Source organism: Melozone crissalis, unplaced genomic scaffold (assembly GCF_028551555.1).
Source record: "Melozone crissalis strain CALT ecotype California unplaced genomic scaffold, PUWL_Pcris_2 ptg000004l_1, whole genome shotgun sequence".
Lineage (NCBI taxonomy): Eukaryota > Metazoa > Chordata > Aves > Passeriformes > Passerellidae > Melozone > Melozone crissalis.
Genome location: NW_026535782.1, coordinates 33,287,745 through 33,531,537, shown reverse-complemented (window position 1 = coordinate 33,531,537; position 243,793 = coordinate 33,287,745). Strand labels below are relative to the sequence as shown.

Genomic DNA, 243,793 nt, shown 5'->3' with positions numbered 1-243,793 from the left:
AGGGTCTTGTTTAATAATTTAGGCAAATTAGTTTTTTAGAATTTGCTTAATTGCTGCATTCAACAGCTAAACCACAACAAGCACCTGGTCCCCAAAGCAGGAGCTTCTTGTGCAGTCTCATTTCCTCCTGGGGAAAAAAAAAAAAAAAAAAAAAAAAGGAGAAAAAGGAGGAGAAGAAGAAGGGGGGGGGGGGGGGGGTGAGGTAAAAAATAAGAGAATAAATGAAAGGTGAAAAAAAAAAGGGAGGAAAAAAAAAGGAGGAAAGCCAGAAAGCCCCCACCTGTGCGTATGTATGCACGGATTAGACACCTTTCTTTCAGTGGGCGGCCGGCAGTTTAGGGTTAAGGGCCGGCGCAGGTGAGGGAAGCCAATGAGCGCCCGCCCGGGGCTGTGCCTGACATCATCCCGCCCGGAGCGCCCAGCCCAGCCCGGCCGGCCGGGGCAGCGCCCGCCGCTCCCAGCCCAGCCCAGCCCAGCCCAGCCCCAGCCCGCCGTGATGGATGTTTACGGCTCCTCCGCCAGTGCCAATTGTCTCGCTGCTGTGTGAGGCCCAGGGATCGCTCCGGCTGCCTGCTCGCACCCGGCGCCGCTGGAGCCAGCCGAAGCGATTGTTTTCCCTGTGTCTGGTAAGAGCCTGGCGTGCTTTGCCTTCTCTTTCAGAATAAAGGTGATGCGCCTAACCTGGGAGGGGAATTCCTCCCCTTATATGCCTATAATATGTAAAAAGCAGATTTTTTTTTACTGGCAAAAAGGAGGTCCTTTAGAAAGAGAATGGTTTTAAAGGAAAAAGAAGTCTGTGTCAGGCAAACTGTACTTTGCAATATGGAAATAAATAGCCTGCATGTTTGTGCTGCTCTTCAGGTGAACTAAAGAGTTACTAGGCTGACAAGAACATCGTGCAGATCTGTTATTTAATACTTGTATTTTTCCTTTCTTTTCCTTCACCACCTGTGTTTTTCCTTTGAAAGCTAGTTTTTGTTGATGAACAGAGAATCAGGGAGATTTTAGAATCAGGGAATTTAATTTTGTAACAGGTGTAAAAATGCTCTGGAATACTTTTGCAGATATCAATCAAAACCTGTGAAGAGTATTGCCAAGATTTTAAAGTTTCCAGTTCTGGAATTAGCTATAGTTACTTTGTTCTGCTAATTTCTGTAATCTAAAGGGATAAGAAATTGAGTCAAAGATAAAAGTGTTCAATATACAACATGCTGGTATCAAAACACCCAATAGAGTTTTTTGCTTATATGTTGTTCCTGTTCATGCTCTGTAGCTCATCTTAAAAGCAGCTCATTCTGCAGCTACATAAGAGTGTATATACAAGTGTTTATATCTTTTGTACTGTTGGCAGGTTCATGGCTTGCACAGAGAGAGGAGGGAGAGGGGAAGGATTCTGCCTGTCTAACTTCCTAGTTTTGCAACTGAATAAGTACATTTTAAAGCTTCTGAACCAATGTGGATTTAAGAGATTAGAAGTGACACTGACACTGACAAATCAGATTCAATAAAGAATTTAATTGACTGGAGGAGTTCAGGGGCTACTGTATGAAGAATCCAATAACCAGTTTAACTAGTCAAATAGTGTACCTAATAGGAAATAATAAATAGCAGGTTCCAGTTAATTTAAAAGCTTGATGACAGTTACTTTATAGTGATTAGAATTCACTAGGTCACTTAAGAACTCTATTTCAGTAATCCATGATTATACAATCCATGATTCTACAATACAAAGTTTAAAATAATGACATATGTAGTGAGTATTACAAGTGCTTGCAAAATTGAGATGTATTGTCATTCAATTTAGCTATGACTATCTCTGCTGTAGTCACTGTCAGAAGAATAATAGCTATTTTCATCTCAAACACCACTTAAGACAGTAGGGCTTCTCAGCTGTATTACACTTCTGTGCTCTTTACTAGTTCAGTCCTGTCTGTGCTGTTCCTGGTACTTACCATTGTTAATTCAGCTCTGGATAATAATGTGACAAACAATCCCAGGCTTTTATTAAATGACATGTCTATAATATGGATGGTGTTAGAAGAACATATTTTTGTTAAGGTGAAGCCTTTATTGTTCTTTCTTGTCTTTTTACTTGCAAATTTTCCTAGGTGAGATGACCCTGGCCTATAAGGGAGAGGAGTATTTAGCATTTTATTACTCTGCCCTTATAACTTAGATGATTATCAAACTTGAATTTATCTTATGCTAATCTTGCAGCTATGCTTTTAATGCTTTTTAATTTAAAGAAAAAGTGTTTTCATCTGTCCCTCAGCTACATACCTACCCATTGCACAGGTCCACGTCATTTAGCAATGCATCATTACCAGGCTTAATATCAGATCTCCCAATATTTCTGTTCCTACTCAGTTTAGTATGAAATATAAACAAATTATCAGTTATTCCTGCTAAAATAAAGTGTGATACATATAACATAGATGCAAGGCTGTTTTGTTACACGCTCACAACGTTCTGAACCAAAGCATTCAAAGACTGTTTTTAATAAGTATGTTCTTTTATGTATCAATGCACATTGTTTTATTAGATAGTAATCATGGAACTAAGCAAGCCAAGGAAACTTAATGATATGATAATCCAAACAGATAGCAATCAGCTTCTTTTAGGAAATGAGACTTTCTTCTTTAGCTTAACCTTTCAAAAGGAAGAGAAATAATTTCTGCTACACCATTTTATGGAAAAAATAGAACTTTTTTTCTTCTTTTTAATCAGAATCTAAATTTATTAGAAAAAAAATGGTAGATTTTTTTTTTCCCTTAAAAATAATAAAGATAACTGTGGTAATGCTAGCCCAAGGACTGCCTAGCAGATTGACCATGACTCTTTGGAAAAGAGTCCCTCTAGTCTTCTACTTGGTTTTACTCCCTAAAGTCCATATTATGTCAATGGCCTGCTGTATTAAAAGAAGAATTAGCATGAGGTTGCTTGATTGTTTGCATAGGCCATTTTGTTTGTCTGATTCTCTGTGAATGAGTCAACTCGAACATTTTGACAATGACATCAGGTAATAGCCCTTACAATGGAGATTTGAGTCATTCCTCCTACACAAGATACTCTCTTCTCTTGTCAGGTAATTTTGAGAAAAATTGACAAAAGGAGTTTTTGGGGTTTTTTGCAAACATTCAATGCATTTAGTACTTCTTAGAGATAATAAAGGCGCCAGATAAGCAGAAATATGATAATAACATCAATTTCTCAAAAAGTATCCACACCTCTAGTAGTAAAAATACAAATTGAAAAGAATCCTTCTCCCTCTATAACTGGGAAAGCAATATTATCCCTAGAAAAATACAAATTAAAGTAGTATTGAAATAGCACATTCTTTTTCTATCCATTTTCAATAAGTACAGGAGACAGAGGTGTTCTTTCATACTCCAAGCTTCGGAGTATGAATTTTGGTCTAAGATAGAGTACAAGGACACTCCTCTAGGATCTTCCAAATTATAAAAATTGTCTTAAAACCTTGTGCTGCAGCCATCCTCCTTGTTCATCAGTGAGGTCCTTTACGTGTAAGTGTGCCAGTTGAGACCTGAAAGTCTATTTTGTTCACTTAGATTTTTATCCTTATATTCCACTACCCAAGATAAAAAAAGAAAAAAAAAATCCTTTTCATCTAGGTAGTGATGAGGAGATTTTTTTTCTTTTAGGTTTTTCTCTTACTAAATTCAAAGGCAACAGAGATTACACAGAGTATTTCTGAAGAGGAAAAAGTGAGATGCAGATTTGCATCTCTTCTTCCAAGTCATTGTTTTCCTTTGGAAAGAAATCCAGATGGACAGATGTGGAGAGCACACCTTGGCTATCCTCCAATAGGACACCTGTCTGGATGATGAAAGGAGCAGTAATGTACATCACACGTTTGTCACACACTACAGACACAACTTTTTCCTTTTCATTTTTGTTTTGAGTCTTAAATTAAGACTAGTGAATGCTCTGATACCTAATAAAGATTGTGCTAAAATATGATTACGATCAAGGACTTGCAACTCAGATTTTAAAGTAGTTGTGCAACTTTAGTCTTGATCTTTTGCTTACATATAGTATGGTGCTTTTTGTTTCCATAATTTTTGTATTTCCACACAAGTGTGACATTGTGAATGCATTGAGTCAATCCTACATGGTTTAGTGATAACAGTGTTGGCCAATTTTATCCAGGAAGTTTCTTTTTCTAATCCGTGGAGAGAAAGAGGCATCTCCAAAAACAAATCTATCTCATCTTTAAGATATTTATTTCAGATATATGAGCTGAATTACTCTCTGGAGGGGACAATTCACTCCATATAGACAACTTACTCAAATACTTTCAATTATTTGTTGAACTTTCTGATTTTTAAATATTGACTAATTAAGGTCTCCTAGATTTGAGTAGCATTCAATTCCACAAATAACATAAATAATAAATGAACAAATAACTATACTTGTTATTTGCGGCACGTAGGAGTCACAGTTACTCATTTCTGCAATAGATGGACTCTGGACTTCATCTCTGCAGTGGCAGAGTGTTGACCAGAGCACTTGGTGTAAGACTTTGAGGTTCTACAGGTATTTGCTGGTGGTCTTGTCCACTGGTATTTGCAAGAAATGTAAAGGTTTGGGAAATGCACATCTATGGCTAGCAACAGGGGGAGCATGTTCCACTTCTTACATTCATTCAAGCATTGTCTCCCATGCTTAGAATTTATAACTCCTCTCCCTGATCATTTGCTTACTTTCTGTCAAAATAATTGGAGACTCTAGCTATTTCTCACATGCACTGCACATTTTTGAAGTATTACAACTTGATAATTTTTTTTTTCCCCTCTTCCTAAAAGTAAGAGCACACAAGTTTTTTCTGCTGAAAGTCTTCGGTTTCCTGTACTAACATTAGGACTCCTCAGACATTCACAGTATTGAGCATAGACAAAAAAATGTCACTTGTCTAGTCTAATTTTTGACAGCAACATCAGGTGTCTAGAATCTAATAATTTCAGAACAAATGGTCACAAGTTTATCCTTTCAGTTGTCAGTCCATCCTTTTTGGTTCAGTTTCTAAGCAGGAATTCTTAAGAATCTTCTGAACAGTGTAACAATTTACTCTGCTCTGATGCAAAAAACACCAACACAATGTATTTAATAATCCCTCGTTGGGCCCATGATTTTGGTTGAAATACTTTGTTGCAATTTAAAAATACAGGCATGCAAAATATTAAGATTTCAAACAAACTTGTGTCATGGCTTTTAAATCCAGACATGTATCTGGGAATTACTGGATACAGCTTTGAATCTTTTCTTAACTACCACAATCAATCTTTTAATAAACCTTGTATTTTAGGATCTTGAATTTCTTAGAATGTTAACTAATTGAGAAGTAAAGGATTATAATGCAAAAACAGAAGGTGAAGAGTACTTTCAAGAAAGAAAACAATGTAAAATATCTTCTCTCTTCCTATTCCCTATAAATTTAACAATTTAACAAAATAATGTGTTCAAAATTTCAAAGATTCAGAAGAGTGTTACCTGAATAAAACATAATCTATTACAATCTATCCTCATAGAATAATATTACATTATCAGTTTCAAATGAGAAGTGCAGCTTTCATAGTTGCCAAGCTGTACTTAACCACATCTGATGGTCCCCATTAATTTTTAACAATCGTCCTGTCACCAGTCCAGTGAGCTGTAGAAAATACTGTGGAGATGTCACATTCCTTGATGATTGCAGTTAGTGCTGCTGCTTCTCTGAATCAGCATGAAATGTAGACACTTTTATGACTGAATCTGCAATTTGGGATTTGATCATGCTATTTATAGTATTGCTAATGGTCTGTAGCAATGACAAGGGGTGTGTGGAAGTCATTCTCTCAGTTACTCTTGTTTTCTGTTATAAGGCAGAACAGACATCTCCATCTTATCTTTCAGTAACTAGACAGAAAATAATAGCACAAAGAGGTCATGATTTTCAGTGGTGGAAGATTTTAATAGGCTTGGGGTTTTTTGTGGTTTTTTTTTTTTTTTCAATATCTGTGGATGCTTTTTGATCTAGGAAAAAGTAGCATTTTATTTTGAGCTAGTTTCTAGAAGGTCAGTTTCAATCACATGGTAAAGTGAAAGGAGGTTTAGCAACATCTCAAGAAAGTAAAGTTTAACTTAACAAAACCATCTGTACATGAGATTAAAACTTGCCATGAATTACTGTATTAGCAAAATGCAGTTTTCAGTTTTTATCTAAATGCTTTAGAAACGCTGCATCACTTCTGAAGAGAATGGTTTACTTCCAAGTCCTCATTTTGTTTACAAATCCAGTTCCTATAATGTGTAGGGTCTAGTTTGTTTTAATTTTGAACCTTAAGAAAAACCCATTATGTACTATTAAAAATATCTAAGAAGATTCCTTCTCAAAGTAATAACATTAGACTATTTAGGAGATTGCCTAAATTTTATTCATCTCTGAAAGCATATCTCAATATTAGCATAGCTCCAAAAGTATCAAGAACTCTATTTAATGCCACAGTTCTCATGGTTGCTGTAACCAATGTGTAAAGAACAGTAGGAATTAAAGCATTTTGCTTCATTATTTCATCTTTTAATTCTCATAGAACCATGGGGAGGAAAAAAAAACAACAGCAACAGCTAAGTACATTAATGATCCCTGGAAAGAGTGCTTGATTTCCTATGGGTTTGTGTCCCTTAATTAATTAACTACTTAAGTGATTTGTACTAAGATTTCTTTTTATCTCTCCTTATGCTTGTAAAAAATAAGCCATTCTTCTCCCTGCAGGACAAGCAAGTACTGACTCATGCCAACTTGACAGAATCAAACACCGTCTCTAGCATGCCAGGAGAGCTGTTTTCTCACTGTCTTTTGGTTTTCCTCAACACAGAGCATGGGGACTAAGAGATGGCTTAATCTGAACTGCTTTAATTTGCACTACAGAATTGCCCCCCAGATGTTTACTTTTGGTGTCTGCTACTACATTCAAAGTTCTTCTGTGGGGAAGAGTAGGCCTATTTTCTCAAGAAAACACTAGGTTTTTTTAAATGTATGGACATTAACACTGTGTTACTAAAGGTCTGACCACTTTTATCAGTTGAGGATGTCACAGGAAAATAGACCTGCTCTCTTCCACAGGGGTGCTAGGAAGCAACTGGAAATTTGTAGGTTTTAGAACAGCCATGTAGGATGAACCATAGAAGCATCACATTTCATGGACATTGTGTTATGGGGACACAGCCCATAAAGCATGTCCAGATGCATGCTAAACATTTCATCTGTGCTGTAGTATATCTTTTGAATTTTTACAGTTAGTCTTTCCTATGTACTAATTTAGCTTGTGGGAGTATGATTTAGTAAGACATTGAAGTAGGGTATGTATCAAATCCTCTTCTACAGATTCTCAGAAGAACTAGTAATTCATTGAAATCATTCCAGAGCAATAAAACTTCTGAAGGCTGTGATTCTTTAAAAAGGTGAATTTCTATGTTTGGTTTAGCCAAAAAATTCTAAAACTTAAGTCTGTCATTCCCAGCTGGGTAATTATTTCTCCCTAATATCTGATAGAGACTTCTAAGTTGCTTCTGTTAGAAGTAGAGAACGGAATAAACAGACCAAAATCCTCATAAGACTTGTTAACTTCCTTCCTGTGACAGACACAGAAAGGAGGGCTCTGTTTCTTGCACACCTGCAGTGAAATTTTTTCTGAGCCTTCCAGTGTTTCACACTGGCATTGCAGTAGATTCTCAGAGCTCCAGAAGAGCTACACTAAAAGAAATAGCTACAGTGACTTTGCTAAGAGTTTCAGAAATTCAAGAGTCACCAAGAATTGTGACAGACAACTGTGTCATCCTTTATATGAACAACCATACTTAATCATACTGATAAGAGGAGCCAATTGACTAGGTTCCACATGCTCCATTTCTCCAGAGGGATTCAGAGACTAAAACTCCATGCATTTGTACTGGAATCAATCCTCTTCTTGGCACAACCTTACTTATTTTCAGTTATTTGGTTGCACTAGAAAGTGCATTACTTTTAATGTCTTGGATTCTTTTTTTTTAATTAGGCATTCCTGAATGAATAAATCTTTCTTTTTTCTTTGTCATATATAATGTGCTCTATAGTACATCCCAGGGACAGTATGCATTTGAAGTTAAAGCTTTTTAAGCAGTTGTGTTCTTTTGCTCAAACATGATGACAGGAATCTTGAAATTAAATCACATGTTAAACACCTGAGTTCCAGGCAAACTTCAGTCTGGAGGAGCTGAAATCTCTGCAGTTGCATTTATGGGATCATATCACAAGCACTCACCAGCAGACACAAACCTCTTCTCACCCAGCCAGCTGCATCTGGGATACTGTGCAACCACAGCAGTACATGAATTTAGGTATGCTGGTTATGTAGGAAGTCAAGTAGCTTTACAGCTGTAGTACTGTGATTAATGACAAATTCTGGATTATTTTTGAGTTTTATCCAGAGGCTGCTTAGTACAAAAAACACAGAAAATTCAGAGTTGGCTGCAGAACTAGGGCAATTATGTTCCAAAGAACATACTGCATTACAGATGCATTGCCTGGTGCACAGCATAGGTTTGTGTGCACATCATGGCCATGTCCTCTGTCCACTTTGGGATGAGAGACCTCTGCATCCCTCTACCTCTGCATCCCTCTACCTCTGCATCCTTCATTCCCCACTGGAGGAAAGACTGTGTTCACTGTGTACTACCATAGTTACTTGGACCTGGGTAACTGGGAGCTAGGACAGCCATGCAAAACACAGACTGCCCCATGGGTAGTGTTTGTAGACAGCCTTCCGTAATAATCACTCAAAGACACTTAGCTGATATAGACAGGGCATCTAAGATAGGTAAGCATTATTGCTCACTAACCACCTATGTTTTATGTGGTCTGATACCTAAATTTTCTGACTAAAACAGACTGCCTGACTTTGACCTTAGGTACTATAAGAAATGTTACTCAGAGAACATACTACTCTTCCTCATTTTTCAATGTTTTGATATCACTTTTAAAGTCTTTGCTTAAATCACAAAAAGATACTTTTAGTAGTTTATTTGGTGTATGTTCTCCTATGTTGGTCTGTTTTCCTTGCCTATAGGCCTACTTCAATACTCTTTAAATCTTAAAATAAATTAGTAAAATTATTCTATGAAGGACAAAATAAACTAAGACAGTTTGAAGATATCTGATTTGGTGTCTTTCCCTGAGTAAAGTGTGGTTACACTAGTCAGACTGGGACAGGGAAGAGCCTTTGGCACACATTAGGAATGACCATTAGTTCTCACACATTTCCTTAAGCTACTATTGTCAGAGAAAAACCTCTAAGTTCTAGCTAAGTGTAAAGATGTCCTAAAATATATTGGTCTCTTCAGAGAGAAATTGGCTGAGGATATACTAATGGGAATGCTTTCTAAAGTGGTCATATTTCTCTGTAGTCAGGTTTTTAGGTACAAACAAATTGGTACTGGGTTATGAGGGGAAAAAAAATTCTTTTTGCTTCACCTGATTTCACCTTTTTTGAAGTTATAGACTACAAAAAGCAACATCCTCTTTCTGCAATATGAAACCACTTTTTCCCTCTGACTAATGCTTCTCTGACCAAAGCCAATGTATGTGTTTCCTTAATATCTATATCTTTGTGCTGCTGTGGGCAAAATTTGTCAGTATAGAAACTCCGATTCTTGAGAATTACAGAGTTCAAACTGACTTTTTAAATTCCCTGTTGATTTCTGTATAGGTTTTGTATTGACTAAAAGTTTATTTCCAGCCTAGAAAACCAATTGCATCCTGCATAAAAAGAAGTATGGCAGGTAGGTCAAGGGATGTTATTTTGGTTTTTTTCTCCCTCTACTTTGCTCTTATGAGAATCCTGCCTGGAGTGCTGCATCCAGCTCTGGGGTGCCCAGAACATGGAAAGATATGGACCTGTTTGAATGGGTACAGAAGATGACTGAAGGGCTAGACCACTTCTTGTATGAAGAGAGGCTGGGAGTGCTGGGGTTATTGAACCTCGAGAAAATAAGACTTTGGGGAGAACTCATTGCAGCCTTTCAGTACATAAGGAGATCTTATGAGAAGGATAGCAAGAATTTTCAGCAAACTCTGTAGTGATGAAACATGGGGCAACATTTGTAAATGGAGAGAGAATAGATTTAGACAGAACATAAGGAAGTTCTTTACTTTAACTGTGGTAAAACACTGGAAGAGATTGATCAAAGCACAATCCAACCTGATTCTGAATGCTTTTAGGACTGGAGCATCCAGAATTTCTCTGGAACTTCTCTGGGCAATCTGCTCTATTGAATGATGTCTCTTCCTGTGACAGGAGGTTTGGACTAAGTGATCTTCAAAGGGTCCTTTCAACCCAAACCATTGCTTGTTTTTGTAAGTCTACTGAATATTTCTACCTTCCTCAATGAAAGTCCATTGGATTAAGGGCATAAACTGAAATGAACAGCTTTAAATTCACATATTTCAGTGAGTCACCAGCAACACATGTGTAAGTGTTTTTTGGGTTTTTCAGGATTTTTAAAAATAATTGTCTATTCCACTCGTTTCACAGTATTAACAAAATGCTGCAAGTATTTCTCCAAGATATTAAATAGATTGCAAAATCATGATTAGAATGTTTACCCACTGGCATAGCCACAGCAGGAAGTGCTATGAGGGGATTCTCAGGCACCGGTAAGGCCATGCCTGAAATACTGAGTCCAGTTCTGAGCTATCAGATATGAGAGACATGAACATACTGGACAGAGTCTGATGGGGGGGCCACAAGGGTGATTAATGTAATGGAACATCTCTCCTGTGAGGAAAGACTGAAGAGCTGAGACTGTTCAGCTTGGGAAAGAGAAGGCTTGGGGTGATCTCATCAGTATATATAAGTACCAGAAGGAAAGGTATAAAGAGAATAGAGAAAAGGTCTTTTATTCAGTGGTGTCCAGTGACAGGACCACAGGCAACAAGCACAAATCAAAATATGGGAGGTTCCCTCTGAACATCAGGAGACCCTTTTTACTGCGGAAGTGACTGGTACTTCCCAGAGCATTTGTGAACCTCCCTTCTTGGAGATATTCAAATGCCATTTGGACATGATCCTGAGAAATCAGTTTCAAATAGCTCTGCATAAACAGGGTGGTTGAACATCCAGGTATCTCTTCCAACCTGAATTCTTATGTGGTTTTGTGGTCCTTAATCTTTTGAGGACCCATCAGTACCAGTGTTACTTTTTGCTCAGGCTAAACAAACTAGAAATATAATAAAAATTATTGAGCATGAAAAATTGAAATGGGACCAGACAACCCAGTGTGGTGGGTTACCTTAGCCATTCTGTCATTCTGTAATACTTTAGACTGGTAGAATTTCAGGCCAGTGTCTATCAAAGGTACACTGCTTCAAGCTCTATGGTTTGCCTCCTGCAGCTGTATAAAGCACATTGATTTTGTGGGCTTAGAGATTAGGAATTAATATTGGCTAGATGGATCAGTGTCAACATGCAGTAGGTGATCCCCTTTCCCTGACCATTTAGAACAGGGGAATGACAAACACACCTGGTGTTTCTTTCATGGCTTGGCTTTCCCTGTGTCTAGGTTTCATCAGGGATGCATCCATATGCAGCCTGGAAGTGCTACTCATTACTTAAAATCAATATAATTTTAGATTCACTGATACAGAACTGTCACTCAGAGCCAAGAAACTTGACAGACATTTGCTTCATTTAGTACTTGTGCTCTCAGCAGCACTGTGTGAGCCAAACTTTTGTCTTGTACACTGACTGACTACAAATATACAAATTCTTCTTAAATTCACGGTTCGCCTACCTTTTTCTCATTTTGTTTACATTTGCTAAAACTTTGTGGTTTTCTTTGTGATTACAAAAATACGTTAATATGCAGAAAACAATAAAAAAGAAAAGGACTGACTGGTAAATATCATTTAGTTTCTTTAAAGCAAATTGATTTAAGCATTAATGAGACTATAACATCATATAGACTATTGTATGTTTTATAGAGATGTTATGGCCATGAAAACTTGTGTAGTGGTTTTGGTAAAGATTAGTGAGGTAATTCAGGCAGTCTTGAAAGAGTGTCGTTGATGTTGCTTTCCAGTTCAGTGCCAGATTGCAGATGTGAAAGCATTCTGGTGGCTCAGTAATGACCAACTTTTGTAATATGGATATGTATTTCTGAAGCACTGCACTGTCGACTTTTGCAGCAGCAAGATTTGATAGAATTTATGAGGTATAAAATATTCCAATCTCATCACATGTATCATTGCAATATAGCTTCAGGTTTACAAAAATAATTTGGTCACCTGAAAATATTGCCTATGTAATGCCTACTTTTGTGCAAATGTGAATTTCCAACTGTGTAAAGTAGAAGTGTAGGTAAATTCAATTTAACATGCCCAGAGGCACAGACTTGCATACTCCTTTCTGAAATCAATCAGTTATTCATTCATGAATCTCACTTCCCTCAGTCATATCTACATACTTTTAATTTCAACCTTACATTGTCTTAACTTTGAAAATTCAGTATTCAGCTACAAACAATGAAAAACATTTAATAGATGTCTAAGGTACTCCAAATAATCTATTTGTAATTCATCTCCTTCCTCAAAGAGAACAAGTATTACTTGGCTTCTTTTTATGACAAATGCGCACTCTCTTCCCCACCGCCTCATAATTTTGAACTTTTTACCTAGCATGATAGAGAAAGCCAAAGTTTAGATAAGAACATTTCAAGTTCTGTTAAAAGAAATTACAGAATGCAGAGGTTCTGAAAGGCAGAAGAATCTCATTGTATGTTGACTGGCAGAAGCCAGATGCACAATTGGCACATGCAAATTGGCTGGTGGGGTTCCTAAAGCTTCCATCTGCCTCATGGCTAGCAGTGATGTCACAAGTGTCCACTTCATGTGGAGATGGCTTAGGAAAAAAAAAGATGCACATCTATGAAAAAGTTTTTCATCTGTTCTGAAAACAAATTTTTCCTGCTAAGTATTCCTACTAATCTGTGGTTATTCTAAGCTTATTTCTTTTCATTTGCACTTCTTGACCAATATCTTCCCTTCTCTTTACTCCTTCTCCATTAACTTTGCCCTTTACCATTTTATTTCCTACTTAGTCTTACTTGTCTCTATTCCTTCTGTTCTGTCTCATGATCAGGTCTTCAAATTATTCCAATGTTTGTCATCTTGCAGCGTGTGGACTACAGGTGCTTCACAGATAGTGGAAAATTGTATATGAGGTGCTGAGTTGTTTTCTTTAGTCAGACACATTTACACACAGATTTACATAAAGAAGCAAAGCAAAGACTGTCATACATGTGGTTGTCAGTGTGCTTTGTATGTAATTTCCTGGGTTTTTTATCCTTGTAGAATTTTCATTGAGGATTCTGTCTGACCTGCAATTACAGATACCATTTTTAATCTCATGTGTTAGCAGTTTCCCAGTGCACTAGATAAACAGTTTGCACTCATCCTGTTACAAGTTACAGTGTTCTGGATGAATTTCTAATATCCCCTCTATGTTCCATCTATCAAAGAATATGTAAAATAAGACAGAATCACATGTGGATCCTCTTCCTGTGTTTTACACTACTAGGGCTCAGGTTTTAATATTTTGATTGAAAATTTTAAATGATATCTGCTCCATCTGATTATTTATTATTATTTTTTATTATTTAATGCTTCGTTACATTATGGTTTTGCAGGCTAAGAGAAATTTGACATGTCTCCGCTGGACTCATTATATTATGCTATAAACTAAGCAAAAGCCATGTGCTTTTCTTGGTGCTGGGTAATAATTTCTATCACAAGGTTTCCATTACAACAGGCAAGATACAGCCATCCCAACGTGGTGATTTGGTTTTGGGGTTCAGCTGGTTCTCATCCTGCTTTCCTGCAATGTTGCAAGAAGACTGAACTCGCATCTTCCTGCAGTGCAATTTACTAGTGTTGAAAGTAAAAACCAGTAGATTAGAGTAATAGCTTCAAGATTATGTGGTTTTCAGATTATATACTCTTTAATTTTATTCTCAATTAATTTGTTTTGTTGTTGTGGTTTAAATCCTTTGGAAATTAAACACCACAGAGCCTCTCACTCAAACCCCCTTTCTCTCTGCTCCCCGCCCCAGTGAAATGGGGAGGAGAATCAAAGTAAAACTTCTATGTTAAGATAACCAAACTTTAATTACTGAAAGTAAAATACAGTAATAGTTGTGGATGATAATATAGTCTTTCAGGGAGGAGAGATGGAGTGAGGAGTTGCATGCTGCACATTTGAGTCAGTTCCAACTTCAGTACTGCTGCACTTCAGTTTTATGACGGCTCATTCTTCGTTAGTGAGAGTGTGATTGTCAAATGAAAGTCAGGCTCAGACCCCCAGAACCCTTGAGGTTAAGATCAATGCGATGAGGTGATGGACCTAGAGCCATCACAGAAGCAGTAATATACAGTGTGGAGTAGTTATTAACTATAGCTATTAATTACAGTTTAATTCATTGCCTATTTTCACCCAAAATCAAAACCCATTGAGGCACACCTTGGACTTCCTCATTTCCTGTATTTACCACAAAGTGCACCCAAGTCCTCGAGTAAAAGTAATCCTATGGATGGGTTTACCTTTGCCTGAGGCAGGAATAATCCCTTTTACCAAACCTTTTTACCCAGCATAACTTTAACATGCCCTACGGGAGCTTTATCTGTTTCTATGGTATGTAGTATTTTGATTAGGCAGGGTCAGCCTGACTGGCAGATCCTCTGGTGTTTACTACCTAGGTGGCCTCTGCTTAAAATGTATTCTGGAGTTTGAAGGTGCCACCACCCATTGCTCTTGGTGTAGTCTCCAACAGCTTGACAGACATGAGGCTGCTGGTGCTCCATATGCTACATCTCAGTTTAGTAAAAAAATTTCTCTGTAAAATTAAAGTTTATTCATCTGCACTGCACTAGACTAATCCTTGGATCTCATCCAGCTGAGCCATTGCAAAGTGGATTACAGATTTTTACTTGATATAAGGCCGGGTGGATACAATAATACTTACAAATTGAGAAATTATTAAATTTAAAAATAATTTTTAATTAATAAATTTGGTTTTGTAGTAGATTAAAAAGCTGATAAGGAATAGTGGAAATGCAGCAGCACCATAAAATCAGTACAGGAAACCAGATTCCCAGCAGCAAACCTAAGATTCTGATCAAAACAGTGAACTTAATGCTTAGCATGTGACATGGCAGTGCACTGCTCGAAGACACCATGTTCAGCTAAGGACAGGGTTACTTCTTTTAACTTTCTAAAGGAAAGATATATTTGTATAGCTGCTGCTCAAGGGATCAGGAAATTTCTATGGCATGGTTTTGAACCCACAGAAATATTTTACACCGCCTTTAAGCACTATAAATACTTTTTACAGTACTATTATTTGCTATATACTGAAGTTTTAGTCCAATAACTATAAAGAGTCAATAAAGACTGGATGTCCAGGTCCACAGGATTTGGGTTTTTTCCTGCAGTGATTGCAAAGCTTGAAGTCTAAAACAGCAGTTGAAAACTTCTTGCCAGTTTTAATTATAGTAATATTACAGATTGCATATGCAGGCACAAACTGAAAAATAGAAAGCTTAACGTAGAATTTGTGGATATTTTAAGCATATGGTAGACCTTGGCAGTTAAGTTAGCATATTGTACCGGAGTTCAGGATGAGAAGATTAGTTGTGTAGTTGTATGTGTGAGAAAAGAATATTTTGAAAGATGGGGAGTGCCAAATAGATTCAAGAAAAAAAATCATCCCTCTACCTATATATATTTTTATTCTAACATTTAGTGGGAATCAGTTACTTGCAGGAAATTTTTATAATCGGAAAAGGTAAAACTATTTTTTTAATCTAGAATATACATAAGGTTTTTATAATATAGCTATAATATTTTTCGTTTAATATCTTGTTTATATTACTGCTATTCTGACCAGTTTAGTCTCCTAGTCCTACACAATGTCCTATCCTAAGCAGTGACAAAGCAAAATATTTTTAAAACAAGTGTCAAATTTTGTCTAGATTAAATAACCAGAAATAATTTCACAGGATAGTGGCAAAATTTAATATTACATTAGAATATCTTGAGACAGAGATGAAATAAAGTATTTAATACTAATTTTATAAATTTTGTGCATTTTATAAAGTTTATACTAGATTCACATTATGTACCAAAGGGACTTTTTTTTTTCCATTCATCAGGTAAGATGAAAATCTTTGCTTTCTTAAACCCTAACCTTTGTATCATAACTAGTAGTATTCAGCTGCACTGATTTGATAACAGAACTTTAAACTCCTCTCTAATTCACTAGTGATTGAAAAACCTGTTTCAGGAAAACTCAAACCTTTCAAAACTCACTTTTATCACATTTTACAACCAGACTGAACTTTTAGACATTTGTAACACATTGCAAATAGTGAAGGGAAATCTGATCTTCTACCATCCAGAGTGACTCTTAAAATTATATGAAGCTGAAAATTTTGTGAGCAAGAGTATAATTTTTCAGTGTCCCAATGAATATGAACTTTTTTTATTTTGAAGGTTTAAGAACTGAGATATGACTAAACCATGAGGTAAAAAATATATTAATGCGTTTCCATTTTTTGAAAATAATAGAGAACTGAGTTCTTTTCTGACTCCTGAACATTAGATTCATTGTCATCCAAATGAAAGCAGAATATGTATTCAATTAATGTTGAAATATGAATTAGAGGCCATAAACTCTATTTGAATGGGAAGATTTCATCTCCTTATTAGCACAAGATGAAAATAAAACAGAATTCTGCTTCCATTGGAAATCAACTTCAGCACAGGATTGTTGGTTTTTTGGGTTTTTTTCTGTAGAAGGCATTTTTCTATATAGCAGAGAAGTTCAAGAACATCTTTCTCTGACCTTTTTCACAGATTAAATGCAGTGAAATAAATTGTATACAGGGTATTGACTGCAAGTTGAAGTTCTTGCATCAATGAATTTTCCATTTAGTAGTATAGTTTGCTTTCTTACTAGAGTTGTAAGTAGTGTATTTTTGTTATATTTCTGACTGAGTCCTGCAAACATTTTTTTTAGTGTAATAATTAAATGTTTAGGGGCTGTAGGATATCCTAGCACAAATATTATAGATTATGTGGATAATAAGGATATACTTCTAAGGAACTTTTAGTTTAGATTGTCATTTTGCAAGAAAATTAATTTCAGATATATCAGTTAGAAGTTGTCTTTGAAAGAGAGATCTAGAAATGAACCTATTATGCTTATGTAGCCAGTATCTCATTAGATAACACATTTCCATTGATTTAACCTCAATTTAAGAGTTGGGTTATTGAATTTCATATTACTAATGAAGCTATTTAAACAAGAATTTAGTTTGAATGTAGGAATTTTTTCTATTCTTCTTCTCCTCTGCTGACTGTGGATCACTTCATTATCTGTTTTGGTTTCCATAATTTTTATTGTCACAAACAGCATACAAGAAAAAAGAATGGCTCAGAAATGCTTAATGGTGCTTTATGCTCTTTTGCCATCTACAAATACATGTAGAGTAACAGTTGCTTTTTGTCTAACTCAATACAAACACTTTAAAATAAATTTTTCTTCTGCTACTAGGTAACAAAAAATAGAAATTGGCTGTTTTGCAAACATGGATGTATTCATCTAATACCTGACAAAAAGCAGAGTGTGAATTTCTGCCATGGAGGCTTAATCCCTCAGAACTGACATTTCAAATGGTAATGGCTTCTATAACATCACATTGTTTTCCTTTTAAAACAAAATAGATAGCTGACAAATAAAACTAGCACAATAATTATTACTTAAAAGAACTTTACAGTACCACAAATTTTTTTTAATACTTTGAAATCTGAAAGATATGCCTTAATGAATTCATTAAGTCTAAAATGAACATGGAAAAGTGAAACCCAAACACAAACAAACATTCAAGGCATGAACATGTGACCTGCTGTAGTAAAAGCACAACTGATATTGTTGGAATAAATGATACCTTGGATGAGAATATAATTGGGTTTTGCCTTAAAATTTTCTGCGGATGTGTTTCTAAATCTTTTCATGTAATCAAAGAAAAGAGTTAACTGAATGGATCAAAAGAGACCACAGCTTTCTTACCTCACTATTCTGTGTAGTATCCACATTAATGAAGACTTTGGTGGGGTGAATAGAGGAAGAAGGAATCTTCATTCTGTCTTTTGAAACAGAAAAATAGCATAGTTATTTGTCCTGACAATTTCGTAAACTGATTTTCTGAGTGTCATATTTACAGACCCATTTTGTACTAAAAATGATATAGAAATACGCTGTTCTTTATTAATTAAATCAATTATGTCTTTCATGGGTGCCAACACCAACTTCCACTAGGCCTTATTCAGGAGAGCTTGGGTTTTCATTCTAGTTCTCATCAGTCCAGAAATCCATTATATCACTTGGTAGTTGACTAAACTTGGTGTGTGCCCTACTGATGTTTTTTGAATAAAGTGGAGATAATACTCTTGATTTATGTGGATATTTTAAGGACTAAAAAAATGTCTGAGAAATATTCTGAGAAACACAAAAATAAGGTTCTCTGCAACAAAAAATGGTGTTACTCTTTGGCCATATTACATCACAAAATAGAGAATTAAGGATTAAAGTCTGTCTCTGAAATTCCAGCTAAATTACTTTTGGTTACTTGCTTTGCTGAATGTCCAGAAGGTTGGCAATTTTCTAAAGGACACACCCAGCCCAGGTTTTCAAACTTTTACTTCAGTTGTGTGACATTTATGAATTTAAGATTTACCTAATACTTGTTAGCAAATAGATTATGAGGTAATTTTCTTTATAAAACACAAATTAAACCCCCCAACAAAAATCAGTGGTGGAAAAAAAAAATATTTGAATGACCAACTTAATGGAAAATGTTTTAAATCATACTTCCAAAATGGTTAAATGCTGGAGAGATTATATATATATATATATATTTAACTGATCTGATTTGTTGCTTGAACTTGTGTGAGGGGAATGCACCAAGGTATGTGTCACCAGAGTTTTGGTGAAAGCCTTATGCAACTGATGTGGTGGTGATGCAGAGACTTTCCCTTTACTCTAAAAAGATCAATCAGATACAGAGGGAGCACTTATTCCCAAGGCAAAAATAGAAATGCAACCTCTTAGTCCTTGTTTTCATTGCCATTTCTTTGTCTTCTGTGCCTCTGAAAATCATCTATGACCTCTGAGTTCTTGCCTGAGTCCTCCAGGGACCACAGAGTGAAGAGCACCTTCAATTCTGATAATACTAAGAAAGCAGAGCTCCACTTCAGTGTGACTGCTGTCTTAACTAGCAGACCATGTTGCTGGTTTATTACTACCAGAAAACCTCAGTCATTCAGATGACTGAGAAACCCACTGGGAGTTACTGAAACACTGCAACACTCTTCCTCTCCACCCCTCACCAAATACACTTGACTCATTGATTTGTATCAATGGTTTTAAACTGATTTTACAAACTTCAGAAAATGAAATAGGATTGAAACAAACTGATAATGATTTTTTTTTTAATCACAGGAGGGAAAGAAACATTGTAAACAGGATGAGTACATGGGCATAAGACTGTGTGAGAATATTTGTTATGAGCAGTGCAGCAGTCTCACACACATGATTAAAAATTACAGCACAGACTTGTAGCTGTAGAATTTGCATTCCTCTACTGTTATAATTTATTTCTTGTGTTTTGATAGAGCCGAGTCCCATGATAGACTCCAAATGAGTTTCGTTCTTTGCTATGCAGAACAAAAAGAGACTTTCTGTCCTCATTTATCTCACTATGAATCGATTAACAGGTTTCTATGTATTTATGAAAGTTTTAATGTAAAAGTAATTTTAATTATTTCTGATTATTAAAGTATGATGATAAGCTAGGGATGAAATATTTTGTTAGAATTAATGAAAATTAACTGTCACTGTATTGCAAAACCTCATGGGAACTAGAAACCAGCAGATTTTTTTTCAATACTAAATAGAAATCAATCTTCCTTTCCAATTGTAGAGTGAACCACAGATATTTTGTCTATAGCTCTTTTAGAACAGAACCAAAAAGAGATATTTGTCAGTTCTCTCATTATTGCATGACTACTCATCCTATACTCCAGCATCTGGAAAAAACAAAACAAAAACCAGGCAGAGCTGCCTGGTTCAGAGAATGTTGCAAACTATATCCAACACTTTTGTTTACATACATTTTTTTCCACAGAACTAAAATGGGTGAACTCCTTCCCAGCTGCAGAAAAAGTCTAATGTCTCCAAGTACCTTGAGGTCTTTCCATCATTCATGTTGGATGTAAACAGTATGTTATTCATAAACAGCCCTCAAAACAATCTCTAATCAAAAGCTGTGGTATTTAGTTTTTTTCCCTAATACTTTTCCCATGCTCTATTTTCTTTTCCAGTAAATGAAGAAATTAACCTGTGTAAAAGACACTTAGTAGGGACCAATAATTTCCAGGCTGAAAATATATGCATTAAACTTGAACAAAGTTTTCATCTCCTGGATATTCATCAAAATTGAATTAATCTTTTTTTTTTTCTACAAATTATTCCTTTTGTGTGTGCACTTGTACAGACCTACCAACAAACAGCCAAACATAGCCTTATCCAGAAGGATCACCAATTCCTAAAGCAATTCTTACACTTCAGTAAATATGCATGGATACATATATTTTTGCATAAATTATATGTAAAGTTTATCTTTGTTCAACAAAAAGTCTCCTGCTCCTGCAGTATTCAAGAAAACACTAGTTCACCACAGGGAGTCAGGGATTCAGTGAAATTTTATTAAATACAGTAGAAATTCAGAGAAATGGGTTATGTATTTTTAAAAATTTGTTTCATCCTTGGTTACTAACCTTTGTACCTAATTTCCTCTGTTGTTTTAATACTGTCTTATTAATCCATTATGTCAGAAGCATAATTCCTTCCTGGTTCCTGAACAAGTTATTCACAAAGAGAATAAATTAAAATGCTTCTGGGGGAATGATCTGCTTTATAAGCAACCCAGATACCTAATGTATTAGACCTAATTAATATGGCTATCTGAAGCACTAAAAACTTTAAGTTACATCATTAGATATTCTTTTGTTTCTTCAGAGGTATTCAGTGTAACAGAGATGCTGGTGCTCTTTACCCGTAATGACTCTGCTCACTGTGCAAACACATTCAAGAGAGAAAATCATCTCCTCCATAGTCTAATACACTTCACACACATATTAAGGAAGGAAAATCAAAGTAGAAAGGCAATTTTTTTATACAGGTCTAGTTTCCAGTGATGTCCTTTACTATAAAAGTAGTACAAATGTAGCAGGAGTGATGGCCGTGCTCCTTTTTGCTTCATCTCTCAAGCTGCCCAGAGTGTGTCTGCTTGGTCCAGTTTCTGCTAGTGGAGATTCTAAGGCTCTAAGGTGTCAAAGAGAGATAGATAACATGGCAGGTTGATTTATCTTTAGTGCTTTTATTATGGGTAAAAAAATCTGATCAGAAAGGCAAGATTATTTTGAAAAGAACCATTTCCCTGATGCAATCACAAATTTATTGATTTTACTTTAGAGAGTTTAAGATCTGCTTTCAAGAGCATTTTAAGACAGCTGTACATATCTGTCACTTGAAATGGGATTGATGTATCTTTCTGACCTGCCATTTCCAAAATGGAAGAGTTCTCTCCCAAATCTTAAGGTAAAAATATTCATACAGTAGTGCTTCCTATAACTTTTTATTTAATACATATCTCTGTTTGGTAGGATAACTTCTCTGAGATTCTGAAATTCACATTAACTTCAAACCTAAATCATGTCAAATATTTGAAATCTTATAATCCAACTCTAAGAAGTATTAGAATCCAGCTGTATCTTGACAATACTGAAAGTAATGATTTTTAACATTCCTGTTTGGTATGTGAATTAAAAAAAATATAACCCAATACTATATAATAAAAATTATTTTGCTTTACTGGAATATTTTAGTTTGATAGATCATACTTTATAAATAAAATTTTATTACAAAAAACTATAGTCATACCCTATTTAATGGACAAGAAATCAATTCAATCTTAAGAAGAAAAAATTTTTTTAGTTTCTCAACATTGCTTGTAGAACAATAGAAACAATGATCTCTCAGAATGTTTTTAAAAAGCTTGTGTAAAATGCAATTGTTGAAAACAGGGCTGTATTCTTTTTCCACCGTGCTCCTCAAATGTTACTGTACTAAATTGACAATTACCTTGTGATGTTTCTGGGTTTTACTTGTCGAATGACAAAGGAGAGGACCATTGTTTGTTTTTATGATACCTAAAAATCACAGAATTCAATTGTACTCTAATTCTTTATCAAAAATATACTGTGGTTCTGAACGAACAGTAGTAAATCTTGACTTTGGTTAGCGTGTATAAAAGCATTAAATATAAACTTCAAAGCTGTGTTCTACCCCTGTGCATGTGCATATCATCAAAAACTATTTCAGCAACAGTCTGCCTTTTCTGTGGTTACAATGTGCATTTATTTGGGCCTTGTAGGAAGAACTGAGAACAATCATGGTGTACTTGATGGAGTACTCTACAGTAATAATGTTGGAATTCCATAGTCTTTTGTTGAACACAGGTTTTAAGGTACACATATTGTGGGAATAATTTTGACTCCTCCAAATAGTTCAAAAATTTAAAGTTTTATATAGAGTTTTGGTTTGGTTTTTTTCTCAAACTAAACCTGAAGTGTAGCTGAGGTGTGTATTCAGCCTGTGCTAAAAGAATCTGCCCTTCTCCATTTTTCACAACCTCACAGCTCTGCAAACATGAGTCCTAATCATTTGTGTACGCTCAAAACAGGACATCATTTTGCCCAAAACCAGGGGATAAGAAGTTTGGTAGTCCCTCTCTGTAAAGATATTAAGGCATCATTGCTTGGATTGAAATAAAGGGCAAGTTGGCAAAAAAGTGAATTAACAGAACAGCACAAGCATTTGCAAGTACAGTTGTAAGCAATGTTTGTTTTCATAAGCAGCACAGAAAGCATATTTAGAAAGAACAACTCGGTGTTAAGGGAAAAGGCTGAACAAACCCCTTAGCAAAACAAAACAGCTTGAAAAATGTCTAGTAGCAGTTGAACATTGTAGATTTCTTAGTAGGCAGCAGGGTTCAATGAGCCAAAAGGTCCCTTCAAATATTACATCATATGAAAACATTTGATTTAAATTCTTTTTTTATCCATAATTGTATATTCAGTCAATACTGGAGTATATGATTCTTCTGAAGCATATTTTACAGGAAGCCTTTGAAATACTTCCCAGATTATATGATTTTAAATAATGCACATCAGCATTCCATTGCTAAAAGACCAGGAAGGTCATAGCGATCTTTATTCTTCCATGTCAGTGTTTTTCTAAAAGTGACTTAATTTTACATTTTTTAAAATTGATGATCAGACAAACACTTGTCACTCTAATGTTGAAAGAAAGCATGTAAACTTATATTACACATTCTTATTTATGTTTTTGAGAAAGGAAATTTTTTGACTCTAAAAAAATGAAAATTAGGATTGTCTTACCTCAAAATATATTAATTTTGTAAAGTTTTTTTTTTTAAGACATAGGAGACTTTTATTTTACATTTTATTGTTAAAATATACTTTTTACATTTAAAAATAGTGGATATGAAATTTTAATGCAAATTTTTCCAAGTAGTACTGTAGCAATGTAGCACAATTGACATCTTCTGCCCAATTATCTCCATAAATGTAAAATACTAATACTCTGAATATTATTTTAAAATGCATAAAACCGTGATGTAAAAAGTGCATAGTCATTTATTTATCTATCATGTCCAAATGCATCTCATGATCACTCCAGAAGGCCCAGTTTATATTTCCTTGACAACATCTTTGATAATTGCTGATAGGTTTCTCATGCTGGCTGGAGAGAGTTCCTCGGGGACTCAGTCCACAGAATCTGTTTGTCTAGCTTGACTTTGCTGATCCTAACAAGAATGAATTCCCTTAACACTGGTGAATTTATAAATACTGAGGCATGTCTAATCTGATCTTGTATGCAAACATGAAGTAGGATAATTTTTGTACAGAACAGTTATGTGTCTTAAAAAGAAATCATATTCTGTTGTGTAGTTCTTTCAGTGAAGTCTCATGAGTAAATTCTCCATTCTTTTCATCACAGCAGTCTAAACAAGGTAAAATTGGATCTTGTTACTCAGTTGTGTCTGATAAAATCTGCAGTTGAATTCTTTAGGAATGTAAGTTTCCGTGGTCTGCCAGGACAGTAAAAGGTTCAGCAAAAAAATTAAGGTATTTGTTTTCTTTTGCTAAGTGATTGTGAGTCATAGTTACAAATCATAGACTCACAGAAGCAAAGAATAGTTAAGGTTGTAAAAGATGTCTAAGATCAGCAAGTCCAACCATTAACCCAGAATCACTGTTCTCACCACAAACCCACATCCTCAAGTGCCAAATCTGCACACCTTTTGACCTCTTCCAGGAATGGTGATTGTACCACTTTCCTGGGCAGAAGGAAAGTGTTTTTTGCCTGTCTGGAGCAGGTGATGTTTATAAAAAGATAATTGTAGACTCTTTCTTGAATGCTGCAGATCTTCGTGTACTGCAGATTCTTATCTGAGTATGGGCTGATAAGGCATTAGAGAAAAAGAGATATTAGGGTTGTCACTGAAATTGAATGGCTTGAAGGGTTTACATTTGACAGCTACATATATATCAATCAATACTTTTTTTTGTCATAAATATTTTGTGTAGTCAGGACAACAAATACGCTGATTCTGAAATAAATATAATTAATGTACTTGGATAATGAAATGTACTGCCATTTTCTGAGACAGAAGCAAGAACAGTAAAAGTCACTGCACAATGGAAATATATTCTCAATTTAGATATTATTGTGGTGTCTTCTTAGAACTGGAGTTAGCTGAATCAAATCAATGGTGAAAATTCACTACTACTGTTGAATGGCCAACAAAATACATAGACAACACATACCACCTTAGATAAAGAGGAAATAATGTGAAATAAAAATCTTTTTATTTAACCATGTCAGTTTCTTGGGTATTATATAATTTGTAAATCATATTATAATGTTTTTATTATACGTAGAGTGTCTCTTATTCTTTCTTCTCTACTCTTGATGGGGAAACTTCTAAAATTAGATGATTTGCTCTATCCCCTCTCCTCATTCCAGAGGGACTCTCTGCAAATTGAAAATCACATTAGGAATTAAGAAGTGTCAATTTACTGCAGTGAATCTAAAAACATCTTTAATATAAACCCAAAATTTTAATGTGCACAGAGTTCTAAAATCAGCTAGAGTAGAATTACAATGAAAGAAAAGCTGAAATCTGGGAGCAATCTGCTCTGGGTTGTGCACAAATATTGAAAATTAAACTGCAATGCATTATTGATATATAACTTAGACCAGAAAGTACTTCAGAATATTTGAGGAAACTATTTAGATTATTTATTTGTAATTCAAAAAATTAAGTAAAATTTAGCAATAAAATTTTATAGTCTGGCAACAGTAGCCATTCCATTTGTTGTTTCACCTTTAATATCTTTGGATAAAAGAGAGCATATATACCATATATGCCATACATATTCATATATTTACATATTGATACATACTACATATATATATATATTTATCTGGTATCATGCACCCCCCTACCATTCCTGCTTCTTTTTTACTGGGACTATCCAAATAATTGTTAATAGAATCATAGATTCATTGAATAACAGGTTTCAAGGATCATGTGGTTCACTTTCTTAGAAAAAAGCACAGTCTAGACAAGATGACCCAGCACCTTCTCTAGATTAAAAGTGTCCAATGTTGAGAAATCCACTACTTTCCTGGGGACATTATTTCAATATCTGATTGTCCTCATTGTGAAAAATCATAATCTCCTCAGGAGTAACTTGTACCCATTTTCCATCATCTTTCCTATGTGATTCCTTCTAAAAAGGGAGTCTCCTTCTTTTTGGTAGACACCCTTTAAATACTGGAACATAGCGATCAGCCTTCTTTTCTCAAGGCTGAGCTAATGCTGTTCCTCTCAGCCTTTCCTTCCATAGCAGGCTTCCCAGATCATCTTTGTGGACTTTATCTGGATCCCTTCTGGCATGACCGCAATTATACTGAATAGCAGGAACCAAAACCTGAACACACTATTGCAGATGTCACCTGGCAAGCACTGAATGGAGTGGGATCATCTGACCTGATGGGGATGTGATGATCTCTGCTGGTGATGCCTTTCTTGATGCAGCCCAGCATGTTGCTGGCTTTCTGTGCTGCAGCAGCGCTGCTCTCTCCCACTGAGCTTGTCCACCAGCACCCCAGGTCCCTTTCCATAGAGCTGTTTCCCAGGTGGGTAGGTGATGCTCTATTCCTGGATTATGTTTTTCAGGTACAAGACCTTACATTTCTCCTTGTTGAACTTCATAAGGGTCTTGTTAGCCTGCTCTTCTAGACTATTCACATCTTAGTGCTGAGTGACTCTCTTTCTGAGTGCCCACTGCCCTGCACAGTCTACTGACATTAGCGAACTTCATCAAGATACATTAAATCCCATTCCAAATGATTTCTTAAGATATGGAACAGCACTGGGCCCTGTACTGGTGGTCTCCACTAGTGGCAGAACGCCATTTAAAAAAGGAACTTCTGGATGCCCCTGGACAGACAGATCCCCACCTACCTGGACCATAATGCATCTGGTTTTTTTGGGAGGAGTCTGTGGGAAAGTGAATGGAAAAACCTTGGATAAATTTAGGTAGATGGTGTCTACCCAAAGGGCAGGAACTGCTGAGCCTCATATTCAGGCCCAGCAAGGTATCCCACCTCAGTGAGGAGGGTGGCAGGCAGGTTACACAGAGCTGCTGCATGGCCTCAGCTCGCTGCGGGCCAGAGCGACTTGACCACACACTTCTGTGACTTGACTGATCTGTCAGTTTGGATTAGTAAAGTTGGATACTAGAGGAGCAAGGCTATCAGAAAATCTCAAGCAAATGCCAAAGACGTCCTTCAGCTGCAAATTTCTCTTTGTATCTAGCGCAAAAACAGATAGACTGAAGGCCTAGCAGTTGAGAAAGAAAACAGGTGCTATATCATCCTGATAGACATCCCTGTCTGTAAAAAGCATTTCTAACCCATTCAGAAATTAAACAGTCCTTCTCTGTTTTGCCAGACATATGCATGTTCAGATAGGAGGCTGAATGGGGAATTCTCCCTTTTCCAAGTGACAAGCTTCAGCAATATTAAAAGAAAAAAAATTTTTCCTAATATCTGAAGATGAAGAGTTGGTCTTTCAAATCCGTCCAACACTGACAGTGGAAGACGTTTTGTCTCTTATGCCTCAAAGCCCTTCTGAACATTTTACAAATTGACTATTGTTATAGTTTTAGTTCAGTTTTGTATGGTGAATATTTTACTTTTAAAAAACATAAAAATCGGGACATGGAGAAATATTTGCAAAGCAGAATTTTGTAGCTAGCAATGCTTTTTGTTTCTCCCAAAAGTAACATGATATTTAAGCTCTTCACTTGAAGATTGATTTATATTAATTGTGTTTTGTTTTACCTTAAACAGGGAATTCATTAAATACAGACAATTTCAAAAGTAATCTATTTACTTATCATCTTGAATGAGGTATTTAGTTTTATCCAGATCTCAGAATAGCTAAGGGAGCACATATTTATTTAACCTTGTCACTACACTGGGGATACATGATTTTATAAACGTATCTCAGCTTGGAAGTCTTAATAGCTCTGGTCCTCATGCTACTTTCCAACAGATATAGTAGCTATTTACTTACTAAACAGAGGTAAATGCTGAAAGCTACCAATTTGTGACTGATGCCAAAAATACTGTGTGCTGCTGTTTTACACTGGTTTCATACTGTTTGATGGTATATTCACATACACAAAAACTTATCCTTCCCTTTTAAATTCTATTCTGTAGCCCTATTTATTACTCTTTTTCCATTTGAGGAGATCATTGAAATAATTATTATCCTATCTATCTTTAGAAACCTTGTAGTAGAGACATATCATGTAATCTCATAATTCTATCGATGATTGTTAATTGGTCACACTCATCTAACCTTTATAGGATCCCAATCTGTTAATTCTGCTCAAGATATATTAGTCATGTTTAAGGCTTAAGCATATTCCATTACAGTTCCTAAACCCATTCTGTCTCAGATGGGCTTAGGATGTGCACTGGTGTTGTTTTTAAATAGGAAGAGTATACCTTATGGATTGAGTGCACCTAGGTGTATAGGCAGAATTTACAAACACATTTCCAAGTGGCAATAAGTTCCTGGATCTGAGGCAACTCAGAGTATAAATATCTGAGGAGATTTGTGACCAAAATTTGTGATACCAAGTGGTTTTATGAGCATGTGCTCCTTACAAGGTGATGGTCAGAGTAGTCATAATTCTTTGGCATCTCATATAAACTGAGAATTGAGTTCTCTGAACACACTAGCATATTTATTTTCTGAAATATTATAGGATCTGTAATTACTACTTAAATAACTGTCAGGTACTCTCTTTCTCATTTTCTTGCAAATCTAAATAAAAACTGTGCAACCTTAAATTTGGATTGTATCAAGATTATTGCTGTTTCTGTTAATTTGGTAGAACTGGGAATTTTGCCATGCTTACACTATTATCCTGCCCTACCAGTCCCTGCTATGAACTTTTTCATTTGGTTTGCCATCTCAGTAACTTAGTCATAAATAATACGGGCTTAGTATATGTAGTGGAATAGGCATAAGGATTAGAATTTTCTCTTGTGTGTGTTCTTAGATAACTTATTTTTTCGCTGCTTTGCTTCTGAGAGATGTGAGATACATAATGTATGAGCTTCTTTAGAAACTAATGTATGAGCTCCATATTTACTCTTCCTTCCTGTGAATGCAAACGTCTGCTTTATGGTCTATTTTGCCACTAACAATGCATATGAATTGCTACTTGCTATAAAGCTATTTGTATTTCTCATTTATGCATACCTTGCAGTAAGTACCGATGGTCATGTTGATTGAACACAATGATAATATTCATAATTATAATTTAGGCAAGATATTACTGCTGCTATAATCAGACAGCCATCTTAATCCTTAAGTGTAAAAATACTATATAATGTTTCCTTCAAATATAGTACTTTATATTAAGGAAGGTTATTTTCTAATAAAAAAATGAATAATATTTCCTATAGCAAGTAATTCTTCATAGAAAGCTAACAATATTTTTCATAAGTAACTAATATGATGGACTTCTGTGTTTGTACTGTACCTAGCAGTTAACAGAACAGGACCTCAATCTTGATAGGGACATAGGCTGTGACAGCAGTATAAATATTTAATCAAGTTAATTAAGTGTAAAAGGAGGGTGATGGGAGTAAACTCAGTGTCTAAGGAGTATGTTCAATTGAGTGAAACAGTACTCAGCTGAAAATATATCAAAGACCATAAAATCTGAAGTTAAGAAATAAAAATAGAAATAGCTATTTGAGGTCACTCTTACACTTTCACATACTTAAATTTAAGTAATATCCCCACAGTATAGTGAGGTATTAAACAGTTACAGCTGTTTAATATGGTAGGTAGCTCATTAAAACAGTCCAAATTCTGCAATATTTCACAGTGGGGAAGAACACTGGCAAAATGTGAAAACTAAAAGGACCTCTGAGAGACTGAAGGAGAGAGAAAAGGGAATATTACAGGGTTGGAAAAGTAGGCTATTGACAAGTATATGCATCAATTATTTTCCAGACAAATAAGAGTATGACTTAAAAATAAACATAAAAGTTTCATATGACTGTTCAATAGTAAAATTAGTATTAGAGAAAAATGATAAAATAGATTAAATTACCAGCATAAAATTAGTAAGGGACTCTTACAATGACTTTCACCTTCACAATTCAGAAAACAAGTTTTAATATCTCACAAAAATAAAATCTTTACGTTGAAGTTTTTTAGAGGGTGGTTGTGAATTATAATATTATGTGTAGCCTTGGACAAGAAATACTAGATAATTTCAAATGTCAATATAGAGTTGTGTTTAGACAAAATTATAAACCCTCATTCAGTTAAGCTTAGGAAATTATTCAGGTGAGAAGACACCAGGTGTCTAAAACAGACTGAGCAGATTCTCTGGAAAGATGCATTGCTTTTCCTAAGTACAAATCAGTTGGGCACCCAAGAATACCTGAGATATCCTGAGCTGTCTCTGAGGAGCTGGCCTTTACCTGCCTATCCAGAGGAACACAAAAGAAGAATTTATCCTAGCTTGCAGCCCTTTGCAGACCTCTCAGATACCTTAGAATATCTCGGGGTACCTCAAAAGGCACTAGCTTCCTCTGTGGGAATCATATAATGCCATGGATCACCTCTGACTATAACAAATGGTGCCTACAAAAGAGCTCACATGCACACAGTAAATCTACATTGAGAGCTGATAATCTTGAACTGCATCCCACTCCAGGTACCCGTACGTGGAGCTGCTTTGAGCTGCTTTATTGGATCACAGCACAAATTATGAAATTGTGACAGCACAAAAACACGAGTTACCCTAAGTTATCTGGACCTGCCTGAAATATTGGATGCTGAACCTGGGGTCTTCTGGAGGAGGGCAAAGTGGTGTACTTGAGATGGCATGGCATTGACCTCCATGGCATTGTTTATCTATGTGCTGAACAGACTACTGAACATCTGAACTCCCTTTAAATCTAAAGTGGAAAAAATAGGCACTCCGTTAAAAGCGATTTTTGTGCCATCTTCCCCAATAACACTAAAAGAATTTGGAGCACCAGGGCCAAGGTAAATATCTACTCTGTGAAGTGTTTGGTAAAATGATTCTCAATTTTTTTGATAGAAAACTTATTTTCAGAAAGCTTCTTTCTCTTCCACTCCTGTGAAGTCAAAACTAGCTGTAGGACAGCGGAGAAAAAGAAAAACATTGCAATGTATTAAAATGACAGAAAGCATTTCATATAGTACAAAAACAAATTACTTGTTGGCCTGTTCTTTTAAACCTTCAGTATGGTTTAGCAGAAATGTGTAACAGGGTAATGAACCCTGCAAATGTTACTTCATTAGAAGGAACAACCAATTTCAGGATTGATTTGAAATCTTCCATCTTTGACACACAAGTGATATAAAATAATTATCCCTCAAGAGGCAAGCTAAAGATAATTCATAGCAACTTTCTGTTGTGAAAGCTTAGTTTAGCTTCTGTTAAAGTTACAAAAGATAAAGGGACAGACTACCAGAATTGTGACTGAAAAGATTTTATTTGGTTTTCATACACTGTTCTTATTCAAACAGTGGTTTTCTCTGACATGGTTTCTCAATTTGCAATGAATAGTCAGCATTTTAAATTGCATATTGAATCATTTTTCAAACTACTCTAATAGGATGTGGTGATTTCACTGTCATATAAGATGACAGAGTCAGAACAGAATAATAAAATTTGAATCAGTGGAAAGAAGCTTCATTGAAAGTTTTCAAACAAATAAAAACTAGGTTAAATTTAAACTACTACATCACATAATTATCAAAAATATGTTGTTTGGGGGAAAAAGGATAGATTTCTTTCTTGAGAAATGTGTAAGCATAAAGAATATCTACCATCTGCTATGTAATCTATCATCTGCTCTTAGGCTATGGATTGAAACAAATGTTCTAAATATCAGGAAAAAAAGAAAGACCTGAAAAAAAGCTATGTCTTTAGCTGAAGATTAACCCCAAAAAGAAGGGGTTTTTCCTAACTCCTAAAGAGTTTTTTTTATGCTTACATATATGTCTGTATATACACTCATACCAAAATATAGTGGAGAATCATATCTCTACTTAAGGAGGAGATTGAAGAACTTGAATGTCTTCCCAATGAAAATAATTTCATCTATTGATGTCAGGTTTGGGGCAATAATGATCTAAACAGTGGTGTTTTGGATATTTATAGTATATTGCTAATATCAGAAGCACTGAATGGGGGATTTTACGTTACGAATTTATGAAAGTCACCTTTTTTTTTTTCATTTTTATATAATAAATCATATAATCATAGAGTAGTTTGAGTTGGAAAGGGTCCTTAAAGATGATCCAGTTCCTACCTCTCTGCAATGGCCAGGGACACTTTCCAGTATTTCAGGTTGTTTAAAACCTCATCCAACACAGACTTGAACACTTCCACAGATGAAACATACACAACTCCTCTAGGTAACCAATTCCAGTGCCTCACAGTAAAGAGTTTCTCCTAATATCTTATCTAAACTTACTCTTTCAGTTTGAAACCATTCCCTCTTATCCTTGCTATGCTCTTGTAAATTGTTTCTCTCCATAATCCTATAGGGTCCCTTCAGGTTCTGGAAGGCTCTAGTTAGTTCACATCAATGCCTTCTCTTTTCCAGATTGAGCAGTCCTAATTCTCTCAGCCTCTCCTGGTAGTAGAGGTGCTCCATCCCTCTAATCATCTTGATGTCCTCCTCTGGATCCACTCCAACAGCTCCATGTCCTTCCTGTGCTGGGATCCCAGAGCTGATGCAGCCCTGCAGGTGGGGTCCCACAGGAGCAGAGGGGCAGAATCCCCTCCCTCCCCTGCTGCCCACGCTGCTCTGGATGCAGCCCAGGACATCTTTGGCTCTCTGGGCTGTGAGTGCCATTGCTGGGTCATGTCCAGCCTCTCATCTCCAGCACCCTGACTCAAGTACAGGGCCTTCTGCTTGGTCTTGTTAGACTGCATAAAGTTCCCATTGACTCCCTTCTTGTCTTTGTCCGGGTTCCTCTGGATGGCATCCCATTCTTCAGGTGTGTCAACAGCACCAACTCAGTTTGGTGCTCTCAAATCTGCAAATTTGGTGAGGGTGCTCTCAATCCCTTTGCCTATGTCATTAATAAAGATTGATATCCCAGTATGGACCCTGGAGGGACACCACTTGTTACTGCCACCCACTGGGACTCTCTGCTGTTTACCACTACACTCTCTGTATGTGACTATCCAACCAGTTCCTGATTCACATAAGAGTCCACCATTTGAATCCATCTTTCTTCAATTTAGAGTGAAGGATGATATGGAGGACTGTGTCAAAGAGTTTACAAAAGTCCAGATAAACAACATCTGTAGCCCTTCCCTTGTTTCCTGATTTAGTTAGTGACTCCATATTAGAATGCATATAAATTGGTCAGGCTGTACCAATAAATGCCTATTTTATTTGTAAAAATGTAATTTTTCAATTAAATTAATATTCATTCCTAATCTCCTATTTTTTCTTTTTAATTTCTTGTTACCCAGATTAACAATATCCCCCAGAAATATTTTGCATAATCTCAGGCTGAATCAAAAGTGCACATTAGTAATGGTGTATAAAGGTTTTGACACTTTTACAGAATCAGCATGACTCCATATTTGCTATGTCCACTCATACTCAAAGTATTAGTAAAACCATCCCTATTTTATGAAAGTCAATATTGCCCATATCCAGGCTCCACATCAGGATTTCCACAAAGCAATTATTCCATTCAAACAGATAGCAATAAGCCATGTTCAGTGACCTTTACAATTTCCAATTACAAAACTGCCCATTCTTGCAGTGTTTTCGTTTACTTTTTTTTTTCTGTTCATTTGTCAATCAATCAATTAAAACTGCTGCTGTTTCAGGCAATAAACTAATGTTCACTATCCTCTTGGCACATATTTTTTTTGTTGAGCAGAGGCTAAATACTTAAGCTGACAAAGTCAAGCTCCTCCATGACTTTATCTGAGATGCTGATAACAGTTTACTGTCTTGATCCTGCTTCTTTTCAATTAAATCAAACCTAGCTACATTTAAAATTCTTTAAACCTCTGTTTGATCTGTAGCCCATGACCAATGCCACTTGAATCAGCTCTGAATTCTTCCATGTGTGGCTATCCCCAAATTATCCCAAACTATATAGCTTTTATATATTAAATGATTGAGCCTTATTATTTGAAGGGAACAAAATGACAACTGATTATCAGCTTTCATCAGAACTAATCTGATTTTTCTGCCCTGTTGTAAAGTGTACTTCAGTGCTTCTATCACTGATTTCAGGTTCACATAAGAGATCAAAGGTCTAACTTAATTGTTTGTTGCAATAACCTAAAAGTGGTGATATAAAATCCTACTCTTCTTAACAGGATGTAATTAACAGCTAAATTTAGAAAGGAATGTGTGTCCTAGCTACTAAATTAACAAAGGTTATTCTTTGGCCACTTACTGCATGATCATGATAGAATCTGCAGAAGAGGGCAATGGATAACTTGGCCTGTATGGACACATTAGTTTGTCATTCAAGAACAGATCTTCAGACATGACTTTAATTATATTCTCTCTAGAGGGAATATGAGACCTTCTAATTCTTAAAGACTAAATCACCTTAATGTTCTGATTATTTCATCTATCAAACTGTTTAATTTTGCATTCATATGTTTCAAGTAAATATTTTTCAATATTTCCTGTGGAGGAAGACAATTTTTTCTCCTCATTTATAGATATTCTGTGGCTTAAGTAAGTTGAGTGTTTTAGTCCATCTGATAGAATTTACGCAATAGTGAATTTATATTTATAGCATCAGGTTTATGCCTTTTTATTTATGAGAGCATGTAGTTTTTACATAGATCTGAAAACAGTGGCTTCAGTCATCTGAAGTGTAGTAACTCAAGCAAGGAAAGTTTAGAGAAAAAATAGTGAATCATTGTCGTTGGGTTTTGTCTTAGTGCTTCCTTCTTAGTTTCACTTTTTAACCTTTGTTTGCTATCTTTGTACATTCTTTGTCCTGAAACTGCCTTCCCTAAGTTTTTTTTTTTTTTTTTTGCTCATTCTGACAATTCTTTTCCAAGTGCGTAACCACTGGAAATGCATTACTGCTTTTGTGTGGCTGAGCTTCTCTGTTTCTAGAAAAAAGTTCATTCCTTGAAAATTGTAGCGAGGCTGCTGATTTTTTTTTTTTTTTTTTTTGAGAGAAAGAATTCAAGACTCACTAAGACAATGAAATATTTTCCCTTTTTATCTGCCCTCACTCCTTCTACTCTTCTCCCTTTGCTTCTTCTTTCCATGACTGCCACAATAACTGTTGTCACCTTATTGCAAAAGTCCCATACCTTGTCATGGGCAGCTCCTCACAGCACTGACTCCTTCTTCACAGCACTGACTCCTTCTTCACAGCACAGCCAACAAACACCAACTCTCTTCTCAACTCCCTAACCCACTCTTTTATAGCACTCAGCTTCTGACTGGACACAGCTGTGGCCAATTAAGGTCAGGCCTGTTCTTAATCTTTGGTGATTAGCACAGCTGCAACTCCTCAGTGGTGAGATTGCCTTCTGCACTATTCTCTTACATTCCCTCCCTCCACAAATAACTATTTATTCCTAAAACGTTGTCATCATACTGTGGACTTTTTTACACAGACAAAATTAATCTACACAGAACTCAACCTGGAATATATGTGCATGGGCACTTTTTGTATATAAATCCACACATACAACTTAAATATTATTCAGATAGCTTATTTTCACTTAATCGGTGATCTTATTTCATATGTTTGTGAATAAACTCATGTTTTGAAAGGTCACCTATGCTACTGCATGTTTAGAGTGATTTCCAAATTATTTACATAGTAAGGATTTCCCATGTGGTTTGCCTTTCACTACAAAGGCAGTGAAGAAGTAGTGTTTTCCAACATCAGGAGATTTAAAATCTGTGGTAAACTTTTTTTTTTATTTTGCCCTTATATATCAAATATATCGCAGCATATCAAATTTTTACTCCTATTTTTCTCCTTCCAGAGAGTTATTGCTATGCTTGAATAAATAGCATATACTCCAATCACTGCCCATCATCATTTTGCTAAATGGATTTAGTCTAGATGATATGTATTTCTCTTCAGGAAGTCCTCTTCTTCTGCATTTTTGATGCAACAGAAAACCAAAACCATGTATCTGGTGTATTAAGAAAACTATAAATGTTTTAGAAGTGTGTGTTTATAGAGATGCTTCAGATAAAAAAAACCAGAAATGTGTTGTCAGGTGTGACAGGTGCCTCTTATTCTGTTATCACAGTGTGCCAGGAAATTATTTCTAAATCACAGAGCCTCACTTTTGATCAAATTTCCACCAGCTGGATTTCCACTGTATTATATAATAAGCAAACTTTGGTATGTTTATAATGCTCCAAAGTTATACGATTTCTATAGCAAGATGATTCCAGAGTCTTCCACTCTTCATACTGTTTTTTTCTGAAACTCCTCTATATTTTTTATCCTAAAGTCATTGAAATTGAGAGAACTGAGTCTTACCTTTTACTGCATCAATACTTAAAACCAAGGAGACACTTAATTCCAGGGTTTTGCAATGCACAAATATTTTAAGTGCCCTAAGCAACACAGCTGCTCACAGGATCCCAAAAAATTGTAGATGAACAGTAATATTCTGTATTTCCAGTATTGTTTCATCACCAATTGGAAAAAAAAATCAAACATTTCACCTTTTTTTCAGTGTTCAACTTACCTTGTGTCAAAATCATACACCTCCTATGCCAAAGAGTACTGTTCTGGTAGTGAAATTTAGGGACCAAAACGTATAAATATCACCTTGTAATAATTTTGTAGCTTTAATTCTTGATTTATTGTAAGAGGACATCAAGCAATTCACACAGCAATCCAGCAGCATGTTTACTTTTTTGCCCTAGCAATGTGATTGAAAAGGAACCTTCAAATATATATATATATTTATATCTGCTGGGATTAAGATTTCTGAAATAGATTTCCTGACATTACATTTATTCCTGAGCTAGAGAGGAGTAAGGAAATTCAGGTGAGAATCTCTGGAGGAAAATTTGAGAAATAAATTGGAAAACAAATTCATTGTTTGCAGCAAAGTGTCATCTGCACTTTGGCTGCTGCCATTTTACTTGCTCGTCAACTTGGAAATGAAATACTTTACAATGGCATTTTTCCCTCTGGTTCCTTTTGGGAAGATAACTTTAGGGTTGACAAGGAAAATGGGTTTTGGGAATGTGAGTAATAGCCTGATAGCAATTAAAAAAAAAAGGCTAAAAAGTCTGGGGGAAAAAAACCCTGCAAAATATGGACCTTATTTAGTTTAACTCCTATCAATGTTTCTATTTTTCATCCTTACGTTATAAAACAAACAAGGAAATTGCCAATAAAACTCGTGGCTGCTACAGCATGGAAGCAGATGTCTAACATCTAAACTTTTCTTGATGACCCCCGTATTCCTGACTCTGCATGAACCCAGTTTCTTAAGAGTTTTCAGAATGTTCCTGTGGGAGGAGGATTTTCCATTTACTTTTTCTTTGAATTTTTAAAATGATAATGAAAACTCTTGTATTCAACTTAAATGCAAAACAAAACAAATCCCACCTAAACAAAGCAGCTGATTCCTGACCACAAAGCATTTCTAGTGCTTACCTAATTCTGATGCTTGGGCTATGAGTATCAGTGAGCATTTGCATTTTGGTTTTGCCCTGTTGCACAGATATATCAAAATCTAGTAAATTGAAGAAAAAAAGAAAAAAAAATACAGACCTTGCAATATTGGAACAATTCAGAATTAGTTAATCCAGTGCTCAGATGGTAAATTGAAATCTACCAATGGAAGCTTTTGTAACTGCTCAAATTTTATATTGCAGAGGGTCAGGAGTACTTTTTCAAGGATCTTACTTATTTTTTCTTTTTGTTTCCAGTCATTTTTTTTAGGTTACCTTTCAAGCTGATAGTTGTGTTCAAAGCTTCATATCAACTCAAATCAGAAACAAGAACTACTGCTTTTACCAGACAGGGTGATTCCAAAAGCCGGGGCATGGTTTATATTAGAGAACTCATGAACTCATTTGAATGGGTGCACTCTCTAGTCATGTCCTAATTTTCCATAGAATCATATTCAAGCTCCCCTCTTTTCCCAGGAAGTGTCTTGTACAGCAAATATGTGTAGCCACCCCTGGCAGAAGGTCTGCCTTGCTCATCACCTTCATCCAGGGTGAACTTTGGATGCATGGTAGGTATAAACACTGTATTTTTGGGCAATGGCACTCTCTGAGCAGAAGTCACCTTACGGATTCTAACAGGTCTTCTTCAGCTGATTCAGAGTATACCATTGCATCTCACCCACTAAATTGCTTGTCCTCTTATTTCCTAGCCTTAATTATTAATTTGCAGTTTTCAATGCTGACTAACTTGGAAGTATTTTTTCAGTTTGTTGGTTTTGTAGACATTCCTTGGATTGTTATGTAGTATGAAACATTTTCACAGGTGTCATGCTCATTGTACTCTGGCATACTGCAAGGTGGCTGATGGCAAACATATCTCACTTCTGGAGTATGTGATAACCAATTCACCCCTCCCCCCCATAACAGTCATTATTTCTTCACAACATTGTATAAATTTAAAGTAAAAATTAAATATCTGAAGGAAAAGGGGGAAATCAGTGCAATTCACAAGTGGCTTCCAGTTCTGCCATAAAATGTTGGTATCATATACTTTAATATAGTTGATATATGATGAAATACACAATGAATATATAATAATTGAATAATTTTTTGGAAATGCCATGCAGCACATCTTATTTTTTGCTCAGTGCAAATGTAGTATATATTCTTGCCAGGTGAGTTGTCCTGAAACTTCACTGCTGTGCCACTCCTTTTTTTAAGTCTGAAGAGAAGGCTGCATAGGAAGAACAAAACTTTTGGGAAATCTGGGGTGGAAATAAAATTAATGCATTTAATAATTATGTAGTTAAAAAAATAGATAAGTCATATGGGGAAAAAAACACATTGCTTATATCTGTTGATTGAAAGAAGCAAGGGAATATTATTTTTTCAGAAAGTGAAAGGAAGCTTCTTATGTACATTTAATGGTAAAGTTCTACATACAAGGCTGAATAGAAAGTGTCTTTTCCCTCTGGGTGATCTTCAGCGGCCTATATGAACCTATCCATCTTGCAGATTTTTGTTAGGCCTTTGCTTGTGTATTTTTGATCCAGTTTTGGCTGGTTTAAATACCTCTGCTTAAGGCTACCCACTCTATCACATTTCACGTAGCAATGCGATGCATTTATTCACTGACAAGAATAAATACACAGTGTCTCTTGTTATTAGAATACTCTGAAAATATAATAAAGGAAGAACTGTTTAGAACAGCATGAATCTCTTTCATAAAATGCAAATCATAAATATCCATCCAATGGGCTAATCACAATGCATTACGCATCTTTTCTGATAAGCAGGAAAATTGCAGAGAGCAATTCAGATAGATACAATTAACAGAATGTAGGGAACTGTGGAGGAAAAAGGTATTTCTAAAGAGGCTCTAATCACAGGGTTTAAAATGAAATCCTTTTTACAGATTATTAATTACACTGCAAAATACACTTTCCTGATCATCAAAATAATAGTTTGTTTAATGTATGGTCTTTTATTATCCTAAATAGCAGAGTTTGGAACCTCTCAGGATAGAGATGGTATTTTATTATGCTTCTGGATATAAGTAATATATAAACCACATTTTGTAGGTGAAGCCTTAATAAATAAAACTATTTTCTGAAATAATTATAGATTGTATTAAATTTGCCTTAGAGTTTGATTCTCTGAGGTTCGTTCATCCTCATATTTTCTAAAGAAGTATAGTGTCTTTTGTGTCTGCTCTGTTTGAACTCTTTCACAATTATATATAATACAGCTTACCAGTTGATTATTGAAAACACTGTCAGCTATTTCACTAATAACACAAATTACACTAGTACAATTATAGCAGGAAATATTTCTGACAAAGAATTCTGAGGAAATTCTTTCATATAGAAATTTTAGGAAGCAGGGGAGGAGTCATGCAGCAGAACTTCTGTTGATGTATCCAAATCTTCCTAAGCTCATAAAGGAAATGTTTATGGGTGTTTCTGCAAGCAGGAATCATTTTCCTCTCTGAGCTGTTAGAAGATATCATGGTATAGTTCTTATTGAGACTTCCCCCATCAAAATTTGTTGACATGTAAGTAAGTATGACTCCTGAGGAGAGTACAGTATTCCTGTCTTGAAGACTGCAATTTGCACTAGTATTGAGAGGCAGCTGTAAAACTCATACTCAAAAGCAAGCTTTCTTGGAAGAAAAGGTATAGATGTTCTGTTAAGTCATGTGAAACCTTTGAATAATGGATTACTATGAAAATTTACCAAGTATCCAAGACATATAATTTTTTATTCTCAATGACCTCTAGAAATTAGGGAAGAAGTATGGGAGCATTGTCTGATTATAGTGTTACATGTGTAATATAAAAGTTTTTTACTTTCTTTATCCCAAGTAATTAATTAATAAAATGCATAAGCAGGTACTGGAATTCAGGAACTTCTCTCCAAGTTCAGTCTCTAATATACTTTGTTCTCTGGTGCATAATGGACATGTCTGTGTCAATATTTTTGTATGGCTCTGGGGTGAGCTTTTGAATTAGTTGCATCATTTTCTCCATTTCCTGAAAATTACCAGTGGCACAGCTATTGCATGAAAAATCAAACTATGTGTTTTGCATACTTTTCAGACTTTTCTTTGTAAAAACAAAACATAGATTTGGATGTGAAAATGTTTTGATAGAGGAGGGCTTAAATCTAGGCCTACTGCTTCCCCAGGTACTCCTTCCACAGTAGACCAATTTTACTATAAATGTGTAACCTTTAGAAGGGACATGAGAGAGGGAGAAAGCAGAGGGGGAGGTTCGTGTGAAGTGAGCACCCTACACACCCCAGAAGTGTGGTGCACCTTTGAAATTAGGTTCTGTCAGGCTACAAGTTATGTCAAGATATTTTTTGTTAAAGGAGAGGAAACATTGAATCGAAAGCCAGCCTTCTGTACTCTGTTGTCATCCGCCTACTGTGCTTTTGAAATGAGCACCCTTTAACCCAGATTTCTTCCTTGGACCAGAATATTTTCAATGGTTGTGTAAATTGTGAAAAGTTTGGCATGATCCTTTCCAGGTGCCTGCAAACAGTTTTTCAAACTTGCAGGACACATAGATCTCTCCTTAAGCTTCTCAGGAGCCCCTCAGCCCCTCAGTGGTATAGTTTCCCAGGTCACCACCAGGCCACTCAGTCATATCTGCCTGCACTCTGCCTCTGTGGCCCAGGAAGGCCACAGATCAAGTGGCAGGAAAAGGCAAATAAATCATCTTTCCCTCTGCAATCTTAAATCCTAGTAAAGAAAAAAATCATACAATAAACATGTGCGAAAGCAGACAATACATCCCATGTCTCCTGTGACAGTGTTCACAGGGGTTCTTGGATGAGGGAAGAGACGATGATCTGACTCCATGTTTCAGAAGGATTGATTTATTATTTTATAATATATATTACATTAAAACTGTACTAAAAGAATAGCAGAAAAGGTTTCATCAGAAGGCTAGCTAAGCTAAGAATAGAATAGGAAAGAATGATAACAAAGGTTTGTGGCTCGGGCTCTCTGTCTGAGCCAGCTGGGCTGTGATTGGCCATTAATCACAAACATCCAAGATGGGCCAATCACAGATGCACCTGTTGCATTCCACAGCTGCAGATAACCATTGTTTACATTCTGTTCCTGAGGCCTCTCAGATTCTCAGGAGGAAAAATCATAAGGAAAGGATTTTTCATAAAAGATGTCTGCGACAGTCTCCACAGCATTTTCATGAAGGAGGCATCTCAAATTAAGACCACAGTTATGGCATTTTGACTTTGGCTTTTGTACAGGACTGGTCTCCTCTAAGTGACACATTTTCTTCTTTCCTGTTTTTGACACTTCTCTGAATTTAAGGAAATAAATTAATGAACAAATTAAGTTTGCTTGATCCTACTAAACCTCTTCATCTGCAGGTTTTAGGTAACTACATATGTTTGAGATTCCTAAGTTCTTCTCTGACTGCCATCCTTCATGTAATCTGATGTCATATACTAATAGCTTCCCCAAAGGGCAAAACTTAAGCAGTCCAAAGCAAGTTGTTTCAATTCTGACTTAACAGTGACTACTAGATATCAAGATAAATACAAAGGAACAATAGTTAGAAAAACACCCTTTTAAAAAAATCATGTTTAATACTGCACACTACCTGATCTATTACATGTCTATATTTATGGTGCTTTATACTCCAGATTTTGTTGTTTCAGGTTGCAGCAGATTAAGCTGATAATAATTAAGCTGATTAAGCTTAATTTATTTTGGCAGAGATGTAGTAATTCCAGGAGTAGAAAATAATTATATTACTGATCAAATACTGAAATCTCAAAGTTGTAAGATGATAATGAGAATTACAAACATTAAGGGGAGTAATATTTAGTCAACTAAATATTAAGGTTTTCAACCATATTACTGATCTGCCTTGTGCTGGGTGTAAGAGGCAAATTCTGATTGCCATGCTGAACCAGAGGGTCAGCAAACTGAAATGTGTCTTCCTCTTCCTCAGTTTCTGTCTGTACAACATCAACTATTTTCTTGCCCTTAAATATATTATATCAGTAGTCTGAATTTGCCACAAAGAAATATGGCACATCAGGACTACACTTACAGAACAAGATTTTGAGAAAAGGTGTAGGAGAAATAGGTATATTACATACTGTGGAGAAATGTATATTACCAATACCTCATTTGACTATATTTCTCAGTGTAATATTTGTGTCATTCTGTGGTAAAAAGTAGAACTACTCTTCAGAAAAAAAACCCTTATATTTCATGAATATTCAGTCTGGAGTTCAGTAATCCGTGGGGAAGTTACATCTCTTTTTCACGCAGAGAATTTAATTACATAAATCTTGTTTATGCAGAAAAATAACTCAGACTGTGGAATAACTGCCACGTAAACTTTTAGCACTGTGGTTCTCTCCACCTTTCTTTCCTTCTACAATCAAATGCATTAGGCTTTTTTTTTTTTTTTTTAATTCTCCTCTGCTACAGGTTAGTTATTAGTTTCTCATTTTGGAGTTTATTCCTTACTTCAAGGTTAGCATTTCTATTCTGGAAGGGTGCAGTAAAAAAAGGAGTTTTGATGACTTTAAATATCAGAAAAATTAGGATTTCTTTGAAATTTATTTTTCTGCTAGTATTTGTTTGATTTAGGTTCTTGTTTGCTTGTTTGGGGTTTTTGATTGTTTTTTTGTGGTTTTTTTGGGGGCGTTGTTTAATATAGTCTGGAGATGCTTTTTAGTCTGAAGTGTATGGAAAGTTTCAGTAAATTCAGTGCCAAAGTCATGGCTTCATACTGTCATGTATTGCTCTACCTTCTGAATAGCATATGCTGCACATATCATAAGAGACATGTGGCACAAGTGAGCTATTTTTAATGTTATTGTTATAATGTAATCCCTTGAAATCGATTGCCAGAAGAGAGGGTAATTAGAACTAAACTGAAAGAGAGGCTTAGTGATCCATCAGCTGAATATCTATAGAACTGCCAAGGTTGTGGGTTAATATACTGGTAAAGATATTTCTAAGTTGTGTTTTTTCCCAATTTTAAGTGCTTTTTGATAGTTGCCAACTGGACTTAAGTTCACAAAGGAGTAGAGTTCTTCTGCTAGGGTTATTTGTATTATTTTTATGGAGAGCATTAAGTGAGATTTTCAGATATATATTGGAACATAAAGCTCAAACATTATAGGTTATAACTAGGCAGAAGAATTCTTCAGATGTGTGAATGGAATCAAGGTCTAACATTGTATGTTTTAACTGCTGCTAATTTTCTTTTCTGGAGCAAGATGATAATGATACCTTGTGACTTAAAGCTTTTGAATTATGAGTAGAATATTGAAAGCAAGAATGTGTTACACTTTCCCAGGAGAGAGATGTTTCATTATAATACATTATTTTGTCGTTGTCTGATTTCTGACCCTGGGATTTCAAACCACAGGTAAAATTATTACCTTGTTTTAAGCTGTTCTTTGAGAACTACCCTTGATGTTTTGAGCAGTTCAATAAGAACTTTCTTGGAACACATTTCTGAATGGGGGAAGTGACTTTAAAATAAGTTAGAAATTTAAATAACGAGATGCCAGGAATATGCATATGGACTTGCTTACCATGGGCTGTAAACAACTGGGCACACATAAAATACATATCCATTACCTGGATCACTGATTTCACACCACTTAGTCTTCAGTTGAGCTTGTTTGCATCTACTTGCTCCACTGTTTGGATAATCAAATTCATTTGGCATAATGTTGGAAGTTTATTGTGAAACTGTGGCTAATTTATACCGTAGCAACCCATTCTTGTAGTGCTAATAGTGAGGATTTGGTCATCTTCTATATTAATGTAATTACAGAAACTATGTGTAAAAAATATATAATGTCTATGTGAATTAATAGAGTAATGATATCTGATTTTCCATACTACGAAGATTTATGTACTGTGGACTTTCATTTATGATGAAATTTCATCAGAATGACAACATTGTCCTCTAATACCTGTCTTTTCTGTGACAAGGCAAGATTGAAACCTTTTCCACTGCAGTTTTGTTATTTTTTTGAAAGTAGGCAGTTGATCGAGTGCCATGCGTGCCTGGAATAAGAAATACGCAGTCTGAAGATATCCCTAGACTCTAAAATTATATTGTTACATACATGTGAAAGCCTGAAAAAAAGTACAACCTTTTAAAAAGGCTCACTGGATAGACATCTAAAGATAAATGCAGTTAAGTCTCATTCATCCATTTACCTGTGGGGCTTAAATTCACATGGAACCCTCTCAACCAATTAGTGAGAAAGATCATTTACTGTAGCTGCTTTTATTGGCATAAGAAATAGTTTGAATAACTGAAAAAAACAACCAAACAAAACACCCAACACCTAAAACCCTCACAAAAACACCACATCCAAAGTCATGTAAACATTAAATCAGAGTGAAATTCTAATTCCTAATAATTTTTACTGTTTGTGCACGGTTTTTTCTCATAAAAATGAAAAGAAGCAATTTCAGTCTGACATAATAAATTGTAATAATAAGAGGGTCATATTTGAGTGTATAATGTATTCTTCCCCTTTTTTCTGCACACCTCTGGGAGTAAGCAGCATCTGTTCTCCCCAGATTCAGTGAGTAGTTGAAGAATGTGCTCAATTACTTTACTTTATGCAAATCTTATTGTGTGTACTTGTTTGTAGAATAAAATAATATTAAGATATTACCTCTTTTATCTCTAAAAATAAATGAAGAACATTGTTTTTATAAGAAAATCCTTGTAGTTATATTGGCAATAGAAATAGTTTTGGAAGCAGGCATTGTATTTTATAATAATTTATTTTAGTAATAATAAAATAGAATAGAATATAGAAAATTAGTAGTATCATATATATTGTAATACAGAAAATTTTTATGGTGTCAAATCTAAGTGTTAACATCTCTTTGTTATAATACCAATAACTTTCTAAACAATATATATAAAGGGTTTAAGTATATTAATTTCAATAAGGGCAAATAGAATTGTGTTATGTATGGAAAAAACGAGATTCTGTGACCTTTGTTCTATCTCCAGAAGATAAGTCATTTGAGTCCATTGTGATGAAGAATAGATGCTGTTGGAAACTCTATCATTAAAATAAATGGTAGTTTCTTAACTGGAAGGGTATCTGACTGCATGCTATCAAAAATTTTGGACCAAGAGTTACAGCATACTGTCAGCACAAATGTTCCTAGATTTAGTCTACAACTTAGATCTTAGGTAATGCCTAGAAAGGGCTCCTATGTTGGCAATTCTGTAACACTTTATTACTTTGGACTTTTCACATTTCCAGGCCAAATTATATGATACAGGGCAAAAATCCCGGTATCACAAACATTTTAAAATTCTTTCTTGGTTTATGCATTTTTGTTGCTAAATGTGAAGTTATTCAGTTGGTTTATGTTTCCTTTAATCTGATTCAAAGGGAAGGATGTTCCAGGGCTCTGTGGTGGAAGCCCACAAGAGACCTCAAGGGAAATCTGTGCTGAAAGGACAGGTAGATCTAGAGTTTCTTAAGGAAGAGTCAGAACTGAGTTTATGTAGAGAAAAAAGGCACTGGTTCAGCAGCATGGAGAGGAATGAGTAAGTGGCCTGATATAAAGCATCTCTTCCACATGCACGCTGTTAGACGCTACCCCAGTGATCAGCAGCTCCTGCATTGGAGCATACCTTGTAGCCATGTTGATCAATTGTATAAATGTCATTTTCTGTGTTGCAATAGATTTCTGTGAACAGCATGGATTCTCCATGTATGTTTTTCATTTTCAGGTACTACAATAAACCTAAAATAGCTTTTTATTTTTCTTCCACAAAAATTAAAATCTAGTGATCTTTGTAAAATTTCTTCTTTATTCTCTGTTAAATTAATTTACTACGACCAAATGTTGTAGTAGAAAGAAATCATAAGATAACAAAGATCATTGGAACATGCCAGCTTATCATTAATTTTTCTCTCACAAATTCTTATGAGAGGAAAAATGTGATATAATCCTCCTAACTCATGCTGAGTATTTATTGTGATTTTTTTGTTGTTGTTGGGCGAGTGTATTTTTGGTTTGGGTTTATATTTGCTTTGGTTTCCTTCTTTATTTTTTCTAGTGGGACATCAGAAGAAAAGTACTTGTAAACACCTGAGCAGTGAAATAACAAAATCTAAACATTATTGTAGAATAACTTTTCATACTTGTACCTTGATTCATTCAGTCCTCATGGCTGTATCACAAGACCTAGCACAAGTCTACATTTTCCAGGGTGCTGAGAAGAGAAATGGCCCCTTAGGTCTTCAAGAGTTACCCACACCATTATCAAAACAATAATCAAGAAACAGGAATTTAAGTCTGTCTTCTTAAGTTTGTCTTCTTAAGTTTGTCTTCTTTGTCTTCTACAAAACTCAGTAATCCAAAATTAGGTCACTGCTCAAAAATTTGCCTTAAAATTTTTCAGTCAGCCAGCATGACAAAATTTTTTGAGGTATCTTTTTACTTCTTTATTTTGCCTTATAATGTCCCATTAAGACCAATTTTTTTCCAGTTGTCTGATGTCTTTCAGCACTATGCAACTTGATGAATCTCAAAGTAGATTTCTACCACCTTCCTGGAGAGGATTTCTGCTTAAGCCCTATTCCATAAATACTGAAATAACTCCCACATCTGTCTTTTTCTGTATCTACCAATGGAATTCGAATCTGTGCAAAAGCAGAAAAACGAACATAAAAGCTGAAATGAAAATATACAACTAATTGTACATACTACTAAAAAACAAAATAGGCAACTTCCTTGAAGTGTTCCACAAGTCAGCTCTAACTTTTTATTTCTATGACGTTTTTCCTACATATTGCATTTATACACTACTTAAACAGGGTAAAAAGATAAAGATGTAAAAATTTGCTTTGTTCCACCTATATGCTACTACAGAAGGTGTTTGGCCCTGATCTTATAAATAATTTAGTAGAATTAATATGAATATGTTTTTTTCTCATGTCTTAGTAATTGGATGACACAAGAATATGAACATCATTTTGTTGATGTTTTGTGTAAGCCAATGATAATTAGCTTTGGAAATCAAAAGCACATTCATTGACTCTTACTACAGGCCAAAAATGCTAAAACATAACTTCTCATGCATCAGAAGTCCTTCATCACACCCATGCAGACAGGAAGGCAGGAAGAAAATCTTCTCAATTTCCAGGGCAAGGTGGTGAAGTGGCATCTTTAACCACTGATTAGTGTTTAGATTTCTGGTTTGACATTTTGGATATTTAGAGTTGAGATGACTCTGCCTTATACTTACAAGTTGTCCTATGTAATAGAACTCCTATTCATAGCTGGCTAGTAACAAGTGAAGATGGTGGGTTTCTTATTAATATTCCCTATTTGGTGGAATCATTTAATTCACTTATTTAACTTCACGTTCTATCATCTTAAGATGGTAGAAGAGTTAAATCATCAGAATCTTGTTCACTTTTTTCTTTTTGGACACAGTCCTTTAAGAACTGCAATTAATGCAGTTTTATGTTGGGGTGTTTTTTTTGTTGTTGTTGTTGTTTTGTTGTTCTTGGGGTGTTTTTTTCTTCTGAAAGGTTAAATGAAAGCTATCTCACAATTTCTAAATTACAGACTTCGTAATTTCCTTTCCTCCTTATAACTTGTTGGTCTCTTAAAATTCTTTTCATTCCCTACAGTAATTCCAGCAAGGTTATTTCCTTTTTTCCACCTTTTTATTAAGCTAATTCACGGGATTTCCATACTGAGCTTGGGGAGAAAATCTGGAGGTACTAAAATGTCAGTTTAATATCTTCTTGGCCTTAATACTTGCATTCCACAGTACTGTTGTTATCTTCTGCAAAGAGAAAAGCTTACCATACCCTGCTGCTATGGCACCACACAAACAAGAGACTTAATGGATAGGCCTTGTTTTCTCTAGTGTTTAGAGCCTGTACAACACCTGGCACTAATTCCTTTAAATATGGGAGAATGACATCTCATATCTGATGGAATAAAGAAAATGCTTTTCCTGTGTTCTTATATTAGATTTAAGAAACAACTGCACAGAAAGCAAATACAGGAAATACTCTTCACCTCTTCTGAAGAGGTGAAGTACCATTTGCAGAAATATTAAACTCAATGTTTAGAAATCAAATGTATATGAAGACAGGCACAACTTTAGCTTCTTTATTTCTTTATAATGGAATGCAAAAAGCTAAGTAAAATGCAAAGATATTCTCTTAATAAGGAAAAAAATTATAGTTACTGGTGTCTGGTCCATCTGAATGTGAAGTCTGTCAACTCCCTATCCTTTTGACATGTCAGTATTTCAAATCAAATATGCATTTAAATATTTTAAACTGCATTAAAATTGCTAATAAGATAAATAATTTCATATGTCTCTGATGGAATTTAATAGAAGTTTTCACTTAGAAACAAGCACTTATAAGCTGATTTGATGGCAGAGTACAAGATGCACTTTACCCTTCCAATTATCAATTCTTTTCTTATTTCTAAGAAGATTCAAGAAAGGAAGGATAGAACAATAGGAACAGCAGTACTGTCAGAATAGCATTGAAACACAATTTCATTCAGATTAGGTAATTTGCATGCAAACATTTTCTCTCATTACTGTCTCAAGCCTGTGACATCTCTCCCTTTTACAGGTGCCATTACATTTACTAAGGTAACTCCCTTCATTGTATATGAAATGTGTGACCAGTACATAGTTTGTGTGTGATATTGAATTCTTAATAACTATTTGTCTTGTTGTGCTCTAACACAGTCCTTTTTATTTACCCTGCTTGAAATAGGATATGTGGCAGCAAGTCCCATACCAGGATTTTTTTCCAATTCCTTGCGAATATTTTCCTCCATTCCTTGTCAGGGCTTTTTTGTCAAATTGGATGCTTTCTTAGTGATCAGTAGTCCTTTTTTTCTGCAATATTCAATTGACTTAAATATTTTAAACAAAGATTTTAAACAAAGATATTCTTTCATTCAGATTGATTATATGGATTTTTTTTATAGTCCATAATCTCCTCTTCAATATATCAGATGCAGAATTTTTTTCCACTTCCCCATATCAAAACCATCAGGTCTTGCATAAATTTCTAGTGTGATTACTGGATGTAAATACCTTGCAGGTGACCCCTAAGCTTTAGACTTTGGAATCACTCAGAAGCCAAGATACACAGGAACAGAGACTTTGTGGTGGCTGCGAGCTAACAGAAAAACTGGACCCTAAGAGGAGATCCAAGCCCTAACAATTTTGTCATGCAGTCATGTCATGGATAGTGAAGAAAATAGAATCTAGGGGAGACAAACAGTCCTGATATACAAGTTTTTCAGCCCCTCAGAACTCTCCCAAGCCCTGTCCAGTCTGCCACAGAGCAGAAGGAAGAGGGGGAAGGCAGCAGATATTAGGTCATCAACAAAAAAGTGAAAACATCTTGAAAGTCTATGAGACTGTGATTTCTTCAGTCTGTCACTAGTATAAAAATTTCCCTGTGGAGTGGTACGCAGCTGTTAAGGCAGAGTGTGTGTCAGTAGAAACAGAGTGGGATGAGTGTTCACATGCCTTCAGCGTGTGTCCTCCAAGCCCTAGGAAATGCTGAGTTTTGTTTGATTGCTGGCAGTTGGGGAGTAAAATGGAAGAAAATGGGCACAGAACATTTCAGTTGTGGAAATTATTTACTCAGAGCTCTGGATGAATGGGGAAGAAAAGGACACATCTTCCCCTGTCTCTCTGTTTATAGTGGCAGGTGCCTCTTTGTGTTAACTTTCTTTTGATGACTGGAAGGGTTCTTTGTCAGAGCTGCTACAGTGCAAGGTAATTGTTTATTGAATCTGCCCTCCATGCTGAGGGCAACAATGCTTAAATAACTAGAGGCATTTAATCTTTCAGATGGAATAAGGCAACAATTCCAAGGAACATTGAAGAAAAGTGGGTAATTTTTTTGGCATTCCTAGGAGATGTTTGAGATAGATTATTGACTATAGGAGAAGCACTTAGCTGTTAGGTTGTACCTATTAATGTTTTATATCCTGCCATTGAAAATATTTTTAAATTTTTAGAGACCAAAAGTAGGCCAAGCTAATTTTTTTAACTTACTCCTACAGCAATCAAAATATGAATGATTATAAGGAAAGCAAAGCAATAAGAGATATCATAGTCACCATTCATCCAAGGAAGCAGATTAATTGGAACCAGATACAGAAAAATAGATCCGAGGACAGAATTTCTGATTCACACGTATAGATAGAACAACATATAACAATTTATCCCAAGAGGATTTGCTATTCATTTTTTTGTGTTATCATTGAAATATTTTCTGCTCAGAGTTCTCCCTTGGAGGGCATCCTGTCTATGTTCTGAGTTAGTAAGAAAAGAAGGATTCTTCCATGATGCAAGTTATTTTCTAGGACTTGGCCTATATGTCTTCATCAGTCCATTTTCTTACAATTTTTCGATGTGAATTTGTATAGCTTCCATGTGCATCGACCCATTTTTGAAAAGAAATAGTTAGACTTATAAGAGTACTCTGAGGCTAATAATATGAAATATATTTATATTTACATAAATAAATATTCACGTATTCATATAAACAAAATAATAAATTTGTATTTGCATGCACATACAAATATAGTCATATTACTATTTGCATAAATATTGTGTAATTATTTATAAATAGATGTATTTATATATTGACTATTAATATTTTTCACTGTGAATATAACACCTTATTTATATAAAATACTAAATATATGAAAAAACATGTACTAAAAAGCATATGTTTCTCATCTGATTGTCCATAATTAACTACTTGTCTGTGGGGATCTACAACATGATTGCAAAGAACAGCTAATATCCGTTTCTGATTTTCTTATGAAGATTCTCTTCTGCTTTGCAGTTTATAAGGGGAATGGTTTCAAATAAATTGTCAACTTCTCTAATGAGGTCACATCTTAATAAGGTGCTGAGTGGAGTGATGTTATTATTAACCTAAATACATTCTTCTGTTAGATTTTTATTCATTATGACCTGCTTTAACATACTTGTTAATAACTTAAGTGAATCCATTTCTAAAGACTAGAATGTAATGCCAATTTTTTATCTTAATGATTTAAATTCACATTAAGTCAGACAAAAAATATAAATGAAAATTATTTTTTCATGCAAATAATTTCTAATTGGATGCACCATGATGAATTTCAATGTAATGTATACCTCAAATGCTAAAAACCACTAAAACCAGAAAATGTAAAAATCTAACATAACAGTTTTAGGATCATCCCCTGAAGCTTATAATTAGCTGTGATTATATCATCAAATGGCACTCTGTATCAGCTCCTAATGAATCCTAATGAATCAGCTCCTATATTTTTACTAAAAATATAATCAGTTTTTTAGCTGGTTTCTTCTTTGTTCTGATAGATACTGCTTCTGAATTCCCCCTGAATGCCAAATTCAAAGACTTCCTTCAACTTTCCCTGCATAAAGAAAAATGTTGCCTTAGGCTTATTAAATTAAAAATACTCCATTAACTTGAAATCACCTACTTTCTCAGTGATTATAAAGTTATACTTTTACTATTATTAAAAATTTCTTGAATTTCTGAATCTCATTTTTTAATTCCTGATGTATGTTTTTTCTGTCTCTTATTGAATAGGCTGCATTTATTTTTCAAGCCATACCTATGTGGAACTCCTGTCATAGAGTAATGCTGGTATCCCTTCCCAATATTGCACAAAAGAAATATTTCTTTCACTCATTGCAGAATTATATATTCACAATTATTTCTGTTGTATGAGTGTGTCATGGTTTGACCCTGGCACAATGGCAGTGCCCCCATGAGAATACACTCTCCCTGGTGTCTGCTGTGAGATGGGACCAGGAATAAGCAAAGCAGGCTCCTGCTTAGAAATAAAGAAAACTTTATTAACTAAACTACAAGAAAAAAACTACAAGGAAAATTAAAACCTTACAAAAGCATTTTCCTCCTCCCCCCCACCAAATTTCCCAATGCAATACATTCCCCCAAATCACCAACTCTCAGTCCAGCACCACCCTTTAGAATACCCAGTCTTCAGTTCATCAAGAGGAGAGGAGTCCTTCTTGCACCATAGGCTTCCCCTGGAAACACACTGAAACCACGTGTTCTCCCATGTCACTCAGCACCGCCCAGAAAATCCTTTTGCCATCGTGACACCTTCTTCCCATGCCCAGTGCTCTCACCACCGTGCATGGACCAGAGCTGCTTTTAGGGCTGTCTTTCAAGGATGCCTTGTCTCACTCCAAAAGGCACAGTCTGTCTTTCAGGACATCTGTCCCCCCCAAATTTTTGCACCCCCTGGGGCCGAGGGGTACCCACACTGAACCCTCCTGGTTCTGAGGCACTGCCTCCCCCTAAATGCAGTCTCTGTGTCACAGGAAAAAAAAAATGGTTCAGTCGATGGCCACACAAGGAAAGTCCAGCCAAAAGGCCACTCTGTCATCTCTCCCCCCACTCAAGAGTCTTCTGCAATTCCCTCGTGGCCCATCCCTTCTTATCTCATCTCTTATCTCTCTCCTCATTCAGCTCCAGGAGGATCAGCATTTGCAAGGTTTCAATCATGCAAGAAAAGGGTTAAAAGTTTCAGTCCCTGCTTGTCCCAGAACTCTGGAACTCCCACGCTGCCCTGCTGGGCACCTTCTCGCTGCACTTCCCCCTTCTCCTCTTGGTGCTCTTCCATCCTCAAGGGCCTCCTCATCCCCCATCTCTGTCCAGGCCCAGGCCTACCGCATGGCTGCCCCTCCCCTGCCCAGCAGCAGCAGCTGGATGGGAGGGGAGATCCAACCTCTTCGACTCCGAAGTCCCAAGAGAGCTCCCAGGGGCGCAGGTCTGCTTTAACCCCTGTGTGTTCTCACAGGTGTGTCCAAACTTCAGTGGCTACACCAGGTGCCAGTATTAAAATCTGAGCACCCATTGGTTTGACTACAGCATCCCAGAATTCCCATTTTCCAGTCAAACCAGCACAGAGTGACAATGTTTACTTCATTAGCTCCCTTTCCCAGATTCTGTTCAGTGTTCCTGCACATCCTTTAATACTTTCTGTGTAAAGTCATGATTTAGAATTTACTAATTCAAAATATAAATTTGTAAGAGGTGAGAGATAAGGCCTCAATAGAAGCATAGAAAAATACTCTGAGTTGGAAGAGCATCAGGATCATCAAGTCCAACTCTTGGCCCTGCACAGGACACCCCAAGAGTTACACCATGTGCCTGAGAGCATTGTCCAAATATTTCCTGAGCTCATTCAGGGCTGGTGCTGTGACCACTTCTCTGTGGAGCCTGTTCCAGTGTCCAACCACCGTCTGGGTGAGAAATCTTTTTCTAGTATCTGTTCTAAACCTCCCCTGACACAATGTCATGGCTCTCCCTTGAGTCCTGTCACCCGTCACACGAGTGAAGAGATATGTGCCTGCTTTGTGAGGATATTGAAGACCACAGTAAGTTCTACCCTCAGTATTCTCCAGGCTGAACAAACCGTGTGTCTTAGCTGCTCCTCTTGTGGCTTCCCCTCCAGACCCTTCATCATCCTCATGGCTCACCTTTGGACACTCTCTAATAGTCTTGGTTACATTGTGGCTCCCAAAATTGCCTGCAGCACTCAAGATGAGGTCACCCCAGTGCAGAGCAGAGTGGGACAATCCCCTCCCTTTCCCAGCTGGTGATGCTGGGCCTGATGCACTCCAGGACAGGGCTTGCCTTCCAGGCTGCCAGGGCACTGCTGAAACATGTTCAACTTGACATATACCAGGACCCCCAAGTCTCTTTCAACAGTGTTGCTCTCCAGCCTCTCATTCCCCAGTTTATGCATACAACAAGAATTGCCCCATTCCAGGGGCAGTATCTGGCACTTGCTTTCATTAAAGTACACATGGTGGGTGACTGCCAGCTTCTCTAAGTCACTGAAGTCTCTCTGCAGGGCCTCTCTGCCCTTGAGGGAGTTGACAGCTCCTCCCAGTTCAGTGCTGTTAGCAAACTTAGTTCATATTCCTTTGAGTCCCACATTCAGGTGTTAATGAAGATGTTAAAGTACACAGAGCTGAGGATGGACCTCTCTGGAACCCCACTAGTGCCCAGGTGGTAACCAGGTGACATCCCCTACACTATAATTGTGTCTGACCTATGAGCCAGCTGCTCACCCATCACGTAACCTGGTTATCCAGCTGGGCATTGGACATTTTATCCTGAAGGATACTGTGAGAGGCACTATCAAAATCTTTGCTCAAGTTCCAAAAGGATTACATCTATTGACTTTCCTAGACCAGCAGCCTAGGATACCCTGTCACAGGAAGAAACCAGGTTTGACACACAGGACTTCCCCCTCATGGAGCTGTGCTGGCTGTGACCGATGACTGCATTGTCCTCCAAGTGTTTTAAATACCTCCCAGAACGATCTTAAGCATAATTTTGCTGGGCACTTGTGATCATATTGCTGTTATCATAGTTCCAGAGTCCCGTACTGTCACAATCATATTTCTAAAGTCCCATACCTTCTCGGTGATATTTCTTGGGGGCAGTTCTTCACAGCACAGCCTTCTCCTTCTCCTCCTCCTCCTCCTCCTCCTCCTCCTCCTCCTCCTCAGCTGCAGCCCATTTAGAATAACTAGGATTGGAGCAAGGCCACTTATACAATACATATTTTACTGAGACTCATACTATAGGCACTGAAATGAGACTCGCAAGCCTGTCATTTCTGAGGTACTCCTTCTTGCCCTTCATTAAAATTAAGACAACATTCGCCAGCTTCCAGTCAGCTGGGACCTCTTCTGGTTCCCAAGACCACTCAAAAATGATTAAGAGCAGCTTTGTGATGACAACAGCTAGATTTTGGGGATTCTTGGATGAATCCCAGCAAGCCCCATAAATTTTTAGGGATCCAGCTTTTATGTATTTTGTCAAAATATTATTTCATAGCCACAAAACAAAAGCCTATGTTTTTCTTTTATTTGGTTTGCATGTTTATGTGTACCCATTATACTTATATTTATCCTATTACTCTGGTTATGCATTCAGGCATTTTTTCCCTGCTAACCTAAATGATGCATATTTTTGAGTTTATGATTTCCTTATTATCAAGAATAAATTTACCTATAATTTAAAAGTAATGTTCTAACTTTTTGAGGCAAATGTATATTCAGCTTAGAGATGTTTTGCCTTCAAAATCAGGAAATATCATCAAAGATTGCCTCATTTATCATTCTCAGGTATTTCAGTAGCATTACTAAAATGTATCTTTTTCTGACATTTCAGTCAGGAATCAGACTAAAAGCTAACTGAAATCTTACAGTTTATAGTCTTCAAGAAATGTGCACACTCAGCCTAAAGTGGCTGAGGTTCTGCAGTGACCAAGGGGCTTGAGATGCAGCTATTATATTTCAGGTGTTTGCCAGCCTGCATCAACAGCCTGTCTCCTGGCCTGTGACTGTGAATTAGCTCTGTGCTGAGCATTTTCTTAAACATTATTTTAAGAGATAGAAATTCCTTGCATCCAGCAATAATCATTCCAATGTAGAAAGCCAAATATCTCTGGCAGAAAAATGGTCAGATACCAAGTATCTGTTCTGGTGTGAATGACAATCACATCATAGCAAGAAGTTTATTCCTTTCCTTAAATATCACAAGTTCTGCAAGCCTTCTAAAAAGCTCAACTTTGAACTCAAAAGTAAACAGGTGGCTAGAATTAGAAGACATAGAAAAATGTCAGGGAACGGGAACATGGAATATTTAGAGCATAAATAGAACTGTGACCCTGCCATTTGCTTTTGAAGCATTGCATACACATCACACCCTCACAAGATACCTGGGATTTGAATCTTTTGAGTTAGTGAATGCACATTGTTTTATAGGAGAGAAAGGACTGTCAGGCATGAAATAGGACTAGGCTTCGTGATAAATGATACCCTATTACCAGCAGTTATTGGTTTTGACAATATCAGGGAAGAAATTCTTTATCAAAGGATAAGAAGAAAATGGTAAAATAGAGATCTTAAATGCTCCTTCTGGAAGAACAGAAAATGAAATGTAGGATATTTTGTGAAAAGAAGTTGAAATACGAAGTATTTTCTGAAGAGCCGCAACAAATAAATTCAGTGAAGTAATATGCCTCATATTACTGCTGGTGACTGAAAAAGTGGTTCCATATAAAGCAAATTATAATTAATGAGTGTTGTTATAACATAATGAAAGGAAGAATAAGGAGAATAATTAAGCATATATAAAGTTATGGCTGTAGAGAGAAATGTGTTTCATAAACTTAGAGCTCATCTGCAATCCTAAATGAGGTAAGATATTTGTTGCTATCAAGCAGTTTAATCATGCATTTACTAGTTTCTGACATTAGAGTAATATCAGGAACAAGATGAACCTCAGGGAAAGTTTATGTTCAGACCACTGCCTTAGGAGGGTGTTAAAAAACTCTCTGTGACAGAGAGGTAAGGCAAACAGATGAGCTACAGGCAAAACTCAGAACCTTTGTGAAAGCTAAAATACAGAAAGGAATAGTAAGCCGAAAGTAAGGGTTTAGAAGGCTACAGTGGAGATTTCAGATGTTGCTGATACCTTATGGGACATGTTCAGGCGTATACTGAAAAGAGACACCAGAGACCATGAAAATGAAGAGCTGGATTATTTGAGGATACAATTCTACAGCTTCCTGTCTGTAAAATGAATTGCAAGCTACATGTTTATAGAATCAGTCATGTCTTGAGGAATGTGAAAATAAAAAAGAGATCCAAAATGAGAGACCAGTAAGATATCTCAAAAGGAAATATTTTATACCCATATAAAATCTTCACCATATTTTTGGTGAAGAAAAGGAAGACAGAATTAAATACTAATTATTTGGGAAATTTGTAGGAATCTCAATATAAAGAAGAGTGACTATCAAAAATGAATGAATTTCCCAAAGAAAAAAATTACAAATCTTCAAGTCACAGAAACTGCAATTCCAGAAACAGGAATTATACAGATATAAACTTTGAAATAATGCTTTCAGATGCTGGTCTGATTTGTGAGCAGGAGTAAAAAAATTGAAGAATTTTAAAAGTAATAAGAACAGAAAGCTTAATATTTTACAGCATTCTTGATAAAATATTCAATGCAAGAAAGGATAAACCAAAAAATGCTTTACATTTTAGTTTAGTATTTTGAAATACTGAAAAAAAAACATTAAAAACTTGAAGTTAAAAAAATGTGTAGAAAGCACTGCAAAGCATCTTACCTCAGTGAAACCAATAGAATTATATTTATACATATCTAAATCATAAAAAATTATTATAGGACAGAATAGGATTTGCAACTCTCAGTAATCTGTTCTGTTCTGTCTACAGTAATTATCTACAGTAGATGGCAACAATTTGGAAAATTTAAATATCTTTGAGTACTATTTATTACTAACAACCTAATAAGAAAACATGATTATAGTGGAAATTTATTATCCTGCAGACAATTTTCAGGGTTAAAAAGACTATACACTATAACACTACTGACACTTTAAATGCTACAATGTCATTATCTATAAGAAATGAGAACTCATCACTTAGTAAATAGAAAAACAACTATATTTAAAAATTTTAAGAATACTGAAGCAAGTTTTTTGAAACAGAGAAAAATGATAAATGAAAAAGATCTAAGGAAGACTTCATAGCTCTGAAGTCTTTAAAAGTGTAAAAAAAATAAACAGTGCAAAACAACGAAGTAAGTTCAATATGATTTGGCAGGGTGTGTAGTTAAGAGTGACAAAAGCTAGACTAGCTAATTATTTAATTGAAGAGCATTCCTCCAGTTTTTCCCTCAGGGAAAGGGAGGCCAGAACATTGAACAGGAGTAGAAAACTCTCGCTCTGAAATAGCAGAAGGGAGGGCACAGCTCCGACAGAACCTGAGCTCCTCCTGAGCTTGATACCATCTAATATAAAGACGTTTTCAGAAAGAAGGAGCAGGTTGGATGTGTGGAGCACCTTTGTAGGACAGATGGCAAACTGCTTGAGAGCTTGTGTGGTAGAGTAAAAGAAGCGAAAAATGGCAAATCCTCTGCTTGGGAAGGAATAACAGCTTCCAGTGGCAGACAAAAGAACTGGATGGGGTGAAACTCTGCTGAAAAGTCCCTGGGGCTTGTGGCAGACAGAAAGCTGCATATGAGCCAGATGTGTGTCCTGATAGCAGAAAAGACCAACGACATCCGAGACTGCCTTAATTATCCTCTTTTAATAGGTATTATTTGATATAATAATAATAATAACAATAACAATAATAATAATAATAATATTGTCCAGATTTCAGGCCTCCTCATTACAAGAAAGATATTGACACACTGAATGAGTTCAGTGAAGCCACCAAAACTATCCAGCAGTTGGGGCACCTGACCTGAGAGTTGGGACACCCTAAGCTGAGGGACTGCGGTTGTTTTTTTCTGGAGAACAAATGGTTTTGAAAGAATTTAACAGTGGTTCTCCATGAGGGTGTATGAGGAAAAAGAGCTCCCACATGCATGGTGGGAGGACTAGAGACAATGGGTATAAAAGAATTGAGGGTTGCTCTTACCAAGTGTGAAGAGAAACTCTCCCTGTCTAACAAGGAAAAAGATTCCACAGAGAGGTGAGCAGTCAACACCCAGCTGGCTACAGCCCTAAGCAGCCTGATGTGACCTCAGAGCTGACCCTTCTTTCAGCAGTAGATTGGATTAGGGACTTTGTGAGGCACTCATGCCTGAATTATCCTGGGAATAGTCGCTACATATAAACTTCATTCTGCTTCTGTTTTGCTTCCCATATTTTTAAGGAAGAATCCTAGGAAGAAAGTAGTAGCATTTCCAAAAGATCACTTAATGTAATTGTGAAGGTGATGCCTAGAGATTTTTTTGGTTTTATACATTTTTCATATGCTTTTAACTTTGTAGACTGCTAATATATAGTTATAAATTATAGTACTTTTCCTGCCTTCTCCATAGTTTACCAAACTCTTACCAATACATACTTAAATCCTGTTCAGTCTCGCCTTGAGTCTAGCAAGGCAATTTGTTTTGCACCACTCATCATACACACAATGAAGTGTGCAGCTAAAGGACCAGGGTGGGAGGGGCTTCCAATGGAGCAGAACCTGGGGGGAAATTACCTAACCTTATAAAAGTCTTGAAATATCACTGCATATTGTGCACCTCAAAACTTTCATTTAAAGACTTGTTTCTATATTATCATTTTAACAATGTTTGGAAAAGTTTGTGTTTTATTCCAGACAACAGTGGAGGAATGATTTGACTTTAATTGCTGCACTTCTTGTTGTCAGGCCATGACTCGAGCTAGGGAAATAAAAGTGTGGATTGTGATAATGTTTTAGCTAATTTCTTCTGGTTCTGGTTTTTTAGTTATGGCGGGATTTTCTACATTGTCTTAGTTTGGGGGTGGGGTTTTTTAATGATTTTTGGCACTTGCTCATTTTCTTTTGGGTTGAAACCACTATTTACTTGGCAGGTCGTTAAATACTGGGGATAGGTCTGAATAATGGAACTTAATTTTGAAAGTTGGTGGAGTTGAAAAGAGCTAAAGGAAAAGAGTAATTGGAAATACAAAAGGGAAGATAAGTGAAATAATTAAGAAAGGGGAACTAATTTAGTGCAAGACTGATACTTGATAACCTATGGTATTAGAGTGAGACTCCAGGTATGGAAAGCTGGTTTTCCACAGTCATAGAAACATATGATCAATAAAATTCAGAGCAAGAATATGGTTAGAGATTTTGGCTATGTTAAAGGTATTAAATTTGGCATCAGGCTTTAATAAATAAGAACAATGTGCATATCCTAAAACCAGAAAACTATCTTATTACAGTAGCGCATGCTTATGCACACACACACACTCTTGCATATATAGGATAAATAATTCTCTAGAACATTTCAGAATTATTGGTCTGTTCATGTATATTGTATTTACAGCCATGCTGTTGAAGTATTTTAGCACAAATTCTGTTGCTATGATGAAATATTTAGCTGGAGTGATGGCACTTGGTATACATCATTGGAGTAGCAGCTATTAGTGTTATGTAGTACATCATCAATGTGACAACTTTGAGAGGACATGTAATATATAACCAGAAAAGTCCCATTTGGACATCAATATGTGGCATATACTGGTATTAATAATGCAGTGGTTTTAGTTTCAAACAGCAAATAGACATAATTCTGATTCTAAACAGCAGTGAAATTCCTGTAAACAGTGCCACAGCACCTTCTACCATGCAGTGACCTTTGTGATAAGAAATTATTCTCAGCCTAGAGTCTATGTATACAGATTACCACCACTTACACTGCTATATGGGTAAAAAAACCACCATTACAAAAGAAAAAAAAAAGGTTAAAAGCAAATGAGACAAAATATTATAAAATGAAAGCAAATACAGATAGAACTGGTCAGCCATTCCATCAGCAAAACAGTTTGGTACACACTATGAATTATTCTGTGAGTAAAAAGGATCACTGAGAGCAAAATGAAGAGCCTTGAAAAATAAAAAAAACCCTTGATGGTTGTGGAAATAGATGTACAACTTAACTGATACACCTTCATTATTTAAACATAAAGTCATGAAATAGAAGATTCCAACATATATTTAAAGTGTTAAGGAAACTTCCCAGTCAGAGCATTCATGAGATTCTCTGTCAGTCACACTCCCAGCACCAGAGGCTTTCACTGCTGGGACCGAAGCCCCTCCACAGCTCCAGTGAAACCAGAGGTGCCTCACACACCCCACTCACAGTCAGACCAGGTCTCCTGAGCAGTTTAACCCCAGGTTTCCCATAGCAAAGTCTGAGATGTCTCATTCATTTATTCAGAGTACAGTAACACAAAACCAGCCTGGGCTGGTGTCTCCAAGGAGAAACCCCCAAAAAAGGAACCGAAGTGCTTTTAGTAGATTTGTGTCATTCTCTAAAGATCTGTATTTCTTGATTGGAGCTTAAATTTTTTAAATCAAGGTTTTTCAGCATTAAATCTAAATTTCCTGCTTCTATTGAAAATGTTTACTAGTGAAGATGGCTTCAGCATTTGTCCCTTACATTTGGGCATTCTTGAACTAGACAGGACAGGAAGCCATATAGTTGTGTACATGAACCCATTACAGAATGTTCTGGATTGTAATTCCTTCCTTGACTAATAAACGGGTGATTTCATTAAGTAACACATTACACAATGCATATGTTGCACTCTGTACTGACAATAAAGTTTTCTGATAGCCAGCAAAGTTCCATATCTAGTTTTACCCCTAGAGACTGCCTAACAGATTACTTGTTTACAAATTTGTGCCTCCACCTTTAAACTTTACTTTCTGATAAACTATCAGTTAATTGTGTTGGACAAAACAGGCTTAAAAAAAGAATGAAAGATGAATGAGGAAAATACATCTAAACATTCACACTAATAACATTAGATGGTTTTACATAATGTTTATTAAAATATTCCCATGTCTTTCATATATATTTTTTTCACATTCAGTATTATCTAGCTGGAAAGTATCCTTTTGAAAGACATGCAAGAACTTTTCTTCCTTGTATAAATATGAATTTGACAAAATGTTCCAACTTTAGCATTATGCATATTTGTAATAGCCTTGTCCTTTGACAGTATGCTAAGGGAATATTTTATTGTTTGTAATTACAAAATGGGTTTTATTTTTTTAAATAAAATATAACAAAGATAATTCTTATTAATCAGAAAAATTTCACTCTAGATTATGGTCTTTACATATTCTTCATATTATCAGTTTGACCTTATAACAATCAAAATGATACAAATACCTAAATACATGGATTACTTTAAATGAGTTTAGATTAAGAACTAAATGAAAAAATGCAAGAATGGTTATTTAATGTAACTAAGTGTGACTTTTAGTCCTATATATTTTTAGGAAATGAAGGTTGAAAGAAAATGTGTTATTTTTTCTTCTTATTAATTTTTAGGGCTTGTTTGATTGATTTTTTTTTACTTTTTAATCTAAAATTATTTATAATAGAAACTATGTCTCATCTGATAGAATAAGGAAGGGAAGTAATCACTAACACACAATTAGGTGCTCATTTCAACATAATTTCCCAGCTATTTCACAGTAGTGAATGGGGACTGTGATTTTTGGAACATATTTGGTGATTTATGAAGTAATTAAACAAACACAGTTCAACAGTTGTCTAGTTAATAAATCATGAAACACCCCTTTTTAACTTTTTCTCTTATGCATGAATTATTGATGCTCATGTCTTCTGTTGTAATATCCTTCTAAAACACTGTTAAATATGGCGTGAAATAATGTGATATTATTGTGAGCCTAAATAGTAAGTACCATCAAGATAGCTCAAAATATAAGAATGCCTTTATGTTACTTTGCTTCTTACCAAATGCTAGTCTGTTATTTTCTGATCTATTTCTACTTTTCTTTCCTGTTCCAATCCCTCACCCTCAGATATTTAAACTAGAGGTTTGACCTATCTCTCTTTCCAAATGATGTGCTACTCCTAATATTCATGAAAAATAATTAATTTTCACTATTTTACAACTCATATATTGCAGTCCTATTCTTTGAGTCATATGAAAAATTCCTTTTCTTGCACCCTTTTTTTTCCTGCTGCTCATCATTGCTTCCTTGGATATCAGAGCTACTCTCCTCTGAATGCGCTAGGCACTCATGAATAATGACATAAAAGCCTGGCAATGCTTTGAAAGAAGAGACCTTTATTACACTTTTCTAACAACCATTAATATTTCTAATACTCAGCAGTTTTCTGATTTTCTTTTGTGAAAGGATGAATCATGACTACATGGCAAAATGGCATGGGGTCGGCAACTATTACTGCTTTCATTAATGCAGCTGAAATGCAGAGAAGCAGAATAATACATTTCTTCTGTGTTTGACAGGAAATTTCTAAGTTTTCAACACCTCTTATCTGCTTTCATTGAATTCATAAACCCTAATTAAAGCAAAAGTCCAGCATGATGGTTCACATAATTTTTCCTTATCCATGTGCCTGAAAAACAGCAGGGCTGCATATACATCAAATAATTTCTTTCTTCATGGGAAATATCATAATTATTTTTTCCCCATAATAATAATAAAAAAAAACTATTTAAAAAAGAAAAAAAAGAGAGTTATGACCCTAGTTCTTCTTCATAAGGCTGTAACCCTCTGGGGTCTGTAAAGTCTGGTGCATAAATGCTGAAATTCATGGTGGATGGCAGCAAAGGAGGGGAGGAGGAAGGCAAGGAAAGCAAGGTTAGTATTTCATTGCAATCCGATGGATCATTCAAAATACAAATGTATACTCCCAAAGTGACTTGCTGATTCTTCTCTAAGGACACATAGCACAAGTAGGAAGACAAGGCAGTGACCCGAATGTATTGTCTTGACAAGCACCTTGGAACACTATGTACTACATGTACTCAGTGGCTGCACTCTGATTAATTCCCTGAAAACTTGTATTTAGTGTTTTCTCATTAAATTTTAAGAGAATCTTAAAGTTTTACTATTCTTGGGAAGCAGTCAGTCAAACTTTCTACCATGAAGGATCAATTCAGACCTGCTGGGGAGAACTCTGAAGCTACATACAAGGAAATGTAATTTGACTCTGAAAAAGCTTCCCAGAGAAGTTAATACAGAGGCACTTTGCAGACAGCTTAAGCCTTCAGGCACATGACCAGAACGGCTTGTCCATGAACGATATGAAAGTTCCTACTTTGCTGTTCCCAGCAGCAGTAGTCAATATGACTGCCTTCCAGGCAAAAGGTTGTACTAACATGCCTGAAGGCAGGTCAATGCAGACAGACATCTGTCTATAAAAGTCTAAACTCAAAGTATTCATGTTCTAGCAAGAAACTACTTCAGAAAGCATCAAAACCGAGAATATATCTAAAGCATATTTGTAAGCATATAACTTCTCTGAGGCTTAATAGATCAATTGACAGTTTTCTACTGACGTTTATAAAGTGTATAAGAACATCAAACACATACATCCATAAAATTGTTAGTAATTTAAAACTAAATTTAAATTCCTTTGTAAGCCTCAAAAATTGGAAAAATGGCAAAGTAGATAAATAACAAAACCCGACACTTTCACTTTTATAAAGTGTTGACACGTACGGTATAAGCTCTACGAACCAATTCTTTAAAAACAGTGTTCTAAACTATCAAACTTATTGATATAATTACTCTTGCAATTATCCTTTCTCCCTTTCTCCACCATGTTCTGGGCAGGGTGTGTGGAAAGAAAAAGGAAGTAAATAAAAATGGCTTTTGTATTCGACTTCCACTGCCCATAAAGAAGGTTGTCCTGATTTAAGGTAATTCACCTTGTAAAACTCATATTTCTAGAAGCCATTATGTAAAAGATAGATAAATCTTTTTAATAGAGGAGCCAAATAAACAGTGTACTTTTCATTTATAGCTAGTAGTAACTGAACTGGGTTTAAAAATTACTATTTTTCAAACAGCAGTGCCTCATTTTGTAAACACTTTTTTCTATACTGTTAAATGACATATATTTATATCCCCTGTCAGGCATCTTGTCTCGAAAAATAAAATGTAATTTAAGGTATGTCACTTCAGGAGAAGCCTCATGGGAGGCACACAAAAACCAACTTATATTTTTCTCAAGCAGTAAAAATAGAGAGACTTTTTAGTATTTCAGTTTCCCATAGCAACACACTTGTTGACCCACTTTAAACTATTCTGTCCATTTTTTACCTGATTTTTGATTTTCAAGATTAAGCAAGAAAAGAAAATGATAATTACTGAGACCTAACTGAAACTTGATTCTTAAAAGGAGTCACTGAACACAAAAGTTCATGGGGTCGAGGGGAGGTGGGGTATAAAACCTATATTTTTTATTTTCATATTTTTTATTTTCATTTTTTATTTCATTATTTATTTTATATTTTCATTTTTTTTCAGAAGCAAATTTTGTATATGTATGCATATATAAAAATATAATGACCATATCAATGCCCTAATCTTTCTTTTGGCTTTTGTTTAAGTAATGATCATACATGCCTTATATAATCATGTACTGTTTTATCAGTACTAAAAACCCCAGAAAGTAATGATTAAACAGGTAGCTATAAATAAATGTCACTATGTCACTAAATATTAAAAAGTACAGCAATGAAAAAAGCTCATTTGGCCTCGTCAGCTCTTTCATTGTAAAAGACAATTGAGTCAACATCCACTTCCTCTTTTTTCTCTCCAATAAAATGAACTGGGTTCTAACACATCTGTTGAAAATGCATTTCTGGGCAACTAGGAGAAATTTTCAACTCTCACTGAATTGAAAATTGAAAAAAAAAATTAACACATGAGAGGTTTTGTAAGGGTATTGTCCCTTTCTGACTTCCCTTGTGAGCCTGTCTTCAGAGAGAAATGCAACACAGAACTGAGCTTTGACTCCAGCCTGTTCCTGCTCTCAGCTGTGAGACACAGGTCACTGGATGTGCATTTGTAAGACACAGGCTGGTCCTTAGTGACCAGTGCTGCACTGAACTTCAACCACATCCTGGAGGCTGTGCAAGAAATAGATTTCTTTGTTTGTCGGCTGTTTGTGGTCTCAATGATCCCTGACAGCAACAAAGTGTGATAAAAAGTGAACCAAACTTTAATAAAACTCAGTACTTACTTGTTCTGCAGGGTGCTTGGTGTGTCTCAGGGTCTTCAGCAGTTATAGCTGCATGTAGTGTTGGCAGAAAAAGATAACATCAACCTTAGAGATATTTGAATGAAAATACGGAGTATCAGAATTCAGTGACCAGACACCCAGAATTCATGCTGTGACATCTGATATTGAAGGGGCCCCTGTTTTCACATGATACATCTACTTAAAGTCTGCATATGCTGATAATTTGATTTCAAATAATTTTCAGTATTTGAAAAGCCACCGTTTTTCCATTTTATCTCAAACAACTTCCCTCCCTCCCTTGATATTTTTCCTACTTTTTTACTGTTTATTCATGATTTGTATACTGAGTTTACACTCTGAACTCTTCACTGATATTTCTCCAAATAAGCAATTATAGGTTTTGGTTACATTTTGGTTGTATTTGGCAAACAGTACTTTAAATTCTACATAATTTAGATTGCTGAAGAAGCATAGATATTTTCAAATTATTTAGACAATAATGACACAAATAAATACTCTAGAAATTATCCAGAGTGGCAATTAAAAATTTTTAATGAATTTCTGTCTACAAAACTGTTTTTTAAAAGTTAACCTTAAGGCTCTTATGTTATTAAATAGCCAGAGACACTCAGTATTTTTTAAGTCTTATAAATATACTAATAGATTATAAAGTTATTTTTGCTCTGCAGTGGTGTAGCAGACATGGCCATAAATGTAATGGAAATACACATTTGCATACCTAATCCACGCTGCTTTATATTGGATTAAGATTTTTCCATCAATATAGCTGTGAAGCTAAAATAAAAATTTTAATTTGTCATTCATTAAAGAATTGTCTTCCTATTTGGTTTATCATAGTGTTTGGGGTTTTTTTCCCCATAATATTCTTCATTGATTTTTTTTTCATTGTAACTGAAGTTTGATTTTTCAAGCAGACTCTTAATATTTACCCACTGAAACTAAACTTTATGTCTAGGAAATTAATTCTTTGATAGTTAAATTGTAAGTAGACCTGATAGTGCCATGATAGTTCTTGAAAAGGCACATTACAGATGTCAAAAGCAACTGTTTCTTACAAACAAAAGGCCAATCCTCAGTGCAAACCTGAGAAATATTCTGCTTCCTTTATTCATCTGCAACAAAACCTCAATCATTACACTTGCAGCACTCTTTGCCCAAATAGACACATATTCTTTCCACTAGAACTGATTTATTTTTACCTGTCCTATTAATCATAGTACTGTCAGATATTCTGTTTATTAACAAAAAACTTAGGCTCTGGTAGTCAGGAAACTGGTAAGAAGTTTACACTACTGTGACATCACATGGTTTAAATGCAGCTTGGTAAAGATGTAGTTTATAAAAACGTAATAGATTGTGGATGGAAAGTTGAAAACACTTAGGAAGAAGGGAAACTATTTTTTAAAAATGCTAGATCTGGAAAAGAATTTTAGGATGCACTTTCCTGTTTTTCTGTGATATTCATTAAAGTTAACTTTAGTACACATGATATATAATACAAATGACTGAACTTTATAATGCAAAAATAATGCCAAAACACTTCAGTGGCTTCTGCATGTCGCACGCAAATTACTGCTTTCCAATCAATAGGCATTTTAAGCTACAATTGATATTCTGGAGCTGTAATACACAATTTGTGCTATGGATATTATATATTCAAATCATAGATATGAGCTCTAGAGAAACAATTACAATACATGCTGCAAATGCATATTAAAAGGCAAATCACATTAAGAACCGTGCTTTAAAAGGAGACATAACCCAGGCTTCAATTTTGCACCTGCAGTCATTTCAACAGGATGGTCACATAATTGCAAAGCAGATGATTGTATTCGTTGCAACTGTTGAGATACTTAATTTTCAGGTTCAGTCATCCAGTTACATATTTAAATGCTGTAATTTGTGTCAACAATTGTTAATGCATACAAGATTGCCAATATAAACTTTATTTTGCTTTTGACAACTGGGCCTTTATATCTATGCACTATGTTGTCTTCAGGTACGTTGTTGGTTGAATAAAAGGGGGATGCTTCTAATGATATTAAAAAAAGGACATTTGGTATTTTCTTCCCTTTTTTTAAAGACAAACATGCATTTCTGGTTAAGTTTCAAACTATTCTTTATTGCATTTATGTCAGCTGAAAAACATGGGGTTTGATATATAGGAAGTGCTTGGGGATGCATAAAGTGGGTTAGAGCTACTTACAATTTTTTTTCTTCTAGATTTCCGAAGTTGGAATTTTCTTAGACCATTTTGACTAATTCCATTTCACCCCAGAAACTGCTGCTGTTAGCCAGTTGACTGTAAGAATGTTATTTGCACACACCAGCTGTGGTGTGTTGAAGGTGCTCACTTTTGTGTTGGATATAAAATCCCCTGTGTTATTAACAGACATCCTCCAGTATTCCCTACTCTGAGAGAGTTCTGTACATAGCCTACACAAAATCTCAAAATGCTGCCTTAAATTCAGCAGAAGGTTTAGACAAAATGTTCTGGAGTTTAATGAAACACTATTTTTTAGTGAAACTTGGCTTAGTCAGAAAAATTCCTGTGAGAAAAATTTTCATTTCATGTTATCTGACCTTTGAGTTGCCTCTTGCAATATTTCTTCAATAGTTGTAAAGATCATAATTATGAAGATGAAAGACTGCCCACACTCATGCTTTTTTACAACAGATAAATGGATTACCTGCATTTGCAAACAGATGGGTTATTCTGAATACAGTTTTGTGTTGGTCTTCCACATGACCAAACCCCAGCCCGCTTATTTAAATGAAGCAGGTTAACAAGAATATTTGACTTTGTGTTTGCTAGTTATTTGCATCTACCAAGCCATAGCTCAGCTGTAGAAAGATGAACACCTCTTTAGGAGAAACACTGAATGCAGTGATCCTGCAGCACAGAGGGATGGTAGCTTGCTGCACCCCAATGGCACACTTTCTAAAACATATCTTTAAGAGATCTTTATGCCTCACATCCCTTTTTGCACAGATGTTTCTGTTTTGAACCATGGAAAAAGCTGTTTTTCTGGGTATTCAAAATATTTTCTTATTGTCACATGAAAAAGAACACATGAACTGCCTACTCAGGTATCCCTGGCCTTCAGTTAAGACCTGAGGTTGAAAATAAGCAGAGTACTGCCAGCGCAGATTAGCTGAGGTTCCATACATGTTTAGAGATCATGTCCCTCACAAAAAAAAAGTGCAATAGTCAGAGAGCTGTGAATGGCTATGGAGTTTGCCTATTATCCAGAATAAAAATATTTTAAAGCAGTCAAAAATGTTTTGAAAAAATGATGGTTAAATTACTATCATCACTCAGGGTAGGATTTAGCACACAGATTAGGACACAAATGGGTATCTACTTATCTAGTCAATATTGTCAGTGTTGCAAGCAGAATCTCAAAAGCTGTTTAGCTGATCAGCCACTCAAACACAGGACTGAATTTCCCAGAGGCATCTGTTGTCATTGTAAGCACTGTGAGACATGCTCTTGGGCTTCAATTAACTCTTCATTTCAAAAAGATGAGAATCTGTAGGTTTAACATTGAATCTTTTAGCCACATAAGCATAATTCATATTTCTCAAAGGGTCAAAGATGGCACCAAATTGAAATACTCTGGAATCTCATAAATTGATTTTTACTGAACTGAACTGCTGAACTGTTGCTGGCTGAAGTGCTCCTTAACCATCACTGATTATGTTGAATATCATGTGGACAACTTCCCTTCAAGAAGGCACCCTGTGTCATTTTAGGTGCTCTAGGTTATCTGCAATGTCTTCCTGGATGCAAACACAGTGCAGAACCTATAGAAGAGCAAAACTCCAATAGCATGGCAGATGGAAAGATTATTGAGTGACTATCAGTTGGCAGTATTTAGCTAATGTACAAAGGAGCTGATCTCTCATTCCCATGTGAATATATCCACAGACATCTTCATCTGTAAGAAAAATCTCAGTGTCATGAGCTTTTTGGAGTAGACTTTTTTTAAAATATGTGAATTTGTATGGAATTCCTTTACCTGAGGTAAAGGCAGCTGTGCTTAGAAATCAGGACAGACATCCTGGTGAGTAAAAAGATGTGATCTTTAGCAGATGTAAATACATGTAGCTTAGTTATTTTTGATACTGATTTAGATCATATGGGAGCTGATTGAGTTATGACAAAAGCACTCAGTGTTGTCTAAGTCTGTATTCTGTGACACTAAAAAATGTAATCTGTCATATGGCAGAATCAATTATCCTTAAAATTCAAGAGAAAAAAAATGAATTGCCTTTCACTTAACTCTTTTAACACCATTTGCATACAAAAACACAGTTCTTTAATCTTTCAGAAGTGCAAAATCAGGTATTTCTTGGAAAGACCTGCCTCAGAATTGTTTTAAACTAGTTAATTCTTCAAAATGTAAGAAAGCAAAAGACAGTAATTTCAATTATGAAATAATATTTTTTAGAAAGCAAGATACTTATGTTTTACTATTTAAGAGAGAAAGAAATAGCTAATTTTGCAATTAGGTGGTGTTGATTTTCTAATAATTGTAAGAAATACCTTTATAACTCTCCACTCATTATAATGGCATTTTCTCTTAATAATATAGCTCTATGTGTTCAGCTGTAGAACCTCAGTAAAAATTAATTCATACAAGATTTGTAGTGAATTCTTCTTTTTTATGATGTCTTCTTCATATGCCCGTGAGTGTATTATTTTCTTGTTTCTTTCATAGAACATTTAGGAGTACAAATAGAAAAAAAAACAGTTTTGAATTGATTATTGTAGGTTTATTTTGTTTCGATATAGGCCTGTGCAGGTATGAAAAAGAAGTGCATGAGATGGATTCATATTTTCCTTCAAAGGAAAAAGCCTACATTTTTATACTCTCTTTGAAGCAAGGTTTTGTGTACTTGATAAAGCTACTGAGTATGGCACAGGCTAGTGACCTGAATCATTAAACGCTGTCAAAAAGGAGCAATGTTTTTCTAGCAACATCAATCAAATGGTAATGCCCTCTGACAGTATTCCTAAAGGACTTTGGAAACTATAGCAGACAGCTATGGGATGTTTTATTATTGTACATGAAATGCTGAGCAGAATTTTTGAGTGGGTGAAGGGATTACGTGGTGCAGCACAAACACAAATTTTATTTTAATAATATCATATGTGCATATATATATATAATTATTGTGGACTAGAATTTCATTATTTTCATGTAGAAGATGGATAGGACATGTAGCAAAATCTTAACATTTTTGTCCAGTCTCTGGGATCAGAAAACACCAAACAATTAGACTGCAGTTTAACTCTCACAGTAAAGGTCGGTACTTGATAGCATTAATGATTTCTAACACAAAGTGCTATGGCCAGGACAGAAATGCTTAACCTTACTAATTAATAAAAGTATTAAGTAACCTCTGAAGTTATGCCCCAACCTTTTCTCGATGCTAAAGACTTTCTTGGCGCCACTTAAATAAACACAAAGTCAGAGATAGCAGTAAAGATAACTTTCAACTTTTCTGACTTTTCCAAACTCTTCAGTGCTGAGATGGTTTCTAATTTATACCAGCTGAAGGGCTACTGAGACCTTGCCTTTCTTCACCTCTGGCATTTGTTCCAGAAACAACTAGAACTGACATGTCATGAAAAATTTTCAATATCATCTTTACAGCCCCAGAGAGATCCCTCTGCATTCTAGGAAGCCCAAGCACTCCCTAAGGGCATTTTCCTGCACTTAATTTAAGCAAGTGGACTAGGAGCTAAACTCAGTACATTTTTCTTACACCAGAAAACTTCAAGTTATGAAGAAGTTTGATCAATACTGTAATAAATATTTTAGGCCTCCAAATATAATTTTTGCCTATGATTAGACATCTTTTTTTTTTTCTGTTAGATGAGATATAACTTATTTTTATGACACCTATCTATATCGTAATTGGAAACCTGGCTGCCACAGGAAATGATGTGTCATGAGACAGTTAATTTTACATTCTATTTTAAGTGGAATAAAAATTCTTTTTCCTTTATGTGGCCAGAGAAGATCCAAAAGTACTCTGGTTTTCCTATACTGGACTTCCATTGTTAGTGGAATAGTGAAAAGAGGCTGACAACTGAAGACTGCTGGGAAAAGAAAAATATAGTCTGGGATCACAAAATGGTTATGAAAGTATGTAATATATGTAACCAATATTTGAATGAATTTTACCCAATCTTGATAAAATCTATTAACTGCTGATTAATTCTACTAAGTTTGTTCAGCTGAGGTATTTTAGGAATGATTTAGTTAGCCAGGATTTGAATAAAAAGAAAAAAAATTAGTGCTGAACAAGGTTTTAGAATTAAGCATGACTTGATTTTAGTAAGCTTTTATAACAAATTTGCAATAAATTTCATGAATGAAAACAACTCCATAATAATTTTTTTAAGTGGTCTAAAATATCTGTATATAAATTTTTTCTGAAATTGGAGATGGTTACCATTCAAACTAAAAAGCAACAGTTTTTAAACAAGACACTTTATCATGATCAAAATATCTACCTACAAACTTTCCAGAAAATCCTTTTTCCTTCACTACACCTGAAGCCATGGGGCACTGCTATAAAATGAAGGGAAATGCAACTACCTGTAAAAGTTAAAAAAAAAGTACAATGCCTAAAATATACTTTTTTCTTTATATTAAAATGGTCTTTTATTCAAAGAGTAATGTGTATTCTGAGACATGACTAAAAATCTCAATAGGAAGTTACAGCTCCTCTGTGTTTGAAATTTTTATAGCAATGATTATTTTAAAAATTTAATAACAACACACAAAATGAATGGCAAAATCTACAGTTAGCTCCAGGTACCTAGCATTGCCGTTCAGTGACAATTATGTAACTATTCAATAGATATTTTTTTTTCATTTATCTGTGCTTTTTTTTTTTTTTTTTGGCATGCTAGTAGGTTATTAGTGTGAGTATGCTATCTCTGGGAAGGTTCAAAGAGTCATCTTTTTAAAAAAGGTTTTAAGAGTCAAGTCTTTTTTATGTACTTCCATAAAAGAAGGCTAAAATGCTTTAGGGAATATTCTTCTTGGTATGAACATGAATAATTCCCATTAGCCATTCTGGCAGTGCAGTATATGCACAGAAGAGGGAATGGATCTTTTATGATGACTTTTTAAAAAATAAATCAAGCTGGTCATTGTTTGTCTGCTCCTTGGAAAATTTACTACTTAAAGAATTCTGAATAAATTCTGATACAGATTGATAAAGTAACATTGGTAAATAGATTAAAAGCAGGAAGAATTTTGTATATTTTTAATACAAACTTTAAGAAGCTCATTTTACTGCGAGTCCTATAAAAGAATGATACAAATATATACTACTCTGATTATAAAAAATAACATATTGATAAATCATTTAATAATAATTTACTAAATATATACATATATGATGATATTTTGCTAGTAAAATTGAACAAAGGTTTTACTGAATGTTGTCAGAGAGTGTTTAAATTGAGAGGAGAGGATTCAAAGTTATTGAACAGGAGAGCCCTTTTCCTACTCTCACACCAAGCTGATCTGCTGCCTGAAACATATCTTGTGTATTCTTTGGTAAAAGGTTGCTTTAATACAGTGTAAAGAATGTCATGTTTTCATTCTTGCTGTCTTGAAGTTTACTATTTGAAAATAATAACTATATCCTATTTTATTTGCATTTATAGAAAACTTTTTTTTCATGTTACCAAATGGTTGGATTAAAAGCAATATCAGCTGCCTTCATGGGAAATTTGTGTTAAATGAAGACCTCTACCTTTACTAACTTGCTTATGGTTTCCAGTTCAGTCGTAATGAGTCAAATCTCTGACTTCAATTTATATGCTTGGTTTCGTGTTCAGTCCCACCTGGGCTGTACTGATACTAAGTCAGTATGTGCAGGAATAAATTTGCTTATTTATTCTTAAAGCCATCCTGGATCTGCTATACAATGCAATGGTAAAAAAGCATGAATAGTCATTACCTGCTACAACTCTGCCTGTTTTACTCAGGGGACAGATTTTTTTTCTGGTGGTAGTACATTAGCAATGAACTGGTGGTAGCATTAATATAGGAAGGGTTATAAAAGAAAGAATGTGCCTTAGAGGTGTGTTTTGAAATAACTATCAATCAGATTCTTCTGTGACTGTTGCAATTTTCTGTTCAATTGTTTTATGGTAGTCTGTAAAAATAAAGGTAACATTTACTGAAGTACAATATTCACAATGGCAGAAAGAACCCCATTAAAATTCACTTGTATAATCTTAGGGTAATAATATTAGAAAAGTCTGAAATGAGCACATTGACTTACTTAGTTTATTTCTTTACTTGATGTCTGAAGGTATTCAGATTACTTTTTTTATGTTTTTGTCTGTACCCTGTGGGTTTCCTAGTAAAAAAATGGGAAGTCTGGTTGATCATGAGTTGTATCCAAAAAACTGTGGAGAGAAAGCTGTCATCCACTTCCAGGGATGTCATGAAATGTTGCCACTGGTTGAGTAATTAACTTCCAGTTTTCTCACTGATGGTAATGATAATCTCACAGGTGAGAAGCCTCTTATTTTTTTTCATCTGATTTTACTTTTAATGAAGAAAAAAAAAAGGAAGATTAGGATATGTTATCATCAAGAAAAAGAAACAATGAGAAATTTTTCTTAATGAGTAATTAACTTCCAGTTTTCTCACTGATGGTAATGATAATCTCACAGGTGAGAAGCCTCTTTTTTTTTTTCATCTGATTTTACTTTTAATGAAGAAAAAAAAAAGGAAGATTAGGATATGTTATCATCAAGAAAAAGAAACAATGAGAAATTTTTCTTAATGCAGATGTGGAAATATATTTGATTACTTAATTTTTAATGTTGCAATAGGGCAGTGTGCAATTGTACAGGAATTATAAGAAAAAGGTAAAACTGAGTAATGGGAAGAAACTATTAAAGTTAACTAGGAATAGGTCAAGATTAGCATATTTTGTATCTGGGGAAAGGCAAGTTAACAGCATGGCATTTCAGAAGCAGTCAGAATTTGACAGGTAGTAAACTACAGACTAAACTCTGATAGAAAAGAAAATCCTATTTAGAATTGTATGCTTTACAATGAAAATTTATTATGGATCACCTATTAAGCTTCATCATTTGAAAACCCATATAAAAAAATTCTTTTAAGAACATAATCCCATTCGCCTTTTTCAGATAAAACTTCCCTTGACCTCAATGTCTGGGAATATATTAAATTAAAATTTCCACTGTCTGACCTATTTATGTTGCTGTGTGCAAGCAAAGCATGCTGTTGAACTGGACTTCACATCTTTCTCCCCATTAGAATCACAGAACAATTTGGTGCAAATATATTAGCAGATAGTTATTTCAAAAAATAATAGACTATGGACTATAAGACTATCCTATGGACTTCTGAATATCAATGGGAAAATTACTATATATTTAGAGTCTATCTCCAAACAGACCCTACAATTTTTTATTGTTATTTCTACATAAAAACTTGAATACATTTCCCTGAGGAGCTCAGCTTTCTCAGTTTTCACCTTCTCAGCTTTCTCCTCACAAAGGCCCCCACAGCTTCCAGTGCCAGTACCATGCACCCAGGACAATACATAGCAAAACTTGAACAGCTGTAAAAATGGTGGGATTGGGAAAGATGTAATGATGAAGCTCACAGGCAGCCTAGGAACAAAAAACAAGTTCTCTTTTTATGATTAGTATATTAAAAAGGAAAACAGCAATAAAATATTTACATAGGAGTCAACCAAAATAACTGAAGGCTAATAAGTGCTTTTAAATCAATTAAAATTAATCTGTATTTGCTAGGAAATGAATGTGCTTCTTCATGACCCCACATGGAAGCAAATGTCTCAAACACAATGAAGACAAAATAAAGGAGAAAGAAAACATACAAAACTTCTGGCAGAGAAGATCTATGAACCCTTGTGTTTGTTCTTCCAAAACTGTCTTGGTTTCCAAACTGACTTGCTCTATACTTTTGTGTTCTTTAATAGAATTGTATTTTATTAATGGCAGATAAATAGCTAGAACAACTTCCCTGGTATACTTTGTAATTATAATACCCATGAGGATGAGAGAAATAGAAGGAAAAGCCTCTTTTTTTTGGAAAATGAATAGGGATATTTAGTTTTCACGCTTCTTGGAAAAAAAAATTAAAGCCAGGAATATTAGGATAAATAATATGAATGTGAAAAAATAAGCTGAGATTTGAAATGGTTTCATTTTTCCTGCAGAAAAATAACTATTGATGGACTTGTCAGAACTTTCCCTGTCTGTCAGAGAGAAAAGACTGGTCAAGATGTGTTCACAGTCAGACACTTTTTGACAGATACCTTTATATGTTATATGCTAGATAGTTTGTTTATATTCATCCAATACCTTTGTTGTTAATCAGACACAGCTCTATTTTTATTTTATATGTCTATCTAAATAACAATATAATTGATTGTTCTAAATCCTTAATTTTTTTAATCAAATTACATTCCATAAAATTACCTATAATTTCTGAATGAAATGCATAATGACAGATTATCTAACATATGACAAGTGCCCCCTTTCTCCAGCAAAATTCTGGGAATAAATTGTTTCATTTATTAAGTTTTTCAAATAGCTAAATATAAAGTCTATTTTTTTGTTGTTTCTAGATAATAGGCAGTTGCTGTCTGAGTCTGCTAATTCAAATTTTTCTTGAGCTGCAGTTTGCCACAGATTGTATATTGAGAATGACGAGATATAACAACAATAGCAGCTACAACGAAAAAATTTCTTCTGGTATTTCTACACTATGAAATCAATATAAATTGTATTATATACCATAGTATAGAATATAGAGTCATCCAGTGCTATCTCTGGAGGAAAAAGCTTCAGAAAAGTAGCAGACTGATGTTTATTGTGAATTTTCCAACTAAACAAGAAAAACACTATTTCTATTTTAAATCTGATAGGAATTGCACAATGTATAACTTTAGAGTTTACATCCCTTTGGTTAGGCAATTTCCATCCATAAAGCCTGTGTTTCTGGGAAAAGAAAAAAAGTTAAGTTTGTCACATGAATAGATATTTGTTCTGATCAGCAGTGGTTCATTCCTGTGGCGTGGCTTCTCTCCCATCTCTCTTATCCCTCAGGATTCTGTCAGAATCAAGTAATTTTAAACCCCACCAAAGATATTGATCAAGAGGTGGTGGAAGAAGAATGATTTCTCTCTATATATCCTCAAACATGTTATTGTTGGTTGTGATTTCTGGTTTTGCATTTAAATTATTTTAGGCATTTAAAATGTCAAAAAAATATGGCATGTAACTAAAAAGGTATTCTAAGAACATTGATCTTTATAATTACAGTGTTTAGTTGCCATCTTCTCAATATACTTGGAAGACCATCAAACACATGTTCCAGCCCGGCTTTAGATCAGATTCAGCTCATTGTTATTTTTACCTCTCTCTCTGCCTTTTTCCCATGTGTAAAGGAAAATAGGTGCCCAAGTGATGCTTTCTTTTGCTTTATTTTAAAGCCTTACAGAAAATCAAGCCGCCAATGGGCAAATAAGTTTCTTTTGCCAAGGGGTTAGCAAGCAGTTACTGAGAAAGACATGGACAGCAGTCATCACCAGGAGGGCGTTTCTCAGCACATGGGGGAATGATAATTGAGAAAAGTGTCCTGAATCAAAATTGAGGACATAGATTAACTATTTAGAGGTGACATTCCTATGTGAAGGTTATGCAGACCCTCTAGAACCTATTACTTAAATACTGAGGGTTTTCATATTCTTTTTTCTAAGAGCTTATTTTTTCTACCTAGATAAAAATTCTAATGCTTCCCTAGCATTGCAATTTGCTTAAATTGATAGCTAAATGTGTATGTCTTTTGATTGTGCCATTCTGCTTCTTAGATAGTAGTTAGATAATCTAAGGTCTGTAACTAATTCAATGTATCAGGTGTGCTTTATCTAATTAAATTCTACAATATTTAGTATCATTGTGCATGCAGACTGATTTTATGTATAGAGGAGATGCATGGATAAATAAATTTGTGACTAATATTCTATTCAAAATCAGTAGCTTTCACTCCATAATGTGTTAACATCCATCCAACTAAATTAATTAGCAAAATTTTAGTGCAGTAAAAGGGAAACATATGTGTTACAGTATCACAAGAAATAATATTATCTCTCTCTGAAGCTGGGTTTGTATGAAAACAGAAAAGATCTTTAATAAATGGAAGATTTATCCAGCAGTAATCATAGAGTAAGATAAGAACGACATTCATTGTACTGCAAATATTTGTCAAAGCTGTCTGATCCATTCTCCATGGACAACAAATGCTTTTGAGAATTCTCTGTGATCCATGTGTAAACTACCAGCTTCCCACTTCCCATTGCTATTAGTCAGATTCTTCTACATCTCAGAATCAAGCTCAATGGCAGTAACTTCACACCTTTTATTTTGTCAAGAAAAAAATAAGAAATGTTTAGCTAATTTAGAATACCCTTTCATGAAATGAACCCGATTAACCTGCTTGTAATACATTTCATATTAAATTGCAAGATTTTTCAGTGAAGCCTGTTGCTAGTTTAAAATCCTGTATTCGTTTGGGAAGTATTAAAAAGTGCTTAGGTTTGCTTCATAATAAGTCCTACATTCACATTAAATTGCTGTTTTAAGTCTCCTTCAGCTATTTCTTACATTAAAATAAATCTGAATTAAGTGTATGAGAAAATAAAAGATTGTATTTTTTTCTTAATAATTTTCTGTTCTTCATTATCCATGGACATTAATGGAGTTTTAATTTCTTGTAACACCAAAGTTTTACACTTCATTAAATCTACATGCCTATAATTACGGGCCTTATTGATTTCCTGTCTTTTTAGGTATTCAAGAGCTCTTCAGGGTTTGTCTCGCCCTGAATTGTTTTTCTCACATGGAGATGTGATTGCTAATCTTTCAAAAGAGAGGTTGAAAAGGTTTAGGCTTTCTGTAACACATTCTCATCTTCTTACCCATGTTACAGTTAATTAAATGAACTCACAAGACTTTCTCCCATTATGCATAGAATAATTCAGAATTATCTGTGATAATTCTTCTATAGCAAAAGATTAAAAAATCCTCCCAGTGGTCTCACAATATGCAACAGGGTACATTTGCAGCACAACAATTTAGTTTTTCCATTAATTCAGAGAAAAATAACCCAGTTAGACAGATAAGGATTGCACAGATAAGGATTAATGTTCAAAACTGAGGAAAGGATTTAAATTGCTAAAACAGAATGCAGGCAGATAACAGTTGCCTAAATACAAAGCACTGATCTCTTTTATTTTATTGATGACCTGATCATGTAAGTGTCTAAACTTACCAGGTGGGCCTGATTTGACCTACCAGCTCCATGGAAGTGCAGTTCCATCGGCATGTAGGTCTGGAGCAAACCAAACCCAAGCAGGCTGGAAGCTAAAGTAGTCAGCAGTATGTGAGATCCAAAACCTTGACAGAGGTATTTCTTTAGGAGAACTTAGAACATATTGACAAAACAAGAAATGTAACAGCTGTTGCAAGTAATATATTTTATTACTTGCTACAGCAAGTATTAAAAGTATTATTTTTTAATCCAGAAAGATTTCCTGAAATTTCTTATTGTCAGATTATAGTTTAAAGTGTATTGAATAATTTTCCATCTTTCCTAATCAGTCTGGAAAGCTGTAATAAACAATGCAACATATATAGCCTAGAAGAAATAATAAATAAAAGAACAAAGGAAACAAACACACAAGGAGCCTCGTCTCTGGACAGACAGTCAAGAATGTCAGCTGTGACAAAGGAGTCAAGTGTTTGGATATGGATTCTGTCTGAAGTGATTTTATTGTCTCATTTCTGTTACTGTATGTCCTGTTTCTGTCCAGAACTTGTCTTTAAATTATTTTCAGTAACCCAGAGGGGGCATGGCTAGGACATGGAGGTTATTCCATACAACCTCACATAATTTTCTGGGGTAGCAGGAAGTCTCTCCATAGCAACTGTGTTTTGATACATAACAAAACCATTGATTTCTTTTGAGATTAAATCACAGCACATAACAGCAGGGTTAAATATGTCAGTATTCAGGAATAGAAAGCATTCTTTAATATTGTGACACACACAACTTTATGGAATCATTTGGCATTGCATTGCTCAGGACCATGACAATTATGTCTGATGCCATTTGTCCAAGGCTGCCTGTCAATGTTCAGCAGTATTAGAACATCAGCAGTTTATAAATAGCCCCATGCAGTCCAATATTCAGTTCTTGTCAGTCACAGCTGCCTCCCCCATGGACAGATACACAGAGCATAACTGACAATTTTAGTGGCAAATCTGAAGAGGCTGAAGACTGAGCAACAAGATAAAAATTTTGGACTCTTCAGATTAGTACATTTATCAACTCAATTCCCACGACTGTTCAAAAGAAATTCTCATTCTAGAGCAATTAGAAATTATATAAATAAGAATACAGATCATTCTGAATGTTAGTAGTAAGAACTAACCAAGACCAAATGATTATTTGATCTTCAAACCAAGTGTGTGTTGAGTCCTATATAATATAGTATTAAAAGTGTCAAGAATTTTTTTTATGCAACAAAATTATTGCTCTTTTTTTCCTCTATGAATCATAGGAAAAATTAAGATATGGATTCCTTCTGAATGGTTTTTTCAGATGGGAAAAAAAGATTTCCTTTTTTTACAAATAGAATATGTGCTTAACTTGCTGACACAAAAAGTCTACTAGATTTCCTCAATTATCAGAAATTAAAGGACACAAAAAAAAAAATCTACTAGGGAATCCAGGTAGCCAGACAAGACTCCAGTAATGCCATATTTATAATTAAGCTCAAAACACTGACAGGTGCTCTTCAAGAAAATGTTTTTTTAGGGGGTTATTATCAAGCTATTATTTCTTAACTGTTTGCTTACAAAAAGACAATATTACAAGATTATGTAAAGTCAATGGATTGCAACACTTGTTATTCCTTTTCTACCTATAAAGATAGCTATCCTCACAAAGTTGGGAATTAAATTTTCCCAAAATCTACATTTATAAAGAAATATATATTCCATATTTAGAGTTTTATTATCACATAAGTAAATATATAAATAATGTCTAAACTCTTTTCCTAGTATATTCTCAAAAATCAGAACTAGATTGTTTTAGCTATAATTGTACAGGTGCTGCTTTTCCTCTCTTTACTGAGAGATATTGTCTTTTCTTTACCTCATCTCAGTGTTTTCTTTTTTTCAAGGATCTTCCTAATCTCCATAAAGCCTTAGAATAAAAATTCAAAGATAATTTGAGTCTTTTTTTTCTCCAGGATTTATGGGTAAAATAGGATCCTTATCTTAAAATAATTGATTGGAATTGGATTAAATCTGTTCTATTTTTTTAATTATTTCTATTCTTTCAATTATGTTTCTCTATCTCTCTTTTTTTTTTTTTAATTTGTGCATTTGTTGAGTATCTGGTAATGACATTTTCTGTAGAAAATAATGGGAAAAATGTTCCTGTAATTTTTTTGCTCTTCAGAATAGTCTGCTTGAATGCTCTTCCTCCTTGATAGGCAATAGAACTAGACTTTATTTTTCTCTTCTTCTTAGCATGTATTCTATTATCATCTCTAACCTCTATGGTTTTAATGTTCTCAGAGAACTGCAGCTCTTTTCTCTCCTTAACCTTTCTGACTTTATCCTTACATGACTACTTGCCCTATATCTTCATACTTCTCTTCAGTAATATATGATTACTTCTATTTTGTGAGTGACCTTTTTGATTTCAGTGCCATCAAATTACTACTGAAACAGTCAAATATACTTCATCTTATGGTTTACTCTTGTCTGTGGGCTGAATTCATTAGCTTTTGTAGTCATAAAACTTTTTAGTGAGTGTCAGCTTACTGTATTCCCTTTTTGCTGCATAATTTTTTCCTAAGAGAAATTAAATATTTGACTTACTGAGGTCAGCTTTTCAAAGTGTATTATTTTCCTTTTCAACCCTTTTTCTTACTAAGTCCTTTCATAAAAAGAACTTCCAGTCTTCAGGTTCTTATAGTCATCCATTTTTAAATCAGAAGAAAACCAATTTAGCTGATATTATCTTGTTATAATTGGCTTTACTCACTGAACGGAAATGTTAAATTACAAAGAATTTCCCATGTCAGTGAATTCAGTATATTGCACTTGACAAGCCTTACAACTACTGATCTAAACTGGTCCATCTCAATCTTAAAGAGCTTCATATGAAAAATTTGTTTTAAACCTTACCTTTTTGTAATTTATAACCCAGCTGTGCTTATTGTATGCATTAATTTCTTGTGCTAGTTTCATTCTTATTTCTATTTCTTTTTGTCCTTCGTGTTGCTTCCTTATTCCCTTAAAAAATTATTATCAACACATTTTAAGAATACACTGAGCTGTTTATTCTGCTGCATTTTTCAAAAAGAACATTTAAATATTGGTTCCAGCTAAGCTCCCAAGATTTTTATTTGTATCATCTTGTATCTCTAGAAGTAGACTTGAATCAACAAGAAGATGGGATTCGAGTCTGAAGTTACATTCCCATTATTAAAGGAGTTTAAGATCAGGGGTTTGGTAGTACTTGAATCTTTTGCTATAGTCAGGGTCATCTTGTCATTAAATTCATTAGTCCCCTTGCATCTGTTCCACATTTTCATGGGTGTTTTTGTGAACAAATGTCTCATAGAATTTATCCACTAATAAGTGGAGGGACTTTTAGGGTTATTTGAGATAAAGATTTTCCAATTTTCCAAACAATCATGATGGAAAATGCTAGTACATTAATTTCTTGCATTTAATATATGTGACTGCGGTGAATAGAGAATAAAATTTGATTTATTCATTTACATAACTGCAGTAACTATAGGGATAAAAATCCCTGTGTGACATTAGGTACTAAATGAAAAAAAGGAAAGTATTTAGCATTAAATTAAAAAATACAAATAGCAATGTTTTTACTTACATTTTAATTCAACTGTCTAAGTTTTCACTAAAGTTGCACCTGTGAGAAGATTACATTAGCATCTCTTTCACACCAGCTGAAAAAACCTCAACAACCAAGTTATTTTTTCTGTCAAGCAGCCTAGCACAAAACAAATACATAAAAATTGGACAATATTTTATCTCCTCAAATCTGAAAATTACTCTACACTGCTCAAGAATAAGCACTTAACATGCATCCTCGGTTTTGGATTTCTAAATAGCATTTACTATTTTGCATTTTGGAAAACTGCCTTTAGTGGAGTCAGAATCAAACATATGTTTTCCAGACAAAACTTTCACCTTTAATAATGGTTCATAATTATTGTCTTTCCCTGAGTGATTTCTAGAAAATGGTGGGTTGTCTAAAATGTATATGGTTTGCTCACAAGATAGTATTCCTGGGAAATGCAGGGGAAAAAATAGTGAAGAAAATTTAGGCTGGTTTTTTTCTGCCCATGGGACTTCAACTTTCCTTGCTGAGACCAACTGACTCCACAAGAATATCTTCTCTTTATCAGTTCAGTGTTGGTCCGTACTGCCTTGTGTTCTGAGCTCCAGACCACTTCAGAGTGAAGAAAAACTGTCAGGACCTTAATGCCAGCTCCAGTATTCTTTCAGGATCACTGCCTGGAACAGGCCTAAGTAAAGGCAGCTGCAGCCCAGTACACAGCAGAGACTTTTAAAGGCTTGTACTGGGCACAAATGGCAGGGTCAGAGGAGTTTGAAGGGACTGAGCGCAATGCGGGGCAAGAAGAAGGGGAGTTAAGACAGCTTATGCCTTTGTTTCTCCTTACATGAGTCAGTAATTAAAAGCTGGTTACAAATTAAATTAAGGAAAATCTCCCAAGACCTCTCTTACCAGCAGCAAAACTGTGAGTTCACACTATATTTAGGCCAAATCAAAAAGGTGAATAGACAAAAGTATGATTGTGATACTTGGCATGCTTGAGCCTGACTGTACCATCTCTGGCAGTGTAGTTGGAGGTTTAGTGTTTTAAGCTGTGCCACATAAGTAATCAGAGACAACCATTGTTAACCATTGATTAGTAGTCACTGGTGCTTGTTCTCCTGAGTGGCTATCAAAGACAAAATGGTAACTTTTAGAAGAATTGCATTTTACAGTGGCATTTGGGGAAAGCACAGCATGAAGTGTCATACTAAACCATACCAAACCAAAGTGATGAATACTTTTTGTGTCCTGCTTCCATGAGAAGCCATGGTGCTGCTCATTAGCTCTAATATGGCCTTAATATCAGCTTGTGACAGTAATGCTAGCATTAGTAGGTTTGCAGACACTGAGATGTGACTATAGATGTAAAACCTAATATTTTTTATTTCTTCACTCTGGATGCTCAATACTTTTTGAAGTAACATTGAAACACCTATCTTCCGATGTGATGGGATTTTAATGGTCAATTACATGGGGCTGTAGAGATGAAAAACATGGCTATTATTTCAGTTGAATTTATAGTATGTTCCAAGTACCTTCAGAATGATAAAAATAAGTTGAACACAATTTTCAAGACTGAGATATCTCTAAACCACTTACTACATCACTTGAAAAATTGCCGGATTTTCTTTTTTCTTTTCAGTGTTCATCTAATGTTACGCTGTTTCAAAACTAAGAAAAAATATGAAGGTAACTCAATAATTTGCATCTATCAGCAATTGTATGTGCTCAGCATCAAGAATTAAATGAAGGGTGTTGATTATCTTCATGTAGTTTGTTATGAATTAGTGTAGAGTTAAAACTAAACCATACTATGTTTAATGATTCAGGAAGTGAGTGGTCTGGGCTAAAGTCCTAGAGACTCCTTTGAGGTTTTTGGTTGCTATTTCTACTTAAAGTTATATGGTTAAACAGCATTTCTAACTAATAAATGTGTTTTTTTTCTTTTTTTAACAAAATTAAATTAAATTGTGGTCCTACCCTAACTCTTGGTAAGACTTGCAAAGTACTCAAATGTGGCACTATCACAACAGAAGCAAGGACTGAGCAGATGGAGCAATCACACCACTTCAGTAATTCTATAGCATGCTCTTGTTTCATGACTGAAACTAATGTGCAGTATACTTTAGGAGATCATGTTCATTTTTCCTCGTGGGAAGTACTTAGTCTTCCTATCTGCAGCAGAACATGCTGGCATCTTGTTCAACAATTATGGAATTAAAGAATGACTCACTGTTTCTTCAGGATAAATGGAAACAAAATAACTTGTGCCTTTATTGCTATTTTATGAGTTCTATCCCAGGGGCCAGGCTGAGGGTGAACACAAAGTTGTAAAGAGAGTGAAGAGACAGTTGAGGTATTTCCTAATATTTGACTGCTTGGCTTTCAGCACTAGTACTGACCCTTAATGCAATTTTGTTCATAATATTAAGAAATTGGACTATTTACTTGCCTATGGGTCTATTAGCTATCCTTTAGAGGCTGAGAATCAAATCAGAACCAAACTCCTTTTATTTGCTTTTCCTCTTTTATCTCTAGAGTGCTGTAGCATTCCTATTTCTTTTATATGTCAGCTATTTCCTTCAGTAAGGAAGGAACTTGTTTAACTTGCTTCTGGCATTTGAATTCTGATGGCTTAGAATTTCAGAGCCTTTTTTCTTATCATCATTTGTCCAGTACTTCTCAGCTTGAAATGTAGCTAACTGTTACACTGTATGTGAGCTTTCATTCTTTACCTGAGCAGGGACTGTTGAGTTGAAGTCATTGATCATGTCAGAATTGTTGCACATACTAATGTTGTATTCCACTTTTAATTTCAAGCATTCTTTTCATTTACAAGTGTTTTAGTAAAATGTATTTTTGTCACATTTTAAAATTTTCTAAGGATAAATCTCCCTAATTCTTTTACAGCTATTGCTATATAGAATGAATAATACTGATAAAGATGGAAGTGCTACAACATATATTTTTAATATAGGTTTTTGTGAACAAAAGCATAATACGTTTCTAAAAGGGAACTGCTATATATACATACATACATATACATATATATATATTTATGGCCCACTGCTACATGGAATATAATAATCTTGTGACTCAAAGCTAGATAAAGCTTGTTTTCATAACTGTAAATCACATCTAAATTTCATCACATTTAAAAAATCATGCACTTATATTTAACGTGTCAAGTGTTTTCTGTTACAGATTATTATCACAAACTTTCCTCTGTATAATTGGAAAAATGTTATGATTTATCAAATGACTTTCCTTCTAGAAGCCGTGATTTTATTGTCTCTTGTGAGAGTCTGCTCAGATTTAGTGAAGTTTATATAACATTAAATAGGTTTTTTTACCCTTTCTCACCCATATTCCTTCAAGAATTCCTGCCAAAATCACTGAATGTTCCCATGTGGAGCTAGACTCTTGACAGACCATGGAGACATGGTGTGGGTTCACTGAGCAGAAAAGTTTGTTGTCTCAAGGTCTCTGTGTGCAGAGGAGGTAGAAACAAATCCTTCTTCCACAATTCAGCTCTATGGAGCTGAATTCCTCCCAGCCCATAAGACACTGACAGAGACAGGCATTCTTGGTTTCTGTCTTTCAAAACAACTTTCATACAGGCAAGAGGTTATCAGAATTTAGTGGTGGGAATGAAGGGGAAAAGGACAGATTCATCAGGAAATACTAGATCAGTACATGACTCCAAAACTTCTTGTCATGTAGAAATTAGATAGGAAACACAGCCAATGTATTAGGTAAACACAACAATGGCACTACCTAGAGGGAAAAAAGAAATATCTTTCCCAATAAGAAAACTTAGTTTGCAATTCTATGCCTGGATTCAATAGGCTAGCTAGAATATCCCAGGGAAACAATACCAGCACAAACAGATTAAAACACTGTCCCTGTGCACATCTTAGCAGAATTTGTTTTTGTATTATCGTGTCATAAATACAGTAAATGTTTCTGTGAGCCATATTGATATTTTTTACAACTAGATTATTAAGTGCAATGCTCTGGTATCTTAATTACGGATGGTGGCAGTTTTGAATTATGTAAGATTCTTCTCCTGTATTGGTAATTTCTCTCTGAGATTTCACAAAACTTTTTATTTGGATGCTTTTTGTTGAATTATATTAGTATTCCATAGGAAAGATAAAGTGTACAGAGGAGTCTGATAGTCTCTAAAATGACTGAAAAAATCACAGTCTATTTCAGCATTCTTCATAAGAAATTTGGACAATTATGTACTATGGCTTTGAATTATGGATAATTTACTCAATTTTTCTGACATAGTAGTTATAATGGACTGCATTCTGAAACCCTTTCACTAAAAATTTGTGAAACATCCAACACAGAATATTTTTAATTAAAGAATAACTGTGAAAGCACTGAAAAACAAGGGCTTTTTATCTTGGATTCTGTCTCCTGTTTTCTAATAAGTGTATATGCATATACATAACTCATATATAATGCATATGTATATGCATAATTTAATGCATATGTACATATTTAACTGCACCAGAATAAATTTTAAAATAAACTAAAAACTAAAAATCTCTTTAAACAAAGTGAAAGTTAAAAAGAAAAACTCTTGGGTTTGCTTTAAAAAACCCACCTAGTCATCCTATTGCATGTTAGTTTGACCATGACCTAATAAGTCCCCCAGCAACTCTAAGGAATAGTGATTCTTTCTTTTTCTCTAAATAGAAATTTCTATAAACTTGAAAATTCAATGTTTTGGTCTGCTTCATAAGGGGTCTTAAGGGTTTCATTTCACAAAATGTTGGCACCTAACTACTGTTGAGGGCAATGTTATGCTCAGAAATGGTGTTGAAGGCCTAAAGGTTACGATACGAGCCTGCATGCCTTCTAACTGCCATGACCCTTCAAATTCCACAAATATTTCCCCTGTGAGGCTTAGAGCTTCTGATTGCTTGCAGAGTCCTGACCCCTGAGCAACATAACTTTCCAAAAAAAGGATTTTACAGAGACAAAAAGCTCAAGCTTTAAAGGTGGTGGTAGGTGAAGGAGGATTTTTCTCCTTACAGTTATATCTGGCAGCTTTATTTGTTTAAGTTAGTTGCATCTGTAATTTGAGGTGCAGCTGGTAGTATCTGAGAATAAATAAATCCATCCAGAGCTGTAGCATGCTGACCAGTGCCTTTGATCTCCCCCCACTTCCTCTTAAGGAAGTTTATATTGCCATTCTGTGAAGTTTATATTCCCATTCTGCCCTATAAATCTAAGTTTTCTAAGATAGGAGAAGTGCTTTCTGACACACAGAGAATGTGAAGCTGTTTGTGGATTCTTTTGGATATCATGCCTGCTGTATGGTTGTAAAGCATTAGGTCAACAACCCAAAGGATTCCTTTAAAACCTCGGTTACCCTGGAACTGGGGAGCAGGGTAAAGTGTCTTGACCCAGCTGACACGGATTATTTGTAGGCAACAACTGTTGAACCCAGTTTTCCCAAGACAGGTATCAGCTCTGAGTTTGCTGTCTTGTTATTTAAGAATGCCTATCTAATAAAAATACCCAGGCTTAAGATTCATATATATTTTATTTAATGTAAACACATGAGAGATTTTCAGTTTATATCTAGAAATAACATCTCTTTTTCCTTAAAGAAACTCATCAAGAAGCCTTCAATTTTTTACTGTTAATACTACCAAATTTTTGATTAGATTAACATCTTTTTCCATCAATTATTTATCTCTCAGCTTTAAATATTCAACTAAAATGGATAATAGTCCACTGTAGACCCTTAACATGAAGCTCTGTGATGCACATAAAAGGACTTATAAAAAAATATATATAATTCAGTGATCTTTACCTAACAAATAACTTTTAACTTACAATTTCCATCAATCATAGCATTGCTTTCATTATTTTTCTGAATTTAGTAATGCAATTGTAAAGTTATCTCACAATGGTAGTGAGATCTATCTTCAAGCAGTAAGCATTTAGCATTTGACTTTCTAAATATATAAATATTCATACTTAGAAATTAGTGGAAAACTGTAAGGTCATTATGCTGTTCACTGAGAGTCATTTGGGAACTGCAAGACTCTACATGATCCTCATTAAGTGAAATATCTGCAATGATAATATATTATTGTGTCATCTGCTTAAGAAATTGGTATAAATTAGCACTATAATATCTGACCTAATATTAATCAGTACAATATAAACCATGTCCAAATCATGTATATCAGGATTAATGGATTTTCCTGCTTTGTCTGAAATTAAGTTTGAAAGCAGTCCGAAATAATATTTTAATCAAAAGTCTTCATAACACAGGTCTGCATTGTGGTATCCAGTCCTAGCCACAGGATCCAGCTGGATGCTGACACACAGGAATACCAGCTCTCTGGGCCTCTGAGACCCATAGGAGACTTCCCTACGTATTTGTAGGCCATAAATAACAGCATACCACGTCTACTGGCTCCCCACATCTTGACAAGAAAGGCAATAAAGGCAGTGGGTCGAGCTCCGGCTTACTTGCCTGTTGTCTGTATAAATGGAGCAAATACTGACTGTTGGTACCAGACATGTTCCCAAACTTGAGAAATTACTTCAGTCCTATTTGTGTCTTAAAGTAAGAAAGAAAATAAAGGCAATAAAGGTAGGAAAAATAATTGTACCTGGAGTATTAACATATTTGCTATTTGGAAATGTCTGTGTTAGCTATTAGATCACTAACTAAACTATTGATTCCATTGTTAAAGGTGTATTCAGAAATTTGAAACACCCACAAAAAGTTTTATATTGATATACTTAATTTTGGATACCACAATAATTATTTTTTCTAACTCTAGTATGAAGCACATATTTCCATTGAAAAGACAGTTTAGCACAAATATTCTGTGAACTGCAGGATGAATCAGAATATGAAACACAGAGCAATGCTTGCCAGCTCTCGTGCATGTTAATAGCCTTTATTCAGGAGTCTGCCTGACTTTAATGACATTCATGATGCACTTATGTATCAGTGATGTCAGAAGGACTAATCTGAAGGCATTTCTGGAGCAGCAGTTGGCTCTGCTGTTTGTCCTAGTGACACTATTTCTAATGAGCCTGCAGGCTTGAAATCCTTTTCAGCTTTAATTGTGGTCATGGTTTTTTTGACATTGAGACAGCAATGGCACTGGATTGAGAGCCTTTGTGTTGGTCTCTGCAGCAATGACCTCAGTAATCATGTCCACTAGGCAGTGATAGGAGTCTCAGGAATAAAAGCTTCCCTACCACTGTCCTGCCTGGGACAATAAGAGAGGCTTTTTTATGAGAAGGTGAGGATTTGGTGCCCATTATGTAGAAAGAGCTCAGAAACTGTTTTCTTCTCTGCCCTGGGCCTTCTTGTCTGTTTTCTTCTCTGTCCTATGCCTGCTTGGCTGCATGTGGCTTTTTAATCTCCGGGTTCATGGCTCTGCACAGCAGGACCTGGCTGGTGTGTGCCTGTTCCTTCAGATCCCACCAGCTCTTGTCCTGCCTGATGCTCAGGCACTGTTCCTGAGGGACAGAGGTAACCTGCCAGTCCCAAGTGGCATCCTATCATTCTCATTTATGTGTCTGGAGCACATTAAGAATAGATCTTTTCTATTCATTGCAGTGCATGATGTGCCTGAAGGTATAAAGATCAAGTTAATAATCTCTCTCATTTTACAGAGGAGTCTTCTGTCCCCTGGGTTCCAGCATGCAGCTGTAGGGTACAGTGCCCCAACTCAAGAGAGTGTTTACACAATATCTCTATTGGACACAGCTCTGAGGTTCCAGTGCTGTAACTCCAGACCCTCCCATCTATCCGCTGAGCACTAAAGAGGACACCACCCAGAGACAAGGAAGGGCCATGCTGCCTAACATCTTGAGATTTATCATCCATTACATCTGTAGCATCTGTAGATACCAGACACCTATTTGTTGTGTCTTTTTGGACATGAGTCAGAAATGTCCAAACTCCTGGACTCTCTTTCTTGATTCAGTTGCTAGGCCCACTAAAAAGACTATGTGTCAGCAGACTGTGATCTGCTACTGAGTGAACTCTGTTTCCTCTCAGAGCTGCTGGGTTCACAAAGGAATAAAGGTGACTCAGGATGATGCCTGGTGTGCCAGGGTTCTCCACCCTAAGGAGTTTAGATAGGAGAGAGACTTTTCCTGGGCTGAGAGAGAGAGACAGAAAGTTCATGAAGATGGTAACATTTTAATTTTGCTAATGCTTGAAGGCAGACTCCCCAGTGTGCTTTCTTCTTGCTGTGTGCTGGTGCAGGGCAGTGTGAGGTGTTGGATGTGCAGGGCTCTGAAGACAAGAAAAGACCATACTGAACTTTCCATAAAGGAAATGTGGAATCTGTGCTCCTGGCCTGCTGGTGTGTATGTATGCATGGTAATTTGTGTCCGCAGGTATAGTTTCCTTCATTAACATATCTTTTGGAAAAGAGAAAGGTAAGAGATACAGGGCTGCCAAGTATTTTTCCCAGAGAAAAGATAACACTAATGTTTCTTAGACTCAATGTTTCTTAATACTCAATCAAAATCTCCCCTGGAGCAACCTGATACTCTTTCCTCTTTTTCTGCTTCTTATTACTTGGAAGAAGAGACTGGCACCCACCTGGTTACACTCTCCTTTCAGGCCGTTGTAGAGCGATAATATCTCTCCTGAGCCTATTTTCTCCAGGCTAAACAACCTCAGCTCCATCAGCACCTCCTCATCAGACTTGTGCTACAGACCCTTTGCCAGCATCATTGTCCTTTGATGGACGTGCTCTTCCACCTCAATGCCTTTGTTGTAGTGAGAAGCCCAAACTGGAGGTGAAAGGAGAACCCCAATCTGTGCCTGTAGAGACCAACAAATCTAAGTCACTGCCCTCTGTGGACGCATGTTGTTCAACTCCCACAGGCCGTTCAGCGTGTGTGGCTTTTGCCAGCTCCTCATCTTCCCTGCTTTTCTCCTTCTTTCCTGTTCTGCACAGTATATACTGTGCTTTGGCCTCCAAGCCCTTCCACCATTGCTGTGCTAGGAGAGCAGCTTTGCAGCATGAGAACAGGAATGAACAACTCACCATGGAACACGGGCCGCAAGCCCATCTCACAGAGCAAGCTGGCAATGTGGGATGTGCCCGGTGCACAGCCTCTCAAAGAACCAGTCCTCTCAATGAAGTGAGATTTTGCAGAGCAGTATCCCTCAGCAGGTCTCCTTGCTGGGGACAGGGATGCCCCTCCATCTTCTCTCTTATATGAAGAGCCTGGGAGGAGAAATTCACTGAGAGAATGTCAGTGCTGTTCTAAGTGTCTGATATTCCATGGGGATCTAGAAAATGAGCAAAGACCACTTTTCCAAAGCTTTCCTGGAGAGGGAATAGCCAAGGTGGTGAGGAAGGGAGCATGGTGGAAAGATGCATGTCAGGTGTCAGTTGTTTAAATGTTTGTAGATGTATGGCCCTGCAGAACACTATAGTTGTTCACTTGGCTCTAAGTTTTGACTTTGAAAAAAGAATTAAGGAAAGGTTTTGGTGCAAATGTCTCAAAGATGGTGTCCTGTATAAGAGATCCAGTCATAGCTACCTTTGAGCTAAATCTTTGTGCTACTGTCTGGGGACTGTACAGTGAGAAGAAGTCTTTAAAAGTGAAATGAACTGCCTACAAATAGATAAATGACAAGAACTTTTATCTGAAGCCTAACCAACTGTTCAAAAGTGGCTCATCAGTAGACAGTAAAAATTTATATTTTGCACAATATACTCTTTTGTCAAGGGATGCATTAAATGTCCAGCTGCTTCAGGCAACACAAAAATACTTAGTTTTGAATATATTCCTACTGCAAGAGTTTAACAGAAAGCCGCATAAGAGAATACAAATAAAATATTCCTTACCAAGCTGCTTCACTTTTCTTCTGAAGTGATAATGTAAAAATGATGCATTGGTCATTTTCTTGAGCACCTAGTGTTTATATGTGAAAGAATTTTAGTCAAAAATGTCAAAAGATTATAAGAAACACTCTTTTATGAGATTCTGAAAACCAAGATTGCTTTAAAACTATTATAAACTTTTTTTTTGCTCTCTTTCAATGAAAATTACAACCTGTAAGCTTTCAACACATTTTCTAGAGATGATAAAATATTAAAAAGCAAGTCATTAATCTTTTATGTGAGTTGTACTTTATTCTTAGCATGTCCTCACATGGTTATAGGTTTCTTTCAATCTACTAAAGTCAATAAATTGAAAGAACATTTTCAATTTCTAGAAGTTCAGTTCAAAAGTCTTTATGCATTAGTACTGAAAAGCTTTTTGTCTATTTAAACTGTATATCATAATTATACCACAAATATATCACTAAGTAAATCATCAAATTAAATTTTTTTTATAATGCTACAATTTAGCTATATCAATAGCTCTAAAATTCTAACACACATGAAAACTCTCCTATTCTGTCAATAGTACTTCTAAATTTAATCTGCCTGTCTTCATTCTCACAAAATTATCTTCATTTTTATTTTTATAAGGACTATGAAAATAAAACATAAAAATAATTTATACACAAAGGAAGCTGAACTTTAAGTACTATCATTCAATAAAAGAATTTTCAGTGACATTTTGTCAATGTAAATGTTTACTACTTTAATTGATGTGACTGAGAGCTTTTAAGAACCAAATGGAAAATATTACAACTTTAAAGTTACACTGTAAAATGTGAAATTGTGAAAAACCATTTCAGATATTCAGTAACACTAAATTAATTTCTCTTCCGATATAATAAGTACTGAGAAGTATCTGAATTGTCTTGTAATATGTTCTTTCATATTGAATTGTTTTTAAAATTAATTACTACCATATCTGAATAGATACTGTAATACTATACTATGCAACTTTGTAATGGAAGAATATGAAGCTGTTCCACTCTGACATTAAACATTTTAAAAACTCATAATTATGTGCAGAGCGTATACTTTTTCCATGCTTGATATAAATTTGCTTTTATATTTTATGGTGGTAAGCTAGCATCCAAAGGCTTATTTTTGCACTTTGCTTACCATGAATTCAAAACTGTGAAATATAAATTCTTGGTTTTGTTTCTGTTCTACTCCCAGCCTTAGTGGAGCATTATTAGTTGTCCCAGTGTAAATGGATCCCAGCATAAGTGGAATTAAGTAAAACCTGAGTACATCTATGAACTTTAAATGTTCTTTCCCTCTTCCTTCCCTCTGCTGTGCCTTTCTGTATGTACAGATGTTTAGGAAACAAACAAAAATCAAAAGAGTCAGATGTTATATTTATCCATTCGATGGTAGCCTTCCATTACTGTGGACTATGTTTATGAAGTTTTCCCTTTTTACAGTATGCATAAAAAAATTGTTATATCTCATTGGCTGTTTAATAATTGCTAATTGCAATTGTGTAGTATTGTTATATTTGTACTTTTTATGCAGTTCCATTTTAAATCATTTTAAAATTAGGGGAAAGCAATACATTCATGAGGTGAGTGAGAATTAAAAATATCATGTAGGACCAACCTATTTTTACATGGTGTTTCTGGTCACGTAGACCTTTTCCCAGCACAATATGTCGAGATGTGAGTTGCTTAAACATGTGTAGAAGCATGGCACTGCAGAACACTACGGCTCTTCACTTGGCTCTACCTATTGACTTTGAAGGAAAAAAAAAAAAAAAAAATTGGGTTTGTAGTGCTTTCTGATTTTCTCAGACACCTCACTTCCCAGGAAGGTGCTTCTGACATTTACACAAGACTAACACTGGAATAACATTGCCAGTCTTCAGGAAGCAATCATTTCTCCCTCCCCAGTAAATAAGTAAGAGCAGCTTGTTCTATAAACATAGCTACTGAATGATTAGATAGAAAGATAGACAGAGAGATAGATAGATAGATAGATAGATAGATAGATAGATAGACAGACAGACAGATAGATAATCTTGTTTGTATTTCTGCTGAAACGGAGAAAGAAAAACAGAGTGGTTTGGTTTGAACACATATATTAAAATCTTCTTTACTATTTGATTGCAGGATGCAACAATTACTAGAAATTAATCTCACTAAATGAGTAGCATAGATGATTGAAAAGATTAAATGGCTTCTGACAGGCACTGACTGTTTAGGAAGAAAAGTACACTTCTTTTGCAGTATAAAACCATAGAGTGGTAATGCAGACAGGTAATACAAGTTATATTTAAATGAAAATGGAAGATAAAAGTAAAGTTTTTAAAAACTCCAAGTGTAGCTTTTAATATTTTCTTAAATTCTACTTCTAAGTCTTTTACATAGATGTGTTAGCAAGCATTTATTTATTCACAGATGCAAGAGGAATAGTACCTAAAATTATGACATGGACCAGTTGTGAGGATCAGGAGAATTGAAGTTTGTGTTAAATCAGTTCTCTAAACATTCAGGTAAGGCTTTAAATTTTCTAGCCCATCTTGCAGACATGAAAACTTCTCTATTGCTGTGAAAAAAAATCTGATATCAGCTTCTAAATTTAAAGAAGAAAATATATAAAATAGCATGTATTTTTACTTCTTTATTCTATTTTCCTGGACTTACACAGATTCATAGAATTCACCAGGCAAATTGAATTTAACATTTTCAGGAAAGCTTATATAAATTCCTCTAACAGTTTTAGTTGATCCCTTTGGAAAATATCCCCTTCTTTACACATCAGAAACTGCCTTTGCTAGAAGAGATGAGTCTATGTAAAAACAGCCCTTTTCCATCCCCTGTTTTCTGCCTTAAATCCTTAGGCAGCCCTCAAGGTTCCCACTGGGCACAAGGGCAGTGATGCCTGTACAAACACGGGCTGGCTTGGCACAGTGCCACTCACATCCAGCACAGCTTCGCTCTGGGAATGGTGCAGGTTCCATCAGTGGCCTTCAGAGCAGCTGCCAGCAGTCGCTCCTGGCACACGACAAAAGGAGATGTGTGCCATGCAAACAGCCTTTTGATAGTTTCAAGGGATTAAAGAAGAAGGACTGGAAGAAGGTGGCACAGGGACGGGCTTGCCTATCGTCCATGAGGACTACTAGAAAGAGAAAAATCTCCTTTATGATTATTTGATAGGTTAGAAAGAACATTGGTGTGACTTCCCTTCCAGTACTGTTCTAGAGTGCCATAATATGTCAATCATAAAATCCTGCCCTTAGCACAAAGAAATATAGGAACAATATATGATGGATATGCAACATAGGAAAATTGAAGCCATATGAAAAAATATTTTAAAATAATTTCCAGGCATGATTCTGAGTAACTATTTTCAGTAGCTTATACACATCAAAAAAAGAATCAGCAGCAGCTTTTGATCTCTAACTGGAGAGAAATTAAGAAACAGCTTTCATGGTTTACCTTCCTTTTCTTTGTCTATTGATATGAAAAATAATTCTGGGGGAGAGAAACAAACTGAAGAAAAATTTCTGAGAGGGCATAAAAAGGTGATTTCAATTTCAGTAGACCTGTGGCAATTTGCATAAACCAGGGATTATTCTTTCAGCCTTCTCAATTAAAAAAAAAAAAAAAAAAAGGAAGAGGCAGAATGATTTTTGTCTATTCACTGTTTGACCAGTTTGGTTTGTGTTGTTCCTACTCCTCTGTCCCAAGCAGAAACTCTTCAGTAAGAAATCACTACTTTCTAAGACATGAGCAGGAGCTAGAATTGTTATTATCTGAGGAGAATATTACTGACATATAATGGAAGCAATACAATATAAAAATGTCAAACATTAAAACCAAATTATATATTAAATATTTTTTAGTGATTAGGATGAGGCTTCTCTAGATTTGGATTTTTTTGAGCTTTTTTCCCCTTTTTTTTTCCAGTGTGCACATGCACAGCCTCATGATAAACAGCCAGACATGAGGCTATTACTAGCTGACACTGTAAGAATCTTTACTACCGACAATGCTTAGTGCTGAGATGATTTTCATCGTTGGAAGCCTGAGGATGCATACCATTTAGACATGAGTTCTGCTCTTCAAAATTATGCTCTGATATTTTTTTTTCTTTTGGCAGTTTAACATGCTCTCTTTGTTGTAGCATTATTATTATTATTATTATCATCATCATCATCATCATCTCTATTTTAACAGCTCTCTTTTTATAGCTGTGTTGAATTCCTCACAGTCTAAGCAAATACACCATTGACCATCATTTATGTCTACAGTAATAAAAGAATTAATAATTTCAGCAATTTTCTTGGCTATTTATAAAGGGAGTTTTATCCTATCTACTCAGGTTTCATTTTGTTTGAAGACCATGGTGTGCTTTAGTATGTGTAGGAATCACAGAAGCAATCTATCTGTCTACTCAAATTTTGTATTTAACAGGTAACATCACTAAGCATTTAATGGCAAAGGACAAGCTGAATCATTTATCTTGGTACTGCATCCCTATGCTGTTTTCATTCTAACACAGGGAAGTTATAAAACTAAAATTATAAGTGAGACTGTAATTTCTCATTTCAGCACAGGATAAAAACTTTTTGTTTCATTTCATTTTAGCAGCAGAATTAGAGTGGTCTTAATGAGTAGGAAGATGTATGTTAGTAACATTGTCCAAGGTTAAGGGATTAACAGTTTGCCAAAGGTACTGTGTTCTTTACTCACCTGTAGCTAGATCTGTTGTCTCCTGAATCAATGTCCTTCCCTTCCCTTCCCTTCCCTTCCCTTCCCTTCCCTTCCCTTCCCTTCCCTTCCCTTCCCTTCCCTTCCCTAGATATCCTTTTAAAAGCATTTTCTTCTGCAGTTTGTAGAAACGCTGCTGGAACAATCAGAAATATGTTCTCATATTCCTAATATGCCACTTATAGTAGCACTCTCCCCTTCTTACAGTTGTTCAGTAATGCTTTCAGAATTAGGGCAATCTGATTTACTTTTGATGAAAACATTACTGGTTCATTGGAGATTCATAGGCAGATTTTCAGCTGGCTATATTCATTCAGATAAGGCATTTTAAGAGATAACACACTTCAAGCTGTGATTTGCCTTCCTTCTATCTTCCCTTTTGCACTTCTGATTTCTTCCTGGGTATGAATTTTGAACTACTGTTGAGGGTTTGCTATGAGGATGTGGGTTTACTTAAAAATTGGTAATATTAACTGTCAGATTCTGAAATACAGATGACTGAATATCATCTGCATTTTAATTTTTGTATAGATAATGGAATAACTTTCCCATTGATCTACTCTGGTAGTAATTACCATAGCTGTTCCTAATAAAGTTGGTGAGATTTGAAAAATGTATTTTCATTTCTTGTCTTTCAGTTTCTCACTTGGATCTCCAAATGGTAAGGTATTCTGCTAGGAGAGTTCTCATGTCTTTCTTATGAGCTGTTGTGAGATGACTTTGCACTGAAGTTTTCAGTTCCTGCATCTGGTGGCACAAATGAAATGTTGTAAGTGCTTTTATGACTTTTTTTCATCTTTAATTTTCACATTTAATACTAGGTAGTGGAACTGCAGCTTTATTTCCCTACCAATGTCAGAGGTTACATCCTGAGAGTTCCATATTAGACACCTGGGCAAGAAAAATCTACTGGAAGGGCAGGGCAGCACTGCAACAGGGTCCCAAGAAGGTTGTGAAATGTCCTTGGAGATTTTCAAGTTTTGGCTAGACAAAGCCAGAGATGACCTTTTCTAGTGTTGTTTATAGCCCGATTCCAGGTAGGAATTGACCTGTGTGAACTCCATTGACTACCCCCTCAAGCAGCACTTCTGTCTTGGAAGTAGAAATGCTGTGACTCCTTAAAACAGCCACTATTGCAAGGGCTGTATATAAGGATAAGCTTCCTGGAGAATTAGTGCCTCTGGACTTTTCAATTTTCAGGAACTGCTCAATATCACACCAACATCCTATGATTAGAAGGGATGATGATGAAACTGGTCACTTCTCTTATGTAGCTGACACAGTACAGAGAAGTGTATCACAAACCAGAGCCTCATTTTCATAGCTTATTTTAGTCTCACAAGGAGTTGCACCAACATTTACTCTGGATTGCTTGCAAATTACATAGCTGTGTCCTCCTGACCTGAGTCACACAGCACAGTCTAGGCAGGACAAACAAGGAACTTAACCTAGGGATTTTTCAGCCAGTCTTTAAACCTCATGCATCACTACATTATCATCAAATGGTGATTCATGGACAGCCTTTTGTAACTGGCAGGCATTAATTGAATTATAGCCAGTATCTTTATCTATGTAAATTCATTGTTTCCTCTTTGCTATAGCCAAATGTGTTATTCCTGCTACACCTCAGCATAACTGATAAAGTTATTACAAAGAACAGTACAGTCCTTCTGTTCTCACATTTCACTATTTCACATTTCACTAAGGCAAACTGACTCACTAAAAAAATTATTTGAATTGTGTGGTCTCCTCAAATGTCTTTATTACAGTGGGTGGTACTTGATGTCTTATTGAGATTCATCAGTGAATGCAGAAAAAGAATAACTTCCTTTTTATATTGTTTCTAATGCTGATAAATCAAAAATGTTGATAGGCTAAATTTTAAATACTTCTTACAGAAATCTGCAGCAAAGGGTATAGTTGTAACTTTATAGAATGACTGTATAAAATAAAATGCTTAGGTAGAGTTAAAAAAACCGCTTAAAGTAGCATTTATCATATTTTTCTCTTAGTGGGTATGCCATCATACTTGTGTATGCTAATGTTGTTCCTCAAATAAAGCACTCCATGCAGTGTTTCAGCTAACACTGAGCAAACTCAATACTTTACTATGACATCTCTATTGTACTTTGCATTTTACCTCCTGTTTGATACAGATAAATTCTTTAGCTGTGCCACATTTTTCCTCAAGACTGGGCAGATCAGTGAGGGCCATAAAATATTAATCACAAAAGCTTAGAGAATTAGATGTCTGTGACTGTAGGTTTGTCTTGTTGGCAAATCTTTCTCAGTCTAAACTATTTCTCTTTTTTAACTCAAACAGAAATGATGCACTGTAAAAGGTATTATGTCAGTTCAGATTAAAATATGTGTGTTTTTTCAGACCAGAAAAAGGGTTTGATTTTTTATTCAATGCTGCAAGTTTATTTAAGAATTTTATACATGCTTCAGTACTTTTGTTGTCAAAAGCAGACCTGATTGCCAGTATGCCATTTGCTTTGATTTTTCCAATTATGACACTCTCCTGCAGATCACATGGAGCAAAAACAAAGGACAGAAGTATGGAGAAAGAAAATTATACCTTCCTTTGTAAACTTGTGCCACTATAGGGAAAAGGTGCTTAACGAGGTAGTTGCCATGGTGGGTACAATGAGTGTTACAGGAGCTGTTGAGAGACCTCTAGTTTTTGACTAGGCCCTGTTATTTGGGAATTGATGGGAAGTGATCACTCCCTCTTCCTTTCCAATACTCTTTTTAACCTATGTGTTCGGGGCTTGCTTACATTAAACTAAAAGCTATCAAAATTTCTGTCCCAAACATGGAGGATTGAGTGGACCTTTTCTTTGCTTGAGAGATGTTTTATCTTCCTTGTTACACTGCTTGTAATTCTTGGTTTATTTCTTCTTCATTTAACTACTATTAACATGTGTTAGTTAAATAGAAATAATTCTAAGTCTGAAGAGGCGGCCAATTTTTTTTTAAATTAATATTAGCCTGTGCTGGGTGGATTTTAATGAATTATCCATAAAGCAGCATAAATGGAAATGGGTATCCTGACTCTGCAATGAACAATAAAAGTTATTACACAAGAGCAGGTAATGTTAAAAGTCCTTGAATGACAATAAGCTGTATCTAATTATTAGTCTGTGACAATGTGGATTTTTACATCCTTGAAAATTAATTGTATAGCACTAGGAAGAATTTTTCCTCCTACTTGACTCATGCTGCTTGTCATGCATTTGTTATTTCTCCTTTACTTACTACTGTGATGGGATTCTACCACTCTCCTTCAAAATTTGGAGAAAATGGCTCTACATTTCTAGACTTCTCAAAATCTACAGCAATATCTTATGACAGGAGTCAACTTTACTCTTGAAAAAGTGGAGTAAATGGAAAGAGTTTACCTATTTAGAGCACCTTACTGAAACAGCTATGCCAGCATACATTTGATTACTTTATAATGAGTACCTTTGTAAGCAGCATGGATTATATGACTAATGCTTAGGTGACTAAAACCAGAGGCTGAATTCTTTTCTAACGGTTGAAAGTGTTGCTGTTTCTGCTCACAGTACTATCAACCGGCTTCAAGGTACTGCCTTCACAGCACAAAGTGTGGGAGACAGTGACACAATGATTAATTCTTGGGTTTATGCCTTATCTAGGCCTGGTACTACATTAGTAATCCCAGACTGTCTTTTTGATTATCCTATAAAAAATTTTCCCACAAATTTCCTTGTTAAATGTATATATCCACCAACGGGTACTCAAATCTCGTGATCTCTGTCCTAGACTCCCTCAAATTTACTATCCAATATTGTGTCCATTCTGTCCATTTCTATCGTTCCTTGTAAATCAGGAATTCGACAATCCTTCAGTCTCAGAGGCACAACCAGGAGATGCCAAATTTGATGACGTTTCTGGGCTCCCCATACATTTTGCTTAATGTCACTACCTTCACATGTGTGCTGCTGATGGTTTGCTTAGAGTATTTCCAAAAGTCATAAGGAGTGAGGAGCTTTTGGTGAGACATAAGCAGGACAGTCTAGCACTCTGCTGGAAGTTCCATTGTTGTGGAACACTTTTAGCAGTATACTTTCCATTCTTATGAGAAGACCTTTCTCAAAATGTTAGAAAAGGACATGTGAGTTTCAAGATTTGCTGCTTTCTGGAAGAAACCCTAATATTCCTCTTGAGATGACCAGAAACCCTGTTGTACAAAACAGTTCTGTTCTGTGTCCAATGTGCTTAACAGATCAGACCTAAGGTGACAGTGGTGGGTAAGAACACTAATCCATGGTATATAATTGGTGTCATCCCTACCAAAGTCTCATTTTTTTAACCTTGTCTTTCATCTATTAAAATAAAGAAAAAAGGAAAAGCAGCTTTCTTTTAGTCTAGAGTAGAATGAAACACCAAGTTATATGTTTCACAAACACAAGAAGAATCAAGAAGTTTACTATGCCATATTGGCCTTTTGCATAGTGTTAAATTAAACCACACATTGCTCAGACTTTCTAATTAACAGTATGTTATGTGGAGGAAGTCTTTCAGTAATTAACCTTTCAGTTAATCAAAGCACATTTTATGCTTCCCTCCATCTTAGATCTATTTCATGTTTTTTTCTCCCTTTATTTCTTATCATTTACTTTGTGGTCTAGATCTTGCCTTTGAAATAGTAAGATCAAATCCCTGATTCACAGCTATCAAAATTTTAAGCTACACTGTAAGATAGCAGAGAAGGATAAAGCCTATTTTAATTCTAATATTTCTGGACTAAAATATCAGTTATAGTATGATAGAAAAATAACTCCCATGAGACAGTTTTCTTGGTTGAAATCATATGCACTAATAAAGATGTTCTGCTTTTCATTCAAAATCAACAGTTATTCATTGTAGGAATGTAGAAGTCTTTTTGTAAAGGGAGACATAATTGCAGCTTATATATACAATAGAACTTCATCAAACTGAAAACTGAGCTCACATATCACCTGCAGATTTTCTCTTCATTTTCCACAATGTTTCAAATTCTTAAGCATTTCTTAGGTTATAATTTTTGTCATTGTCTCCTATAAAAATATGGAGTCATTTATAAAGTACTGTTCAAACAGGAGGCTTACAAGACAACATATACAGATTTCAAAGCAAAAAGAGGTCAGGTAAAAATCTCTGAAAGAATTGTCTGTTTAATAAAGTAATTTTAAAAAGTGTAAACTCTTTGAAAAATATAGTTTTCTCCAGCAAAGAGTAATTTTTTTCTCTCTTTTATCCACTTATGGAAGTAGAATAATGTATTTCAACTTGACTACATGGAAGAGAGTAACTGCCAAATAATCAGCCTAAGTGATCTGCTAGTTGATGTTTTATCAATATTTTTGCTGAATTAATTATATATTACCTCATCCATGTGTGTTTCCATATTTTTAACTCACATAAACTTAGAAAAGCCTACAAATAATCTTCTAAAGAGAGAACATGTAGTGACAGAACTAGGGGAAATGGACTCAAACTGAAATAGGGCAGGTTTAGATTAGATATTAGGAAGAAATTATTTACTGTGAGGGTGGGGAGGCACTGAAACAGGTTGCCAGAGAAGCTTTGGATGCCTCATCCCTGGAAATGTTCAAGGCCAGGTTGGATGGAACTCTGAGTAGCCTGGTCTAGTGAAAGGTGTGCCTTCCCATGGCAGTAATTTAATCTAATTATTGAAATATTTTATATTTTTGCACTTCTTTACAAGTCATTGCCCACTCTAAGCCAGTATAAAAACACGAACTGCATTGTTATGTAGTTTAACAGAAACAAGCAGTAGAAAATCACTGTGTACTTACTGAGCTACAGAACATGAAATATTCGTGCAAAATAAACAGAAAAAATCAGGTAATGTATAATATGCAATTTATTTCTGATCATCTTCTTTTCTGTAGATAGACTAAAAAAACAATCTAGGCGCTTTACTGCACACAAACTTGCTGGAATACCCTTCTTTTAGGCAACAAACCAACTTTTAAACTATCGTGTTAAAGTAATGTATTGACATAGCTCAGGGGAATCACAGAAAGATGTTATTTCACCTAATGATGTTACAAGGTTATATCATGTTGATGTTATAGGATTTGTACAGTCAGAGGTCAAAAGAACATTAAAAGCCTAGGCTGATATCTACAGTCCAGATGTGTTAAAAGTGATGCAGAATACAGTCTGCATCACTTTTATAGTACAGTCTCAATGGTCATTAGAGCTTAAGCATTCACTGGCATAAAAATTTTAATAATATTGAAATTCTTCTACTTCTCCTCCTAAGCCCAAGTTTAAAAAATACACTGCATACGTCCTGAGTAGCTATTAGATACTATGTCATACTGAGAGCTGATGGCACCTGAAAACATAGCTGCATTCTGGCTTTTGGCGTCATGCTCTGGAAGTCACCAGGAAGAGTGGGAAGCAATCACATAATTTTCCATGTAACTTCACAGCTCTTCTTGAAGTGTCTACTTCCAAAAGTCATGGTGAAGCATTAAAAATACCCCAAGCACCAAGATGCAGAAATTTTGCCAGCAAAGAATTCTAAAAACTTTCTAGTACATGAGCCTCTCTTACTACTATATTTATTTTAATCAAAGATTGGCAACTAAGCCAGAATATTTGGCTTTCCCCCTTCATTTTTCTTCCTGTGCTTATTATCTGCATTAAGGATTCATATAAAATTAACAACTGTAAACTTGAAACAAAAGAAGCAAAATATCTGCCTGATTTTGCACTTGCAGTCAATTCAGTCATTTTCCTCTAATTTACTATAGTTAAATGTCTGAGTCACATATTTCCAATATACAAACCAGCAAGTCACTCTGTGCTTGCTTGGCTGCATTTGCAGATATGTTTAGTCCCACTTCCCTAATCCACACACAGAAGATCCTGTCATAAAACTTAGTTGCTAAATATTTACAGTTGAAAAATATTGATCATCAGCAATACTGAGAATAATTTCTTTCCCAAGGACATTGTGCCTGCAGTTGATGAGGATGCATCCATGGTCTCTAGAGCTTCCATTAAAAAGCATATTCTCACACAGCTTGCAGCCAGAAAGCAGGGCTTCAGCGTGCAGGAACATATCACTTGTTCTAGAAGGCAAACATTGTAAATAATGAATGTTCCCCTTCTTCCTCCTTCCCTTACCTTTTATATCTGAGCTGACATCACATGGTACAGAATATCCCTTTGATCAGTTTGGGTCAGCTGGCCTAGTTGTGTCCTTTCCCAGGATTTTGCCCACCCCCATCCTAGTGAATGTTGAGAGACAGCCTTGGTGCTGTGCCAGTGCTGCTCAGCAGTAGCCAAAAAACGCTGGTGTGTTATCAGCACCTTTCTAGCTAGCAATGCAAAGAACAGCACCGTGAGGGCTGCTGAGGGAAGATGAACTCCATCTCAGCCAGACCCACTACGTGGGCTGAATACCCCATAATGCACTGAAATGAAACAGCTCTCTGACTTACTGTCCTGCCATTCCACCTCAAATAAGTTCCTCCATTAACACAAATTAAGGGCATGGGTCCACTGTGGTTGTTAAGCCCTTCAATGGGTATCTCTTTCAACGTTCATATATCTGCAATAAAGCTATCAGGTACCTAATACCCAATAGCATACAGCCAATAGTCATACAGCGAATAGTCTGTGTACTGTGTGCTGTACTGTGATTAACCTAGTCAATGGAAACTCTAGAAGCAGCAAAACCATGTTCTGGGTAAAGCCATGGGGGGAAGCTGCAGAGTCTGATACCTGCAGTCAGAGAACTGGTTTGTGAAATACACAAAGGGAACTATCTTGGGATAGACAACGACACTCGAGATTTTTACTGGAGGGAAACTTGTAGCAGTCTGCGGCAGACAAGATGTGCCAGCTGTAGTGCCGTAGATGGGGATGATGGAGAATGTGGCCTTGTGTTATTGCAGAATTAAGACATTTCTGAGGATAGATGCTAGTCTGTGCTGTAGTTTCATGTTTTGGAGATACTTTGGCTTATTGATTATGTGCTGTGCTTAAAAAGGAAGCAAAAGAAATTTCTAAGGGAACATGAAAGGTATTCCTCCCTTTGTGCATCTATAACTGAATATGACATCTCAGACTGTTTTTGTTGCCAGTGAATAGAAATGGGCATTTTGGGGGCACAACTCATCTGATGTATTTTAGAAAATAATCTTTTAGTGAGATGCATCACAGTTTAGAAATACTTTTCTTCGTTGGCTACAAACAGAGATGAAGTGTGACTAGCTTAGGTGTATGTGTTTGGCCAAGCAAATGTCATTTTAAAAAAACAATGAAGCACTAGTCCAATGAGCTCTCAAACAATGGGGCATACATCCAACAGACATATCACCCAACAATCAGTAGCGGAGCAGTGGCCTGAAAGTATCACCGCAGGATCATTGTGCATCTGTCAATAAGGTTATTATATGTTCTTCTGTTGTAGTCATTCCTGAAAGCCTTATTTGAAAAGATGCCATGTCTCTTTTCCTTGAGGCTCACTAAATCTATTTACATTGCAATTCATTAGAAAAACATAGGGTACTGAGATTTTATGAGCGTTTACAACAGTGTTTCTTGCCAATGCTGAGTTTGACTTTTGTTTTCCCTGAGCTCTCTGTTTTCCCTGAGCTCTCACTGGTGGTGAGAAGCCTCTCCAAAAGGTGATTCAGAAGGATATTGCAAGGTTGGTGTTCTAAAGGAACCAGTTTGAGCAAAGTGGAACACATCCTTACATAAGACTCACCATTGAACTAATTTCTGCATTTCAGGAGCTATTCAAAAACAAGAGAGCTACTGTGCCTACAAAGGGCAAATCTAAGAAGTGATGTAAAATATAGAATAAAAAGGAAGCTATTTTTTAACTGGCCATGGAGATTTTATTTCTGTTCCTTTATATTTTATTTTATTTTATTTAAGATACTGTGGATATTCTGGTTGCTTTTCTTCTCAGTGAAAATGGTACACTTTGCTCCTAGTACACAGGTCCAAATAAAAGTTTAACTTATCAGTTGGTCTTGTTTGAACTTCACTTGCAAAGAAATGTAATTTCTTTTAGTGAGAAACTCTTTTATAGTACTTTCTTTTCTTCAAACAAAAATTTTCTTTTCTTTCCAAATGACACTGTAGCTGCTGGCATTGTAAAAATGAAATAAAACAGATGTTGAAAGTGCACATTTAGATTTATTGATGTTATTTTTGACCATATAGTGAGAAATCCCTTCCTGTCCATGTATTGAATTTAATTGAAATAACTAGTTTATTTATTAATCTTATTTTTATATATTGATATGGTTTAAGACACATGAAAGGGTCTTCAGTCACTAGTGTGGGAAAATATTTAATAGCTTCTTCAGAGGAAGAGTGGATTGGAAGTTTACCTTAAAACATTCAAGAAAAAAGCATCAAATATTTTTGTTAAATATTTATTCAGCCTCCACTACTAGGCTTTGATTATTTAACAAATTATTTGGAAACATAAGGAATTCAAAAATATTTTTTCGTAATAGAAACCTCAGTAACTAACAGTATTTTATTGCCATGGCTTGAGTTTATTTATCATAACTGAAATATAGAATAGCAGGAAAAGTAATTTAAGCCTTTATTAATCATCAGGTTTGACATGTAAGGATAAAAAACCTATTTGGCTCACCTGACAGGTTGACTATATCATCCAGCTATTTTGTTGATTTTTTTTCTTCTGTTTTGCTTTGTTTTGTTTTCAAGAAAGGAAAGAGAGAAAGTTTTTTAATTAGGTTACGAAATTATCCCTGGCACAACCTAACAGATACCACCAAACACAATGCTACTAAAGCATAAATTGAAGCTAGAAGTAAAATGAATTAAACGTCTCCTAGAAAAATGGGAAACTAATCTGCTGCAAGACAGAGGTAGTAACACCCTCTCCTTCTCCACCATTCCTTTGAATAATGGTGCATCAGTTCAATGAAATCAGGCTTCAGCTTCTTACTGAATAGCCGAGATTTCCACAGGCACAGGATTTGGAGAGATGTTCCCTTCTCAAACGGAACTAGTTTTACTTGACAGGTCACAGAGATAAAGGGTAGCATGGCCATGCTCACTGAAAGCAGCTTTAGATAAGTCGGCATGCTTGCAGGGATCCCATGCTACTCAGCTCCATGGATCTGAAATGCCTGTTAACTTGGCATGAAGCTATTCATCCAAAGGCTCTTTTCACTCTGCCTAGAGCCACTTTTATGAAGTCTGTGGGAAATCTGATGATTAAAGTTGAATTCATCATCATTGCAATTGGAAGCTGCTAGTGCACCTGGTCTGCCTCTTTTCTTTGAAGGATAAATTCACAAGGTCTCTAAACTAATATTAACTCAGAAGGCAAAAGCAGTGCTGATAATGGTAACAGAGATATTTCCCCCTCCCACTACAGATTTTGCTTAGCTTCCATGATCAAATTGCCTTAGACTACAAGATAACATCGCAGATTTTAGGTACCGCTAAAACCATCTTCTGTCACTGTCATATTTTCTGGAAAAATCCCTTTGCCAGGATTTCTTCTCCTTGGAAGCAGGGAAGCCTCAGAGAAAAAGGAAAAACAATATTATCTCATTTGCTTCTCCACTGTTTTGCTGCTTTGGGATGTGGTTTGGAGATTGTTTATCCAACAGGTGGTTGTTTGATTGGTTTCATGTGAGTTGTTTTTACTTAATGACCAATCACAGTCCAGCTGTGTTGGGACTCTGGCAAGTCACAAATTTTTCATTAGTATCTTGTTAAGCCTTCTGAAAGTATCTTTTCTTTATTCTTTAGTATGGTTTTAGTATAGCATTCTTTAATATAATATGATAACATAAAATAATAAATTAGCCTTCTAAGAACATGGAATCAGATTAATCATTTCCTTCCTGCCATGGGGGACCCTGAAAATACCACAATCTTCCTTCCTTACAGAGTCAACATGAAATAATGTAATTGATCAAGGCCAGACTATTCCATAAATAACACAATCCACTCAACAGCAAAAATAATTTTAGTTCTTTCTTGTTAAAAATCAAACTAATGCAATCAAGACTACTGGGTTTTGAACTAATGAACAGTTTCAGCGATCTAAGTTGGGTTTCTGCTAGTTACTCTGACTGCAGAATCAAAGCAGAAGATGAAAAATTTTGGATGTATTTTGTCCACACACTAGATTGCTTCTGTTGAAAATAAACTATAAAAAAATATGTTTTGGATGTGACAATAGATGAAGACACAAAACATTAAAAGACAATTATACATTTTGTAAATAATTTGTTTCATCTTATATATGGTTATTCATCAAAATTTACTGAAGAATTGTTCGTCACATACCTATCCATAGTTTTCTAAGCCTTTTATATAAAATGAGTTATTTTATTGACCAGGAAGTTGGTGCTCATTGGAAAGTCCTAATTAAACTTTTGTCTTAGAAACAAATTAGTAGTATGGCCAGTGAAGAAAAATTTTCTGGCATTTAATTTTCTAATCTATTTTACATTACTTCCCAGGGGCACCATGACCTTCACAGATAAATGGCTTTTGTGCAAATATCCAATAATATGGTAGAATCTCATGAGTTGGACAGTTGCCCCTTAAAAGTTAGCCAACTTTCTAAATGGACTTTTTTCCTCTTCTGAAAAAGTCAAACCTAGTCTAAGCAGATGTTAAAGGACACAACCATGCAATTAATTAAAAAAAAGTAATAAAAATATTTAGAAATTACCATATAAAAAAATCACTTAAATTACTTTTTGATCTTGGCAGTGTCCCCCAAACTTATATCACAATGTGAGGTCTGTGAAGCAGTATGTAAGGATGCCAGGTAAAAACATCTTTCAATATTTGACATAGGTCCATTATATCGAGCACCAAGGGTATCTCCTCCGAAGTGAATACTTATCACAAAAAATGACACACATTCCTAATCAGATAAAATCTCTCAGGGCTGTTCATCTCTGGTGCTGCCTTCTTACAAGCCACAAACACTGTGAAGACAGAAAAGGATGGAGAATTATTGTCACCATTCAGTGCCTAGGTCCCCCTTTAGGGTTAAGGTTACATTAAATGATAGGTTGAAATTAGTCACAAATATATGCAAATGCATGGAGGCTCTTTGGGTTTTTTAATTGAGGGGTTTTTCTCCACAACATGTTTACAAATAACTAAATGATTGTAGGTGACACAAAACTGGGAGGAGTGGCTGATATGCCACAGAGTTGTGCTACAATCGAAAAGGACCTTGACATGCTGGAGAATTGGGCTGTCAGAAACTTCAAGTGTCAGCAAGGAAAAGTTCAAACTCCTGCACCAATAACAACCCCTTGCACCAATATATGCTGGGCACCACCCAGCTAGAAAGCAGCTTAGCAGAAGAGGACCTGGCAGCTGCAGCTGACATGAATTTGAAGAAGAGCCAGTAATGTGCCCTTGCAGCAAAGACTGTGGGGAAATAACAGAAAATTGGCAAGGAGTATTGTAAACACCTACTCAAGTGACTTACAGCTGGGGTGTCAAAAAACACATATATCATATTAATTGCTGCTTAGCCTTGTGTGTTTGACAAGCAGAACATCTGTGTTTAGATAGTATAGGCCTGTGATAGGCTTAGAGACACCCTGTCAAACATTCTGGAGATTTATTCTCTGCTGCAAGAAAGATCAAGCACAGTGGTAAGCTATGCCTGTGCAAACCCCTAACACACAGGCAAAACCAGCAGGATCAGTGACCCTCTAGCATGGACCAAGCTCTACAGTGCCTGCAGCTCTGTTTGTTTGCCTGGGTCCTGTTTTGAGGATCCCCAGATGGTGGAATAACAAAAGTAAATGTACTCTGTGCATTTTGTTAAGAGTTTTATGTTTGTTCCTGCATCCTGCCTGCCCTGACTCGCACAAAGGTAAAAGGTATCCTGGGCTCCTCAGACAAAGCACTGCCAGCAGGTCAAGGGTTGTGCTGCACTTGGCTCTGGTGAGGCCACTCCTAGAGTGTTGTACCCAGTTCCAGGCTTCTCACTAAAGGAGAGACATGGACATGCCAAACAGAGTCCAAGGAAGGGCCCCAAGGATGTTTAAGGGACTGGAGCATCTTTGCTGTAGGAAAAGATTGAGACAGCTGGGACAGCTAAGTCTGGAGAAGATGAGGCTCAGAGGGAACCTTACACTGTATGTGAATACCTGAATAGATAACAGAAAACAGAGCCAGCAGTGACAGGACAGAGATAATGGGCACAAACTGAAAGACAGGAAGTTCCCTCTGAACATCATGAGCACTGGCACAATTCCAGAGAATGTGTGGATCTCACTCCTTGCCTATATTCAGAAGCTGTCTGCACACTGCTGAGGGCATCTGGTTCCAGGTGTCACTGCACAGACAAGGAGAGTGGAACACGTGACTTCTAAAAGTCCTTTCAGCATCAACCATTCTGTGATTTTGCAGTTCTCTGAAAAGCACTCACATCTCTATTATGTGAGGCTACAGTGTGCTGATGAGAAAACCATGAACTGATTTCATCAGAATCTCTTTTCATCAGGTGAAACGCTTTCCATCAAGATTAGTCGGCTTTGGTCAAACATTTCTGTTCTTTTTTTATCCCCAAAAGATGTTTGTCTCTGTCTCAGTGCAATTCTATTAAAACAGGGTTGTCCGTGGCACTTTACAAGCTCTCAGCTCTAAACTTTGAAGGCTGTGGGACATTGAGGTATAAGTTAACACAGGAGGAAGTGTTGCTGAGACATTAGCTCCTAGAGTCTGTGCTTTGGTGAGGGACCTAGAGCTGAAGTATCTTCACACGAGGAGGAGGGTGTGAAGATAGTATCCCTCTAGTTTATTCTTGCTGGTCCCTAATAAACTCAAGGAATTTAGTTTATCTGCTAGCCTGTAGCTTCTCATAATCCCAGTACTCTCATACTGTACAAATGTACTGTGTGAGAGCTATTCATTAAAGTTTTTTCTTCTGTTGAATCTATCAATACTTGCATCCATGTACTCCTTTCATTAATTGATGAGTCAATGGATAAAATCTATTGGCTATATGTGTAACAATGTCTATCCTCACCTTTCTAAAAATCTTCTTCTCTGAATTATGCCCAGTGCTATTTTCAATGTACAGCATTTCTCCCTGTATTTCTGATGCAGACATATACCCCACTCCTGTATCTCTAAAAGCTTCTACTCTCACTCTCCCTGGATGTCACAGTTACCTGTTCCTTCTCTCTTCATACCAATGCTGTTTTAGTTGAATCTCTGCTTTGTCTCTGTGGAGCAGAAATTCAGGGTTATTTCAGGTTTCTTTGTTATGTTTTTCTTATCTTCCAGGCTTTTTCCACATGCCATTAACTCACTGTCTATATTGTTTTTCTAAAACTCATATTTTACACTACAACTACTTGGTAAAATAAATCCAGTGGTATACAGCCATCCATCCAATGATGGATTAGATAGTGCTTTACCACATAAGTCAATGCAACTTCATACTTCTTAGTCATCTCTTCCCCTTGATTAGACTTGATTATTCCATGCCAGAAGAAATGCATTACATTTTGCTCAGAATGTTACAGCCAGAGTTTTTGACTCCATTTTATATCACTCTGAAGCTGTCAGACTGGAAAGACACTTCATCCACCAACACCTGCTTTGAATTTAAGCTCTTTGCTTTTTTTCATTGTTCAGTAACTTGCCTCAGCTGAATTATCTGTTTCCTCCCAAACTCTGATCCCTTTTCCAAAACTGTTGGGGTCTGTATATATCTATATGCTACATTAGTGTTTGAAATACTGTTTCACTTTCTGTGGATCAAGGATAATTATACCTTTCAAATTCTCTTCTAAAACCTACTTCTTTAGCCCATCCTTTCTTCAGTGCCACTTTTGAGTAATCTGCCTACTAATATATCTCCACTTTTTAACCTCCTGTATCTAGAACTCAGAATTCAGACGATATAATCATCTTTAAACCATTTATTTAAGCATGTGTAGCCACACAATCTACTTATGATTAGTTTAAAACCTGAACTCCTCTGGATTTGTTAGCCTCATTCTGAGTTAAACTTAACTTTCCTTCAAACTAGTTTTTATTCCCCTGCTGCCAGTGGCAGCGAACATCCTGCCTGTCAGCCTTAAACATTTTATGTGTACATTCAGGCTTTCAGTAAGGCAGTGGATGTGCCTAGGAGTCTATCTGAGCCCTATGGAATAACCTATCCATTACAATGCTCTAGTACACTACCCTCTGTAGCTCAATTCTACATCACAATTTAGGGTTCATTTTTGTTATTCTTGCATAAGAAAATCATGGTGCATGCAAAATTTAATAATAACCATGTAAAAAATCTGATTTGTTTTGGGGCTTTTCCCTTTCGTTTTTTTTAGAAGTGTTTCCTTTGTGACTTTATAAAGATAACTGAATGTAATTCTTGAGGTATTGTGTGCAGCCTTCCAAAAAGAAAAAATGAAAAACACATTGAGAACTGCAAGTAAAGAAGTTCAGTAAGTGATAGAATGGTATATCACAAAGCTGAGGAATAAAGTGCCTGCTTCTGAGTGTCTCTGTCAAATCAGGAATTACAATAAGATTCACAAGGGTTTTAATAATCGAAAGATATTTTTGTATTATCTCATATAATAAATGTGGCAGTGGATCAGCTCCACCTCCTGGAATATGGACTCTACAGTGGCAGGTAAATCTACCTGTCTCATTTTAAAATATTAAAATATTAAAATAATTCAGTTGCCATTTCTCACAGCCACCAGTGCCTCTCTAAATAAGCAACTATTTTTTTAGCTGCTGGGGCACAACACTGAAGCAGACCAGAATATAATAGGAAGATGACCTTGTTGCTCCAGGCCTGTACAGCTGTAGATACAAACAAATTAACTGTACTGGTTAAGGGTAAGGCTAAGTCCTTAACATGTGCAGGTAACCTTAAGGGTAAAGTAACACCACAGAGCCTTTTTGTGTATCTGTTTATGGAGGAAATATGTAAGGAAATTAAGTGATAATCTCTAAAAGCAGGACAAAGCACAAATCCTTAGTATTATCAGAAAGTGATGAAGAATTAGAATGGATCAAATATAAAATTGTTTACCAGAGTGAGTGTACATGAATTAGAGAAATCATTCTATGAATGGCAAAAAGTCTTTTTCTCTGAAAAAAGGAAAATAAAGGAAAATAACTCCTTGCTTTATGTAATTTTTTTTCTCTTGGGAATAGCCATATTGAAATCCAAACCAAAATTTGTTTTAAAATTTTAATAGACATAAATTTAAATATTTTCATTTCCATTTTTGGTTTCAAGGACTTGCCTTATTAAAAACAGTCTTTCTTGATGGTCATTTGGGATTACTTTTTTTTAAAAAAAAGTTAAAATTCTTCTGAGTGTCGCAAATTCTGCACGAGAAAACTTTGCAGTGTCATGTGAAAAACAATTCTTGACATTTTACACAGATTTCACACCTTTGTAGATCCTATAAAGAACAGCATCTACTCGCTGTAAAAGTATGTAATTGCATTTTTTGGCTCACCACCTCTTCACTGTGTGTTGTTTTAAAAAGTCAAAGGAGTTACAATTTTACATTACCATGTAAAACTGCACATATGTGTCTGATAGCAGCTCATACATGTGCATAGAGGTCTGTGATCTTACAAGTTCCCTCTCTAGAGACTGAGAAAAGCCACACATCTCATCTAGAATGGAAAAGATTTATAATTTATGCATGTTTATTAATAATTTTAACTGCTTCATGCCAGCTTTATGAAACAAACGGCATTTATACCATTCTGATAGCTACTTAATTATGCATGAATAATGAAGGCATAAAATCTTCAAGCAAAGCTGCACCTTCAGAATTGAATTATGAATTGGAACCTTTTTTTCAATATCAAAGATTTTTAGTAATGGTGAATGTTCTGCTCAAATGGTCTTAAAGAAAATCAGAGGTCTCACTGCAGGAAATTCTGAGACTGTTTTTGAAAAAGTGAATGACATAACCTGAAAAAAAAAAAAATAAAAAGGAAAAAATGGAATGCACAGACTGGATACAGAGATGCCAGAGGAAGATGTGAGGACATATGGACGATGCTGGGCTCGTTCTTAGCCAAGGGCTTACGGTGTAAGGATGTCAAGCAGCGCCTCCAGCCCAGCTCGGGCTGGGCATAGCGGCAACAGCGGCTGGGCTGGCACGGGCGAGCCTGCGCTGCCACCTGCTGTTGTCACCAGCGGTGCCACCGCCTCCTCCGTGACGGGACCCGCCCTCCCTGCCTTTACCTGGCATGGACCTGTCAAGAGATCGGATCGGATGAGCAAAGAGCCCCCGGCACGATGTTGTGCTTCCAGATGTTTCCACGTGCAAACAGAGATGTAAAGGCGTCGTGTGCCACCAGCGCTAGCAATGGGAGTCTCCTCTGGGCGCTGACTACACTGTGCCCTCCTCTCTCCGTACATCAGTCCTGGTCATGACAGTTCCTCCAGCCTCACCTATGGAATTCCCTCTATATTTATTCCTAACCCAACGTAGGAATGATATCATACAGCATGACCAGAAAGTATGGTTCTGAGCCCCTTCCTCACCCTTGGGGACTTCAGACAGGTGGCTCAGGGCAAAGATGGGGGACCTGTGTAGCACCACAGTCCAGACAGCAAATATGTCACATATATTCATCCTGTGACTGAAAAAAACACATTTATGTATTTATTTCCAAGTTTTGTTGGTTTTTGGTTTGTTTTGTTTTGGTTTTTTAAACCCAAGGGAAATGTAATATGTTGACAGCAACTGCAAGGACTCTAACCCAGACTAATTGCATTTTCAATAGTCAGAATAGTTAATGCCACTAATATGAGAAGTGTCAGTATTTAAACCATCCAGTGATCCTCTGACTGGTTTTTAAAAGAGTGAAGTGGTTTGAAAATCAGTCATTGTACTGTGAGAAGAAGGGAGGGGGCAGGGGAGAAGGGAACAACAACAAAAAAAAAGAGTGAAATAAAAGTGAAACCCAAATTGTATGTGTAACACAGTATTTTCTGAAACAGGGGCAACCTTTCATTTCCGCAACAGCCTGCTGTATCCACAGACAACTAGCAATAACTGTGTTGTCACAGGGAGTTGTAGGGGTACAGGGAGGCTTGGTGTTTAGAGATTCATGTCCTTAGCACCTCCTTCCTGAGGTTTACTTTCAATGTGCTTAGATATTAGGAAAAACAAAATCTTTGATGTAACTTTAAAAAATATCTACACTGGGGTTTTCAGCTTCAGAATAATCAAGGTATTTTAATTCAGCTCACCCTAAATAAAGACAGACAAAAATGTATATTGTTACTGATTCCTTTTTTTTCTTCATGCAACCTGTAAATTGGTTTTACTCTCAGCATAGTGAATATAAAAGCATTCTGTGTACAACCAGTGTCCATTTACTGCAGTTCATTTCAAATCTATAGATTCCTTGCAATTACTAATTGCATTACAAATATTTGATATATTTACCTCCTGCTTCTCTGGAGTATAATGGACTCAAATTTTATACTGTTAAATGTGGTTATTCAGTTTGGCAAAAGAAATATGCATTGGATTTTGTGCTTGGTAGATTTTTTATTATTAGGACAGAAAATTTTCTGTGTGACATGACAAATCATTTATGGAACTCCTAATATGTCCTAATTTGTATCATTGTAGATGGTCAATATTTTTAAAAATGAAGGTATTTAGGTGCAGGGTTTAACCATTGCATGTATCATATTTTTTACTACTTCACATAGACTAGCTTTAAAGTCTTTGTTTGTATATAACTTCTATACATTAAATTCAATTGAAAAATGATGAATTGCTGTGGAAAATAATTAAAATATGAGTAAGAACTTAATACATAAGTAATAAGTCTATAGTCAGCTGTTTTGTTCATAATCCCTCAGACTTTGGGCAGTGAGATTTTTAATTTAGGGCCAAATCTTGTTCAAACACATACAGTCCTACACAGGTTAGTGTTACTGTGTAACACTAATTTGGTGGACAAGAACAGAGTTCATCTTGTTCTCCAGAGTAAAATTACTAAAATGAATATGCAACATTAGAATATGACAGACAGTCCTCCTTCTTGATCTTGACCAGAAATATTGAGGGGCTTCATGATCTCTGTGTCACCCTTATTTGATTTATCTAATCAGGTTGGTAAGGATTTCCCAATACTCTGCTTAGGTGTGTCTGGTTGGGCTGGAGACCCACCATTCTTCTGAAGATGGAAATAGTACTTCCACTTAACCTTGGGTGTCTGTACTTTGACGGAAAACTCTAATTGATATTGTACAGTCTTGTGAGTACTTTTTCTCTTCAGGGAAGGTATCTTATTTGTGCCTTACCTGTATTTAGCATACAGAATTCTTCTATTGGTAACAACACTGAGTCAGGCAATAATTTCCTCCTTGCCTGTTGACCTGGCCTGTCCTTGGGAGAAGACACAGGTACATGGGGGAACAAAGCACAGCATCATCTCCAGCCACCAAGCTGGGATCTGACAGTTAAGCATAGCAAACTAAATTGTTGATGCACTCCTGCCACAGTGACATCCATCATAAGCCCACTTTAAAATGGGTATGACAGTGGGTGCACGTTTTTTCTTTATTGACACCAAAAAAAAAAAAAAAAAAAAAAAAAGGAAGCTTAGTTTATGGTTAAGATTGCATATTAAACCTTAACATGACAATGCTTAAATGAAGTTAATTCTGCCTGAAAGTGCAATCTATGTATGTTTGAAGGGATTTGATACATCTGAAGGTAAGTTTAGTTGTTGTCATGCATATCAGGTGAACCATTCTTGTAATACTGTGGTTTTATTCATAGGTGACACTACCGTATGCAGTTCTTCACGAGACACAACTTGAAATATTTTGATAAAATGAGATGCTTGCGGAAACGATCAGCAGTGTCGTTCTTAGGAATCCTTGTTGTTTGCTTGCTCTTCATGAACTTGTACATTGAGGATAGTTATGTTTTGGTAAGTTGCAAAGAAGTGATCCTGAAACAACAAAACAGTAAAACACCCCGAGTAAAACAGTAAATTGTTGACGATAAACTACATTTGAACTATTTGTGTGAGCTGTTTTTCAACATGTTTTGTATACACTGCAAATCTCACCTCTGAACACTGCATTAAATGCTATTATAGAAATAAAATTATAAAAGAAAATTTACACCGATTTTATCTACTTTAGGCTCCTTGCATAAATAATTTCATTTTAGTGAGTTTATTTTGTGTGTTTCCTACCTTTTGTAACTCAGATTTTAGTCTGATGGGTTCAGTACTACAGCATTAAAAATTAGACAAATGGAACCTAATGTGAGTTTATGATTTTGGAAAAAATTGTGGAAATATTTATGTAGGAATTTCAACAAATAAGCTACTGGCAACATAGCACAACTCTACGGTTCATGTGTAACCTAGGGGTGTTTCAGTGCTGAATGCCAAGTGAGCCCTGGAGACTCAATTAATGGATTGAATTTCCAGTTCTTTGGAGATTGGACTGGGCCCAGTAAAAAGTCATAGTGGTTTAAAACTGAATCTTGCAAGTAGTAAAATGGCTAAACAGAATTTGTTATATTGTGATATGACTAGATAGTGCTGTCTTTATCTTGAATTGAATGGGGACAGTATGGATTTTCCAATATTTTGAAGGGTGAATTCTGATCTCATTTGCATCTGAAAAGAAACATGATAGTATATCAAAACTTGTAATACACAAGCAGTAAAATCCTTATGTTGTTTATCAGAACCATATATACAGTCATCATTATTTTAATTTAAAATATTATAATTATAAAATTAGTTATAACAGTACTGTAAATATTTACAATATTAATATTATGCTAGTACTTTTTTAGGCCATTGAAAAGATAGCCCGTTCTTGTAGCATGTTACTCCATTACAGACATATTTCTTTGTGTACCACAAAGGTTTTTCACTTTTTTATTTATTTAACTTTTCTCGGTTATGATTAAATTTGACCTGACTTATCACTTTTTCTTCTTATTGGCATTTTCCCTAATGTTTCTTCTCTGTTCACTAATTGCTTCAAAGTCCCCCAGATGTTTCTGAAAGTGTTTTTATTATCACTGCTAATGGTGTTCCTCTTGGCTTGTTTTTGAAATCTTCCTGCCTATTTGCCAGCTCCCCAGATGGCTCCATGTCTTTTTCTTAATTTCTCTTTTCCCCTCCCCGCCACCTTTTATAAATTCACTCTCTTTCATTGCTTCTCTCATCACAGTTCTGGCATGTTTGCATTCATGCAGCTCTCAGCCAAGTCTCTTGCCAAGTCTCCTGAGAGTTCTTCCAGGTCTCTTGATACCTTTATGGTCCATCAAGTGTTTTTCAAGTGTGTTAGGATGTTGACTTTTCAACTTATTTATTTAGTTTTATTCTCAAACTTCCTGACCCTGTCTGACAGCTCCAAACACACCCTGTCTGGTGTGTTTTCTCTGCTGAGGTAAAAGATGAGCAATTTCACTGTTTGTGGTGAAGAGAAATAGACTTGGGAAAAGCTTTTGAGCACAGCAGGCTAACCAGTTTCCCTCAGGGAATGAAAATCTGAAAGTCCTCAGAGCCCTAAATTGCAGCCAATCTCCTGCTGGATGAGGGTAGCTGTTAGAGGGAAGAAAACTGACCCAGAGTTCCCCCATCCCAGTCTCAGGCAGCAGGCTGTGCAAGGGCTCGTGGTGCGGGTGTCTCTGGCACCAGATGTGACACAAGCGTCTTTTTCAAAGGTTTAGAGTATTAAAACGACATTCATTTTGGTAAACCTTAAGAAGGGAGAAGAGAAACTTTCTGGTTTTCCTCAAAGGGTCGTACGTATCCAGAGAATCCCTTCACTGTTTTCTGCAGGGCATTTGCTGCAGAAATGGAAAGTAAGGGCCCATGTGGCAAAATAACTGAAGTTCATTGCGTGGAGGGCATGCAGTATGCAGTGCTGATACATGTGTATTAGAAAAGCAGTTTAAGGTGTTTCATCTGCAATGTATGAACTGCATTTGATCAAGCATTTTGAAGACATAATAAGCTAAAATATACCAGATATCACAAAATTCACAAGGGAGTCTTCTACCTACTCAGAGTTGTAAGTGTATTGTGAGTGAAGCATGTGTTCTGTGCTCTTCTATGAATACTAATCACTGTTTTGGGCAATATGCAAAGAATTACACTGCTGTAATTGACACAGCATCCTTGGCAGAGCAGGGCATCCTCATAAAGGGTGGAGAACTTCCATTCATCCTATGGCACCCACATGAATCTCCCAGCAAACAGTGGAATGCAAGTTAGAGTTTAGTTAACAGAAGAAAGCCAAAACCATTCTAGAAAAAGCTAGAGAAGAAAACCAGAAAGAGTTAATCAAGTTCCTCTGCTTCACTGACCTCTACATAGTCAGAGATAGAAGAAACAGATTTTAATCTTTTGCAAAAATCCAGATTTCTGTTTTGCACATCATTCAACAAAAGAATGAAAGAGCAGCTATTAAAAAGAAATGTTAGCCACAAAAGCCATTTATTAAAGAGGGGGAAAAAAAGGAAAATATTTGTGGTCAGTTTAGATATTTTGCTTGTTAAAATCAAAACATTTTCTTCTGACATTGTCTATTTCTAAAAATTTTATGTAGCAAAACCTCAGCCAGCAGAATAAGTTTCCATTCCAAGACCTTACGAAACAAAGAATTTTGGTGCTCCATTCTGGAACCCATAACACAGTGTTTTGTTTGCTTCTCGGATACTAAAGAAAGGTTTTGAAAAAAGAAAGTTTTTGGACCAGCCTTTTTTCTTTTCCACCTGATATTTTTAATGGAAAATCTCCTCAAGTTTTGGTGTATTTTCTTTCAAGATCATTAAGTTACATTTTAATCTTGAACTTGATCATCAAACTTCCTCTCATAATTTATGACCAAATGCAAAGTGGTACATAAGCACTTGAGAGAAATTACTTAAGAGACACTGAAGATCAAGAGAGCATAACAGTGCAGGTAAATGCCCCTGGATGTCTGCCAAAGATCTTAACTAAGCTCAGAAGTGGATTTTTTTACTACTTCTATGCAAGAAAAAACAGTGAACTATAAATGAATGTAGGATCAGTTGACAGAAAGATTTATTTGTGCTATAAAATATAGCTTTGACACATTTTTTAATATTTATGCCATTAAATATGAGCACTGTTTACAGTTCCTGTGGTTGTTTCAGTTAGCAGCAGTACTATTACTGCACAATGCTCCCATTTAATGACAGATCCCAAAGTTTTAGTGCATTAACATATTGCATACATCAGAAGAAACAAACTCATTCATTCATGTGCCTGTCATCAGACTAAAATCAAGCCAGATAAATTAAATAAGCATTCCTACTTTTAAATACAGTCTTCATGAGCTGTTAGATGTTTTCTCTTTTCTTAAGGACTGAGGAGCAGACTTTCCCTGAGGCCCAAGTGACATTATGGGTAGGGCACTACTGATGAAGCCACTCTTTCCCTTCTGTGCCTTTACTATCACTAGGGAAGCCTCTTGGAAGAGGACTGAAGAAGGAGGAATGAAGAGGAGGTGTGGTGATAAATGTACATTTTGACTATGCCATCAAAAATGTTCTCCGAATTCAGAGAAACTTTTACTGTCTGCATGATCACATGCAAACCTGAGTCAAAGCTTCTCAGAAAAATGTCAAAATGAGCCAGATGCCAGGATCTAGATTTCTTTCCTTTGCAGCAGTTTTGGTATATTTTTTAATCACTAGAAACATTTTTTTAAAATCTTCTGTGTTTTTACATCTGTGAAAGTTATCCTATCTGTTGCTGAGTGATATTTTCTTATCCCTCTTTTGAATACCACAACATTTTTTGGCCAATAATTTAATATTTGCTACCCTTCCAGAGTTTTATGCAAAATATTTTTTTTCTTTTTCTTTTACTGTAATCTGAAGGTTTATGGTAGATTTTCTGTAGTCAAAATGTATGGTATTCAATAATGCCTGTTGGTTTGGGGGGGTTTTGTTTGCTTGTTTGTTTTTGTTTTAAATGAGGTGACATCTACATGCTTTCCTGAAAGCTGAAACTGAAAAATGTTATTCTTGGAAACCTGCCTGTCCATGTTTCCTCTCTAACTGACATTCACAAATGTATTTCTCTCTCTCTCTCCCTTTTTTTGTTATTTGTGTTTTCCTGCTAATAGGAAGGGGACAAGCAATTAATCAGAGAGACAGCCACGCACCAGCTCAACCCAGAGCGTTATGTTCACAGTTTTAAAGATTTGTCTAATTTCTCAGGATCTATAAACATTTCCTATCGCTACCTAGCTGGCACACCTTTGCCAAGGAAAAGTAAGTAACTGCAATTTGAATATTGCAAAATGAGGCAATTTAAAAAGGTGTGAAATCCATATAATCCCTGTGGTATTTCCATGCAACAGGGGCTGAGTTAAGCAGTGACAGTCCCAAGAGAGTTAGTGGCCATTCTTGCGCGGCCTCTAGTCCAGACCTAGCAGCCTGATTACCTTCTGCCTGACTTGTAGATGTCCTGCAGGCAGCCCTTGGATGGTCTTTGGGAGCATAATTCCAAGGATCTCCTCCCAGGCAAGAGGAAGATGATTTAGGAAGCAGAAGCAAGGCACATGCTGGTGGTGTTCTGCAACCACTCTCTGAGAGCACACTGTCAATCTCTGTATAACTGGTAAATCCAATCTTAAGTATGCTTGGCATAACACAGATGCACCCCTCAGGTCCACTATCCTGCCAGCCCAGTAGCTGCAAATGGACCTCCTTGCTCCTTTAGCTGTGCTAAAAAGGAGAACTGTGCTCTTATCAGGACAGTAAAGGAGGATTCTTCTCACAGCCACCTGCAGATGGACTATTTAGTTATTCTTCACACATGGTTCAAGACTTTCCTCTAAAAGTGAAATATGGCCATACCTAGGTGTCCTTTGGGTTCCAAATCAACCATTTCACATACATAAACAAAACCCTGAAGTCCAAGTCCAGAAGGTAAAATAAAATAATACGTGAGTTGCAGAAAGCTATAAAGTCTGTTCAGATTAAATTTGAAAAATCTAATGTCTCTGTATGCAGTGTAAATTACTTCTGGGGGTTGTGCTTCACTGTACCACTTCATTTTGAGCAGACTTAAGCCTCAAGGGAAACCCTGAATCACTATCAAAGCAGTCTTTTATAAATGACTATATTTTAAGAAATTTGGAGTAGGTTCAATACTTAGGTACACATTGTCAATTACACAGTCTTAACAATTTTTACATGAGAAGCTACAAAAATAGAGATATATTAGCAAACATCTGAAAAAAATCCTAATTTGGAATGCTGGTAGGAATACAATGACAGTGACTACAAAACAGCAGAAATGAAACTTCATGTTTTATAAGATATATCTCTGTCTAGAAAGAATGTAACAGCATTAAAAAAATATTTGTACAAGCAAGGAGAGAAGTTCTCTTCTACTTTAAAATAATATCTAAATTGAAGAGTGTTTCCTTTTAAATGCTTGATGAGTCCTGAAAGAGGGTTAGAAGAAAAACTACTAGCAAGGAAAAACTAGACAAATTCACCTAAAAATGAACACACTGAGAAATTACTATCCATGCAAAATTCATAAAACTGTAAAGTTATGCAGAGATGTAACTAGACTTTTAGAGGGCTAAAATGATAAAAGTGCTGCATCTGGTAGTTCCTTGCTTTCCAAATATGGTGTGAATAATCCCCTCACAATCCCCTTTCTTTTGGCAGATTTACAGCCTTATCATTGTATGTGTGGTTTTGTCTACAAGGCATAAACATATACACTGATTTGGCATTTGTCCCCAGTGTGCTACTCCTGGCAGTAAACAAGTGAATGTTTAACACACTAGTCTCCATATGTCCATTTGCTCACAATATCACACCTCCTAATGAAAAGGCAATAAAGGTCCTTTGTCGCATGCAGCTCAATAAACTCACATACCAAATTTCTCAGTCTTCACCGTTCACAAGGTTTATTTAATATAAACACAACTCTGGAGAATATCTTTGTGATAAAATTGCTTCCAATATCAGATTCTCAGTTTTTGTTTGAACTGTCTTTTGTACAGGGTATCTTACAATTGGACTATCCTCTGTAAAACGGAGAAAAGGAAACTACTTGCTTGAGACCATCAAGTCCATATTTGAGCAGTCAAGCTATGAGGAACTCAAAGAAATTGCAGTGGTAGTACAGCTGGCAGATTTTGACTCAGCGTGGTGTGAAGGGATGGTCCAGGATATTTCACAGAAATTTGCACATCACATAATTGCGGGCAGATTAATAGTTATTCACGTCCCTGAGGATTACTATCCTGTACTGGATGGCCTTAAGAGAAATTACAATGACCCCGAGGACCGTGTGAAGTTCCGATCAAAACAAAATGTAGATTATGCTTTCCTTCTAAACTTTTGTGCTAATCTTTCTGACTATTATGTGATGCTGGAAGATGATGTTCGCTGCTCAAAGAATTTTTTGACTGCTGTTAAGAAAGTAATTACCTCACGAGAAGGATCCTACTGGGTGACGTTGGAATTCTCCAAGCTGGGGTACATTGGAAAGCTTTACCATTCCCATGACCTACCACGCCTGGCCCATTTTCTATTGATGTTTTACCAAGAAATGCCTTGCGATTGGTTGCTCATCCACTTTCGTGGGCTGTTAGCTCAAAAGGAAGTGATACGTTTTAAGCCATCTCTCTTCCAGCACATGGGATACTACTCATCTTACAAAGGAGCTGAAAATAAGTTAAAGGATGATGATTTTGAGGAGGAGTCCTTTGATATCCCTGACAACCCACCTGCAAACTTGCACACCAATATGAATGTATTTGAGAACTATGAGGCAAGCAAGGCTTACAGCAGCATTGATGAGTACTTCTGGGGCAAGGCTCCTTCTACTGGAGACTTCTATGGGATTGTATTTGAAAAGCCCATTAAAATCAGTAAAATTAAAGTTGTCACTGGAACTGAAGATCGGCAAAATGACATTTTACATCACGGGGCCCTGGAAGTAGGTGAAAAGATTGTAGGCAGTAAAAAAGGAAGACAATGTACAACTTACTTGAGACTAGGGGAGTTCAAAAATGGGAATTTTGAAATAACAGATGTAGAGCACAAAGTTCTGTTTGATATTAACTGCATGAGAATACTTGTCACTAAAAGTCAAAAAGAATGGCTGATCATTAGGAGCATTAGCGTTTGGACTTCTCAAACACCAAATCAATAAAGCGAGGCCACCTGAGAAGGTACAGAGTGCATACAATCAACTGGGTCACAACTGGTGCCACTCCCCAGAAAAACAAACACTTCAGCTCTTCACTAGAGACACAGAATATCTGGGGAAATCACAAAACAAGTAAAGCAATTTATTTTTTACCAGTTTGGTCAGGCAATATACAAACATTTTATTTGTTGAAAATTTCGAATTTTATAGAAAACAAAAGGTTCTCAAACCTCTCTTGAGATCTTTAAACCCTTTTTTATTATTATTTCTCTGTAAGAGAGATCTTGTGGACTATACAGAACAAAAAAAATCTGTCTTATAACTGCCAAAAGGTTTAAATCTATGACCATTATACCATTATGTTGTGAAAAGAAATTGGATTGCACCTTATGCACATAAAAATTTTAAATCCTATGGTAGTATGCGTTTGTACTGTAGTTGGTAATGTGTTTCTTTTCCAGGCAGTTGTGACAAGATCTGTCCTGAAACTGGCAGTTTACTTCTGAGCACTGTAAGAAAATAATGTGGCTAGTCATTGCAACTTCTTGTCAAAAGGGAATGTATAAATTTATAAATCTGACATGACAATTATGTAAAAAATAGATAATTGCATCTGTTTTTCTGTCTCAACAAATATCCTTTGTTCTTTTTCCTGGCTCCTTTCACTGAAATGAGCACTACTTGGATTCTATATTACCTAAGGGACCAATTTATTCTCCTTACTTGTTCAAATTGCCTCACACCAAGCAAGCCTTCTGCTTGACTACCAATGTCAGTATCAAACCCAGGTACCTCAAGAGCAGCACTTGTCTCCTAGAGAGGCATCTCAACAGATCTCAGCTTCAACATATTTTGTTCCTTCACAATATGGAGAACTCCCTCTGAGAAATGTGCAGATAGCTGAATACTACAGCATGGTTTCCAAGGGTTGTCATACCTTCCATATCTACCTGCCCATGCATGATACAAATGCAAAATGTGCTGGGTTAATCAGATGGGTGTGAATGTAATCTCCAGTCTGTCCTGGATGATCTGTAGTCAACAGAAGAGAAACAAAATTAAGAATCCTAATACAATGAGAAATTAATATGTTTCTTAATTAGGAGGGTTTTGGGTGTTTGGGGTTTTTTTTAAGTTTTCTAATTCTGATTGTATTAGTATTGTAGACATCTTCCCACTGCCTCTGGTTATTTCCTATAAATATATTTTGCCTGGCTTTAGACAATAAGCAGAAAGGTTTCTCCAGTCCATATGACTTCAGTGTTAGCTCTGGGCTTCCAGTGCATCACACAGGGAAGCTGTATAGCATATGATTTACACTATATCCATAGATTTAGATTAAGAGAATCTATGGGGTTTTTTTCCTCTAAGAAATTCCCTAGATTGTCTCAGTAGACACACTAAGAAATATATGAGTTACAAGTGTGACAGAGATGAACATTCTATTGTCAGTCTCATGAAAACTGTGCTTATCATCTGATTGCATTTAGGAGGTTTAGTTAAACCTAGAAGGCAAGAATTAAATTTCAAGAATGCTTGCACTGACAAAGACTGAACTAGCTACTGGATGAGTACATACAAACCTAACATGGCTATTTCAGAAGGATAAATTATTTTTAAAATCTACACAAAACATCAATGCAATTGATTTTCCTGGTTCATAAATCTGGAGTCTAGCTTTGGCAAATCACCCAATACAGAGGTAAGGTATATTGTCAAATAAATCTTCTGATATATGCTTCTATCTAATTCAGAAAAAGATCTTTTCCCCAGAGAAAGTCTTTGCTTCTTTGTTCCTTAATATATACCTAAATCTCTGGTTTTTTACATACGTATCTTCAATAAAATAAATAAAAAGTGTCCTACGTGTTCAACTTGAAAAGGAAAATTAAAGCTCTCTTTAAAAAAAAGGGAAATACCTACTAATTTTAAATTATTATAAATATTTATGAAGGACTTACTTTTTAATATTGATATTCCACATTTCAAAAATAATTAGCTGGCAATTAGTGATTAGTCAATCCCATTTTATTTTAAATAAGCTGTCAGTCTTCTATAGAATCACAGAATGGTTTGTGTTTAAAAGGACCTTAAAGATCATCTAGTTCCAACCCCCTGCCATGGACAGAGATTTCTTCCACTGGATCAGGTGGCACAGAGCCACATCCAGACCAGTATTGAACACCTCCAGGGATGAGGCATTCACAACTCCTCTGGACAACCTGTTCCAGTGCCTTGTTGTTACCACAATAAAGAATTTCTTCCCAATATCTATTCTAAACCTACTTTCAGCTTCAAGCCATTTCTCCTTGTCCTGCCACTACATGCCCTGGTAAAACGTCCTTTTCCAGCTCTCTTGTAAGGTCTCTTTAGGTGCTATAAGGTCTCCACAGAGCCTTCTGTTCTGCAACTGAACAACCCCAACTCTGAGCCTTTACTCGTAGCAGAAGTTCTCCAGACCTTCAATCATTTTTGTAGCTCTCCTCTGTATCCACTTGATCATTAACATGTAATTCATTAACTTTCCTTGATCTCTAACTATTAGGGCCAAAACAAACATTACTAGGTTAAGCAGGAACCTTTACTTTTATTCAGAAATGCAATATGTCTGAAGCAATTTTCTAAATTAGAAAATACACTCAATCCCAAGATCTCAAATACTCTTGTAATCAAAACCACAGACAATGTGAATGGCTAGTACAGATTAAATGTTCTCAACATAAGCCTAAGCAATCTAAATGGTATTTTTTAATTACAAGCTGAACAAAACTGCTTTCCTTTTCAAAAAAAAACACTTGTAATGGATCTCATCTTTGGCACAATGGCTTAGCAGCAAGATCTCTCATCTGGTTTTTACCACTGTTAGGGGATCACACCCAAAAATGTCCTCAGAGAAAGCTTTCCTTGGCTGTGAATACTGGTAAGTGCTAAGAATGAGAGGCATGAACCATTCTTACTGTCGAATTTGACCTGGCTTTGAAGAAATAATTAATACATTTATTCCAGGATATCCTAGAATTCAGTTATAAAAGCTAATGTTTTGAGCACTCACTGTAGGGCATCCAGCTTCTCCGTCACTGAACACATATCTTATCCATCATATTCACAAAAAAAATGGTTACCAGATTCTGGAAGGGAAAGAAAAAGAAAAAAGAAGCCATAAAATATCTTTTTGTGGCACCCAAAACTGTCCCCAGCACTCGAGGTGAGGCCACCCCAGTGCAGAGCAGAGTGAGACCCACTCCCTTGCCTGTCTGGTGATGCTGTGCCTGATGCCCCCCAGGGCAGGGCTGGCCCTCCTGGCTGCCAGGGCGCTGCTGACTCGTGATCAACTTGCTATCAACTGAAAATCCCAGGTCCCTTTCCACAGCTCTGCTTTCCAGCATCCCATTCCCCAGTCTGTGCACACATCCAGGGCTGCCCCATCCCAGGTGCAGAATCCGGCACTTGCCCTTGTTGAACCCCATATGGTCAGTCACTGCCCACCTCTCTAACTTTTTGAGGCCTCTCTGCAGGGCCTTTCTGGGAGTTGACAGATCCTCCCAGTTCTGTATCATCTGCAAACTCACTTAGTATCCCTTCTAGTCCTGCATTTTGAGTCATTTCTGAAGATGTTGAAGAACACAAGGTCGAGAATGGAGCCCTGTGGAACCCCAGTAATGACAGGACCCGAGTCCAATGCCACCCCTTTCACTATAGCTCTTTGTGAGCCAGTTGCTATCCCATCACATCACATCACATCACATCACATGATGTGTTTATCCAGCTGTGTGTTGGATAATTTTCCAGAAGAATCCTGTGAGAGACACTATCAAAAACTTAGCTGAAATCCAAGATCACATCGACCACCTTCCCTTGATGAACTAGATGGGCTACCTTGTCATAAAGGGAAATCAGGTTTGTTAACCTGGACTTCCCTCTCATGAAGCTGTAGTGGCTGAGTTGTCTTCTGGGTGTTTCTCACCTGAATAATCCTCATAACATTACCAGGCACTGAAATAAGATTGAGACTTTCCACAAATACTGAAAATATTGCACTGTGGTCTGGACTGTGATGCATCTGTTCTGAACTTACCTACATGTATTGTTCCTACTAACACCTTTTGGGATTGCTGATTGTATAACATGGGAAATTCTTGGGAAGTAAAATATTTTTCACTTCAAATTAAAAGAAGAAATGAGCCCTTACTGGAGAATAAACAAATCCAGGACATGGCAATTTTCAGGACAACCAGTTTTAGAATATTTAAGATAACTACTATGATATGGGTAATTCACTAAGATTCTATACAAATGTAATATTTTTTAGATCAATCTGATATGGTGCTCTGTTTTACTGTCTGGTCAGCATTCTCCTATGTAAGACACTAATGTTTTTGCTTTTATAAAAGGACATTGGAAACTTGTTGATTATTGAATTGCTACAAGTTAAATAAAGAGCAAACTATGACACCTTAGAGAAGATTTCATTCTGGAAAGTTATTAAAGTAACAAACCCAATATCTAACTGTCTTAAAAACTGCAGATGACATCAGCTTTCATTGTGAAGCATTTCAGAGAATCTGATGGAAATATTTCTTACTGCTGTCTAGTTAAATTTGCAGTTCTGTTAGACTGCATTTAAATAAGTGTTAAATTATGAGTTGCAATGCAGATCATGTGTCATGAGCTCTAGCAGTGTCATACCCTCAAATGGTAAAGTATAACATTTTGTAAAAACAAGTGGAAAATACTGATGTATCATAATGAAAACAGATGATTTTTATGTCATATGCTACATACAAAGACAAATTAATTGGAGCATCTCCACCACTCCATCAGCTTTTCAGATAAAGCAAAATAAGGGACTTAATTTTTGTTTTTCAATCCTTAGTCCTTGAAGACAAAAATTATTATATTTATACTCCCTTTAATCAAAACTGTGTTGACCTATATATCATAGAAAACTGAAAGGGTGGTTTTGCAAAATAATTATATACATATATACACATACAGAAATATTTGTCTTATCATCTTTATTTTAGTTTTAGCTATCCTGGTAGACTGAAATGAAGATATTCTCCATATAGGTATATTTTGGTATCTTCAGATGGCATTTTCCAATATCTTGCCTCTTTTACTAGTTTTGCCACAGCAAATACATACTGTGTCACTTAGGTATACATACTCTATCCCTTTGGCAGAACAGTCAGTCATGTAAAGGAAGTTTACATTGCTGTTTTTGCTATAAAAGAAGAGAAATGGGACCATGTCCAGAGTCTGTACAACACTTGTCTAAGATCTGATTCCTTCTGCTCCAGTCCTTCATGATGATGGGAGGCCATGCAAGAGGTTTGTCCTGCACATTCATCTCCTAGATAATTAGAGATACAGATCTATTTTTGTATGAATACATATAATACATATAAATCCAGATAAAACTACATGATTTATACTAACTTTTATGGGTAATTTCCTATCAGCAACACCATTCTTCCCAGAAGGGATGTTCAGTGTCTTCCTCATAAATACTATCTTGCAATGAGAATAATTTTTTGAGCTTTAAAAAAAGGAATATATATCTCCACCTCAGTCCAAAGAATTATTTATTGCATGTTAGTTTAACAATAAAATTAAATACAGAGACAGAATCATTTCAATACCATATCCATAATAGTAGTCTGCTGTTAAATTGCCATGAAATTGAATTGGCAGCTGGGCAGATATTAGACTATTTTTCAGCCACATTTATAGATGTTTTTCAACTGTCATGCTACCTAATACTGTTCTCAAATAAAATTCCACTTTGCTCTGATAGTTGTAAAAAGGTTCTTAAAATTCCATTTAGAACTTGAAAGTACTTTAAGTAGGAATATATTGCTGATTAAACCCTTTGTCAGCCCTTGGCTGGGCTTTGGTAAGAATTTCACATTTAACAAGTAAAGCTGAACATCAAAAGCTGATGTTCATTTCCTCTGTTCAGAATGTTAAATAGCTGCCTTCCTTCTTTATTGCTATTTACCCATTAATGTTGGTTTTACTTTGGCCAGACTGAATTCTGAAGCAAAAATTTAAAGTATTCTGGCTTTTTTTTTTTTTTTAGTACATCATGCATTACACTAAGAGCAGAGATCTAAAGGTGTAAGTTAAACCCTTACACCAGGCTTTGCTGCTGCTGAATGTTTCTTGCAGTGCGCTCGTGCCACCTGGGTTCAGTTCATTTGCAACTTTAGAATCTATTCTATTTTCATGTTACATTTTCACCAGCACACACAGCCACTCCTTTCTTCTCTCTTTAATTTCATTATAAAAATACTGCGTAAATGAACATCATCTTGTGTGAATATTGCCAAACCACTTTCACCTCCATTCAGGAAACTGGGATGGGTACTGCCATTTATTTCTCAGGATTACTTCCTGCTTTTGGCCATTGCTCACTACATTTAAATGCCACATCTGCTAAGACAATAAGCATGCTCTAATGAGACACCCTTTTAAAAGAGACCTACTAATTCTTTTTCTTTTTTTTTGCCATCTAACTCTAACAGTGCATTATCTGATTGTGCCAAAATTATATGCATACCATTTTACCTCCATGGAAATCCCATAAAGCAAACAGTTTTTGTTAATCACTCCTGCAAATGGTTCCTGGCAGCAGCCTGGCTTTGCATTTGCAAAATGAGCCAGGTTCCTCTCTTCCAAAGAGCTGAATAACAACTTTGAAGGCAGGAAAAAAGGAAAAAATAAATCCCAAACAGGTCTTCTCTCTAGTGGTTTTCTGATACCTTTCAAAGATACAATTTCTTCCCTATGTTTCCTCTCTTCTCTCACTCAAAATTGTATATTAAAATCAACAACATATCCTCCTTCCCAATACATCAACTCACTCCCATCCATACACTCAGTATTCTTTTGGAAAGGGGTAGTTGTAGTTTTAGTTTATACAGAAATTCTTAAAATTTGGTGAAAAAATGACACAACACGGCCAACAAATTTTTTCAAAAGTCCATGTCCATGATGGGTTTCACTTTGGTGAAGATATTTTTGGTGCTTTCTGCTGTTTTTGCAACAGTTGTGAGGTTACTTTTGGCAAGTTTTGATTTTTTGCACTGCACCTGATGTAATCCCTGTCCATTTTCTTGTAGTCACTAAATTGCAATTTCCCAAATTTTTTTTTTTCCTTGAATTGCTTTTCCATTGGTGGTATCTCTTTTCCACGGTGTTTGTAAGTCCTTCTTTTCTGTTTGCAGGATTTTAATGAGGATGAGTTTTGGCAAGCTTTGGTGCATGTCCCTGCACTTGATGGCATGCCATGCCTTTTGATGGCTTTGACTTTGGGAAGGATTTTTTTATCTATTTTTATTTTAATCTTTTTTTAAGTATCCATGCCATGTCCCTGATATCTTCCCCTCCAAGATGTGTCTTCCTCCTTGACTTTTTCCCATGCTTTTACAACAGTTGTGAGGTTACTTTTGGCATGTTTTGGTCATTTGCACTGCATCTAATTTCCTCCCAGACCATTTTCTTGTTGTCACTAAATCTCCTTATTTTCTGGGGTTTTTTTGGAATTTTTCAATTGCATTTCATTTGATCATATTTGATCAGTGTATTTGTAAGGCTTTCTTTCTTTCTTTTCTGTTGTGCAAGATTTTGTTTCGTTCAACATATTGCATATCACAGTTTGATATGCAATATATTTATTCAAAGTAGAAAATAAGTTTACTCAAGCATATTTGTGATAACTGCTCCTCACAGAAAAACAAACAAATAAAGAAGTCAAGTAAGGCATTTTAGGTAAGTAAGTGCGGCATGTGCATACAACATAAATTCATTAATAAAAATATTGCAATCCCCCACATCTACTCTCTTCTGTACCAAAGACTTTAAATGTTCTGGCTTAGGAGAGAAACCACTGTTTCAGAGATAATTTGGATAATAACTTTTATATCGTTAGTCACTCTTTCTTCTGATCGGAAGCCAATTCCATAGCATATAATCTCTTGGGTTATATCACTTGCCAAGTTGTTTTGTAAACAGATGCTTCTTTTCTTGAGTATTGATTATAATTAATATATTTACCCTGTCCACAAATTATTGATTACATTTATTGTTTTGGTTTACCTGAAAGCTCGTTTTTTTCTGTTTTAAACTGAAGAAATATATTTGGTTTTTTCAATGGCTTTAGCATAAAAATTATAGATCAAGGGAATAGGAGTCATATGTTTAATCTGGTATGAAACTGAAATAAACTGTTTTCCTAATATCATATTTGATAAAAGGTATCTAAGCCATAAAAGTATATTTAAGCATTTATCTGCTCTAAAGAAACATAGAATATGTTTGTTTCAGGACCCTGTGAGAAAAAATTTCCCATTTAAGACCATATGATTGGAAAAATTCCCTTTCCCAAACTTTCCTTTCTTCTGCCAGCAGCAAGGCATTGCATTTCTTTAGTTCTGCTTTATGGCCAGATCCCCACTAGGATTGTATGCAATTAGTTAATCAACATTTATCTATTTATGCTTATTAAAGATTGAGCATTCATCTTGCTTTCCTAAAGCAAAAATATTGTAAAATTCTGGTTAATGTTTCTCATTGTTTTGATAATTTTTGGATAATATTTGCTTTTATTTATTTATCTTCATAGATATACCTTTCTTCAAGAGTGAAAATGGTTGCATTTCTGCATCACCTATTTCTGTCATCACCTTCACATCCCCATTTCACTACTCACTTGCTCATTGAAGGCACACACTCATGCAGTGAAAACACAAATAAATGGAAAGGCATTGTAAGCAATAGGTTTCTGGTAGAGAGGGGAGCATGAGAGAGATTTAGAAGCTGACTGAGCTATTTAAAGTTCACTAAAAGGAAAGGTAAAGAACATTTGCTTCTGCTGCCCTGCCTTTTGACTGTGACATTTCTTCTGTTTCCTGTGTCTCTGTGGATATGGAATCTGAATTTCACTGCACTTAGTTAGAAATTTTCTAATAACTTTGCACTTCTTTGCTATTCCACATCAGCTATAAATCTTTTTTCCATGTAAGCCAGCTTGCTTTCTCCTTGAGCTACACCGTGCGGTGTCAAATGTACCCTCTAGCTGTCTATTTGGTTTTAAATCTGGGACAAATTACTAACCCAGCAAACGTTTTTGCAGCTGTTTAAGTTAGAGAGGTCTGTGCTCCTGCTGAGACTGGGTGCTGGAGCCAAACCTGGCATGCTACATCACCTAGAGGACTGCTTGGGCATGCCTTATTGCACCACAGGCCTGTGCCTCGTGTCCAGCCAGCCGACGGCTGGAGCTGCTTAAACCCTAGCACCAGCCAGCTCTTGTGGTATTCCCCTCTCCTCGCTTTGCTTCCAGTTCCACACCCACAGTGCAGCCAGAAGTGCTCAATGCAGTGGCTTTGCTGTTAGCATTTTAGCCATTCCGAGAGCATGAGGACCTGGCGTGCCAGAAGCACTGCCCCACGCTGCCCTCTGCTCCTGCCCAGCAGGCAAGCAGCTGGTTGCATTAAACCTTCAGCTGGCCCTTAAAAACAGACTTTTTGGGGTTTATTTGTCCCACATATCCTTCCCTATAAAAACTATTTTGCTTGACATTTTTAGTGGAGCAAATACATTTTAGAGCAGCAAGAGGTTTTTTTTTGGTTGCTGTTTTTTTGGTTTTTCTAATAGCAAAGTAATAAAGATGTTAAGGAAATAAAACGAATGAAAGATGTCAACCCTAAAGTTTCTGAAATTAGTCATTAGTCATTAAAGATAGCTCATATACAGTAAAAATTACAAGATATACAAGATATTTATAGTTTTTTTCCACTCAAATTAGCTTTGTTTTGTGTTTTGAGGGGTTTTTTTTCTCTTGTGTTTATGAGTTGCACAGGCAGCTAAAACTGAAAAACAACACCAAACTTTTCCCACCCTTGCTTCACAGTTTGCATAGATTTAGAACTTTTTTAATATTTACCCACATGGAAACATCTACCATCTGGTGAGCATACTTTGGTCAGACGTTCTGCTCCCAGTAGTCAGGACATCTTGGAAAAATTCCTAGTTCTGAAAAAAGAAAACAAACCCTTGTCTGTGCCAGCATAGTTTGTGAGCCAGATGCTTATCTGAATTACACTGCTGTGAATAAGCACTTTCAATACTAATGAAAAAGCAAAAGTTTGGTTGGGTTTTTTCCTTCTTTGATTTCTCTTCTTCAATTTAACACAGTAATTAAATAGACCAAGATTATTAAAATAGACTCAAAAATCTTTTAAGGGCAAAAGGATCTTTAATTAAACTTTAAGTAAGAAGTCAGCAGTTTAAGGTTCCTTCTCCCTCACAAAAGGGAGTGCTACAGCACATTTCACAAGAATTTGAACTTTTGAATCTCAGGAACTCGGAACAGAGGGCCTCTTTCCTCTTTCCTTACCTCAGTATGAGCTACAGAAAAGTATCTTTCTTCCAAAACAGTGTAAATTCCAAAGGATAAAATTAATAGTTTCATAAATGGGGTGTACATGTACTAGAACTCTTGTGGGAGGTTCTCCTGCTTGTCCCACTGTTCTAAAATACTGCATTCGCAGTAGCTTCAGTGTCTTCACTGCAATGGCATTAGTAGACTCAGTTTGCAGGTTTCAGTCTTTAACGACATAAAATTTAAAAATCAGGAATTATTTCTGCTCTTACTGTTTTCTTCAGTTCACTGCAGTTTTCAGACAAAAATGTGAGAGACACAAAGAAACAGAAAAAAATGTTTCTAGCCTTCAGAAAAATTGTTCCTTTTTAATATCTTTTGTTGAAAAACAGATTTTTTTTCCCATATAGCACCTCAGAACAGAGCTAATATGTGTTCCTAAATGCTAATTCAGCTGCTTTTTTTAGTTTTCTCTAGTGTCTAAGCAATCATTTTCCATTATGAACCCAAGGTGATATTTTGTGTTTGGCTTTTTTTTTCCTTTTTCAACTGTACTGGAATTCAGATAAGGACATCCTAATAGCTTCTTTTTGAGGTGGTTTTTTTTTTTTTAATTTTAATCTTATTTTTAGACTGGATGGGTCCTATTTGTAAGAAAAAAAAAAATACATCTGGTAAATTTAGTTTCTTTTTTTTTTTTCTTCTGTTTTACTACTACCAAAGAAAAGATACAACAAGAAGTGGGACTAAATTTCTGAGCTCTGCTACGCTTTCTTTGGGAATGCCCAACCATGATTTGGCAGTGAGAGTCCAGAGTGGCACCCTGGATACCATCTAGTCAGAAAAAGCAGGGAAATTGTCTTAGCTAAAACTATTTCTTGAGGCTCGAGATAGAAATTCCATAGTAACTGAAAAGGAATCAGATGAAAGAAGTGGACAGCTGGTACCAAAGCAAAGCATGACTCGGATGTTTCTAGTGCTCCCTTCCCAAAATATATGGTAACTAAAAATATGCCAAAAAATCCAAAGACCACTGAAATCAAAACGATTGCACATCTTCATTTCAACAAATTTGATCACATCCTAACTTAGAAATTATTTCTGATCATTCAGCTGGTCTTAGTGAAGGCATTTTGAGTCGATTGCCATGAAAACCAAGCACTATAGGTATAGAAGTTTTTAAAGAAATTGTGTTCAAAGTTCCACAGAATTTAATTAAAATTTATTCACCATTATATCCCCTGCACTGAAAATAGGGGTTTATGATTCACTATGCTCCAGTGAATCATATAGTGAATCAAATAGAGAAATATAATATGAATTACAATCAAGAAGGAAATGAAAACTGAGATGTTAGTTCAGTCACTATTGGGCCATATTTGCATCTGTACTGGCATAGTTGAGGGACTGCAGCTAACACAATTCAGTTAGATGGAAAGAAGACACTGTGTAGTTAATGACTGAGCAGCTGTGTGCAGACACAGAGATATTTCTAAACCCTTTTCTTTAGTGTCTGTATTAGCACATACAATAATCTTCTTATTGTCTCAGATCTGAAGACTTTGAAAGGAAAAATTAAGGGAGAGAAATAAAAATTAATTAATCCAAGAAGATGAAATAAAGCAGAAAAATACTGAGTTACCAAGACCATAAATTAAAATTATTTCAAAGCTACAAGCTGGGCCCAGACCTCAATGTGTTCTCATTGTTTGGCTGCAAATATGTTGTTCTGAAATTAGTTCTTTGGCTTAATTTTGTGTAAAATATAATCTCATGGCCACAAGACAAGCCCTCTAAATATAATCATTGCCTATTAGATTATCTAACTTAAAAATGAATTCCTGTAAATAAATTCTCTGAAATTTAATTAATAATTCCTTTTACATTTTTGCTAAGTATTGTAATATATATAAAGATTTTCAACACTGTAAAGTCATACTGATTTTACTTCTGCTTAAAATCCATAAATAAGACTTTGAATAACAGAGATGTATTTTAAGTCTTTGTAGCCAGAGGTGAATGTTGTTGCCAGCAGACTGTTAAAGGCAACTGAATATAAACCAGAAGCGTAATGAATAATAAAGAAATTATAAGAAAGCTAAAACCAGAAAACCTAGGAATAATCTTCTGGTTGCATTAAAAAAGTCTCCAGATTAGAGCTGATATGTCTGTCAATTCTTTTCCAAAATTCCTAAGCTTCTGCATATTTTCAATACATGATAACAGCACAAATGTAATTAAATGGGCATGGCATATCATTGATAAATGTCAATAAAAGGCATGAGGTGGTAGGGAACAGGCACTGCTACTACCGGAGGACCTCAGAGTTATCCCAGTGTTCAGATGTCTGCCTTCAGCATCTCTCACAGTTCCCACTGCTGTGTGAAGGCTCCTCCTGCACCCAAGGCACCGAAGGGTTCAATCAGGAGACAACTGTGGAGGCAGACTTCATTGCCAGTAAACAAGTTTCACTGCAAGAGCATGCAAATTCAGGGCACTGTGGAAGGAATGTTGTGGGAATAAAAAAAGAGCAGTGGTTTTTTGGCATAGTTTTAAACCGAGGGATAAAAAACAGAATTCTATTTGAATTTTCTTGTATAATTTTCTAACGTAATTTCCACAATCACTGATTTTTATTTTTTTTTTAAGATTGCAAAGGGCATTTGGAGTTGCATGGTTTTGTAAAATAACAAAACCATTTGTTATTTTTTTGTTTGCAAGATGAAAAGGAGCTTTCAGCTTTTGAAATAATGATATTGAAAAAATTTTGTTATAGTATGAGAGAGGAATTCTAAGGCTGGAAAGGATAAAACTACATCAATTCCTTTCCATTTTATACAGGGTTGGACACTTATGACCTTTAGTAAAGTATTTAAAAAAGAAATTACAAGGGTGGAAAAAAAGACTTCTAGTGCAGCCAAGCCCATTGGGAGGTAAAAAGAGACAGAGATGTCAGAGTGTCTTAGCATAGACCAATATTGGATGGATATTGGAGGGAGATACAGGAGGGCATAGAGAAAATAGAGATGAAGAATGAGGACCAATAAAATTTGTGCTCACATGAATAATTTTCCCAGAGCTGTCACTTTAAAAAGCCAAAAATTCAGAAAAAAATATATTTCCTGGGTTTTTTTTTTTTTTAATCTGTTTTGGTGTTTGGTTTGGTTTAGTGCTAGAATAGAAAATAATGAAGTTAGATTTGGAGATGCCAAATCTCTACTAGTATTAATTGCAAATTTTCAGTGTCAAGAGTGAATTCTGAGTTTTGAGCATCATTAAAGGCCTAAAGTTAAGTTTGAGCCAGAAGACATTTTCTATTGAAGCTGGTGTCTTTGGGTGTTATGAGCCTACTTTCCCTTTTTTAAATTAAGACTTCTTATATATCTGTTTCATATTAGTGTAAACATTTCAGAGGTTTTTGAACTCCCAATATCTAATATTTGCAATGCTTCTGGTTTAAATTAAAAGTTAAGAAAATTAAGAGAAGGTAGTAGAAAAAAGGAAAGGTAACATTTCATCATCTTCAAATAAATTCAACTTGGGTGTAGTTGTGTAACTGGGAATAAGAGATAGTAAGTGTTGTAATCGTTTGCAATGGTTATCTTCAGGTGTATTGATGTTCAGTACCATTTCAGGCATTGTTAGGTATTATTTGGTATTGGAGACATCTGAAATCCAGAATTAATCAATAGGGTAAGGGATCTTAGATGATAAAGCCTTCTAAAGTGACAACTGGTGGCCAAATATTTCTCAAAATAAAAATCAGTAATAGAAATCAGTGTTGGAGCAACCAAAGACAGAGTTATGTGGTTTAATGTAATCAGTGTAGGTGCACCTATGGTCAGGACAGAGACAGGGGGTCTCCAGAGGGCAGTTCATTGCATGCTGGGTTAAGCGCCAAAGAGAGGTGGCACCTCTCAGGGTACTCCTGTCACAGGAGGATGTAATGGAAAGAGGATGATCAAAATGCTCAGACAAGACTTTCAGTGTTAAGTGCACTGATGGAGAGACATGTATCCTACAGCTTTGTCTGTGAGCTCAATTTCCTCCCACACCTCCTCCCCAAAGGATATTCAGGCTGATATTTCAAACTGAAGATGGTTGTGTCTATACTTTAAAAAAGAAAAAGAGCATGTTCCTAAATGCTGCACCTACACACCTTAAATACCTGCACAGGTGGTGACCTGACTACTTCCCTGGGAAACTTCTTCCAGCTTGATAGACCTTTAAATAAAGAAATATTTCCTATGTTATTTAGGAAGATAATTTTGTTCATAACATCCTTCCATGGTCTAAGAATTGCTTAAACTGGTAAACAAACTTGCTTCAGGAAAAAAAAAAAAAAGTTGCAATGTTCTCACAAACTAAACAAAAAGTTTAAGACATATTTTAGCATTATTATAACCTGCAGGTCAGAGGTTTATGTACTAATTGTGAATATCAAGTTCATAAATTCATAAGAGCTTGATTACAATGTGGTGAAAGTATTCTGTGTGGAAAACTGCAGTGTCTAATTCCAGCAATACAAGACCATTGATGACAGAATCTGACCCTTTCACAGTTTATGTACAGGTACCTTGCCCAAACTCTCATTAGGCATGCCCAGTGATCTTTACAGAGTGTATGATGGCATTTTAAGTGGCTAATAGGGGTGGAAAATATTCACAAAAATGAGCAAAATATCAGCTATTTGGTTTTATCCCCTCCCCCCCGCCCCCCTGCTCTGTTTGTTATCTGGAATAAGGGTACCACCTACTGGCCATCAGGTTTTTCTGTGAAGTTATCTGAACATATCTTTGTCTTCTGCTCAGTGGCACTTATTTCTACCCTGTTGATTAAAACAACCTAATCTCCCATCATTTTGTACCAGCCATGTGGATTTGAACAAACATTCTTTGTGTTTTTATATACCTATATCAATAAATATCAAAAAATTTGTATGCCGGAGGCCAACTGTTCTTGCTTTAGTGTATAGTTTTATTAATGCAGGCAAACAGTCATTTATAAAGGAACAACTGGATTTCTTTAGCATGAGGCAGTAACAGTCTCCAGAATCACATGCTTCCCTACAAAGAAATGTAAAAAATATGTTCTTATCTCTCTGTCTCTTTTAAGGATATAGGAGATAATAAAGTCTTCTTACTCATGATTTTCAGCCTGGGGGTCTGACCCCACTAGGCACATTTTCTGCCTCTGAAGACTTCATTCCCTGCCAGCATATGAAGCAGAAAAGAGAGGAGAAAGAGGTGGAGCTCCATTTAGGAGCAGCAAGGGTCCACATATAGACGATGAAATCCTGAGCATGTCAAGAGCAGGGTGATCTAGGCTGGGTCAGGAAAACTCTGCAGTCACTCTTCTCACTCAGTACATTCACACTACTCATGAAAAACCACTGATCTTTTCCAGTCTCACATCTAAAGCCAAATTTCTGAAAGTTCCCTGTTACATGCCTTTGTCTGAGCCACCCAGAATCTGGGGCATCGTGCTGGTGTTTGTAGGGTTTTATTTTCAATAAAACTCATGGACTGCTAGGTGTGTTTACTAATTTTGTGACCTTAAGCAGGGGAAAATTAAATCTTTGCTTTAAAATAAGACAAAGGAAATCAGCTTTGTAGCAGTGATAAAGGAGTTTGTAGACTAATTGTGCACTCCCTTCAGGCGAAGTACAGAATGGAAGGTGTCATGTCTTTTCTCTAAAAAATTTTTATTGTGGTGAAGGCTGTGTATGAAACTGCTTTTGATGCTGCACATAGTACAGAATTTTGGGGAGTATCAGTCATATCCAACACTAATGGCCTGACTAGGATAGAGTTAACTTTTCTCATAACAGCCTAATCAGTGCTACAGTTTATATTTGTGATCAAAACAATACTGATGACACACTGATGTCACAGGCATTGATGAACAGTGTCTGCACAGCCCAAGACCACCTCTGCTTCTCACTCTATCACAAGTCTGATTAGGTTGGAGGTGTGAAGGTGTAAAGAAGGAAAGGCAGAAAACCCAAACTAACCAAAGAGATATTCCATGCCATATAGCACCATGGTCAGCCAAAAGAAAAGGGAAAAGAGGAATTGGTTTGACATTGGTCTATCTGAGGGAAGCAGGGAGTGATTGCCTTTGCATCACTTGTTTTGTTTTCTTTCTCTCTTCTTCCATTTATCCTTCGTTTATTATTTTTTGTTAATTAATGGTTAGACACTCAGGGTTTTTTGTTGGTTCTTTTTTATTTTTTTGCTTGTTTGTTTTTTGTTTTTTGGGGTTTTTGGGGGGGGTTGTTTGGGGTTTTTTTGTTTTTGTTTTGGTTTGGGTTTTTTTGGGTTTTTTTTGGGTTTTTTTTTTTTTTTGTTTTAATGTTCTTTTTTTGTTCCCCCATCCAACCTCAGTGGGGACTGAATGAGGGCTGTTTGGTGCTTACCTGCCTACCAATGTTAAACCACACCAAATGGAGAGAGCTGAAAAAGCCAGGTGATAATTTTAGAAGTATTGTGGGCCACAGGAATCTCTTAGAGACAGAAAGTATTTCTCTGGTGTAACAGAGCTTAAGGTAATGGAGCAATGTAATACAGCCATGTTACAATAGTTTTAGAAAGAAAAGAGAAGGACTTGTTAAAATGTACAATATTTGTTAAAAAAGCCCCTCCTTTAAACACTGATGCTATTTTCACTCCCTAAAAGTTAACACAGGTAGAAAACAAAAATAAAATCTACCCTGCTTAAAAATATCAAGAATGGATTCGTGTTTCAAGACATAATTAATTTGTGACACTCATCATCAAGTGATTGAAAATGAATGAACAGCTCCTTACAAAACTGGCAATATCAATTATAAAAAAGCCATTCAAAATTACTATAAGTATGATAGATCTCATCTTGTGTTCATAAATACCTGTGGCATTAAAATTGTATGTTCTTCTGAGTAATTTTAACTTCACTTTCCTCTGGACCTAGGTTTCCCATTTTTTCTCCAGCAATATGGCTTAAACATGAACTTCTGTTCCCAGAAAATTGGAGTCCTTGTCCCACATGGTTAATTGCAATACAAAAGGGCTATCTATTTGATACAGTACAATTAAATTATTCTAGTTGTGTGCTTCAAAATTAGATTGAAATTACAAAAAAAATAAATTCTTAAAAATTTCCACTTATAATCTGTACAAAATAATGGTTTTACAGAAACACAGTCCCAACTTTTTTAGTTATATCTGACTCCATCCAGAATGTCTCAGGTAGGAGAAGAGCTGTGGATATTGAACCATGTTTAGCCCTATTCATGCAAAGGGCAGCAGCCAGGTATCTGCAAGCACTGGGTGCAGCTATGCATTGTGTCATCCTCATCACAACCTAACTGGAAACAGCAGGCAAGACAAAGAGATCCTCTCCCACCACGTGGCAATCACTGACAGCATATGCCACATTCAACATTTTCCTGATATTACTGTTGAGATCTCTTTCTCCCTGGCATGCTGGAAGGGTTCAGCAGCTCTGCACCATCAGAGATCTTCCCCTGCCAGCTGCATTCCCTCTAGCTTTCTAGAGATCAGAGAGAATCCTTCTATCAAGTTGTCCTGGGTTGACTACATGATGCTTTTATCCCCAATCGTCTCATTCTGTTTATGTTGAATAATAGGTTTTGTACCTTTAAGAGTGTTCCAGCGAGTGAAGGGGGGGAGAGAAGAAGTGCGCAGTTTGTTTTCAGACACTGCGCTTCCCCACATTCCTGCTCCTGACTGTGTTGTCTGTGGATGGACAGACAGCGGGACAGAAAGCTCTTCTTTTGCTTTTTAGTTAGTTTTAGCTAGTTGAGGCAAAGAAGTTCCCTGGACTGTTTTTTTCCCTTTTTCTTTGGACCTCTTGAAACCTGCTCTGGACTGAACACCCAGGAGACCACCGGCAGCTGCAGCTGTGGCCCACCAGGCCTGGCCTGCGACAATTCCAGCACCGGAGGGACTCACCAGAGACTGAGTGAGCTGAGCTGCAACCCGGGATTTTCTCAGTTTGTCATCTCTTTTGGAGTGGCAAGGGGTTTCATTGTTTGATATTGTTTTGGTTTTATTGTTTAATAAACAGGTTTTTTCCACCTTTCTCCAAGGAGGTATTTTTTTCCCTCCCGGACCAGTTGGGGGGAGGGGTCAATTGGATCTGCTTTTCCCACCGGAGCTCCTTTGGGGGATTCTTCCCCAAATTTGCTTTAAACCTGGACACAAGTACATGAAAGGCAGCTGTTACAATGCCAGTGCCACTGCTGTGTGCACAGTGTGCTATTAGGGCTGATTAAAATATGATAGGAAAACATTTTCCTATTTTTAAAAAATGGCAGTTTTCTGGCCTGGCACACTCCTGTGGACTGTCTGATCTTGCCAAAACTGCAGCAGAAACTGGCAGACAGGCTGACCCTTGGCTGTGATCGTGTCACTGAGCTCTGCAAGATTTAATTCCCTGGAAAGCTTTTGCTGACTTGCTGGTGGCCAAGACTGTGTAAGACACCTGTCTTTAAGTCTGCTTAGGTCCTTCTGCTGCAAATTCCCCAACATCTGGTGGCAGGTAGCATACCTCAATTCCCCAAATAACTGCCCAGTGGAAATTTGGGATGCCTGAGTATTTAGGTTGTGAGCCTAGCAGGTGGCAAAACAAAAAGAAATAGGGGAGACACTGAAGATCCTGGCAAACATTTCTAGAGCAGAATATTTAATTCTAATGTAAAACAACTATCAACATTGTTGTTTGGTGCTTTTTTATGCTTATATTTTTCTAGATATGTATTTTACTTCCAATCTTGTTGTGCCCACAATATTTAACAACACTTATTAGTGACATCACAGAAGGAACATGGTGACCACAGAAAGAACACAGATATTATCAGCATATATTGTGAACTCTGCTAACCTGTGAATTTTCATTGCAGTATAAAATGAAATTTAGATCCCAAAGTGCATAGAAAATAAGATTAGAATTTTTCCCCTAACATTTTAATCAAAAATTTGTGGGGGAAAAAGGCCCTAATAGAACAAAGAAGGTAATCATGCTAACAATTTTTTTGAAAGAGAACAAATTAAATTTTACCAATACCTAAAATATACAGCAGTAGTTTATAGCTTATATGATAAATCTTGCTTGATATTTAGAAAAATACTTTGAAGCATTTTATGTCACCATATGGAATATTCTGTCTTGAATTACAGATCAGATATATTAAGAAATACTGAAGTCTGTATTTAGTTTTAAGAATATCCACAGGGCCCTTAAAAATAAATAATTGAAGCAAATAAATTGAATAGAGAAATGTGAAAATTACATGGTTTAAAGTGATTTGGTGCCCTAAATCCTCAAGAGCGCATTGAAGACAATTAGTACTAGCAAACTAAAGCCTCTCAATTATGAAGACAGGTTAACTTTCCTAATCTTTGTCTTTCTCTTTACTTCCACCAGATGGTGGTGTATTGCAAAAAAAAACCCCAACTCCTGAAGACTTTTTCCTTTCAAAGCCTAAAAAGAAAGGGAAAAGTCATCATCAGGTAAAAAGAACACATTGAATCCCTATGAGACTATACAGATTTTACAGAAACAAAGTCCTAATTTTTTTTAAGTTATACCTAACCCCATCCAGATTTCTGTCCATAGGAGGAATGTGACTTTTCTTCTAGTCTCTTCTTTATTATTTAAGTTGCTAGACTCCTTTATTTTCAATAGATGGAGTAGGAGAGATCGTTATACACAGTTATTATGTTTTAATCAAGTCTTGTAATGTTTTTCCATTCCACTTCAGCAGTGATTCCTCACCACACTCTTTTCATCCATTTTTTTCTTAGAAGAATTTGCTGATTGTATTTTGCTCTCTAAACCTGCAATACCAGTGCACCTTTCTGGAGGGTTAAGTGCAAGGCCCTGGGCACTCCAAAGCAAATATTTAAACCTTAGTAAGGTATCGTGAAGCAACTCTTGAATGTTCCACACACTTTGACATCACGTCAAGGAAGATTTAACTTTGGCTTAAAGATTGTCCTGGGCTTCAACACAAGAAGACTCCCACTGATACTGAAACCACTGCTTCAGCTAACAGACAGGCGTGTGCATAAAGCCACATCAGCATTCCTGCTGCCTCCTCCAACTGAGTAACTCTGTAGAAACTCTAGATTTTGAAGTCCTTACAGGGTATGAATGATTTTGCCATGCAGGTGCCATGGATATTGGTGGCAGGGAGTGATGTGAGCTGTGATGTTTCAAGATTTATTCTAGGTAATTAATACTCTTACACTTCTTCTCCAAGTATTGTGGTATTGTATTAGAATCTGTATATGTAGACATATAAGCACTTACAAGCAAAAAAAATAATTGCTAAAGGTCTCCTCATTAACAATTTTTTATTTGCTTCTGAGAATAGAGAAATGTTTTCTTCCATTGAGAAACTGTTATTTCAGCATCTGAACTGAATAGAGGCTCTGTTACTGGATTTAACAAAGGAAAAACTTAAAAGGCAAAATATAATGCTGTTGTCTGTGCTTTATTCACTGTGTCTCTCCAGGCAGTGCCTTGATATTCACTCATGAGCAAAAGGGTTCAATTTGCTAATCCTTAAGTTCCAGAGGCTGAGCTTGAGGCCCCTGGGAATATGATGTTCAACACAAGTCCTGACACTCCACCCTAAGCCGTGTGGATTTGAAAAACAGGCTTCAAGCCTGAAGCAGGATTGTTTTCTAATTATCATCTGTTCATGTGAAAGTCAAAGTCTCAGAAGCTAAATGTAATTAAAACAGTTATTCTACCCCTTGATACCAAACATGAAGCAGCCCAAATTCCCAGGTCTGTCATCCATACTCTGCCAAATTATTCTTTGCTGTGTTAACTGCTGCCTCCTCATCTGTGTGCTCACCAATAATGCAGAAACCCATAAGAGTACTGATTATGAGCAAGAGCTATTCATTTGGTCCCCTTACTTTGGATTACAAATTGTCTGCTATGTGCCATGGTATGGCTGAACTTGTAGCATTCTCTACGACACTTCTTCTATTGCCACTCCTCTCCTCAAGTCTACTGTAGAAACTAATCTACCCCACCCAAAAAGAAGATGAAGGGAAAATACATGAGTTTTTTCTTTTAAAATCAAGTGTTCCTCACAGCTTGGGCCACAGATTTTTTTTTTTAATTAACTCATAGCTTTATTTACATCTGAAATGAGGCCTAAAACCTTGTTAAAGCAGGGAATTTAATAAAAAAAAAAAAAGAAGAAAATTTTTCAAGTGGGAATTTACAGTTTATGCGCTGCCTTGATTTGTAACTGGAACACTTGAAATTGTTTGAGTAAATAGCAGCATGCAGAAAGTACAATGTTCTAAAGGCAGTCTTAATTGACAAAGTATAAACCAGACATGCAGACCTATTAGTAACTAGAGAAAAATAGATTCCCTGCTTTACAACAGGTCAAGCTGTGTCTTGCAACAATAAGGTCTAAGACTTACTTAGTGCTGCTTACAAAGTTGCTGTAAAAGAAGAAAAAGGGCACTACTCTGACAGTCTGTCTCTTCACTTTCTTTCTTTCTTGTCTTCTCCTTCTCTCCAGGCTATTCTCCGCCTCATCACTGGCCCCTTTTTTTATGTTAAAGATTTAAAGGAGGAGTACACATCTCATAAACAGTATATTATAAAATTTCAGTCCCCAGTTCCAGAACTAAATCAAATCCCAAATTTTCTATTGATAGTGTATAAAATCTGATCAAAAAATCAACAGTAATCACAAAACTTATTGGAAGGAAAATTGTGATTGCCATCCCAAATGTTACGTAGGAAAAAACATGGCATCCTTCTCTCTGTTCTGGTTTTCTTCATGTAGTAGTGACCAAACAGTGATCATTTATTTGAGTTTCTAATGCTATTTTCCCAACCATCATTTCCAGCTTACAGAAGGCTTCCCTCCTATCATATTTTGCAATATCTGAGGGTTATAATATGTCTTCTGCTTCCATAGAAGACTGAAGCTTCTCCATCACCAAATAATTTCCTCTTCTCTCACTTCAAATTGTGTGTGTTCAGTTCAGGACCAGTGTAACTGTACAGGACACAGAATTAATTTTCTGAATGTTGGACGGTGACCATCAGGCATACAGTTGTGCAGCTCACACCCAAACCAGACCAAATGAGCTATGGGTCATTGTTTTGGTCAGATCTGATAACACAACAAAGAATTATAAAACAGTAACATTTTTTAGTCATTTTTTTACTCAAAACAAGCATAAACATTCATTTTTCTGGCCATGAATATCAAGTAACACCCCTGCAAAGCTCTTCTTTTGACGAGATGCATTCTAAGAGAGATAAGGCAAGAGAGCAGTTTCTCCATATAAAATGTTTCCTTGTGTGTATCAAATGAATGAATATCATAAAATGGTTTGGGTTGGAAGGGGCCTTAAAGATTATCTAGTTGCAACTGCTCCTGCCATGGACAGGGACACCTTCCTTTAGACCCCAATGCTCAGAGCCCCATCCAGCCTGGTCTTGAATCCTTACAAGGATGGGGCACACACAGCTTCTCTGGGTCATCTGTTCCTGTGTCTCCCCACCCTCACAGTAAGGAGTTTATTCCTGTGTATATATGTTCCTATATATAAGCAGCAGAATTACTGTCCATTTACTTGACTTTTTCTCTGTTTACCCAAACTATTTCAACTGGTTGCACAAAGCTAGACTGTTTAAATAGCATTTAGCTTTATATATTATTAATCTCAAGGACTGTCTATAATGGTGAATTTGAGCAATCCTTTCTTATACACACCTGTTGCCAAAGAAGCAGATGCACTCCTAGCAGAAAAGCACTGAAGTGTTTAAGTGAACAGAAATCAGGTTTTTAAGCACCGTGCTACAGATATTTTAACACTCTCTCTATCTAAATAAAGACTTATCACAGTACACGTCAGTTCCTTTCACATCAAGATATGCCTTGGAAAGTGTTGCAAATAGTACATTATGTTTCTTCACACACTACTGAAAGCTGCTAATAAGGCATCAAAAATCTTTTAGCACAGCATTACTTCTTATGCCTTCTGCCTTGCTGAATGTTCAGAAGAGATCTTACTTATAATCTACATCCATCCATTTCACAGAAACCTGGATTTCAGGTCCAGGTTAGTGTACCATGCATTGAAATAGAATGTTTGATTTGCCACAGCTATGATTGACACATGAAGGAAATCTAATTTTTTTAAGACCAGTTCCAGATTACTTTCTTTCTGAGAATATAAATTTCTGGAGTTTCTCTCTGAACTTTTATCCAGGAAAACAATCTAAAAAAGCTACCTACAAATGTAGGTTTCTTATTACCTTTCAAGACTGAAATGAGCTCCTGCTTTATGATAAGGCCTTCACTTTGGCTCTAGGCTTTCCTTGGTTCTTTTTTCATCTCCCTAAAAAGGTGGTCCTATTGTCTGCACAATGGGATGTTTCCTAATTCTGAGACCAGTGGGATGAAACAGTATTAACTTGCTTGAGACATGGGTTCAAACAGCAAGGTTTCTCAAACCTGTACAGATTGGTGTTGATTGTCCCAAGCTATGAACAGCAATCTGTATTTCTGTCTTGTACTGACAGTCCAGGCTTACTGAATGATCCAACTGACTCTGATTTGTGTATGTCTTGACCCTTGCCATGCCCTCCCTCCTTTTCTTGATCAGCTTTCTTCAGTTGTTCCAGTTTCACCTTAAAAACTTTCAATTTGAAACATCTCAGCTCAAATCTGTTTTTCTTGATTCAAGGGAAGTGCTGGGAATGCCAGCCAGATGATTGCCCTTCCCATACACTGATGGGAACTCACCTCCTTTTTTCAGAATATTCTGCATCTTAGTTTATACTAAGCTATCTACACTTTAGTTCTTAACCAACACTACAAAAGCAAAACACAACTCAGTATTATATTCCCTTTGCTCTTTTTCCCTGACTTTTCCTTCCCCATTTTCCTCCCTACATATACATAAAACCCATGCCTCAGCCAGCTCTGGCAATCTTTAGTTGGAGCCGGACAGAAGGAATATCCAGTTAACATCTTTGCACCTTTTTTCATTAAGTCTCTTACCTATCCTTATTTTGCATCCCATTTGTCTGTTCCCTTACAGCTCCTTTCAGTTCAACACTAACACAGGAACCTGAAACCACAGAGGTAAAGCTGAGGGGCATGGGATTTTTATAAAAAAAACCAAATTTTAACTTTCACAATTCCCTCGTTCTAAGAGTAACTCTTAACTTCACTATCAAAAAAAAAAAAAATTTGAAAAATCTGCCATCAGCAAATGAACTTTGAGGAGAACAGAAGTATTTGCCAAGGATTTCATCTTCAAAACAGCTGCAGCTTCAGCACTTCAGTGCCTTTGCATATTAAAAACAATACTTTAGAAATTTGTGTTATTGTCTATTTTTGGAACAAGCAGATGTAGAATACTATAATAACATGGTACCATAGTATTCTGCAATTACATATTCCTCAAAATTATACTTTAAATGCAGCAAAATTCAGAATGATTTGAATAAACCCTTCATTTGTGGGTATATACTCATGTAACTTTGCTATATGTGATGTTATTTTTTTTGATCCTTTTTACGCAGAACAAAAGGCAAGTTGTCTTTTCCAAACAGCTCTTTATTGTAAAGATCATGAAATAAGATACCAAAACACCACAACTTCTACAGTATATGATTATACAACTACTTTAAGGATTTGGTAGTACACAAAAATAATCAAGAGATTTCCTTCATGAAAGAGCTATTGAGTAAACTATTTCTAAAGTTTTTAAAATATTAGATTATAGGAAGAGTTGTTTTTAAATACATATAAACAATAGATTTGAAAAAGAAAATTGGAGGAACAATGCCATTCATTCCAGATAAAATTATTCCCAGGTCATATTTCATATTGCACAATATAGCACATATTAGGTTCTTTCTTTCTCTTTCTTTCTTTCTTTCTTTCTTTCTTTCTTTCTTTCTTTCTTTCTTTCTTTCTTTCTTTCTTTCTTTCTTTCTTTCCTTCCTACATTTTGTAGACCTTGAGATAAATGCCTATACGAGATAAAATAATCTTAAATTCTAGAATACTACATTACAAAATCTGTTATACAGCTTGGATTTTTAAATCATTAGTCCAAAAAAGCTACAATAATGATTTCAAGATTGTCATTTAGGATGTTTCCAGTCTATTAGTTTCACTGGTGTACAAATCCACTCTTAATAATGCTAAGCATTTATTAAACAGCTGGGATACTTCACCTGGATGAGGTCTTCATGTTGCTGCCAGTCATTTAAAAAGTAATGTATAGACCACCTGAGTAGCCCTTAATCTATCCATAAAAGAAATATATCCTGCAAAAGCTTCCTACAACTGATTTGCAAAAGCAAAATAGAACAGTGCACTGTAACTTCTGTGACAAAACAGACTGGTACTTAACCCATTAGGAGCTCAAACAGAAAAATGCTATTCCCTGGTAATTCAAGTCCAGTTTTGTATAGTCCCTCTTTTCCTTCTGTACAATGGAATGGGATGCAATTCCTGAGATATGAGCTGTACACTCTCGTCTGCTTGGAAAAAGCAAGTGACCATTGGGCAACCAAGAGTTCCTGAAGGCTTTGTTTCTTAATAGCTGACAGCCTCCAAAAATTACTGGGTGGCTCCCATGTCATTTCCCCATATTGCTACCTCGGAGGAATCATTCAGGCAGACAAAGCTTGCCTGCTAATGAGGTACCACACGGCTCTTTTATTCCACTGTCTGATTGACTGGTCTGGCAGACCCATCCAAGTATCCTGGATTTGGATGATTTTGAAATCTGATCATGAATATTGTGCTTTTGTGCGTGCTGTAATATGACACCCACTGGATTCAAGAGGCTGGATGAGAATGTAAAGTTTCAGTAAAAATTAATATTAACAAGCAAATATGTTTAAGCTCTTCTTTTTTACAAAGCTTAGATACACGATTCTAATGCTCTCTGGAAATCTGGTAAATGGAAAGAAACAAAAATCATTTGACATGTATTTATTACTTCATTAGGGTCAGGGATATTTACTCTATCTATCTATCTATCTATCTATCTATCTATCTATCTATCTATCTATTTTCAGGGTTTTGCAGCCTCACTCTCTAATTCTGAATGCTTGCATTTGGCAGCAATTAAAATCTCATTCTCCAGGTTCCTTGCAGAAGTCAGCCCCTCTCTTCCACTTTATTTTGCTTCATGGGGAGTGAGATCCAGGTGCTGACTTGTTATACCACAGAAGTCAGCACAGTTTATTTTGCAGATTATATGAAACTCTTGTTTTCTCACTGCGTGCAGTCAGACCAGGATTTCGAATATGGAGGACATCAATGATCAATCTGGAACCTTAGGAAATTTAAGAAAAAACTGCTCTTCTTTCTGCCCTTGAACATGAAATTATTGTAGTGGTAGCTTGTATCTTCAATTGGAAACTCTACAGTGCAAATTGATAACTAACCTTAGGGGAAAAGAATAAAGTTCAAGACCATTTTTTTCTACGTTTTGTGTTCACTAAGAGTCAGGTATGAGACATAGCCAATGTCATACATTTCAAAATTAAATCTCTCTTAATCTGAAAAGTCAATATTTCATTCACATTTCATTCTGTGGTTTACAGCACATCCATTAAACCCTTACCTAAAACATAAAACAAAATTTTAATTTCTAATAGAAAATACAGAAAATATTAAAACTTATACCACAACCAAGATGTAAGAACTAAAGACTTTTTTTATCAGCATTGCCTTTAACCTGTTAATTGATAACAGCAACTATTATATTACAATGTTTATTTTAAAGACAAAGTAACAAATATGTGCTTCAGAGATTATAAAATTATTCATATATCTGTGTTTTACTTTTTCTGTATAGGGCATTTGAAATATTATGGATGATAACTTAAAAATATATAAAATCAAAGTAAATCTCAGTTCCATTTAATTCTTCATTAGAAAGTACTGAGAGGTTTCTGCAATAACTATATGACTATATCCAATATTTTAGGAGACTAAGCAATAGTTAAGTATGAAGTTTCTGAATAATTGGTATAATTATTAATCTATGAACTTAATTTAAAAGTCAGTCATGTAATTTATAAGAAAAATGTGGTCCTCTGAAGACATAGAAAAAGACAGAACATCTCTCAATAATTGCTTTTATAAAACAAAATTGCCCTTATCAAAGGGAGTTGTTTAAGAAAAGGTAGCAGTCTAAATTAATGGTCTTCAAAATAGTATTTTTAAATGGGGAAGGGAAGGGAAGGGAAGGGAAGGGAAGGGAAGGGAAGGGAAGGGTAACTGTCTAAGCTTCTGAATTAGTAAGTTCACATATTGTGATACCTTTCTCTGACCTGAATTTCAGCCAGCACTCATTCCTGCTGCAAATATAGCAGCATGGATATTGCAGGCAATGCACAGTTATGGGTGAGGCAGGTACCCTGAGGATCTCACTGAAAGAATGTGCAAAATAGAGACAAATAACCCTAAGCCTATAATATTTCTGCCGTCATCCAAAAATGAAGGCTAAAGAAAGGCTGCCATTCCACAGCAGTGAGGCCATCAGGAGGTAGCAACAGTTAGAAGAGAGAAGAGATTTCAAGCAAGGAAGTCTCCCAGACTTCAATATTTCCTTTAACAGCTCTGAGCACCTGGCTTAATTCTATGGTTTGTGTTTTCTACTATTTTAATACTGCTATGCTTGCTTTTCATGAATGACTAATAAATTGAAAAGCCAGCACTGGCTTTTTTAACTTAACTGACCATATTGCAATTACAGTTTTTGTTTCCTCATCTAGTTCAGGCTATCACACTGAATGACATTCCTCTGACACCACCATCAGAGGCTAGGGACAACTGACAAGCAGTACTTTCCAGCCATACTTTAAACTGTCTCCACCAGGGACACAAAGTAGCTGTCTGTGTGCGGATTCACAGCCTACTGAAAGGAAATGGGTTATTTAATGCCATTTCCAGCCAGTCTGACTAATCTGTTAGTTCTGCACTGCAAAGAGCAAATACATGGTCACAAGGTAGTGTGGAACACTAGATGGGGATGGAACAGGGAGTCTCATCATTTGAGGTCATATACCATTACCATGACTGTCTAAATTACCTCAAAAATGAGACATGGAAGGGTGTTTGTTTCTGAAAAAATCACGTTCTCTATCAGATGACAACCACATTACCTTACCCTATTTTATTTAGCTTTAATATTGTTAAACTTAACATAAGAGAAATAAAATGACCTCTTTTTTGGTCTTATTTTTCTGGTTTTCCCATGAAAAAGTGATCTGAAGTTTCTTTTTTTTCCCTCAGGTTCTACAAGCAGTGAATTTTGGAACAAACTGCTCTGCTCTGTTATATCAGAGCAAAAGACATTTTATAATGCAAATATCCATAATAGGACTAGGGATTTTACAGGTTTGTTGGAAAGAAGGCATTTCTTAACCACTTGAGAGCATGCTGGGTCTCCAGTCTAATTCAATGTGTTTTGTAAAAAAAGCAAGGGGTGTGAATTTACTTATTTAAGCAAAGCCCTTAAGCACATTAAGCACTTAAAACATTGAGACTGAATGTCCTTAATTGCTTTGCTGTATTTGAGTCATAATGATTATTGCAATAATTAGTTTATGCTCAGGTATTTCTTGTCAGTGCATGCATTTAAGGGTTATTGAATGAATAAACTGATTAATAATATTTGCAGTGAGAAAAGGAAATATAATTAGCTTTAATATAGTTAAAATACATTTTGCTTTAAAAACTCCATCCCTCCCCATGAAACAAAGTGCAACAAACTTGTGAGAGGATTTGAAAATTCTCCAAGTGTTTTGGTTTTCTGTTGGGTTCTAGGTTGTTTGAGGGCATTTTTTGTTAGATTTTTTTTTTGGGGGGGGGGAGGGGGAGTGATGGTGTGTTTATTTGTTGGAGGAGAATTGCTTTGAGGAAATACATCAAACAGGAAACAGGTACGTTTTCAAAAACAATGTCTGTCCCACTTTTGCCTTCTGGTCTGAGCATCCAGGCTTCACAGGTCTTGGACTACCCCTCAATTTTCATGGTTGTTGTGGCCCCAGTCCATTCAGACTTTTCCTGCAAACTGGAACCCAGAATCATCGAGATCCCAAATCTCGTGCACACATCACAAACACGGAACTGGAAAATGTGTAACTTTCAGGCAACAGTTGATTCCTCATGGCTTGAAAACATTTTTTCCCATGCTGTGACCCTCCCTCTCTGTTAACTTCCAAGACTGTTTTCAACTCTGAAACTTCCTGTTTTATACAAATTTGTAGAAGGAGGGAAAGGAAATGCCTTTCAATAGTAATTTTAAGACACTCTATTTTCAATTAATCTTTCAAACACTTCACCAAATTTCTTCTTGTTTTTTGCTTTTCCTGGGCATTCATAGATTAGAAATCAAAAATTCAAAATTCACTTAAAAGCAAGCTATTTAAAATATTCATTTTGAAACTGCCATTTAATAGTTTATCCTTGTCTTCCTTAGACCTATTCCTAATAAATTAAACTAGTCAAAACATAAAATACTGTGGCACTTCTTACTACTATATTATTCTAGAATTTTGGGAACATTTACATGTTTGAGGTGTTGCATTAAGAAGCTGTAAGGTTCTCAGTAGGATTTATGGACAATATCAATTTACTTGGTGTTATGTTGGTGTGCTTTATAAAACTGGAAAAGACTACAAGATTGTTTGAAAGCATGTTGAAATCTCAGTTTTGTACAATACATCATGCTTAAAAACTAGTTTTATTTGCAAATGTATTAGTCCAATTATCTCAAGTAGGAAAAATCCACAATCAAGAAACAGCAATTGCAAAAAAGACACAGCTATGTTATCATCTTGATTTTCCAGAGTATATTTTCACACAAGTATGATTTTAGATTTAGATAAGATAACCATAATGCACAGTTACCTATGAACTAAATATACATTGTTTTCTTCTGCTGCATCAGTAATATGAACTTCTCTTGAGTATGTATGGTCTTCTAGCTTTGTTCACATGTAGCTGCCGTTTCAGAATATAGGGATTTTTTCTCTTCATGATTTCTTTTTCTTGGCTTGAGTTCTCCAGATCAAAAGCATCTTGCTGTAGTAACTGTAGGATGCAAGAAGAGACACACTGTTATCTACTTTTTTTTTGGTAATGAAGATTATAATCTCCTCCAAATTTTAATAAAATATTAACATATTTTATTGCCACCAATAAAATCTGTAGCTGCAGCATTAATTAAAAAAATATATAAAACTCAAGACACAAAACTAAAATCAGGCTAAAGATGAGCTAAGCCCTACAGAAGTGATTTTTAAATTCCACTTCAACAGATTAGATAACTGGTTTTGACTAGAGAGGAAAGCTGGTTTATCCTACTTAGACCAAAACTCAAACAGACTGAAAGTTTTCTATCACTTTGTTATCACATGTTTAGGTTAAACACCTACATGCACTGCTTGCTGGTTCCATCTGTTGAGAAATATTTTATTCTACAATTTCCTGCAAAGCAGGGAACTGTGACTAAGACATATGGGTTATTGCATATTTGGTTCTAGGGTAGTTCCTTTCCAGCAATAAATGCACTGAAGAAGAGCATCTTCAGAAAACTCTGGTTCTCAAAGAGGTTGCAGTCCTTTGCATGGACCACCCCAGCTAACATGAGGATTGGGAATATAAAGAGTTATGAGGGCAAAGCAAAACAAAACAAACAAAACCCCAAACAAACAAACTAACAAACAAAACCAAAATCAACCAAAAAATATCTGGATTCATCTAGACTGTACATGAACCTGAGATAGATGAAGAAATTTGCTTTACTGGAAAGTGGGTAGTGACACTGAGTTATCTTTTTTCACTACACAAAGCAGCTTTTAGTGTAATATCTAACAATGCAAGTGGATTGTGCCTAGTGTGCTTCTGTGTAGTCACTGTAATCATTGTACTAAACTAAATATCAGAAATGGACTATAAACAATCACTGTTTAAGAGCAGCAATCTTCATACAATCACAATGTCAACTTTCAGGGCCCTCTTTAGGTGTAGGGAAACCAAAAGCAGGAGTTACCTTGTTGCCAGTTTCCTAGCAATGATAAGAAAACCAGAGTACCTAGTAAAATGGTATGTACACATGGGCATGTATCCCTGCATTTTGAATTCATTTTGCCTTAGGGTCTGCAAACAGAAACACTGGGTACATTTATTTATGCTTCAATAGATCTATAATAACCTCATGTCTGTTAGGCAGATATTAATTATGTTTTCTGGCGTAGTGATTACTTTCATATGTTTGTTCGGTTACCTGAAATGGCTACAAAGAGTGGAGAAAGTACATAGTTAAGAAAAGTTCTCATTTATCCATGGGTTTTCATAAGAAACATACACTCAGGTCATCAGAAACTGCACTAATTCACTTCTCATACTGAAGGAGGCATATTAGAGGTACTAGAGAATATAAAAATAGGAAGAAAAGCTCAGACAATGTGATGGAGGTCACATGGACATGGATTTTACAACATCACTACAAACAGCGCCTGAGAGTTTTATAGCAGTAGAAATATGCATTTGTGATGGTTTGTGTTACCTCCCAGTGCTGAAAGGCTCTGCTGTGGCAAACTTTTTGGAGTTGATATACTGTCAGCATTGCTTCCAAGCTGAAGCCATCCAGAGCAGCAGGGAACTGTCTTCCTGGAACCAGATCCTCCTCATCTACCTCCACTGTTTCCCCCATTTGGTTGTTTATGTTGTTGACAAGATTGCAGACATTTAGCAGGGTCACCTTCCAGTAAGGAAGTTTTGCTCTGTTAATCTGAAAATAAAAACACCCACCATTTAATGTATTTTGGGTTTTTTGTATCCATGTGCTACATTCAAACGTTTTGTTAGAAACAAGTTTATGTTTCTGAAGTGCTTTTCATCTGGTCAACTTTTAGACAATAATTAGAGCGCAGAACTTAGGACAGCTCATTTATTACACACGCCAAGTCTGCTTCCTTGCAGCCTTGCCCCCCAGGTAGATATAAATGATGAAAAAGCTCAACTGCTACCAAACCAGAATGGCAGCATTTCATAGTCATTCTGCACAGGTGCAAACAAAAACACAGATGGAAATTAATATAATATAAATTCACAGGTGTAAATAAGGATAATGAATCAAACCCACTGGATAAATTCCCAGCTCAGGAATCCAAGCTGGATGCCTGTGGTTAACTAGACACTCCTCCCTAGTTCAGCACAAATACCAGTCATCCCAAAATTCCCTGAGAAAAGGAATGGAGTCCCTGCTTCAGGACAAGCTGTCTGATGAGTCTGGGTCTGAAGTTACAGAATCTGTAAGCCCCAGGAGTTTTGGATGCTGGAAAGTGAAGAGCCTGGGAGATGTCAATTGAAGATCTATAGGCTTAGGGAGATGGAGCAAAGACAAAACATAGCTGTGAAAACAAAGTACTCCTGATTTGGTAACTGGACTGAAAAACTGAGACCAATTCTATTTATGTGGCCCATCATGAACCTGTTATAGAAAGATAGAAGAAAGGAAATTTCACCATGGTTTGTCTCAAATTTTTCTTTTTCCAGTATATTGCATTATGTATGAGCTCTTAAACCATTTTAAAGAAATGCTGATAAGCATGATTTTTACTTTTCTACTGGTATTGTGTTTTCCAAGCAGTTGCAGCAGCAGTCTTCCATTTTGATTATCAATAGCAAAAATGTAAATTTAAAACTTAATTCCTATTTCATTTACTGCTTTTCATTATTTTACCATTTTCTTCATTCTCCCACTACTAATTATTTCTTCTGCACTGTATTCCTTTCAGTGCTGAGTATAGAATTGAGTTTCCTTCAACTAGAACTGGTGACACAGCAATCTCCAACCAAAAGCCACATAGCAAATTCCTAGTTATTCCTTGCAAGAATTTTTACTTGCTATGCACATTAGGATTAGACCTTACCTATGAACTGAAATGTAGTTGCTTCTTTTCCTGTAAGCATGAAGTTAAATACAGGTATGACACTAACACAGGCATAGCCTTTCACACGTACTTGTAGCACCGATTGAGTGTGGATGCAGTGTTCACTTGGCTGAACATCAGGTAATCACAGAACCTGTTTCTTTAGGGATCCTTTCTAACAAAGGGGCCTTGCATGCAAGATTTATATATATTCATCACACTTGACTATTTTTTGAGGGAAAAGAAAGTTCAGAGAAATGAGGAAGAAACAAGAAAATTGGGCATCACTTTTAGCATTAGTTACAAAAAGTTTTCTTTTGTCCATGATCATTACTCCAACATAGATCTGATAAATATGTGCCCATCAAAATAAGAATGATTTAGCCTTTTAATAAAACTGCTGTGCATTCTCAGATTCCTGACAACATTAAACAAAAGAAAGATTATTTTGTTTTGAGGCTAAGAAATCAAATCTGAAATCTTATTTGGAAGCTTGTAATTGGTACTGCACTCTTTACTTTGAGCTCATCTGTTTTCTCATTGAAGTACCCTAGTTAGTCTATCAAATTTCTTAAAAAGATGTGACAGTTTCAAGATAAAATTATTCTCTTTGCAGAATTATCTAATTTTATCAACAGAAGTTAAACTAGGGAAAAGATCAAATACCCAAGGCAATTTCAAAATGCTTTTTGGTCTGTTTTAATATATTTTTGAAATATAAAAATATGGAGCTTTTTGAATATATTTTTGATATATAAAAATATGGAGCTTTCCATGACAAATGAGAAGGCTTCTCCAGTTCACTGCTCTCTCCTGGGTATGCAAAAGAAATGTGAGCCAGCACTGCAGCAGCTAAATCGCAATGGAGCATAGAATCTAGAGGCAGTGCTGTGTGAGCCAGTGAGATTTCTGAGTTGAGAATCAAAAATATTCCAGTGGATAGAAACAGAAGAGTAAAGGATAGGGTAATTTTTCATACCTTCTTGCATAATTTATAGAATCTTTTTGATCTAAAGTTACTACTTGATGTCATTCTGCACATCTATGTATAAAGGAACTTTCCTCTGTGTATTAGTAAAGTACTTATGTAGCAGATTTGTTTAGGTGAAAATTGTCTTAGCTCCTACTTATAAGATGAGGAGAAAGCGAATTTGCAGTGCTGTCTTCAAGCTTCTAATTAATATTTCATTTGTTAAAGGAGTCTCATTCCTATTAATGCCATGAATATATCACCTCAAAAAAAGTATTTTTACTTGGATACTGCTTCTGACCTACTGCTACCATTAACAATTCAGTCAGAGTGAATTTTGGGTTATTTTAATTGAATGTGGAGTTTTCCAGGTCATGTCCAGTCACCAAACAAGGCAGTCATGTTATTTTTCTGCTCCACTATCACACCAAGCATTAAAATCAGACCACTTTGCTTTTCTGGGTTATGGAAAATAACTGAGGCTGTTATCCTAAAGGTATATGTAAAAAAACAGTCTAAGATGATGATAATCCAAATTTTCAGATTAATTTATAATATGGGATAAATTTGATATATTATATATTCATATGTATTTTCTACACACATCTAAGCAATATCAAGTACAGTAGCTCAACACATGGTTTGGAAAACACCCACACAATAAAACAAGGAACCCTTATCTGCCAAGGTAGAACAAATTTTTTTAAGAGTAACTTGACAAATATCTGGGAATAATCTGAAGAAAGAAAGGAAATTGAAGTATGAACTAGAATTTAAAAAGTATATGAATACTGAAGTGAATATGATGTATGTATTTCCACTGTTGAACATGCTTGTAAATAAGAATCAGATATATAATTTCTCCCACTTCATAGATCTTGAAAGAGAATTTAGGATCATCTAAGAAACTGAAATAAGTGTATTTCCTTCTTTGACAAGAGGCTTGTCCTATGCAAGACAAAAGAGATTTCCAAGTTACAATTTATATGGTATTTTATTTCCATATCTGGTTGAATGATACCCCTGATAGTTTGCCTAAGATACTTCTTTTGTTAAAATCCATCCATACATCCCAAATACTATTTTTCATTAGGGAAAATTATACCTGCTTTTTACATTCTTGTCTTTATCTAGTAAAAGCAGATAAAAAGCAAATTCATTACAAAGTAAAAATCCCTAGTTAGTGTAGGATCTCTATGGTTCTTTTTCATGATAGCAGTTGAATTTTGTTCAGATTGTAACCATAGAAATAATATACTTGATCAGATATATATGAATTCTGTTAAAGAAGAAGTTATTCCATGGTGCATATTAATGCCTGTAAACCTATTTAATTTTTATGCAATGACTGAGTCAGGAAGTCACTAACTCCTAGATAGCTGTAGGTTCCTCTTACTTCTAGACAGCTCCTCAGACAAGGAGGCTAAACTCTCTGGGAAAATGCACTCATAAATAGACATCCAACAACAATGAAAACTCAGTGCGTCCAATAATTCCGATATATTCTCCAAGGAATACTTTCATTTCACTTTTTTCCTTCCCCTCTAAATAACATAATGTCAATCTTTTTGAGTTCAAAAAAGATTCTTCGTGCAACTAGTGGTTTCCAGCAAGCATTTAGGAAGCTAGAAACAGTTATCTCTTTGGTATGAATAGAGCTTTTTTATTTAAAACAAAAGAGAGACAGGAGATATCTGTCCACATATTTTGACAAGTCAGGTTTTGTTCTTTTACCTGACCTTCCCAATGGCTTTATGGATTTTATCTTAGGAAAAAGACAGAGCATTATAAGCATTTGTTTGATCCTTGTATCTTGGTTCAGATGTAATAGCAAGGAAGGGTGACAAACTGTATTAAGTGTTGAAGACAGATTGCAATAAGCACAAACTAATTATTTAAGGATGGAGAGTGATTCAGCATATAGGTGACTTTAAGAACAACTTGAAAAGGGGCAGCAGGCACTGGACAACAGTCTGTGAAATAAAAGGCATAAGGCAATTCTTCCCATAATACTGGATAGACTACTGAATATTGCAAAAGGTATGTTTAAGCCCTGGTTGTAGTCTTGATACTATAGTCCACAAGTGGCTACTTAGGTAGATTTTTGTTCTATCAAATACTAAACCCACAAGTGATAATCCATTTTGCTGCACTTTTAGATCTCAGCTTTCATAAACAGTAATTATTTTCCCATCTTAATGCTGTTTAAATTGTTAGGATTTCCTTTGCTGATTACCAAGTAAGTGTCAAATACAGTCTGTGCAATTGAGCAGTAATTGCCCTCAATTTGAACCAGATCTCAGGTACCACACAAGACAGGTATTACACATACTGTCTTCAAATTTGTCTATCACACCAGAACCATAATTTGTTGTAACAAGGGTTAAAATCTGGCAATAGACAACAGAAAAAAAGTAATTTCAGTAATTAATGGGATTGTGATATTACTCTTGTAGAAGACTTGATACACAGTTTTTAGTGTTTCTACTACGTCTTGCTTTGATGTCAAGAGACAACCTAAATTCAACTAATGAACTTTAGATGGTGATTAATGGCAGTATAATGCAGAATTAAAGCAAGGAAAGCAATGTCTCCAACATGAATCTACTGCTTCTGTCAACTTCAAGTGTCAGTTGACTGTGGTAAATACCCTGAGGGAGCTCAACAGCAAGCTACAGAACATCAAAAAACGTAAGAGTATTATGGCAAACATTGTGACACTATTAACTGGTGCAATATATTTGTGCATTTGGAGTCACCTGAGCTTGTGCTCTGTGGTGAGAGGGAGGAAAAGATAGAAATCATGTTCACAGATCCACTAAACTCAGTAGCAGAAATACCAATAGCTGCAGGGTTTTATTCCAGGGCATCATATGCTTTGCCACAGAGCAAAAAATCTATTTTTGTCGGCCTCTTACACTTAAATACGTTTCAGAAAAGGAGAAGCTATTAAATCTTTCTGAACCTTGGAAAAGTGAGTGGCCAACAGGTTTATTTGTAATCTAAGGTTAACTTTCATGCCAGTAAAGAACACTGAGATCTAAGAACTGCCAGACCAGTGAAATAAAATGCATTTTCTGGCTTTATACTTCTAGTCTATCAAATAATCCTGTGAAAAAGGCCACATATACTTAAATGCAATATATGCAGAAGTCATCCTGGCAGGTTTTGTCTTTAACCTTCAACTAGTCATTGGCTTATGTAAATTTCATTTTTGGAGGAGAAATTTTTCATTTCCCATTTTATTTTCCATTACATTTAAATAACGACTTAAACTTTATTGGAATAACAAATTGAAATATTCACCTTAAACCCATAGCATTAGTTTCAGAGTTTGTTCTTTATATGTTGTTGAAGATATATCAGACACATATGTTTCTTAGATCATTTATGGAAATTAATTGTGTTGAGAAAATGTCTATCAGCCTGTCCAATACATACATGCAACACTATCTGCTTCACCCTGTCAATATGAGGTTTTCACTGAATTTTTATATATTCATATTAAATAACATAAACATTATTCACAGTCTGGAAACCTGTCAAGGAAATGCCATTTACAAAGTCAGTATTTTCACAGTCATGCCCCCATGTTCCTGTACTGGCACTATGATCAAAATCCTAAACCAAAATTGGCATATGTATTAACTGGTTTTGCTTTATGATTGTCCTAATTTTATATGCATATAGGAAGGGTTCTGCATAAAAATAGCACTTACAGATTTGACTCAAGGTTAATTTAGCTTTCATCGGGCATAATCTTATTGGAAACACATTTCCTCACATAAATTTACATCTCTGTACATAACACAGTTTTGACAGTTTAATGAAAGTACCAGTGTTACAGCTGAGGAACATGTTTAGTGTGTCACATCAACACCTTTATATTCCCTTTGAACTGGAGAAAATCTTGCACCAAAGTAAAACTTAACACTGAACTTTTATGTCTAGACCATAGGTTATTACTTTGTGCAAAGACTTTTGGGTTTGTAATGAGAATTCATTTGCTCCCTCCCTGTCAGGTAAAGGAAGAAAAATAATTACCTTTGATGTGTACATATTGGTCAATAAATCTGCTTCTAATGCTTTCATTTCCTCTTCTGAATCTGGGAATAAACCAGAAACATATGTTTATTATTTGATCATAAATCATGGACATTTCAATTCAGTATACAGAACTTAGATATTTAAATGGTTTTTAAAAATAAACAACAAACAGAAATATCAGTGACCTAGAGGGACTGTCACGAGTCTTCATTTAACAGCAACATTATATAAATATAAATACTCAACACATTTTTAAAGCATGATCAAGCTTATTGAACTGAATGGAATTGTTCATTAATCTCAGCTTCATAGCAGAAAGGCTCATTAAACTGCAATTCCTTCAGTATTAAAAACCTGCAATAGTCTTCATTATTTTCATAATAAATATTGGTAACATTTACTTACTTCTAAAAAAAAGTGAGTATTTTTTCAAATAAGATTTATTTAAGCAGTAATTATTTATGTAAATTGCAGTTTGATTACTTGATTAATAATCAACATTCTGTATTATTAATTAAGAATACTTAATTAAATTAATGATATTTTTACTGATATGAAGGAACTGAGCTTGACCAGTTTATGATAGAAGGTTTGATAATGTATATACAAAAAGAAAGTATTCTGACTGGAAGTCTATGGATTTTCTTTACTGATTTAATCGACCTTCGATAGCTCAGTAGACTTGCAAAACTTACGAGTTGATAAATAGGGTAAAAATTGCTGTGGAAAGAGAAAAAACTTTCACAGACACAAAAAACAGACACATTTCTATACACAGCATCACAAGATGAAGATGAGGATCACAACGAAGATCTGGTGCCTTGGTTGCAGCAATCACAGCTCAAAGAGAAAAAATGTAAGGAATCAGTTAAGCCTTTAGGTGAAATACAGTTCCACATAGCTTTTACCTTTCCTGGAATACCAACAGTCCAAAACCAAACAATGCACTAATATTTCAAACCATACTCAACCAAAATATATACCATATTCATATAGGTAATATCTCACTTTCAATAATCAATGCTGTTGGCAAGTAAGTCCCTACCACTGAATATGGGGATAGATTCTGCCCATGCCTTCATTTCAGGGATCATCACCATGCCGTGTCACTGCCTTTCACAGAACATGAGACTGTAAGGGACCACAAGAATGTGCTAATGTGCCACAGGTTTCTATCAGAACAGAAGGCACTCATGACAATGTTCTTAAAAATCAGTCATATTCAATTGCAATAAATATCACATTTACTATCACTTTGTTTCTTCTTTAGGAAGCTCTCCTAAATATCAGTGCTTACTCAGTTGCTTCTGATTTCAAGTCTAATTTATTTCTAATTAGAAATGTATCCATGGTTTGCAAATAAATTCCTACACTATAAATAATACCTTTCTATTTGCAATATTTACTCATCATGTATTTATTGAGAGGAATCATTGCCCTTCCAAGCTTAGTGTTTTCGTGCGTCCTTACAAGATTAGCAAACAAGTGCAAAATCACTGTGTCCTTTTGGTCAAAAACCATCACTCTGGAAATCCCATAAATGCTTCATTGAAAGGCTGTTCCCAGATTTATTGGACTCTCACCTATTCTCCTTCCTTGCAAAAGCCTTGTATTCCCAAACTCACCAGAGCAGCCCTCTTCTGTCCCTGAGGTGTTCTCAAGAGAGAACAGCATAGCACAGTTTGGTTCAGCAACCTCAATACTTAATCACCTTTATGCTTACCATCAGCTACAGAGGGCAGCTGTCTTACATGTCTTTTGGCTTTGCTTGTCTTTTGTGGCTGAAAAACCTCAAAAACCAGGTTAGATAACAAGATAGTATTTTATTCCTCAGATTTCCAACAGTTGTGCTTTTCTTAAAAAGGATCTTCTAACAGGAATTTCTATTACTTCCTAAGCCACTGCATTTTCTATTGTTGCACTGCTTCTTATTCCTATTATTTAGGTCATCAAAAACTTCCATGTGTCCCACATATCCCCTTCCTCTGTAGGGATGCTCCTGCTCACCTTTGCATTACCAAGACAATAGATTCATTCATTATTTTTAGCATCAAAGCAATTGCATTTAAGTGACTTGCTGTAATACTGATCTACAACTAGTCTTATTCAATGTTTAAGATTTTCACATTAAATAGGACTAGTTGTAGACCAGTCAGCAAGTCTCTAGCCACTGATCTCCAACCTAATGCCTTTCAGCCCCTTCAGCAGGAATAGCAGCCAGTTTTGCCAGCTTTACCATTAGCCAAGGTTCTGCTAGCAGCACACGATCATCTCAGCTGAATTTCTATCAATGATAGCATCTCCTGTGAGCAGATGAGCACACACAATGACAGCATCATAATTTGTGGGGTCCTGGATCACACCAGCTGAGAACAATAAAAGGACTTGTGCCTGGTGAGCACCTTTGTTTCTCTAAAGGATGGAAGGTAGCTTCCACACATCATCTGAAAGATAGCTGCAGGCATAAAAGATGGGAAGGAAGGTATTAAGAAGCATTTGGATTGGAAAAAAAGAAATCTAGAGGACATTATTTAGGAGTCAAGATTCCTTGAGTGAAGAATAAAGCAAGGCTTGGAGGGAGAAAAGGAAACATGTTCATGTAATTCCAGAGTCAAAAAAAAAGAGATGGATGAGGAGCAAAAGCATAAAAAGAACAGACTCACAGAGAGCAATGTATAAAAAGCCTGGTTACACATTATTGTTAAAATCAGAAATTCACACAGTTTGATGTATTCTTAACTCCACTGACAAGAAAAATAGTTTCTACTCATATATTCACATTTTAAAGGAATAATTACATTCTACAGGTACATACTAACACCTGAGGGCAAACATTTTCAAAAAAGTTAATTTTTTTAATAGTATAACTCTCCATATTAGTTACAGATTATTTGAGCCCCATCACACAAGCTTCTCTGTGTCGTTTTTCATTTGCAAATAATTTAAAATTTTCAAGCAAATAAACCATTGTGTCAGTTCCCCACACAGTTTGGCTTCTGGGGCATTTTTTATGAACCCGTTTTAGTTCCCACTTAATTTATTTTTACTTTAGTAGTCTTTCATTAAGGCTCTTTAACGAGTTGAATTTGAAACTGCTTCACTGAAAATACTAGTGAGGAACTTGTCTAAAAACCTTAGAAATATATGGGGAGAAAAAAAAAGTTAAGCTTTGTCACTGAGATCATGCATTCTCTATGATATACAGAACAATTATATTTAAACTGTAATAAAATACAGGTATCATATGGTTTACATTTTTCTTCTGCAGGGGAATACAAACTGTAAACTTCCATCTAGAGTGAGAATTAGGAATTCTGAGTCCCTCTGAACACTAAAGTTGAAAAATAAAGTTACCTGTAAATTTACCCCGTAATTTAGTGGAGTTAAAAATCAATTTTCAAGTTAGTTAAGACTGGATTTTGCAGGCTATTCTGCTGCATATATACGTGCGTACACCTGTTTAACTATCACCATAGCTATTTGGTCATAAACTTTAGACATAAATGGCAGATGCTTAAGATGTGTCATTTTTCAAAGAAGCAAGAAATGCATTTTAATATATTGTCCTCCTTTTGATCTTTTTAAAGCAGTTGCTCTTGGAGAAGAGATGCATTTACATCAACCTTCTTACTGTGTGATCTGCCTGTACTTCAGCGGGGTTTTTTTGGTAATAATTTCAGATTTGTTGTTAGCAACTTTTTCTCCAGATAATAAAATTGCATTTCTCTTTCTAAAAAGCAACTGAAGGGCATACATATTCATGTTGATTTGGATTACAGCAGCTATTCATGAGCTGCAGAAATAACAATTTGTATCTTCATTTGGAAATACATGACATTCAATGAAACACAGCGCAGCCAAGCAGATGGTCTGCACGGATTTGTACTTCCAATGACTAGTCTACACTAATTGCCGTGGTATGGATGCTGCGAGGAGGAATTGGAGAAAGTTAGAGGAGCGGTGTAAAAGAGCAGTGATGCTGGCCAGAGCCCGTTATCAGAGGCGGCTCCGGGGGCAGCGGGCGGACAGAAGCGCCTTCCTTCGCCTCCCGGCTGCCGGTCCCGCTCACGGCCGCGGCTCCGCGCCGAGCGCTCGGGCCGGGCGGAGCGGGCACTTACCCGAGCAGAGGCTGCAGGAGGCCAGGGCCAGCAGCACCACGCACACCAGCTGCACTCTCATCCTTGCCGCGCCGCCCTCTAGAAAGTAAAGTCCATAAATTCTAGGGAGAGACGGAGAGAGAGACAGAGACAGAGACAGAGAGACAGAGACAGACAGAGCCCCGCCGCTCCTCGCCCTCCGCACGCGTGCTGACGGGCGGCTGCAGGCACCAGACGGGGGACCCAGACCCTTCCCCAACTATATAAGCCGCGGGGTGATGTCACGGCGGTACCGCCATCGCCTCCTGACGAAGCTCCCTCCCTCCCTCGCTCCCTCCCTCCCTCCCTCGCTCCCTCCCTCGCTCCCTCCCTGTTCCCCCCGTCCCGCTGCCCCCTCCCCGCCGCTCCGCGCCCGCTGACGCCACTCGCCGCCTGACGCACTCGGAGCCCCGCGGGGCGCGCAGCGAGCCCCCGCACCCACGGCACCCGCCACGTCTTCTCCCGAAAGGGAGCTCTCCCGGGATTTTTTATTATTGTCATTATTATTTCTAAAAAAAGTTTCCGCAGGTGCCCCGTCCCCCGGCGCGGGGCCAGGCGTGGGGAGCGGCCGCGCCGCCGTCCTCGTGCGGTTGACGCCCTTTTTCTTTCATCTCTATAAACCTTTCCCTACAGCAAGGGAAAGAACCGCGCACCGGTGACGGCAGGGATGTTAAACCGGGGATGGGCAGGAATGCCTGACATGGGGCACGGCAGGGATATAACCCTGGCCGTGGGTAGGAGCGTTGCATCGGGCACGGGTAGCAGGAAAAAGAGGGGAAGAAACAAAAAGGGAAGTCTGAATGTGTGAGAGATGGAGAAAGATAACAGGAAAAGCCACTTGATAGAGTGCTTCATAGATGCGCAAAAAATTGAGACCCGACCAGGCAAGACTCCCTATTACTTCTGAAGAGCGCTTGCCACAGCCTCCCGCTGCAGTTTCAAGAGAGCGAGCGTTCCTCAGAGACACATCTCTCTCGGGATGTACTTTTCCCTGCTGATTTTTCCACTAGGTTTCCTTCCTCAGCGCCTATCAGGAGCAGGCTCCGTGCCGGCACCGCGAGGTCGGGGGGCGCAGGACGCGCCGGGACCCGGGGCGGCGGCGGGACGGGCGCGCTGTGCCCCCGGCGGGGCGCGGGGTCCCCGTCCCGGTCTCGGCACCGCCTGCCTGCCCTCCGCGGCTGTCCGGGAGCCCGCATCTCCTCCGGGCTCTCTGCTCACGGCTCCTGAGCCGTAAAGCCCGGAAAAATGACCCGAAGGTGAGGGCAGGGTAACCTCCAACGTGTGAGTATAAAAACGCAAAGCCCAAGACTGGCGTCAGCCTCCATCGCGCTACTGCTTTCGTTGTGAGGGGCTTTTTTTGTTGTTGTTTTTCTCTACTCAGATACAGACAAATGCTCCATATGTTGAATACAGATAGAGATACAATGCAGAACATTTCTGTCTCTCTGAATACATTTAAGGACAGATACTCGTGTCACACTTAGCAGGAACACACGCTGCGAGCAGATTCTTCTGTCGTGGATGCTCCCCTCACTGCAGAAATGTTCCTCTAAAATGCAAAGAGCAGAGATGGGTGCTGTTTTCCTCCCATACCCTCTGTGATTGAATAGGTGTCGAAGAAACACACAAAATTTTCGAAATCCTGCCATAAGGAACACCTGGTGAGAAAAGTTTAATTAACTGAATTCTTTCCTCCCTGAAACAACTTTTTGCTGTGTAACAGAATTTCAATTCAAATGCTGCATTGGTTTATGCTGAAATAAATACACAGAGAAATGAAATAGAGTGCACTGCAGTGGTATTAGATGTTTTAAGAACACGGATTTTTGCATACAGTTGGGAACACATCCTTCTGTACTACTGGGAGAGAAAATAAAAATAAACAAAAACCCAAATTCCCCCAAACACGTTTATCACATTTTATGGGCTGTGCTAGTCTACCAGAAAGTTTCAGCTCTCATTCATATGCCTGGAAATCCAGGTTACATGAGGTAGACACTTGCACTTCCCTCTAGTCCTATTTTCTATTATTTCCATGATATAGAAAAACCAATCTGCAGCTAATTTTGCTCTGTGGGTGTTCAACAGTTCAGAAAGCTCTATGAATGAGAATCATATTTCATAGATATTTTCTAGTGCCCACTTTCTGTCACAGAGTTCTTCAGTAGTCTAATTACCCATATTCTTATGTAACTGGAATTTAAAGGACTGATATTTTTTTTCCTCAGGAAGAGACTAATTGCCATTTTTCCTGCCATTAAAATCTGCGATCAACTAATTGCTGCCTTTTTTGTTTTCTTTTTTTTTTCTTTTCCCCAGAGGTAATATGAAAGGGACAAATATATGGTATGTTTTGAACCATATTTTTTTGCCATTTGTCTGCTCCCATTTTCTTTTTCTTGGAAACTGACAAGGCAGAAACTTCAGTGTTGAAAATCTTCTTTACTTTCTTACCATGTTTTATGTTCCTGATGTATTATCTTCAAGTTCCCTGGATCAGGCTCAACTGAGCTTGGATAATTTTTTTTTTTTTTCAGTAGAACTCAGCTGTCATCTGTTTCTCAGATACTCCTTTACTTACTTTTTCTACCTGTTTCCTACATCTGTACCTTGTACTGCTTCATAATAGGAATTTTAACCCTTTCAACAGTTAATTTCCTAAATCACCTCAACTTCAAGTCATCTTCATATCACATTTCCCCCAATGCAGAAGAGAAGCTGCTATAAGGAAAAAAAGCCAACCTCTTTGCAAATCTGTTTCTCTCTCCCTTTTATTTTTAAACATTCTTAGCAAAAGGAAATATTTATAACTATTCATCAGTGCAAGTCCATTTCGGAAGCTCAGTTTATCTTTACTTGCTCTCAGCATGTGATTGAGACGGCCTGTCCAGGCCTATAAATCAGGTCAATTCACAACTGTGAGGCACTGGAGATAACAAAACAATCAGGTAAATGGCAGATTCATGGAAGAACAGATACATAAACCTCTATTTACTTTGTCATAAAACTACCATCATAGCATATGGATAACACTGAACACAAAAGCTGTAATCACCAAACAGGAGAGAACAATTCTGCTAATGTTCCTGCAGTACAAGGTACTGGGAATTATAATAAGGAACTCTCAGTATTGCAGTTATCAGTCTTATGTCTTTGGAATAGAAATAAACACAAAATGAATTTAAGAAAATACAATATGCTCAATCTTGCCATTTAATATATTTATGTCTCAGAATTTTTTAATTTTTTTTAATTTTTTTTTCAGCTAAACCTAGCAGTAGTTATAGAAGGATGAAAACTCCACGAGGAATAATTCTGGGGGTGTTCATCCAGAAAATGTTTCATGTAGCAAACTGGCTAAAGATACTCAAAATCTTAAATTTGATTTTAGATATGGTGATTAACCTGCTTTACCCCTACAACAGTTTGGCCATCAGCAGTTTAGGTTAACATGCTGGGCAGAAAACTGATAACTCAAATTAATTTCTATCATGTCAGGTTAAGGGACAAGCTCAAGCAAAGCAGCAGGACAGACAGGCAAGGGAATTCAAAGCACATTTAAATCATGAATGTAGTCAGACACTGCAGCAGAATTTCCCAGGCATTGTGAATTCTCAGCATCTCTTTTCCTGAGGTTAAAAATAAGCCAAGGGGGTTTATTGAGTTTGGTCAGCACAGTGATGCTCAAAACTTGATGGTGTATTCAACTGTTGAAAGTCCTGGAGCTCACCTCTGCTGCAAAGGATATCAGAAAAGAATTCAAAAATAAAAGGCAGATGGTGCTTTACACATTAGATCATTTTGAGCATCCTCTCTACTTCAAAGCTAATCTCCTTTAGTCATTCAAGGACTCAATGTTTTAGATTTTTGAGGTTGTGCACTTTAAGGAATCCTTGAGAAGTTGACTGAATAGTACCAAAGAGCTTACTGATACAGAAAGGAACCCAAACACAGCAGCAACTACATTATTGTCTGAATCAGAAGAATTTCTTAATACGCAACAAATTTCTGCCACATTTTAAGGAGCCACAAATCTATTGAAACTTCCTGGGTGTCCAATGAGCTCATCCTTTGTGCTTTAAAGTTCTGGGGTCTAAAACTGTGAAAGTGTCATTCTGTGCAACTTCTCCATATGAGGTATGCATGTATGGCAGAGTTTTTTTTTGATGCTTTGGAGTTCAAAACAGCAACACCATCTCACTACCCTGGGGAATCACGATCCTCAAATCACAGAAAGCTTAAAAGTAGCATTTCAACAGAATAATCTGAAGTATCATTTCTCTTTTTATTTTTTTTCCCATTATAGCACCACCGTTACATTTCCAGAACTTTGGAATCCTCTTAACCCTTCTCATGAAAAAAATAGATTCTATATTTACATTACTATAAAGTAAACACAACATGTTTGCATCAACACACCAACAGTTAAAACAACTGAAAATCCAAAATTTTAGGACACACATATCTATAACTATTTGGAAATTGTTTTATAGAAGTAGGTTTGGATAAAAAAAGGCCATAAGAAAACAATCTTAACTCCTACTCCAAATCTCCATTTCCTTTTATTTTTTCCCCTTTTACTGAAATCCTTTTATATGAGAAAGCAAATAGTGCAGTTAGTAGTGCCACCACAGTGTGTCATGGGAGTTATGCTTCGGGCACCTCCTCCTTACTCTCACTTCTCAGCAATCCATTCCCAGGCTAGACTGAATCTTTCTCATTTCTCTGATTACACATTTTCCCCAAATACCTAAGTTAATCAATTTTTCATTTCTCTTCAGTGAGCTATGAATATTTTAATTTAGGTTCCAGGGTATAATATATACAGAGATATGGGTGAAAAGCCTGATATAACTTAGTTGAGTATTGAATATTCATGTAATCCACTGTTCATCAGACTGATCATGCTTTGAAATTTTGTGTTAAATTGATGAAATCGTTAAAAGTTGCAAAATTATTGTCTTAATACTGTTACTGTTGGACTGATAACAATGACTACTGACAATTCCTGAAAGACTAAAATTAAATTGATTTCAGAGGGTCGACTCTCTTTGTCCCATGATATTCTGTTTTTGTCAGCAATTATTCTTCAGCATTCCGTGGAACATGGTAACCAAAGACATAAATATGCACTGTTATGTTACACTGGTTCAATTATGCCATATAAATAGGAATTGCACTCCACACTCTGAAACTTTTGAAATCATCTCTCCTGCCTCCTTTACAAATTTCTTAAAGAATTGTGCTTTTCCCTTGTACCCAAAAGAGAATTTAGTTTTAAGTATTTATTTAAAATCACACAGCCATTAAGGGATTTTGAATTAAAAATACTGAGGAATATTTCCTCTGTGCACAGTAAAGAGGCAATATATTATTAGTACTGTAAATCACTGAGAATATGAGGAGACCTTCAACTTGATCAGATAAGAGCTCTTCCCCATGAGTCCTTAAGAGATTTCCTAACCACCAGTAGCCTTTCCTTTTTATTCTCTTTTTTATAATTTTTTTTTTTTTAATAAAGTTAGCCTCAAAGAGTCATGGATATCCTTCCACAGTTGTTCCACTGCAACACAAGAAACTACAAAGAATCACTTAGAAGTGTTTTTTCCTTTTTCAGTTTGTTGGTTAATTTTCTTCTTCAGAAAATTTCATTAAGCAGGGCCAAAGCACCAGTTTTAAATTAATTCTTAATATACAAAGTTTTTTGCTTGACCATCTATGAGTAAGTAATTTAGAAATCGTTAAACCTAATTGTTCTGGATTTAGGAGTGATAGTCAGAAACAAAATATGGATTCAAAGAACTGTGGTTTCAGGACTGTGCCAGCACGCACATACCAAGTATATACCACTTCTGCAACTTCCAGCTTTTTTACCTAAGAGGGATGGAAAGCGTTTATGTAATTTGCACATCTGTGAACTGAAATTTGCATGCATAGTATTTAAAAAATTCCTTGGAGATTGAAAAGCAGACATCCCAATAAAGACAAACAAAGTGGTAATAAGAATACATGTTACAACAGCAAACACAGGCAACCAATCATTTACAACATAAGCAAAAACATCACTGACAAACAAAGAAAGCACCCTTTCTGAAAAATAAAAAGAGGCTTTGCATCTGAAGAATATTTTGCATTTGCATAACACCTTTCAATTTCAGTGCTTCATAAACATGAATTAACTATAGCCATGTCTAAACTGGAATGCAGCTTATAAATATAGACTGCTCTAGAAAGGAAAGTTTGTCATCTGTGTCAGCCCACAGCAGCCTAGATTGTACTGTTAAGGCTTATCTCAGGCAATGCTGAAGAGCTGCAGTGTTTATCCCTTATCAAAGCCATCCAGAGCAGTGCATCCTCCTGGGTGTAAGTCCTGACAGCAGTTCCACATCTGTGATCACCATCCATATCATAATGGCATCAAGCCGTGGTGCACTCACTCCTGTCTCCCTCTCTGCCCTGCCCCGCTCCCAGCAGAAATATGCTACACTGGCAAGAGAACAGTTGCACTGTTGTAACTGCAGGTAAGCAGAGGGATTCAGTGAGCACAGAACGCTCACACCCCAGATTAGCACGCTGATGTCAGCCATGCCTTGTGCTGTAGACATGATCTCAGCTTCAAATCACTATCCCAGTGCATTGATTTGTGCTGCTGGAGCCATGTTTAATTGAGACCCAGAGGGGACTGTTTTCTAATCACTCGATGATGTAGCCCCAATCCTGAAAACACCTCCATACACGCCTAATTTTAAGAAGATGAGCAGCATGACTCAAATGCTAAAACTTAAGCTTGTCTGTATCTGCAAATTGCATGTACCCATACGAAGGGGAACATGGATTGTTGATTGAAACAGTGAGGCCTGACTTCCAACTCTTGATTTTAGTCGAGATACCTATGGAATACTTTGGGCTTCAACTGAAAATATTTAGCAATCAAAGATTACAAGCGGTAATTGTAGATAATTATACTGACCTGAAGGTACCCTGTAGCATTTCATATTGTTGATTTAGGTAAAACTAAAATTTTTCAAAATCAGGAATAAATTCTTAGTGCAGACACTTCAGTTTCTTCCAGCTTTTCTCCTCATTGTCACCAGTCTCCCTTGGATGAACAAGTGGTCCAGCTGTATTCATCATAACTGATGAGACAGCTTGACATCCACTGTTAGGGTTAAGAAGTAAATGGTACCTTTGTGTTCATGTAGCTAAAATGGTCTCTCTCTGTATGGCTATACCTTTAGGAGTAAGGTAAAATGTGGGAAGAGAATATCTCTGACCCTATTTCAGTGAATATCACAGAAAGAAAAAGGTTTATTTACATAAATGAGACCCCTTTGCTGTGCGAATAGCCAGCTGAAGTCTTGATGCAGAAAGAATAATGTTAGAGACCACCTGTATGTACCTAAGGGGATTTAGAAGGTGAGAAGGAGTTGAAAAAATAAGCAGATATGGCATATGGCCTCTGGCAGGCTTACACAGATCCATCAGAGAGCAGTAACTCCCTACAGTCTAAAGCTTCAGAAGGGGGCTGCCCACCACAACAATGCCTCACTTCAGAGGCTCAACTCTTATTGGAATCCTGGAATCTTTTAGGTTGGAAAAGAAGTCAAGACAACATCCAGTCCAAATATCAGCTTGGCACTGCTATGTCAGCCACTAAGCCATGTCCCATATCCACACATCTTTTAAACACCCCTAGGGATGGTGACTCCATCACTTCCCTGGGTAACATGTGTCGATGCTTGACAACACTTCCCATGAAGAAATTTTTGCTAATAGCCAGCCTAAACCTTCCATGGCACAACTTCAAGCAGTTTCCTCTCACCCTGATTCTTGTTACCTGAGAGAGGAGGCTGGCACTCACCTGCCTACAACCTCCTTTTGGGTGGTTGTAGAGAGCAATGAGTCTCATTTTCTCAAGGCTAAATAGCCTCAGCTCCCTCAGCTGCTTCTCGTAAGACTTGTGCTCCAGACCCTTCACCAGCTTTGTTGCCCTTCTCTCAACATGCTGCAGCACCTCAATGTCTTTTGGTAGTGAGGGGCCCAAAAATAAACACATTACTTGAGGTGTGTTAAGTACAGGACAACACTGAGAGAGTTTACCACTCAACAAAGTTTCTCAGGAATCTGGTGTCATGTTTTAAACCCAGCCAGCAGCCAAGCCTCATCCAGCCCTTCAGTCACTCCTCATTTGGGGAGTTTGGACTGGGGAGAGAATCAGAAAAGAAAATGCTGGGAAACTCATGGATTGAGATAAAGACAATAATAATAGGGAAAGCAAACACCACACATGCAAGCAAAGAAAAACAAGAAATTAATTCACTGTTCCCATGGGCAGGCACGTGTTCAGCCATTCTCCGGAGAGCAGGGCCCCATCACATATAACAGTGACTTGAGAAGACAAAGACCATCACTCCAAATGTCCCCCTCCTTCCCCCCACTTCATATACCTTAATATATGATCTGGAATAACCCTTTGATTAATTAACCTCCTGGCTGTGTCTCCTCCCAGCCTCCCATGCACCCCCAACTTCCTCCCTAACATGGCAGTACAGAAAGCAGAAAAGGCCTTGGTTCTATGTAAGCCTGCTCAGTAGTGTCTGTATTATCAACCCTGTTAAACACAAGTTCAAAATAGCCCCATAACAGCGTGTGAAGAAAATTCTTTCTGCGAGGAAAATTAGCCCTATCCCAGCAAACACCAGCACACCAGAGATAAAGAATTGGCTATTATTTACACATTTGTTTATAACATCTAGTTTTGATATAATTCTGATTTCATCTGATAGCTTGTGCTGGGTGATCCTGGTCACTATATTTTCGTGTGATAGGACAGTTGTGTTTTGAAATTCTTATCGTGTGCAGGCACCAGCATCATTAACAAGACAGCCTACAACCCTGGCACCAGGGTGAGACTCTGTGTGTTTTGAGCAATTGAGGCAAGAGCAATTGAGGCAAGAGGAGAACACGACATTTCTCTGTCATGCATAGCAACCATTCCATTTCCCCCTTCCACAACACTTTACTGCTAGGCATCATCCAAATTTGCTATGCAGAATATTCCCTTTTGCATATAACATTCAATAGCAGCAGTTTCTTGCCAGATCATAATCTTTGTGATTATATAGCTGATTTTATAGTTGTTCTAGTCATCGGTTTATGCTCCCAACCAACGAGGTCCTTTTGGAGTAAGGCCTGGAAGCCACCACACAAGCCTGCACAATGAGCCACAGTCACAGTCAGGGACTGGCTTCTATCCAGTGCTACATCTTTTAGCACACATAGTAAGTCCTAGTATCCATACATATTAAAATCAGTGGGAGGTAATTAGCTAAACAACTTTGTAGATTTGGACTGAGTCAATACCAAGTCAAAAGTCTTTATGCCTTTTACTAAATAACTGTTTCCTTTATACTGCTTCAGGAATGAGGATACCATCAGCTAGCAGAACAGAGAAGAAGCCAGTGCAGTACATTCCTTTTATTCTCTAGAGTTTAGGTGCCTGGGCCTCAGGGAATAATCTTGCTGAAGTCATAATTAACAATTTAGCAGTGAAAAAACACGTACTTGACCAAGAGGCACAGGAGCAAGCATCCTTCATTATGAGGCATTATACCCCAGTCCAACACAGGAGAATATCTTCAAGAGAAGACATATGCCTTGGCATGTGTGCCTCTGCTGTGTAAACCATCTCATTCTCCTGCCTTGTGTTGGTTTGTGAGATGCAAACATGCAGCCCACATGGTTTTCTGCCCTTTGAAAATATTGCTGATTATAGTTGGTCTGAAATGCCAGCTCTAGAATCTGTGTCAGAAATATTCAGGCATGTGAAATCCACCTAAAACTTTCATTAGAGACCTAAAAGTTAAATCTGTGAAAGAGCATATTTCGGAAGGACTCAGTTTTGATTGTATCATTGGACTTGAAATAGACAAAGATGCTCAAAAATGCTATATAAAATATTTTCCCTGTCTGAAGAGTAAGCACAATTTACTTTTTGGTTGTTTTTGGTTTTTTTTGTTTTGGTTTTTTTTTGTGGTTTTTTTTGGTTGCTTTTTTTTCATTTCTGTGTCTCAATTTGTTTTTAATTGTTTCATTCTGAAGTTTACAACACGTTTATTCTTATATTAATATTCTGTGCAATAAACCTGTTTTCTGGTTAGAAAAAAGTAAGAAATTCATTTGGATAGGAATTAAAAAACCATCTCAAGAAATTTTGGTTGGTTTTTCTTTTATTTACTTCTAAGAGTGACAAACCATTTGTGATTCACTGCCCCAGATATCAGGTTTTCCTAGCACATTTGCAGTTGTTCATTTGTGCAAGAAGACCTTGATCAGGCAAACCCCCCTCTGGTTTCAATGAAAAAGCTTCACCTAAAGCACACAAAAATATGAATTTAATTGTCTCCAGGTATTACATCATGTGCAGATTTGAGATTATTACATCATGCTGGTTTTGGGATTTTATTATTAGAAATGGAGTGAGAGCTAGATTTAGAAGCTGCTTCAGCCTAGAATTTATCATATGTTGTGTATTAGAAGATTCCTTATTCTTCATTATGCCCTTATCACCTTTAAAAGTAATTAATGAACTGTTATAGAGGCAGTATAAGATTAGGAAACAGCAGCATTTTGCCACTGTGGAATTTTCAGTGATGTTTCCACACTCTCCTAGATGAGAAAAAATTAGAGCAAAAAACAGAAACAAAAATCTAAAAAACAGGCTGGAGGGATGGATTAATTCTACCATTTCAGTAGGGTTTGAGTATTGTGCATGCATGGCTTGAAGCTAGCAAAGGAAGGGGGCTGGTGTGTTAATGTGTGTCTGGCCCATCTGAGAGACGACACGGGGAGATCTCTGTCTCTCTGTGCAGGAAGACGAGAACAGGCATGCTGGAAGCTTACACAGGAAAACATTATCAAGGATTTTGGTGTAAAGTTGCAAAGTGATAGGCTTAATGGGTGCAGGTACTGACAGGATCCCAGGGACTGGCATTAAACAAGAACATGAGTACTCCCTCTGTAATGACTGGAATAGTGTACACCTCCAGGGGACATTTGTTTCAGATGTTTGCCTCTAAAAGATGTTCTCTTTTAACAGATGAGCACACTCAGAGGCTTGTTTTTTTCTGAAAATCATTTTCAATTGAAAAGGTCAGTTCCTCTAAATACTGTAAAATCTACTTAAATGATCTAAAAATTAGTTCCTCTTGTGAAAGATTAAATAATGACCCAAAGTTAAATAATGACTCAATGGATCCAGCTCAATTGAACAAAAACTTCTGCAACACAGCCGCAAGAAGAATGTTCCCTCTGTATATGTGTGTATTTAAGGAATCATATCTGACCATGAGTGTGCCAACAGTTTATCTTTAATTCCAGTGACAATGATAAGAAGCAATTTAAAAATATATCTTTCAAGAAGAGAAGTAAATTCTATACACGGATTGTGAAGGCTCGTTATCTTGGAGGCTGTCTGGTTGATAGGGGGTCCTAGTCCTTCTTAAAGCTTGCTTATCTACAAATCCTGTGATCATATTTCCTCTAGTGCTGCAGGAACTCACACTGATTATCTTTGGATGTAGCATAAGTGGCTTTTTTTTCAGTAGGTTATAGCACATTATGCAAATTTAGTATACGTCTTTTGAAAGAAAAATATTTTTTTATTATGGAAAAAGCTTGATTAACGATATTAAAAACCCTGCACAATATTTGTATCAGGAAAGTATTTTTTGTCACAATTCTGAAAAAAAGAAAAATATTTTGTGTCTCTTCAACTTCTAAAACTTTCCAGGCATAGAAAGTTTCTATGATGTAGCCAGTATGTTTTCAATGTGTCTTTCTCAATGGATGCAGTTTGAGCTAGGGCTGTTGGAAGTGTACTCAGATCAGTTTTAGGTTTGGTGATAAAACCAAATCTTGGTCACCAAGCATTGCTGACCCAGCAGCTTGGAACACAGAAGTTCCTATAAACTGCTCTATTTGACTTAGATGCCAGAAGGCAGGCAGTTAGAACCAAAGAATTCAGCCACAAAATACTATTGCAACATGCAGCAAAAACTATTATGACAAGTAATAGTATAATGTACTTCACAGGAGGATTAAAAAACAAATAAGTAAAATACGGTAATAGGTAAATCATTTAACCCTGACTGCTGTTTCCAAGATAAACATGCAAATCTGTAGGAGCTGAGAATTTAGTTAATGTGTCTTAGCACACTTTTATCAAAATGACAGTCAGGAAAAAAGGATCTGCTGGAGAGCTGGAAAAAGGACAAAAGGAAAAATAATTTCATGTTAATTTTCACGTTACATCCAAACTTTAACAGAAAAGCTGCTGTAGGAGATCATCTCAAGTACCTTGCTGGCATCATGTCCTGTCTCAGACAGGTGGGCATTAGCAGAGAAGAGTGTTTGATGTTTAGAGAAGAGTGCAAAAGCAAGGCAAATATCAGGTAGGCTTTTTTACTCCTAGCATCAGGTAATCAGCAATTCAAAGATTTAGAGCTGAAAGCTTATTTTGACCATTATATTTAACAAATCCCATTACAGACAGAAGGATATTCTGCTCACTTAATTTCCTTCAGCCTTTTATTGCAGACACTTCAAGTACCTAACTGACAAAAAATTTATACCACTACAGAAAGAGTAGGAATACATAAGGGAGGAGAGTTTTGGAAATAGAAAAATGGTAAATCCAGTCACAGGACATTGTCCCAGCACCTAATGAACACAGGGAGAGATGGGGCTGGATAAATAATGGGCCCACTGAGACTGTGCAGACAAAGAACTTGACTCCATCTTATCTCAGGGTTTTCTCCTTGCCTGTGCTTAGGAGTACTTAGGGCTTGTGGAATATAAAAAACTAGTTCTGTATCTGCAACATTGGATGAAAACCTGCTTTCAGGGGATCAAGTTGACTGTTTTGTTCACTGTTTTATTAAAGTACAGGAAAACCTTTACATGGAAGTCCTCTACAAGAGGACAGAGCAGCCAAGAGGGCAGAGCAGCCAAGGTGATGCTTCATGTGGACCCAAGCTGCAAATCAGAAGTAACCTGTGAGGTTTACTGCACTTTAGGCCATGCCAGTAGCTAGTGAGCTGTAGGAAAAGGAAGGGAAAAAAAAAAGAGGTTTGAGATACAGCTGGACTGAGGTGATAAAGACACAGAATACAGCAATTTTTCTGATTTCTCTTGGTCATAAGATCCATGGTTTTGCTAATCTCTCTTTTTAACTATTCCTACTTTCTTCCTTTCCAAAATTTGCAGTCAAATGGCAGTTCTGTCATTATTTGTAGTCAGATAGCACTTCTATCTTCAAGTCATTTACTTAAAAGTACAATCTTTTTATGTGTATTTATTTTAACTCTGCTTTATGATTGTTTCTTTCAGCAGGTCCTTATATTTACACCGTGAGAAATAATTGTTTCATGTTTATTTTCTTCATGATGACGATTATCATAGAGCTCTTTTAAATTAATCAGATATTCCCATTCCCTCTGAGCCAAGAGTCTTATCTCTGTACTTTCACATATGAAACTATTCTGTATGTCAAGACTCCTCCTGCCATGTGCTCAATGTCCTCCTTCAGATGGGCTCTGTTATTCAAAATGTAGACTCAGAGTGAAAGTTTACAGTGGCATAACAACCTTTTCCAACTCATTCTGCATTCCTTTCTCATTAATTGTTAACTCTCTCTTTTTTGTTTGTTTTGGTTTAGTTTTGCTTTTAACAGTATAGAACATTAACATAAGGCTTTTAATGAGTTGTTCCAAATAAATTACATTTCCAAGATGTGAGAGTTAATTTAAAGGTTTGTTTAGATTTCCTTCTGAGTAAATTGCTCCACACTCATCAACATGACTCTCATCTGCTATTTTATTATCAGCCACTAGTCCTCTTGAGTTCCTTATGGAAATCTTCTCAAGTAAATTGAGCAGGGCAAATATTAAACCTCTCTGAATACTGATCACCAACTTTTCTGAGTTTCAGTGGATTGTAATCCAAATATTGACCTTTCCCTCTTACATTACTGGACCATCTGGTCTAGTGTCTTTCATTCATACATTTGGCTGACTCAAGCAGGCACAATATTTATGAGGTTTAAAATGAGGAAGGTACCCAAATCACCCTATGCATGGAGCAAGGAATGGGCAATTGCCCTATTCCTAAGGTACCTTTTTCTGTCTCCATTGCTCACTGCTGCAGCCAGAATGAAGTTTCACAATGTGGCTGAGCCAATCCAGCCGCTCGGGGCTGCTCAGACAAGACATCTTCCTCCCACATCTCTCCTCCCACATTCTTGGCCTCATCGTCCTGTTTCTCTCCTCACATACCAGATCTGCCAACTGTCTGATACCTCAAAAAGCCAATTTAACTACCTAGCCCACAAAAAGCTGTTTATTCGCTTCCTGTGTCAAGTCCCTTTTCCATCCATTTAAAAAGCCGAATGGTGTGAGCACAAAGCCTGTTGAAAACCTGATTTGGCACAAGGAAAGGGTCAGGAGTCTGTAGCTGGAAAAAGTAGTAAGAACTCCTCACTTTTAAAGACAGCGAGCCATTAGATGAGATGAAGTCGTTTCTTGTGAACCCACTCTTAGAACAGGCTAAGCTGCCAAGCTACATTACCACTCAGCCAAAGGAAGTCTACCTTCTTCCCCCTATTTCCAAGTTCTCCTTTGATTCATCCCATTTTTGTCTTAGTATTCCTACCTTGAATCAGCTTTGGAAATCACACTGCCTGAGTGAACTTTTCAGATCCTGAGGTAAGTCAACTCATCTCAGCCATCAGCCAAAGCAAAATAAACAAATTTTTTTTGCTGGGTTCCAATTTGCATAGATTGCATCAGCTTACAAGGAGATCAGATGAGATCCTGGAGACTGTTTAAGATAAACACTGGAGCTGAGTGGTGGGTAAGAGAGGTGAGACAGGGCAAGAGGGAGCACTAGAACTCCCATTCCTCATTGCCTTTAAGAAGTTAATTTGAAACTATACCCATGGATTGGTATGGTTAAAGCTGGGTTCTAAATCTGAATTAAAGGTGGGTTTTAAAGCACTTGTGTACAGCAGTATTTTCGCAGAGAAGAATAAAATACTCGAGTGACTTGCTTCAGAAGATGGCAGGTAATACACTAGTGCTTATAATTCCCTTTCCTTCCACTTTAAATACAAGAATGAATTGTTGGCATGTCTTTCTGAAGATCTCAAGATTCATATATATGTATTTTTTTCAAAAAATGATCCTGCGTAACAGACTGCCTGAAATTCATTAATTACTTCTCCTAGAGGGAAAATACTGTGACAGAGAACAATTTGGTGAGCTTGCAGGTAAAAAATGTGATGTTACCAGCTAGTCACCTTTTAGCTCTTTGCATGCAGAAAGTATGATTAGAAGGTGATCATACCCAAAATTTGAGTGGTTGTGGCTTTTTATTCAACGTGGCATGCTGGGAAGTGCCAGGGCCCTGGTCTGGAATGTTAGTACAATATTCCTGGAAGATCAGAGCTGCAGTTTAAAGAAAACTGAGGACGTGTACATACAGATACAGATAATTTGAGGCACTTTGGAAGGTTAAGGACAAGCTAACTGAACTGTTGTGTCAACACTGCCTACAAAATTAACCTGTCTTTCTGCAAAGTTTTGCTACTATTTCTACTCTATCCAGAAACTAGCCTAGGTGCTGGGGAATGGAAATTCAAGTCCCTTCTTTTAATAAGAGAAATATCCATGCATTTTCATGTGGTTTTGTATGTTTTTCTATAAACTAAGTAGGTCTTTTTGCCCCCTATGTTATTTCTCTTTGCGTTCTACAATTAATTGAATATTGGAAGAAAGTGCATGTAGTTACTCCTTCATGGTGTACTAAACATCCTTTGCTCTTGTTTTTCAGGAAAGGGCTATGTTCCTCATTCTTAAGATTCTCTTCTTTATTAGTCTGTAATACACTTATCATACACTCATATACTTTTTTCCTGGTTTTGGCCAGCCTAATTTTGAAAGTGCATAGACTGAAAGGCCTCTTTTTCCCTCAGTTGTGGGGAAAATGTCTACTTATTATGCTGGAGTCCTTTCTACAATTCTTTGCATAACTACATGAATGTAACAAACATTTTGATTTACTTGTGTAGAGGGACCCACATTGCATATATTTGGTTGAAATTGATTTTGCATTTGCTAGAGGAAGAGGAACAATTTGCATGGTATTTTAATTTTTGGAATAAATTAAAATTGTGAGATGACTCTTCATAAGTAATAAAACCAGCTACAAATATCTTTGAGTTCCCATTTATTTTCATAATTAAAAGTGAATATTATTTTGTAGATAAAGCTATTTCATTTTAACTTCCCAATAGAAATAATTACTTGAACACTAATTATTCTCTAGAAGTTCTACACTGATTTGTTTTTTATGCCAAATAGGCCTTAAACATCTCTTAGGTACTGAAAAAATTTCCCAGTCCTTTGGATATAGGAAAATTCCCTCTTTGTGCCATATATAACCTGATTCAAAGCAAAAAGAAAGACTTCTATGGACTTAATGTGTGCTTATGTTCATAATACTGAAATCAGACTATTTCAAGCCTACTCTGGCAGCACGATAAGAAAGCTGAAAGTTATTTTATTCAGGTTCCCTATTTTTTGTCTTATTTGAATGAATACACAAACAAGGCTTTTAAGAGGCTCCGGTCCCTCCCTTTGTAGTTACAGTTCAGAGGATTCAGAGGCGTGGGACTGAACTGAAAATATGTGGGGTATTCCTAGAGCTGCCAGTAATAGGTAAACCATGAAACGGGCCTTTGCTTTGTTTTCTTCAGCAAAATTGAATTCTTGAACAAGGGAGGAAGGGGGAAATTTAGAAAAATACTTTTTTCAGATAAGCCCTTACTCTGGTAGGCTCCTATTTAATCATTGCCTCTGGTTGATAAAACAATTCCCTATTGTGCTGTACCTTTGGGCAGTCACACAAAGAATCTGCCCTGTCAGAGGAAAAAAAAAAGAAAAAGGAATTACTTACATCTAATATGTACCTGTTAAATTGCTACAGAAAGGAGAGGGCTACGGTGTGCTAGGACTGTGCACAGGGCTTCCCAGCTGCCCCGGGATCTCCACCCGCTGGCATCAGCCTTTTGGGCACAATGGCTCCTCTTTGCCCTGCTCTGCTCCAAAGTGGTGGGCGGTGGGGGGAGAATAAAAGATTTTTCCTTCTGAAGCTCCGCTCCAAATCTCTCATTCCCAGAGGGTTGCTGTGAACAGGAACCATGGTGTGTGTTCACTTCCCTTCTGGCAAAGCCAGTTTAAAATAATAACAAAAAAGGTCGTGGAACAGCTTAGTACGAATCCAGTCTTTCGTGTTGCTGCCTCACTTGTTCTCTGCTAGGCCACATTTTCGAAGGTGCATTTAATCTGTAAAGGCTGCCATGCAAATAGCTCGTTTACTTAAAAGTCCCGGGAGAGCAGAGGGGCCACAGCGGTCTTTTTCCCTTCATCTTCGCCGTACTCGTTCAACACCTTGTGAAGAAGTACTGAGGTACCGAGAAGGCAGGTTATTATGCACTGGGAACTGGTGTGGCAACTGCAGCTTGCCCTTCATTAACGTGCGTTTGAGCTGAGCGACTTGACCTGAAGTGGCTGGAGCCTCCCGGGGAAAGTTTTCAGTGCTTTTGTGCGTGTGCGTGTGTGTGCGTGTGTGCGTGTGTGTGTGTGTGTGTGTGTGCGCCTTTACGGAGTTCCACACGGGAGCAAAGCCCCCTCTTTCCCATTTGCTACCTGCTGCCCTGAGGGTGACAAGGCTGAAAGTTTAGCAAGTTCTGTGCATAACTCCACATCACAGGAGCAAGTGCGTATTCCCCCCCCCCCCCCCCCCTTTCTTTTTCCTGCTTCTAAACACCTCCTTCAAGTTCGCAGTTGGGCAGGACTCCAAAGGTGCAGCAGCAGCAACAAGCTGGAGTTCAAAGTTAGCAGTAAATTGCACAACTTCCAGCTCATCGCTACGCTCGGTGACTATTAACAAGCTGGAAGGCGCTCAGGCAAAAAAATAGGGGAGAAGGGAACACCCTCGAATTCTTTGGGGATCGCTGATGTTATGCCGCTGGGATCATGGCTCCTTTTGGAAGGAATTTATTAAAAACCCGGCATAAAAACAGGTAAAGTGCGTGGGTATGCGGAGGACAAGGTAGGGCGCTATGGGATGAATTCATTTTTACACTTTTTGTTTGGTTCTGGGGGCAGGATGTGTTATCCGGACCGCGCAGCTGAACTCCGGGGCTCACCTGCGAGCGGCCGGGGGAGCGGAGGGGAGCGGGCCGAGGGAAGGGACTTTTCCCCGGCCCCCTTCCCCCGGACCTGCCGTGCCCCTGTTCGCTCTGGCTCTCTTCACTCGTGGGCAGTATTTTCCGTGAGCGGGAGGTCGCTCTTCCGGACGTGGAGCCTCCCCGGCTGCTCCGGGGCGAGCAGCGGCGGTGCCCGCGCTGGGAAGGTGCGGCTGGCCCGGGCCGGGGGAACCGGCTGCAGCCCCACGGCCGCGGCCCGCGGCAGCCCGGAGCTCTTCCCCCGCCCCGGGACAGAGCTCCAGGGTTTCTCACGGCAGGGCCGCGCTCCGGGCCGTGGCCCCGCTGCCCTGGGAGGTTGACCGGCAGCCTGCAATCCCTTCGGATCAAACCCGTGCCTTACCTTGTCCGCTGGCTGTCAGCCTGGGAGGTAGGAGAGCATCGAGCTCTCAGCGTGGGGAGGCGGGGGGGATGATTTTTCTTTGTTTGTTTGTTTGGGGTTTGTTTTGTTTTGTTTTGTTTTGTTTAGCCTTTAGTCCAGGACAGGCTTGTACTGTATATATATATTTTTATTTTTTATTTTGCTGAGAAAATTCTTCAGAGGGACTGCTGTGGTCCTTTGGTCTGCCACTGCGAAGTTTCTTTATGGGGACTTTGCCCCTTGCGCCGTACATGCTTCCACATGCCCCACACGCGGGCTGCAAAAAGGAAAAGGAAGGTTATGTAATCATGCTAGGTGCTAGGGTGGTACTAGATTTTTCAGGAGTGAATTTGCTTAGACCTTTATGGAATGTACAGTGGCTGAGCCCATCTAGCTAAAGCTGAACAGAAACAGGTCACTGGAATTTTGCCTTGTAGCAGATTGGAATACAAGCTGCTACATTGCCTCAATGAGAAACTCTAAAAATCACTTGTAATCTCATCCCCATTTTGCCTAGTGCTCTTCACCAAGATTTAGTTCGTATTTAAAGGAATGCAAAGGATGAACTTTTCTATGGGGAATATAATTGAACTCTAAATAGTCTTGTAAAAACGTCCCATTTCCATGTTTGGCTTTTGGTTTTCACATTTGATATATTGAAAATTATTGGGGGGGGGCTTGTATTTGCTGGGATTGTGTAAAAATATTAAGTTAGTGTATTGAATATAAATTAGAAAGACTGTAATAGTCAATGTTTAAAAATTGCATACTATTTTAGAATTATTAATATTGTAGTTTACTGATTAAACGGCATATTTTGGTAATGTGCCTGAAAACAGTAAAACTTTGATATAATTCTCATGTAGCCATTTTTTGTGTAGAAGATCTAGAAAGGTGAACATGAACTTTTCTATGAAATTGCTTTCCCATAGAGCTGGAAATTTATTAGTCTTAAAGTGGAAGTTTTGTTTCTGTAATCACTTACGTGAATAAGGATTAAATCACAAAGCACAGTTCCACTGTGTTCAACGGTGAAATTGTTTCTCTTTTGGGTATTTACAATATCTTCACACTAATTGCATCAATCTCATTATGTTTGCTGATGTGACATTTTATTCCTCAGGAAAAGTCATAATCCAAAGCTTCAAATAGGCAATAAAAATTAAAATACCAAAAGAACCTTTACTGGTTCATCTAGGACTTTCTGTTCATTTTATCCTCACATCCCCAGAAATAAATAAATACCTCTAATGGCTGAGAGGCTTTCTGGCAATAAGAAGGGGCCTGTGTGACCAGAGGAGTGTAGGGGGAGGGGGCCAAGAACAAAGCAAACTACATACTTCTTAAGATGTGTCGTTATCTATTCAGATATTTAAATTTCTGCATGTTTAATATTAGCTTTGATACTTTTGAGAATGAAACTTTGTTTATGCAGTTAGTAAAGTGATTTTGCAGTATGACTGAAGAGCTATGTAATAATTGTTTCTTATTTTAATTGTATCTTGGTGAACTCATTTGAAACCTTGAGAAGGGAGCTTAAAATCTTTGACTGTATTTAGACCAGTAGTTGGAGAGTCAGAACTTGTGGCTCACTACTTTGTCTAACTACCTATAAAGAGGGACCAAAAAGGGACATACACAAATGTATATCTTTGTGATGCTGCTGCAGTTTTGTAAAATAGGGCCAGTGCTCATTCACATTTCTGGGAAACTCGGCTTTTTGCTTTTTCTCTGGAAGTTCTTAATGACCATTTGCTACATGCAAATATAACTCCTGAAAGTTTTAAGATAAGCAAATGAGGAATAAAATCTCTGTTTACATGAGGACATAAAGCTAAGTTGAGGTAACAGAGGTGGGTGGAAGGAGAGCCAGAAGGGAAATGAAGGCGTTACAGTCATTTGCTCAGATAACAAGATGACACCACTGTAATTAGTGCTTGTCTTGCAGCATTGCCCAGAGGTTCCAGATCAGGTCCCTGTTTAATAGTAGGCTCTTCACATCCAGATTGTAAATTGTCAGTCTCTGCCCCTAAGACCTTAGAGTTTAAACAAAGAGGTTACGCTAACTGAGTCTTTGTCTGAGCAAGAGGCGAGGGATGTTGTCCATTATGCCACCAGTCTTTAGAGAAAGAAACTGAGATTAAACCTCAGAAAGACAAGGCCTGTGCTGAACTACTGTTAGCATTTGAAAGATCTTCAGTCAGTATTACTCTCTTGGGCTTCTGAAATGTCACTAATACAGAGACAGCACAAAGCCCATGTAGCCAGTAGATCACTTCAGCCCTTGTTTGATTTCAGGGGAGTGACCTCTAGGATTGTGACTCCAGCGTATGTTTCTTGGCAAGAAAGACAATAGTGATATTTTGATATCTTTTTCAAGAACTATAAGTAGTTTTTACAATATTCTTTGTCCTTCTGTGACGACCAGAAGTAATCACAGTCCCCAGAATGTGTATGTGCTTGTCACTATGTCCCCCGGAGAACAATACTTCCAAGACACCCCACCCACTTAAAAACTCAAATGTGCACAGCAGGGACAGGTTGTCCCCTCTAAGGAAACAAAGGAAAAATGAAAGTTTCCTGCAGGACTAAGGCTCTGCAGCATGAATAAACTCAAGGAGATTTATTTTTATGCAGATCTCTTAAAGATGCTTACTTTGAGAGTGAGAGGAATGCTTGGCTCACATCACACTTCAGAAGTGCAGTGAGGGCAGGAAACACTTAGCTGAAGGTGGAGGAAGAGAAAAGGCACTGAGTTCTTTGCTCATAAGGTCTAGAATTGATCTAGCACATTTCTCTGCACAGAGACAAAACAGCTCCCTATCCAATTATGAGAAATACAGAACACAGATACTTGCAGTGTTTAGATACCAAGGTTTCACATTGTATTCAATTTCCTGGTTCCTAAGCAGAACAGGAATTTATACTGCTCTGATTTTCAGTAGGATTAAGACTTCTCTGCTCTTGGTGCTAGATTTGATCACTTTTGAAAATGGGTCTTTAGGTTTATTTAAATACTTCAAGGATCTATGCCATAGTGCAAAAACTGACCTCATTGCCATTTCTTTCATTGCAACCACTTCCTTGGGTTTTGCACATAAGCCTCAGACAAAATTGTTGAATGTCTATTGTTTCATTTGTGTTGTAGTTGGGATCCTGAAAAGGAGAGGGTACACATGATCCATCTTGATGCTGTAGGGCTGTCCTGTTATGTTCAACACCTTGAGAAATACATTTTGCCAGTGTACTTCATGCTGGTCCTACGTTTACTAGAAAAGTTTGTACGCTCTGTTGGCGTGCAACCATTCTGAACCTGGTGTAGCGTTTCATGATTAAACAATTGTGTTACAAATCTATTAATATTTAAATGTGTTTACTGGTTTTGCTTTTCCTTCCTGTATTTTTTTCTACCTTTTATTGTTTACTATTTTCACCGTTTTCCACTTTTACTCACTGCCACAGAAGTTGGTATTTCTCTGTAGGAGGGAAAGACTTACCTTGCCTACTCTTTAATTCTGCTTTTCTTTAATCAGCTCATCTCTGGTTCAGAGGTGGAAAGAAAGACCATGTATTTCCATCCAATGTTATGGATAGAAGAGGGAGTTCTTCCTGTCCTGACAGTCAGAGGCCCCTCCCCAGTGAGAGACACATTCAATTATTCTCTCAGTCTATATATTGCAGTACAGGGTAGTGAATTAGATTAGAGACTTCACCTATCTGATACTGACTTAGCATTTCCATGATCCCTCCCTTTCTCCCTCCCTCCCTCCAGTAGTTTCTCATTGCATCTAGTTAGCCCGGTGATTTGTGTATTGCTCTGAACATCTCTTCTGCTCTACCTACGGTTGAGTACGCCGCTGTACATTTTAAACCTTGATGAAGTAAAACTGAAAATGCTCACCATTGAGGTTTGGACTGGTTAAGCTCTTGGAGATCAGCTGCTTGTCTGAATGAACTGTGTATGACCCACACTGTGAGTCTCATGGGATCATGTGAGATGTCTAATACTTCTCTTGGATGAGCATACCTGGATAAAAGTCTATATGAAGCTATAAAGGTGCTTTTTGATACAAGACTACAAGGTTTTTGGTACGTATGTTGGAGAGGGTAGATAAAAGTTTTGGAATCAGTGGTGCTACCTGTGTTAAATTTTTAGATTGAAAAGATGGTGCTTGTTTTGTAATGGTAGAATGCATTCTTTTTTACCTAATTTTTTAACTTTTCCCTGAGTATGAGATGTATTAAGGAGCTATCAACTAGTTCTAGAAGTTGTTCTTTTTTGAGCCAAATTTCATACATTATAATTTATTTTCTGGTTCTCCTTGGAAGCTATGTCTCGGGGTCAAAATGGTTGCACACATTTTCTAATAATCTTTGTACATATTTGTTCACTTCACTTTCAGGAAGAGCTTTTCGTCTAGCAAAACACTAACCTTATTTCTAAAGAGTTAATTATCTACTATTCCAGGAGGGCAGGCAGCAATTTCATCCTGAAGGAGTAAATAAAACGAGTAATAGAAGTGTAATACTACACCATCTAAGAGCATGACTTTAGTTAAATTGAAGCTAATCTGACACACTGATATAGTGTAGAGTCAGGCTGAGAGATACATTTCAGACAAAAATCCCATTTTTTTTTTAGTGAAAGATTAAAAATAGGAAAAATCTAGCTGGTCAGTGGTCATTTCCTGTTTTACTGTTGAAAAACTATGTGCATGAAGAAAGACATATTGCTAAATATGTAATTAATTCAGTAGACAGAAACAAATTCTCAGAGTTGGGATTTTTTAAAATTATATTAACTTTAATGAAAGTCAGTGATAATCACAGAGTAGTACCTCCTGATTTACCTATGCTCAGAAAAAAAGTTTTTTGTTTGTTTTATATGAGTAATAATGACAGTTTAAAACTCTGGTCTGAAACACTATTATTTGGAAACATTAACATCTCATATGCTGTACAAGCCTTAATTAGACCATCCAGCTTCTATATTTAGTATTATGGTAAATCCTTATTAATAGTGGCAGAAAGGATGATGCAATATAAAAATGTTAAGACCGCGCATGAGGTAAAGCCTGACACTGAATGTTGGACATGCTGGGACCCAGTTGTGTGCTTAGGTAACTGGGCTATTACTGTCACTTCTCTTGTTTCCCTTACATGTTGTGATACTCTTGAGATGATGACTTTCTGTCTTCTGTACAGTGTTTCCATGCTAGCAATTCCTCAGGTATCACACAGGACAAAACAGATAAGAGAGTTTCAGGAAGCCTTGTCCAAAAGAATACTTTTTTGAGCACGTTTCTGGAACTTGATTCAAATAGGCTCTGCGATTAACCACATTGCCTTTTCCTGGTTTAACCTAGCCAGAAATACACTTACGGTGCAGGTGTTGCAATAGTGATAACGATACCAATTATTTGTGACCTCAAACACCCGATAAGCTTACATAGTTTTCCTTAGCAGTAATTTTGGTGTTAATATTTACATGCCTCGGGAAAATAAGTAGGACATGACTAGACAGTGTAAAATGTGTAGAAGTGCAGACTGTGAAAGCCAGTTAGTGGGAGAAGTAAGAATTAGATCTGTGAGTTCTTTTATTCTAGTCCTTTTGCAGTCCACTAAACATAGATGCCATGCAGGAAAGGGAGAATACACTGTGGATTGTTTAGGTTTGATTTTATGTGATTTTTCTGAGGAATTTTTCAATGGTTTAAATTTTTCCATAATGTTAAAAATATCTTGTAAGGAGGTTTTTAATGTCCCAGAATTAGAAAGAAGTAAATAAAGAAATTCCATGAGCATCTTAATGTATTTTGAGGTGGTTTTGTGAAGTGAACAAAAGAAGAGAAAATTACCTGCAGAAACTAAAAAAAAAACCAAACAGAAAGGGAGGTTCTTGATGGTAATGATAATAAATTGTCATGTAATTGTATGTAATAATATGTCATATAATGTGTTAATGAGCAAAAGACATCAAACTGGAAAGAAAAAAAATTAGTGCATGTTTGGTACATCTCTCATGCACTTTGTTTATACCCTTTATTTGAAGATATGTTTCTCTTTCACCAACTTTCTTGTTTCATTCCCACTCCTGTATGCCTGAGTGCATTTTTTCCTATGTCAGTTTGAGACATTTAAATTGTAGTTTAGATGGTTCCTAGACATGCATTTTTGAGCACCAGCATTAGAAGAAGCCAGGCCGTGTTGTAATCTTGGAGGTGATGTAAACCTCTGTTTTTCTGGGTTGTGGTTGCTTTTTTATGACTTTTTTCCACATTAATTAGTAAGGTGCAGAATAATCATAGGAGAAAAACGTATTTATAGAGACAGTGTTTGCTGTGGATATAATACATAATTTCTTTATATCTAGGGTCAAAATCATGAATCTGATTAAGTTGCTTTCTTTATTCTTCACCCCTATTTGCTCTCTTTCATTGATGTAAAGAGTTCCGAGTTACAAATTTTCCATCATAATGGTAAATAGAATCATCTCTATTGAAAAGCAGAAGATTTTATTTTTTCCTCCTTTTAATAACACAAAAATATTGAAGCTTAAAATAAATATGCAAAAGCATAATATTTTCATGTTCAAGGACAAAATCAGGTTCATGAAAATTTAATATTCTAACAGACATTTTTTTTTGGTCAGGTATAAATGTGCTTACCTTCCTTTAGCTTGTAAGGGTGTATGACCTCACTGGAATAATGCAGTTGAGTGAAGACTACTAATTTTTAAGAGAGTCTGCCCTTGGGTCTTGAACATGCAATTTGCTTTGTGTTAATAGATTCCATCATCCATGTAGAACATCTTACTTTGCTTTCCCCAACCTCCTTCAATTCAAAGGAATTCTTTCTACAGAGGGTGTTTTCCACTGTGAAAGCACTTTAAAGCTACAGCATTTTTCAGAGCAACAGTTAGGACGCTGTTTTGATGACCTAAAGTATACCTCGTCTGCCACAGGAAGTTACCAGATTTTGCTCACTGATCAAAGAGGGGTTTAGTGATATTTATAAATGTGGGATCTTGTGCTGATCTTGTTCAGTCGCTGGTGTTTTGGTTGGTAAACTGATGTTCTGAACTGCTGTTTCGCTTGGACATTAGCTGTTGACAGACTTCCTCTGGACTGATTGCTAAGGCACTGGGTATATATATTTTTTTAACTTGATTATTGCCTGTATCTCTTGAGGCCACTTTGTTGCTAACATCCTGCTTTACTGAAAAGCCCTGCACAAATTCAGTTTTCTAATGACCGTCTAGGATTGGTATTGACTTTACTGCACTTTCCCAGACTCCTGGTACTTTAAGGATTAGCTAGATAACTAATAGTGTTTGTTTACCCATGGAAGTCCCTACAGGTGTCTGACAAAGATCTAAGTTATTTTTGGAACTGCAGTTGTGGATGGTCACAGTACTTTTGCTGACACTCACACTGCTCCTGAGATTCAAGTACACAGTGAAACACAAATGTCAAGCTCCATCTTACTCTACTTAAGCCTACTGAAAATTTAGGTATCTTGTCATCTAAGTACTCTTTGTAGTTAATGGATACATCTAAACACTTCTGGAGGGCAATTCATTTAGTCTTAGACAGGCTGTCAGTATGGGATTAGTCACCCTTTTGGAGGTGCCTATTTTATGCCACTGATTACAGAGGAAGGTCAGAAAACTATCTTTGCACATCTACATTTTTAAATAGCTTAAGGTAGATGATATGAGCACCACCCAATCACTTTTCATGGAGCATGCTCAGATTTGTAGAGCAGGTTATTAACCATCTTTTGCACCACTCATTTTAGAAATTAAAAAGGGAAACATGAGCGGAGAGGTGAATTATAGTTAGATACGTATGATTAAGGGAGAACGATCCTAATAGCATGGATGTCTTCCCTGACCCTGCCACAAAATTCCTACCTAGTTTTGGGCAAGACATATAAACCACAGTTTACAGAACTGGTTATTCACTGTGTGCTCATTGTTTGCTAATTCAGTGTCCTGTAAACTCTTGTTACATAAGGGCTGAGCAAAGGAAGTTTATGGATATCTTGCTTTGCACGTCTGTGGATATCAATTCAGTTAGAGTGAGAACTTGAATGAGTGGATAGCTTTGGTTTGTAAAAGGGAGTTCTTTCCCTACCAGAGTATGTGGAGATAAATTCTGTAATGTCAGCCTGAAGAGCAATTAAATACAAGATGATAAAGGACATATATCAAAAGTTTGAATTTTGAAAAGTGTCCTCTAAAAGGGTTGTAGCATACCTAGGAGAAAAGATACAAATAAAAAATATGCACATATTGAACAAATTCAAGTAATAAGGACTAGTTGCCTAAATGAAATTCCAGTCACCTAAGACAATTTTTAAGAACTTTGAATTTGTTAATTCTGACTGGTAACATTCCTCAGCCCCCTGTTCTTCTATCATGTCTTACACTGGTCTTGAACACCATGCAGTTTGTGATTCCCTCATTATGCCTTATTCAGGAAAGTCCTGTGAAGTTATTCTGAATGGAAATTCTCTCAGTATTTCATCTTTAAACTGCTTCATTTTTCTGCTGGCTTAAGTAAGCCAGCAGAAAGGCGCACAAGGACAAGGATTAGTGTTGAAAGTTTCAGGGAGAGAAGGGAATCAGGTTTTGGGTTGCTGTACTAATTAATATTTCTGGTTTTTTATGCAGCGAACATATGGACATGATCTAACAGCATCTAAGTCCTGCCCTTTTGTTCATGTTTCTGACTGCTTTAGGTCAGTTCCTGATGAACTTGCTGGTGTCAGCAAACCCCATTGTTAGGAGTTCAACTCTTTTGTAGTACTTTCTGTGGAAATCAAGGGGTCCAAGTGAGCATTATGAATTTCAGCAGCAAAGGAGATACTTGAAAGTTATAATATTTGGTGTCTGCAATGTCTCAGTATCTTCTGTGTCTTGACAAAACTGAGTACTGTCTCTTATATGGATTTAAGTGAGGCAAGTGACCAGTGTAGCAGAGAATGAATCTTTATATGGATACACTGAATCAAATTAATTTTTGTTGAACTTAAGTAGCAGTATCTTAAATTTTTCAGTCCTTGGATGCATGCTAAACATATTTCTTTGTGCTTAGGCATTTGTGCCTGGTAGGCATATATTCAGCATAAAAATGAATTTATGACAGCTTGTGTTAGATGTGATCACAGAATGCATATGTATAGCTCATGTACTGTCACATGCATACAATAAAATATATTATAAATCCCAAATTATTGTATATATAATCAATACATGTAAAAATAGCCACTTCTGTAGATTGTGTATTTATGCATCTACATATTACAAACCTGAGTACACACCAGCCTGTCAGAAGTGACAAACAGAATGTGCATGTGTCACAAAAGAAAGCTAAAAATGTGTATTTCTCCCAACATGACAGCTGTTCACATGGCAGAGGGAAGCATGCCTTCATCCACCTGTCACTGTGGTAACCACTCAGCTTATGAAGTACCTTGTTCAAAGGCCTTTTTATCCTCCCTGAGCTGTGAAGCCATCTGAGTTGCTCATATGTTGACAGGATCCCCACCTGCAAAGACATTTGGATATGTGAACTGAAGAAACACAGGATTAATTTGAATGTTGACTCAGTGTGACTTTCTGTGAACTAAAGACAACAAGTAGTTTGCAGTGTCTTTCTGGTGTCACAGCCTGCTTGGATAATCACTGTGCTGCCACAGATGTCTCACAAGACTGGCACCATTATTTCTCGGGCCTGCCTTGGTCTTTGGTCACAGTCATGGAGCTGTGCTTAGCTTTACTGTGCCCACTGCAGATTTTGGGCCTGCATCTGCTCTCCCTGGTCTTCACAGTTCTCTCGCCAGAAGCTAGCACCTTTTCAGCTGCATTAAATTTTTGAAGTTTCTTCCTAAACTGTTCACTCACATTTGGATGGCTATCTTACATGGTTTAACAAAGCTTTTATCTTTATGGCTTAATTCATCATGACTCATTGGAGATCAGACAAGAAACTCAGCTCCAGTGGGAGGGTTGTGATGGACAACTGACATGGTTATGAGCCTCTTCATATGGACCCAGGTGGAAACACATTATCTGAACCCATTATGTCTGTCATAGAACAGGTTTTACGCTTAAGTCACAATTGTTCAAATATTTTAGGATTCGCATAGCTTTTTATCTGAATCACATGGAATGTCCTTCCTCTGCAGTCATCTTCCTTCATCTTCTTAGAGCTTAAAATTGGGACGGGGTGGAGGGGCTACTAGACACCATTCTCTCTAAGTCTCTCTTGTCTACACCTTTCTTCTTTGCATTAATTTAATAAATTTTTCATTACTCTTGGTAATCATTATGATCCAGCTTTAAACTTGCTTCCAGATAGCAATTCATCCCTTTTTGCCTTTCCTACCTGTATTGCTCAGCTGGCTAGAGCTAGTTTTGCAATCTCCTATGCCCTCTTTTTGCATATCCATTGCTTGGGAAGAGCACATTTGATGAGGTTAACAATTTATTTCATTTGTTCAGTAGCTTCTTTAGAAACGATGTGGTTATATTTCAGAGACCCTATCAGCCTGTGCCTGACTAACTACATATTGAAGCATTCATTGATAGGCAATTTTAGAAAATTACTTGAAAGCATGAGCTGCGCAAATCTCTCAGTCTGACAATGGACAGCAAAAACGCTTCAGGTTTCTTTTATAAAAAATTATGTCCACTCTTCTCGTTAGCATAATTATTTATCTAGTACTCAATTTAGCTCTTTAGAATGAACATTTATGTAAGAGTCCACTTCATTATCTCATCTTTTTTTCCTTTCAGCTCTTCAAATACTGTAAGTAATGGAACACATTTGTCACTGAATTGTTTTTCAGAAAGTTTGAGGCAGAAATTTAAAAGAAGAAAGAAAAGAAAGAATTTATTGTAAATTAAGTCTTGATAGAACATCCTTTGAAGTGATGTTTTTCAAAATTTTTTATTGAAAGCAAATGAAATGAGAAAGATCATGCAATGTAGTTTCAGAGTGGGGTGGTTCATTCTGTAAAATTGTTTGTGGTACATATAGGAGAATATTAAAGGCCATCCCGTCTTTCTTCCTCCTAGTAAGCTGTAGAGAGATACTTTACTGGTTCTTGTGATATACAAAAAAGCTGTGTTGACAAATCATTAGATTCTAAGAAGTTAGGAAAGGGTAATGATTGATGAAGTTGTTGAAGAGCTCTAAAGGCTTGCTGTAGCACAAAGAACAATCCTAAGCCCCCTTTCCAGGCTCCTGGCCATTCTCTGCCATTCCCTTTGCATTGCTGCTCTTCTATGCTTGACACCATAGAACCCAAATGAGTATTTTTCTTACTTTGTTGCCCAAACCTGAGTTTAACCTGACGATTGGCAAAAATAAACCAAGGACATTGCATTCATTATGAATGAGAAGAGCACTTGTCTCACCATGTGAGACAAGTGCTCTTCTCAATAACAATGAATGCCACCAGAAGCAGAGAAGAGGTGCAAAACATGCACAGGATATAAGGATTCATAAGAAGGTAACCATCCCAGCCTGCTTCAGATCAGGGAGTATTGGAAAAATAGCATGAAGTCTTATTATTTCCTTGTCTGTATCTCATTCCATTATTTAACTTGCCTTGTTATCATCTGTCTACATATAGTATGCTTTGTTCATGTTTTGGCAGCTCATCCCCAACCTCTGAATATTTTGTGTTTGTTTCTTCACTGAGAAAAATGTCAACAAAGGCAGGGGAGGGAAGCAGTACACTTTTGCCTTTCAACAAAACCTGAACTGAATTTCATGGAACCACAAAAAAACAAAAGAAAAAAAAAATCAAACCCAACCAAAAACCAAACCAAACAAAAAACCCCTTCATACTCTCAATGCTTGGAATTCCCCTCACTTCTTTGATCTCAAAAGCTCATAAACAACCAGGGTGCTTCTAAAAGGCTGTTAGACAAAATCTAATGGGAGAAGTTAGATAACACAAATTTCTATTAACTTAACAGCAACTCTATCGTTTAGAAACCTGCATTCCAAATAAGCTGTAAATTATTCTGCTTCCTCTATACTACTGAAATTAATGGAGTTTTAAACACATTCTGTACATTATTAATAGGAGCTCCATGAAGTTTATATAGTGTAGCCAGTGCTTAAATGTGCATAGGCGCTTAAATTAAATACAGGAGCAATTTAAAAGAATGTGTTTTAGCAAAGTTCTTGTGGTAGATGAAAAGTACCAGTGGCATTTTCATGTGTTCACTAGTGAGAACTACCCACTGCTCAAAATTAAAATGTAGTATTTACAGTATTGATATTTCTAAACTTCTCATGTTGCTCATTAACACTGAGGAATTTGAAAATGCCTGTTTTCCCATCCCCCTCATCATGATCTAAAGAATAACTATCACTAAATATGTCAGTGGTTTTTTTGGCTCTGGAGTTTTTCCTGGATCTTCCATTCCTGCATAACAGCTGCTTCCTCGGTAGCAGTTGAACCAGACACATCAAAGCATGTTTTCCCAGTAAAGTAAATTGTTGATGTTACTGTTACTCATCTTGGAAAATATTTTGGTGGACGGCTAGTTCTCTTCTTCTTTTCTCAAACCACCCCCTCCACTATGTTAGGCTACTCCAAATACAGGCCTGGTATGATAAATGTGTTACCTGTCATGACATTTTGTGCACACACCACGCTTGTTGGAATTCCAAACATTTTTTTGACTAATATCCACTCACCAGCCTTATGACTTTGACTATACAATGGAGAAATGATGATTAGTCTGACAGGAAGGCAGATTTAAAGCAGGTGTAATTTATAGAGAATGTGCACCCTTAGGGGCAGAGGAAAATTTCAGAGGTAAGACAGGAGGAAAGGGCAAGGGCAAATGCAGTCTCCACTGCAGCCTTTGCACTTGCCTGTGATTGGAAGTGTAAACATGGTATGGGGCAGAGCTAGTAAGTGAAGGGGAAGACCTAGTAAAATTTTGGTCAGCTTTGCTGAACATCTGCACTCAGCCCTTGCAAATGAGGTTTTGCAAAATAATATTGGCCATTGTAGCAAAGACACAGAGTCCTGTCATTATTCAAAAGAGCAGCAGGGGAGTGTTCAGGTTAATCCATCATAACTACCGCTCTTATCTAGTGACAAGGTGTATAATTCCTCTTATAGTGTCTCTTACTTCTGTCTTCTGTTAGTGCAGTATCCTGAGTTAGTGCAATTTCTTGGCTTATTTTCGATGTAGTACAAACTCTGCTATCCATCCACTTAGCAGATGATAGAATTATTGCTGTCAGCCCTTGCTGGTCCTTCTTCTTGGCTGTTTATTTTCCTTTTTATCTGTTTAAAGTACTGTCAGGGCTTTTTTCCTTTTTTTATTTTTGTTAACAGGTGGTCCTTGTTCAGACAGACACCTGTTTCCAAGCAGTACAGTTATTAAAATGAAGCACATGATTTCCCATGGGATTTTTACCAAAGTCTGACATCTCAAGTCAGCAGCAGTCTGGTGTGAATGAGTTATTTGCAGTAAAATAATTATCAGAATTATTTTCTTTAAACTGTCATACCTTTCATCTTTTCATTCTATAAAAGTAAGTAATGCTATCCCATTGCAATTCAAAGTTATTCCACTGAAATTTGACATAGACCATCAACGTAGTATAAAGTGTTTAGGTGAACAGGAGTTTCAACCACAGATCATTGCTGAATTGTAATGTTATGCAATTTTGTACAGTAGCTAAGGTGATGGCATTTCTCTGCAGAAGAGATGAAGGATCTACTTGTAGTTTTAAGTACATTTTACATAAATTTATATGAATAAATTTTAATTCATATTGGACATAATTTGCAACAGCTGTTGCTAATTAAAATGCTTCATAGAACCTTCCAGACAGTATGTGTCTTTTGCTGAATTAAAAATCTATGCCTTTAAAAAAGAACAGAAAAATGAACATTAAATTTATACGAGGAAAAAAAAGTGTTATAACAAGCTAGTTATAAAAATAGTCTTTCTTTATTTTTTTTTATTTTTCAAATATCTGAAATATTTCAGTTAGAGCATCCAAACTACCATGTATATGTGTATGTTTGAAAAATATCACTGGCTCACAAGATGCCTAATTTTCTGTTATTTTTAGTAAATGCCTATGTACATTTCTGTAAAGGTGGAAGTTTTATCATAGATCAAGATTAAATGGATACAGAAGCAGATGGCAGAGAGAAGTTTATTTCTCTCTATAACTACTAATTACTTTGTTTTCAGAAGTTCTGTGGTGACCTTTCCAAGTCTTCCTGCAGTGTTGGGACTACACTGATTATCTGTATTGAGAGCTTTATTCTCACAGTTAACGAACCAGTTCTGTCTTGCCATGATACCCTTCAGGTGACCTTTTCCCTGACTTTCATACGATGCAAAAGGGAAGAAGCAGCAATTTTCTGACACGTCATGTATGGAATTTCTGTGTCCTAAATGACATGGATATTAACTCGGCCTCCATTAATATTGTTTTTAGGGACCTTTGAAGAGGAATGGTAATGCAGTTGGTTAATAGGCTCATATGAATCCCTAAGGCTTTGGAGTAATTTCAGCTTCAGTGGGTAGTGAGAGAGCAGCTACTTCCTCATTGCTGCCCTGAGGAAACTCAGAAGTGTATAATGTACTTAGGCAGGAGGCATACCCAGTATAAGATTTGGCCTTTATTGCCTTTTGAATAACTTTACAGAAGGGGACAGAAAGTTAAGAGAAAAGGTGTTTTAAATGTAGATAGTCTGAATAAACATAATATGGACTTCCAACATGAGCCATTTATTCCTGAAAGGTTGACATACTTCTGACCCTAGCTTTCATATGGACTGTGTATTCTCTGTACCTTTAATGTTTAAACTCACCTCCAAAAATCTCTTTGGATCAAATTAAGTTAGTTTCTTCCACACAAGAGCTGCAACACAGCCCCAACAGCTTTACACTTTTGCAAATTTCACAGATAAAAATCACAAAAAGCCAAAGTATGTTTTGATCTTTTCTCTCATAATGCTCATCTATTATCTCATATACTCATATATACACACACACATATATGTGGTAACATGCTGAAATTTTGAAAAAGAAACAATAGAAGCAATCAAATAAAAACAATAAAAGCAGTGTTATCTAAATGGTATTGATAATGTATGTAATTTCTATGCTTTGACTTCATATTTGGTATTAACTTAATATTAGGTCAGAGGTTTGGTAGAAAGAGCATTACCACACCATTTCCACAAAATCATTAGACGTTAGGAAAAGTTTCTTCACTGAGGGTGGGGTTGGGTACGAAAACAGTCTCTCCAAGGATTTGTTCATGGCACCAAGCCTGTCAGAGCTCAAGGAGCTTCTGGATGATGCTCTTAGTTACATGGTTTAATCTTAGGTAGTTCTGTGAGGAGCAGGGTGTTGGAGTCGATGATCCCTTTGAGTCTCTTTCAATTTGAGATATTCTGTGATTCTGTGGCTGAAGTTTGCCCTTATATACCCTGACATGTAGGAGTCACTGGTATCAGAAGCTCTCAAATTACATGTAGCATGTGCCCTATGCTACAAATATAGGCCGTTTGTGTCAAGTAGGTAATATTGGAATATTGGCTTATTATTTCCAGCAAGTAGATATATAATTAAGAACCATCACATTTTTGATTGATACCTTATCTTTGATGATAATTATAGCTCAGATCTAAGAGATAACAGAGATTAATAATCTTGGCACTGAGATAACAAGGTTTTTAGCAATTGCAGGAGAACAAGGCAAGTTTTCTCTGAGCCCTTCCCATGGAAGAAGCATCTGTGGATGTTGAACAGAGACCATACATAGCACAGACACATGCTTCCCAATAGGCATATGTGTATGCCCCAGCAGCATGCTCAAAGACCAGCTCCTTGAAAACACTAGGTTATTAAATACCTAGTGTGTCTTGTTTTCCCAGGATGAGACGTGCCATTGTGTCACAACATTCTCAAAGGAGAGCAGGTGGCTCAGGCACTGAGCAGGCCTGGCTGGGAGGTTGTTCCCCCCTGTGCAGCCTGGCAAGTGGGAGACGCACCACTGAACCTCTTGGTGAGGAGCTGGGAGCGTGCGGCTCAGGGAAGAACAGAGGGGCTGCTGAACAACACGGGGAGCCCTGCAGAACCCTGCCTGGGTCTCCCTGAAAGTGCTACATTTTTAGTGGACTCCAGGAAAGCACCTAGATGGCAGATCCTGAATATATTGGCAAGGGCTCCACTGCAAGGACACAGTAGGAAGCAGCAAGATTGTCTCTTAGAGCTTTTTTGTCTTCTCCATTGAAGAAAGTGAATTGTTCTTGGTGGAATCTTGGCATAATGTAGGGTTTGCTTAAGGTTTAGAAGCATTTTGATCTTACTCTGGGAAGGTCAGGGCAGCAGCATACCTACATACTCTGGTCAGCTGAGGACCCCACCTCAGCAGTCTGTCAGTTATAAAACACAATTATCATCTGATTTGTTGCAGACTAGACTGTATGTGCTGTTTGAGAGGGCTTAGGCTGTCATACAATAAAACATGATTTTCCCAAAAAATCAGCGAAAAAAATGACTAAGATATTTTACACAAATTACTTTCTAGCATGAGCTCTTTGATGGAAAATTTATAAATTATTAGAAGTTCTATGCATTTTCAAGGAAAAGGTTAATATATTGCTTGGTGAGTGATCTATTTTCACCAACTGACATTTATTCCATTTAAATTATTTCAATGACTGGGAGGAGACAACTAGTAAAATTTTTGGTCATAAGCATAATCTCATGTTTGAATTGGTTTCCAAAGTATTTTAAAATCAGTTAATCAGTTTGATCTATTTTCACAGAACGTGTGTCAAGAAATATGGTAATATTGAAAAAGGAATTAATTTTTTTTAGGGTGGGGAAGTCTAGAAATAATTCATTGCAGTGAAGGGAGTCAAGGTTATCTATGCTGTTTTTTCAACAAAGGGAAAGTATTCTTTTAGTCTCCATTATATTTCAGAAACACTGCATTAAGTTGCTAACCGTATGATATGGAAGTGATCTAGTTCCAATAGAATGTTTGCAGAAATTTGACTAGAAAAAGAAGCATCTTTTATTATAAAAATTATAAAAAGTAGGGGGTTCCCTTTATTTGATTGGTATGATTAGTTTTAAAACTGATATATTACATATTTAGGAAGACTGTTTCAGGAAGGCAATCAATTATGTTTGATATGTATATTTTTGGGCCAGACATACCCTAAAGTCAGTGAATATCAAAAGTGCCCCTTCCAGCATTGAAGCTATCTCATATTTTGACTTTGTGTGACATAAGTAAATGTTTTTGTTTTGTCTATACGTTGCTGGAATGTATTACCTTCCCCTAGGCCTGAAGAATAAATTAACAAATTATATATCTGACACACAACACTCAGGTTGTGCTGGTGTAATTAAGACTGTGTGAGGTCTAGAGCATGATTTGAGATGGGGTTTTGGGTCATCTTGAAGAGAAACAAGGAGCAGAAGGCATGAAAATAGTAATCAAACCAAGCAAACAAAAACATGGGAAATGTAGTTTTGTCCATTATTAAGTTTAAATTCCCATCTGGTCCTCAGTAATTAGTGGCTTTGTAAAAAAAAAAGTATAGACTTGCATCTTGTTGTTATCATCAAGATTTTATAATCTTAGATGTATAAGCAGAACGTTTCAGTGATCAATTCAAAGAAACAGACTTCAAAACAGAGCTGAAAGCTACAAAGCCTGTTTACTGCAGCATTATATTTTTGAAAAAATTTAAGTTGCCTAGCTAGTTTTGAAGAAATTGTTATTGTGGTCCTCAGGAAACCCAAACATTTAAACTGGAAAAACACTTTGGCTGTTACATTCCTATTAACTGCTAGGTTATTAAAAATGCTAGTTCTTTTGTGTCCTTTACAACTGCAAGACAGGAAATTCAAGGAACCTGTAAATATGAGAAGGTCGCCTCTCTGTTTCAATGACTGTTTAAAAGCAGATCTTGTTCCTGAAGATTAAACCTTTTAGTATTGAATCTCAGAAAAAAAAAAAAAATCCTGTCAATGACCACAATTTATTCAAGATCTCTTTCTTATTATTGAAGTGAATTAATGGATTTTCTTATATATTACTGTATAAATTGAACAGTGAAGGTCTAAACTAAGTTGTGAAATTATGATGTGTAGGTCCCACATTTAGTAGTCTGTACTAAATCAACTGCTACTGTAACCATTTTTGTTACATTTCTCTCAGATAAACCAGAATCTGAATTGATCTCACCTGAATGAATCTGATTGGGTTAATCTCACCTGATTTCAACTACCTGAAAGTGAGCTATTTGATTGAAGGTGGCCACATAAGTCTCTTGTAGTTAATGAAAGAGAGAAATAGCTTCCTCTGATGATCATCCCCAGTGATCAAAGATAGGCTAGGCAGTAGGGATTCTTGGAAGTCTTCTCTCTTCTCTTAATGAAGTGGAATTTTGATGTTGAATTTATACTGAAATATTAACTTTCAGATGAATTCCACTTCATAAATGCAGAATCTGCTCTTCACTTTCTATGAGGAATGTGCAGTTTAACAAAAGATATTTCCTAGTACTGGCATCTTCTTGCATCCTGAAAGCAAGCTTTTAGTGATTGGTATTCTGTAACTGACACAACATTTCATTTTTGTTTGAAACTACCTGAATTAACTATGAAGAAAGAATTATACGATGCATTTTACTTGAAAGGTCCATGGTAATGTTCCAGTTTACCATTTTTAGTGGAAGATAATAAAGAACCACTTTTGATATTTTAGAATATATTAGAATTCCATGGCAATGTAAGATTATAAATGTCTGGCTAACTATTTTTGCATAGAAGTGAAGATCAAAAATTGAGTGACTGAAAAAAAATTAGGATAATATCTATTGAGACAAACACATAGAAGAATTAAGGAAATAATTTTTACTTTACCATGTTGCTTTGATCCAAGAATTACAGAAATGTTCAGAAATTCGAAATTCTTTTAATTTCTTCTCTCCTTTTCTGTAAAATATGACCATATAATTAAAAGATGTAGGTATATATATATTATATACTTATATATTTGTAAGCAGTTATTTTCATGTATAAGCTGCTTGGTTTCTTTGTGTACCTGCATGTGCATACATTATCCAATTGTGCAACTAAGTTACATTTTATAGGCAGAATAAAGAACAATCCTTCTCCAAGAAAGCTGAATGCAAACTCTGGGCATGCAAACTGAAAAAATTACAGGGGGTGATAAACAGCTAGAAAAGTGTTGAAAACAGTAATTTAAAGATCTTATTTCTACATCCATATTGTTTTCAGGGATCCTGTAGAGATTGCTTTACAAAATACAGTGTTTCCATCAGAAGTTTGTTTAACTCCTGCTGAACTCTGTGGGAATTCCGGATAAGAAAGTATAGTGGAAGAATTTATCAGTACAGTAATGATGGGATGTGTAGGGGGTCTGCAGATATATCTGAATATTTGCTAATAGCACAGAGAGAAACTGGCTTCATAAGGAAACTTTAAAGGAGCCAGAAGAGACAGTAGGCTTCTGCTTAAGCCACATAATCAGTTACATACTGAAAATACTGAGTAGGAGAAAAAATGCCAATCAAACAAAAACAAGAAAAAAATAGGAATAGTTTTGATTTGAAAACAAATTGCATAAGAGACTCAGAAGAATGCTAGGAGAGACAACATTCATTTCCTGAAATGTATTTCCTAATTGCAAAAGAAATCAGGAAAAATACAGACTGAATTTACTGCCTCAGAGTCCCCAGTATGGTATTTTTTATATTTTTATGCCTCTTTTTATTTGCAGTACTTCTATAAATTTAAATTCAATGACTGGTAATACAGTTGAATTTGTAAATCAATTATTTAGGCATCAGTAGTGAACATGGTTTGAGGCACTGTAGTTTTCATGATTCATTTTGCATAATTTTATGCATAATAAATTATTTGTTGCTTTTTTCCTTTTCATATCTGTAGTGTAAAGCAAATAATGAGTTATTTTTAGTCACAGCTGACTTACATTGCAACTGGCTATTTACCTGAATTTTGCTTAGCTGCCAATCTGTTAACAGAAAAAAATACAGCATCCTGCAGATTGTAAATCTCAGAGGCTTTAGAGATATTGATTTTTTAGTGTGTGACATACTTCACTGTAATGCTGTTTAATCTAATATCATTCTCCATTCCTTCCTCCCCTCTTAAACTTGAATATTACTCTTTCTTAGTGCCACTTTGCCATTTTCTGTGTCTGTGATATGTGCTTTCTTATCTTGAGAAGTAGTTTATGAAAACATTATTAACTTTTTGAGCGCCAGTTTCAAAAAATAATTATTGTAAAATGCTGGTCTGTGAGGGGGAGCTATTGGAGAGGGAAAATGATGCTATTACTCAGAGTCATCTACCAAAACACACATTTTCAGAGAATGTTCCAAGACCTGAAGCAATGTACTTGGACAGAGCTCTCCTGTGCAATAATACTAATAAACTTACAGTTGTCAGTTTTATTAGTATTCATTTGCAGTTTCCTTTCTTTTAAGGATTTTTGCCTCCTGGTCAGAGTGGCACCTAGAGCTGAGTTCAATTTATTGGATTGCAGTGTGTCTGTCATGTTGTGTAATAATTAGGAAAAACGAACAAGCTGGATTGCTTTACTAATCATAGGGTGTAGCTGTAATTAAGCCAAATAAAACTCCATGCTTACTACAATTCAGAAGACTAAAAAAAGTTCTGTGATAAGTAGTCCTAGATGGAAACATGCTCTATTACACCCTTTAAATATGGTCTGAATAGTTATTTTCCTTTTCAAGCTTTCTCTGTCAGACTAGGTGAAACCTCATTCATTCAAATTAACTGCAAGGCATTCTAGAAAATCCAAAGACATGTTTTCCTCAGGGAATTTACTGGTTTATCATTTTGTGCAAGAGGTGAAATCATCAGGTCTGGGCAAGAAAAAACTATTCAAGTGGAGTCTTGAGGTCAGGAATATCCAGGCAACTCTGCCAACACAGGCCCACAGCAGTCCAAGACCAGATGGGGGCAAACTGGAGAATTAGCTGTGGAGTGAACTTCAGCCTTTGGTCGACTGAATTGCTGTCTAGGCACTGGAGCTACAGAAACCATAATGGGATCTCAGACACCTGGAGTTGGATATCTCAATGTATAAGGAAGTACCAGGTTAATAGCACATTCATTGTAATTCATAAACAAACAAGTAAATAAACAACTAAATAAAATAACTTGTTTCCTTTTCTTACATTTCTGCATAATTTCAAATAACAAAATAAAATGCAGACCCATGTATGTATTCTTTTGCAGCTGATATTCTCTCACAACTCACTGGAATTCAGACTATTTGATACTTCAGGAAGAGCAACAAATTTCTTGACTTATTAGAGAAAAAAAAGGAAAACGATTGTTTTTATGCTTGTTTAGGTGCAAGTGTGGCAGAAGAGCTATAGATTTATCCTGTTGTCAGATTCATTGGTGGTATTCAGTCATCTTTCCTCAGTCCATCTATGTTCAATGCATTCTTCCCTTCAGAAGTCATTTCTAGTAGCTTAGAAATGTCTGGGCAGTCTTTGTAATGAGAGCAAATATGAAGATCCGAAAGCTGTGCTCTCCTAGGTCAGTCTGAAAGTGTAATGCAGATTGCCAAACTTTAATGCACTCTTACTAGGTATACAAAACCAATATTTGATAAAAGACATTTTGCAAGATTCTCATTCAGCTGGACTAGTAATAATATTAAAGCAGTAGTCAATTAAAGCTATTACTTAATCCAAAGACATTTCTTCATGCAATTTAAGCAAGTATGTTGCCTTGTACAACAATACAGGAGTTTTTCAGTGTGTTAGTCATATCAAAATTATAGTAGTTATTCATACTGTCTCTGCCATTGATATGTAATTTATACTTGGTCTCTTCTTGCTTTCCAGATCTCCCAGCAAGGACATGGCATCAAATGAAAGAGAGATTGTGGTTTGGGTTTGCCAGGAGGAGAAGATTGTATGTGGCCTGACAAAGCGCACAACTTGCTCGGAGGTGATTCAAGCACTGCTTGAGGAACATCAGACAACATTTGGGGAGAAAAAGGTCCTTTTTGGAAAACCTAGTGATTACTGCATTGTAGAAAAATGGAGAGGCTCGGAGCGAGTACTGCCTCCCTTGACAAAGATTCTGAGACTCTGGAAGGCCTGGGGGGAAGAGCAGGCTAATTTGCATTTTGTATTGGTGAAGTCAGATGCTTTCCTCTCATTTCCATTGTGGAAGACAGCTGAAGCCAAGGTAGTACAAAATGTAGAAAAGCAGTGGGACCTCAGTCCAGCAAACTACATGAAGATGTTGCCAATAGACAAGCAAAAGAAAATTGTGAGGAAGACTTTCCGGAAACTGGCCAAGCTTAAGCAGGACAGTGTTCAGCAAGAGAGAGATAATATGGAGACACTGATTCATCTGATCATTTCTCAAGATCATACCATTCATCAGCAAGTCCTTAGAATGAAGGAACTAGACATGGAAATTGAAAAATGTGAAGCAAAATTCCATCTAGATCGTGTGGCAAATGATGGAGAAAATTATGTGCAGGACTCGTATTTAATGATCAATACAAGTGAGACTGAGCAGCAGGGGAGTAGGCCAGATGATCAAAAAGAGATGCATGACTATTTGAGCAAAAGTGAGGGAATTTTACAGGTTGAAGAGAGACTGAAACACCACAAACAATTAATAGAGAACCTGTGTGCTGAAATTGAAAGAGAAGTACATGGTATATGCATGGAAAAAAACGGAGAGTCTGTTCGCACGGAAGAAGCAGCTAATGCTGAACTGGAAAGCTCAGATTTGGAAAGTGTAAAATACGAGCTGGAAAAAAGTATGAAAGATGGTCTGAGAATCAACTCATACCTGAGCTGCATTCAGAAAGAACTTACATACAGGGACTCACTGCTTCAAAAGAAGGAAAAAGAATATGAACTTCTTACAGAAGAATTTAATTTACTACATGTTAAGGACAACATTGAAACTAGGCTTCAATCAAATGAAGAGCCATCCAAGGGCAGTGGCGTCTCCAGTAACAGCATTGCTGTTCCTGACTTTGTTCATAGACTGACTAATCTGGACATAAATGATACAGACTCTGACACTGGAATCAGCTCTACACACAGTCAGGACTCTGAAATAACTGCAGGGGAAATGGTGCTGTTGTCAACATAGTTGAAAGCAGTTACGCATTTTTTAAAATTTTATTTTGGAGGATATTTATAAGAATTAGTAAACCTGTTGTCTTGAAAGTTAAGCTCTTCAAGGTATTAAAGCTGTGGCACTGCTTTAGCAAAGTAAAGGGTGTCTATTTATGTCCTTAATAGTGTACTTGTGCTAGAATGCTATGTGCTAGAATGGGTTAACTGGTAAAAGGTGCAAAGTTGTTGACTTTGCTACATCAAGACAGACTGTTTCGACTTTGTAATGTTGATACTTGGTGAAATGGGAGCATTCTGACTTTCTTGGACCAAAAGTTTGGAAATTTCGTATTCTTTGGTCTTTGGGTCTGTTCCTCGCATCTCCCTAACTTTTTAGGAACGTAAAGTAGAGACTAGAGAAAACTAGACCAAGAGCTTGATTTTCTGCTCTGTTACATTAGCTTTATACAGATGGAGTTCCTTGCTATGAAGTTGCTGTAAAAGATTTTATAATTGAGCATTTAATCTGTTAAAAAATAGTTTTTATGATAATGTAGAACAGAAGAAATATATTTGCATTTATGCTGTATTTTTAAATTTAGTTTATATATAATATCAGGATGATATTTTTAAAAACTCCTAAGTCCCATTTTAAAAATTACCTTCCACATATGGGTTTTTAATTTTGATTCTCTTTCAGCAGCTTTTATCTGCTTTTAAGAGTCTTAAACCCCCCACTTATCTCTTGTTACCCTGTAGTTGCCCCAGTGATGTTTAAGTCCACAGAGTTCCTGCCAGCAGGCATGTCAGGACTGCTTATGTCCTGCTTATGCGAGACGCTGAAATCCCAGGCTCACACCTAACCCTAGGGGCATTTTCAGCAAGGCTTTCTCCTGCCTATCTCACCGGTTGGATCCAGTGTCTTAAGCCTCCTGAAATCATGACTACCAAAAAAAGCATAGCAGAAGCAACAGGTAGGAGCCAGACATTTTAGTCTCTGGCTAGACATTGTTTCCCAATAGCTAGCTAGCAACTATTTTCATATAGCAAGTAGGTTTTCAAATCCCATCTTGTGCTGTTTTGGTGCAGGAGCCTGTAAATCCTGCTTCCTCAGTGGGGACTTTGGGATACAACTAAAACTGATCCCCTTTATATAGTTAATAAAATATTGGGCTCCAGGTAAAATAAAAAAAAAAGGAATGCAAAACATGAGAATTTTAAATCTATGTGGTTAAATCAATTTTTTTCCTTTAAGATATAGTAGTTTATCTCAAACCCTTCTCCAGCATATTGCTGTAAGTCCAAAACAAAGCTGTAGAATTTTATTGTCTCAGTTACCAAATAAGATTTCTAACTCTCTGCTAGAGGCTATGCTAATGGAGACCACGTGCATAATTTCTGGGTTGTCATGTTCATATTTTGCAGATCAATCTGTTTAATACTTTCGGTTAAAAGAATTGAATGGAGAAATAATTACAATATTTCTGAATAAAGTTCAGTTCTGCAAAATTCAAAGCAATCATGGAATTGACAGCCTGCAAAGTAAGAAAATGGACAGTACCTAGAAGGTGTAAATGTAAAATTCTTTCAGATACACTGCTTTCTTTTTCTTTAATTTTCTTCTCCTGTCTGTCAACCATGTGTTTTCTAAAATGGCCAAAGTGCTAGGACTGCTGATGAGCACATATTTAATGCAGAGGAAAAAAAAAAAAGAGAAAAAGAAAATTTTTGTGGTTTATTTGTTGTGGGGTTTTTTCCTAATCCTGGCTATTATAAATAGTTTCTCTTTCAGCAAAGCATGCTAGTTGCCTTAATATATTTTGTATTGTATTTTTTTCAAGCAATTTTATTTGAATGCTTCAATAATAATTTGTAATATTTAGACTCATCAGCTCCTGATGGAAACGTGATGTATGAAATATATTATCTTATCTTTGTAATAATTTATTAACGCAACTCTGCATCTGTTGACCTCTGTGGTATCACTCTTAAAAGTAGTTAAGCCCAGAGCTCTGAATGCTGAGAGTAGACTAATGTATTCTATGAGTTCTTATGAGTTTAGTTACCAATAGCTACAATTTCTATTGAGTCATTTTTTTATATATATAATTACTTAGAGGATAGAGAATTGAAACAGAGTAATATACACAGCTGTGCAGGCTAGTACAAGACCCCTGGGGCAAAAAATTAATTTCCACTCATACTCTACCAGATTTATTTTGCCCATAGGAACTTGTGCAGATTCTCTCAACTGATCTTTATCCACACTTGGTGGCTGATTGTGCCTTCCCTGCAACTTTTATGTCTTAAGAGTATCACTGTGTTTTAAGAAGAAAATAGTTAAAATAGGTTGAGAGAGAGTATTTCTTAAAAAAATAAAACAATATTAAAAATCCAGTGTTTTGAAGCATTTATTTGAAGTTTGTACTTTGATATCTCAAATAAACTTTTTTTCTTTCAGAATTTAGAATGTTCAAGATGATTAAAGACTGTGTGCACTCTTTGCAGTTTATCTGCTTCTACACTTTCTATATATTTGTTTGACCTGGTTTTAGGATGCTAAAAGTATTCTTTATGAACCTTTATGCTCCTTACTTCCTCCTTTGTCACAGCTAATATTTTATTTTAGTTTAAAATTCCCACAATTTAAAATACACAATAAAAATCTTTGGATAATTTCCTGGCATTCCATTAAGCCAGTTGGCATATCCATCTTCAAATTTGGTTTTATTTTATAAAATTTTATATGGACTATGTAATACTGACAAAAGGCAGATCAAGTAAATTCTGCATAAGAGGAGGGACAAATTCTACCCAGGAAGCTGAAATGTGAAATTTCAAAGTAAAATGAAACAAAAATCAGAAGGGTGGTTATTTCATAGAATCATGACATTGTTTGGGTTGGAAGGGACATTATAGATCATCCTGTTTAACACTCTGCCATGAGTAGGGCTGCCTTTCATTGCACCAGGTAGCACAAAGGTTGCATCCAGCTTGGCCTTGAACATTTCCAGGGATGGGGTATCCACAGATTCTCTGGGCAGCCTATTCTAGTGTCTCACCACTATCACAGTAAAGAACTTCTTCCTAATATCTAATGGAAACCTACCTTCTTACAGTTTGAATGCATACCTCCTTATCCTGTCACTCCATGCCCTGGTAAAAAGTGCCTCTGCAGTTCTCTGCAGGCTCCCATAAGGTTCTGGAAGGTGCTATAGGGTCTCCCCAGAGCCCTCTCTTCCCCAAGATGAGCAGCCCCAACTCAGCCTGTCTTCAGCCCTGAGCTGGATGCAGCACACTAAGTGGGATCTCACAAGAGCAAAGGAGAAAAATCCCCTCCCTTTTCCTGCTGGTCACCTCTTTGTGATGCAGCCCAGGATGTGGTTGGCTTTCTGGGCTGTGATTGCACATTGCCAGGTCAATTTGAGCTTCTCATCCACCACTCCCACCCAGTCCTTCTTTCCATGGCTAGTCTTGATCTATTCTTTGCCCAGCCTGTATTTGTGCATGGGATTGACCCAGCTTGGATGCAGGACCATGCACACTTGGCCTTGTTCAGCTTGATGGGATTCACATGGGCCCAGCCCTCCAGTCTGTCACGGCTCCTCTGGATGTCATTCCTTCTCTCCAGCATGTGCACTGCATCAGAGCTTGGTGTCTCTTGGTCAGCTTCTCATCTGTCCGAGGGCAAACAGAGCTCTATGAATTCTAGCTGGTCACTGACATAGAGCACGACATCTCCTCCTTGTTTCCCTTGCCAGACTTTCCTAAAGAGCCTGTATCATTCCATTCCAATGTTCCAGCCATAAGAGCCATCCCATCACATCTTTGTGATGCCAATAAGGTCATAGCACACATCTCTAGCTACTCTTATTTCCCACACTACATGCACTTGCATACGGGCATATAAGTTGAGCTCTAGATGAAGACTATTTTCTGACTGAAGAGGCAGAAATTCCTTTGTGCTGCTCTCCTGCCCAACCTGTGATCCTTTTCCAAGCTCTGGGCATCTCTTGCTGGCACTGGCATCAAACTGGTGTGGATGGGGTGGGTTGAGGTTCCTCTCCTGCCACAACTTTAGTTTAAAGCCCTCTTCACCAGCTTGACAAGCCTACGACCAAAGGTGATCTTCCACTTCTCTGACAAGTGTTCCCATCAGCCCTCAGCAGCCCAGTTTTCTCAAAGCTGGTGCCGTGGTATAAGTGGCTGAGCCCTGGCTGTGGCACCAGTCCTCTAGCACTGTTGGTTCACTACATTTGGCTGTCCCTTTCACACCCTTGGGAGAATGGAGGAGAAAAGTGCCTGTACTCCAGATTACCACCATTCCCAGAGCTCTGTAATCCTTCATTGATACCCAGAGCACTCCAGGCTGTATCACTGATGAAAGCACAGTCCCCCAGCCTGGGCACAGCTTTTGCAGGCAGGTCTGCTGCCAGTCTCCAGCCCAGCAGAAGGGTCTTCTTCCTAGAGTCTGAGATCTGCAAGGCAGCCTTGCCTTTCAGCAGCTCCATCTGAGGGCAGGCCACCACCAGGTAGGCGGTGCAGCCCTTCCAGCCTGAGCAGAGCCTTTAGGGACAGGCGGTGCCCTTGGCCTGTGCAGATGCTTACAGAAGGGGGCCCATTTGCTGGGTTATGTGGACTTCAAGTCTCTCCACACAGTCAGTGGAATGCTTCTTCTTCAAAGAAATGTCCTTCCGCACACACACACACCACTCTGCTGTGCCTCGTTTGTCTGCCCTGGTCACAGCATTCCTGCTTTTCTAGCATTAGAGGAATATTGTGGTGAAAGGTGCCAGACTCTGCCTGCAGTATGACTGGTTTGGGTGGCATAGGCTAGTTCATCATATAAACCTAGGCAGAGACCTTCAACAACTGTCATCAAGGCTAGCATTGCTGAAATGAATGGACTTGCCTAACACAAAGTTCTCTGGATTCTGCATACATGAATTGTCTCACATATATTTATAAACAATATAATTTCAGCAATTTCCAGGGAACAGTGTATACCCCAAATTCCTGTTTCTGACTGACTTTATTATGTACTTTTACAAATTTGATGAAAGCAGATGAGTCAATTTAATTACCTGCTTCAGTTCCTTGATGACTATTTCAAATATAAAACATAATTATCATTTGGTCATGTCGAAATCTTCAGTATTTACTATCCATTTATGTTCATAAAAATTACTGTATAATTAGAAAATTATTTTCTTTCTTTTCCTGCAGAAGTGAGGGCTCCCTAAGAGCTTTTATCACTTCAAATTCTTAGACTATATATTTGCATTCAGATTGTGCATTCAGCAGTTGTTCTACTGACTGATATGTGTTCTATACGTACATACACACATATATACATACATACATATTACTAACAGATTCAATCATAAGATACATTGAAATTCACAGTTTAAAGCTTCAACTTGCAACTTTAGACTGCTAAGATAGGTTTTACATTCCTCTGCATGTTCAGAATCATTATTTTCTGCATATTTCCAACTGTTTAAGAATATAAGTAAATGAAATTTAACAAATCAGTATTTCAATGTCATGTAATTTCTATTTCTGATTGCCTGATCTTTACTTTGGAGAAGGATTCAGAACCATGCATCTAATCCAGCAAAGTACCGCTATATCTAGTGTTAAGCAAATAGTAATTTGAATAATTTTGTGTGATTGCATTAAGTTTGCTTTGCAAAACTTTGGCAGTGATGGGAGTACAAGGGTGGCTTCAGTGACAAACTGCAAGAAGCTTCCACCATGTTCAACAAAGCCTATTCCAACTGTTTCCAGGATTGCTACAAGACGTGGCTCCCAAGGCCTCTGGGATAACATTTAAGAAGGGGGAAAAAAACTGCCAGGCAACAGCAGCTGGAGAGAGGAATGAGAATACCTGAGAGAAACAGCCCTGCAGATGCCAAGGTCAGGGGAGAAAAGGGGAGAAGGTGCTCCATGTGCTGGAGCACAGATTCCCCTGCAGCCCGTGGGAGGGTCCATGGTGGAGCAGATCCTCCCCTGCAGCCCGTGCAGGACCTCACTAGAGAGTAAGTGGATGCCTCCAGAGAAGGAAGTGTCTCCCTGGGCTGTCTGGACCAGGCCCCTGGCAGGACCTGAGGCCCTGTGCTGGTGGGACTTGGGACCCATTTGGGACCCAGGCTGCAGCAGGCTGTTTCTGAGTGACTGCAGCCTGTGGAAGGTTGTGACCAAACTGGAGAAGTCTCCAATGTAGAGGAGTCTTCCCATGGGAGAGACCCCATGCTGAAGCAGGGGAAGAATGAGAGAAGTAAGGACAAGCAGAAACAACGTGTGATGATCTGTCTGCAAGCCCCATTCCCTGACCCCTTGCACTGCTGGGGCAGGAGGCAGAGCCAAATCAGGAGTGATGTTGGGCCTGGGAACAAGGGAGGGTGGGAGGCAGGTGTTTTAAGGTTTAGGTTTTACTTCTGATTACCCTACTAGGATGTGATTAATATTTTACTTAATAAATTAAATTAATTTCCATGAGTTGACTCTGTTTGGTCCACAACAGAAAGCTCTTCTTGTCCTTCTTCCAAGCCAAGAGCCTTTGGCTGTGTTTTCTCTCCCCAGCTCAGCTGAGGAGAGAAGGGATAGAGAAACTTTGGGCAGCTAGTGTCTAACCAAGATCAGTGCAACACAGTGTGGTATATATTTTCTTTAATCCTATCTGAGCATTCCTTGTTAAATTTTTTGTATTATTGAGACTGTTCATTCTGCTAAAAACAAACAAACAAACAAACAAACAAACAAACAAAAACCAACAAAAAATCCAAAGTTTATTAATTTCAATTTTCATCCCATGAAACTCTGGTTTTGTACAAAAAAAAAAAAAAGATCTTTGGTAATGACAAGCATTTTCATTTACAGTGCAAGTCAAACATGCATTTTAGAACAGAAATCTCTAATACAAAGGACTTTTTTTCTACACTTACCTTAGACTATCTCTTCCTATCTCACCAGTTTAATTACCTTGAACGTAAATGACTGTATTTTTCCAAAAGTGGCATGCTCAAAATTATTACACACAGAGTATTTTTCTTTTCCTACAGTTGTGCTATTTATCCTTCTGGGTATTTTACTATGTCATTTAAAAGACATCTACACTATTTTGCCCTTTATAACTTCCAAAAATAAATTGCTACTTGCTATCTTTCTCAGGGCTCTATCTGACAACATAAACACAGTTCAAAACAAATACTACTAAATTTTCGATGTCTATAATAGAATGATCTTTCCATATATTAAACCCATCAATTTTTCCTGAAAGGATTTGAAATGAGTATAAGGGTTAGATTATACTGCCTTTGTGATATAGTATTTTGTAAAATGTAATAGTCTCATTCTGGAGTTTGCTATTGATGTTTGTTTGTTTTTCTTTAAAATTTAATAAGCAACACAGAATATATTATACTATGTCAAAATCTCAAACAAAACTGTCCATGACTGAAGTTGTTATCTTCCAAAGAGAGGACTGCCAATGTTTAAAGTACAAACATCAAGATTTTCCTCTTAATACATAACAGAATCTAATATATAGTTAATATGCCTTACATCAAATATAACATTTCAGACAGATGATTACAGAGTGATTTTCTGACATTAGATTTGTAGCTGCCTTGCATTGCTGGCAGATCAAGTCCAACTGGAATCCAGTCACTAATTTTAATGGGAGCTGTGCATATGTTTTACAAACCTCCAGATTTAGTTCAAGAAACCTTCACAAGAACCTCTAGCTACTTATGTCTGGGTAGTGTATTGCTTTTTTGAATTATGAATTATATGCTTACATTTTTTGCTGTGTATATTTTTCAAGGTTAAAAAAAATCCAACTAGTATTCAAGTCAGTTTTCTATGATTCATCTGGAATTTAAGGGGATTTGCATCAATTTTTTGTTAAAAACAAACCATATAATTAAATTTTCAAAAATATTTACAGCAAGAATTTGGAATTTGCTGTTCTTGTCAGCTGAATCCACATAAGAGTGGGAAAATGTAATCTTTGTCCATGCAAATGCAGCGTTTTACTGCAATGACTATATGCATGTTTTGCTCTACTAGCTTGCTGGTTGAAATTTTAAAATATTTGAAAACTCATGATGTTCAATTCATTCCCCAACACCCATTTTCCAGGAGATACTAATTCTGGGTACAGGGGAATTATTTTGTCAAGAACAACACAGTGATTGTCTTGGTAGGATGCACTTAAAATAAAATAAAGTGGTATTAGCTGATACAAGAAGTTCAGTTTAATCTATAAATACAATGTAATCCCAAGTATTGAGGCTGGATAAATCAAATATTAACTATGGAAAAAGTCATGCAGTCACTTGCTATGATTGTTCCACAATGTAAAGCTGTTCCACAATGCAAAAAGTTGGAGTATACAAGATCCAAAAGTAACTGAGCCCTTCACCAGTGCATTCCTAGGAATAATACCTGCCAGCAACTCTGTCACAGATTATAGGGGGAGAGACTTACTTAGGAAGTTGTTTACTATAAGGAAGTAGTTGTTAATACCTTTCTCTCTGTATTCAGGAGTTTTGCTAGACACAGAGAGGGACCTTCTGATTTAGAGAGCTTTTGTCATTCATGACCTAGAAGTAATGGGGACTCCTTTTGTGTTAGACTATAGTGCCAGAAAAATACACATGGTAATTTTAGTTCTTTTGCAAATTGCCACTGATTGCATGAACGTAAGGCTTATTTGTCCATTTTTCCCATTCTGATTTGATTTTTCTCCATAAATTACATTAAATAATTGCCTATCTTATGTATTTTCAGCTCCACATGTTTCGTTTTGTTCATATCTGCAAATGTTTTAGTTATTCAGTGGCCAGATCAGATTTTATTAATAATGTCTTCCAGTATCAAATATCATGCTTTTTTATGTTATGTCAATTCTTATTTTGCTTCAGAACAGCTATATTTCAAGTTCTTGGTTCTGAGTTCATGCATTTTTTAAACTGTAGATTAAATAGCTTCATATTTTAATTTGCTCAAATGGTCACAAAATAGATGCACATACTATCTTGAAGAAGGAGGTTGCTACTTAAATCTCAGTTCACCAAGGTGATTAACCTTATTAGTAGTTTGTATATAGCAAATTGCCCTAACTTTTGCTTTTCTTTATGTATGAAAAAAGTTATGTGAATCAGAAGATGGTTTTATGTAACATAGGAATGTCTTCATTAAAATATTTCCAACATTATCTCATTATCTATATTTATGTAATAATGAATTCTGAAAGCAGAGGAGTTCTATGAAAAAAAATAAACTGCTATTTCTTTTCTGGTGTTTTCATGTCAAACAGGGCCAGGTCAATCATAAACCCAGGACTGTACTGTAGTCACACATTTCTAGAATAATAGATTAGCAATGCAGTTTGGCCAAAGTTCACTAAACTGTTTTGGTGTCCTCACAGCTGAGAGCTTGTAAGAGTTGTTATGAAACTGTTACTGATGATGACCTCAAGAAACATAGCCTGCATCTTAACATCTACTATTTTCAGGGTGGGTTGTTTTTGCCATCTGGATCATTATTTTACTATGCAAAAAATTCGGTTCCCCCTCTGTTTGGGAAGGACTTAGCATTAGCGAGCAGACCTTGAGTTGTTTTTCATTTCTCTTTTTTCTGAAAAAGCAAAATTATAGAAATGAATTTTAGCTCAAGTGTTCTTTAAAAATACTATTATTCCTTTCTGTACAGAGTAGTCACTTATGTACTATTGCTGCCTTCAGTATTCTTTTCCAAGGCATATTTCATATATTTGGTTTTGATGTCTAAAATTACAGGCTGAGCGTGTTTATAGTTAAGTCAATATTTGAGCTATGCAACATAGGCATTTAGAGAAAGGCCAAGTCCTGTGCTTGAGTAACTGTTTCATTGCTGTAAATTCCTCAGTAAGTGTTGCACTCCTTCATATATTGAAAGAGTGATGCAGTAGTTCACATTTGTGCTATAAGCAAACTCAGTGGACTAAAAGAAGGAAAGAATATTTTCACCTGTTTTTTAAGAGTATATTAATATCTAGATATTTCTCCATAGAAGCACAACAGTTAATTTTGATTCCCTGTTCATTTTCCACAACTTAATACCATTAGCTAATTTACTTCAATTTTCTTTTTTAAACACAATATAGGGGTTTTTACACTGTATACTGACCAATTTTTTTATGTTGTTAAGTAATAATCTTACCATTTTTTTCAAGATGTGATTTGTTAATTAACATTTGGTTTTTCTTCTGTTTAGACTTTGACTCTCCCAAAATACTATTTTGACTCTCATCAGTACACACAGATTTAGACACATTGATTTGTTAATGCAGCTACTACACTGTTGAGATAGACTTTGTAGCTATACTTTCAAACATCTATTTCTGAGGCAAGTACATGATTTTGACAATTACAGATAGATTAACGATGAAAATGGAAAATCGCCAACTCATAAAGAGAATAAAGGAACCCTATCTGTAGGATTTCATTTCATGGTGGGAGAGGTTAGGGGATTTGTTCCTTTCCTTAAGAATCAGGAGTGTGGAAACAGACACATGGGGAATGGACTTGCTGTGACTGTTGCAATTGGATGTATCTTTTTCAATTTGAAGTTTCACTGTTGCAACGCTAATATTTCTGGAATCCACCATGTTGGGACAGTGCTGCTCTTTGATCCCCTGATTCAGTCAGGCAGGCTCAGAAATGACCATTTGTGCCTGGAAGTTGAAGTCCCAGTGTACTTCACGCAGAAGTCAGTAAGTTTATGTTTGGCAGATGCTTGGCTCACGAGCAGATAGCTGCCTTGAGCTACCATGGTTTTTCTCATAACACATCATCTTCTATGAGTAAAAAGGACCATCATCACACAGTGCACTGCCTATTACATCGCATAACATACCAGATAATTCCTGCCTTCTCTTTTCTGTGATCTGGGACCACTTTTGTGAGGCCTGAGAAAGGAATAAATTTAAGTGTGGTTTAGCATTAAACAGGGTAAAAGTAAAGTAAGGGTTGAACTGGAGCCAACCACAGCATAAAACCCATATAACATAGTTACAAAAGGCCAGCAGACAAAGGACATATGCAGAGATAGAAAGCAGAATATTCTGTTCCTCATTGTGGGTGTGACAAACTCTCAGGCCATACTCACCAGTATCATATGGCAGCCCTGTATTTGGTTCTGGTTCAGAACAATAATTAGAAACAAATGGTTTGCAGTGACAGTAATCGTACATTGCCAAGGAAGAAGGAAATTCATCATCTCCAGAATTCCTTAAATTGAGACAGGGTGTTTTTATGCTCTAGTAAACCACAAGTTATTGGGCTTGACAGTATTCACTTACAATTTAAGGGAAGATGTAATGTTCCACTACAGGAATTATTGGTGAAATTTTATGGTCTATGTTAGGCAAAGATCAAACCAAATGGTCCTTATGTCTTAAAACCTTAAGTCCTTAAAATCTTATGTCCTTAAAATTTACAGCTGCTCAAAAAACCCCTTGTAAGCAAAATAATGAAGAGATGAAGGAGGACTGAGACACCACTCTGAAATGTTTTCCTTATAATAAAGCACCATTGTTTCCAAGAACATAGGGCATTTCTGTCTGTTTGGATCTTTTACGTCCCCAGACTTGTTCATAGACAGGGCCTAACTGAAAGTTTCATCAACACAAAAGAAGCAATCTGTGAATTCTCTGCTACTTTCTCTTCTGGCAGTTGAAAGAAATATTGCCTACACCTCCGCAGTGCATCACTCATGTCAAGCCACGTAGAGATTTACCTGCCTGTGCAATGACTGTCTGTGCAGACAAAGAAATAGTGTCTTCTCACATACAAGAAACTACTTTCAGGATGATTGAGTCACTCAAATCTGTGAATTTTCTGGCAGAGCCAGGGAATTAATAGAGCTAGGCATGAATCTATCATGCTACTAGTGTTAAGGCATTCCCTCCTATCCAGTTTTTGTCATTCTGTCCCACAGAAATGCTCATCACGGAGCATTTTAAGAGAAGAACAGAAGAAAAAAGGTCCTAGGGAACTGGAAAGTCCAAGTCCTGGCACACAGTAAATCTTTTCTGCTTCCTCTTACGGAAGTGTGATACTACACAGAGCTCAGAGAGTGGGAGTATTCACTTTAAAACAGACAAAAAGAAGATGGGGGAATGGATGAATGCAAAGGGAAAATAATTTACCATATGAAATAAGAGAAGGGAAGCAATTTCTGCCTCTTTTCTGAACCAGTGCAAAAGATAGAGAAAGCAAATACCAAAGCCAAAAGCTATTAATTCTATCTTCCACTTTAGCTTTTAGCTGTACACCTCATCCTTTTTTACAATTAATTGTAAATTTTCAAACTAGTGCAACTTTAATTTTTAATTCTCCATTCACTATTTCTGTTTAGGTTTGGGACAGCTCTGCTGCTTGGTTTTATTTTATTAGGGTTAAAAACTTTCTTTCTTGAAATCATGGTGAAGTTGCTTTAACTTATTTCTGTAAAACTGTAGCTGCAAAGAGGACTTTGCATTTTTTCCTTTATGCATTCACTTTAAGTCATGAAGCACACAAACAGAAATGGTGCAATGATGTTTGACTTGAACTTCCAGTTACACAGCTTAGTAAATCCTCAGAAGTTGTTAGTAAGGTTATGGAATAAGAGGTACATTACATGCACTTGGAACAAATGTCAAAAACATGGGAACATGTTGTCACAGTATTGACATCTACCTTTTTATATCACTTTTATATTGACATCTACCTTTTATGTCACAAAGTATTGATCTGCTGTCTTGCGTTTGCACAGGAAAAAAGAAACCTTTTGCCGGCAAGGGAAAATGAGTTCTTCATCTTTTTCATAATGTTTCCAGAGGTTTATATACAGTGGATCCTTCAGATGACCTCACCTCAGAAAACTGTAGGAAAAACATCTTTCTGTCCCTTCTTCCTTTCAGCTCTCTCTACATCACACACTGGTCATGGCTGGAAAAGACCTAAGGTATTTCTCAGAAGAATAGCATTTGAAAACTTATCCCTGAATAAGAAAAGTGATAGATCAGAAAATGTAAAAGATATATCTGCCCTAATACCTGGATATGGTAAAATATTTGAAAAAGTAATATAGGATGAGAAATCTGGGGTGTTTGATTATCTCTAGTCACCAAAGCATGAAATTTTAATAACCCCAAAATCATGCTTTAAGACGCTTGATGGGTCTGTGGACAATGCATGTTAGCCAGGACAAGGAAAAGATTAAGGATTGATCTCTCAATTTATTTTAATAGAAATATTCCCTCCTTCATGGTATTCCTCACTCATGGTTTGCAAAGCATTTTGTGAGAATTATTTCACCAGCAGTTACTTAACTGCAACTCATTTAGCACCAATATCTGATCTCACTTTCTTTGTCTTATCTACTGATACTTCTAATATCTGCATTGGAAGAAAAGAGCATTTAGTTTAAAGAGTCAAAGTGAAGCACAAGCAAACAAAAGCTTTTCCATAAAAGTATAACTTTTTTGACCTCAAAAAACAGGTGTTACCAGAGCTTATCCATCTTTAAATTTTCTACAGAGCTTCATTGGAATGGCAGGTTCAGGTGCACTGAACTGCAATTCATTATGGATTGTTCAGGTTTTAACACATGAAGGACTCAATACAATGACAGTTCAGTCTCAGAAAGTTCAGTATAATTGTGTTTACTCGGATTGACAAAAGTAAGATGAAGGATCTCATTTAAGGTGTGAGGTCACAATAAGTAAGAATGCTCCTGTGAATTTTTCTGCTTTAGTTTCAGCAAAGATAACAGCTAATAAAATTCATATCATCCCATATGAGACACCCTCTAATTGCTGCACTCCATCAGTTGTAATGGAAATTGGATAATTTACTATACAACAAAATTGTTAGATTATTGGTACAAGTGTGCTTTTTTGATAGCACCCTCTGGAAAGTAATTTTTCAAATAGCCTTTTATTAAATAAACTCTATTGAAAACAGCCTGCTTTCCTGCAGAACTGTGGATCTCTGAACATACACACCCATGCTGAGAAGCAAATTACATGTGAAAGCAGAAGAACATCTGCAATTTAAGCTCAATTTATTACTTACAGAATAGCTATCTTATACAGATTTTTATGACTTTTCTCACTATTTAAATGCACTTTTCCTTACCCAACTTGGCAAATGATACAATATTCTTGGGAAAAGAGAAGTAAAGACCAAAAGAAGAACTGGGATTGCTGCTTTGATAGTCTACCAAAGCCTAGATGTACTTAGAAACTGTACCATGAAGCCTGCAAAGCCATGAGATATTGAAAAAAATGAAAGGTTTGCTCAGGGGTTGTCAGTGTGGAAACATGATTTAACTTCATGTAACTGGCAGGGAACTTGGTACACTTAGTTCTAAAATAGGCAGGACTGACATTTCAGCAAAGATTATATTGAATCTTCAAGAAATTTCAAGTCTGATGCAGCTAATATGGTAATGATGAAATGCTATATGATGCTACAAACACCAAGAAGCAATTTCTCTGCTATTCTATGTGAAAGTATCATGTGTTTATACAGGATGCAACATAATGCTCTCCCAGTTTAAGATGCAAGTAGTCCAGAGCAAGTAATTTATGAAACTGTGTAATTTGCAGGCCCATGCTATGGACTTTTTACTAAAAATGGAAAATTCTGGTATCTTCCCCCAAACACTTTTTTTTTTGTTGTTTTAATAATGAGCTCCTTCTCTTTGCATAGGCTGCTAGGTTGTTGTTTTTTTTAAATAAATCTCAGAAAATTTGCATGTGACTTAGAAGTGTAAAATTTTGCAGGAACATTGACAGTGAAGTAATTTGTAGCAAACTATTTCTGTCAGAGGAAAGAATTAAGGAGCATAAGGTATTTTATAAATACATCAAAGGATGAAAGTGCTAGAGAGAAAACTGATCTGGGAATAACTATCCAAAACTAGTTATGGCAATGCAGATTTCTAAGAAAACAACATTTTACAAGGGTGAGAAGAAAAAAAGTTACGATACTGAAAAATACTCAATCTTAAAATCTGCCTAATCTCCTCAGCTGCTACTCACTTTAGATATATCAACCTCAACTTACAGAAGGAAATTTTTTTATAAGAAAGTACTGTGCAAAGTTTTACATTGCAAAATCTGTTGCAATCCAGGCATCCAACAGAGCAGGTCTCCTTTGAACTCTTTGAGAATGGATTTTGTACCAAAAAGAAATGAGTAGAAATAAAGGCGCACCAGTACTGAAATTCCCTCCATACTCTCATGCCATCACTAGGATTGGGAGAGGAAGGGAGAAAAGGGCTCTCTCTCGGCTCACAGGAGGGTGAAAAACTGTGTAATGTGCCTGGCAGTGCCAAGGAGGAATATCACTGTCTGGTCTAGTTTCCTTTCAGAGCTCAAGCTGGTATTTCTCCATCTGTGGAGACTTGTACTTGCTCCATGGCTGATCAGGGAGCCCAGGTAAGCTGACCCCTGAGTATTGATTGCATGTGGAATAAGACAACGCTCAGATTTACAGCCGGGTGTTGCTTCCTTATGCAGAAGTCTCTCCTGCACAAAAATTCTCGGTGTTTACCAACTTTTGTTTTTCAAACACAATAGCAGAGGTTTTGCCAAGAGCACAGAGGTTATGCAACAGCCTCTCCACTACATTTGTAGTTCTCTTTAGTTCTATACTGAAAAGGAGCTGTGAGTACTGAGGTAGGAAGAGCGAGTAGGATTTACTTTAAATTTTCTGCCTTATGATGCATTATCTGGGGCATGGTCAGGAGTTTCCTGCTGTGGCAACGAATGACATAGAATCTGCCATTGCTTTCAAGTATAATAGGGGCTCATGGCATTTGTTATCAACACAGAATCACATCTTGAAACATTTTCGAATCAAAAGCAAGAGAGAAAGGTACCTACGTCAGAGCCATTGACACTTGTGACCATGACTTGGGTCTATTAAGCAGTGACTAGGGATATGTTCTGAAAATTTCCCTTCTTATATGCTAGCTGAACAGAAAATCCACGTTCAAGTGCCTGCTGAGAGGGCTGAGATCTTTTTGCAGGTACACACTGGGACCCATATTGGACCCACAGGAATGTGGGATAGATTCATAAGCATGGTTTTAGACACACAAAAATAATGTGTGGGTGTGTACTGGGGAGGATTAATAAAGGAAAAAAAAAGTAAAAGTGTAAATGTCTGAATTTCATAACATGCAGCAGCATTTTAATTACATCTGACCATTTCAGTGACAGCTTTTAGGAAAGCATAGCTCTTCTAATGGCTTTCATCTTGAGACCTTACAATACTGTATGGAACAGGTTAGTATGACTATTTCCTAGGTAAAGCTAGGCAGAAGAAGAAAATGGAGTTGGCTGGGATCATTTAGTCATTCAGCCAGTGAGAGAATTGGAATTTTTAAAGGGAACATGTAGTTCTAGAGGAGCCTTCTTTTCATTATTCTCTGCCCATTCCCATTAAGTTGAATGAAAATATCCTCAGTAATAGTTATTGGTGGGACCAGCTGTTTTTAACTCTGCCTTCTTTCAGGAAGATTTTCATTCATCTAATCCAGACAACACAGTAAATGGCAAATAGAGCAACACCTTTTGAAGATTTCTGGGATTGTATAAAGTAGCAAACAATTACTTGTACAGAAACCCAGCATTTCAAAGCTAAAACTTCCTTTTTTTAATAGTAAAATTACTTTTTCCACTTTTAGCATCAAAGCTATGTTAAATGATAATTTATAACATTTATATGGAAAAAAATACAATGCTGTCTTTCCATTTTATCAGTATGCAGATACTGTATATGAAAGAAAATTTATGAATTTTCAAGTAAGATAAAATATATTTCTTCAATGGTTAACATTTGGTAAATTAAAATATTTTCCAATTTTTTCATATATTTGTTATATCTGCATGGGGATTATGGAGGCATAATTTTTATTTTAAAATAAGCTATTCAAGAATAGCCCTTCAAACTATGTCATTTTACTAAAAAATTAAGTGTACCAGGGTTAGCTTCCTATCACAAAATGAATTCACTTTCTTTGACTTCTTCCATTATAATATGCAGGCATCAATCACATTAACATAATATTTTTCAGCAGGACCTTCCTTTATGGTAAAGTTCTTACCACATAATGTACCCCTGTTTTTGCTATTATTCTCTAGTCTTCCCTCTCTAGCTGCCTGCTCTATGCATTGCACACTATGCAGAAATTACAAAACCTATTAATTCCCCTTCCTTTCATTGTGGGAATCATCCATGGAATCAAAGACACATAAGATTCACAAAAAATTACAAATTTCTTCTTTAAGTCACTCTTGGAAGAGGGGAAGCTGAAGCAGAAGGAGTTTAAGGTCAAATATTTCTATTAGTATGGCACGTTAAACATGAGTTCAGCATTGACTCATAACTCATAAGTAATGTACAGCCCTCAGTGATACAAAGTCAATGATACAAGGTACATGTTCAAAATCCCGACCTCCCGTGATTTAATTTACATTTCAGTGAGTCTCAGACATTAGGTTGTCAGGAGCAAAAATGGTCCATCTGGGGGGGGAGGGAAGGAATGCAGCTTCAGCACTGCTACCACATGTGATGCACGGCACAGGGATTACACAGGATGGTCCAGTTTGTCAGAAAGACAGATGTCAAGCTTCCACCTACAGAATCTCTGTCTGTCTAGGAATCAAGGAATGCAAGGTCACTAATTTCCCCTGAAACATCTATTTTACCATCATGTTAGAACCCCAGATTTTCTTATCTTTCAGCCAGTGGCTTAGATAATTTTCTTATGGTGAGAAATCCAAAGTTTTGAAAGTGGAAAAAAAGAAATCTAACCAAATCAAATCTATCAAAGCAGCCTTATCAAATCTGTAGCTAATTTTGGACTAGGCATTACAATGCGGTTAAAAAGAATTAGAAAAAGAATATCAACTAAAAAAGGCACACTTATTTGTCCACTGCGTCCCTAAAGACAGGTCCTCCTGGCTGTCTGCCAGTCAGTCATGCAGTAAATGACCTCTCCCTGCTGGTCCCTAGGTATTTTCTCTTTCCATTATCTTAGTGACATCTGTTCTCTGATCTTTAATAGTGGTTTATGGTCCTAGCTCCTTGCTGGTGTTCCTCTTTCTCATTCTGCTTTTCTCTGAGGTCTCCCTCACCCTCTATGATAGGGAAGAAGGCATGCAAGTTGAGAGCAAATAAATAATACATGATTTCTTCAGTCTTGTCAGAACTTCTAAGAGTAATCTGGGCTGCTCTCTGAAATTTCAGTTCTCTGTAATTTTCCTGAGTTTTCCTGCTTGGTTTGAAAAAAGTCTCTTTTATTGTTTTTTACTGTTGGTCTCTGATTAGTATACAATTCCTATTCCTCACCAGGAAAAGTTTAGGTGACAGCAGTAATTGCATGGTCAAGAGGGAACAGTTTCCAATATCTGCCACTGAATCTGATATTTCACAGGCAAAATAATGTTCTTTTTATCAAAGGAGTCAGGAGGACAGAGAAAATTTTTTGAAGAAGAAATTGAGGGAAATGAGTTTTGTGATGTGGTTTCCTATGGATCCGTGTATGGGTCACTCAAGTTGAAATATTTAAATGCTTTATTTTAACCAATGGAATAAAAAACAGGTCTTAAGCTTACCAAAGCTAATGAAATATCTTCAAATATCAAATCATAGAGGGGAATGAGAAATTTTGCTAGTGTCTTTTGTGGCCATTTGCCCACAAGAGAAATGAACTATGAGCTTATGGAGCTCAGGGCTCTGCTCCAAGCTCCAGAGAAGGTGCTGCTGTGAAAGCACAGGCTATTCCAGCATTATAATCCATCCTTATGTCCCAGCTTCTCTCTTTCCCAGTTCTGCATCTTTTCCACTTGTGGTTTCTTGTACCAGTCATATTGTCCTGTCCATTATATTTGATCTACAGCTCCCCAGGCTTGTGCTTTTTTAAGAACATCAATTTCTTGATTCTCTCTCTCAGCTTTTCTATATAGCTCAAGATTACTTTGGCCACTGCCAGTCTGAGTTTTCACTTCCATACATTCCCAGTCTCACTCACATTCCCTGGCTTACCTGTCCCAGTCTTCTTGCCAAGTCAGGCCTCACTCTTGAAAAGAGCTAAATAGTTTTGTTTGGATTTTTCCAGAAGAATTCAGCCTGAGGCAGCTATGAAGCACACGGAATTTCTGCCTAAATGGTTAAAATCTGGCAAACTTTTATGCAACATGAAAGAAGGGTTTTAATAACAAGCAGCACCACTAGCCAAATCTGGATAAATCCTAATCTGTTCCCCTTTGAAGTCAATGTTAAAAACCCCCAATGAGACCATTAATTTTAAAACTTTAATACAGTAATCAAGTAAGCACATGCTGAAAATGCTTTTGTGGATTGAACAGCAATTAAAAATGAGAATGTACTTCAAGTTACTATGAACATAAATACATTATTTGCATTTACTACTTTCACTTCCGTTTTATGAATGTATCCAATGAAATCTGTAAACTTTCTCCTTGAAATTATTTGTTGAGTAATGTGGTCACAGGGGCTGGACTTCGAAGCTCATGGAAAATGGAGAAAATTGATAAACTAATGCTTCTGCATCTCTTCTGTCAATGTTCCTCTACAGTTCTTTGTTGTGGCTGTTTTGGGTAGCAGTATTTCATTTTGTAAGCATTTTGAGCATGTGTTCAAAGTAGCATGGGAGAGAAGAGCATGATCTTTTCCTTTGTTTTCGTTTATTATTCCAAAGAACATGAAGGACTCTTTCATGTTCTCCTATGGAGTACAATGCTTTGAAATTCTTATGCAGGGCATGTTACAGTCTAGTAGCCTTTGGCAATATGGCCAGGATACAAGATCTCACAGAAAAAAAAAACAAATGTGAAGAAAATAACTGGTGAGGCTGGGGGAAAATAAAAAAGGCATTGGCAACACGTCATAAAGTTGTGACATCCAGACTTTTTCAGAGTTCAAAACAATGAAGGAAGAGCTATGTGTGTCTCATGTATTATGAAGCTGCAGTCTCCTTTTGATGATAAATCGCTCAAAACCCTACAATTCCCTCTACACTTCATATTTCCCAAACTAACTCACAGGCCATGTTTAATAACAGTGAAAATTTCCCTCTTTTTAATAGAGTTGTGAGATCTCTAGCTGTGCTATCTATAGAGTTTGGCTATATTACCTAGAAAATCATCCTGAGCCACTTCAGGCTGTTTTGGAACTTTCCAATTAAAAAAAAAAAAAAAAGAAGAAAAAAAGAGTAAAACAAACACCATCTTAATTTTGATTCTATCACATTTACATCAGATATAATTATATTATTTATGAAAGTTAACATGTCATAATCAAGGTAACCATGAGAAATATATTATGTGAGCATGGAAACAGTGCAAGTAGTATCTACTCCTTTTTTTAATTTTTCCTTGCTAGGAAATTCAGTTTCTCTGCTGCCCTTTGGAAATAATGAACTGTCTTCATTCTTTATTATAAATTCCATAGTGATTCTTCTAAGTAGTATAATTTGTAAGTGTAAGTAATTTACTGTTCACTGTTGACTTCTTACAGGTAAATCTTGAAGGTTAGATGACTTGTTTGTGATGTGACTTTCTTTCTGGAAAATGCATTAGAAAGATTAGTCTTATTCATATTGGTGTAATTAAAATCATAACTAGATCCAAAGCCTTTGCTACTTGTTGAGTATCTCAGTTTCTTATTAATCAGAACCCAATTCTCTCCAGAGCTCTCAATAAAATATTGGTTCATTCTTTTCTGCCAAAAGAAATTGTTTCCAGGTTAAGTTGACCTAACGATAATGGACAAATTGTAAAATCATTTTCTTATTCCCGTTTCTCAAGTATCAGGGTACAAATTGGATTACTACCTACATTCTCTAAACTGACCAGCAGATTTCTGATATTTGTACATATTTTATTAATATATGTAAATTTCCTTCTTGCTTTTTTAAAGGACTATTTTCTCTTTTCTTTTCTGAGGGTTTTTTAATTATTGCCAGTACTTTCATATTCTCACAAACGATTGCTCTCTTTTTCTGTAATAGGCTTCAAATTGTTTTTCTGGCCATGTAGTAGCTCCCTTCAAAAGGTATCTGGTCCAAAGTTGCACAACGTTCTTTTCTTCTTTGGAAAGGCCCTGTTGGGATTCAAAAGTGCTCACTTTCAGCATTGATCTCAACAGTGTTTAGACAGCCATAGATTTTTGGCAAGACTTTTCAGTCATCATTTGCCTCTGTGGTAGAATTAAATGAAGTAGTTTTAAAAAACCCAAACCAAAACCAAGCTCAGTTCTTTGCTCCCTCCTCTCTCCACCCATTTTTCTTTTGCCCTGAAGCTTTTTCCCAGGCATTATGATCTTCTCATATTGCTGGGATTCTGCATATATCTTATCTGGAATAGGAAGAGGCCTGCCTTCCTTACATTTTTATCTTGCAGGGATAATGATGCCTTCTGATTAAATGAATCATCATGGAAACAGCATATGGAGGAAACGTAAGTGCTTCTTGCACCTTTTAAGGAAAGTTTGTCTAAGCAACAGATAAAAACAATCAATTCATTCTCATGGCAATTTTAAATGAAAATCTTTACCCATAGTATATTATACAATATTATACAATAACTCAATAAAGAAATATAAATATAAAAATGTAGCAACAAAAATGCAGGCAAATATATAGAAGTTTATTTCATATGTAGTGCCCCATAATTTGCAGGACATTTATTGTCGTGCCAATAGGCAGAGAATACATGCTTTGGGATAGATATTGTGGAGGCACCTTCCCTTTGGCCTGCTGTACATGCACATTAGTTCTAGCATCTAATGAGGCCAACCAGAGTTTTAAGTTCACTTCTCTAGAAGCAAAAGGCCAACATGGCACACATAAATCACTCAAAAGCTGTATTTATTATTAGAATTTTAGAAAGGTAGAAAATAATCTAAATCCTCTAGTAAGTTACTCTATTAAAAGTATTTATTGCTTGGAAGGACAGAAAACTTGATCTCACAGTAGTACGCAACTGAGATTCTTAAGAAAGTAAGGAAGCAAAACAAATTTGAAGTCTTCAAAGCCCAGATCCTAAAAGATATTTAGAGAGTTAAGCTGATGCAGGTTAGGCCCTGAAATACTGTTTAGGCCAACTACTATGTGCTTACATACCCGGCTGCCTCCAGTTTCAATACACAAACCTCTAAGAAGCAAGGACCATGAATTTGCATGACACAGATCCTACATTTCCAAGCAGTTTGCAGCCATCTATACATAATCAGGTACATGCTGACTCACCAGACAGGCACAGCTAGGAAGCACAGGCTGAGAGAGAGCATATCCCTTAAGAAGCTCCCAGTTTTAGCAGGATAGAGCTGCAAAGATGAGTGCTGAAAACATCAAAGTTATGTAATTCAGGTGAAAACAGAAAAATCTGCATAATTTTTCTTTTTCTCTCAATGAGAAGTTGAAATACATTCTGATTTTAATATGTGTTTGAGCATGTTCCTTATTAGAGATATTTTCCAGTGAGGAAAAAGAAAATACCCCAGGAAAACCAAACAAGGAAAGAAGCAACAACAACAACAAAAAATATTGCTTCTATTAGCTTTCTAAAGCTTTAAAAATATTTTTTAGCTTTAAATTTGTAAATTAGGAAGACCTTTAATGATATAATGAAAATTTACTATATAGAGAGGATACAAATTTGGGTCTGGACCTTGTTTGATTATATCTCAGGAATAAAAACAAATACAGACTTAAAAATAAATACATAACTAATCTAGAATCATTGTATGAGGTACCATGGGCAGAAAACCAAGGCAAGGAAAACAGAAGAAAGTTTAAAATTCTTTAGTAAGAAAAGATGATGGGTTTATGTGTGTATTGTCTCCTCAGAGACTGAACCCTTTTCTACCTATGGAGTCCCCACACTTCTGTCAATTGCAGCCTCTGTTCAGCTCATTTACCTGGCAAGTCTGAGTTTTTTTACATGTTCTACAAGCCAGTCATAGGAATGTTGTTTAAAAATACATATATATATATACACACACACATACACACACACACACACACACACACACACACACACACACACACACACACATATGCATATATATGTTTATTAGTCTCTTTTTAAATTAAAAAAAAAAGTTGACGATAAAGCTCTTCATTGTGTGTCAATAAACACAGTGTATCACCAGTCCTTGGTGTTGTATTCTGCTGTTTTACTACGTTGTCTGAAGTTGAAACAGTTGAAAGGGAGAGGAATATATTAAATGAAAGTGTCATGAATGTGAATATATTAAGAGAAAAGAGAAAACTGCAAAAAAGAAGAGAAAGCTGAAGAAATGAGAAATCTATATCTCAAGAAAAATGGGCTTCCAAATGAAATTAATTTTAGCAAGTTATTTAAAATAAAACAGGATTGGCAATATGCATTTAAATGGTTCAATAATGATTTCAATTGTTGGCCAAGTGAATTCATAGTCTGACAGTTATTTTTCTTGATATATACCTAAAAATCACCCATACAGTTCACTATTTCACAATAAAGTTTAAGTGACGTTAAACATCACCCTAACTTTACAGTTTGATATGAATATTTATGCTGTTTGCATAGAATATTTCTTATATATGAAAGTAAGTGTTTTGTGGTACTGGTATGCAGTCTCAAGAACAGCATCATGCGATTCTACTTTTCTTGAGTTATCATTTTAACATTATAAATGTAAGTTCTGGCTGCAGTAACTAAAACAAAAAGAATAAAATCCTGGTTTAGAATTGTGTTTTCAGCTCTATTACAGCTGAAGAATTCCTGGAAAGTCAGTAGATTAAATTCAGACCACTCTGGCATTGTTTTGCCCTTCCTGTGACATTCATGTATAAAAGAGTGAGAAGTAGTGCATGCAATTTCCTGATGTTGGGTTACAAGATACTTATTGTCTGTACAAATATGGAGAAAAACAGTCAATACTTCCTCTTCTAGAAAAGTTAGTGTAAATTATATATTAATATACAATACATATAATGTATAATATATATTGTATATGTATATTTCTTAAAATATTCATAAATTGTTGTTGTTGTTATGATGAATTGTTAATATTGATGAGGTGTTGGTGTATGTGGCCTTTTCCATGGGACAAAGCAGCCCGGGTGCAACCCCCTTGGTGCTTTCTGGCTTTCCTGTATGAGCTGTAAGCTGATGGGCTCAGGGGAGCTGCTCAGAGCTGGGGACCTGCAGCACTCTGAGTGAGCTGGGAGCTCTCCAGCCTTTGCAAACTCTCGTCTTTGAAGATTAATATTTTTCAGGAGCCCTTGAGGAAATCTGCCAAAAATTACTGTCCTTAAAACTCTGTCCAACCTTAGTAACTCTCAGGAATATTTCAATCAGATCTCAATCCAGATATCAGGGAAAGGAGCTTCCTTTGATTAACAATGGTTGGACTTTACATAAGCTACAGCAGGAAACTCCATCCTTTATTTCAACGCACAAGTAAACAGAGCAGCAGCTGCTGTTATCAGCGCCTCATGGGGCTAACTTCTCAACATTCTTTTAACCCAAAATTTTCCAAACAAATCTTCAGTCACACAGCAATATTAAGGAAAATAGTACAGTGATAAAAAGTTTAATGCCACCTAAAGGAAAATCAATAAAATTACTGTTTTCTACTCTGTTTTAAAATTTTTTCAAACCCTACAACATGGATGGTTAGAAGTTATACGCTGTGGACTAGCTTGTGTTCATTAATTGCATTTTGAGAAGTATGTGTGGTTTAGGATGTTTTCTGATTACAAATTCTAGCTCTTCTAAACAATCTGATTCTTGGATAAGGTTCTTCAAGCCATAGAGCTCTAACATCCTGCAATGAGTTGCATTTCACCTATAAGCTTTATTGTCCTTAAAAGTTCTTTTGAAGTTTCAATGCAATAATTGTCTTCTCTTAGTTCTACACTTTTAGTAGTAGAATCATCTATAACAGTACTTAAACCACGAGTAGCCCTATTAAAGTTGATAAAATTACTCATGTGCTTAAAATTAAACATGTGCTTAAGTGCTTTGATGGGTTAGAGCCAAAGTTGTCAGCACCTTGCTTTGTTGTGTGCTGTGTTACACCTGCCTCTTCATGCCCTGGCCTGGGTCTCCAAGGGACACATTTTCAACTTTGCTCATTCCAATACTTAGCTGTTCTATGTCCTAAAATTGCAGTTCATGTGCACAGCCATAGTAAATTCATACAAACACAAGGCAACACTTTTAGTAACTGTTCTTTCAAGAGATATTTTATTAGTAATGTGCTGTACCAAAATTATCTCTAAGTGAAATAACCAGGTTAAAGGATGAGAATACTTAGTGTGTTTGTACATTTAACTATTGCAAAGCCCATTTAGTTGTAGGTCTAACATGTAATATTTATTATTAATAGTTAATATTGAAGCCCTTCAAAGTTCCACACTAGTGTTAAATGGTACTCAGGAGCTGCCAACATGGTCAAAGATGAAAATCAGTAGGAACTAGACATGCTAAGGCCAGTTGAAATAGAATGCCAGTTGAAATGGAAGACAGTCAAAATGTGTGTTAGAGAGGAGGTGTCTGGAGTCACTGAACAAGAAAACCTACATGTAACACTGCACAATAACTCTCAGGTAAAGAGGAACGGAGAGTGTAACTTACCATTTTCTACACTTAGTAAGCAAAATGTACAAGTTCTATTCTGCAATCTTATGATTTCCAGAAAAACAAAGAGAGTAAAAAGGAGGAGTATGGCTGTCCACCTCTAATTTCAAGATTTAATAGAAGCTGGTTATAGATGGAAAGATTAAAATCACAGAGCACTGGAGAACAACCACAGGAAAAATGCCTGCCATTAGCAAAAAGGTTTCAGTTTAGGTTCCAGCTGCAAACTGTTTTCATGGAAAAATGTCCACATACATTTTAAAAAGCAGCCATGCAGAAACTTAAAAGCCTTTGTAGGTCCTACTAATTATTACTAATTATTTTAAAGGGAAAGGCCTTGCTAATTCTCTAACAGAAACACCCAAAAGCTACCTCAATGTCCAAGAATAGAGAAATTCTTCAGTTAGTGCTGAGGAGAATGGGATTAATGAGACTAATGGTCTGTGCAGGGATGCTAATTTCTTGCAGCCAGAAGCCAAACTGATTTCAGCTGTAGCATTCCTTCACTGGGGGATCCTGGCCCAAAGCCCAGCAAGCAGCCAGGGACCAGCTCCTCTGGCCTCTCACTCCAACAAGAGCCTTCAGATCAAATCTCTCTGCTATGGCCCAGGGGTGTGCTCGAGAAAGCCAGAAGTTGTTAATACTCTCCAGCCTGGCCTTAGTGAGGTGTGGAAGGTAAATGGGTTACGGACAGTCAGTCAGTTTCACTTCAGACCTGACAGTGAAGACACAGTGACTTCATCCTACTCCCAGTCATTCCTGAATAGCTTTCATGTGTGAACTCACAGCTCAGGTGCAGGAATGAAATATCACAAGAGCCCCGAGGCTCTTCTGTGAAACTTTTCCAGGAGTGAATTTGTTCTGGTATCTCAGAATTTGTTCCTGTCACAGAGGAGAGGCTGATTTAGGATTTAAATGAAGCCAACGAGATGTCAGCAGCCGCTTTGCCCTTTGGCTTCTCTGTTCAAAAAGAATTTCACAGGATGTACAAAGTCTGGCACAATGCTGAAATTTTTCTGCCTGTTGTTGCTTTCCATTTCATTTTCATTTCCAAAAAATAGCTTCATATACAGAAAGAAAAACTAGCAGAAATAATATTTTAAAATCTCATTCATAATTGTGTGTTAAAAAGAATACAATAGATGTTGCAACACATAAATTGGCAAAGATTGCTCTTTTTACAATGGATTATGAGAAAAATTAATCTTAATATTCTATATTTTCATTTTTCTCTATTTATCACAGTTCAGAAATAGCAGACATTGTTTTATCAAGGCATAGTATTCTAAATTACCTACAAATTAGTGACTACTTTTATTCTAGTAAGTCTGCTGGGTTTATGGTTTGGGGGCATTTTTTGACCCTACCTGTCCAGCCCCCTTTGGATGATGAGTTGCTCACCTGTCAGTTTTGCTGAAGACAGGACATGCTCAACCTGTTATTATACAGCATTAATGATCTGTCTGTCCATTCCAGGCAGAATGGAAAGTAATGCAGTTTTCTTCTGAGATGGCAATCTACATTCTGTGTGACAGTAAAATAGTAATGGAAGAAGAGAAAAAAACACCAATCCTCTTGGAAGTCCATGGGGATTAACTAGGAGAATGCAGGTTTGGTTTTTTTTTTTTTTTTAAATCACGTCTTTTATTGGATCTCCCAAGAGTTGTAGCACTATTCATCTCTGAGGCTAATGAAGTTCCCTTGTGAATCATGCTGTTTGAACTATGTGGGGCATATCTTGATTAGCATATGTTTCTTCTAAAAATACTTTTTGAAACCCCTGGAACTTGCCATTTGTTTCAAAGTCGTACTAGACTTTCAACCTTGCATCACTGATTATAGGACAAAAATTTTACTTTTAATCTTTATAGAAGGACATCTGGGTTTGTCTGCAATTCCTCTCCCCAGTGAAAATGTAGCCCAATAATTCCCTCCAGAGCACAGTAAAAAAACCCCAAGCTTTCTCAAGTGAAAGTGAAATAGAAAATTTTGAGCTAATACTTTCTTTAATATAGTCTAATCCAGAAATTCCCAGGGAGCTGAAATTTTAACTAGAATTCTCAGTTTCTGTTTTTGGTTTTATCTTTATATATTATTCAAGTCTTTCTTAGGGTGTCTATGGTCCTGTCTTTAAGGACATAGGGGTTACAATGTCAGCCCTGGGATAAAAAGAGCATAATCAGGGAACACTGCCCGATCTTGTTCTTACAGATTTACTGTGTGTGCTGTCTATACCCCATCCCCATTTGAACCCCAAACTCAAATGGACAGCTAGGCATTATGTAGTGCCTACACTACATTCTCACTTTAGGATTTCAATGTATAAAGAACAGTCCTGATTTATGAGCTCCATTCCTAATTATCATGAAATCTGTAGAGCCAGTGAAAGTGTGGCTACCTGTACTGCATCCCAGAAAGATCTTCAGGGTGATTTCCACTGGTTCAGAGCAACCATGTTCCGGTCACTGGCCATCCCTGGCAGGGGGGCCCTTCCCAGGAGAGCACACTGTGGTTACCCTGGAGGTGGCTCAGAGAGGGCAGCTCCCAGGGCTGCTGCCAGTGAAAGGTGTGAATGTCACAACTGAACGTGTTCTATCTCCCTTCAGCAACCTGACCTGCCTTTATTCATCAGCCAAGGTGAGGCAAGAACGTAGACTCAGAAGGCATTGTCTCTTGACATGACTAATCTTCCTTTTGTCCTGATCTAAACAGCTTTTCACCCTACCTGATGCATCTTTTCCATGCCTTGAAAAAGGAAAAATTTCCTTTTTTTACACTGCATGTAGAATAGTGCTTTGGGAACTTGACTAAAATGATACTGCAACAATGTCTAAGAATATTTGAAGATGGTTTTGTTGCAACTGTATTTTTGAACAGTTTATATACATATATATAAATAAAATATGTTGTGAAACACAATTCTCTTTGACCTGTATATACTAACAAATTTGAATGTAAAACAATGCACAGGAGAGTATTATACAAGATAAGCAATATATTAAATCATGGCCTTAATCTTGTAGCAAAACAAGACATGAGTCTTCTTTTTCCTTAATGAGATATAAAGCATATACTGCAGTTTCCATCATCTCTGTCGTTCAAAGAGGTGAACTGTAATGGAAGATGAAAGTCTAGCTTGCTAATACTGTTTCTAAGAATTATTTAATTATCACCCTTCAGAGATTTGGTTAATGTATGAAGCTTCTAATATATTCTATTGTTTCTTTTAATCAAAAATTCTCCCTTTTTTTTTAATTAAATTACCTTCCAAGGTAATCATATATACCAAAAATCCCTCTCCTCTCCACAATGTCTGATTTTCTTCCAGCATTTTCTGATTATATGGGCTAGGGTTGCAATCAGTCAGCAGTTTCTTGATACCAGTCATTGTGAAATGGCCATATTTAGCTGTCTAGGACATGTTATGTTATGTTTATACACCTCACTTTCCTTCAAAGCATCTAGTTTTCCTTCACGTGTGTAAAGCACATCAGCACTCTCTTATGACTGTTCATGCCTGCCAGATGCTTCAGGATCATGATTTGTTTTCCTGTGCTGAGGCATGAGGGAGATTATTCATGTCTCAAAACTGCATCTATAATTACACTGCAGTATTTTCTTGCTGAACAGTTACAAAAAGATACTTTTTGTCAGATGAATTTGACACAATCCTCTGTAAAATTTTTTTATAATTTGCAAAATAGGTATTCCATATAAAGCATTTGCAAAAATTAAAAATTGAAACTAACATAGAATTATGTGTGCAAACAGAGGATCACTGCTAGCTGTTGTGCTGCTGGGAACCCTCCTTCAGGCTGGAAAACCTCTTCTGCATGAGCTGACTTCTGTTTCAAAGGTAGTTACTCCTATCTCCTGCTGGTAAATTTTATTTGGCATTGCTGAGTAAATCTCCTGTTCAAAGTTACATTTCTGTGTTCTGCCTGTCGGTGCTCCTCCAACTCTTAGTTTTCATGGAGATTAACCTTTAATCAATTAACATACTAATTCTAAATACAAATCAGACTCAAAGAGCTATTTCCCAGAGGATGCAAGCTTTTTATCTACATATTCAGAGCTGGGAGTGCCTGAGACATAAGCAGCAATGATCCAAATCCATTTATTCGTCTGGGAAGAACAGACTTGCTATCACTCAATGCCTTTGTGCACCAGCTCATGAGTACTTTGTTCAGTGAGGCATTAAAATTTTTGAGATATTCTCCCAGAAGACTAAGTGTCAAATCCAGGAAGTCTTGCACACCACAGTGGACTAATATGTCTGTGGTAAGGGACAAATACAGTGTTGCAATATTGCAAATGGAAGTGACTAGATAACCTAAGGCTCTTATATCCTGCACAAGATAAGTGCAGTAGTAAATGTGCACCCTGAAAACCCCATGGTTTCCTTCTGCAAAGAAGAGAAAGAGTGGAAACTTTCAGCTGACTGAAATAATTTTCTACCATCACACAAAGAACATCAAAAGGCCTCTTGAAAAAAAGATTTGGTGGTGTTTCTAAGTAACCATCCTTCTAACTCTCCTTATGAATCCTTTCTTCTTCCATGTCATAAGACATGAATATAAGTGTAAATACATGTGTTTCAAAAAATGCTTTCAGAAATGAAATGTAACTTGATACAAAGAATGTTAACTGATGCCAGTATGTCATACAAAAAGTCATAAAAATAATGGTGGCATCCTTTCATGCTTATGGTTTTTGCTAGGACTTTGCACCTTGCTTAGTTGTAGCATATGGACATAATAGATGTAGATTTTACTGTTTGTGGGAAACTTTAACTAGAAAAAAAAGCTGTGTTCAGGGCAGTGGAAGTTCCATGCACTAAGTTTGTCTCTCTTGCTGAGCCTTTTGCCTTCTGGATGACTGAGGTAGCCTGGGTAGTGTTAAAAGCAATCTGATCTAAAGTTTTAGTGATCTGTGTTTGTAGTATTCATAAAACAGATTGTTTTCAAAATCAGTATTCTGACCATTTCCTAGTTAGGGTTAGGGTTTCCTCTGAGAAATATTACATTCTATACTTGTAGTTGAAATTGCAGAAGAAATCAAGCATTAGCAAAGAAAATCCAGCAAAGAAATATACTTTAAAAAAACTTTTGAAAGATTTTATGTTTCTTGAATAATTAATTTCCATTTTCTTTCGCAATCAAACAGAACACTTTTCATTATCAGTACATTATTCCTAAAACAAAGATTATATAATAATCTTAATTCTTAAATATTTTTGTTCATTTCAGTTAAAATAAAGGTGACTTTTATCTAAAAGTCTGATTTTCATTCTTAGTTAATTAGTTTAATAGGAGTTAAATTGTGACTCTGGGATGTGATAAAAATAATTTCGAATTTGAATTTAATTTACCTAAAGCAGAAGATCATTGAAGCACTTCAGATAATAAACTTTTCTTAGAAGATCTGATAGAACTTCCTGGAACTGTTTATATGCATGATGGGTTATAAGAATTATTAAAAAGAGGACTTTATCTAAGTGCCAATTATTATGAGAAATTATTGTATCTGAAATTAATATCCAAAATACTGAAAAATATGATTTTACATATTGCATATGATGCTACTTTGCATCATATTCTTCTAAAACTCTCAAGAGGCCTCATTTTCAGACTTCAGTTATGCAAATGCAACCACTTGTCTAGGCAAGAGAGGATTCCTGTGGCATTATATACAAGAGAAAAAATAATGGATTATTGTATTGGAGCTGATGAAGTGAAACATATAATCTGAAAAATGTTTTTCAAAATTAATTGCTTAACTTTATCCAATGCTGTGTCGCCCATCAAGATAAATGACACCAACTAAGTCCACAAAGGTGTGGAAATGACCAATGTCTGGAATCTTGTGAGGGGCAATATTCTAACACACGGGGTATGAAAATGAGTTTTATTCCTCCTATAGCAACAACCAAAAAATTTTAATCTGTGCAGTGGTCCTGAAGATGATATGGATGAATACTGAAATAAGTGATTCTCTTCTTACCTTGCTCAAGGAAGTCATCTTAACCTCTCCAACCCAACCAAGCCCCAGGTAACCTCACCTTTTACTGGAACCGCTGTGAAGTCCCCAGTCTCATTTTCCGAAGTATTTCTTTCATAATTCCTCTTCGTTTTTCTGTTCCTACCTATTATGAAGAGAAAGAAATTTTAGATACAGATAGATGACCTTGGGAGCAGAGGGTTCCACATTTCCAAACAGGCTACGCTAGGAGAGAAAAGAGCGTTTTGCTACTTGAAGAGCTTCACACCACTGGGTCAGAACTTTGGTGAGCAGACTGCCACTGCCAGATAAAATGGGACCTGAGGAAATCTGAGTTTGCAATAAAGGCCCCCTGTCTGAAGGCTGTGAGCCAGCCAGTTCACTCAGTGTGTTGACACAAGGTTTAGATGAATCAGTGTTTCTGACAGAGTACCATGATCTAGATATTCTGTTAGTACTGTTAGTACTAAGTATGTACCTGTTAATGTTATGTAAACGTGTGCTTTTATTCTAACACAGGAATCCTGGTAGGAAATGGTAAAAATTATGATTCTTCTTTCGCATGGCTTTCTGAAGCTGAGATCGATAAAATACTTGACAGACTATCCTCCAACGCTTCTTCCTGGCCACAGCTTCCAGCAAATCCTGGTGTGTGTCACCCAACGGGAGCTCTGGTGAGTGTCTAGTGACAGTGATGACATTTTCATCACCAAAGGACAGACTTTCAGGATGAGGCAAGGGCTGTGCTTTAAGAAAAAGACTCTGTGAGCCGGCACCCTTTGGCACCCCCTGCTCTGGCAGATGTCCAGCCCTGCTTCTCTGTGCCAGTGCTATCTGCAGTCAGCATGAGGAAAAGGCTCTCTACTTGGCAGGTCTCCAAGGTTATTCTCTGAAAGCTCAGCTCTGTGTGGGAGAGCCAGGCAACTCTCCCACACAGCCACAACAACGTCACTGCTTGACTTCCTTCCAACCAGGGCCAGTAGTCACAGTCATGGTGCACTTTTGCTGCAGCCATCCTCACTGCCAAGGAAAACTGGGTCTAGCAAACCCCTGCCATTTTTCCTACAGAAAAAAGATCACACGTAAAAGTAGGAATTTAAATGCTCAACCCGAAATTTCTTCCTCATGTTCAGAACAGCTACAATTTGAAGGAATGTTGTCTGCCATTATGTTGGTTAAAAACAAATAAATTCCCCAACTCCCCTTCTGCATGTCTCACACCTCACAGCATTTATATTTACATGCTAGACCAAGTCACTTTTCCTCACCAAGTCAGGAGGAACAGCAGAATAACAGCAGCTGTCACACATCTCATTTACAGAAGCACTATAAACACAGCAACATCCTTAATTACCTTTTCAAGGTGGTTACAAAGACCGAGAAATGATGACTCTGTCTTTTACCTCTTTATCCCTACTTGCCAAACAGCTTCTGCTGAATCTCAAGGGTTGATTGTTGTGAAGTTACAGGTAAAATCCCATCTTTTTTTGAAGGTTTAGATAGACTTCCAGGTTACAGATGGGATGATTTATCCAAAATAATTTTACTAGAAATCCTGCTTTGACATTATCCACAAAGGAGTTCTTCTAGCCTAGAGATGCTGTTTTGCAGTGGAAAATGTAGGTCCACATCATCTAAGATGTTCAGGCAGGAGGAGTAATGAGGAAAGAGGAAAAGATGACACTCACAGGTTTCACTCCATTAGATGCTTCTGGTCCAAACCTATCAATCCAAACCAACTAGAAAAATTTCAAGGGGTTGATTATGAAAAAGATAATAGTTATATACTGAAGTTTTAATGCTATGTATATATATACTGATATTTATACTGAAGTTTTTACTTCATATGCTTTTATTTCATAGATTTTATATATTTCTTACAGCAGTATGTAATGCAGTCTTTTTACTATCACGTTGAGGTTGTACTGCAAAACTAATTGCTCCTCTATTTCTCTTCTGTCACTCATTTTCAGATACTACTTCACCATGGCCTCTATGCAGAAGACAATTTACTTTCTCTCCCATCTTCCTTCAGCCTTTCTCTAGGCAACTGTTCTGAATTTTTTCCTATCTTTTTATTCTTTCAGTTAATTACAATATGCCATATATGTACATCAAAACTTTTAAATGGGGGGCTGTGATTGGGTGTGTGTGATGAGGGTGTTTTCTAACACGTCTCTTAGTCTATAAAAATTTCAAGGAAGCTACTGTATTCCTCTGATTTACAAATTGATTTAGCCATTTCTGAGCTAAATCACGAATTTGTGATAATGTACTAACACAGACATCCACGACTCATTTTCCATTTCTACCTGTCAGTATTACATGTTTTATCTAGCTGGTAAGCTTGCTGCTGACTCATTAATGTATGCAGCTCATATCATGTTTAACTAGATCCCTGCCAAGCTTTTCCCACCCTGATGCTATCTTTGTGGTCTCTTAGATTAACTGGAATTTTGGATTAAGTGAAAGCCTGAGGCATTTGACTAAGAAAATAAGATTAACATCGATTAAGTGTGTTACAGAGGACTGCTAAACTAAAACCTCAGGTGTGTAGATTACTCATTATTTTCTTAGCAT

At 36.6% G+C, this 243,793-nt stretch overlaps 3 protein-coding genes across 4 annotated transcripts; 2 read left to right on the top strand and 1 right to left on the bottom strand.

The window, feature by feature from the left end:
• The first annotated feature begins 581 nt into the window (after nucleotides 1–581).
• On the top strand, nucleotides 582–127,123 carry MGAT4C (MGAT4 family member C). Its single transcript, XM_054275787.1, has 5 exons — nucleotides 582–626; nucleotides 98,502–98,632; nucleotides 117,699–117,852; nucleotides 122,051–122,198; nucleotides 123,953–127,123. The coding sequence occupies exons 3-5, from the start codon at nucleotides 117,712–117,714 to the stop codon at nucleotides 125,107–125,109; spliced, it is 1,446 nt and encodes a 481-aa protein (XP_054131762.1). The 5' UTR covers nucleotides 582–626; nucleotides 98,502–98,632; nucleotides 117,699–117,711; the 3' UTR covers nucleotides 125,110–127,123.
• Nucleotides 127,124–153,796: 26,673 nt separating this feature from the next.
• On the bottom strand, nucleotides 153,797–167,881 carry NTS (neurotensin). The gene is made up of 4 exons (XM_054273947.1): nucleotides 167,600–167,881; nucleotides 163,479–163,540; nucleotides 157,096–157,320; nucleotides 153,797–155,618 (listed from the first exon to the last, which is right to left on the bottom strand). Exons 1-4 carry the CDS (start codon nucleotides 167,658–167,660, stop codon nucleotides 155,472–155,474), a joined length of 495 nt encoding a protein of 164 aa, XP_054129922.1. The 5' UTR covers nucleotides 167,661–167,881; the 3' UTR covers nucleotides 153,797–155,471.
• Nucleotides 167,882–185,582: 17,701 nt separating this feature from the next.
• Nucleotides 185,583–211,227, top strand: RASSF9 (Ras association domain family member 9). 2 transcript variants are annotated; one of them, XM_054275551.1, is made up of 2 exons: nucleotides 185,583–185,759; nucleotides 208,267–211,227. In XM_054275551.1, exons 1-2 carry the CDS (start codon nucleotides 185,713–185,715, stop codon nucleotides 209,540–209,542), a joined length of 1,323 nt encoding a protein of 440 aa, XP_054131526.1. In that variant the 5' UTR covers nucleotides 185,583–185,712; the 3' UTR covers nucleotides 209,543–211,227. The 2 variants fall into 2 exon arrangements, with proteins under 2 accessions (XP_054131526.1, XP_054131536.1); XM_054275561.1 differs by lacking the exon at nucleotides 185,583–185,759 and adding an exon at nucleotides 186,226–186,312.
• Nucleotides 211,228–243,793: the final 32,566 nt, after the last annotated feature.

Excerpts from the sequence above, each read along its gene's own strand:
- MGAT4C (XM_054275787.1), top strand. The coding sequence starts at position 117,712 with ATGCAGTTCTTCACGAGACACAACTTGAAATATTTTGATAAAATGAGA. Across the intron at positions 117,853-122,050 it reads TTGAGGATAGTTATGTTTTG|GAAGGGGACAAGCAATTAAT; the intron begins GTAAGTTGCAAA and ends TCCTGCTAATAG. Across the intron at positions 122,199-123,952 it reads CACACCTTTGCCAAGGAAAA|GGTATCTTACAATTGGACTA; the intron begins GTAAGTAACTGC and ends TCTTTTGTACAG.
- NTS (XM_054273947.1), bottom strand. The coding sequence starts at position 167,660 with ATGAGAGTGCAGCTGGTGTGCGTGGTGCTGCTGGCCCTGGCCTCCTGC. Across the intron at positions 163,541-167,599 it reads CTCCTGCAGCCTCTGCTCGG|ATTCAGAAGAGGAAATGAAA; the intron begins GTAAGTGCCCGC and ends GTTTATTCCCAG. Across the intron at positions 155,619-157,095 it reads GAGCCTTTCAGCACTGGGAG|TTACTACAGCAAGATGCTTT; the intron begins GTAACACAAACC and ends TGCATCCTACAG.
- RASSF9 (XM_054275551.1), top strand. The coding sequence starts at position 185,713 with ATGGCTCCTTTTGGAAGGAATTTATTAAAAACCCGGCATAAAAACAG. Across the intron at positions 185,760-208,266 it reads AAAACCCGGCATAAAAACAG|ATCTCCCAGCAAGGACATGG; the intron begins GTAAAGTGCGTG and ends CTTGCTTTCCAG.